The sequence below is a fragment of the Trachypithecus francoisi genome, unplaced genomic scaffold, assembly GCF_009764315.1.
Source record: "Trachypithecus francoisi isolate TF-2019V2 unplaced genomic scaffold, Tfra_2.0 Contig01579, whole genome shotgun sequence".
In the NCBI taxonomy this organism is placed as follows: Eukaryota; Metazoa; Chordata; class Mammalia; order Primates; family Cercopithecidae; genus Trachypithecus; species Trachypithecus francoisi.
This window is the reverse complement of record NW_022681442.1, coordinates 10,744,229-11,032,586: the sequence shown is the minus strand read 5'-3', so window position 1 is coordinate 11,032,586 and position 288,358 is coordinate 10,744,229. Positions and strand designations below refer to the sequence as shown.

The 288,358-nt window shown below is 42.6% G+C and overlaps 1 protein-coding gene across 5 annotated transcripts; it reads left to right on the top strand.

The window, feature by feature from the left end:
• Positions 1-87,215: 87,215 nt before the first annotated feature.
• PLPP4 (phospholipid phosphatase 4) lies at positions 87,216-224,043 on the top strand. 5 transcript variants are annotated; one of them, XM_033181042.1, is made up of 7 exons: positions 87,430-87,669; positions 138,115-138,223; positions 148,286-148,376; positions 153,227-153,290; positions 155,380-155,504; positions 211,646-211,816; positions 223,479-224,035. In XM_033181042.1, exons 1-7 carry the CDS (start codon positions 87,614-87,616, stop codon positions 223,676-223,678), a joined length of 816 nt encoding a protein of 271 aa, XP_033036933.1. In that variant the 5' UTR covers positions 87,430-87,613; the 3' UTR covers positions 223,679-224,035. The 5 variants fall into 5 exon arrangements, with proteins under 5 accessions (XP_033036952.1, XP_033036969.1, XP_033036933.1 ...); XM_033181051.1 differs by lacking the exon at positions 87,430-87,669 and adding an exon at positions 130,107-130,333; XM_033181070.1 differs by lacking the exon at positions 87,430-87,669 and adding an exon at positions 130,109-130,333 and having other exon boundaries at positions 155,415-155,504.
• The last annotated feature ends 64,315 nt before the right edge of the window (positions 224,044-288,358 follow it).

Here is a 288,358-nt window from a genome sequence, read left to right as displayed (position 1 = left end):
AGAACTTACAGATTGTCTATTAAGATTTTAAATTCACTTATAGAAGAGTTGTATGAATAAATGTAAATGGATTCTTTATTTGGACTTGAATAAATTAGAAAGAGTTAAAACTGGAAAACACTTTTTTCTTCCCTTTAGATTGAATTGACTCGCTCTGAACTGAGCCCTGAATAGCCCCATAATATATGTATTAGTTTATGCCTTTCAAATCACTTTCTCATCCCTATAGCCTTGGATCTTTCTGCAATTCTGGATGATGTAATGCCCTGGTTGTGTTTTCACTACATGTTACAGATGAGAAAACATTAGTTCAGCAAGGCCGATGACTTGTTCAGCATGAAGCAGCTGGTAGTGGCAAAGCTGGAAATTCAATTTGGGTCAAATACCTTTTGTTTGTTACTAACAAGTATTAAAGGTGTGCTCTGGAATAGATGCTGGGGCCAAAGGCAATAGAGTCAGTCCCTGGCTACAGGGAGCTCTCAACAACAGGGGGAAGTTCTGCATACACAGATGATCTGAAACTAAAGTTCCCCAGAGCTGGGGGCTGGTTGAAGATGAGCAGGATGAATAAGGTGGGGAGTTGGAGGGATTAGATAGTTGGAAGACAGAGAGCCAAGGAAAGGGGTGCAAATGTCCTGAGGTTGGAAGACATGAATACGGCTCTTTACCCACAACTTTGTGCCCTTTGAATGCTTTCATTCACCAACACGTGAAATTATGATTGAAATCTATTTTTATTTTGTTGGCACTCCAAACTATACAATGGAACTAGAAGTCCCTAAAAATTGGAATCCCTTATTGACCTAAAAAAGATGAATTCTCCTGGGGCCTAGCTGTATAGTTAGAGTTAGACTTCTGGTTTTTATTGATGCTGTCAATGAGGAAAACTTGTCTTTTTGTAAAGTTTCAGTTCGTTTTTGCATGATTTTCTTTGACATAAGAAAGTAAAATCTATCTGAGAAGTATATTGGCAAACTAAAATCTGTCCTTTTTCATTAGTAACACAGTTTGAATAATATATATTTACTGATCGTTTTGTGACAGAACCACAAAAACATTATAAATGATATTTAAAAATCGTAATGAAATCACTGTCAAGTTTTTTTGGTTCAATACTTCCTGAACAGCAGGTGATAACATTCAAAATATTGGTGTATGCAATTTTTTCTGGGCTCTGCCAGAATGATGAATGGTTTGGCCTTGATTTGAATTGCAAAATAAGCATAAGGCAAGATCAATTATGGGTGTACTTGGACTTCATTATCACAGAACAATCAGTAAATTCAGCTCTGTTCTCTGAATGTATATGAAGGGAGAGAGGGGGCAGAGTGTGAGGATGGAATGGTCTGGGCAAGTCAGCTACCTGTGCACAAATGGTGCTTGCTGTGACGATGTCTTCTAACTGAATCAGTGTTATAACTCAAGCTCCTGGCCTTATTAGTAGCTTCATTTATTTTCCAGATTACAAAAGCATATATCCTCACTGTTAAAAATTCACATACTGTGAAATGTCTGACTTGGAATGTGAGAATTGTCTGGACTCACTGTCTTTCTCTCTCATCTCAGAGAAAACCACCACTGAGTTGGGTATTCCTGCAATTGTTTTCTGTGCTGGTACTAACACTCATTGATCTATTAACAGAGAAAGCATCCAATAATACATTGTGAGCTTGCTTTGTGGCTTAATCTCTCTATGCATCAAAAGAAAACCAACCCACATGCACCTGGGCTGCCTTAGGTCAGGCTGTGTCCCTGGCTAGCAGCTGGCCTTGCCCCCAGGTCCACTGTCCTTTAGTAAGGCCTTTTTTTGGATGTTCTAGTAGGATTGATCAGGATTAACAGTTTCCTGAACTGGAGTCATTTAAATGTGCCTTGTCTATAAATGGAGGTAATAATAGTACCTACATCATAAAATTATGTTTGCAAGCATGTGAAACTGTTTACTTAAAGCTCTTAGCCTGGTGCCTGCTTTATTGTAAGCTCCCAGAAAATGACAGTTTATATTCCCTTGCTAGATGTGCAAGCTCCTGAGGACAGGGCGCTGGCTGTTTTCCCTTCTATCTCCCAAGGTCAGAGATTGGCCCACCAAGGTTGTCAATAAATATTTGTTGAAGGGATGGATTTCTTTTGGTTGCCTCCTGTATTAGTCCATTTTCATACTGCTATAAAGAAATACCCAATCCTGGGTAATTTATAATGAAAAAGAGGCTTAATGGACTCATAGTTCCACATGGCTGGGGAGGCCTCACAATCATGATAGAAGAAGGTGAAGAAGGAGCATGTCTCACATGGCGGCAGGCAAGAGAGCGTGTGCAAGGGAACTGCCCCTTATAAAACTATCAGATCTCGGCCGCGCGTGGTGGCTCAAGCCTGTAATCCCAGCACTTTGGGAGGCCGAGACGGGTGGATCACGAGGTCAGGAGATCGAGACCATCCTGGTCTACACGGTGAAACCCCGTCTCTACTAAAAAATACAAAAAACTAGCCGGGCGAGATGGCGGGCGCCTGTAGTCCCAGCTACTCGGGAGGCTGAGGCAGGAGAATGGCGGGAGTCCGGGAGGCGGAGCTTGCAGTGAGCCAAGATCGCGCCACTGCACTCCAGCCTGGGCAACAGAGCGAGACTCCGTCTCAAAAAAAAAAAAAAAAAAAACTATCAGATCTCGTGAGACTTGTTCACTGTCATGAGAACAGTATGGGAAAACCCACCCCCATGATGCCATTATTTCCCACCAGGTCCCTCCCATGACACGTGGGGATTATGGGAGCTACAATTCAAGGTAAGATTTGGATGGGGACATAGCCAAACCATATCACCTCCATTGAGCTTACTGACCAGGGGTCCATCAAGACCCCTTCAAAACCACATGTGTGCTTCACACTGGAAGAAGAATCTGGAAAGAAGAGTTGGAGGGTCGGAGAAGGCGGAGCCTGCAGTAAGGCTGGGAAGCTGCCAGGAAGGTCCTGCCGCTGAAGAGGGGCCATGCTGCAGGGGCTGGGGGTGGGGTCTGTGGACAGCTGTTCCTCTGTCTCAGGTGGGCCTGACCATGCTTCTGGTCAGCAGGATGGCATTTGGGAAGAAGAACTGGATGCAATATGGGAAGACAAACTAGAACCTCCCAGCCTTTCTTTACACCTTGTCTAACCACGATAACTTTCTGAAAATAACAGCTGCTGCTCCACTTCTCCCTTTCAGATCTTGGGCAGATTTCTCCTCTGGCCAACTTTACATCAGATCCATATACACAGAAGGCATTCTAGGAAATGTCCCTGCCCAGCCAAGGTGAGTCAGAGAGTGAACCACCATCTAAAACCCATTCCTGTGTCTGCTAGAATAAAACACTCAGGGCCCTTCAGTCTTTGAGCTGCTAGTGAACCCCATGGCTTTTTGCTGGGACATTCAGAATAGTTTTAACCAGCCAGTTATACCAAGTTAGATCTCTTCAATCCCACGGACAGAGGGGCCTGCTGCCCAGGACAGATATGCAGAGATACCCATTGTGTAGGGCCATCACCTCCAGGCCTAATGATGTTGAAGTTTATTAGCTGTTGTTAGCAGGTGAGGTCTCCTGGGATTTCTCTAGTCTATAATTGGCTTTTACTGTTGTGGGTTCTGTGAGTGTCAGAAATAATGAGGTGACATTTGGGTGTGACATGGCATCATTAGAGGGCTGGTAATGCAGATTATGAACATGCATTCTGGTAAGGAAGAATAATCAAGTAGAAAAATGCTTGAGAAGTAATAAGGGTCACACCTAAATGTATACTCTTTTGGTGTATATTAATGCCAGCAATTAATAATTTACGGTCCTGTCCTCCACAGGGCTTGCGAGTCCCCTGCTAAAATAGTGTTTCTTTTTTTTTTTTTTTTTTTTTTTTTGAGACGGAGTCTTGCTCTGTCGCCCAGGCTGGAGTGCAGTGGCCGGATCTCAGCTCACAGCAAGCTCCGCCTCCCGGGTTTACGCCATTCTCCTGCCTCAGCCTCCCGAGTAGCTGGGACTACAGGCGCCCGCCATCTCGCCCGGCTAATTTTTTGTATATTTTAGTAGAGACGGGGTTTCACCGTGTTAGCCAGGATGGTCTCGATCTCCTGACCTCGTGATCCGCCCGTCTCGGCCTCCCAAAGTGCTGGGATTACAGGCTTGAGCCACCGCGCCCGGCCAATAGTGTTTCTTAGGCCACTGGAGAAACCCACAGTGAGTGTTAGTTAGGAAGTCCGAAGATCATTTGTGCCACGTACAGGTTTGGGTGGGGTGCAGATTAGTTCATCAGGAGTGAAAGGAAGGGCATGCAGTTTTCCAAAACGGAATTATTCTCAGCACATTTTTATATGCCCCTACATGATTCCAACAATATTATGTTTTCCAAAAAAAAAGTAATTTGTAACAGTCATTAAATGGCTGTGACATATGAGTGAGCAGCATTCCCCCACCCCCCAAGAAACACTGCAAGCTATATGTTTTAACACTGTCAGGAACCAAGCAATGCAAATAGTTGTCTCTGGCTGTAGAAGTTTTTTTCTCGTGCACTAGGTATTTATAAGATCGAACAGCTCTGCTCATTATAAAATTCAGAACTTTTAGCACAAATGTTCGTAGTCAGCAGGTGATGAGAAAGAGAAGGCTGGCAGAAACATTAGTGGGTTTCCTGCTATGTGCCAGGCTTTTCCATACAAATAGCTTCAAATATCTCATCCCTTGCTCTCATCTTCCACCCCATGCCAATGTTTAGTATCCCAATGATGGCCCCATATTAAATGCTCTGAGAGATAGTAGAACATCTATTAATACTGGTCCCTGCCTGTCCCTGTCTGCCTCTATCTGTTCTTCCTTGAGTATCTTTTTTGTCTCCAACTCTATCTTTTTTTGCTTGCTATGCCTAAAAATCTCTCCTAACCTTTAACTTTTTTTATATTGATGAATAATACACATACAGCACAGAAAAGTATGTAAATCGTAAGAGCTCAGCTTGGAATTTTCCTAAACTCTAATCAGCATCCCAGAAGCCGCTTCGTATTCCCTTCTAATCACTACCTCTCCCCGTGGACAGCCCCTCTCCTGACTTCTAACAGCACTGATTCATTGGCCTGTTTTTGCAGTTCATATGAATGGAGTCACGTGGCTGCTTTCACTCAGCATTCTGTTTGTGAGGTTCAACCATGCTGTATGTCGTTGTAAATTGCTCATTCTCATTGCTGGACACTGTGTCATTGCATGCATGTTCCACAGCTTATCCATTCTACTGTCACTGGGCACTTTTGGCCAGTTATGGGCAGTGCTCCTAGGAACCTTCTAGTATATATCTTCTGTTGAACATATGCCTGCATTTCCATTGATTTTATATCTAGAAGAAGAAATGCTAGCTTCCTTTATTATAAGTTTTACCTGTTCCTCAATCATCTCAGCTCTCATTGAAATGAAAAAGCAGTCTTGAGTGATGCTTAGGCCATAAACTCAGTTGTGTAAGAAACAGAATTTTATTTTTAAAATTTAAATCTAATTTTAAGCTCCAGACTGGGAAAAATCCAATTTTAGTCATTTTTTGATTCTTCCACTTCCTAAGTAGTAACCCAGATCAGAAGACAGAGGAAAGGGTCTCTAGCCCTGTCTGTGTCCATGCTGACAAGGTTCAGTCCAAAAGGGTTTCCTGCGCTATGCTTGGGGTGTGGGAGTTTGGGGAGGCTGGGACTCTTGACGTCTCTGAGATATCCTTCTGGGTCCTTCCTGGGAGTGGCTATCTCTTTGTGGGGAGCCATATTCCTGCTGCTCTCAGGGAAATCGTTTCCCTTCTCTTCCCTTCCCCTTCTCTTCCTCTGTCTTTATCTCTCTTTCTCTTTCCTTTCTTCAGGGTCTCATGCCCCGTTGCTCAAGCTGGAGTGCACTGGTACGATTATGGCTTACTGCAGCCTCAAACTCCTGGGCTCAGGTTATCCTCTAGCCTCAGCCTCCTGAGTGGTTAGGACTACAGGGTGCACCACCAAGCCTGGTTATTTATTTATTTATTTATTTTGGTAGAGATGAGGTCTTGCTATGTTGCCCAGCCTGGTCTCGAACTCCTAGCCTGAAGAGATCATCCCACCTTGGCCTCCCAAAGTGCTGGGGTTGCAGGCACGAGCCACCACACCCAGCCTCTCTTCTTTTTCAGTGGGAAGACACTGTCTACATTATCTGGCTTATCAGAACCTGTCTGCCTCTTCCTCAAGCTCTGCTCAACTCTGTGGGCTCAGGATTTTGGAGAACAAAAGTCAAGAAGTCTTGCAGTCTGGTTGCATTCTGCTCTGGCATATTCCTGGCCTGAATATTCAACACAGACCCTACTACCATCAATGGGGAAAGGTGACAATTCAGGAGAAAAATATAAATCATCTCAAAGTCTCCCAGCTCTTTGCTTGGCTAACATGTTGGGGAAAGGGGTGATGCTGGTGACAAAGGCTGACGCTTAACACAGCTGCTTGCTGTGTGGCCTGAGGGGCCACCTGGGCACCACCTGAGCATGGCGGTTTCTCTCTTACAGGACTCTTGTGACCTCATGTTTGTCTTGTCCCAGGAAGTGGAGAAAGGGTCTTGGGTGGACAGGAGGTAGGTAGGAGAGACTGAGAGGGAAGGAAGAGATGGATAGGGGCTGTTGTGGGGACACAGGCCCTGAGAGATCCTTGGGGAGAAGACACATTGTCAAAGTAGAACAGTTATCAATCTTGCGCATATGCAGAAGTGGCTGACACATTAACAGAACAGCAAGGATGAGGACTCCATTCCTGAGACAGCAGCAAGTCACATGAAAACACTCATCCCGTGTTCCTTTCCTGTGGATGCTGGAACAAAGTGCCACAAACTGTGGGGGCAGTGGGCTTAAAACAGCAGAGATGTTTTCCCTCACAGTCCTGGTGCCTAGAAGTCCCATTCGAGGTTTTGGTAGCAGGGCTTTGCTCGCTCTGAAGGCTCGGTGGGGAGGATCCTTTCTTACCCCTTCCAAGTTTCCAAGGGTGGCTGGCAAGCCTTGGGGCTCCTCCGCTTGCGGCGGCATCCCTCTGGTTTCTGCCTGTCTTCTCACAGCTGTCTTCCTTCTGTGTGTGTGTGTGTTTTCTCTTCTTAGAAGGATACAGTCCCTTGGATTAGGGCCCAGCCTACTCCAACTGACCTTGTTCTATTACTATTTACATTTGCAAAGACTGTATTTCCAAATAAGGTCATATTCTGAGTTTTGGGGTACATATACATTTTGGGGGGATGCTGTTCAGCCCAGCACACTCCCTGAAAGGAGCTGACGTGGTTGGAGGTCATTGTTCAGTTCTCCCAAAGTACGCGTAGTTTTTCTCATTTTTCTTTTCTATCTTGATAGGAGCAAATTTGAGGATCCTTTCCCCTTTTCTTTTTTCTTTTCCTTCTTTTTTACATTTTCTTAATTATACTGAAATCAGGACCTACTTCCATGATTCATAACTCACTCCAGAAGTCATAGACTCAAGAATTCCACCAGCTTTCTATGGGTTGTGGCATTTCTTCCCCTCTCCTCACTGGGATTTTCTCCCCTTTCTGTCCTTTTCACCCAGGCCTTGATAACTGTCTGCTTGGGCACCTGCCTGCCTTCCGGCATCTGTATCCTTGTTTCCTCTCACTTTTGGAAAAGAGGAAACATGGCCGGGTGCGGTGGCTCACGCCTGTAATCCTGGCACTTTGGGAGGCAGAGGGGGGCAGATCACAAGGTCAGGAGTTCAAGACCAGCCTGGCCAACATAGTGAAGCCCTATCTCTACTAAAAATACAAAAAATTTAGCCAGGCATGGAGGTGGGTGCTTGTAATCCCAGCTACTTGGGAGGCTGAGGCAGGAGAATCACTTGAACTGGGAGGCAGAGGTTGCAATGAGCCAAGATGGTGCCACTGCACTCCAGCCCGGGTGACAGTGTGAGACTCCATATCAAAAAAAAAAAAAAAAAAAAAAAAAGAAACATAATTCCTAAGAGATTTGCTGGGGGTCATGTACAACAAAGGAAATTAGTTTCTTGCTTTACATGGGGGGAAGCAATCTAGATCTTTTTGGATAGATATTTTGGAAAACACCAAAGTTTTATAGCAGCAATTCTCTTGCTGAGAATAAGAACAATTCTAGAACAGAAAGTGACAAAAATACTAAGAAGACAATTGATGCACCATGCTGTATAACTAATTCAAATCATTCTACCTCAGATTGGATCTAATAATCTAAATATTTCAAATACTATTAATTCAATTTAAATTATCTGGATAATAAACTCATATTTTCTCCTCAAAGCAGTCTCCTTTTTAGTATAAAATATCTGATTTATGAAAAATGGAATTAAGTCAGCAAACTTTTCAGTAATATGACACATCATTTTTCCCCTTTTCTCCTCTTGACAAATGAACTCAAAGGTGACATATGTAGATGTATTTTTTTTTTTGTTCACTGGCATTTAAAATACATTTTTCTTGTGTAAGTCAAATGAATCATTACATATTAATTTGTATGATCAGATTTATTGGGGTTTCTGGAGCTGTTAGGAGTTTTCAAATATGTAATTTAAAACTTCTGGGTCATTTCTATGATTTATTGAAAAGTAATATTATATAAATAGGAGTTTAGGTACCCATTAAAAATAGATTTGAGTTCCATAATCTGAAAATTACTCAGTTCTTCATACTTCATAATGCATTACATTAGCTGGCAGTGTAGAGCCATTATGATATTAACACAGATTTGAGCAGTAATAGAAATGTACTTACAGGAAGGTTAAAAGAATAAGATCCACTTCTAATGGCTCTTTGTGCCACCCAGAGCAAAGTAATGCTTTGTGAGCATATTTTAAAACATTTGAATAATGAGTTTATAAGATTTAAAAATATTGATTTCTGGATGCTATTTTGAAATACCATGTCTTGCACGATATTATTTAAAAACGTAAGCATTCAAAATTGCCAGATGAGGCTATTTTTTTCCTCTTCCATTTTAAAGATGACTAGGAATCTGTGAAATGTAATGATGAGGAATGTCTGCCTGGGGTCCCTAATACAGTGTGTTGGGAAGCTCTCTTCTGCCCTTCTTGAGATGGATGGTTGCTATAAGGAAATTGGCAACCACATCTACAGAAGCTGTGTGGGAATGACTGCGCGGAGTGTCCTGGGAAGACAGATGAGTTGCTCACTAGAATATGAACAGCGGTGAGAAAGGGCTTTTCCCTGAGGGTCCACCGAAGCTGGGTCTCAGATTAGTTCAGTCTTATCATGCCAGCTGTGTTGGCGCTGTTCCCCCAGCTGAGATCTGTTGAGATGAGTCTGTGTTTCCAGTTTCTTCATCGTGAATTTATCCTGGGTAAAGACATGCTGGGACAACTTCGGGCAAGCACCCTGGGACAATTTCAGATCCCTCGCTACGTCTGCCTGGTTCAAAAAACATCTAAAGATGGGAGTTATTGGGATTCACACTCTGCTAGATCTGAGCCCAAATTTAATAGGTTAACATAATGGCTAGTTGGTTTAAAAAAATCCTTGGTATTTGTGATATTTTTCCTTTTTTCAGAGGGCTTGAGGTGATCAAATATGCTGACTTCCTCCTGGCAGTAAGGAACCCCTAGATTGCTCATTGGCCTCAGATGCATGCTAGCTTCATCTACAGACAGGCTGATCAATATCAGTGCTCAGCCACCCCCCCAAACCTGTTCATGAGAATCGCTCAGGACCAGAGTGACCAACCTGGACTGAGAGGAGGAGGTGATGTGTCCTGTACTCCCTTCTCTCAAGTCTAGGCTCCCCCTACCTGCCCACCTCATTCACCTTCTAACAAACTGCTTCCAGGAGGCCTTGGCCTGCATGTGTTCAGCTAAGCAGTGAGGTTTTGTAGGGAGGAAACAGGATTGGGATGGGGTGAGTCTCAGACATTGGTGGTCCTGCTCTGACCCCAAGGACTGTGTCTGAGTCCTCTGGAGAAGGAGTGAGGTGAGGAGGGACACTATGGCATGGCTTTGGTAGGAGCCATGACCACACGTGAGGAAGAGAGGACGACCCCACCTATGGAGGGGCACCACATAGTGGCGGAGTAGGAGAAGCAGCTTTCCCCTGCCTGCAAAGGCTGGCAGCACTGGGAGAACGAAAGGACTGCCCCTTTGACTCCAATGTTAGCATTGCCACTGTGGACGCTGGCCTGCACTAACAGGATGGAAAAGCAGGCAGGAAGTGTCCTGAGCCAATGCAAGGGCTCCCTGGTGACTCTTTGGAGGTACGTGTGTGAATGCACATGAGGTGAATGGAAATTGTGAGGAAAATGGCAACCACATCTACAGAAGCTGTGTGGGAATGTGTGCATGTGTGTGAACATACACATGTATTTTTTCACAGGGCTGGAGGGCACATGGGAAAAGAACCAGGGACACCTGGGCTGACACATATGACACTCACTGTAGCCACAGGCTGGTGCACCAGGCCTGGGGAGCCTTTGGTGACATGTTGATCTAGTGTTGGTTCCCATGTCATCTTTTGGGAAGACATGGGATGGCCCACAGTGACTAAGGAAAAAAACAAAGAAATCATTAACGTTGGCACCTGTCTTTTGGCTCCAACAAATTCATGCTCCATGAGGTGCGCATAGATCCCAAGTCTCAATGCTGCACTTTGCCTAAGATCTGATGCTCTCCTCTCTCAGTAGCAATATGAGATGATCTTTAATGACCAGGTCCAATGTTGCTTTCTCCAGGAAGTCTTCCCTGATCTACAGCAGCCACAAATATTTCTCCATCTGGTTTACTGAGACTCATCGGCTGCACTTCTCCTATTGAGGTTTTCCACTTTCTTACTTAGATATCTTCAAATGACATGTGTACATGGGACATGCTGTGGAGTCTCACCATCTGTATTTGTCCACTTCCCTACCAGGTGGGAATCCTTGAGGACAGAGTTCACTTCTTAGCTCTCCTATTTCTATAATAAAGTACGATCAGGGAATTCTCCCATATATGTTTCTTGAACAAATGAGTGATTAACCCTTGCATCCTTTCTGTTGAACAACTGTGAACATTTTGCTTGGAAAAATAGGCTTCACAAAAGGGTTCTTATTGCTGTTTTAAAAACCATTCCTGTTTAAAACTGTTTGGTTTGAGTTCGTAGGGGACTTTTCTAAGTACATTTACTATCTGCAGACCCAGTAAGCATGAAGCAGGGCTCTCCAGGCCCTTTCCAACATGGCTCACTAGGTGTGCAATTCTTTGCTTGTTGATCAAGTACTTAGGGTTTTGAGTAAAGCCACCTCACTGGGTACTAAAACACGAACTAGAAAAAACAACCCTCAACGTGGCGGGGACTGAGGAATACCCCAATTTTAATGGCAAAAACATCAAAAGATCTTCACTTGATAGAAGTTATACTTTTAGTACCTGTTAATTGAGAATGGATATAATAAAAATGGTATGGATAATTTGAGGAATACTTTTAAAGTAGTTTGTGTGGATGTGTGTGTATACTATAAAGCTAAAGTAACCAAAACAGCATGGTACTTGTCTAAAAACAGACACAGAGACCAAGAGAACAGGATAGAGAACCCAGAAATAAAGCCACACACCTACAGCCCTCTGATCTTTGACAAAGTTGACAAAAATAAGCAATGAGGAAAAGACTCCCTATTCAATAAACATTGCTGGGATACCTGGCTAGCTATATGCATAAGAATAAAAGTGAACCCCGTCCTTTTACCATATAAAAAATTAACTCAAGATGGATTAAAAATTTAAATGTAAGACTTCAAACTATAGGAATCCTAGCAGAAAACCTAGAAAACACCATTCTGGACATCTGCCTTGTGAAGTAGTTTATGACTAAGTCCTCAAAAGCAATTTCACAAAAGTGAAAATTGACAAGTAGGACCTAATTAAACTAAAGAGCTTCTGAACAGCAAAAGAAACTATTAACAGAGTAAAGAAATAACATGCAGAATGGGGGAAAACATTTGCAAGCTATACATTAGACAAAGGTCTAATCTCCAGAATCTATAAGGAACTTAATTCAACAAACAAAAACCAAATAAACCCATTAAAAAATAGGCAAAAGACATGAACAGACACTTCACAAAAAAAAGACGTACAAGTAGCCAACAAATATATTAAAAAATTCTCGTCATCACTAACCATCAGAGAAAAGCAAATCAAAACCACAGTGAGATACCATTTCACACCAGCCAGATGGCTATTATAAGAAAGCAGAAAATCAACAGATGCTGTCAAGGCTGTGGTGAAAAGGGTACATTTATACACTGTTGGTGGAAATGTAAGTTCGTTCATCCACTGTGGAAAGCAGTTTAAAGATTTCTCAAAGAACTTAAAACAGAACTACCATTGAACCTGGCAATCTCATTGCTGGGTCCCTGAAATCTCATTACCCAAAGGAAAGTAAATACTGCTACCAAAAAGACACATGCACTGATATGTTCATTGCACCACTGTTCACAATCGCAAAGACGTGGAATCAACCTAGATTCCCATCAGTGGTGGACTGGATAAAGAAACTGTGGTACATACACACCATGGAATACTACACAGCCATAAAAAGAATGACATTATGTCCTTTGCAGCAACATGAATGCAGCTGGAGGTCATTATCCTATGCAAGTTAATGCAGACACAGAAAACCAAATACCACATGTTCTCATTTATGAGTGGGAGCTAAATATTGGGTACTCATGAACATAAAGATGGCAGCAGGAAACACTGGAAACTACTAGAAGGAGGAGTGGGGAAAGGGGATGGGTTGAAAAACTAACTATTGGGTACTATGCTCACTACCTGAGTGATGGATTCATTTCTATCCCAAACCTCAGCATCACCCAATATACCAATATACCTATGTGACAAACCTGTACATATAACCCCTAAATCTAAAATAAAGGTTGAAATTCTGAAAAAGATTAAAAAATAGGATTTTTTAAAAGTAGTTTTATTTAATCTTAATAGCACCTACAGGCATAAATCTCACATTATTTTATTTTTATGGAAATGCAGATCAAAATGACAGTGTCTGTTGCCATATGTATTCATGAATGCTTTGACATTACTCCTGTGTCCCTCAGGTCTGTGGCCTGTGGATCACTTGTCACTGAGATGAACGATCCTTTTGATTAGACAGCATCGTCAAGGTGCAGCACCGAAACCTACTGGTTTCTGCGGTGGCTTCATGCTTTTCCTACATGCATTTTACTTCGTGTGTGTGCAGAGCTTACAGCCAGCCTGTCTGCAAAATTAGGAGAAGGGGGTTATGACTGTATCTGTTTGGAGATAAATCCTCCCAACTGTATCGTGCTGTCTGGAGCCAAACTAGAAGCAGGGCTTGCTCCTCCTGTATTATGAATGGGAGTTTAAGTCAATGCTGGATGGGCCAGTGCACAGGCAGAGGACAGGCTCCCTGGGGTAGTTTATGAGCATCAATCTTTTCTTTTCAGTTAGACTTGACAGGTTGGAAAGGGAATGTGGCATAAACATAAACTAGATCTTGAGCATCCAAGTGTTTTTTTGTTCTGTTGTTTCTAAAAGCTTCCTTATCAACTCACTTTATAAACTGACCATGCATAGCAGTTTCTGTGGGATAAATTATTAACCTGGGTCAAAGCATAAAGAATGTTCTGTCTTTGGATATTAGCAGTTCGGTGAAATTTCTCCATTCTTGTATCACATTAATTTGCCTGTGTGTATTCAGGCAGGACAATGCCACATCGTATTTTCAGCTTTCTTGTTTTGATGAAATAACACACCATTTATTTCAATATTTCAAACATATCCAATTGTTTTCCCTTTCATCGTTGGCTATTTTTTAATGTAAAGTCTTTGGAGTGACAGGTGCTTCCTAAATATAAATTTTCCTACATCATTTTCTGAAGTGGAGGACCTAATATAATCTCTGAGTTTCATATAATCAGCACATTCGTGCTATTTCTGTGGTAAAATTGAAGAAGGGTTCAATTACTTGGAGAAAATTTTGTCATTTTAATGAAATACGTCTTCTCACACAAAGTTCCACCTTCCACAGGCGTCTCTATCTCATTTCTGACAGATTTTATAATGCTTGTTTCAACTCTGACAGGGTTCCAGGGTACATTCAATTCTTTCATTAGTAATACATAAACTGCCTTTGTTTTCTCAAGGAAATAACTGAGACTAGAATCCAGGTCTCCTGTTCCTGGCTGCTGCACTATTGACTTAATGCTACTAATCAGGTCCTTGTAGACACCTACGGGGAGAGGGGATCTGCCTGCCCCTCCTCTCCAACATATCCCTTATAGTGGTTTGCCCTAGGAGCTTGATTTTGGCTCCTTGGTTCTACGGCTTATTAAACCAAGAGTGGATTCTGGACCCAAGATGGGCCAATTAGATTTGTTTCCTGGAGAAAACAAATGGAGAATTGGAAGCAGGGCATGGAGATATATATAATAAAGTATTGGCCGGGCACGGTGGCTCAAGCCTGTAATCCCAGCACTTTGGGAGGCCGAGACGGGCGGATCACGAGGTCAGGAGATTGAGACCATCCTGGCTAACCCCGTGAAACCCCGTCTCTACTAAAAAATACAAAAAAAAAAAAAAAAAACTAGCCGGGCGAGGTGGCGGGCGCCTGTAGTCCCAGCTACTTGGGAGGCTGAGGCAGGAGAATGCCGTAAACCCGGGAGGTGGAGCTTGCAGTGAGCTGAGATCTGGCCACTGCACTCCAGCCTGGGCGACAGAGCGGGACTCCATCTCAAAAAAAAAAAATAAAGTATTTGTCAGATCTTTGTCCCTGGCTTCTGAGAAGGAGCTTCTAAACCCTAGGAATACCCTGAGTGTACGAGTGTCTTTGTTATTCATGGTGTGCCCTTACACCACATCCGAATTTATGTGAAGATGACTCAGGGTGGGTCATGTCTGAAACACCAACCATGTGATTAGGGACTTAGGGCTTTGAACCATCAGTCCCATCTTTGAGGAGAGGAGTGGGGCTGAAGATTGGGTTTAGTTATGCAGCCAATGAGTCCATCAATCATTCCTACAAAACGAAATCTCAATAACAACTCTAGATACTGGGGCTCTGATGAACTTTCTGATTGGTGAATACATCAACGTGCCAAGAGGGGCATGGGCCATGATTCCATGGGACGACGGGGAACAGTTCTGCATTTGAAACCCTCCCAGACCTAACTGTATGTGTCTCTTCATTTCACTGGTCCTGATTTGTATCCTTTATAATAAAACTTCCATTGTAGGTATAGTGCTTTCCAAGGTCCTGTGAGTTATTCTAGTGAATTATTAAATCTGTGGTGGTTCCGGGAAGCTTCTGAATATGCAGCTAATTGGTAAGAATCTTAGGTGGCCTGGGACCTCCGACCCTGTGGCTGGCATCTGGAGTAAGGGCAGTCTTGCCAGGAACTGAGCCCTGAGCCTGTGGAGTCTATGCTAACTTGGGACAATTAGTGTTAGGAGTGCACTGCCGTGTCACGGGAGCCAAGTTACATTAAGGGGAGACATTTAGAGAGAAAGCCTCACACTCCTTAGCTATGTAACTCCCTGGTTCCTATCCTTTGCATGAGATACTCTAGTATCCTTTCAAGAATTTTCACACCCCCATCTAGCTAACGTTGGTCTAGCCCTTGCAAATCAAAAAAACTTTAGTGGCTTGGGTAGGGAAAGAGGCCACCAGAAACTTTTGGGGCCCCCTCCCAGCCGGGGTTTTATTAAGTCCTAAGTGTTCCAGAAGGTGGCCAGATGGGAGACCATGGTCCCTGGAGCAACCCCTCCCATCTTGCATTTTCTGCCCCAAGCCTGGTTTAGGTGCTGTAGCCCTCTTGTGCATCCCCTTCCTGGCCAACTCTGCTCTGAACTATAGCAGATGCTTGTAGGGAAGGTGGACAGGAAGGGTCTGAGAGAAACTCCTCCAACTGTGACCCCAGAAGCTACTGCACTAGTTTCATGTAAGGTTCTTCTCTCTGCTGTCAACAGCTTTTTCCATTTGGCTACCATTTGGTCTTTGTGTTAATGTCTTTGGTGTTTCAGTTTTATGTAATGACAGGAGACTATATTATCTCTTTTTCTCTTTAATTTCTAGATATTAAAGATTGAATTACTGGATTTCTAAGCAGCAGCTAATGATCCATATCTCTAATATGAACAAATGGATTTACAGTTATTATTTAATTTGAATATTTTCTGGAATCTTTTCTAAAACATTTTAACTTGACTTTAGGCATAAAAATCTGCAGGTTTTTTTAAATTTGAGGCCTCCACTTTTTTTCCTGTTCTCCCCAGTTCCTCTTGTTATTCAGGAATGAGATTGATTGGACCGTCAGTCTTGTGTTTACTTTTCCACTTGGGTGAATTTCCTTTTAGTTTTCTATTTTATTATTATTATTATTTTTGAGACAGAGTTTCACTCTGTAGCCCAGACTGGAGTGCGGTGTGGCATGATCTCAGCTCACTGCAACCTCCACCTCCCGGGTTCAAGCAATTCTCCCTGACTCAGCCTCCCAAGTAGCTGGGATTGCAGGTGCCTGCCACTACACTCAGCTAATTATTGTAACTTTTTTTTTTTTTTTTTTTTTTTAGTAGAGATGGAGTTTCACCATTGTTGGCCAGACTGGTCTTGAACTCCTGACTTCAGGTGATCCACCTGCATTGGCCTCCAAAAGTGCTGGGATTACAGGCGTGAGCCACCATGCCCGGCCTTGGGTGAATTTAGAAAACCTTCTGGTGATTTCATTAAACTACATGTGAAAAAATTTTAAATGTACATGACAACTTTTATCTGTACATGTATCAACCTTAGGAGTCTTTAGGGACAGGGACTTTTACAAGCTTCTAGGGTTATTCTAATGAGTCTTAAAGTTGGAACCACTGCTTAATGGTTTGGTAAATTCTCCACTAGCATGTTTTTGTAATCACGTATCTGTCCCTAATAATTGGTAATACACCTTTTCAAATAAACAAAAAGAGGCCCTGAAGTGCTTAAAGAGCCAGGAAGTTGGGGAACTTCCACAGCTTAGCTTGGGATGGCAAGAAGAACTCCAAGAAGTAGAGTTGGGGGAGGTCACTGTGAAAAGCTCAAAGCGATAACCCTAAGGGACTGGGGGAAGGGAGAAAGGCCCTCTGGAGGGTTTAGAAGAGATAAAAAGAGAAGAGAAAGGAGGAGGAGATGTAGGGTAGCCGTACAGCAGCCTGTAGAGTCACTGTATTAGTCTGTTCTCATGCTGCTAATAAAGACATACCTAAGACTGGGTAATTTATAAAAGCAAGAGGCTTAACTCACAGTTCCACATGGCTGGGGAACCATGGCGGCAGGCAAAGGAAGAACAAAGGGAAGTCTTACATGGTGGCAGACAAGAGAGCAGGTGCAAGGGAACTCCCCTTTATAAAACCGTCAGATCTCATGAGACTTACTCACTATCATGAGAACAGCATGGGAAAGGCCTGCCACGTATGATTCAATTATCTCCCACTGGGTCCCTCCTATGACACATGGGAATTATGGGAGCTACAATTCAAGATGAGATTTGGGTGGGGACACAGCCAAACTGTATCAGCAACAAATTATTGCCTCTGAAGTCCTTCTTAGCCTCAGTCACAGTTTGGTGCCTGGGACCTTCCAGTGAATAAGCGCTTGTGTTTATTATCATGAGTCCCTGCTCGGTGAGTATACTGTGTTCACTCCAGAACTGTTGGTCGTGGTGGCTCCCACTCCAGAGCTTTGTCTCCAAGTTCCCATGACACACAACTTACATGATTTTTCCAGTTATTTTCAGCAGATATTTTAATTTCTGATGCGTCATGCAAATTGATTGGCCAGGGCTCAGTCTTGTATTTTATAAACTTCCAATACTATCCCTGCCCGCCGTCTCCCTTGTCATGTGGCCAAGAATCACTGACTGCATATTCAAAACTGGAGCCCCAGGAGTTCCAGAGAGACAGATCAATGCCAGTGAATGAATGCCACAATCTTGGAGAACTGGAAACTTGGAAGCTTGCATAGCCGATATCTCAATTTATAAGTCAACAGGAAACCGATTTTACTTTTTGTATAATTAATTTACTTCTCTTTTTTTTAAATTACAGAATCAATACACATTGATCATTAGAAATTGAAACCCAACGGAAGAGCAAAAATAGTGGTAGTCTTCCATTCCCTAAATCCTCTTCTCTAGTCCAGATCCTGCGACATGACACTGCTAGCAGTTTGGTGTGTATTCTTCCAGACCCTGAGACACACACTTTCTCTCTCTCTCACACACACACACACACAAACACACACTTGTCCATAGCTTTTGTTCTTTTCATTCTGGCAAGAAAGTGTGACAATGTAAGGTGTTCCCTTTGCCCTTAGCCATATACCATCGACAGCTAACATGTCGGCTCTTGCTTTATCATTAATCTCTGAGCTGTAGTCTTGGTATGCCTTCATTAATTTAGCCATTCTCTATTGGTTGATATGTGGGTTGTCTCTACTTTTGTTATTTGATCATGTAATAAATATTTTTCAAGTATTTATTAAATGGTAGCCTCTGTTCTAGACCAAGATTCTTGCCCTCAGGGAGTTTGTGGCCGTGGATACTCATGTACCCTCCCCTTAACCACCCAGGCAAGGTTTTGGGGTACAGTGCTCAGAGTAGGTCCTGCCCAAGTCCTACATGTCTAACTTAAATTGTGTCATTTAAAATACTGTACTTTTTGTTTCTACGTAGAAGGAGTAGTTTCCATTCCAGAGTTCTGTCTCCTGTGGACCAATGTGAAAGTAATTCTATTTTAATCAGAAAGGCTGAGAGAACAACTGAAGTCATAATGGAAGAGACCTTTTGTCAAGGAAACACTGATGGAGTTTCTCCGTTGCATTTTGTCTACTATCCTTTCTCAGCAAATGTAATTTAACCTGTTCAAAGAGCTATCATTCCAAGACACCCTCAGGCCCTGAAGTAGCTGGGGACTGACAGAGGTCTCCAATGAAACCTGATGTCTTTCTAGAACTTCCAAGGGAGAGGGAGTGTTTTAGAAACTGGGGGGTCATTTTCAGAGTTTCAGCACTGGCAGCTTCAGCTGACTTTGCCAGGTTGAGTCTTGGGATAAGCCTGCTCTGGGGAAAGAAAGAGCAGATTTTGTGATAGAATCCTTTCATGGTTTCTGATTCCCCCAAAATGGACGGATAGACTACAGAACATTAATTTAAATCAGACCTATGATTTCAATAGAGTGTCTTTATTTTGCTAAGTGACCTCTGACTTCATGTGTTTTCAGCAGCTCTGGAAAGAGAGCAGAGTAATTGTTACAATCAGCACCTGCCAGAAATGCAAAGAAACCAGGTTTGGGTTAAAAAAACTAGGCAGGGGTTTCTCCATCAGCCTGGGTCTCAGTTCTCTAATCCTTTTCTCTTAGGTGCTGCTGCTTGGGGGTGAGAGTGATACTGGCTATGGACAGAAGAGGGGCACGTTACACAGGGGAAGGAGAGTCAAATAAGGCAGGAGATCCCAAGCCAGAGTCTTGAGTTCAAATCTGGAAAGGCACTTACTAATGACGAACTATAGGCATGTACTAACCTCCCCAGGCTAAGTTTGCCCATCTGTAAAATGGGATGATAATATTGTACACCACAGGACTGTGAGGATTATCTGGATTTCAGATCACACAGTTGCCATTCAGATATGAGCTAAGTCCCCCAGTTTTGCTGTAGCAGAACTGACTGGGGCAGAGGGTGGTGAAGTGGAGGCAATAGGGAGGTGATTTACCTGGTTTATAATTCACAATGACTCACTCCGCAGGAGTCACACATACTGAGGTCTGGAGCTCTGGGCTACACAATTTCTTGCTGTGGACTTTGGCTGATACGCTGAACCTCTCTGAGCCACTCATTCCTCAAAGGGACTCGCATCTGGAGAATGTGAGAATTAAACAAGAGTATATCTAGAGGGTGTCCTGCACTGTGCCTGGTGTGCAGAGAGAGCTCAATAAACAGCACCCAGCATGCTCAGCATCGTTCTCACCATTATTGCTGCTACACATCTTCATTTTATATCTGTCTGAATTGTTTGATTGGGCTTTAGTTGAATGGCTGCCTGCTCATTTGGCATAGCAAATGAAGAATAAACGGGGTTCGTTTCTATTTTGTTGACATCGTTTCTCCACCTTCAAACAGGTGCCTAGAGAGGCAGCCAAATCTGTTGGGTAATTTTCTCAGAAGAAGCACTACCTGTGCTGCAATGGAAATCATTATTCTTGGCAAACATCCTCTAATGTTCCAATGGATAAATCAGCATAAATAACCTCCCTGAACAGTTTTATATAAGGTACTTGGGGAACATTTTCAACTAGTGCCAACTGTTGGGAGACCCACACTGTTTGCTCACTCACTGTCCTGGTAGCTGCAGCAGTTGCCTTACTGAGATTATTTTATGACAAGCTGGGTGATCAGTAGCACTTCCTTTACACGTGTCCGAAAAACAATTCATCTCCTCCACCCTGCTGTGTAGTGCAAGATACCAGAATTTCAATCAAGTGGGTACATAGGCAACTACAAAGTCATGTTCCTTCATTCATAATTAATCACGTATCCATTCAACAACTGTTTACTGTGCACTTAGTACATGCCAGGTACTGATTAGGTCAGGAGAATGTGATAATGAGGAGAAAACAGTGCCTTCCCTTTGGGGCCTACAGCATAGTAAGGGAGAAATATGCATCAAATAATTGTACAGTGAACACTAAAGTAGAAAAAAGGAGAGGCATACCATATCAGAGAGTGTGCAGTAGGAGATCAGATTTAAGCAGAAGGGATAAGGAAGGCTTTCCAGGGAAGTGGTGCTTGAAGGGAACCTGAAGGATGAAGTTGGCTTACTTGGTTCAAGGTGAGAGAAGAATATTCCAGAAAGATGGATCAGCAAGTTCAAAGGCCCTGAGGTGAGAAGGGGCACGTGTGTACCAAGAACTGAGCAAAGGCCAGTGTGGCAGTGAGTGAGGGGTGAGCAAGTCAAGGTGGGTCTGAGAGGGCAGGGAGTATTGTACAGGCTATGCAGGGTTTGGTAGGCATTGCCAAGAATTCCTGTTACACTTATTCCCACACTCTGTTTACAGAGTTTCAAGGGGAAACTCTTACAGGGTTTGAAGAGCGAGTCTTTTAAGAACGAGTGTTTGTGAATCTGTGTGTTAAATGCAATTGATTTCCATTTTCCAAGGACCTCTCTGGCTGCAGTGTAGGTGGGGCAGGAATGGAAATGGGAGAGCAGTAGGGAACCTGGGAGAGATGGGGGAAATGGGATGGAGATGGTAGTGGGAATAATTGGATCTTTGGAAGCAATTCAAAAGATGACATTGACAAGATGTAGTTTTAGATTTAGAAAGGTAGTGGAGAGGTTCAGGGTACAGGATGATGCTTAAGTTCCTAACTTGATGCCAGGATGGACAGTGGGGTCATTTGCTGAGATAAGAAACACTGTGAAAGAGCTGGTGGGCCGGGGAGATGGGTTGGAGGTAGGGCATGGAGAACCCTCAACCCTTCTTCACAGCACTTTCTGGGCCTTGCCTGTATGTGTCCCGTGGCCACGCCACACAAAGGAAGAACCTGCTTCTGAATGTTGTGCCCCCAGCACCTCTGGGAACAAGCTTTCAGGTTTCTCCTCAATACCACCAATTTGTTGCCTTTCTGGTACTCATCAGGAAACTCAATTCAACCTCTGAAAGAAATGCAGTTTCACTGAGACCAAATCTAAGAGTCAAGTTCACTCTCCTTTTAGTAATAAATGACAATATCAACAGCCCCTACTGTTTGAGGGCCACTGTGCTAGGTGTTTAACATTGGCAACTCTACCTAAGCTTGGTTCCAATTCTGACCACCAGCAAGCACTGTGCCTAGTTCTGGTTCAGTGGTTAAGGAATTAATTTATCAAACAGACATTACTCACCAGAGACCTATTGACCTATTGTGCTGTGCTAGGCCCTTGAAGTATAAAGACAAATAGGACATGGCCCTGTCCTCAGATTGGGGAGAATGAGTCAGTGCTGTGTTCAGTTATTATGCCAAGAGTAGGTATCAGAGACTTTGTTTCCTCACTAAGGAAGGGGGAAGGGAGTTGGCTTGAAGTGGTCCCTCTTCATTTTCATGAGCACCTGACATGGGGTGTGCTGACTCCACTCTGCTGCAACCAGTTGGAAGCTCGCACCCCTGTCCTTAAATCATCCATGTCTCTCTTCCAGAAACTCCAATAGCACCTACTATGTGCTGGTATACACTCATACAGGCCACAGTTCCTAGCTTGAAGAGATTCCCTGGCAGGGAAGATGGGCACATCAAGGCCTAGCTATAGGTAGAAGGAAGTAATACAAGGAGTGGGGTCTGGATTATAGAGGAAGATGAATTAACCTTCCCACCCCAAGGGAGGATTGGGGCAGGCTTTTTGGAAGAGGTGGCATTTGCTTTGGGGATGGCTTGAGGGATGAATAAAGAGTTCAGGAGGCAGAGTGCATGAGGGAATAATGTTCCGGGTTTAGAAATAAAAGAAAGCAGAGTATGTTGGGGGAAGGGTAAATAGCCATGGGGTGCTGGAATGCAAGGAATATGATGGGGAAGTAGTGAAGAAGAGGCAGAAATGAGAAAGGGATGGGTGCTGGAGGGCCTCCATGCTGAGGAGTTTGGATTTGATTCTGCAAATGGCCAGAGCTGTGACATATATCCTAGGAAGAGCGTGGCAGGAGGGTTCCCATAATTTAGAAAAATGACTCAGGTCACTTGGTGTTAAGGGTTAGGAAGGTGAGAGTTTAGAGGCAAGTTTCCAGATTTAGGCAGCTGTTATCGGTTGAATTGTGTCTCCCTGAAAACATATGGTGAAGTCCTAACCCTCAGTACCTGTGAATGTGACGTTATTTGGAAATAAATTCTTTTTTTTATTTTTTTATTTTTTTTATTTTTTATTTTTTATTATACTTTAAGTTCTAGGGTACATGTGCATAACGTTTATATCATGTATAACTCCCCAATGCAATCCCTCCCTCCTCCCCCCTCCCCATGATAGCCCCAGTGTGTGATGTTCCCCTTCCCGAGTCCAAGTGATCTCATTGTTCAGTTCCCACCTATGAGTGAGAACATGCGGTGTTTGGTTTTCTTCTTGTGATAGTTTGCTAAGAATGATGGTTTCCAGCTGCATCCATGTCCCTACAAAGGACGCAAACTCATCCTTTTTGATGGCTGCATAGTATTCCATGGTGTATATGTGCCACATTTTCTTAATCCAGTCTGTCACAGATGGACATTTGGGTTGATTCCAAGTCTTTGCTATTGTGAATAGTGCCGCAATAAACATACGTGTGCATGTGTCTTTGTAGTAGAGTAATTTATAATCCTTGGGTATATACCCAGTAGTGGGATGCTGGGTCATATGGTACATCTAGTTCTAGATCCTTGAGGAATCGCCATACTGTTTTCCATAATGGTTGAACTAGTTTACAATCCCACCAACAGTGTAAAAGTGTTCCTATTTCTCCACATCCTCTCCAACATCTATTGTTTCCTGACTTCTTAATGATTGCCATTCTAACTGGTGTGAGATGGTATCTCATTGTGGTTTTGATTTGCATTTCTCTGATGGCGAGTGATGACGAGCATTTTTTCATGTGTCTGTTGGCTGTATGGATGTCTTCTTTTGAGAAATGTCTGTTCATATCCTTTCCCCACTTTTTGATGGGGTTGTTTGTTTTTCTTGTATATTTGTTTGAGTTCTTTGTAGATTCTGGATATTAGCCCTTTGTCAGATGAGTAGGTTGCAAAAATTTTCTCCATTCTGTAGGTTGCCTGTTCACTCTGATGGTAGTTTCTTTTGCTGTGCAAAAGCTCTTTAGTTTAATGAGATCCCATTTGTCAATTTTGGCTTTTGCTGCCGTTGCTTTTGGTGTTTTAGACATGAAGTCCTTGCCCATGCCTATGTCCTGAATGGTACTACCTAGATTTTCTTCTAGGGTTTTTATGGTATTAGGTCTAACATTAAGTCTCTAATCCATCTTGAATTAATTTTCGTATAAGGGGTAAGGAAAGGATCCAGTTTCAGCTTTCTACTTGTGGCTAGCCAATTTTCCCAGCACCATTTATTAAATAGGGAATCCTTTCCCCATTTCTTGTTTTTGTCAGGTTTGTCAAAGATCAGATGGCTGTAGATGTGTGGTATTATTTCTGAGGACTCTGTTCTGTTCCACTGGTCTATTTCTCTGTTGTGGTACCAGTACCATGCTGTTTGGTTACTGTAGCCTTGTAGTATAGTTTGAAGTCAGGTAGCGTGACGCCTCCAGCTTTGTCCTTTTGACCTAGGATTGTCTTGGCAATGCGGGCTCTTTTTTGGTTCCATATGAACTTTAAAGCAGTTTTTTCCAATTCTGTGAAGAAACTCATTGGTAGCTTGATGGGGATGGCATTGAATCTATAAATAACCTTGGGCAGTATGGCCATTTTCACGATATTGATTCTTCCTATCCATGAGCATGGTATGTTCTTCCATTTGTTTGTGTCCTCTTTGATTTCACTGAGCAGTGGTTTGTAGTTCTCCTTGAAGAGGTCCTTTACATCCCTTGTAAGCTGGATTCCTAGGTATTTTATTCTCTTTGAAGCAATTGTGAATGGAAGTTCATTCCTGACTTGGCTCTCTGCTTGTCTGTTACTGGTGTATAAGAATGCTTGTGATTTTTGCACATTAATTTTGTATCCTGAGACTTTGCTGAAGTTGCTTATCAGCTTAAGGAGATTTTGGGCTGAGACGATGGGTTTTTCTAAATATACAATCATGTCATCTGCAAACAGGGACAATTTGACTTCTTCTTTTCCTAACTGGATACCCTTGATTTCTTTCTCTTGCCTGATTGCCCTAGCCAGAACTTCCAACACTATGTTGAATAGGAGTGGTGAGAGAGGGCATCCCTGTCTTGTGCCAGTTTTCAAAGGGAATTTTTCCAGTTTTTGCCCATTCAGTATGATATTAGCTGTGGGTTTGTCGTAAATAGCTCTTATTATTTTGAGGTACGTTCCATCAATACCGAATTTATTGAGCGTTTTTAGCATAAAGGGCTGTTGAATTTTGTCAAAAGCCTTTTCTGCATCTATTGAGATAATCATGTGGTTCTTGTCTTTGGTTCTGTTTATAGCTGGATTACGTTTATTGATTTGCGAATGTTGAACCAGCCTTGCATCCCAGGGATGAAGCCCACTTGATCATGGTGGATAAGCTTTTTGATGTGCTGCTGAATCCGGTTTGCCAGTATTTTATTGAGAATTTTTGCATCGATGTTCATCAGGGATATTGGTCTAAAATTCTCTTTTTTTGTTGTGTCTCTGCAGGCTTTGGTATCAGGATGATGTTGGCCTCATCAAATGAGTTAGGGAGGATTCCCTCTTTTTCTATTGATTGGAATAGTTTCAGAAGGAATGGTACCAGCTCCTCCTTGTACCTCTGGTAGAATTCAGCTGTGAATCCATCTGGTCCTGGACTTTTTTTCGTGGGTAGGCTATTAATTGTTGCCTCAATTTCAGAGCCTGTTATTGGTCTATTCAGGGATTCAACTTCTTCCTGGTTCAGTCTTGGGAGAGTGTAAGTGTCCAGGAAATTATCCATTTCTTCTAGATTTTCTAGTCGATTTGCGTAGAGGCATTTATAGTATTCTCTGATGGTTGTTTGTATTTCTGTGGGGTCGGTGGTGATATCCCCTTTATCATTTTTTATTGCGTCTATTTGATTCCTCTCTCTTTTCTTCTTTATTAGTCTTGCTAGCGGTCTGTCAATTTTGTTGATCTTTTCAAAAAACCAACTCCTGGATTCATTGATTTTTTGGAGGGTTTTTTGTGACTCTATCTCCTTCAGTTCTGCTCTGATCTTAGTTATTTCTTGCCTTCTGCTAGCTTTTGAATGTGTTTGCTCTTGCCTCTCTAGTTCTTTTATTGTGATGTTAAAGTGTCAATTTTAGATCTTTCCTGCTTCTCTTGTGGGCATTTAGTGCTATAAATTTCCCTCTACACACTGCTTTAAATGTGTCCCAGAGATTCTGGTATGTTGTATCTTTGTTCTCATTGGTTTCAAAGAACATCTTTATTTCTGCTTTCATTTCGTTATGTACCCAGTAGTCATTCAGGAGCAGGGTTTTCAGTTTCCATGTAGTTGAGCGGTTTTGATTGAGTTTCTTAGTCCTGAGTTCTAGTTTGATTGCACTGTGGTCTGAGAGACAGTTTGTTATAATTTCTGTTCTTGTACATTTGCTGAGGAGTGCTTTACTTCCAATTATGTGGTCAATTTTGGAATAAGTGCGATGTGGTGCTGAGAAGAATGTATATTCTGTTGATTTGGGGTGGAGAGTTCTATAGATGTCTATTAGGTCCGCTTGGTGCAGAGATGATCAATTCCTGGATATCCTTGTTAACTTTCTGTCTCGTTGATCTGTCTAATGTTGACAGTGGAGTGTTGAAATCTCCCATTATTATTGTATGGGAGTCTAAGTCTCTTTGTAGGTCTCTAAGGACTTGCTTTATGAATCTGGGTGCTCCTGTATTGGGTGCATATATATTTAGGAGAGTTAGCTCTTCCTGTTGAATTGATCCCTTTACCATTATGTAATGGCCTTCTTTGTCTCTTTTGATCTTTGATGGTTTAAAGTCTGTTTTATCAGAGACTAGGATTGCAACCCCTGCTTTTTTTTGTTCTCCATTTGCTTGGTAGATCTTTCTCCATCCTTTATTTTGAGCCTATGTATGTCTCTGCATGTGAGATGGGTCTCCTGAATACAGCAGACTGATGGGTCTTGACTCTTGATCCAGTTTGCCAGTCTGTGTCTTTTAATTGGAGCATTTAGTCCATTGACATTTAAGGTTAATATTGTTATGTGTGAACTTGATCCTGTCATTATGATATTAACTGGTTATTTTGCTCGTTAGTTGATGCAGTTTCTTCCTAGCCTCGATGGTCTTTACATTTTGGCATGTTTTTGCAATGGCTGGTACCGGTTGTTCCTTTCCATGTTTAGGGCTTCCTTCAGGGTCTCTTGTAAGGCAGGCCTGGTGGTGACAAAATCTCTAAGCATTTGCTTATCTGTAAAGGATTTTATTTCTCCTTCACTGATGAAACTTAGTTTGGCTGGATATGAAATTCTGGGTTGAAAATTCTTTTCTTTAAGAACGTTGAATATTGGCCCCCACTCTCTTCTGGCTTGTAGAGTTTCTGCCGAGAGATCTGCTGTTAGTCTGATGGGCTTCCCTTTGTGGGTAACCCGACCTTTCTCTCTGGCTGCCCTTAAGATTTTTTCCTTCATTTCAACTTTGGTGAATCTGGCAATTATGTGTCTTGGAGTTGCTCTTCTGGAGGAGTATCTTTGTGGCGTTCTCTGTATTTCTGAATTTGAATGTTGGCCTGCCCTACTAGGTTGGGGAAGTTCTCCTGGATGATATCCTGAAGAGTGTTTTCAACTTGGTTCATTTTCCCCCTCACTTTCAGGCACCCCAATCAGACGTAGATTTGGTTTTTTACATAATCCCATACTTCTTGCAGGCTTTGTTCATTTCTTTTTCTTTTTTTTCTTTTTCTTTTGGTTTCTCTTTCGCTTCATTCATTCATTTGATCCTCAATCGCTGATACTCTTTCTTCCAGTTGATCGAGTCGGTTACTGAAGCTTGTGCATTTGTCACGTATTTCTCGTGTCATGGTTTTCATCTCTGTCATTTCGTTTATGATCTTCTCTGCATTAATTAGTCTAGCTGTCAATTCTTCCACTTTTTTTTCAAGATTTTTAGTTTCTTTGCGCTGGGTACGTAATTCCTCCTTTAGCTCTGAGAAGTTTGATGGACTGAAGCCTTTTCTCTCATCTCGTCAAAGTCATTCTCTGACCAGCTTTGATCCGTTGCTGGCGATGGGCTGCGCTCCTTTGCAGGGGGAGATGCGCTCTTATTTTTTGAATTTCCAGCTTTTCTGCCCTGCTTTTTCCCCATCTTTGTGGTTTTATCTGTCTCTGGTCTTTGATGATGGTGACGTACTGATGGGGTTTTGGTATAGGTGTCCTTCCTGTTTGATAGTTTTCCGTCTGACAGTCAGAAGGACTGTCTGTTGGTCTGTTGGAGATTGCTTGAGGTCCACTCCAAACCCTGTTTGCCTGGGTATCAGCAGCAGAGGTTGCCAAAGATAGAATATTGCTGAGCAGCGAGTGTACCTGTCTGATTCTTCCTTTGGAAGTTTCCTCTCAGGGATGACTCCACCCTGTGAGGTGTGGGTGTCAGACTGCCCCTAGTGGGGGATGTCTCCCAGCTAGGCTACTCAGGGGTCAGGGACACACCTGAGCAGGCAGTCTGTCCGTTCTCGGATCTCAACCTCTGCGTTGGGAGATCCACGGCTCTCCCCAAAGCTGTCAGACAGAGTCGTTCGCCTCTGCACCGCCCCCGCTGCTTTCCCTATTGGACCTCAGCTGTGCGCTGTCCCCAGAGGTGGAGTCTACAGAGACAGGCAGGTTTCCTTGAGCTGCTGTGAGCTCCACCCAGTTCGAGCTTCCCAGCGGCTTTGCCCACCTACTTAAGCCTCAGCAATGGCGGGCGCCCCTCCCCCAGCCTCGCTGCTGCCTTGCGGATAGATCGCCGCAGACGGCTGTTTAGCAGTGAGGGAGGCTCCGTGGGAGTGGGACCCTCCCGGCCAGGTGTGGGATATATTCTCCTGGTGTGCCTGTTTCCTCAAAGCGCAGTATTGGGGTGGGAGTTACGCGATTTTCCAGGTGTTATGTGTCTCAGTTCCCCTGGCTAGGAAAATGGATTTCCTTCCCCCTTGTGCTTCCAGGTGAGGCGATGCCTCGCCCTGCTTCAGCTCTCGCTGGTCAGGCTGCAGCAGCTGACCAGCACCGATTGTCCGGCACTCCCTAGAGAGATGACCCCAGTACCTCAGTTGAAAATGCAGAAATCACCGGTCTTCTGTGTTACTCGCGCTGGGAGTTGGAGACTGGAGCTGTTCCTATTCGGCCATCTTGCTCCGCCCCCCGGAAATAAATTCTTTGAAGATGTATTCAAGCTAAAAGGAAGTCTTTGGGGTGGGCTCTAATCCAGTATGACTGGTGTCTTTAGAAAAAGAGAGAAATGTGGACACAGGTGCACACAGGGATAATGCAATGTGATGATAATGGAGGCAGAGATGGGAGCTACGCAGCTGCAAGCCAAGGAATGCCCAGGCTTGCCCTGACACCAGAAGCCAGGAGAGAGGTTAGGAACAGATTCTCCCCTGAAGCCTTCCAGAGAATATAGCTTGACTGACACCTTGCTTTCAGGCTCTGGCCTCCAGAACTATGAAATAATTCATTTTTGGTTTTTGAGGCCACCTAATTTTTGGGACTCTGTTATAGCAGCCATAGGAAGCAAACACAGCAGCCTTCAATATTTCTTGGGAACCAGCTAGCAGAGAACTCACATTTAGAGTCTTTGCAGAAAGGGTACTCTCCAACCATAGGGAGAATTCAACACTCAAACTTTCATGGTCACAGGAGGTCATGAGGAACTTCGCCAGCCCAGGCAAGTCCTGACAAGCCACACTGCTACTGCTGGTGAAGCTGTGATCTCCTGTTGCCTCAACAGACATAATGGAGTTGCTCTTAGGAGAATGACTGGGCAGGAAGAAGCAGCCAGTCATGAGAGAGGCGTACTGCCCACTGAGACCCAGTTCACAGCTGGGATGCTACCAATGATTGTAATGTAAAAGGCAATGTTATGATATACTCCAGATGCTTTTGAGAACTTTAGAGCCTGACAAGCAAATTTGAGTTGGATTTACCATTTTTCTTGCACGGAGAGGATGCTGATGTGGTGAGAAGGAAGCTTCTTCTCCTATCTTTGGGTTAAGTGGCTGCCTCCTCTTTTCACTGACTGCAGTGACAGGTTAAAAATGAAAGTAAGAAACTCACTCCATAATTAAAAAATGCAGATCAGAGCAACAAAGAGATGCTATTGTTCACCCATCAAGTGGGAAACAATTAAATTAACTGCTGTTGGGACAGGGTAGGGAGGTAGTATTTGGCAGTCAACCTCCTAATGTCAGTGGGAGTAAAAATGTTTGCAACCACGTAGGAGGGTAATTTGGTCATGTCTGTCAAAATGTTTAATGCGTAGATGTGTTGGCAAAGGAGTTACCCTGCTAGGAATTTACCCTATGGTTATATTTGCAAAACTTTGCTAATTTATATGTGTAAGGATACTCATTGCAGCACTGTTTATAATAGCAAAAATATAAAAATTTAAAAACTGCAAACAAGCTAAACATTTTTAGTAGGAGAATAGAAAGTTTAATTATGCACATCTACACAATGGATTACTAAAATTAATCAGGATATTTATTCTAAGATAATTATATTACTGGTTGGAATACAAATCAGTACAACCGCTTTGGAAACTACTTGTTTTTGGTAAGGCCAAAAAAATGCATACCATATAACCCAGCAGATCCATTGCTATGTGTATACACCACAGATATGCATATATATCATCACCAAAAGACATTATAAAAATGTTCCTAACTGCCGTAGAGTATTTATATTAGCCCAAACTGAAACAATCCAAATATCCAAACATCATAGATTGGATCAATAAACTGTAGAATAAACATGCTATTGGAATATCATACACCAATTAAAATTAATAAACTAACAACATAGATGAATTTCACAAACATAAGGTTGAGTAAAAGAAGCTGGACATAAGAAAGATAATATAATACAATTTGAGTATTCCAAATCTGAAAATTTGGAACCTGAAATGCTCCAAATCCAAAATTTGGGGACCAACATGATACTCAAAGGAAATGTTTCTTGAAGCATTTTGGATTTTGGATTTTTGGATTTGAGATGCTCAACCAGTAAGTATACTGCAAATGTTCCAAAATCTGAAAAAAAAATTACAGCATTTCTAGTCCCAAGTATTTTGGATAAAATATACTTAACCTGTAGGACATATTATATCTTATGATTCCAGGTGTCTGAAGCTCAAAAGCAGGAGAAACTAAATGATAGTGATAGAAGCTAGAGTGAGGGTGACCTTTGTTGGGGGTAACTAATGACTAGGATGGGGCATGAGGGAGCCATCTGGGGTGTTGAGTAATAGTTTATCTCTTGAAAAAGATGGTGATTATTTAAATGTATTCACTTTGAAAATTCGTCAAGTTCTATACTGATGATTTTGGCACTTTATATATGTAGTGCTTCAATTTAAAAAGTTTATTTAAAAAACAAATAGATAAAACTAAAAAACAAAAAGAACCAACAATCTAATTCAAAAATGGGCAAAGAACTTGAGATATTTCTCCAAAAAAGATAAACAAATGGCTAATAAACACATGAAAAGATGTTTAACACCATTAGTCATTATAGAATTACATATCAAAACCACAGTGAGATGCAACTTCATACCCACTAGCGTGGCTAATTTTTTCAAAAATAAAATAACGAGCACTGGGGACAATATGGAGAAATTCCAACCCTTGTGCATTGCTGGTAGGAATGTAAAATGGTGCAGTGGCTGTAGAAAATGACTTGACAGTTAAAAAGTTAAACATAGGATTCCCATATGATCTAGCAATTCTGCTCCTAGCTTTATACCTAACATAATTAAATGCAGGGACTCAACAGATACTTGTATGCTAATAGCATTATTCACAGTCACCAAAAGTTGGTGTTCATCAACAGATAAATGCATGAACAAAATGTACCATATCCATACAATGAAATATGATTCAGCCTTAAAAAAGAATGGGTTTCTGATGCATGCTATGACATGAATGAACCTTGAAAACATTATGCTAAGTGAGATAAGCCAGGCACCAAAGGACACATATTTGATTCTGCTTATATGAATTACCTGAAATAGGCAAATCTGTAGAGATAGAAAGTAGGAAGAGGTTCCCAGGGGTTAGTGGGAGGGGAAAATAGGGAGTTATTGCCCATTTATGCCTACTGTTGCATTATTGGAACGCTAAGCCTGTGGGAGTTATTTATATCCTACTGCTCAAGGTCATCGCCAGGGTCTGATTTTTCACACATGTCTGCAATTCCAAAAATTGCAACCTCCAGCATAAATGGGTACAGGGTTTCTGTTTGGTATGATGAGAGAGTTCTGGAAATAGATAGTGGCGATGACTACATAACATTGTGAAAGTACCTAATACCACCGAATTATACACTTTAAAAAGAGTTAAAATGATAAGTTTTATATATGTTTTACCACAATAAAAAGAAAAATGAAATACAAATTTAAAAAGTGATGTATGTGATGTGAAGTGATTTTCAACACGTTAAAAGAAAAATCGAGAATAATATATGCATATATAAAACATAACCCTAATGGCTCAAGCCTGTAATCCCAGCACTTTGGGAGGCCGAGACGGGCGGATCACGAGGTCAGGAGATCGAGACCATCCTGGCTAACACTGTGAAACCCCGTCTCTACTAAAAATAAAATACAAAAAACTAGCCGGGCGAGGTGGCGGCGCCTGTAGTCCCAGCTACTCGGGAGGCTGAGGCAGGAGAATGGCGGGAACCCGGGAGGCGGAGCTTGCAGTGAGCTGAGATCCGGCCACTGCACTCCAGTCCGGGCGACAGAGCGAGACTCCGTCTCAAAAAAAAAAAAAACATAACCCTAATTGAATATTTTAAAAGCATATGCAAATGTATGCAGTTACACACATTGATATTTTACTGAAAGGATGTGCAAGAAATGTTGATAATAGTTATCTTTGCAAAGGACTCAAAGTGGAAGGGGAGAGAGAATGGTCCTTTCTCACTTTAACCCTTTCTCTGTACAGTTTGAGATTTTCTTTTTCCCTCCCTGTGCTTGCATTGCCTTTATTAAAATAATGATGCTGTGGGAGGAGGGCCATAATGGAAGTTCCCTTGCACACATTTTCTTGCATTTGCAGGCAAGTCTCTGCAGAGTGGTCCTGAGCCCAGGGTGGGAAACAAGCCCAGCAGGAGGGGGACGTGGTAAATAAGGCAGGACAAGGCAGGTTAAATGATGAAGTTACATTCTGGAATGAGCAGAGCATTCCAGAATGCTGGGAACCAGGATCCCATTCATGGATGACCCAGTTCATTTCATTTTTATAGGCCAAATTATTGAATTATTCTCCTTCATTTTATACATTTTAATAATAGATAAAATGGCACCATACATTTACTGAGTTACTTGCCAGAGAGAGAGAGAGAGAGAGAGAGAGGAAGAAAGGGAGAGGGAGACGGAAAGAGAATAGTTCTGTCTTCGAATAATTGTCTGCTGTATATTTTATGCCTGCACATCACAGATGCTAGCAAAGTGGCTTCCTGGAGGAACCATTCCATGCTCCTAGATATGTTTTGAACTTTGCAGAGACTCAATGGAGCTGTTTGCATTAGAGTCATTGTGAGATACAGTCATCATTTTATCTAACCTGTGACAACGGAGCTGGGTCCTGAAGTCCCCTAACTGTTTTCTTGGTGAAAAACAAGAAATTCCTTGGCACAAGGAATTTTGATTTATGGAGCTGTTTAAATACATCAGAATACAACAGGAATACCTCCTACCTCATTTTCCTGGAAATTCCGGGAACATGGTTGTTACTTGTGTAGAAAAACGGTAGAACAGCTGTCCCCAGGAGCTCTCTGAGCATTTTGCACTGTCAAGTGTCCCTCAGAGAGGTTAGACAGACACTACTTCAAATCACAGGATAGGGCATTGTTTAAATACCTGATTACTAAGAAGTTTCTAATTGATTCAAAAGTGTAACTTCCCTTTGGAGGAGCACTGAAAATTTTAAAAATTAAAGTGATATTAGGTGGGGATAAAAATCAAGCTTTTCAACAGTAGACTTCAAAGCTGGGTTTGATAAGGGAGGCAAAAACATTTTATTACTTATTGCTCTGGGCTGAATGTTTGTACCAACTTCCAAATTCATATGTTGAAGCCCTAATCCTCAATGTGACAGTATTTGGAGGTGGGGCCTTTGGGAAGTAATTAGGTCTGTAGATGAAATTATGAGGGTGAAGCTACCATCATAGGGTAGTGCCGTTATAAGAGAGGGAAAGAGACAAGAGTGTGCTCTTGCTCTTTTGCTCTCTCTCTCTCTCTCTCTTTGTCTCTGTGCCATGTGAGAACATAGCAAGAAGGTGGCCATCTGCAAAACAGAAAGAGAGCCCTCACCACATACTAATCTGTTGGTACCTTGATCTTGAACTATCCAGCCTCCAGAACTGTGGGAAACAAATGTTTGTGGTTTAAGCCACCCAGTCTATGGAGTTTTGTCATAGCAGCCCAAACTGACTAAGATATACAGAAACCTTCGTTATACTCAATCAATAAGTATTTCAAAACATAATTTTGCCCGTGTTTTATAACACAGTAAATCTATGGGATATGATGCAGTAGCTTCCCTGAACAATCTCACTATAAAGTTAGTTCTAGCAAGGTTCTGCTGTAGTCTCCAACCTTTGTTCTGTAAGATGCTTCCTTTAGAAATGGAACTGACATCCACTGAAACTCCAGGGAGTGGCTAATGCTTAGATGGGGGAACTTTTTCTTAGGAAGGGTGTTTTCATTTGTTTTGTTTGAGGAATCATAAACTCAAGTAATGACCACTTCTCCAATTCTGCTTGACAAGGAGGGTATCTAATCATTATTAATTCCATTGGTGTATGCACTATAGCACCAGCCCTGCCATAAGCATGTTTGGAATCAACCTAAATGTAATGTGGCATCCTTTCTGTATCACTGGTTAATTTCCTCTTTCAAAACTAGAAGCCCCAGAGTGCACTTTCTATGCAAATGGGTAACATGAAGGGACGAGAGTTGGCATCTGCATTTGAGTAGGGCCTGGAAGATGCCACAAACCAAATTTCTATGGTGCTCTGCAACTCAGAGGAAGCCCCTTGTGCATCCTCCCATCCTTGTGAATGAAGGATGAGGTGAGAAGAAGGCACTTAATACCTGGGGCGGATGAGAAGGCCTTGCCTGGTTTTTTTTTGACAGAACTGTACTATCCAGAGTTGATCTCATGGGTGATGAGAATGACACAGTGGGCCTATTGGCAAGTCTAAATTAAACTAATGTGCTAATAACTGTCTACCAGTCCTTTTAGTAAATTACACCAAGACAAACATAGTGTATGCTTTTTGTAGAACAGTCTGGAAACAAATCATGCTTCATTTTCATGTGTAATTTCATCAACTGTGAGGTTTTTTTTTCCCACCTATGCATCTGATAAGCTGTATTTGCATCATTTCCTGAGTTTTCTTAGCCTTGTTTTATTTTAGACTGAGCGATTTTGTTTGCTCTGACTCAACGTTTTCCCAATGAAGAAAGATGGAAGGGCTGATACTTTCAGGGATAGGTCCTCAGGCATCAAGAGGGGAGCAAGTCCCTTGGTCCCCATCAGGCAGTTTTCTGGGATCAGCCTTCTTGATCTTACCCCAGTGCCTTTGTACATGGTGGTCTCCTAAAAACCCCTGTCCTCACTCTGCATGCTGAGGAATCCTGCTCTTCCTTTAGATGTTTTCCCTATGAAGACTTCCCTGTCCTTCCCAGACATCTATTTATTCAGAAAACATTTGAAATTACACATAGGCACTAACTGGGGCACTGGGGATACCATGGATAACATAGCAGATGTAATGCCTGCCCTCCTGAGGGTGTAAAGGAATAAGTAGATATATAAATACAAATGATTTAAAACAGTGGTAGGTAACATAAGGCTAATCAGATGCTAAGATGGAGAATGACAGAGGAATTCTAGATCGAAGGGGACCTCTTGGAGGAGGAGACTTGTAATCTGATCGTTGGAAGATGAATAGGAGGCATTCATCCCTAGGGCAAGGGGAAGAGCATTTTAGACCCTGGGAAAGCAGAGGGAAAAAGCTCAGGAAGCTTTAAGGAACTGAAGGAAGCCAATGGTATGAAAAAGAGCATGGATTAATAGTTCTTGATTGTGCCCTCAAAACATCTGTGCATACTTCTAATACAGGATGAGTCATAGTTCTCTAAGTTGGGTGTTTGGCTGTCTCCTGTGTCTGTTTTCTATTCACCTTGCATCTCTAGCACTTGGTTGCTTCCAGGGAATGTAGTAGGTACACAGCACGTATGTGTTGAATGGAAGAGTCAATGAGTCAATCATCTTTGTTCTGGATCCTCCTTATGTGCCTCCTTGTAAGTTGTTACTTGTAAAGAACGTAGTGGGAAGCTGGCGCAATGGCTCACGCCTGTAATCTTAGCACTTTGGGATGTTGAGGCAGGCTTATCACTTGAAGTCAGGAGTTCGAGACCAGCCTGGCCAACATGGTAAAACCACATCTCTACTAAAAATACAAAAATTAGCCTGGTGTGGTGGTGGGTGCCTGTAATCCCAACTACTAGGGAGGCAGAGGCAGGATAATTGCTTGAACCCAGGAGGTGGAGGTTGCAGTGAGCTAAGATCGTGCCACTGTACTCCAGCCTGGGCAACAGAATGAAACTCTGTCTCAAAAAAAAAAAAAAAAAAAAAGAATGCACTGTGGTTTGCAGGTCCTCCAGGGGATGGCATCAAGGTGCTGCTGTGCATAGTTTCTGATAGCTGGGATCCTCTCTGGCATTCTCATCAGGCACAGAATTGCCCAGACTGTGTTTCCTTGTTGGTGTGTTGATATCTCCACCTATGATCCTTGCTCTGGGTAATTCTGATTGCTTGGGTAACTTTGTGGCAACTTTGGCTTAACACCACAGATGAATTCCAGAGACAGCAATATGGTAATGCAGCTATTTCAGGCTTCGAGGCTGACAGATATAAAAGATCATGTAGTCCAGCCTTCTCATGTTACAAGGGTCACAGGGGTAAAGTCACTTACCCAAGGTAATGAGTTAGGCAGCAGTGGGACTGAGACTAGCATGTGGGGCCTTTGGCTTTTAGGCCTTGCTGTTTCCACTTTACACCCAGCCTCATATGATGCCTCAGTGCTCAACATTTCCCCTCCATACAAAGGCGGAGGGTCAGGGGTAGAGCCTGGGCTCAAGTCAGGCTACGTCACTGTAATCCCAGCTTTACCACCTATGCTTGACTGCAAGATGGAGCAATGCCTTAGTTTCCCTATCTTCAAAGAGGGATAATAGCTAAATTTATCTTTTAATGCAGTGATAATTAAATTAAATAATTCATACACAGAACTCAACACTCGGTAAGACTTTCATAAATGTCAGTTATTGTTACTATCCTTCCTCAAAACACTATTCTGGAGACAGCACAAGCAGGCTTAGTGCATGTTTTCCATAATCCTTTCTTCTGCTTATACATTTATGGTTTTTTTTTTTTTTTTTTCTGTTAGCTACTGAACTGGATTTTATTTATCCATCTCTCTCTGGGCCAATGTCTCTACTGTTAGTAAAATTATAACCCCTAAGCTATTGTTTCCTTATTATGTTTAAGGAAACAACACCTCAATGCTTACGACGTGTCCTTTCCTAACGCTGACAGTGTTGGAAGGATGCTTATTGTGATTAAAGAAGTCAATTAGTCATGCACAAGTAATGCAAATACCGTGGAGGAGAAGGGGCCTCTATGGAGAGAAAAATGGCTTGACTTGCAGCCTTGAAGATAAAATTATAAATGAGACAAGGGGTTTGCATGCATAAAATCCATCATTTTAAAGAGAAATTGAGATATATGACTGGAAATGAAAAGGTTGTCTAAATGAAACACTGAATTTCATGTCTTACACTTATGAAGTGCTTAATAGGGATTCAAATGAATGGATATATGAGTGGGTAGCAAGTGGCTGGGTGGACTGACAGGTGGAAAGGTGGAAGGGTACACAATTGGATGCACAGGTGGGTGGATGAGTTTGTGGGTCAGTAGATGAATAAGTAGACAGATGACTGAGGGAGAGATAAATGCAGGGGTATGTTGGTGGGTAGGTAGATTAAAACAAAAGAATCACCTGATTTTCAGATATTAACTCACCTGGAGCTCCACTCCTCTGTCTGTCACTGCCTGTGACCATTAATTTTATGTGTCAACTTGACTGGGCTAAGAAATGCCCACATAGCTGGTAAAACATTATTTCTGGTAGTGAGTGTTTGTGGGTATTTCTGGAAGAGATTAGCATTTGAATCAGTAGATTGGGTAAAGATGATCTGCCCTCACTAATGTGGGTGGGCATCATCTAATATCCACTGAGAGCCAGAATAGAACAAATAGATAGAGGAAGAGCAGGTTCTCTCTCTCTCTCTTCTTGAGCTGGGACACCCATTTTCTCCTGCCCTTGGTTCTGTTCTCCTGGTTTTCAGGCTTTCAGATGTGGACTGAATTACATCACTGGCTTTCTTGGTTCTCCAGCTTGGGCAGAATGAAGGACTTCTCAGCCTCCATAATCACATGAGCTAGCCTCCACAATAGATCTCATATACTCATATATACTCTATTGATTCTGTTTCTCTGAAGACCCCTAACACACTGCCCAACATACCACTGTAAACATCCATGTAACACGAGGAGGAGGCTGTGAGTATGACGAGTGCCCACGATCCCCTGGGGGACATTAGGCCTGTTGCATCCTGTCATGGATTCCAAACCTGAATGCCTTGGGCACCTCCAGAAGTGCCGGCCTCCAGGTAAACCATTGCCACCCTGACTCTTATGCTGGTCTGACTGTAGTTTGACCCAGTTCCCCACCTGCCCTGCTTTCTGGCTTTTCCGCTGGTCCACTTGGGACGCAGGGTCCACCATCATCAAAACACGGGGCAGCACAATCTCTTCTCTGAAGGCTTTTCTCACATTCTTACATCTGCAGATATGAAGCTGCACCCTGAGGATTCAGCTTCCCTACAGACTTCCTAAGAGCGGGTTGTTTTTCATACTTTTCATGCTATGTTTTGCAGAACCTCAGATGAGTTTGGTGTCTTCTTTTCTTTCATTGCCTGTGCCCTATAAATATCCCAGCTTCTTGCAAGTTCCACCATCAAGGTATGCCATCTTCTGCCCCTCATTGCGACAATAATCCTCTGATTCTGATCCTTTCTCCCTTTTATTCTCCTTCGTTCATTTCAAGTTTTAACATATAATCACCTTAGCTAACACTTGAATAATGTTTCCTACCTGCCAGGCACTCTTCTAAGTGCTTTCTGTATATTAATTTATCTTCACAGCAACCTTCTAAGGTAAGTACTGTTATTACCCCACATTCCAGAGGCAAGAGAAATGGGACAGAGACAGGCTAAGCAATATGTCTACGGTGATACTTTGTTAGTCATTGGTGGAGCCAGGATCTGAATTCAGTTAACTGGCCTTTTGTTTTCTTAAGGCTAAACACTTTGGTCATAATTCTTAGATAATTCCAGTATTTTCTGGAGCAGCACTTTCCAACTGAATGTTCTGCAGCGATGGAAATGTTCTCTATCTGTTCTGTCCAATACAGCAGCCACCAGCCACATTTAATTGTAGCCATTTTAAATTTGAGTAGAGTAGCCACATGTGGCTGGTTACTGGTATACTGGACAGTGCCTCTCTAGAATCCATTCAGTGCCTCTTATGTTCCCTGGCCTCCTTGTGTCCAATGATTGCCACTTCCAGGCTGTTTAAAGCCCATGACTCCCATGGTCACACTCTTGTTCTTGTTTCCATTGAACCTTCACTGAATCCAAAGTCTCAAATCCAAGCTTCTCAGCCTGTGGCCCACATCGTCTGTATTCCCAGGACATTGACTCCATTGCCACCCCCTTCAACTCTTTTCACCATGAGCCACACATTCCTTCATTTACTTTGCTCTATTTTTGGCGCCTATATTAATCAGGGCTTTCCAGAGAAACAGAACAAATAGGATGTGTGTGTGTGTGTGTGTGTGTGTGTGTGTGTCTGTCTGTCTGTATATATATAAGGAGATTTATTTATCATGGGAATTGGCTGTCATGATTATGGAGACCCCAGAGTCCCTCAATATATCATCTGCAAGCTGGAGAACCAGGAAAGTTGGGGGTATAATTCAGTCTGAGTCCAAAGTCCTGAGAGCCAGGGGTGGGGATTGCTGGGGTGAGTTCCAGAATCCAAAGGGAACTCCTCAACCAGGAGCTCCAATGTCTGAGGTCAGGAGAAGATGGATGTCCTAGCTCAAGAAGAAAAAAATTGCTCTTCCTTCTTTTATTTTTGTTCAATTTGGGACCTCAACAGATTAGATGATGCCCACCCATGTTGGTGAACATGATCTTTACTCAGTCTACCAATTTAAACGCTAATCTCTTCCAGAAATGTTCTCCCAGACATGCCCAGAAATAATGTTTTACCAGCTCTCTGGGCATCACTTAGCCCAGTCAAGCTGACACTTAAGTTATAGTATCACACTGCCTAATACCCCTGATGTCCATAGTTCTTGAGTAGTTTGGAGATGATTGACCCACCACGATGGTTATGCCTTACAGAGAAGTTTGAGTGTGTAGCTAATGGTACTTAGGCTTTGAGGTCTCCACATGCAGGGACCTCTTCCAAGGACCTAAGAGAGGCTCTAGCAATGTGTTCCCAGGTCTCATGCTAATTGTAAAATTTACAATTGTGAGATATTAAACCACGGGGAGTTACAATCACTGTCTCTTCTTCCTCACATTTCCCCTCTGTTGCACATCCCCTTTTGGTGGGTGGGGCTGGTGTAGCCACAGGCAGTTTTGGGATATGGCTAAGGGGAATTTGAATGGGGCATGCATCTAGTTTGGGTTTAGAGGGATAACATCTACGTATGGATACAATGTTGCTAGCTGTCTTCATGTAGAAGTGGCTTCCAGGAATATGCCACCTGACTATTGTGCTGATTTACCCATCATTATGACATGAGAGGCCAGGGCCAGAGGTTATATCGTGATCTGATCATGTCCTACAGTGCTCAGCACAGGAAGTATATGAGCAGTGGAGGATAATTGAGCTTGAACTCTATAGATCCAGAACTGAGTCTGGAAATTTCTCATAGATGCCTTGCCAGAAAGAATATCCTCAATGATGCAACATTTACAATTACAAACACAATATGTATTTTTATGGGCATCGTGTGCAATAGAATTTGTCAGAATGTCTCTATTTGTAGCATAAAACCTGTAGGAGTATTACAAACAGTAAGAGTATATGTGCGAAGTCACATGATTTATTCACCCCAACCATCAGTAAGAACAAACAAATATCAATCAATCTTTTTAAAAGAAAGACTGAGTTATCTTTCTGTTCTCTGTATAGAAAATATCACAAAATTGTTGGCACATAAGTAGGTGAAAAAGTAAGGAAATTAATGTAATAAAAAGTTGTGTTATTTAGTAAAAGTTATTTTCATGAATTAAGTGATGTTTCTGGGATGTGTTGAGTTTCAAAATTTATGATTTGTAATGATCTATTTTATCATTCTAAACAAATATTTGCTTTTGTTTTTAATTTTATATTTGTGATTTTGTAAACTTTTTCTTAAAGATGGCACCCAAAAGTGTTTAAGTCTCAGGCCCCGCAAAACCTGGATTCCCCTGGATGCTGAAGCATGAACCTCAACTCTCTGGTGTCCCTCCTCACTTCTTCACACACACCTGTCACTGTCCCAGCCCTTATTAATCCAGGTCACCTGTGTGCTGACACCCACACACCTGAAAGTGTCTGGACAAAGATCCACAACTAGATGGCTGTTTCTGACCTCAAAATGAGCACTTGGCCCTCCTCCCACCCTATGCTGTGTTTTCTTGGTAAATTCACTTTTCACGCTTCTTGTTGACATCTTACACCTTCAGTTTCAACAAATCTCCAGCAATTTCACCTGCCCACCTTCTCTAACAGAAGACCCCCCCCCACTTTCTTATTTCACTGATAAAATAGATGGAACGGCTCCATCTTCCTGAATCTACCAATGATTCCTCTCTGCCCTTCTCTCAGCCTCCTGTCAGTCATGATGGAACTGTGACTGTTACTCTCTAAGGCAGACACTCCCCTTGGGCACCAGTCCCAGCCTTTCCAGAAGACATGAGAATCTGAGAGTAAAAGGTGCCGTGGGAGGTCCCTCAGCCCACCCTGGAGGCCATCAGGGACAGTTCTCTTACATGCCAACAGCTTCCTGGTTCTCTGTCCAAGGGTATTCTTTCGCTAGAGGTTGAAGCTAATTTCTGGAACAGCCCAGAAATCTTAACCAGGAGCAACCCTCAGTCAACAAGGTATGAGAGTTAGTGGACAGACACATCAGTGTCCTTGCCCTCTATGGGGCAAGTGCTGATTTACCCATCATCAGAGCAGTGCTGATTCTGAGAGTCTCCAGCTAGCCAGAGGCCCAGTTGTCCACAGAGGTTAGTACACCTTCTATTGACTTTCTTCCCTTCCTTGCTTTACTTTCTCATGCCCACACCGATTTCTTGGGACTATATCACCCAAATCTTTCCTCAGGGTCTTCCCAGTCTTCAGACTGCACTCCAAACTCATCTTGCTCTTGCCACCTTCACCAGCACCCAGTCCAAGCTCCCTTCACTTCCTACCTGCGATATTGTGATAGCCTCTCACTTTCTTTCCCTCTGCTTCCACTTTTGCCCCAATGTAGTGTGATTACACAGAACAATCAGAGTAAGCTTGATCTTTGAAATGCTTTGAAATCAAATCATGTGATTTCTCTGCTTAAAATCTTTGGATAATTTCCTACCAAATGTGGAGTAAAATCCAAGCAACTCACCACTGCCCCTTGCACTTCTCTGACTGCGTTTCATACCCTCTTCCTCTCCACTAACCTCCATTCACATGAGCCTTTCCTCTTGAAAATGCCAAGCAGGACTGAGCTATTTGTTTACTTGTTTATTACCTGTGACCCCCATTAGAACATTAGCTCCCTGAGGGTAGGGACTCTCTGTTAGTCACTACTGTACTCCCAGCTAGACCTGGGGCTGTGGCTTTGCACAGTCTGTGTGCTCATATGTCTGACCCTGGCTATCATGTGCCAGGCACATTGCTGCTCACGTAGTTGAGTGTGTGATGAAGACTGTTCTCCAACATGACCATAGGTATATTCTTTCATTTATCTACACACCGCGGTCCCTCCCTCGGCTGTGCCTGCATTTGACTTGTTTTTCTCTCCAGCATTGGTATGTTTGCATTGAGCCAGACATGCCTGCCGCCTGGTCCCCTTATAGGACCAGTGGCACTGCCTTGAGACTATTGCTTGCCAGGACCCATTTAGATTACCCCAATAGTGAGATGTAAGTATACTCCCCAAATTAGGAAGACAGAGATCAGTGGTAGAGCTGGGCCTCATAAGAGAACTGGGAGGACATTTGGGTTCTGCCACCATTCTCAAGGCCACATTATTGCATCTTGCAGTTGCAGTGGCCGTTGATTGCTCCCTGTCTTGGAGTTCAACTGTCATTTAAACAATACGTTCTGCCTCCTTCAGCCACTACTGTGAACTTCTACTTCCCCATAGCTTCTGTGCATGTGGAATTGCTACCAGTGTGTGGTTTTCATCACTTTATGATTATTACCACTCTGCCTTCCAAAAAAGAGCAAACGCTTGACTTATATACATGGAGCTGGTTCCTTGTTGTTACCAATAGTGAAGGAAATGCGGGTTTTGTAGGTTTTCAATGTAAACTACTCTTGATCAAATTAATGCCCAAATTAGCGACGCTGTGAATAGAACACCCAACAGTTTACATGGGAGTCAGATTCACCAAGTCATTTCCTCATTAAAGGAGAAATCACCTTGAACAGCCACCAAAGGCTTGCTGAAATTAGCATTTTAAAACAATCGAATGCATCCTTTCATCTTTTATGCTGCTATAGACTTAAAAGTTAGCAAAATATGAAAGGGAGAAATTAGGTTGACTGTAATCCTTTAGTAGAATTAAACACAGAGCCCTCAAAGGTATTATGGAGCTGCTTTACAGAAAATAGCTAAATAATTAATTCATTTTATGTATCCTCGTGTGGCACCAAATGCCAAATCTCTTAAAAATGTTGTAACATTTGTTTCTGAGTTTCTCAGGAAAGTTACACAAAGAAGCGCTTTAGGTGATGTTCGGGTTCTCTGAAACATTTGGCCCCGGCCATCCCAAGGAGGTGAACGTTGTCTTGGGGGACTGTATGGAAAAACCCTGACCCCTGGGGCTGGGCTGTGTCGAGGAGGAGGGAGAAGATTGCCCTCTTACCCCTTTTCTTGGGAAACATATCTCCTGACTTACTGACGCGTGAAGAAGCTTTGAGTCTGTGAAACTGCAGGCTTAGTCTTGGAAGTCTGGTTCCTTAGTTCATGGGGAACTGGAAGAGTTATCCAGAGGAACACTGGGGAGTGGGTGTGGCTCCTGTCCTGACCCTAAGCATTTATTTAGGGCAAGGCATTCATTCATAAACAAATGTTTCTGAGCCCCTGCTGTGTATGGATGCTGTGCTGGGTGCTGGGGTGATTTGGTGGTCAGCATATCAGACCTGGTGCTTGCCTTTTGAGGTCTGCATTCTAATGAGACAACAGCTCAGCACAAACACACGCCTTCAGAAGTGCCTATGAGATAACCTGTGCTGTGAGGGAGATTAGTAGACAAGACCTTCTTATTGCATTGAAGCTGAAACCTGGAGATGAGATGGGAAGTGGTGGGGGAGCTTTTCTAGGGGAAGCAAGGGCTTGTGGAAGAGCTGAGAAGAGCTCAGTGCATTTCAAGAATTGAAGAAGGCAGATATGGCTGGGTTGCTGGGGTAAGGAGGAAAGAGTGTCAAGGGGGGGCCAGGCGCAGTGGCTCACACCTGTAATCCCAGCACTTTGGGAGGCTGAGGGGGGGTGGATCACCTGCAGTCAGGAGTTTGAGACCGGCCTGGCTAATATGGCAAAACCCCGTCTCTACTAAAAATACAAAAATTAGCTGGGCGTGGTGGTGCACACCTGTAATCCCAGCTACTCAGGAGGCTGAGGCAGGAGAATCATTTGAACCCAGGAGGTGGAGGTTGCAGAGAGCTGAGATCGCGCCACTGCACTCCAGCCTGAGCAACAAGGGTAAAACTCTGTCTCAAAAAAACAAAAAAACAAAAAAACAAAAAAAAACCAAACTGTCGAGGAGGAAAACCTTTTTCTCTATTTTCTTAAGTTCAGTGGCCGGGGCTTACAAATTTAATGGAAAAAAGACAGATAACAGGAGAAAAGTAATATAAATTTTATTAATATTTTATGTGGATAGGAGTTTACAGAAAGGAAGTGAAACTCAAGAAGCAGTTCAACTCAGCAGCATATATATTATACCATTTTAGCAAAGTAAGGTGGAGTTGGGTTTCAAGGCACAATAAGTTGTGGAAAAGTGACTAGAACGTATATGGGAGAAAGTTATGGAAGAAAAGGGCTATTTCAGTAAGGTTTGTTCATGGCAACTTTTCTTGGTGCCGACTCTATCTCTAGTGATAAAGTTTATTCTCCTGTTCCTGGTAGGGTGAAGGGGACACCTTCACAAAGGGAAATTTGTATCCTGCTTTTGGGCAGCAAACGGGAGGCAAGAGAATTCTTGCCTCTGTTGATTCTCAAATGCCTTCAACTCATAATGAGCCTCATACCAAAGTGGCATATTTGGGGGGTGGCATATCCTGATCCCCATCAAGAGGCACAGTTGATGGGGGAAGAGAGAAGAGGCTCTACCATGGAGGGCTGTGGGCCATGGTGAGGTCTTAGGATTTTATGAATTTTATTCAAAATGCAATGAGAGAGGCTGTTGAAGGGTTTTAGGCAAGAAAATGACGTGAACTGATTTATATTTTAAGCAATTTGCTCTGGCATCTTTGTGAATAATCGTGTCTCTCCTCTCTGCTTGGGAAGTAAGCTGAGAATTTAAGTGTCTCTCATCCCATAAACAAAAGCTGGTGTGAGGTCAGGCAGTCAGCAGAGAATAGTGGGGGTTATTTGGAGAGACCTCTGACATTATCTCCTAGAGGCAGAAGCTGAGAGGGCTGACTACCACAGTGGCCGCTGCCGAAACCAAGCCCAGCTGACACTCTGGAAGGATGAAGAAACCAGGTGTCCACACAGGGCAGACTCTGCCTTAACCAACTGCTATTATGCTTCAGGTGACCTCCCTGGACAGGGAGTGTGGGTCAGGTGAGCAGGAGCCAGAGCACCAGGAGCTCCAGAGAGATGAAGGAAGAACAACTTCCCTCAGTTCTCAATGTGGGAGCCCAGAGGAGAAATTCTCAGGGCCAAAATGGTAGAGACCTTCAGGGAGAGGAAAGATGGAGTCCCTCCTGCCCAGTGGACTAATGCCATGGCCAACCTTAACATTTTCATCTAATTCCCACCCCCCACCCATCCCCAGTCCTAAGATTGAAGTGGAAATGGGTCCTGGGACGAGGCAGGAGTAATGTGGAAAGTGGACACTGCGGTTGGTTGTCTCCATTGGAAGCCAAGGACTCCATTCTGAATTAGTAAATGTACCCTGAAGGCAGATGGCCTTCCCCATGGCATGGGGTAGCTACCACTTTAGAAGCAGGAGCCTGACTGGGTACAGTGGCTCGCACCTGTAATCCCAGCACTTTGGGAGTCTGAGGCGGGCAGATCACGAGGTCAGGAGATCAAGACCATCCTGGCCAACATGGTAAAACTCCATCTCTACTAAAAATACAAAAATTAGCTGGGTGTGGTGGTGGGTGCCTGTAATCCCAGCTACTCAGGAGGCTGAGTCAAGAGAATCGCTTGAACCAGGGAGTTAGAGGTTGCAGTGAGCCAAGATCGTGCCACAGCATTCCAGCCTGATGACAGAGCAAGACTCTGTCTCAAAAAACAAAAACAAAAACAAACAAACAAAACAAAACAAAAAACCAGGAGCCCAAGGGCAGTGCTTTTAATGAAAGTGCAAAGGAAGAGAAGCTCTAAGAGGAAAATAAGCAAATTTCAAAAAAAAAACAAAATGAGAAAAAAATGTGTGGATGATTCACTTGCATTATGTTGAAATGGAATGTTTTAATCATACTGAGTACCATGAATAGAAACAACATGAAACTGTGTAAAAACATTAGAGACGAGATCATGAAGGGAAGGACATAACAGGCAAAGAAGTCAGAGAAATGGGTGAAAGTTCATTCCAACAAGTGCTTTGCTGTATGGAAGAACTTAAATTCAATAAAGCAAGAGCTTAAAGAAGAGATTAAAATATTAATAGATACCAGGTCTTAGATAAGAAAGAAACAGAACTTAAAAAAAAATTAATGACATTGTAAGAAAGAGAATAGACTTGGCTAAAAACAAGTTAAGAGAGCTGGAATAGAAGGCGGAGGTAATCATAATGAACACAGCACACAAAACCCACCGCGGTACATGTATACCTATGTAACAAACCTGCACGTTCTGCACAAAACTTAAAGTAAAATTTAAAAAACAAAACCTACTCTTAAGTAAACCCAACACGTTTTCTGGCTGGCCTAATATTAAATTATCTGCATTTGCTTAATAAAAAATAGAAAAAAATGCCTGTTTGAATAGAGTACTACACTGAATCGTTTGGTTCTCAAATGCTATAGGCACTTGGAGTTACTGCAGTAAATTAGGAGGTCGTCCATCATTTCCGTCCCCACTGGAACACTGTGATGCCAATACCCAGGCTGTACTGCAGATATCAGGGAACATCTGGCTGCTCTCTAATTTGAGGAGAGAAGCCAATCACCTCCACACAAACACATTCCATTTCCATAGACAATTCAGCAGAATAGATGGAAACGCTTCAGGGCACATCCCAGAACTTGCACCATCAGCCAAGCTCTGCATTCACCTCCCTGAAAAGCAATTATCCTGGTGTTCTTTATCTAGAACTTCCTAAAAAGGAACCATTTTATTTTAGAAAAGAATGGCAATGAGAGTTAAGATCAGGTTTTAACCATTATTTAACATAACTTTCCCTCAACCTATTTAATACATCATGGGCTCACTACAGGAGTGTTGAAATTTCTGTATAAGAGTCACTGCTTTGAAGAGTCAATACTGAAATGCCAGTTTTGGCATGTTCTGATGCGGTGGAAATTGTCTAAGTTGGTGTTTGAGGGCCCCCATTGCCTGGGCCCTATCTGCCTCTATGTCATCTCCTCCCAGTGTCCACATCAATCATCCTTCATGCTTAAGCAATGCCAATCTGCTTGTCTCAAATCTTCACGCACTCACTTATGCCTTTATCATTGCTTGGAATGCCTTTCTCATCTTTCTTTGCTGAAATACTCCTACTTGTCATCCATCTGTCTTTCCAGAAATCCTTCCTAGACTCTCCTGGCTAAGTAAAAGACCACTAATTTTTGAACTCATAAGTCTCTGAGTTCAAAAATTATGGCACTTTTTTTTTTTTTTGAGATGGAGTCTCACTCTGTTGCCCAGGCTGGAGTGCGGTGGCACAATCTCTGCTCACTGCAGCCTCTGTCTCCCAGGTTCAAGTGATTCTCCTGCCTCAGCCTCCTGAGTACCTGGGATTACAGGCGCGTGCCACCATGCCTGGCTAATTTTTGTATTTTTAGTAGAGACGGGGTTTCACCATGCTGGCCAGGCTGGTCTCAAACTCCTGACCTTGTGATCCACCTACCTCGGCCACCCAAAGAGCTGGGATTATAGGTGTCAGCCACCACGCCTGGCCTATGGCACTATTTTTATCAGTCACCAGATGAGACTGATATTATGTGTGCATGTGGCAGTCTCTTAAACTGGATGAGAAGCTCCAAGAAGGCCTTGTGGTCTATCTCTTACTGGCCTTCATCATCCAGGCCTTAATACAGGGTATAACTCTTCTTAGCATCTCAAAATGCTTGTTGAATTGAAATGGGAAATGCTTCCCTTCTCAAGCCCACATTCTGTGCTTTCTTCCTCTCTCCTGCAGTCAGTGTGTGCTGGGCACATGGTGCCTGGACAGGTCACAGTTGCTGCTGGGACTGATAAGGAGGGCAGGAATGAAATAGGGGTCAGGCCACCCAGGAAAAGGTGAATCTGATGAACCCAGTCACAGCTGAAGTGCCCAAGCACTTCAGTTAGTGAAGACATTATTGTTTTGATGTGACTAAAATTCGACCAACCAAAAATCATTTAGCCTTCCCCTATGTTGAGCTAATCTATTTCAGAATCTTGGAAAGAAAACCGAAAACCATATGGGTGATCCATTATCCACAGCACAGAAGGAAAAATTCCAATGGAAAACTTACTCTTCCCCTTATCACCAGGTAATGCTATGAATTTGCCCTTATTTAGAGAAATGCCGAGTTTCTTTGCTCATGAGCTCTGAGACTAAGGATTAAGCAACACATTTTCTTTCACTTCCCGGGGAAGGTAAGGAATAGTTGACAAGGAAAGGAAAAGACATGCATTGACCCAAAGCAGGCTCAAAGCCAAATGGTGGAGGGCACACATGTCAGACGTCCTAAACCTTGGATGGCGCTTACATGCTCAGTCACAAATAAGTCAGGAGTCAGAATCCACAAACAACTGGCCAGCTGAATGAGGATGCAATCAGGGCAAACTAGAAATGGTAAGATGGACTGGAACAAGCCTTGTGCCCAGCAGGGATTTTAGCTGAAAGGACCTCCAGTGAAACCCTGTGGGATAGCTCCTAGAGGAACCTCTTTCTTTTCTTTACTTTTATCTTTAATTGAGAAATAATAATTGTATATATGTATAGGATATAATGTGATATCCTATATATAGAGATATGTATCAATATAAATATATAGGGCATCATATATATATTTTGATATATATATATATTTATATTGTGGAATGATTAAAGCAAGCTAATTAGCAAATTTATCACCTCACACAATTACCCTTTTTGTGGTAAGACATTTAAAATCTACTCTTTCAGTAATTTTGAAATATACCATGCGTTATTTATTATATAGTCACCATTCTGTCCAATAGATCACTAAAGTTTATTGCTCCTGTCTAATTGAAAGACCTTGAAAAACCAAAGCAATCTTGACCAAAAAGAACGAAACTGGTGGCTATCTGATTTCAAAATCTATGACAATTTTATAGTAATCTAAACAGCATGGCACCAACATAAAAACAGACACATTGACCAATGCAACAGGATAGAGATTCTAGAAATAAACCTATGCATTTAAAGTCAATTGATTTTTGATAAAGGTGCCAAGAACATACATTGAAGAAAGGACAGTGTCTTTGATAAATGATGCTAGAATAACTGAATAGCCACATGCAGATGAATGAAATTGGACCCCTAACTCATATCGTACAAAAAAATTAACTCAAAATAGAACAAAGACTTTAATGCAAGTTGAAACTGTAAATATACTAGAAGAAAACACAGGGGAAAAGTTCCACAATGTTGGTTCAGCAAAGGTTTCTTGGATATGAATCCAAAAGCACAGGCAACAAAAGCAGCAATAAATAAATGGGATTGCACCAAGCTAAAAAGCTTTGCACAGCAGAAGAAACAATGCATAGAGTAAAGAGACACCCCACAGATTGGGAGAAAATATTTGTAAATCATATATATGATAAGGGGTTAAAATCCAAAATATATAAGGAATTCAAACAATGCAATAGCAAGAAAATAACCCAACCAGGGAGACCTCCATGTGAAGTGATATCACAGTGCTCTTTTACCTTTTTCTTTTGATATGTGATTTTTAATGTTTTTTTTTAATTACAACAATATATGACTACAGTTTCATTGTAAAAATTAAAACATTTCAGAATTATTTTAAAAGTTGGTCAGTTTTCTTCTTTTCTTCCTAGGAAATCACAGATAAGAATTTGCTAAATGTACTTACAAAACATTCCAAATGTTTCAGAACATACATTTACATCTGTGTGTGTGTGTGTGTGTGTGTGTGTGTGTGTTGTGTGTACACACTTACAGGTCTAGTTTCTTTTCCTTTTAAAATATGGAAATGATATCATTCAGTCCATACTAAAATGCTATGTGACTTTTTCTACTTAGCACTATGTCTTGTAGATCTTAATATGTCATTGTATAATGTCTTGATCACATTTTTTTCTATTATTATTATTATTATTATACTTTAAGTTCTATGGTACATGTGTACAACATGTAGGTTTGTTACATATGTATACATGTGCTAGGCTGGTGTGCTGTACCCGTTAACTCGTCATTTACATTAGGTATGTGTCCTAATGCTATTCCTCCCTGCTCCCCCCACCACATGACAGGCCCCATTGTGTGATGTTCCCCACCCTGTATCCAAGTGTTCTCATTGTTCAATTCCTACCTATGAGTGAGAATATGTGGTGTTTGGTTTTCTGTCCTTGTGATAGTTTGCTCAGAATGATGGTTTCCAGCTTCATCCATGTCCCTATAAAGGACATGAACTCATCCTTTTTATGGCTGCATATATTCCATGGCATATATGTGCCACATTTTCTTAATCCAGTTTATCACTGATAGACATTTGGATTGGTTCCAAGTCTTTGCTATTGTGAATAGCGCCACAATTAACATATGTGTGCATGTGTCTTTATAGCAGCATGATTTATAATCCTTTGGGTATATAACCAGTAATGGGATGGCTGGGTCAAATGGTATTTCTAGTTCTAGATCCTTGAGGAATTACCACACTGTCTTCCACAATGGTTGAACTAGTTTACAGTCCCACCAACAGTGTCAAAGTGTTCCTATTTCTCCACATCCTCTCCAGCACCTGTTGTTTCCTGACTTTTTAATGATTGCCATTCTAACTGGTGTGAGATGGTATCTCATTGTAGTTTTGATTTGCATTTCTCTGATGGCGAGTGATGATGAGCATTTTTTCATGTGTCTGTTGGCTACATAAATGTCTTCTTTTGAGAAGTGTCTGTTCCTATCCTTTGCCCACTTTTTGATGGGGTTGTTTGATTTTTTCTTGCAAATTTGTTTGAGTTCTTTGTAGATTCTGGATATTAGCCCTTTGTCAGATGGGTATATTGTAAAAATTTTCTCCCATTCTGTAGGTTGCTTGTTCACCCTGATGGTAGTTTCTTTTGCCGTGCAGAAGCTCTTTAGTTTAATTAGATCCTATTTGTCAATTTTCGCTTTTGTTGCCATTGCTTTTGGTGTTTTAGTCATGAAGTCCTTGCCCATGCCTATGTCCTGAATGGTATTGCCTAGGTTTTCTTCTAGGGTTTTTATGGTTTTAGGTGTAACATTTAAGTCTTTAATCCATCTCAAATTAATTTTTGTATAAGGTGTAAGGAAGGGATCCAGTTTCAGCTTTCTACACATGGCTAGTCAGTTTTCCCAGCACCATTTATTAAATAGGGAATCCTTTTCCCATTTCTTGTTTTTGTCAGGTTTGTCAAAGATCAGATGGTTGTAGATGTGTGGTATTATTTCTGAGGGCTCTGTTCTGTTCCATTAGTCTATATATCTGTTTTGGTACAAGGTACTATAAAATGCTGTTTTGGTTACTGTAGCCTTGTAGTATAGTTTGAAGTCAGGTAACATGATGTCTACAGCTTTATTCTTTTGGCTTAGGATTGTCTTGGCAATGCGGGCTCTTTTTTGGCTTCATGTGAACTTTAAAGTCATTTTTTCCAATTCTGTAAAGAAAGTCATTGGTAGCTTGATGGGGATGGTATTGAATCTATAAATTACCTTGGGCAGTATGGCCATTTTCACGATATTGATTCTTCCTATCCCCGAGCGTGGAATGTTCTTCCATTTGTTTGTGTCCTCCTTTGTTTTGTTGAGCAGTGGTTTGTAGTTCTCCTTGAAGAGGTCCTTCACATCCCTTGTAAGTTGGATTCCTAGGTATTTTCTTCTCTTTGAAGCAATTGTGAATGGGAGTTCATTGGCGATTTGGCTCTCTGTTTGTCTGTTATTGGTGAATAGGAATGCTTGTGATTTTTGCACATTGATTTTGTATCCTGAGACTTTTCTGAAGTTGCTTATCAGCTTAGGAGATTTTGGGCTGAGATGATGGGGTTTTCTAAATATACAATCATGTCATCTGCAAACAGGGACAATTTGACTTCTTCTTTTCCTAATTGAATACCCTTTATTTCTTTCTCTTGCCTAATTGCCCTGGTCAGAACTTCCAACACTATGTTGAATAGGAGTGGTGAGAGAGGGCATCCCTGTCTTGTGCCACTTTTTAAAGGGAATGCTTCCAGTTTTTGCCCATTCAGTATGATATTAGCTGTGGGTTTGTCATAAATAGCTCTTATTATTTTGAGATACGTCCCATCAATACCTAGTTTATTGAGAGCTTTTAGCATGAAGGGCTGTTAACTTTTGTCAAAGGCCTTTACTGCATCTATTGAGATAATCATGTCGTTTTTGTCTTTGGTAATGTTTATATGATGGATTACATTTATTGATTTGCATATGTTGAACCAGCCTTGCATCCCAGGGATGAAGCCCACTTGATCATGGTGGATAAGCTTTTTGATGTGCTGCTGGATTCGGTTTGCCAGTATTTTATTGAGGATTTTTGCATCAATGTTCATCAGGGATATTGGTCTAAAATTCTCTTTTTTTGTTGTGTCTCTGCCAGACTTTAGTATCAGGATGATGTTGGACTCATAAAATGAGTTAGGGAGGAGTCCCTCTTTTTCTATTGATTGGAGTAGTTACAGAAGGAATGGTACCAGCTCCTCTGGTAGAATTCGGCTGTGAATCCGTCTGGTCCTGGACTTTTTTTGGTTGGTAGGCTATTAATTATTGCCTCAATTTCAGAGCCTGCTATTGGTCTATTCAGGGATCCAACTTCTTCCTGGTTTAGTCTTGGGAGGGTGTATGTGTTCAGGAATTTATCCATTTCTTCTAGATTTTCTAGTTTATTTGTGTAGAGGTGTTTACAGTATTCTGTGATGATAGTTTGTATTTCTGTGGGATTGGTGGTGATATCCCCTTTATCATCTTTTATTGTATCTATTTGATTCTTCTCTCTTTTATTCTTTATCAGTCTTGCTAGTGGTCTAGTGATTTTGTTGATCTTTTCAAAAAACCAGCTCCTGGATTCATTGATTTTTTGAAGGGTTTTTTGTGTCTCTATCTCCTTCAGTTCTGCTCTGATCTTAGTAATTTCTTGCCTTCTGCTAGCTTTTGAATGTGTTCGCTCTTGCTTCTCTAGTTCTTTTAATGGTGATGTTAGGGTGTCAATTTTAGATCTTTCGTGCTTTCTCTTGTGGGCATTAAGTGCTATAAATTTCCCTCTACACATTGCTTTAAATGTGTCCCAGAGATTCTGGTATGTTGTATCTTTGTTCTCATTGGTTTCAAAGAATATTTTTATTTCTGCCTTCATTTCGTTATGTACCCAGTAGTCATCCAGGAGCAGGTCGTTCAGTTTCCATGTAGTTGAGTGGTTTTGAGTGAGATTCTTAATGCTGAGTTCTAGTTTGACTGCACCGTGGTCTGAGAGACAGTTTGTTATAATTTCTGTTCTTTTACATTTGCTGAGGAGTGCTTTACTTCCAACTATGTGGTCAATTTTGGAATAAGTGTGATGTGGTGCTGAGAAGAATGTATATTCTGTTGATTTGGGGTGGAGAGTTCTGTAGATGTCTATTAGGTCCACTTGGTGCAGAGCTGATTTCAATTCCTGGATAACCTTAACTTTCTGTCTCGTTGACCTGTCTAATGTTGACAGTGGGGTGTTAAAGTCTTCCATTATTATTGTGTGGGAGTCTAAGTCTCTTCGTAGGTCTCTAAGGACCTGCTTTATGAATCTGGGTGCTCCTGTATTGGGTGCATATATATTTAGGATAGCTAGCTCTTCTTGTTGAATTAATCCTTTTACCATTATGTAATGGCTTTCTTTCTCTCTTTTGATTTTTGTTGGTTTAAAGTCTGTTTTATCAGAAACTAGGATTGCAACCCCTCCTTTTTTTTGTTTTCCATTTGCTTGGTAGATCTTCTTCCATCCCTTTATTTTGAGCCTATGTGTGTCTCTCCACGTGAGATGGGTCTCCTGAATACAGCACACTGATGGGTCTTGAGTCTATCCAATTTGCCAGTCTGTGACTTTACACTGGAGCATTTCACCCGTTTACATTTAAGGTTAATATTGTTATGTGTGAATTTGATCCTGACATTATGATGTTAGCTGGTTATTTTGCTCGGTAGTTCATGCGGTTTCTTCCTAGCATCAATGGTCTTTACAATTTGGGATGTTTTTGCAGTGGCTGGTACTGGTTGTTCCTTACCATGTTTAGTGCTTCCTTTGGGAGCTCTTGTAAGGCAGGCCTGGTGGTGACAAAACCTCCCAGCATTTGTTTGTCTGTAAAAGATTTTATTTCTCCTTCATTTATGAAGCTTAGATTGGCTGGATATGAAATTCTGGATTGAAAATTCTTTTCTTTAAGAGTGTTGAATATTGGCCCCCACTCTCTTCTGGCTTATAGAGTTTCTGCTGAGAGATCCACTGTTAGTCTGATGGGCTTCCATTTGTGGGTAACCTGACCTTTCTCTTTCTGCCCTTAACATTTTTTCCTTCATTTCAACTTTGGTGAATCTGACAATTATGTGTCTTGGAGTTGCTCTTCTCGAGGGGTATCTTTGTGGCATTCTCTGTATTTCCTGAATTTGAATATTGGCTTGCCTTGCTAGGTTGGGGAAATTCTCCTGGGTAATATCCTGAAGAGTGTTTTCCAACTTGGTTCCATTCTCCCCGTCACTTTCAGGCACACCAATCAGATGTAGATTTGGTCTTTTCACATAGTCTCATATTTCTTGGAGGCTTTGTTCATTTCTTTTTACTCTTTTTTTCTCTAAACTTCTCACTTCATTTCATTCATTTGATCTTCAATCACTGATACCCTTTCTTCCACTTGATCAAATCAGCTACTGAAGCTTGTGCATGTGTCATGTAATTCTCATGCCATGGTTTTCAGCTCCATCAAGTCATTTAAGGACTTCTCTACACTAGTTATTCTAGTTAGCCATTTGTCTAATCTTTTTTCAAGGTTTTCAGCTTCTTTGCGATGGGTTCAAACATCCTCGTTTAGCTCGGAGAAGTTTGTTATTACCGATCGTCTGAAGCCTTCTTCTTCTTCAGATCATCTGAAGCATTCTCTGTACACCTTTGTTCCCTTGCTGGAGAGGAGCTGCGTTCCTTTGGAGGAGAAGAGGCTCTCCGATTTTTAGAATTTTCAGCTTTTCTGCTCTGGTTTCTTTGTGGTTTTATCTACCTTTTGTTTTTGATCATGGTGACATACCGATGGGGTTTTGGAGTGGGTGTCCTTTCTGCTCTTTAGTTTTCCTTCTAACAGTCAGGACCCTCAGCTGCAGGTCTCTTGGAGTTTGCTGGGGGTCCACTCCAGACCCTGTTTGCCTGGGTATCACCAGCAGAGGCTGCAGAACGGCAGATGTTGCTGCCTTATCCTTCCTCTGGAAACTTCATCTCGGAGGGGCACCTGGCCGTATGAGGTGTCAGTCGCCCCCTACTGGGAGATGCCTTCAAGTTGGGCTACTCGGGGGTCAGGGACCCAGTTGAGGAGGCAGTCCGTCCGGATCTCAAACTCCACGCTGGGAGAACCACTACTCTCTTCAAAGCTGTCAGACAGGGACGTAGTTTGCAGAAGTTTCTGCTGCCTTTTGTTCGGCTATGCCCTGCCCCCAGAGGTGGAGTCTACAGAGGCAGGCAGGCATCTGAACGCCCCTCCCCCAGCCTCGCTGCTGCCTCGCGATTCCATCTTAGACTGCGCAGTGAGGGAGGCTCTGTGGGCGTGGGACCCTCCCACCCAGGCGTGGGATATAATCTCCTTGTGTGCCATTTGCTAAGGCCGTTGGAAAAGCGCAGTATTAGGGTGGGAGTGTCCCGATTTTCCAGGTACTGTCTGTCATGGCTTCCCTTTGCTAGGAAAGGGCTTCTCTGTAAAGGTGACCTGTGAGCTGATGCCAGAAGGATAGCGGCAGTGTGAGCTTGCTGAAGAGTTGTGGGAAGAACATTTAGCTAAGGAGAGGGCAAGTGCAATTTTCCTGGGGTAAGAGCAAAGCCCACGTGAAGGGAGAATGGGGAGAAAGGGGAGAGATCAGGTCTGGGTCCTCTTCACCGTGGTCCCCAGTGCTTAGTACAGGGCATAGCACTGTGTAGGTGCTCAGCAAGTTCTTAGAATAAATGATTGACGAGTGGATGAAAGAATGAGTAGGGAAAAGAAAGGATGATCTGAATGGTTAAAGGCTTTCTTCTGCTCTCAGGTAGCATCTGTCTATTTTCATTCATTCTAGTCTTCTGGAGAATAAGTTGGTAGGCATAGAGATGAGTGGGCATTTTGGTCCAGTGGTATTGAAGACCCCTCAAATCACATGTGGCACCTAAGGTAAGGCTAATTTTTATGTTTTTAGTAGAGATGGGGTTTTATCATGTTGGCCAGGCTGGTCTTAAACTCTTGACATCAAGTCATCTGCCTGCTTCAGCTTCCAAAAGTCCTGGGATTACAGGTGTGAGCAACTGCGCCCATCCTAGTTATGCATTTTAAATATGCATTTTAAATAAAGCGCAGCTTTGTGAAGAACCACAGGTATTGCTGTATACTAGATTTCTTTTTTTTTTTTTTGAGACAGAGTCTTGCTTTGTCACCCAGGCTGGAGTGCAGTGGACGGATCTCGGCTCACTGCAAGCTCCGCCTCCCAGGTTTACGCCATTTTCCTGCCTCAGCCTCCCGAGTAGCTGGGACTACAGATGCCTGCCACCTCGCCTGGCTAGTTTTTTTGTACTTTTTTAGTAGAGACGGGGTTTCACTGTGTTAGCCAGGATGGTCTCCATCTCCTGACCTTGTGATCCGCCCGTCTCAGCCTCCCAAAGTGCTGGGATTACAGGCTTGAGCCACTACACCCGGCCTGCTGTGTACTAGATTTCATTAAAATGTGTTTTCTTTTTCTTTTCAAATTATGTTGCGGTTTATATATTAAGTCTCAACAAAAGCAAAACAGGATCCTCATGTAGCCCAAGAGCTGAAGCCTACAACACGCATGCTGGAGGCTGCCTTGGTCATGGTTATGGAATAGGGGTGAGACAGCGGTGGGCAGGGCAGGGCTGTCATCCAATAACAGAAGGGATCCTTATGGACCATGTGCCCAGAAAAGGTGACAATGGACATTCCAACCACCAAGTTTAGTGAAGTCATTTGCCCTAAACCAAGCTTAGAAGAGTCAGAGTCCAATCACCAGGGCTTTGCTTGTCATGTCAGGATGGCCAGCGGTTTCCACTCACTGTTATGTGTCCATCCATGCACAAAGATAAGTGGCCATGTGCCCATAAACACACTCACTTCACAATGTCCTCACAGCCTGACCTCAGGTTCCATGTGATGGCCAAAGACAATAGAATAGGAATATTTAATACCTACAGAAAAAAAGAAATAAGGTCCAAGTGAGCAGAAACAAGGCCCCAAGTCTGGTGAGATGAGATTAAACAAACATTATCAATATTGGATTAGCATTTTAGCTTTTCCAAACTGTTTTCAATCATGTATTGTCTTATTTATTTTCATGACCAGCCTCAAATGAGACAAATAGCTTACTAGTAGCGTAAGATCCTAGGTCAACATCGCTGGTTTTTCCTACTGGTTAATGTTGATGTTCTAATCACAAATTAGAGTGCATTGGAACAACCAATCCTCAGAGCCACTTTAGTTTTCTAGGTAGTTTTATGGAATAATTTTATGTGTGTGTGTGTGTGTATGTGTGTGTATATATATATATATATTCTATGTTTCAATTTATGAGAAAATCCAATTTTGTAAAAATATATTCCTTTCTTAACATATACAAAAAATAGTTTTTGAAACAATTACATGCCAGGGCAAGGATTACAAAAAAACCTGTTTTTGATTTTTACAAAGCCTGAGTTAGTGGGCTGAAAATTCAAGAGGCTTTCATTGCTTTCCTGTTCATACCTATCAGCCTTTACAGTCTTTCTACCCTGTGGCTGGATTTATAGAGAAGTCCTCAAAAGAAAACGCATCCCCTGGGGCTGGATCTGTCTGTGTTTCTCATGAAATCTCTAACACTAGGGTTGTCTTGTTCGTGAGACTTTCCAAATTTGATGGTAAGGTTGCCATGACAACTATGTAAATGGACAACTCTTGTGGCATGAGCAGCTGCCTAGAACACGTTTCTCACTTGGGACTGCCTCTGCCTCCCTGCAGCCATTGCCTTAGTAGGACTTTGCAAGAACTTGGGTCTATACTCTAACTTCAATATAGGTCGTATCTGAAGCCCCTGACATATTGCAGTCTCAGGACACAGTCCACGTGTGGCTGGTGTCTTCCAGCATCTCTACAATAGCTATTTATCAGCATCATCGTAGGGTGTGTCAATGGAATGGGAGGCGTGCGTGATGGTAGAATTATGATCTTCCTGCAGGGGCGAAACAAAACAGTTTTCTAGACTCATAGGACCCTGAAGAAGCAGAGACAAATATCAGTGAGGCTCATGTTTTCTTAGGCATTACCTTTTATAAGATGGACTCCTCTAATAACACTATAGTCAACTGTTCTTCCTAAAAGGTGGTAGGCAGTGGAGGAAGGGTGTGGACAATTATTCACTTCACAATTACTTACTGAGTACCTATGATGGGACACAGTTCTAGATGTTGGGATTAAAGGACAATTATTCACCTCACAATTATTTATTGAGTACCTATGATGGAACACAGTTCTAAATGTTGGAATTAAAGGAGCTGGAGTCAGATGGTCTCCAGTTAGTATCTTGCTAACTGTGTGTGAACAAGAGTGTTTTTTATAACCTGCTTAGTGCATTTCTGATGGAGGGGGAGAAAGGATATCCTGGAGTCTGTCTTGCACTGTGTCTTATACACAGGAGGTGCTCAACAAACGTTGTCAATGCCAAGGATGACAGTAAGGAACAGCAGGTGGAGGTACAAAAAGCAATGAGTTTTAAACTAGGAGGCCTCAGGACCCCAGGCAAGTGACCTTTGCCTCTCCAAACTTGCTTCATTTAAAAAAAAATGGGAATGGTAGTGTCTCCCTTGCATGGTTATTGTGAGAATTCAGTAAGAGATGTCCATGAGAGGGGTTAGTGTGGAATGGAGTGTAGGAGGGGAGGGTGGAGGAGCAGCAGGGGCCGGATCATGCAGGCTGTGTTGGGCATGCTTGCTATTTTGGACTTTCTCCTAAAAGCACTAGGGAGCTTTTAGGAGCCCCTAGAGGGTTCCAAGTGACAGAGGGAAGGGTGGAGCTTTGTCTTTCTGGAAGTACCCTCTGGCTACAGCCTGGAACTGGGGAGGACAGCTGGCAGGCTTTTGCTATAATGCAAATGAGTCATGATCATGACCTGTGTAAAGAGAGTGTGGCTGGGAATGGAGAGCGGCAGGCACAGTCAAGCAACTGGAATGTAGGATTTGCAGAAGTTGGTGTCTGCTAGCTATGGATGAGAGATGCAGGGCCAGCTCTTCAAATGCAGAGTCAAGAGACACTCTGATTTCTGGTTTATGCAACTAGGTAGGAAATGGTGCCTCCAAACTGAGATGATGAATGACAGAAGGAGCAGTGCATCCGTGGGACAAGACAGCTCAGGAGTTGAGCTTTGGACACAGAGTGTGAGGGGCCTGTGGTCAACCCAAGCAGGATGTCTAGGCATTTCACACCCGGCTAAGCCCTGAGCACCTTGGTCAGGGGCACACGGGTGAGTGAGACAGAGCTGGACCCACTAGAGTTTCTGTTCTAGTGTGGGAGACATGTAGCTAACATGTGGTCAGCATGTGAATAGGATAAAGAGGTTCCAGGGTGTGACAGGACCTATTGTGGGTGGGTGGGTGCTGGTATAACTTTATACAGCATGGTCAGGAAAGTCCTCTTTTGGGAGGCAGCATTTAAAATCAGATTGAAGGACAAAAGACCTTGGGCAAGCCACATCATCCTCTGGAGCCTCAGTTTCAACATCTTTAGGTGGAGACAACAGTGCTTTTCTTACAAATCAAAGGCTCCTGTACATCAAAGCAACTTGAAGCTATATAAATAGGAGGAGCTGTTCTTGGATAACACCTCCTTGGAGGCTTGGAAAGGTTTGGGCTCTGTCCTGTCATCTCTGTTGGCATCCAGAAGGAGAGGGTGTGCTTACTGCCCAGAAGTTTTCTTAAAATCATGGGTCCTGGCCTCATGCTTAGATTCTTGGCCCCCTAAACTCCTCCAGGACTTAAGGGTAGAGGGAGGGCGTAGACTGCACTGTGCTTTGTGGCCACAAGAGGGCTCACAGCTCACAGACTTTGCATCCAATAAATCTTCCAGGTTGGCTATTGACACAGTTTCATTGAATGGAGCCCCATCCTGCAATGTTCGAGATTGCTATTTAATTATGCACGATCATTGGACAATTATGAGCACTTCTATAATAGCTAAACATTAATTTTAGCATCTTAATTTTATAAATGTTTAAATGTGTTGCTCATGCAGAGCTATTCAAATGCAGATGATTAAATCAAATTATTGAGTTTATAATTTTCTAGAGGTTTTTCCTTGGAAATTAAATTTCCTCATTAAAAGTTTCCCTTTGTTGTCACCCTTGGTCAGCTGCTTGTTTCTTATTCACAGTGCTAATTGTGCTCTCCCCATAATATGCACATTCTGCCTTGGTTTCAGCTGCCAGATTCTTTAAGCACTCAGTACGTTCATGGCATCCTGCTTAATGACTCATTTTCTGACCTTCCAGTGACAAATTGGAAATAAGCAAAAAGATGAACCTGCAACATAGGAGAGCTCTGGGAACTTGGCAAAGTGGATCACTGCCATAGAGTTTATACCGTGGTCTTCAGGTCATCACAAGTGTATACAAGGAAATTTGGATGCAGGTCCAGCCCTCGCTCAGATGGAAAAGAAAATCCCACAGTCTCGGTGACTCCTTCTGTGGATGTAAGATCAGCAGACAGTCATGAACTTCCCCTACTCTCCGGCGCATTTCCCTGTTACAGTTCCTCTGGTTATCAGTCACTCAAAGAGCAATGTGCTCACAGGGGTCGTAAGGCAGAGCTGTTTCCAGCCTGCTGACTCCAGGAGCATTTGGTCATCCTCATTGACCACTGCTCATTCATCACTTAAAATAAGAACCTTGTCATCTGGATGACGTTGGACCTCAAGGTTTTGGAGTTCTTCTGAGTGAAGGAGAATTTGTCACAAGGCTGATGACGACTCCCAAGGAAAAAGTCTTTAAAGCTAAAATATCTAATGAGACAGAAGGCATGTTGGTTCCCTTCTCTCTTGGATACTTTTCCAGCTGTTTGTGTTCTATGGCATGCAGGCTAGCTGGTCATCAGGATCTCAGCTAAACTGGCACAGGAGCATCTTTGTTCAAGTTGCCATGGATGCTGTGGGTTCTGGAGGAGAAGGGATAGGATAATTAATCTTGTGTTGTGTGACTCTTGATGGCAGAAAGGATTCTGCCAGAGATTCTAGAAGCTCATTGGGACCTTGACCCTGGCTCAATCCGATGCCCCACCTGGGGGTGTGGCATACTAATGAGGGGATACCGAGCGAGCGGTCACTCACAGCCATGGTAGCAGAATCAGGGACAGGTTACAGTTAAGCACTCAGGAATAGTGTCTTTTTTTGGATGTGACCATGTTGCAATTTCTGCTACTTGGATCTCACTTGTTCTTGCCTGCTTTTGCTTTTTGAGTCTGGTTCTTTGTGTTTTCTATCAATGTTATGAAATCCATCCGAAGAACTGCTTGTCTACTTAAGGTAGTTAGATCTGGCTTCTCTTCCTTACAACCAAGACTTCTGATGTAGCTATTGCTATAGCAGTTCGTCTTCTTCAGGTCTCAATTCTTTTTTTTTCCCCTATTATAATTGAGTTTTCTTTTTCTGCACCTGCCTCAAGCCTTAGGGTGGCTCCATCCTCTCTTTATCTCATGCAAATAATCTCCTGAACCTGAAACTGTAACATTTTCTCAACATTTAAGGAACTTTCCTGCCTACTTCCTGGCTCTTTCTGGATATCTGTTCATCCTCAGGCCTCTGTACCTTTGCAGTATTGTTGGTCTTTCTTCCTATAAGGACATTGCTTAGAAGGGTGGATTTTCAAGTCGGAGTGCCTGGGTTCAACTCCAGGCTCTGCGATTTACTTCTGCATGACTTAGGACCCGATCCTTAATTTCTTCATGCCTCAAATTCCTCATCTGAGAAAGGGGCATCATAATAATATGTAGTTCATGAAGTCATGATAAGGGTTAAATTCATGAAGCCACATGAAGTGCTGAGGACAATGCTTGGCACATACTGAGTACTCAATAATAATAGCTATTTTTATTAATGTCTTGTTGACTTGCTATGTGGATTAATTAAGGTTCCTGACACATATTAGGCACTCAGTTGTTGTTCATTTTTGTCTCGCCTTCTATCAGATGGACTCTTTCTCATCTTTCACATCTTCTCAAGTCACCTCTGTGCCAGGCGTCCTGATCTTACCTGCCTTTGATTGACTTAGCCCAAAGGAGCAAGTAGGAGTAAAATTAAAGAGATGTGATCTAGGGGTAGAATTTCAGGTGAGAGAGAGAGAAAAAATCTGCCTATCAACTTGGGCTCCCCTGGGATGACCGCATTTCGATTTGGACAGCCCTCTGATTCCACTGTAATGGAGAAAATCCATTAGCAGGTCCTTGTTGTGCTACTATTGTAGGATCAAACCCCAGTCCTCAGAGTGCACTGCTTGTTTTCTGGATTTTGTTTGTTTCTTTTATTTCTTCAGGCTCCTTTTTCTTTTTTCTTTTTCCTCTTATTTGGTTTTAGTAAAGCTTGAATTACAAAATTCCAGCCTGCATGGGGGGACATTAAGGACATGAGACTTACACATTTTAAAGGCGGGGCATAGGGGCTGTAAGAGGTGAGGGGCCTTGGAGAGGAGGTGGGGTGGAGGAAGAGCTGAGATCTGCCTAGGAGTGGTCCACCCTTCTTACTCATCCCTGTCCCTATCCTGCCTGTTCTCCTTGCCACCCCATTTCCCTCCCCAACTCTTTCTCTTCCAATCTTTCCTTAGTTGAGAAGAATCTGGCTGGAAATACCTTGTGAAAGGATCATTTCTGCATTCTAGGGATCTTCAGAGAGAGGAATGTAGATGTTTCTAGTTAGTAGTAGGCTAGTGGGAGGAAGAGTTTGAGTAGGCAGTCACATATTTTGAACAAGTTGGATTCAGTCTACAATCCTTGCCTGGTTACCCTCTGAGCTGCTGAGCTGGAATACCTCTTCCTGTCTTAGAATTCTCATCTGTGACTCACAGACAGTCTTTTTCCTTTTCTTTTTTTTTGAGACAGAGTCTTGTTCTGTCACCCAGGCTGGAATGCAGTGGTGTGACCTCGGCTCACTGCAACCTCCACCTCCTGAGTTCAAGTGATTCTCCTGCCTCAGCCTCCCAAGTAGCTGGGATTACAGGTGTGAGCCACCAGGCCCAGCTAATTTTTGTATTTTTTTTTTTTTTTTTTTTTTTTTTAGTGGAGACGGGGTTTCACCATGTTGGCCAGGCTGGTCTTGAACTCCTGACCTCCAGTGATCCACCCGCCTAGGCCTCCCAAAGTGCTGCGATTACAGGCATGAGCCACCATGCTTGGCCTCCTTTCCTTTTAAAATACTTCTCATCAAGTGCTATTGTACCAATAATGATGATAACAATAATGATACCAGTGACAAACATATCTTGAGCGTTTGTCATATTCCATGCACTGTTCAGCTTTTGTATGCATTATTTAATTTACTGGGTAACACCCTATATATCAGGTCTTATCGTTCCTATTTTGCAGAAAAGGAAACTAAGATTTACAGAGGTTAAATGACTTGCCGAAGGTCACATAAGCAGTAAATTGTAGAGTCAGGATTTGATTCCAAATAAGCTCTTAAGAATCTAACTCATGACAAGAAATTTACATGAAATCTGTACTATGGTTGTGTACTAGGTTTGCCTATTTTTTAAAGACCAGATTTCTTGAACTCGAAGGTCTTTATTCAAACACAGATTCCTGGGCCCTATTTCACAGTTTCTAATTTAGGAGGCCTAGGGTGGCTCAGAGAATATGGATTTCTAAAGAGTTCTTGGGTGGCGCCCATCCTACTGGTCCAGAGACCTCAAGTTAAGAACCACCATCCTAGACTCCTATTAACTGATGATTGTGTGTTGATTGGAAATATTCAACCAGAAAGTCTTTGTTAATTTAGATGCAACTTATAGGGATTTTCTAATTATTTGACTAGGGCTAAGACAGTTTGCACAAAAAAGGTAAGATCTTTCCAGCAAAGCATCAGCACACAGGGTTATCAAGAAGAGGTTGAAACTATGAAAAAACAAACTGCCCTCTGGCACTTATGGCACAAAAACAATAATTTATCAGCACATTGTCTTCCTAAGAGGTAGTATAAATTGTGCTCTGTTGTTGTGAAATAACATTGACCCACAAAATAAGAAAGTTACTCACTTTGCAGTTCTCTTTCAGTTCCAATTATGTCAATGAGAAGGCATCAGTTTTGTGCTATTTCCTTTAATGCCTCTAAAAACACTCCTTAATCTCCCCTTCAACAAAGAGAAAGTAAGCCTCAGGATAGGCAACAGTAACCAGAATTTAATACATTGTTTTTATTGATATGCTTTATTTTGCCATTAACTTATATATACCCCATATAAACAGGTTGACACAAATTAGGAAGACAGACTGCCTTGGCTCTGCCATTTGCCAAGTGTGCAATTGTGGGCAAAGTTCTCAACCTCTCTGTGTTTCAGTTGCCTCATTTAAAAACTGAAGATAAAAACAACCTCTGCTTCAATATTGTTATAAAGATTAAAAGAGTTAATATTTATAAAACCCCTAGAAGATTGTCTGGAATATAGAAAGTGCTACGTAAGTACTTGTAAATAAATACAAGTACATGTATTTTTATAGAAGTGAATAATTCACTGAAGTATGAAAAATACTGTCTTAAAAGCAATGAAAGAGCAGAGACAGTGTTCTGGTAACCTCAGGCTGTCCTTGCTCCACCCTGCCCCCCCACCCCCAGCCCATGCAGACATTGCAAATCCATGAAGGCAAGTTTCTAACTCAGCTGTCAGAAGTCACAGGCCACAGCCCTCCAGGTAGCCACAAGCAATGGTTAAAAGTTACTTAAGACCAAGATCTGTTTACAGACACTAGTTTGGCTACTGCAGAGCATCTGGGGCAGGGGCTCTGGTTGAGTGAGGGGTGGACCTTGATGGCTCCAGGCAGGGCAACCCCCACAGTGGTGAGACCCAACAGGGAAGCTGAGAGAGTACCACTAAGGTTCCAGCACCAGACTGACCATCATCCAATGGCCAGTTGTCTTCATGACCATGACCAGATTGTCTTCATCCACTGAGGGTCCTTAGGGGAACGGTGATCTGCTCTCCCCTTCAAAGCCAACCAATGTTGAGTCTAAGGGTATGGGAAGGATATTGGAAATGAGGATGTTGGGGTCATGAGGGAGAAGGGATGTGGCATCCATGGTGGGGATGGAGGCTATGGAGTCAGACAGGCACTGAGCTCCATGTCTCTCTGCTCCTCACTAGCCAGCCTTTGATTCAAGACTCAAAAATGAACTTAGTTTTCTCCATGAGCTTGCCTCAGTCAGGCCTTCCCGTAGTGACTGGGAACCTTATTTAATAAAAAGCAGATCCAGACCTACATTCCCAGAGATTCTGATTCAGCAGGACGTCTGCATTTTTAATAAGCACATTAGTGATTCTGATGCTGATAGTTCACGGGATACACTTTCAGGAATCCTGTTTCCGTGTCTTTTTAAAGGAGAATGTTCCTTTGTTTTTACTGTTTTAGGATCATCTGTGTAACTCTTTGCTACAGCAACAGTCTCTTTTGACAGGAAGAAAGTGAAAAATGCTGCCAGATCGAGATGAGTGATGGTGTTGCAAAGAAGGGTGAATTTATAATGTACAGAGAGCTTCAAAGACATTAAGTCACTTTCCCTGTTTGACCTTTTCATTCTTTGCATATTATGAAAAATTATATAAATTGTTCTTAGGTTTTGAGCAGAACATTATATGTGCCTAAAATCTTTGGCTAAAATGAATCAGAGCTTTTAGTTTTCTATATTAAAAAAAGAACCCAGTATGAGTTCCTTTGCCAGATTTTTTGAAATAGGAAGCCTAGAGTATTATGCTATTACAAACTGGTCTTTTAAAAACAGTTTTTTCTCCCAACTTCTTACATCCAGTGGAATGTCTACTCCATGGGGCTTCTGACACAGAAGAGTCAGTTGCCAAGAAATAACGCTTTGTCAGCCAGAGAAAACAAGGAGGTGAAAAATGCAAGCGGGAAAGCAGGATATGATTACAATAATCAACAGTGTGAGCTGTGAGGGTTGCGGGGGATCATTGCTGTGCTTGGGGCTTTGGTCGATGTAAAGACATCAAGATGGGAAATCCCTCCAGTAGGGATTTCTTTTATTGTGGTAATATATGTAAAATAACATTTATCATTTTAACAATTTCTAAATGTACAGTTTTATGGCAGTAATCACATCCGTAGTGTGTAACTTTCCACCATCCATCTCCCAATCTGAAACTCCAGACCCATTAAACACTAACTCCTTATTCTCCCATCTCCTGTCCCCTGGTAGCCATCATTCTACTCTCTGTGTCTATGAATTTGACTAGTCTAGGTACCTCATGTAAGTGGAGTCATGCAGTACTTGTCCTTTTATAATCTGGCTTCTTTCACTTACCATCATGTCTTCAAAGTTCCCCCACATTGCTGCATATGTCAGGATTTCCTTCCTTTTTAAGATTGAATGATATTTCATTGTATGTGTGTATATATATAACTTCTTTCTCACCTCCCCCTTCCCAGTCTGTTCTGATATTCTACAGCTGGCAAGTGGCTGCTGGGTTACTTGAGTGACACTCAGCACGAGATGGGCTGAGCAAATGGTTAAACTCCAAGAATCACTGCCTACGCTCTTAATGTTTCTGGAATTTTCTCATGTAGTTCATCGATTTAGAAGTCCTCACATGGAGTAGAAGTTTAACACATCCTGTGATTTTTTTTTTTCAAATTTCAGTTGAGACCTAAAAATTTCTTTAGATGAGTTGAAACCACAGAAGAGGATGATTCTGTTGATGCTGATGGGGGTTGGAGAGGGTAATATTATTGTCAGTTTCAGGCTTTTGCATTAAATGTTGCTCCCTGTGTGTTGCATTTGCTTTGTTTCCAGTGAGTAATCTCAGGGTTGTCTAAACCAAGGTGGAGTGGAAGAGACCTCCTGGTGAATTCTGTTTGATGTTCAAGTAAGAGACATAGGGTGCAGGCTGATCATTTGACAGATTTATAATGCTATGGATGTGACAGTCACTAGGTAGTGATGACCTGCACCATAGAGGCAGGGCTTGTTATTCAGCAGTTCATAGAAGTTCCACCCCCGCCCCATGCCAGTTAATCTGCGAGAACAAGATATCAGATGAGAACAGTAGTATTGTATACATCCCATTTTCAAGGTTGTGTCTAAAAGGAATCATTGTCAATCTAGTCCCTTTGAAGGGTGGGTATTCAAAGTTGTAGAACTCTCTGGAAGAGTGGCGGGTAGTCAGACCAGAGCACCTGCTTCAGAGGAGACATTTTTCCTTCTGGTTCTGACCCCTGCAGCGTCTGAACCTCACTCCTCTCTTTAAAACTGGCCTGCAGAAGCCCTCTCATGGAGTGCCTCCCAGGAGGCGAGGCTGTTTCCGAATTCAGTTTCTGAAAAGGGCTTTGGCAGCAGAATGGCAGGAACCCCCCGGGCAGGAGAATGGCGTGAACCCGGGAGGTGGAGCTTGCAGTGAGCTGAGATTGCGCCACTGCACTCCAGCCTGGGCGACAGAGCGAGATTCCGTCTCAAAAAAAAAAAAAAGGTAGGGGGGAACCTTTGAAGATAAAAAGAGGTGTGCTCTGTTCATGCTACTTCCCCCCTTAATTTAATCTGGTCTTGCAGCCTCTCCCTAAAACCAGCCTTCCCTCCCACTACAGCAATTCTAGGAACTGTGGGGCTGGAGACGCCTGCAGTACGGGCCTCAGCCCCCCTCCCGGGGTGGGGCTTTGCTAATGCACCACAAGGATCCCCCTCCGCAGGCCCTTCAGTCACGTCTCTTCTCTAGTTCTGAAACCAATCTAGCTGGCTTAGAGCTTCTGTAATGAGGAAGGTAACACTTCATTCGCCCAGCGCTGCCAAGAAATGGATAATCCAGATCATTGAAATAGACTCTTCCGAAGGGCAAACCTGAACATCTCTTATGATTCTTGTGGGAAGTCTTTCAGAAACCACATCATATCCTTCTGTTCCTTTTAAAAGAGGCGGTGTTGGACACTACTTAACCTTTGCACAATGACTTGCATTGCACACTCATCATTAGGCTGTGCAACATTGCAGTGAGATTGCCCCTGTCGTCCCTGTGTGCTGAGACACAGCTGCCGCATGTCTGTCTGGCATTTTTTGTTTCAATTTGCCATGGGAGAGAAAGATGGAATAATCAATTAGTTAGCATTATACATGAGAATAAATAAAACTGATGGTGGAGTGATAAAAAGGCAAGGATTCTGAAGTCAGATGGCTTCAGGTTTGATCCTGAAGCTATAGTTTGTAAGACGGCATCAGGGGCTAGTTATTTAACCTCTCCAAGCCTCAGTTTCCTCATCTGTAAAATGGGGATAGAAAAAGCACCTTTTTCATGGGATTGGTGTGAGGATCACGTGATGTAATATAGATAAAGCATCTGACACACAGAATTGCTAGCTGTCACTAAAAGTGGAGGAGACAGGGGAAAGAGGGGAGAGTGACAGATAATATTCACGCCTTGCCCATACTACCCTGCCCTACCCCTACCCCTCAGTATTCACCATCTCTTCTATGCCAGTCTCAGCTGCCAGCTGCAAGCACCTGTAACTTTTTGTTAAGTGCTTTCTCTGGCTGTTGTCCTCTGCTTGGCTGGAGTTCAGGGAAGGCCATATGTGCCAGGAGCTATCTTCTTGGCTCCCCAGAAGTGGCTCTCTACAAACCGACAGAGGTTGGTGAATGAAAACCCTGGATCCAGGTGGGGCAGGGACTGGGGGATGATTCTGAGGCACTGGTGTAGTTCCCCAGCAGGACTAAGTCTCATCTGCCCAAAGGGGTCACCTACTTGCAATACACCTTGTATTGCCTTTTCTCCCTTCCGTGTGTCATTTCCTCACTCACCTCTGGGCTCCCTGGATCACTTCCCAAATAAGCTCCAAGCACTTGTGCCCTTGTCTTAGGAATGGCCTCCAGAGGAACCCAAACTAAGACATTATTATGCCTACTAGATGCTATCTTGTTTTCCTCTGCCTCTTCTTTGCCATTCACTTCTGTATGTGGTTTGGATTGTATGGAAGAGAAAAAATTCCATTTTCACACAGGTGGTTATAAATACTAACAATACATATTTGAGATCTTGCTTTGCAATCACAGTATATACTCTTCAGTAAAAATGTTCCAGAAGCATGAGAGATGGGTAATCATTGTTTTCAGAATTGGACCATTAACAGAATCTAATAACCGTTTCCACTCTTCAACTCTTAATCAAGCAAGAAGCGGTAGAACCTTTGGAGAGAAGCACAACCTGCTTCCAGCAGGCAGTGTTAACCTAGTGGGACGGCTGCACAGTTTGCATGACATGAATGTCTGTACATTCGCCTGTCACTGCACGACTGACTGTTTCACGGTGACAAGGGCAAGCACTGGGAGGTGAATGCTGTGCTCACTTCTGCATTTGATGCAAGGAGATGTGCGGAGGCCAGAAATTTTAACATCAACAGTGTAGCATGCAGCACTCCCACTTACCAGTACATTTATATGAAGGTCAGACCTACATAGAGATGGAAGGTGAGTTTTTCCCCCCAAAGTTTGCACAAAAATGAGTTTATGTGGCCACACCAGTTCATGCACTGGCAAGCTCTGATGTGTTAAGATTTAGTATGCTGCCCAAGGAGGCATATGTTGTTTTTTATTACAGTTGTTGAAGTGGTTAAAATATATTTTACAACTCCACCTGCTTGACTAGAGGCGCTTGAACCAGATTTGAAACCCTGTCATTGTACCAGGCAGCCTGCAGAAATGACAGCCCCTTCCTTCCTCCTTCAGTCGAACAGCTCCAGAGGAGACAGATGGACACATAGGCAAAGCCAAACTGCAGGCAGAAGAAACTGGCTGAGAATCACCAAAGTGGCTTAGTGGAATGAACCTCTCTGCCTATCCACTCTGCTCCTGGCAATAAAATCTCGCAAAATAATACCTGCTGCTCCGTTTCCTGAGCGCAGGCCATGTGCCACGCCCTGTGCTCAGTGCTGACACGCTTCACCTTGCTGCATGCCCCAAAAGCTCTGCGAGGCAGGTGTAATTTTTAATCACCATTTTATAGAAACTGGAATATGGAGAGATTAGGTCACTTTTCTGAGGTCACCCAGTGACAGAGTGGCAGAGCTGGGCTTCGAACCAGGTCTATCAGACTCCAAAGGTTACATCAAGATCTTGTTTCTGATGGGTCTAATTGCAAAATGTGCATGCTTCCTTCTCCACTGCACAAATTTATTAACTGTTGTTAATGGCACAGATGAGGAAACACTGAAAATAAGAAAGTTTCCCCTGTGGGAACAGGGTGTCTTTTTGTCTACATGATACTCATAGGATTCAATAAAAAATTGATGAATTGTGTACAATCATGTTCCCTATGTTTAAAACAAGTCATTCAATGAGCAAAATATACAGTATCTATTTCCGATAGAAGTTCAACGTCCCCAAATTGTTCTCTTTACCAGTAATTTTTTGGAATTGTGTTTACAATAAATACCACAAAAGGCTGGGTGTGGTGGCTCATCCCTGTAATCCCAGCACTTTGGGAGGCTGAGGCGGGTGGATCATCTGAGGTCAGGAGTTCGAGACCAGCCTGGTCAACATGGTGAAACCCCATCCCTACTAAAAATACAAAAACTAGCTGGGCACGGTGGTGTGCACCTGTAATCCCAGCTACATGGGAGACTGAGGCAGGAGAATCTCTTGAATCCCGGAGGCGGAGTTTGCAGTGAGCCAAGATGGCGCCACTATACTCCAGCCTGGGCAACAGAGCAAGACTCCTCAGAAAAACAAAAACAAAAACAAAACAAAAACAAAAACAAAAAAAGCCACCACAAAAATGACCTGATGGGCAGGAACTGACTTTTATGGACAGATATCCGACTAGTTGGGTTATTTTACTTTATTTTATTTACTTGCTTTAGAGTCAAATAGGGAACAGCTGGATTTCTCTCTGATGTTTCCAGTGGATTCCCTGGAACAAAGGAGACTCCTCAGGGTCTGGATCTGAAACTAAGACCAAAAGTACAGTACTAGCTAAGAGATGCTAAGTAGAGAAACTGAGGCTCAGAGAGATTGAGTCATGTGCCCAAGGTCCTGTGGCGGCAGAGTGGAGTTGGAACCCAGGTTAGGCAGACTCCCGGCTGCAAGACCTCTGGGTGTTGTATGTGGCTGTTGTGGAGATGAGGGAAAACTCGGGGTGGGTGGGCAGATGTTGGACTAGCCTGGTGTTACAAGCACCTGATGTGATGCAACATAAGGTGCTCAGACGTCCCATGAGGTTTTATTGCCTAGGATGCTTAGCCTGAATCCAACCAAGTCTGTGGACTAAACTCCCAGCTCGATGGGATTGCCCAGGGGTGGGCGAAAGGAACAAGCTCAATGCCACGAGGAGGAAACAATCAGATAGATCCAGAATGTTGTTCTGAGAATCTTGGCATTCCCCGAGACAAGTGACCTGAGTTCTTCAAGATTTCAGTATCACTAAATAAAATGGGAGGTGGGATTAAAAGAGGCCAAAGAGACATAGTAACTAAATGACATAGGCTGAGTCAAATTTTTTATTAATAACAAAATGTATTTTGGAGATGTTTAAATGTAGACTGGATATTGGATAACGTTATGGGATTATTGTTGATTTTTCTTAGGTTTAACAGTGGTATTGTTGTTATGTAGGAAAAAATCCTTAGGAGATTCATGCTGAAGTTTTGGGGGTTAAAGTGTCATAATTTTGTCAATATATTTTCAAATGATTCAGGAAAGAAATGTATATGGACATACATACACAAACATACACACAGGTGTGTGTGTATATATATGCATACACACCACACATATGTATATATGTATATACATATGTATGTACACACATACATACATATGTATGGTGTGTGTATACATATATATATATATAGTGAGAGACAGAGAGAGAGAGAGAGAGAGAGAGAAAGAGGAGAATGTGGAAAAATGTTAATACTCGGTGCATCTAGGTATGGATGTTCACTGGGCTATTCTGTAAATTTAACATATTTTAAAATGAAAAAAAATCAGGAAAAAACAGATCTACATAATTCGAATTCTATTTCCAATCTGCTAGTGCAGACCCATGCTCTGTGGGATGCATTCCTACTCTTTGTTTTGGTCACTGACCAGTGGCTGCTCCACTCAACATCCTCCCTCCCTAACCTGGTTTCAGGGGATGGGATGGGGGAGGGGCCTGCTTTGGAGACAGCTGTTGGTGATTAAAGGGATAGCTGGCTGTCCTTCTTGATGACCAACTGTGACCTTGGCCTATTTATTAAACTTCTGCTTCAATTCAGCAGACACAACCAAAGCAAAACTTCTAGGTTGTTGGCATGGGCTGAGTTACCACATCTCCATTTTGGCTTTTTCCTTGTGTAGATTAAAGACATTGTTGGTCTTTAATCTACACAAGGAAAAAGTAACATTAGACTAAAGCATAACATTAGACCTATTGATGATATGGAACTTGAAAGGGGGGAGACTGTTACCTTACGACTTTGACAAAGGTTGGAAGGAGAAGAGCTATGGCACCCGTTCTCATTAGCACCCTTTGCATGGAAAAGGGGAAAACGTCTTGTGAATATCACTTATTACTCAAGTGTCAGAACATCTTGCATCCTGGAAAGTTCTAAAACAGACCTGTGAATTGAATAAGGAGATGAACTTCAGGTAAGACGGGAAACGGTCAGCTTTGTCCTGACATCACTCTTTCCTTCTTTTCTCTGCTGACAATTCCTTGTCATGCACATGGATCACTAGAGGGCAAAGGAGAGAGGGAGTCACTCCAGAATGGAATTTTATTCTTCAGCTGACGAAGAACATCTCCAAAGTAGCCACTCTCTTCTTCCTCTTGCCAGTATCTGTGCCCTTTAAGGTGGCATTTAGTCATTAGCGTCTTGATTTTTGGATACTGATCTTGCTTGCCTAACTAAGTCCCTGTAGCCTCTATACCTCCTGGGTCCCCCACATATCCCTCAAGGGTGCTTGCCACATCGTTGGTATTTAGCAAGTACTCTGTGGTTGATACAATACATTTTAATGATTCATTCAGATCTCAGTGACAGAGAAAAACAACAACATCCAAATCAACCCGTCTTACACGAAATCAGGAATGCAGTGGCTCATATGACTGCAAGTCCAAGTATTAGTGGCTTTATGCACAGCTTGCCTCAGGGCCCCATATGGTGTCAGAGAGCCTAATCTCTCCAAGTCTTATTATGCCTGCTCTCCTCCATATTAACTTAATTCTCAGGATCTACGTGGTGACAAGATCCCTGCTCTGGTCCCACATCCTCTAGGGTCTAAGTCCAAAGGAGAAGAAAGAGAGCGTTTCTCAGCAGTAGGAGAAACTGTCTTGCATCTCCTTGGCTCTAAGTGGGTCATGTGTCCATCCCTGAACCAATCACTGTGGCTGGTTGAATGTCCTCTCTAATTGGCTAGACCCAAGTCAGATACACATCCCTTACGCCAGAAGTGAGGTCAGCTTCACCGGAAGCATCGGATCTGAGAGTTGGGGAGGGGTTGTTGTCTTACTCACCTCCTATTCACCTCATTGGCAAGGGAGAGCTCTCTGTCCCAAGGTTATGGAATGGCTGGCACATGAGTCCTGATACCGGACACATGAAATGAATAGCAGTTTATTGCCTGGGGGAGGAGGACGCTGCGTGCTATGCAGGGTGACATGGAGGCTACAATTGAGAACAGTGAACAATCAGGGTCTGTGAGAGGCAGGCTTTGTAGTATCAAGGGGGTGGGGTGACCCCTGGTTTCGTGGGGGAGGACGTGATTGGCGTGTTTGAGTAACTCTCAGGCTGGTTGGGAACGGAAACCTGACACTTGGGATAAGTAGAAACTGCTTCTTGTCCCATTTGTAAGGAGGACCATTTGGCTACGGGACCTTATCCATGGGGGCAGAGTGGGGAGGGAAACTTGTAGTTAGGCCAATCAAGCCCCTCCCAGTTTCACCAGATGTCAAGGCAAAACAACATTGGACCTTAATTTTAGGCCTTACACTGTAGTGGTCCCCAGAAGAAAATTAGGAACTATTAGCATAAGAAGGGCAGTTGGATGCTGAGCTCACTGGAGGAGTAATACATGTCCACTATCCTTGAGTCAAGAAACCTCAAGAAAGGGGTCACTGGCAGCTGGTCATCAAATGCCATCTCTTTGTCTGGACTGGTCATTCTTATGCTCACCCAGTCTTCGGCGTCTCACATAAATATCTCTAGGGTCCTAATAGAGGAGATGAGGCAAGTAAATGCAGATGGCACAGGAAAAGCCTTGCAGATATCTATCCTGGGGAGATGAGTCATTTCTTTTGCAAAGATAGCCTTCATTACAGATGGTATTTTGAAATACCAGACTTCAGGGGCACCCTGGATGGGCCCGCTGCCCTGCTCCAGGTGACATCCTTCCTGTTTCATCATGTTCAGAAGCCCTTGCTAGGCTGAATATTTTGATAGACAGGGTCAGATACCTGGCTGGACCTGATTCCAAGTCTGATCATGGTAGGAAATCTGTTATTCAGTTGGAACTGTTTTAAAAAGTGCCATCTAATGCATCTGGGGCAGTCCTGGAATTGCTGCTGATCAAATTTTAAGGGAGTCACAGGTAATTTGATGTGATCATTATAAAAGCAGAGATTCTTGACTTGTTTTTCTATGAAGCTTTCTGAGAATAACATGAAAAACGATGGACTTTGAGAAATATAAACAAATACTCCAAACTTTACAAGGAATTTCTGGGGGCTTCATGTAGCCCCTAAAATCCCAGCATTATACATACATTATGATTTGTGAACTCCATGGCTTTGAGAGTCATATTTGGAGAAACTAATTAGTATCAGGTCAGCTAAGGCAAACTTTATGCCCAGGAGGGAGGCAGCTTTATGTTCTAGGTCTGCAAAGACTCTACATCCACAGGGCAAAAGCTTTGGAAATCCAGGTTGCCTGTGCTATTGGTCATCGGCAGTGCTTCTGGGATCACTGTGTCAACGTATATGTACATCCATCCATCACTGCTGTAAGCATGTTGTTCCCCAGTAGCAGACTTTTAATATCTTTGAATGGGAATAAAGAGTAAAAATGACTTTTTTAGAAGTTGGGCTCTAAGATGCAGTCTTCATATATATATAAACTTGTGAAATTCATCAATGTTGGCCGGGCGCGGTGGCTCAAGCCTGTAATCCCAGCACTTTGGGAGGCCGAGACGGGCGGATCACGAGGTCAGGAGATCGAGACCATCCTGGCTAATACGGTGAAACCCTGTCTCTACTAAAAAATACAAAAAACTAGCCGGGCGAGATGGCGGGCGCCTGTAGTCCCAGCTATTCGGGAGGCTGAGACAGGAGAATGGCGTGAACCGGGGAGGCGGAGCTTGCAGTGAGCTGAGAGCCGGCCACTGCACTCCAGCCTGGGCGGCAGAGCAAGACTCCGTCTCAAAAAAAAAAAAAAAAAAAAAAAAAGAAATTCATCAATGTTACCTGCACCATGATGGAAAATAATATGGGCTGTCTGCTTTGAGTTCAACTGGCAAACAGACTTTCAGACAGATGAGTTTAACGTGACCAAGGATAGCCGCTGGAGGTACTGGGGACCCAACTCTTCCTTTTTCGGACAAGGGAAGAGAGGAGCAAAACAAAATTACATAATGCCCCATTTAGCAGATTCCCTCAGTGCTTGAAGCTCATTCATTTATTTGTTCATACAACAAATATTAATTTTTATTGAATTCTTACTCTGTGCCAGGTATTTTTCTAGGGGACATAGCAGTGAGCATGACAAAGGTCCTGTTGTAGTGGTGATTATCTTCCAGGGAGAGCCATGTGGTAGGCAGCTGAAATTTGTCTTCCAAACATCCCTTTACCTTCTGGTAACAGCACATAATGTTAAAGATCTACCCCTTCTTCACTCTTAATCCTCTTGGTTTGAGGGATGGGTCTCTGACCCAGAGTTAATCCAGTCAGCATAATTGCACTGCAAACTCCAGCTGCGATAGCCACAGGACTCAAGCTGGTCTAATTAGGAAAAATCTAGGGATTTTTGAAGAAGTGATTGGAAAAAAATGTGTGTGTGTATGAATATATGTATATATACATTCTTATATCTTTTTAATTTTTTTCTCTGCTGAACTTGAACCTGAGAGACTTTAAGTTGGAGCTACCAGCATCAACTTGCTGCAAAAGGAGACAAAATCTTGAGTATAGAGACAACAGAGGAGTATTGAGTGACACTGGCAAAAGCACTGAGGCTTTGTAACATTGTTTGAGCCCCTCTGGACTGTCCAGGGCAATTTCAGTGGGGTTTTTTAAAATCAGTTGGTACTAGAGGAATCAATTGATTCACCTGCCAGTCTGGAAGACTTGGTGAAGACTTGGCTACAATCACATTCTGTACATCTAGTGTATGCAAGCTTCTCAAAGGACAGATATGCTTGGCAAAACTTGTGTAGGTGAAGGTGGGCCTGGTCCTCCCTTCCCTCCTGTCATGAGCCCCTTCTCTTTACCGCTAACAGAATGACCCATGCACTCTTCTTGCCTTTCCCAGGCACTGGTCCTGCATTCTATTTCTGCTGTCACAGCAAGCAATCTCCACCTGAATAGTGAGGGCCAGGTGCCTTGGCATATGGAGAGAGCACACAACCTGCTATGGGAAGACTTGCCCTTTAGTTCCTGCTCTGAAACTGCCCATCTTGGTGGTCTGGGTGAGTCATGTAACTGCTTGAGATTTATCTTCCAAAAAGATAGGTGGAAGTAGTAGTAGTAATAATAATAATAACAACAACAATAATACTTTCTCTTTTGTATGAGCTCCTGGTTGAGGGTCAAATGAGGTAACACATGGAAGTGTGTTATTAACAGCAAATTAACATGAAAAATAAGATGTTGTTAAAAAACAGTTGAATATATGATTTTACTTGGGAAATTCCACACTTTAAAAGGGGATCTTTGAAGAGGGAAGCCCCTTGATTCCTTATACGAATGAAGCTATCATGGTGAAAGAAAAGCCTTAGTAAGGGTTGATATTTTGAGGTTAAAAGGTTCTTTTTCACTGTCCAGTTATTCCTTGGTTTTGCAGCTGACTTCATTCCAAGGATAGCAGTTAAGACCTGGAGGTTCCTGTTTCATAAATGAGGATGTTTTTCTCTTCATTGGTGGATATTTCTGCAGCACTCATAAGGCAAGAAGTGGTGTTGAAAAAGGATGGATCAAATGAACAGCCTGACCTCCCTTGACTCTAAGAAGAGTGCAGGTAGGGAGCTGTGTAGAGCTGTCCTTTCCTTCTTCTGAAGATAAGAAAGTGACTGACAGGTGAAAGATACTAGGAAGAAAATTGCTAGTTAATGATGGCTAAGAACTTGAAAGCAAATGAAGAGTCATCCCAGAAGAATGGGCTGGGAAGTATTGAGCTCACAAGTAGGATCAGGTCAGTGGCCAGATTCCTGTTCGGTAGGAATGCTGGAGAAGGGACTCTGGTTTGAAGAGATGTTGGGAGGATGTTATACTGGTTCTCTCCAACTCAAAGATGCGAAGCTCCTGCATATGTCCAGCATTTAGCATCCATGCAGTGGAGAGACAACATAGAGTGTCTTATATTTCTTGATCCTTCTAACCAGCTGCAGCAAGAAACATACTGCTATATTTTGTCTCATCCTTTTGAGGGTAAGCTTTTCTTTCAGAGTGGGTATATTTCTGGGGAAATAATTTATACTATTACCTGAGTGTGTCCTTGCAAGGAGCATTTGAGTAGCTTCCAAGTCCTTGCTGGAAGCAATCTTTTAGTTGGGGTCTCTGTGAGACAAACATAGCATTATTTGTGGAGAAATCTAATCCCATGGCAAATAGAATGCTTGGACAAATTGAGGAGCTGGCATGGTTTTCTTGAGGGATTCCACTGAGAATTTACCGCCATATCCTGTGACTTACTTTGTTTTCCTTTTGTTCTTCCTCTTTTTAAAAAAATGAGATATAATTTGCACACAATAAAATCACAAATTTTAAGTATAGAGTTAGATGGATGTTGACAAATATATGCATCCATGTCACCTGCATCTCAAGTAGGTACAGAATATTTCTAACACCTCCAAAGTTCCCCATGCCCCTTTCTTTTCTCCATCCAGATGTAACTGCCATCTTGCTTTCTCTCACCATAGCTCAGTCTTGCCTGTTCTAGAACCTCATATAAATGAAACTATAGGGTAGAACTTCTTTTATGTGTGGTTTTTGTGCTTAAAACAACACTTCTGAGATTTATGCATGTGTTTAGCATGTATTAGTCACTCTTTATATTACTGAGTAGTATTTCATTATATACATATGCCACTATTTTTCATTCTCATGTTAATGAGCATTTGAGTCATTTCCAATATTTGATTATTATTAGTAAAGCTGCTATAAATATTTTGTGCAAGTCCCTTGGCGTTGTCTATCACAGATCAGGACCCGAAAGAGATGAGTGGAAAAAATAAAAAGAATTGAGTGGATCCGCACAAATGATCAGTTTTTGCCAAAGTGTCAAGGCAATTCAATGTGGAAAGACAATCTTTTCAACTAACAATACTGAACATCCTTACGAAAAAAAGAAAGAATCTCATCTCTCTTGCATGCCACATGTGAAATTAATCTGAGATATAACACAGACTTAATGAAAGCTAATATTGTAAAGCTTTTAGAAGAAAACAGGAGAAAATCTACAAATGTGGAGTAGGGAAAGATTTCTTAGGACACAAAAGGTACACACATAAAAGAGAAAATTGATGAATTGGGCTTCATCAAAATTAAAAACATGTTTTTGTTGAAAGGTACTGGTAAGAAAATCAAAAGTTAAGCCGCAGATGAAGAGAAGAAATTCATAATATGTATAACTAACAAAGGACTACTGTTCAGAATATATTGTACATTCCTTAAAATCAATAATAAAAAACAATAATCCAATTTTTAAAATAGGCCAAAGATATGCATAGGTACTTTATGAAAATGAGAATGGCCAAAACACACATGAAAAGATGCTTGACAGGGCACATGGACACAGGGAGTGGAACCACACACAGAGGTCTGTGGGGGTTGGGGAGTGAGGGGAGGGAGAGCATCAGGACAAATAGCTAATGCATGCCTGGCTTAAAACCTAGGTGATGGGTTGATAGGTGCAGCAAACCCGCATGGCACATGTATACCTATGTAACAAACCTGCATGTTCTGCACATGTACCCTGGAACTTAAAGTAAAATAAAAATAAAAAAAAGAAAAAGAAAAGATGCTCAACTTAATCATCCATCAAGGAAACGTAAATCAAAACCACAATGTCAAAAATCAAAAGCAAATGTCACCCAAGATGCAGCTGGGGCCATAAAAGAGCACAGGAGTATAAGACAGGGAATCTGGGTTCTGGTTCTGCCCCAGATCCTGTCCCTCCCTCCCTGGGGCATCTTGGCAAGGCCCTGGACTTCCAACAAACGAAGGAACAGAACTAGCTGTACATGAAGTACAAAGGTGTCTCTATTTTTTATGTTGTTCTTGCCCTAATATCCCTGGATTATAGTTACTGACACAGCATCTATGGGAGGGGTCCTCAACCCCCAGGCCATGACCCCTTAGAAATTGGGCTATACAGCAGGAGGTGAGTGATGAGTGGTGGGTGGGGCGTGAGCCAGCGAGCAAAGCTTTATCTGTATTTACAGCCACTCCCCATCCCTGGCATTACTGCCTGAGCTCCACCTCTTATCAGATCAGTGGTGGCATTAGATTCTCACAGGAGCACAAACTCCATTGTGAACTGCACATGTGAGGGATCTAGGTTGTGTGTGCCTTATGAGAATCTACTACCTGGTGATCTGTCAGTGTGTCCCATCACCCCCAGATGGGACTGTCTAGTTGCCGGAAAACAGGCTCAGGGATCCCACTAATTCTACATTATGGTGAGTTGTATAATTATGTCATTATATATTGCAATATAATCATAATAGAAATAAAGTGGACAATAAATGTAATGCACCTGAATCACCCTGAAACCATCCCCACCACCCTGTCCATGGAAAAATTGTCTTCTATGAAACAGGTTCCTGGTGCCAAAAAGGTTAGGGACGGCTGATCCATGGCAATGAGAATCCTGTTGGAGGCTCCCACACGATTCTTTCTGAATGAAGTAAGGGAAATGATACTCTGACTTTTCACATGATGAATTTGAAAATAATACACATAGTTCCTCACTTAAACTTTTCTAAGAAATGAAGTACCAGCTGGGCGTGGTGGCTCATGCCTGTAATCCCAGCATTTTGGGAGTCTGAGGCGGGCAGATCACGAAGTCAGGAGATCGAGACCATCTTGGCTAACACAGTGAAACCCCGTCTCTACTAAAAATACAAAAAATTAGCCCGGCATGGTGGCAGGTGCCAGTAGCTCCAGCTACTCTAGAAGCTGAGGCAGGAGAATGGCGTGAACCTGGGAGGCACAGCTCGCTGTGAGCCGAGATCGCGCCACTGCACTCTAGCCTGGCGACAGTGAGACTGTCTCAAAAAAAAAAAAAAAAAAGAAAAAAAGAAAGAAAGAAAGAAATGAAGTACCATGTTTTTCCTGAAGATGTTATTAATTCATACATATTCTCTTTGACAGAATGGCACCTACTCTAAAGACATGAAATGGTTAATTTACTTTTATTGTGCTTTACTTCTTCCCTGTAAGTAGGAAAATTACCTTTTATTATTATTATTTTTGAGACACAGTTTTACTCTGTCACCCAGGCTGGAGTGCAGTGGCGCCATCTCAGCTCACTGCAACCTCCGCCTCTGGTTCAAGCAATTCTCTTGCCTCAGCCTCCCGAGTAGCTGGGACTACAGGCACCTGCACCACATCTAGCTAATTTTTGTGTTAGTAGAGACAGGGTTTCACCATGTTGGCCAGGCTGGTCTTGAACTTCTGCCCTCTAGTGATCTGCCTGCCTCAGCCTCCCAAAGTGCTGGGATTACAGGTGTGAGCCACCACGCCTGGCCAGAAAATTACTTTTTATTATGTGGAATTTGGCCTAATGCAGTTTTGCATCAGGTCTAGTGCCAATATTCTCAGAGGTCTTATAAATATTGCTGCTTGAAAGAAGGTGAAACAAAGGAATATTTAGATTGGTAAAGAGAAGACTCTGTCTTCCTCCCTCTTGCTCTACCTATCTATCCCTATCTTCTTTTGTAGTTGTACGATAATTAAAGGGCTATATTGTAGAAGAATAGACATTACATTTATTCTATGTGGACCCCAAAGCACAATATGGGCCCATCAATGTAGGCTAGAAGCAAATCTGTTTCTACTCAAACAATAGCTCTCTCTGGAAATGGAATGAGTGGAGTGATTTCTACATCCCTGGAGGTATCAAGCAGATATTTATTGAGACCATTATGGAAGATATTCATGGACCAGGCTGAAGTTGGTAACCTTCTGGAATCCCTCTTGGGTCGCAGGCACATCACCAAGTTCATGCCAGGCTTGGTTCATGCCAAGTTCATGTCAAGCTTGGATATAAAGGAAGCTTGGATATAGAGGAAAGCTTGGATATGTGCACCTCTGTGGATAAGGGTCACTGTGCTGGCTGCCTGTTACCAAGACAGCTTTAGAGCAAATGGGTAGGTAGCACTCAGATACAAAGTATAAACTTCTGAAAATGAGATGACAAGAAATTGCTGCAAGTTTGTGTTCTCTCAAGGTAGCTTTGGGTTTTGGAAACAGTCAAAAGTCTGGTCAATTTGGGGTCAGCCTGCTGGAAAAACTGTTTGGGGGTTTTAAAAAAACTCTAACAACATAAGCAAAACTACAGAGGGATGGAATTTATTTTCTTGGCATGCCCACAAACTCAATATGAAATATGGGAGATTTCCCCAAAGTGGCACTTGGAAAATGTGTGCAGCCACAAAAGCTTCGGAGGAAGCTATACTCGATGAGTATCTAGATCCTGAAGTGATTTTTCAAAGATCAGTCTCATACTTTACAGCTATGGTGTTCATCATGTCTTGGTAGGGGGATTGACATGTTTATTCTCTTTCTTCTGATAAAGCATTTCTGACGCTGCTGAAGCTCTGACCCATGCTTCCTTCACCAGAGGACTCATCACATTCCATGGGGATCTTAAAAAGACCCAGCAGGGGCTGCCAAGCCTGGCACCTGGGTGCTTGGGCTGGATCACATTATCTAACCTGGCTCTGCTTCTTGACTCTCTGTAAGCTCATTTGTCTGCTGGTGCAGCAATATGACACTTCAGGAGGGCTCTACCTGCTTGGCACATGCTCATAGCTGGACAGCTGCTAGAGCCAGCTACCTCCAAACACGGGAAAGGAATGTGGTGGTTGGTGGGGGGCGGGGGGGGGGTGGTGGGTGGTGGGGGTTGGGGTGGGCGTTGCTTCCTGCTTTTTGTGATTTGGGGCACTGAAGATGCCATCTGCAGTACTTTTCAGAGGTATCAGAGCCTATCTGCCCTTCAAGAAGGATCTGGATTAAATTATAGATCCTTCTGTGTAAGAGAGCCCTCAGAGACATCCCGATCCAGGTTTATATAATGAATAAGGTTAGAGCTTTCCCTTGACAGCAGGCTTTGGCAAATGGAAAAAGGGATCATTAGAGGAAATAACAGCATTGCCAAAGGGACTGGAGAAAGAAGAGGCTGGGCAGTTGAAGACAAGCATCAAGGATGACATCATAGCTTTGTTTAAAGCCACCTTCAGAGAACACAAACTTACAACAAATTGCAAGTCTGTATTGACAATTGTAGAAACTGGGCAACCTTATCATGGAGCACCAAGAATAACTCCCTTTTACTGGTTAATGATCGTGGAGTTGGACAAGAATGTAGGGAGGAACACTGGTTGTCTTTAATCTGCATGGTTGGGGATGACCCCACCATGCAGCACGGAACAGGATGGCCCCTGGTTGTTTACCTTCCCATCAAACATTTTCCCTGCTCCAAAGCATCAGCCCTCTATATGTGGGGTCGTCTCTCCCCAGTCTCGGAAGCTTTGGGTAGGGATGAAGCATGTGACCAGGCTTGAGACAATCAATCCATCATGGTTCCCTGACTACAGTGATTGGTTCAGGGTCAGCAGCAACAATGACATTCTGTGACACTTTTGCTGGGAGTGCTGGGACCCAGGCAGAGGTCTTTCTAGTCAGACTTGAACTTGAGAGGGTGTAAAACTGGAATGCTTGCAGCCATCTTGAAACTACCAGGAGCCTGAGACTGAAGTCAATGCAGTGCAGACAGAGCAGAGAGTTGGAAAGAACCAGGTACTGATGACATTGCTTGCACTCAGAATTCAGTCATGCGTGAAGGCTGACCTTCCACTGGACTTTTCAATCATCTTTTCTTAAATAAGTTTAGGTTGAGCCATCTGTTGTTTGTCACCATAGAAGCGTTGACTGTGATAGTTCCAAGTAGCTGGTGACCAGGACAGGACTAATGCAATGATGTAAGTTGCAAGGTGGTGTGTAGCAGTTCCCTGTAAGGAAATGCTTTTGAAAGAACTGTCTGAAGAGGGTACATGCTCCCTCAAGGGTGAATGCCTTCTCAGTGGCAGGATTTGCACCCTGCACTGGATGAGGACTTGGAGGAGATAATGGAGAATAAATTCCAGCAAAATGGGGGTTTAATTGACAGTTCTTTAGATTTATGTGTTTCAGAGTCGCTTAATGACCATGAAGTGAAGTTACATGCCCCTTCTGACTCCCTCTCCGGGTATCTCTACACAAATAAACTTAGATTCTCACTGTGACCCTAGTAATAGACCCTGATAGGCAGGATTGTCACGACTAGGTCTCCTCCAGCAACCTCACCTCGGGATGTTTCTCTGCTCTGTCAGATGGGTCAACTCATTATGCCCTACCAAACCACTTCCACCTTCTGCTCCCTTGCACCTACTTTCTTCCCCTGATTTTTTCTTTCTTTGCCTTACAAAAGCCAGCTCCTTATTATTATTACTATTTTTTCAGGTGGAGTCTTGCTTTGTCGCTCAGGCTGGAGTGCAGTGGCGTGATCTCGGCTCACTGCAACCTCCACCTCCCAGGTTCAAGCGATTCTCCTGCCTCATCCTCCTGAGTAGCCAGGACTACAGGTGTGCGCCACCATGCCCAGCTAATTTTTGTATTTTGAGTAGAGATGGGGTTTCACCCTGTTATCCAGGATGGTCTCGATCTCTTGACCTCATGATCCTCCCACCCTGGCTGGGATTACAGGCGTGAGCCACCGCGCCTGGTCCAAAAGCCAGCTCCTTTCCATGAGGCTGTGTCCTCAGGCTATCTCAGACCGATGATGTGATTCCAACTTCTGACCTCTAAGCAATCCGGTTCTCTGAAGCACGTGTTTGTGACTTATTAATACCTCTTTGCATAGTTCCCTGATGTCTCCTTGTGATCTATCAGCTCCCTGTCTTTTTGAAGGCAGAGATGGATTATGAATCATATCACCTAGCACACAACTTTGCACAGGCTACACTCACGCTCAGCGGATGCTTATAGGTAAGTGATGCCCCAATGTCAGGGGCTGTTGTCAGTATGCCCTGCTGGAATATGGCCACCTGACAATCTCAGATCCAGATCATCAGAGTTCATTGGGCTGCCTATGGGCTCTCCTACACCACTTTGCAAACCCATGGGAGTCGTTGTGTGTAAGGTAGTTGCTGGGCCCAAGATACAGAGGAGACAGAAGCATACCTCCTCTCTCCAAGACCTTCCTACTTTACCTGCACCTGACACCTCGTGTGCCTGATGATATATATGGCCATATATTATATGAATGAATAGATCATACATAGCCATATATATATATGTTTGAATATAAACTTATCCATTTACTAAGTACCAACCAGGTATCCACAGTGTGCCGGGCACTGGACATAGAGTGATGAGGAAAGCAGATGCAGCTCCTGCCTGTGGTGCCTCAGGGCTGGAGTCCCTCCCACACAGAACCTGGCTTGTTTCTACTCCCACTGCCTCTCTCTCCCTAGCCCCTGAGATGTCTGGGCTCAGGTATCTCTGATCTGCACGTGTTTCCTTTGAAGGTAGGGTCTGTTTGCCCTTTGCTGATGCCAAAGGCCTCCTCCTAAGTTCTTTCTACCCTCTCCCCCTTTTATCCAGGAGTGAGCCGTAGCTCCTCAGTCCCAGGAACCACCTTCTAATCCGTGTCCTCTGCTCACACAATTTTGGCTGGGTCTCTCCTAAAATCCAAGAGAGGCCTGGGCTCCCCAGGAACAACCTAATGGTTATAATTACTGTGTGTTTTTGCATTTTAAATGTCTTCTTGGTTTAAATTAATGAAGCCAAGAAGTTCAAATTCTAAGAAAAGTAGATAAAATCCTGACAGCTTTGGGGAAAGGAAATCCAAGCTCCTGCTGGGCTCCAGCTGGAGGGCGTGACCCCTAGGCCTGCTGCGATGGTTGGACTTTTGGCTCTGAACCTGAGGATGAGGCTCTGAAGTTCTACCTGCTGCCTGGCTGACGGCTGGTTGAATGCTGTGTCAGCGACAAGAGACCCCGATCTCCCACACGCCCGCCAGGCACGGTGGCAGGAGCTTTTTCATATTCCATAGCTCAGCAGCCCCAAGCTGCTGGGGGCGGGGGGACAGGTAGTGGGGGAGAGAGGATTCGGTCCCCAGGGGCCACCTGGCGCTGGTGGCATGGTGGGGAGCCAGGCTCGCCTTTGCCCTCTCTCTGTGCCAGAGCCCTGGACCCTGGCTGACATCTCCTGAGAGCAAAGCGAAGCCCGCGAGTGATCTCTGGGGGAACTTCTTAGAAAAAAGAAAGAATTTCAGGTTCGAACGGTGTAGGGAGGGCCGAATACGGGAGGAAGGGAGCGCTCCTCGGCAGGGACCGAGGTTGGCCAGGGCTGCCCTGAGCCCTGGAGAATCCCCAGAGCGCTCGTCCACTACATGCCCACGTGCGTGCGTGTGCCAGGGAGCGAGAGCCCGGACAGCGGGTGTCGGAGGCAGCACCAGGAGCTGCAGAGGTGCCGCGGGCAGAGTCCCAGTGAGCGCGCTGCCCGGGCGCGGAGCCCAGGGGCCGCCCACTGGCTGGGGAGGCGGGGAGCGCGCAGGGAGGCGGCGGCGGCGGCGGTGGGGCTTTCCCGGGCTTCCCCTCCCGGGGCTGCGTGTGCCCCGCGCGGGCCCAGGACGCGGAGGCGGTTCCTGGGGAGAGGGAGCTCGGAGTCCCCGAGGCGGCCCCGGCTCCGCACTAGGACGCCGGGTCCGCAGCATCGCGAGCGGCCGGCGCGGCTTCCCGGAGCCCCGGAGCCCGAGGCGGGAGGTTTCGGCTGAGCCCTCCCCGGCGCCTGCCCCCGCCCGGCGCCCGCCTCCGCCCCCGCCAGCGGCCTGGAGCGCGCCTCCCTAGCCTCCCTCGCCTCCCAGGGTCTGGCGAGCAGACGCCAGCCGAGCTGCGGGAGCCGCGCAGAGCGCCAGCCGTCGCCACGGGAGCTGCTTCGGCCGCACCATGCGGGAGCTGGCCATCGAGATCGGGGTGCGAGCCTTGCTCTTCGGAGTCTTCGTGTAAGTAGTGGCGCGCTGCGGGCAGGGCGCACTGACGCGGGGGACCCACCGACCAAGCCTCTCTGTGCCCTAACTTAGTTTGCGCCGCCGCTTCCCACCGGGGCCTGGGTTCGAGGTCCCTTCCCCGCCAGGTGCCCGCAACGTGTCCTACGAGACCAAGAGAGACCCTTCCTCTCTCCTTCCTGGGATCCTAGGCGCGGAGCTACCCCCGCGCGCTGGGGCTGAGACCTGCTCCGGGTGTCGCCAGCCCCGCACCACCTGCCCAGGGGAACCAGGGCTGCACTTCTGAACAGGGACGCGCACCCTGGCCCGTGTCCTAGGGAAGTTTCTCCTTCTCTGTGATCTTTAAGGCCCACGTTGGAAGTCTTTGCCCCTGGCCCCATCTCCGGTTCCTCCCCGCTGTGCTGAGGGCCAGACTCCTTCCATGTTCCTGGCTTTAGCGCCCGAGGTCCTGCGGAGCGTTTTCCCAGAGGGCGTTTGCAGCGCTTCTCCTACTGAGAAACTGTTGCTGCGGAGGCTTGAGAAGTCAAGGGGCTGCAGCTGGGGGTGGGAGACACACACCTGGAGCTCTGTGCCCAGTCGATGTCCGCTTTGGGGGCGGAGGCCCTCCAGGGCAGCCGTGAAATGCCCAGGGTGGCTTTGAGCGACTGGCACTGGGAACAGAGATCCCGAAAAGAGGAAGGGGTGGTGGCGCAGGTTCTTTCAGAGATGTCTGAGCCTTCTCCGTGAGCCCAGGCACCCACCGCTCAATGACCTCCTGGGCCCAAGCTGCAGGGAGCTGTCGCATCTCTCTCAGTTCTGAGCCCAGAACACCAGCTCAGAGCCACCCCACAGCCTCCCGTGAGCTGCTGTCACCTAGGCACCCACACCTGCACTGGTCCCTCCATCAGTGAGCCAAATTCTCTCCCCCTCTCTGCCCATGGATGTTTTCTGCCACATTCTAAATATTAAAGTTACATGAACTTTTTGGATTTGCCATGCATTTATTTGTTTGTGTTTGTTTTTGTTTCTGGAAAAGCCCTCCCGAGCCAAACAGGAGGCCCTGTCTGAATTTCTGCCTCAATCTGGAATCGTCCATGGCAGGTGTGCTGTGTCAAAGATGACTTCTGTTCTGGGCAGCCCAGGGTATACACATGGAAAGAAATGCCCTTTCTTGCATGTTTTTCTTTACCAGGGATTAAATTCATCCAGAGTATTTATTCACACCATCAGAAAAGGCCACGAGCTCCCCCAGATGCAAGCAAGCCCCCCTCTCCCGCCTTCTGCCCGAACACTGGTGTTATTCACTGAGAAGAAGGAACGAGAACTTCAGTTGGGTTTTGATGCATTTGGAAAAACAACACTTTTCCCTTACTCTATTTTCTACCTTTGGAATGTACGTTAAAACTAGTGATTGCTGTGTGATCAGATGGGGACAGTTTCTAATTAGCAGATAGGCTGAAATCTCATTAAATTATTATGTGATAGAAATGATAAAATAGTTTTTGGTGCACAGTAGAATTTAACAGTTTTTGGGTGAATGTAGGAAGAATGCTGAGATAAAGTGAGATAGACTCTCACAATCTCATTATCTGGTTTGACTGCCGCTGGGGGTGCTTAGATAAAAAAGGACCCAACAATATGTAAAAATATTTATAGTTTTCAGGTATTCCTTCCAATATCCCCCCAAATATTTATGAGATGTTTACAAATATACAATGGTCTATGCAGTAAATTTGAAAACTTGGTAATTATTGCTTATGCGCGTCTTGCTTTTTCTAAGGGTGTTATGTAAAAACCGGACAGGCAGTTTATGTTCTGTTCTCTGAAGTTCCCTCTTGTGTTACTTAATAGGGGATCTGCTGTCACACATGGACATTGATGGCATTTTTGGATGATTCCCAGGTTTCTTATCAAATTGCTAACAGTGTGTCCAACTTGTGGTTCTTTTACCTGCGAAAACCAGCTTTGGTATTGATGCGAGCCTCCCTAGGGGGGCAGATCTTGGATGTTCAGATGCTGTTAATATCAGGCATGCACCGACTTCTGGGAGGATGGCTGGGAACATGCAGAAACAGATGACCCTTTGTTTTCTCAGATAAGCGTCTGGCACCTTGACAGAGACTAACTTTTGGGGGAAATTTAATTCTTCCTTTTGCCAGCACTGGAATGATGGCAATATTCAGTGGGTTGTACCCACCTCTGCTCACGAAGATGGTGGTCTCAGCAGCACAGGGGTTTAGAAAGTCCCCATGGGCAGGCTGAATCTGATTTCTATGTTGCAGCCAGTGTCCAATTCAGCCAGTATAACGCATCATTTAGTTTTGCTTGATATTTCTACCCTATTGCTCAGGATGAAAGAATTTTTTGGGGGGAGAGGGGGTATCTTGCTTCTTTGCAAACTTATGCCCCTGGAGAAACATTACCTGTAGATGTGCCTGTTCTCTGACTACATTTGCTCTGCATGAGAGCAGGGATCTCGCTACCCGTAGCCCATATGCTCCTCAAAGATTCGAAGTTAGAGCTAATAAAATGCATTTTGGGCCCACGGGTAGTAGGGATGCAAACTTTTCCTTACTGACTCTTAAAGATCCCATTTTCTGTTTCTAGATTAGGCACAGTGCTGAGGTTTTGCGTATTCAGAATTCTGAGAGGATGCTCTCCAGGCCGCCCCGCCCCCGCAACCACCCCATAGATGCTCAGTCCTGCCTAAGGACTTCAAATCGCTGGGAAGAAAATTAGTAGAGTAATGGAAATCAAGGCTGGCATATAAAGTTTAACATAACAGAAGATAAATTGGTTATAGGAACCCAGTGTTTAGGAAAAATGAAAGTGAAATGTGAAGTTTTGAGGCTGCATTTAGTACCATGAAGTGTGTGGGCCTTGAGGTCCTATTGCTCCTACTCATAGATTGTGGGCAGAGCAGGAAGGAGAAGCACTTTTGGGCTTTTTCTGTCCTGCTGCCACCCAAGACTCCAGGAGAGATTCTTTTGAGTATTTCTGCAAATGCCAAGGCTAGCAGCAGACCTTACTCAGCAAGCACATAGTGTAAAAATGAGATGGCTGGTTAACACCCAGCAGACCAATAGTGCACTACTAGGAGCATGCTACTCACTTTGACCACTATCACCAGTACAATAGCAATCATTTACTGAGATCTCACTGTGTGTCAGGCACCAGTGAAAACTATCTCATATGCCATTTAGCCTGATGAAGGGGGTATATTGATATTTCTTGGTCATAGACGAAGAAACTGAAGCACAGTAAAATTAAGGAACTTCCCAAGTAACAGGGCTAACAAGGGCAGCTCTGAGACCTAAATCTAGATGCTCATCTGCAAGGTCTGGACTCTCTATCACTTTGCTTCATAAAAAACAGCAGCCAGTTTTGGTCAGTCCAGGGCTTACTGCATGCAAAAGGCATTCCATGTGATTTCTCTTTTAAGCCTCATCTCACTGGATTCTGTTCATTATTCCCACTTTACACATAAAGAAACCAAAGTTTAGAGAGGTTCAGTAAGTTGCCTGAAGTCACTCAGCTAGCAGGAGGTATAACCCTGATTCAAACAGGCGGTTGACCCCATGTCCCTGAGTGGTCATCCTCTGAGACAGAAGACATCCAGCCCCAGGCTTCCAGACTGCTATGAAACTGGCCACATCCTGTGAGGAATTCCTTCCATGACTCCCTATCTCCAGAGGAGCAAGTGCACATTGCCTGGAGTGATGTGTGGGAAGCTGTCACTCGAGTTCTAAAATCACATGCTAGGATGACACCTCAAAGGTGGAGGGATGGCAGTGGTGGTTCACACTTCCTAAAAGATGGGATTTGATCATGGCATGAATTTTAAGGGTATGATGTAGTGAGTAAATTGCCAGTGAGAATATCAATTGTAGTAGTAAGAAACTAGGGATACACCACTTTCTTCTGCCGTGTTTGGCCGTCATCTCCCAGGACATCAATTAGTTCAAGCACTCTGTATTTACAACATTGCAGAAAGGTCCCTAGAAAGATGATGACAATCTCCGCTGGGCGCGGTGGCTCAAGCCTGTAATCCCAGCACTTTGGGAGGCCGAGATGGGCGGATTGCGAGGTCAGGAGATGGAGACCATCCTGGCTCACACGGTGAAACCCTGTCTCTACTAAAAAATACAAAAAACTAGCCGGGCAAGGTGGCGGGCGCCTGTAGTCCCAGCTACTCTGGAGGCTGAGGCAGGAGAATGGCGTAAGCCCGGGAGGCGGAGCTTGCAGTGAGCTGAGATCCGGCCACTGCACCCCAGCCTAGGCGACAGAGCAAGACTCCGTCTCAAAAAAAAAAAAAAAAAGAAAAAAAGAAAGATGATGACAATCTCATGTGCTGGACTGGGGGAAAGGCGGTCTGTCTGTTTCACTTGTAGGCTTGAGTTCCTTGGGATCTTATCTTCCTCTTCCTTCCTTCCATCTACCCTTCTCCCCATCCCTCTCTGTCATTTCTGGTGGCTGTCTGTCTGCAGGGTCCCCCCAGGAGCTGCTCAGGATGCCAGGGTGCACAGGTTATGGTGTTTACCTCCCCTTAGATAATCCAGCATTCTTCTTTGAGCTCTTAGGATGCAAGAGGCCTTTGCCAGGCACTGGGGATGAGAGGAGAGAGAAGGCCAGGTGGCCTCCAGTAGCTCACAGTCCAGTAGGGAGAGCACACAGAGGGCCACTATTTGTTATTTTCTCCAATGCAATGACTGGTTTTGAAAGTTTTCACTCCAAACATTTCTCTTTCATTGTTCATCCACTTGACGGATATTTGGCACCTTCTAGGTGCAAGCATTTGTGATAGTCATTTCCTTTCCCTTTCATTGGTACGCTTTGATTGGTGTAATTCCAGCAAGACACAGGGAAACTTGGTGCTTTACCTGGTCCAGGAGACTTGCTTGAGGGCACTGGATGTCAGGTAGATTTTTGAAATATTGACGCAAACTAACAGATTCATCTGTATTGCCCCTAAGAGCCCAGTGTAAGACTCCATGCTGGGGACAGTTGGAGCAAGGTGCTTGGTTTTACTAAGAAGGAGGATGCATGTGCCAGGGAAGGCTGCCCAGGGCTGAGCACTGAATGCCAGGTGTACAGATCCTAGGCCTAAGGGCATTCCTGCAGGCTAAAGGCCTGGAGGTGTGGAGGCATATTTTGGGTGGGGATGAGGTCACCAAGTCTGGCCTCAGTGTGGGTTTTGGGGTAGGTGGGTGTGGGAGTGGCAGGAAGCGAACCTGGATGGAGAATGCAAGTGGCCTCAGGGCCCTGCAGGGCAGTGGTCATTCCCACAGAGGCAAAACTGGGGGAGCCTGGAGGTTTGAAACAAAACCGTACCATGCTCAGATGTTTGCCCAGGGGTGGAAAGGAACCATTTGGCTGGACGCGCAGGCTTTGCTGACTGTGATGGGCTTCGTGGCCACAGCCCTGCTTCATGGCTCCCCAGGGCAAGTACTCTCTGCTCTGCGTTGTGGTTAGCCGTCTGCATCTTTAACTTCTTTGCTTTCTCCTTCTCCTAGCTTGGCCTTGGCACGAGCATGGTCGGTGCCTCCTGACTCAGTTTCCCAGGATAATTTTTACAGATCTGAGCATTCTGCATCAGTCCAAAGCAAAGCTACTTAAGGGGCGGATGGTCTGCTGAGCACCTGCGTCAGGATTATGCGGGGCCCAGGTCAGGCTAACTGAATTAAAATAGAGATCGAGGCCCTCAGAATCTGCATTTTGAGCAGGGGCTCCTTCCATCCCACTGCCTTTGGGAAATACTTATGTGCAGTCTAGTGAATGGATGGCAGCACCGCAGGGTAGAGGCAGCAGGCGGTGGCCCTGGAGAATCCTATCACTAGAGTGGCCTTTGTAAGAGGGAGGGGGACTTTTTGTGTTCACTGAAGTTTTGGGGTTGATTGGCTACTGTACCAGCAGTCCTTTCTCTCTAACGAATGCGGTCAGAATCATTCTACTTGCTCTCTAGAAACAAGTTTCTTTTTTTTTTTTGAGATGGAGTCTCGCTGTCGCCCAGGCTGGAGTGCAGTGGTACGATCTCAGCTCACTGCAAGCTCCCCCTCCCGGGTTCATGCCATTCTCCTGCCTCAGCCTCCTGTAGCTGGGACTACAGGCACCCGCCACCACACCCGGCTAATTTTTTGTATTTTTAGTAGAGACGGGGTTTCACAGTGTTAGCCAGGATGGTCTTGATCTCCTGACCTCGTAATCCACCTGCCTCAGCCTCCCAAAGTGCTGGGACTACAGGCGTGAGCCACTGCACCCAGCCTAGAAACAAGTTTCAAATGAGTTGTTTGAGGTAAAGAGCTATAATAAAAGACCGCGGGCTTTGGAGCCAGGCAGGTCTGTGTTTGGCTTTTAGCTCTGCCACTAACTAACAAGTTGCCTTCAATCTCTGAACCTCAGTTTCTTTATGTAGGAAATGGAGCTAATACTTACTTCACTGGATTTTATCAGATAAGGTACTTTAAGTGCCTGTGGTACATATAACAAAAATTAGTAACTTCTCGCCTCCCTTGTTAATCCCTATTACATACATGTAGTGTCTAAGGATGGCAGCACAGCACAGTGGTTACGACAGTGGCCTTTGGCATCAGGTTACCAGGGCTTAAATCCTATTTTGTTTTGTTTTGTTTTGTTTTATTTTTAATACAGAGTCTCTCTCTCTTGCCCAGGGTGGAGTGCAGTGGCGCAACCATAGCTATTCCCCTTAACTCCAGCCATCTCCTTGGGCCCTGCTCTTACAGGCCCAGAGGATTCTGTTTTTGTATATATAGAGTCTTGCTCTATCACCCAGCCTGGAGTACAGTGGCATGATCACCACTTACTGCAGCCTCAACCTCCCGGGCTCAAGCAGTCCTCCCACCTGAGCCTCTCGAGTAGCTGGGACTACAGCTGTGTCATTGCAGCCAGCTGTTCTATTTTTTGAAGAGACGGGGTCTGTGTGGCCTAGGCTGGTCTTGAACTCCTGGGCTCACGAGATCCTCTCACTTCGGCCTCCAGAGTACTGGGATTACAGGTGTGAACCGCTGTGCCTAACCAAATGCTGGTTTGCAACTTATGTGCTGTGTGAGCTTTGGGAGAAAGTATTTATCCCCTTCTGTCATTGCTTCTCCTTCTGTTCAATGGGAATGTCCATCGTATTCATGAATGTAAGAATATGTTAAAAACATATTTTATTGAAGTATCAGTTTGAACCATATTAAACATATTTTATTGAAGTATCGGGAGTATTAAATGGGACAGTATCCAGCTCATTGTAGGTGCTCAGCAAATGGTGATGTTATTATTATTATCCTTTTGTTGAAATAAATCCATAATATACGCTAAAGAGAAACACCGTAGGTGTATAATGATGTTCTTTTTACAAATGATTTGCCACAGGATTTCTAGACAAGAATCAACTCCTGGAAGTGTATTCCTAATGATTCCTTTTAGGCCTCAAAAGTGAGGGATGTACCTTGCCATGAGTTTGTCCAGTGAGTCAGAACCCCAGAGCTTGCTGTCTGATGGCGTGGGCTGGCCTCAGCCTTGCAGTTTCTCAGTGGTGGCTTAAATTGCTGGCCCTTTACAACAGGGATTCTAGGACGTCGAATTACAGTACTATCAGCATAGCTGCATTAGATAACATACTGGAAAATGCTATGTTGTGTTCTTAGATGACGTAACATAAGGAAAATGCTATGTCCCCATAACTTTGGGGACATATTGCTATGTCCCTCTAACTTTGCACACAGGGCTCAGTTAGAAGCCACATCCAGGGGGTGCTCTTCTTCAGGTTCTCCCTCAGCCCATCTGTGCATGCTGTGCAATGGCACCTGAGTGTTTCTGCTCCCCTCCCTGAGAAGGTGTCTGCCTTGTCGTCTGATAAAGGGGGCATCCTTCTGTTTGAAATATTACTTACCACTGTAAAATGAGTTGGCTGTACCCAGAATTCTGAGAATTGATGATGTTTTCCCACAGGGAGATAAATGCTCCCGGTACTACAAAAGAAATGCATGGTTGCATAACGTGGATAAAGTTATCTCAATTAGTTGTAAAGATTATGCCTTTTGTGACACACGCAAGGCTCATAAAAGCTCACTACCTCTATTTTTCGATGATAGCATTTGTAAATAGAAACATTATCTTGGTAATAGTGCTTCTTTAAAAATATTATCTTGCTGTTCTATGTGGATGAAATAGAAACACTGTTTTTACAGCGAGGAAGCTCCTTCTGTGTCAGAAGACTGTTGCCTGCCAGTGGGCTCTCATCATTCAACCAGAAGCCGCACAGGTATTAAGAGCAAGGTTTGGGATTCCTGGGATGAGTGAAAGAAGGCTGAGAGGAACTGAGGCTGCAGAACCCAGGGGCAGCTTCATCATAGTCTTTCAATATGAAACTGTGAAACATTATCCCACAGAAAGGAGGAATTAGTTATTCTGTCTCCACTAAAGACAAAGCAAGACAAATTGGCAGAAAAACAGGGCCAGAAGGGGCAGGAGCATTTAGGCTGGTTTCTAGAAAGGTAGCAGTCTGCCAATCAATGCTAGATGTTTCTTTCTTCTTTACCAGAGGGATTTTAAAAACACATTTTATTGAAGTATTAGTTTGAACCATATGAAATTGCTGATGTTTGAGTATTTTGACCTATAAAACCGGGAATTTCATTCAGTTCAACCTAAAATAACATACACAAAGAAATGTGCTCTATTCATAATTGTACAGCTGGCCAGAAAACTCCCCAATCTACCAAGCCCCCTTCCACCACCCTGACTTCTAACATCATTTGAACTCTATAGAAATGGAACCATAAAGTGTGTGTTCTTTTGTGTGACTTTTTTTGTTGAATAGGTTTTTGAGATTTATCTCTGTTGTTGTGGGTGGCGGCAGTTTGTTCATTCTCGTGTGCTCCAATTTATTTCTTCATTTTACCCATGAATATATAGGATATTTATCATTTTTGGCTATTAAATGTAGTGCTGCTATTGGTTTTTGGTGAACATTTTGTAATTTCTTGTAGGGGTATACATAGGGGTGGAATGGCTGGGTTTTCATCAGAAGTTCTTAAGGAAGGATTTGGCCTCTCTGTCCAGCTATACCTCTAAAAGCAATATTTAGCCTGTATGATGCTGTAATCTCCATCTGCTGAGTAGCTACCTTGTAGAAAGCATGCAGTGGGCCTGGCAAGTGACAGGGCCTGGCAAATGGGTCCCATTCTGCAGGCAGATGGGCAGCATGGCCCACTTCTGATGAGAAACCCAGCAGTTCCACCCCTATGTATATCCCTACAAGAAATTACAAAATGTTCACCAAAAACCAATAGCAGCATTGCGCTTAATAGCCAAAAATGATAAATATCCTATATATCCATGGGTAAAATGAAGAAATAAATTGGAGCACATGAGAATGAACAAACTGCCGCCACCCATGACAACAAAGATAAATCTCAAAAACATGTTCAACAAAAAATGTCACACAAAAGAGCACACGCTTTATGGCTCCATTTCTATAGAGTTCAAATGATGTTAAAAGTCAGGGTGGTGGAAGGGGGCCTGGCAGACTGGGGAGTTTTCTGGGCAGCTGTATAATTATGAATAGTGCACATTTCTTTGTTTATGTTATTTTTAGGTTGAACTGAATGAAATTCCCAGTTTTATAGGTCAAAACACTCAAATCATGGTGAAGAAGTGTCACCCTGACTCTGCTAATTATAAAGATGTGTCCGAGCCTCCTCATCTGTAAAATGGGGACATTATCTCACCTCCTAGGGAGGTTGTAAAGATGAGGTGATGTGAGATGTGCCAGGTGCCTTGCACAAAGATGGCACATAGTAGGTGCTAAGGCCAGTCTCTTTTCCTTCCTCTACCTCCTTCCTTCCTAGAACTGAGGTGAAGATACAGGTCAATTAAAAGATGCCTGATATCACAGTGTAATAATAATGATAATAAAATAGCATAACTCTCAAAACTGTAGGAGAGAACTGAGCCTTCAACTAGGATTTAGAAATTTCCTAGAAGACATCTGAATCATAATCCAAGAAAAAGAAATTGCCGATATGTAAGTGTGTGTGGATTTTTTTTTTTTTTTTTTTTGAGACAGAGTCTTGCTCTCTTGCCCAGGCTGGAGTGCAATGGCACGATCTCGGATCTCCGATCTCAGCTCACTGCAAGCTCTGCCTCCTGGGTTCATGCCATTCTCCTGCCTCAGCCTCCTGAGTAGCTAAGACTACAGGTGCCCGCCACCACGCCCAGCTTTTTAATTTATTTTTATTTTATTTTTTAGTGTAGACGGAGTTTCACCGTGTTAGCCAGGATGATCTTGATCTCCCAACCTTGTAATCTGCCCGCCTTGGCCTCCCAAAGTGTTGGGATTGCAGGCGTAAGCCACTGTGCCTGGCCTGTGTAGGTATCTTATTATTGACATCTATTGCTACCTTGGTTATAGGAAAGCAGGGAGGTGGAGGAGACACCTGCTAGCTACTAAGAAAGAACATTGTAATGCCTACTATGTGCCACCTCTGTATTCGGCACTTGTCACAATCGTATGCTGTAATTATGACACTTCTCAGGTCCTGATTTACAGAGTTAAGAGTTAATGCTCCCTCATTCAGAGAGCTCTTACCAATTGACAAGAAAAGAGAAGAGCTCATCAACAGAAAAATGGGCAACAGATATGAGCAGAAAACTAACAAAAGTTCAAAAACTGCCACACTTTAAATCTGTGATTTTTTTAATGTTAACTTTTATTTTAAGTTCAGGGGTACATATGCAGGTTTGTTACAGAGGTAAACTCATATTATGGGGGTTTGTTGTGCAGATTATTTTGTCACCCAGGTATCAAGACTAGTACCTATTAGTTACTTTTCCTGATCCTCTTCCTCCTCCCACCCACCACCCTCCAGTAGGCCTCAGTGTCTCTTGTTCCCCTATATGTGTTCATGTGCTCTTATCTTTCCACTTATAAGTGAGAACATGTGGTACTTGGTTTTCTGTTCCTGCATTAGCTTGCTAAGAATAATGACCTCCAGCGCCATCCATGTTCCTGCAAAGGACATGATCTCATTCTTTTTTCTGGCTGCATAGTAGCTTATGGTGTATATGTACCACATTTTCTTTATCTGGTCTATCATTGATGGGTATTTAGGTCGATTCCATGTCTTTGCTATTGTGGATAGTGCTGCAACGAACATAGTGTGTATGTGTCTTTATTATAGAATGTGAATCTGTGATTTCTATAGCAATGCAAGATATGCATCTGAAAACAGCAAAATAACAATGAATATACATTAGTAGAAGCTTTTTATGTGCTACAGTGGAAGAATGTGCAGCTATTAAAATTAGTTATATAATAGGTAGTTATTTGTTAACTTGAGAAGGCATCTATGAACCATTGTTACATAATAAAGGCAGCTTACAAAAGTGTGCATGATGCTAGTTTAATGTGGTAATGTAATAAAATCAATTGTGCCTATATCTCTATAAAGATACACAATACAGTTTTAACAGTGGTTATTTTGTGCTGATAGGACTATGTACTATTTGCTTTTTAAATGTTGTTTATGTCTAAATTATTTTATAGTAAACGTTTATTATTTCATACACAATCAAAAATCAATATAGATGTTTTCTGTTATGGAAAGAGGCCAGTGAAATATTCCAGGATAGGGCATTGAATGATTTTTTTGTGATTGCTTTAGAAATATTTAAAGTGACAATCTGTCAAAAAATCAACTTTCTACATTTTATATCAACTAAAATATTTAAGAAAAATCAGAAAGTAAAGATTACTATCCAGAATGTATAGGTTTGTGTTTTCAAATGTGATCAGATGCTCAGGTGGAATAGTAAATGGGTACAACTGTTTTGAAGAGCAATATTACAGTGCATAAACAGCCATAAAATTATTCCTGACCTTTGACTTAGAATTCTTTGTAAAAAATACATGGAGGCACTAATGGAAAAGATACCAAAATCCTCATATATAAAGATTTTTTTTTTGCTGTGTTCCATACAAAACAAAGTAAATGTATTTGTCAAATAAAAATTAAATTAAAACTCAAATGGTCAACATTTGAAGATGATTTGGTAGATTGTGAACACACAGAATATTATCTAGTTATTGGAAGAATCATTTGAAAATCATGAAGAAATGTGGTGAAATTTTATGATGTAATAGTTAAGGAAAAACACTATACAAAAAATATGCCTTGGAATTGCAACTATTTGAAGTATGTCTGATTTGCGCAAATACTAGGAAGAATTACACCAAACTGAATGTGATGGAAATGAATGTATTTCTCCTCACTTAAATTTCTTTCAGGATTATAAAATACTTGTGAAAATTAAAGCAATACAATAGTGTAAGTCTCCTGGAACCACTTCAACTTTCTCTGCCTATTCCATTCTCTTCACTTTTTATACACATTTGTATATAATTAACAAAACTACTGGAAACACATTTTATTTATGGCTTAATTTTTTTTTTTTTTTTTTTTTTTTTTTTTTTTTTTTGAGACGGAGTCTCGCTCTGTCGCCCGGGCTGGAGTGCAGTGGCCGGATCTCAGCTCACTACAAGCTCCGCCTCCCGGGTTTACGCCATTCTCCTGCCTCAGCCTCCGGAGTAGCTGGGACTACAGGCGCCCGCCACCGCGCCCGGCTAGTTTTTTGTTTTTTTTTTTTTTGAGGCGGAGTCTCGCTCTGTCGCCCGGGCTGGAGTGCAGTGGCCGGATCTCAGCTCACTGCAAGCTCCGCCTTCCGGGTTCTCGCCATTCTCCTGCCTCAGCCTCCCGAGTAGCTGGGACTATAGGCGCCCGCCACGTCGCCCGGCTAGTTTTTTGTATTTTTTTTAGTAGAGACGGGGTTTCACAGTGTTAGCCAGGATGGTCTCGATCTGCTGACCTCGTGATCCGCCCGTCTCGGCCTCCCAAAGTGCTGGGATTACAGGCTTGAGCCACCGCGCCCGGCAGTTTTTTGTATTTTTTTAGTAGAGACGGGGTTTCACCGTATTAGCCAGGATGGTCTCAATCTCCTAACCTCGTGATCCGCCCGTCTCGGCCTCCCAAAGTGCTGGGATTACAGGCTTGAGTCACCGCGCCCGGCCATTTTTAAACTCATCTCTTTAAGATATTATATATATAAACACATACTTGATTTTTTTTTTACTGGCTGTGTGGTGTTCCATTGTATTAACCTATTCATGGAATCTTAGGGTATTTTCATTTTTTGCTTTGAAAAACAGTGTTGCAATTGTTGCATACATTGTAGTGCACCTGTTCAAGTATTGCTGCATGATAAACTCTTACAAATGAATCTTCTGGGTCAAGACCACATGCATTTTTTTTTTTTTTTAAGAGACGAAGTCTCGCTCTGTCACCTAGGCTGGAGTGCAGTGGCGCGATCTTGGCTCACTGCAAGCTCCGCCTCCCAGGTTCACGCCATTGTCCTGCCTCAGCCTCCTGAGTAGCTGGGACTACGGGCGCTCGCAACCAGGCCCAGCTAATTTTTTTTGTATTTTTACTAGAGACGGGGTTTCACCGTGTTAGCCAGGTTGGTCTCGATCTCCTGACCTCGTGATCCGCCCGCCTTAGCCTCTCAAAGTGCTGGGATTACAGGCGTGAGCCACCGCGCCCGGCCCACATACATTTTAAATTCAGGTGAATACTGCCAAATTGTCCACCCAAAGAGCTTCACATACTTACATTTCACTGCCGTGTGTGAAGGTGTCTGTTTTTATGCATCCTTGCCAATGTTGAATGTTTTGTATTTCTGCCATGGCCTGGAATGTAACATTTACTTTGCTTTGCATTTCTCTATGTTTAGTGTTGAGCATCTTTTCACAAGCGTATTGGCAATTTGTGTTTCTTCAGTGAAATGTCTGTATTTTCCTTTATCCATGTTTCTGTTGGATCTCTGAATTAATCTTACTGATGTGTAGGTGTGCTTTATGCCTTCTAAATACTGATCTTCTCTTTCGTATATCGCAAATATTTTTCCATGTCTATGGTTGATTTTTAAGTTTCTTTATAATTTCTATTATTGTTTTAATTTTATGTAGTTAAATCTATGAGTCTTTCTTTGTTTCAGTTTCAGTCCTATTTAGAAAGTCCTTTCCCATCTAAAACAGAAATGTTCTTCTGTATTATCTAGTATTTTATACTTTTGTTCTTTAATTTTAATTTGTTAATGTTTTGGTTCTTTATTTGTTACTTGTCCCACTCAAATGGTTTGTCGGTTATGGAATAGTCCAGTATTTTCTTGCATCTTACGGGATTGCAACTAAATTCTATTCTGAATATCTGTTTGCCTGATATTGTCTCAATTAACATTTTAATTATTGTAATTTTATAGTATTTTTAGATATCTGTAGGGAAAATTTGCCTTCACTACACTCAGCCCACTCCACCCGCTGGGAAGGAGTGGAGTACGGTGGTTAAGGTTTCAGGCTCTAGTGCCAGGATACCTAAATACAAATCTGCTACTTACTGGCTATCATTTGGGTAGGTTGCTTTCTGTCTCTGTGCTTTAGTTTCCTGGCGTTTAAGGCAGATAATGATAGTGCTAAAATAGTTTTATTGTATTGAGACCAGAGACTGTGGCTTGTATGATTTCTATGTTTTATAACTGATTATAATTTTCTATGTGGCCTCATACATAGTCATTTTTTTGGCTGTAAATTTATATAGATTGAACATAGTGAATAGTTTGGTGAGTGTAAAGTTCTAAATATATTAAAAGAAGGTAGCCACGCTATTAAAATTTTCTGTAGTCTTATTCTTTTAATTTGAAGGTATGCTATCTCTGTCAAACAAGAATAATTAATGCCTTCACATTGTTTTTTGGAAATAATTAATATTTTGTGTTATTGAAACCAACTTATTATGTGTTTTCTTTTTATGGTGCTTTATTTTTATGTTTTATCCCCTTTGTTTCTTTCTTTTAGCTGAATAGCTCAAGCATTCTTTGCTACCCTCCTTTTTTACTTTAGTAATTTGGATGTCATAATTTCTATGTCTATATTTCTAGTTAGTATTCTTAAATTTTATCTCCTTCTGATGCTTGAGCTTTTATTATTATAAAATTTCTATTTGTCTTTGTATTAATATTATTATCTTAAGGTCTACTTTATCTAACGTTAATATATTACTACATTATAATTATTGAGGTTAAAGTCTGCACAGAGTATCTTTTTCCATCCTTTTACTTTCAACGTATCTGTATCTTTATTTTTAACATATGGCTCTCGTAAATAGCATTTAGTTATATCTTTTAGCTTTATCTGTCTGGCCAATCTCTGCCATTTAATTGAAGTAGTTAAGCCGTTTACAGTTAATGCAATTATTAATATGGTTGAATTTAAATCTACCACCTTTTACTATTTGTTGCATGTGTTCTTTGTCTCTCTTTTTTCTTTCTTCTTTTAGATTAGCTAGATACTTGTTTGTATTCCATTTTATCTCCTATATTGAATTGTTAGCTATATCTCTTTAAAAAATTTAGTAGTTTATTTCACAATTGTAATATGCACTTTTTACTTATTACCACCATCTTCCCTGCATCATTTATTATACCATTTCATGTGCAATGTAAAAATCGTATGACAGCGTACTTTCATTTCTCCTCTCATGCCTTTGGTATATTGTTTATAGATGTTACTTCTATATATAAATCTCATAAAACATTTAAATTATTTTTACTTTAAGCAATCAACATACTTTCACAGCAATTAAAACTTAAAAAAAATTGCCGACATATTTATCATTCTCAATGCTCTTTATCAGTTCTGTTAGATTTCCGTTTGGGATTATATCCCTTCAGCCTGAATAACTTCCTTTAGCATTTATTATGATGCAGATTGCTGGAAATAAGTTCTCCCGGGTTTGTTTTCTTGAAATTATTAATATCTTTATTTTGCCTTTATTTTTGAAAGATTTTTTGGTTGGATGTAGAATTCTCAGTTGACAGTCATCATTCAGCACTTTGCATTGTCTTGTGGATTCCATTGTTTCTGATGTTAAGTCAGCTTCTACTGTTATTGCTGCTTTTATGAATGTAATGCGTTTTTGCTCTTGATTGTTTCTAAAGCTTTCTGTTTATGTTTTACTTTCAGCAATTTGATTGTGATGTGTCTAGGTTGGACTTATTTGTATTTTTCCCATTTCTTTTCATTGAGATTATTGGAGATATGGTTTGATGTCTCTCATCAATTAAATAGTCCTAAGACATTATTTTATTCAATATTTCTTCTGCCCAATTCTGTTGCTCCTGTACTTTTGGTTCTTCATGTACATATACATATATATTAGACAGTTTGATAGTGTTCTACAGATCTTGGATGCTCTATTCTATTTTTAAAGTATTTTCCTTCTCTGTGGCTCAGTTTAAGATAATTTCTATTGATTTGTCTTCGAATTCACTAATTCTTTATTCTACTGATTCTACTGTGTCTATTCTGCTGGTATGTTCATGCAATAAATGTTTTATTTCAGATATTCATGAGTTCAGATCTAGAATTTTCATTTGGTTGTTTTTTAGAGTTTTAGTTTCTCTGTTGAAGTTTCCATCTGTTATCCATTGTGTTCATCGTTCCCTGTCATCTTTTAACATATTTATAATGGAAAATCCCTTTGCACCAATTCCCACATCAAGATGATCTTTACCTTTGACCTTCTCTGTTGATGGTGGGTCACATTATCTCTCTTCCTTTGCATGTCTAGTAACTATTACGTATTGGACATTGTGAAACATACATTGTAGAGATTCTGGATTGTTATTTTCCCCTGAGAGTATTGAATTTTGTTTTGGCATGCAGTTAATTTCCTTTTGGGTCATTTCAGTCTTCAGAGCTTTGATTCTAGGCTATTGTCGGGCAAATCTATCTTGCTTTTTTCCCTAGATTGTATCCCTTAATCTGGGATGTGATTTTTTACTCCTGTGGTTTTGCCCTTCTGAGGTTTCAGTAGAAAGCCTAACTTGGATACATTTCAGTCCCAGACTGTGTCTCCTAGCACTGGCTAGGTGCTGAAATCTCTGCTTGGCTCTTTAAACTGTGACTGTTACTTTCCACTGGGGGTTCTTGGAGTCTTTTCCTGCACATTGCAATTTCTGAGTTAGCCAAATAATTTGAAGGAAATGTATATATAGAACTTGGGTTCCCCTTCTGAGGCTGATATGGTTTGGCTCTGCATCCCCACCCAAATCTCATGTTGAATTGTAATCCCCACATATTGAAGGAGGGGCATGGTAGGAGGTGATTGAATGGTGGGGTCAGACTTCCCCCTCGTTATTCTCGTGATACAGTTCTCACGAGATCTGGTTGTTTGAAAGTGAGTAACACTTCCCCCTTCACTCTCTCTCCCCTGCGGCCAGGGGAAGATGTACTTACTTCCCCTTTGCCCTTCTGCCATGATTGTAAGTTTCCAGGGGCCTCCCCAGCCATGCTCCCTGTACAGCGGAACCATGGGCTAGGTAAACCTCTTTTCTTTATAAATTACCTAGGCTTAGGTAGTTTTTTTAAGCAATGTGAGAACGAACTAATATAGAGGCTAACCTCCTTTATATGGAGGTTTCTTCTTCGTTGTACTATGTATTATTTTATTTCTATCTGGTTTATCTTTTTCATAATTATTTTTTCCCTTCTTCTTTGTTGATTGGTACTCTTTGAGGTTCTTCAACCTGTATATGGATTTATGTTTATGTTTTTATTCTTTTCAGTGGTGTTTCAAGAGGGTAGAGAGACAAAATATATGAGTTCAATCAGCCATCTTGACCTAGATGTCTCTTTAAAGAGATTTAACATGTTTTCTTTGATGCAGGTTTACATTTTTTACATACAAAATTATAGTTTAAAAAATCCATCAATTTTTACTTTTACCATGACTATTTTTATGGTTCTCTGAGTCATCCTTCAAATGGCCTCATTTTGTCTATCTAAAATTTACCTGTTTTACAAAATTCAGCTCAGAATTTACTTTTCTGTGGTGTGTTGTTTGAAATATCAGCCCTGAATTAATGTACGTAATACCGATGACAGTTATATAGAAGTCCCACATTTATTTTTATTTATTTTTTGATTATGGAAATACATCGTTCCTGAATATATTATGTTTTCATTCATTCTTGTGGACCAATAAAAAGATCTTCAGTCATATAATATTAAATTAGACTTTTAAATATTAGTGCTTTTTTTATGAAAACCCTTGTGAAACATTGATGCTTTGCTTTTATTTATCCTGACACAAAAAAACTTATTGTTCATTAAAAGCAAACTGGGGTTGTTTGGCTCTAGAGATGATGATATGGTAATGATGAGAACAATGACAGTAATAACTAATATTTATTGAGTATTTTCTATATGCCAGGCAGTGGCATAGTTAAGGCAGTTTACTCCTTGACTATTCAAACAACTCTATGAGGTAGGAATTTTATCATCCTTTCATTTTTTTGGATGAGAAATTCAAAGCTTAGAGAGGTTAAAGATTTCACCCACTGTCACATTGTTAGTAAATAAGATGACAGTGTTTTGAGTGAAAATTTTAAATTGAGTATTTTATGTCTTGAAACAATTTACACCAGATTTGGATGGGGCGGGGGAAGAAAGGGGCTGGTAGTGAGGCTTTCTTATAATTAAATGACCCTAGTGACCTCAGTGAAATCGTGGATACAAAGGGAATTGACAATTCCTGAGCAAGTGGAGCTTTGACATTCACCAGATGGCCCCCAGCATGAATGATGTTATACCCAGCAGCTCCCTGGGAGAATCCTTAGGGATTATTATATCCATTCCCTTCTTTTTTTTTTTAAGAAGATTTTTCTGTTTTTCCCTCTTAACCAAGGGCCTTACTTAGAGCCTCCTTGTTGTTCAGTGGCCCCTCAGTGTCTTGACTTTTGGCCCCACAGGCCTGCGTTAGCATGGGACTTCCTCCCTTCCTAATAATGCATGGGTTCTGCACATTTGGCCTTGTTCTTTTCCCATTCATTGGAGGTTATATGAATGCAGCTGTGTTTCTAGATAGGCTTTGTGGGGCAGCTACTTGGGAGAGCTGCTCTTTATTACAACAAACTCTTGCTCTGAAGGAAGTCCTGGCAGTTCCCTTCTGTGTATTTATCATACTTCTGTGGGATGCATGAGACAGACGTGTTCACAGGTCCAGAGAACAACATGAGATGGTGAGCGAGCCTGGCCTTTGAGTGGTATATTCTCCCGCAATGGTCTCCCTGGCCTGAGGTTTCCTGTGGATTTTGTTCTAAGTATCAGGAAAAGGGATGGAACCTGAAGTTCAGGGGTGGGTGTTCCTGGAGGTGTTTTTTCTACAAAGACCAGCTTGAAAACCCAGAGGGCACCACATGTCACGCTGGGAATAGCTGCACTTTGGGAGAAATATCTGCAGATGGTAACACTGGCCTTCCTTGTTCCAGGTTCTTATCCTGGCATGATGTGGGCAGGGGGCACAGTGTCCACCACCCTCACTTAAGATAATGTCTGAAATCACTTCCATTCCTCTACTTCTGCAGCCTCAGACATGCATTGACTGGGTCCTATTGTGCCAGGCACTGTGTCAGGCCCAGGGAACATGGAGATGAATAGTGGCATGTGCCTGCGTCACAACTGTCCACATGGACAGCAGGACCCTTGGAGATCTGGGCTGCAGTGGAGCTGGGACGTGAGTGGGAAGAATGGTGGCTCTCAGAGCTAAGAGCAAAAAGGGAGTGGAGGACATTAAGTATGCGTTTTGCCTGGGGCCAGCTGTGCCCCCCTGTGCAGGCCTTGCCTCCAGCTCTCCAGCCCCAGGGCCAGCTCTTTGGACTCTTTTCCATAAGTTATAACAGCTGCTGCTTCTCTTTTTTGTTGTTGTTGAGGGCTTACTCTGTGCCAGGTAACGTTTTTATGCTTTATATGCAATTATCTCATCTAAACCTTACACCACCACCATGATGTAGATGCTGTCATTTTTCTCACTTTATAAATGGGGAAACTGATGCTCGGGGAAGGAAGTCATTTCCCCATAGTCATTTGTCAATAGCTGGCACAGATGGAATTAGAGTCCAGGCTGACTTTCAACTTCCTTGTTCCCATTGCTCTGTTGCTGCAGTTGGGTGGGGTGATACTTTGTCCCCAGATTTCCACATACTGGCCTGCCCACTGCGGGTCATAACAAACCCACACTCAGATGCAATCCAGTCTAGTGGTGATGATCCCAGGATCAGGAGCCAGAATGTGTGGGACTAAATACTGCTTCTACCTCTACTTAGGTTACTCTAACCTCTCCTCCCTAGAAATAGTGCCTACTGGATGGGGCTCTCAGGGCACAGATGCTAGCAGGGTGGTACCTGGCATGCAGGGAGAACACCACAAGTGTAAGCCCTTATATTGCCTTCATAGGTGCTTGGCTAAAGCTTCCCTTACCCTTCTTCTTGCCTCTGTCTTGAGAGCACAGTGGTTTTCTATGCCCTCTCCCAATGGTCTTCTTGTCTCCCTGACCTTGTCTTGCCTATGAGAGCCACTTGTTTATAAGAACTATCTTAGTTCACCGTAATCTTGGCTTCTTTCTTTAACAAATCAAACCTCTCCCTGGATGTCAGCAGACTTGTAGGAAAATAGTGTCTGCCTTAGAATAACCAATGTAAAAAGCATCAAGAGACTCGGACGAAGCTTGATTAATTATCTGTGTACTTTATGCCTAAAGAGTGAATCATGGTCTTCATTTTCCTCTCAAGAATGTGAGCTGCCTGCTTTGAATTAATCCAGAATGGTGTTTCAAAAAAAAAAAAATTCTGCTGTGTCGGCATTTGGAATTACTGCCTGAGGCTTTTCTTTTTATTTCTCAGAGAATCTAAAGGTATGTCGAATCATTTTTGGATTAAATGTAATTATTTCAAGTTTAAAAAAAAGCAGAAGAAAATAACTTTGTGAAGGTTGTGCTCCAGAAAGAAGTGTTCCCGTCGTCAGTTTTGTTTGTGTGTTTCTGAGCAAGGTGCTTTGAAAATCACCCCCCATTTTTCTGCTGGCTGAGCTGGAAATCACAAACTCTTGCCTCTGATGGGAAATCAGAAAGCAGTTCTTGGTCTGGACTGAGCTGGGTCTGATGCCACACTGAACAGAGTCAGGTTCTATGTAAGAATCAGTGTCAGAGAGAAAGCAGTCTGGGTATCATTTCCCGGCATGGCCTTGGGCTAGGAAAGCATTTGCCCCTCTCTACAGTAAGTCCCTTGGGAGGAGGGGCCTTGGCTATTGTGTTCACCTTGTCTCTGTCACCCCCGATATATGCCTGGCACGTAGTAGTTGCCCAGGAAATACCAAGTGAATGAATTGACTGCAGTGAGGGAATTTTAGATCACGCTTCTGCCTACTGGAGGAATGAGCTCTCCCCATGGGAATCTCCTGGGCCTGAGTATAGGAGATAGGGGCCATAGCTTGCCCTGCTGACATGCAGAGAATCTTAGAGGACAAGTTGAAGAGGGCATGAATCACTCAAGGAGGACAATTTTCTTCTCCAGGAAGACACGCAACAAGGAAAGGGTGAAAGGTTTCGTTGGGATGCCCTTTGGATCTGCCACTCCATCGGCTGCCTGTAATGGGTAACCCCGGCCCTCCTGCATTGCACTTTGCCACTTAGAGGCTGTGCAGGGTTGGATCAAGCAGGGAGAGGGCAAAGGTGACAGTGGGGTAGTGTGGGTTTATGCACATTTGACTAAAGGTCAGGACACATACCAAGGTTTTGCACATTTTCATTTCTCATCATGACCCATGCCTAGAGCTGATTGTCCCACCTTCTCGTGAGGGGTCCTTAATGGAGTCTGGCCCGTTTCCTCAGGTGCAGCTTCCAGGCCCAGATACTTGGCACATCTTCCAGGAAGGGAGCTGTTCAGGGTGCCTGCTTTACCCTCATAGCTGAAACTCATCTCTTCCAAAACCACAGCTTTTAAACAACTTATCTTTGCTGGAATTCTTTCTTTTTATTTTAACTCAGCTATTTGGTAAAATTATGAAACAAGCATAGGCTTGATGTAGGAAAGTTATATGATACACAGATAAAATGGATAGAAAATAAGATTATTTATGATCCTACTACCCAGAGAAAACCACACTTAACATTCTTGTGTGTGGTCTTTCAGTCTTATGCCTGCTCCCATGATAATACATAGTACTTTCTCTACACAAGAGATGTCTCATCTGAAATAACGTTTTGTAGTCTGCCTTTTTCCCTTGGTTTTATGCCCTCAGCATTTTTCTATGCCAAATATTCTTTCTTGACTTGTTTTTTAAAAAACTGCAACACAGTCCATTAAATGAAAGCAAATAATTTAATACAGCCAGCCTGCTGGTGTTGGACACCCAGTTTTTAGTTGATGTAGTTAACATCGTAATGAACAACCTGGAACATTCATTGCTATGCACACCTCTGTGTGTTCTTAGGCTTAATTTCTGGTTAAGGAAATCCTGAGTCAAAAAACTGGCCGGGCGTGGTGACTCACGCCTGTAATCCCAGCACTTTGGGAGGCCGAGGTGGATGGATCACGAGGTCAGGAGATCGAGCCCATCCTGGATAACATGATGAAACCCGCCTCTACTAAAAATACAAAAAATTAGTTGGGCATGGTGGCAGGCACCTGTAGTCTCAGCTACTCGGGAGGCTGAGGCAGGAGAATGGCGTCAACCCGGGAGGCGGAGCTTGCAGTGAGCCGAGATTGCACCACTGCACTCCAGCCTGGGCGACAGAGCAAGACTCTGTCTCAAAAACAACAAAAAACAAAACAAAACAAAGCAAACTTCTCATCCTCCCCACTGCCACCAGTTTTGCCAAATTGCCCTCCAGAAATGATTTTCCGATTTACATTCCTCCCAGTAGTGCCTGATCTGGCTGGTATCCTCATGGGACCTGCTCAAATGTTCCTTGCTGAATAAACTATCACTGAGCAGCTGTCCCATGTTCCATTATCACATTCTTCTTTTTTGTTTTTCTTGTGGCATTTATTGCAATCTAAAATGATGCTGTCCATTATTTATTGGTGTCCGTGTTTATCATCTGCCTCTGCTCAGCAGGCTGTATGTTCCGTGGGTGCAGGGACCTTCCCTGTTGGGGTCATTGCTGTCCTGCACTGCCTTCCCACCATTTCTCAGGATCTGGCTCAGCATGGTGTGCAGGAGGTGTTTGCTGAATGAATGAATATTTACTCACACCATTAATAACACTCATATTATCATGCATTTCTAAATAAAAATTGTTGCCTTCATTCTAAAACAAATGCTGTCAAATGTAATTTAACCAATGGCTGGAGATGAAATGGTGACAGATGGCACTCAGGTAGTCATGTAATTCCTTCTTGTTCTGATGAGGCATGAGGTCCTTTTCCATGAAATAACTGGAGGTTGTAATTATTTTGGTTTGTTTCTTATAGTTTAAAATGTTTTCTCTATTCTTGAAAGGCTGTGGATGGTGTGCTGTCTAAAGCAAGTTAGTTTCCATTTCTGATTTGCAGCTGATAATCTGATAGGGCCTATTGTTAAAATTGTATGTAAAGTAAGATCACTCTTATTTCATATTTAGGTTTAGCCTGAGTGTCTGAACAGCTGCAGGGTTTAGGTTCTGGAGGATTCTGCATGCCTAGACCTTTTTGATTACTGACTTGTTCTTAGAGAGGGACAGTTTTGGTCGCTGAGTTCCTAGTGCATGAGGTTTTACCATTCTTGTTACTGAGTGTGTTGCCCCCTTGAGTACAATAGCAGAACATCTTCTGACTAATCTAACAGTTAGAGGCTGAACAAGGAGTGTATCCAAGGATTATTGGCTGTGGATGTGCATCTGGGGCAAGGCTGGGGAGGCTGTCCAGGGCCATGCCTCAGGACCTGGAATCTGACCTCCTCTGTCCAAGGTTTTGATCAGCAACTTGAATAAAGACATAGAGGGCAGTCTTATCAAATTTGTGAATGACAGAAGACTGAGATGGAAAGCTAATATATCGAATAATAGAATCAGGATTCATACAAATCTTGACAGAGAGGATGCGTCTGAAACTAACAAGGTAAATCCTAACAGGATTACACATGCAGCCGGCTGCTCACTTCAGCAGAGCTGGCAGCAGCTGCCAGCGATGGGAGAGAGCCAAGGAGTTTGTGGGGTTAGTAAGGTCCTGGGTTTCCTAAATGTTGATTTTTAAGATTAATTCTTCATTCTGTACTATTAACAGCAGTAGGACACATAGACCTAAAGGGTGCTAATCTGCCCCCAACACTGCTAGTCCTGCCACCTCGTCTTTCCTTTCTTGCTACAACAACACTCTCCGCACTGTCCTCTGCTCCCTCACCCAATCCATTTGATTTTCAGGCCCAAGTTGGGCCCTGCTTTTTCTGAGGAGCTTTCCCTAAGTCTCAAGGCAGAGTAAGTTATGCTCTTCTTCCAAGCACTCTGACAGTACCCCGTCTTCCCCATCAGGGTGCTCACCAAACCATATGACCAGTGTCTGTCTGACTGTACATCTTCCCTTTGGATTAAGGACTCCTGGCGGGCAGGGTCTGTGTCTGCCTGTGAGATGCCCCACCCTGAGCTGGGACACAGTGACTGGCACAGACAGATCCCAGTGGACACTTTGGTTGGTGGTATACATTCCTGGAGCGTGGGATGGAGTCTAGGCCCCACACTGCTGGATCTTGTACCCCTGTAGGCCATCCAGGAGTGGCAGCTTTCTAGCCCTTGTGCTATGGAAAGCACATGGTGGAACTGCAGATGCCTAACCAGAACACGAAAGGATGTGGTGAGGACTGTACCATGTGCAGGCTGTCAAGGATGGAGGGTGTGGACTATTTTGAGGGGCTTCAGGGCAGCACAGGGGACATCAGGCAGAAAGGATAACTCAATTCCTAGAATGGAAAGGGTTTAAAACCACTGTAGCTCCAACCATCTATGGACTGCTTGCTTTGGTAGGAATCATCCATTCACTGCAAATGTTGAATTGTGGAGAGGATTTTTAAATTGGAAGTGGAAGAGTTGAAAGATAATGATAATGGCAACAACAATGTCAATAGCTAACTCTTCCTGGAAGCTCCCTGGGCATCAGATGCTTTATACAACTGGGTCGTTACAGCCTCCCTGAAAGGTGTCTGGTGCTCTGTGACCTCAGTGGGGCAGGGAACAAAGACCATGATCAAAGTTTCCTGGCCAGTAAGGAGCTGATAACTGAAGCTTGATCCCACTCTGAGGGCATCTGATGTGAGATTCTACTGTGCTGCTGTTTAGCAACTGATACGGTTTGGCTGTGTCCCCACCCAAATCTCATTTTGAATTCCCATGTGTTGTGGGAGAGACCTGGTGGGAGGTAATGGAATCATGGGGTCAGGTCTTTCTTATGCTCGTCTCATGATAGTGAATAAGTCTCACAAGATCTGATGGTTCTATAAGGGAGAGTTTCCCTGCACAAGCTCTCTCTTTGCCTGCTGCCATCCATGTTAAGACATGACTTGCTTCTCCTTGTCTTCCACCATGATTGTGAGGCCTTCCCAGCCACATGGAACTGTAAGCCCATTAAGCTTCTTTCTTTCGTAAATTTTCTGGTCTTGTGTATGTCTTTGTCAGCAGTGTGAAAATGGACCAATACAGTAAATTGGTACCGGCAGAGTGGGGTGCTGCTGAAAAGACACCTGAAAATGTGGAAGCGACTTTGGAACTGGGTAACAGGCAGAGATTGGAACAGTTTGAGGGCTCAGAAGAAGACAGGAAAATGTGGGGAAGTTTGGAACTCCCTAGAGGTTTGTTGAATGGCTTTGACCAAAATGCTGATAATGATATTGACCATAAAATTCAGGCTGAGGTGGTCTCAGATGGAGATGAGAAACTTGTTGGGAACTGGAGCAAAGATGACTCTTCTTATGTTTTAGCAAACAGACTGGAGGCATTTTGCCCCTGCCCTAGAGATCTGTGGAACTTTGAACTTGAAGGAGATGATTTAGGGCACATGGCGGAAGAAATTCCTAAGCAGAGCAAAAATTCAAGAGGTGATTTGGGTGCTGTTAAAGGCATTCAGTTTTATAAGGGAAGCAGAGCATGAAAGTTTGGAAAATTTGCAGCCTGACAATGAGATTGAAAATAAAAATCCCATTTCCTGAGGAGAAATTCAAGCTGGCTATAGAAATTTGCGTAAATAATGAGAAGCCAAATGTTAATCCCCAAGACAATAGGGAAAATATCCCCAGGGCATGTTAGAGGTCTTCATGGGTGGCCCTCCCATCAGAGGCCTGGAGGCCTAGGAGGAAAACGTGATTTCGTGGGTCAGTCCCAGGGTCCCTGTGCTGTATGCAGCCTAGGGACTTGGTGCCCTGCATTCCAGCTGCTCCAGCCATGGCTGAAAGGGGTCAACACAGAGCTTGGGCCATGACTTCAGAGGGTGCAAGCCCCAAGCCTTGGCAGCTTTCAAGTGATGTTGAGCCTGCCAGTGCATAGAAGTTAAGAATTGGGGCTTGGGAAGCTCCGCCTAGATTTCAGAGGATGTATGGAAACACCTGGATGTCCAGGCAGAAGTTTGCCACAGGGGTGGGGCCCTCATGAAGACCCTCTGCTCAGGCAGTACCGAAGGGAAATGTGGGGTCAGAGCCCCTACACAGAGCCCCTACTGGGGCACCACCTAGTGGAGCTGTGAGAAGACAGCCACATTCCTCCAGACCCCAGAATGGTAGATCCACTGACAGCTTGCACTGTGCACCTGGAAAAGCCACAAACACTCAATGCCAGCCCATGAAAGCAGCTTGGAGGGAAGCTGTACCCTGCAAAGCCACAGGGGTGGAGCTGCTGAAGACCATGGGAATCTACCTCTTGCATCAGTGTGACCTGGATGTGAGACATGCAGTCAAAAGAGATCATTTTGGAGCTTTAAGATTTGACTGCCCTGCTGGATTTCAGACTTGTCTGCGGTCTTAGCCTCTTTGTTTTGTCCAATTTCCCCCATTTGGAATGGCTGTATTTACCCAAAGCCTCTACCCCTATTGTATGTAGGAAGTAACTAACTTACTTTTGATTTTACAGGCTCATAGGTGGAAGGGTCTTGCCTTGTCTTATATGAGACGTTGGACTGTGGACTTTTGAGTTAATGCTGAAATGAGTCAAGACTTTTGGGTACTGTTGGGAAGACATGATTGGTTTTGAAATGTGAGGACATGAGATTTGGGAGGGGCCAGGGGCGGAATGATATGGTTTGGCTGTGTCCTCACCCAGATCTTATCTTGAATTCCCACGTGTTGTGGGAGGGACCTGGTGGGAGGTAATTAAATCATGGGAGTGGCCTTTCTTGTGCTCTTTTCATGATAGTGAATAAGTCTCATGAGATCTCATCATCCTATAAAGGAGAGTTTCCCTGCACAAGCCTTCTCTTTGCCTGCTGCCATCCATGTAAGATGTGACTTGTCCTCCTTGCCTCATGCCATGATTGTGAGGTCTCTCCAGCCACATGGAACTGTAGGCTCATTAAACCTCTTTCTTTTGTAAATTGCCCAGCCTTAGGTATGTCTTTATCAGCAGTGTGAAAGCAGACTAATACAGTAACACTTCAGTGTCTGATGTGTGTAGACTGTTTTTTTGTTGTTGTTGTTAGTAGCTGCAGACTTGGTGTCTGTCTCATGGAGTCTTCTCCTGGCTCCTCTGTTGATGTTTGTGGGTCGGCAGCTGACCCTTGACTGCCTCAGTGTATGTCCCACTCTGAAAAGTTCCTGCCACCCCAGAGACAGCAAACAGCCAACCTTGTCTGCATGGTTAACACACAGACATTAGTCCCCGGTGGACCCTGAGGCAGCATGGAGTGACTGGAGAACCTCACAGATTGAAAGACAGCCATGGACTTGGGTTCCTGTTGCCACTTAACTGGCTGCATGACTACAGTTCAACCACTTAACCTCTCTGAACCTCAGCTGTAAAATGTAGAATTAATCTCCAGTTCTGTAAAGCACTTGACACAGGAGCCCAGCTGACAAAAGATGGTCGTAATTCCTGTCTGCTTTGAGGTTCTCAGCTGTGCAGCTTGTGTTTAAGTTGGTTAGAAATCTGTTGTCCAGATAAGCTGAACATTTCCACAAAAAACAGTTGACTTACAATTTCCACACCATGTAGGTAACTGACAGAGCTTTCCCTGCCTAGTAGTGAGATATCAGAGCAGAGGAAAAAGGATCAAATTGTCAAACTTTCCTGGCCTCAGGCTGCCCTGCCAGTATGCTGGCTTCCCCACCCTTGGTCATCCTGCCTATGCTTGGCTTTCCAGTAAGTGTCTGTGAGTTTTCTTCTCTTTGAAATTATAGAGAGGGATCATTGATTTACTCAAAACATTTCCTTGAACACCTGTTCGACACCAGGCAGAATTCTAGACTCTAGTTATAGAGCAGTGAACAAAACAGGTAAAGTTCTTGCCGTCTTGGAGCTCATATTTCTAATCTGGTGAGGAAGACTATGAATAAGTATGCAAGGGGAGATATTGCGTGTTGGATGTTGATGAATGATAAAAAAATTAAGGGTGTAAAGGACAGGAATGGCTAGTTTGGGTAGGTGTTGCTATGTTATATAGAAATGTCATAGTAAATCTGGCTGATAAGATGCTATTTAATCAGAGACCCGAAGGAAATGAGGAGCAAGCCATGCAGGTGTCTGGGGAAGAGCATTCCAGGTAGAGGGAAAAGCAAATCAAAATTCCTGACATTGAAGCATGCTTGGCAAGTTCAAGGAACCTCAGGGAGGCCAGTGTGACTGGAATAGAGTGAGAGAGTAATGAGGACAATAGCAACATTGATTGATTGGAAAGTAGATTCCAGGGCTTGTATCCAGCTGGCTTGTGCATGTCCTGAAGTCCTCACTGTTCAACCCTTGGAGGCAGAGACCGTGGTTCCAACTAAGACTCAGGGTGGGCAAGTGATATGCCCAGGATTCCACCTCCAAGTGGCAGAGCCATGATTCTAACCCTGATTCACATGGCTCCAGATTTCTTGCACCTTCCGTTGTGCTGGGCTAGTGTAGACCTCCACTCCCTCTCTTCTCACCCAAATCACTCTCTTGTTTTCCACGCTCCATCCAGCCTGGAGACTTAGCCCTGCTCCTTCACCCCACTCTGTGTCGTATCGCTGCCAAGTAGTATGGGGTGGGTTTCTGCAGATTTCATTCTCATCTGTAAGATCTCTAAGAAGAGTCTTTGTGCACGTCAGAATTAGAATACATTGGGAATTATTATTTGGAAACAGAACATGGCTTCGGTACTGGCCTCTATTAGGAGAAGCAGGTGAGTGGGCCAAATTACTCTTTTGAGGGCTCTGAGGGTGCCTTTGGGATAGTTGGGCTGGAGTAGTTTGCTAAAGGGCAAATTGTGGAATGTAGTAACATTGCCCCTTGTGATAGTTAATACTGAGTGTCAACTTGATTGGATTGAAGGATGCAAAGAATTGTTCCTGGGTGTGTCTGTGAAGGTGTTGCCAAAGAAGATTAGCATTTGAGTCAGTGGACTGGAGGGGCAGACCCACCCTCAGTCTGGGTGGGCACCATCTAATCAGCTGTTAGTGTGACTAGAATAAAGCAGACAGAAGAACGTGGAAGGACTTGACTTGATGAGTCTTCCAGCTTTCATCTTTCTCCCATGCTGAATGCTGCCTGCCCTTGAACATCAGACTGCAAGTTCTTCAGATTTTGGGTTCTTAGACTTACACCAGTGGTTTGCCAGGGGCTCTCAGTCACTTGGCCACGGACTGAAGGCTGCACTGTAGACTTCCCTACTTTCGAGGTTTTGGGACTCTGGCTGATCCACCACTGGCTTCCTTGCTCCTCAACTTGCAGACGGCCTATCATGGGACTTTACCTTGTGATGGTGTAAGTCAATTCTCCTGAATAAACTCCTCTTCATATATGGATCTATCCTATTAGTTCTGTCCCTCTAGGGAACCCTGATTAATACATTCTCTTAGGGGTCTTGTGAGGACTGAGTGAGTTAATGAAGTTAATGAGTGTAGAGCACTTAGAATGTCCCAGGCATACACTGAGTCTTTGGGCATTCCACTGTGGTCACCATCATGGGCCTCGAATCCCTCCAGTGATGGGGCCCTGGAATAGAAGAGTCTGTGATTTGAATATTTGATTCATCCAAACTTCATGTTGAAATTTAATCACCACTGTTGGAGGCGGGTCCTAATGGAAGGTGTTTGGGTCAAGGGATTGGATCCCTTAAGAGTAGATCAGTGCCCTCCTTGGGGGTGAGGTGAGTTCTCACTCTATTAATTCCCATGACAGCTAGTTGTATAAAAGAGCCTGACACCTCCCTGCTCTCTCTTACTTTCTTTCTGGCCATGTGATCTCTGCACGTGGAGCTCCCCTGGGCCTTCTGCCATGAGTTAAGCAGCCTGAGACCCTCAGCAGATGCAGATGCCCAATCTTAAACTTTCCAGCCATCAGAATTTTGAACAAAATAAACCTTTTTTCTTTATAAATTACACAGCCTCAGGTATTTCTCTATAGCAACACAAAATGAACTAACACAGGGGGAGAGAGAGACAGATGAAGGTTCTGCAGTCATGGAGCTTCCAGACTGGTGGGGATGACCAGCAATGAGCAAGTATCTGTATAAGTGCTACAGGAAATTTCAAAGGTGATGTGCTAGTAAGTGAGCAGATGTTACCATTGTTAACATTTTGGGGATTTTCTTTTTGTCTGTTTTTTTTTCTTTGCACATGTGCATGTTATATAAACAATAACAACATTAACAAAAGGGAGAGCACAGGATCTGCTATATTCTTCCCTTTTACCTAATAGTATGTCATTGCAAATAGTCAATCACCATAAATGGTCAGTGTATGGCTGTCTTAGTCTGTTTTATGCTGTTATAACAGAATACCTGAAATTGGATAATTCATAATAAACAGAAATTTATTGGTACATGTTTCTGGAGATTAGGAAGTCGAAGATCGAGGTTCCAGCATCTGGTGAGGGTCTTCGGGCTGCACCATCCCATGGTAGAAGGTGAGAGGGCAAAAGAAGGTGAAAGAGGGTAAAAGGGGGTGAATTTATGCTTTTATAATGAACCCATTCCTGCAATAATGGCATTAATTCATTCAATGGGGCAAAGCCCTCATGGCCTAATTACCTCTTAAAGTTTTCATGTCTTAACATGTTGCATTAGGGATCAAGTTTGTTGCATTGGGGATCACCTCTTAATACTGTTGCACTGGGGACCAATACACAAACTTTGGGGGACACATTCAAACCATAAAAATGGAAGAATAATGTTCCCCCAAGGATGTCCACATCCTCATTCCTGGAGCCTATGAACATATAACCTTACATGGCCAAGGGAATTAAGGTTACAGATATAATTAAGGTTCTATTCAGATGACCTTGAGATGGAGAGATTATTCTGGATCACCTGGTGGGCCCAGTGTAATCTTATGAGTCCTTAAAAGATGAAAAGAAGAGGCAGAAGAGGGGGTCAGAGAGATGCAATGTGTACAGGACTCAACCTGCCATTGCTAGCTTTGAAGATGAAGGGTCCAGAAAGCAAGGAATGAGGGCAACCTCTAGATGCTGGAAAAGGCAAGGAAGTAGATTCTCTTCTAGAGCTTCTGGAAAGGAATGCAGCCTTGCTAGCACTTTGACTTTAGCCCAGGGAGATCTGCATCAGACTTTTGATTTCCAGAACTTGTGTTATTTAAAGCCACTATGTTTGTAGTCATTTGTTACAGCATCAATAGGAAACTTATACCATCTGTTTCTAAACCTGTGCCTTCCCCCTAGAGCTCCCTGAAGGCAGGGACTGTGCCTTATTCACTCTGGGACCAAGTGCCTGGCACAGGCTTTGAGCTCAACAAACATTTGCTAAACTCTTTGCACCTGCTCAGGAGCTGAGCCTCTGCATTAGGACTGGAGGGGACCCCTTTGTCTCTCTTTTCCATACCCAAACCCCAGTCTTGATATGGCCCACTAGGATTGTCCTCCAAGGCCTATAGACCTACTTCCAGCCCAGGCCAGCCTAAAGTGAGGGCAAGCCGTACAGAAAGAACACTGCCTGCTGCCGTAGCTCTCACCAAGTAGCACCTCCTTCAGAAGGGGAATCCCTGTTAAGTAGAAGGGTTCCTAAGTGGAACTCAAAACATGCACATGGTTTTTGATGCTGGATACTGTGAATTTCTTGCCAGATTTTTACAAAAGAACCATTATTGATTCATTCAGCAGGGAAATAAATGAGGTAAAGACAAAAATCAAAAAGAAAATTGAAATAAAAGAACAAGAAAAACAAAAAGCATACAGCCATGTGAACTGTTCACCTCCTGAGTTGCTGCTTGCCCGTCTCTCCTTGTAAGGTGACTGCAACAGTAGGCCTGCCCCACGCTGGCTGCCCTGAGATTTGTATTAGTTAGCCTAGGGTGAGGCAGGGGCAGTGACATTTTTAAAAGCTCAATGATCGAGCCTAGTAAGCAGCCGGGGGGACACCTACTGCTGCACAATATTCTTGCTCTGCTCTGGTCTCAAGTTAGAAGCTCCCAAACCCTAAAACTCAGTGAAGGATGCTGCTTGAAAACCAGTCAAGCAGCCATCTCATCTTATACATGGAGAAACCAAGATTTAGAAACACAGATGCCAACCCCACAGTCATGCAGTGTGGCACTTGGTGTCCAGGTTGAGGCTAGGGCCTGCTTCTATGGATTTATCATGCCCATCATCAATCTTACTAGTGTTGCCAACAGTCTTAAATCGGGGCAGCCCCGTCAACCTCCATCTGTGAGAGGCTTTCCTCTTATTTCTTTTAAGTTTTTTTTTTTCCTCCTCAAATGCTCCTTTGAAAGATCTGCTTTTGATGGGAGACATGGACTCACCCTGCCTCCGCCTCCATGTCCACCATCCCCTAGATGAGGCAATACCAATTAGCCAGTATGAACATGGGCTCTGGAGTCACTCAGGTGTGGCTCTGAAATTTGGCTGCACTAATACTGTGTGGTGCCTGAAAGCCTCAGTTGACCAGCTGTAAAATGGGCTTAATACTAGTACATCATTCATAGTGGTTGTGAGGCTGAAAATACGTGGAATACATTGAAAGTGCTCAGAACTATGTGTGACACATAAATACCAGCTGTTATACATTCTATTATTGTTTTAAATTACTACTGCTATAGGGAGGAGAATGTGGTTTCAGGTGTCAGAGTCAGTAAGGAGGATCAACAGACGTTTTTGCCGTTGCTTACTGGCTTCCTTTGGGATGTATGTGGCGTTGGTCAGTGGTGTCTACTCCTTGACCAGACAGGCGCAAGTCCTCTCTTGGGGTCTGGTAACAGTGAGCTTCCAAGTGAATGCATGGTGTGATGAGCTTGTTAGCCTTAGAGCGGAGGCTCCCTGGGCTTTTACCTCTTACCTACCTTGCCCACCTTAAGGTCAGCCCTTACTGACCCCTACGTGGGCTGCCTCCTGCAGGGGTCCCAGGTGTATGGACAGACATGAGTCCTTGCTTATTGTGGGATTCAGAAGGGGTCTGCTGACTTTTCCTTCACTGTCTCCATTGCAGAAACATTTTCCACGCAAGTAATTGCAGAATGAGATAACAAGGGGGAAGATGGGACAGATGATAGTGGATAAACTAAACTAACTTGATTACACTCTTTCCCAAACTTGTTATCCACACTTGCTGTGCTGTGCAAAATCTCAAAAGCCAATTGAGACCTTACAATCACAACTGCAGGTTCCAGAGAAGTCTCCCTTATAAGTCTAGCAGATCTGCCCACAGATTGAGAATGGTGAGAGTCACTCTTCTGCTTTGGATTTTTGTATTTCAGTGAGAATAGGGAGTTTTATTGTTACGCTTTTACATAAAGCGATTACACATCCAGGCGGGAGGGCGGCTCTTCCACTGATATGGTGTGTAGTGATTTAGGTGAACCTTTGGTATTTTACAGTGGGATCGTTCTGATTGGTAACATTGTCAATTGCACAGATAACTGATTCATTTTAAGACATGTTGATGCCACTTACAAAATCACAAGTTAAAGGACTTTGGGAAATCATTTACGTCAGAGAAGCAACATTTCATTTATTTCTCAGCTTACTATTAGCTTCCTTTTATCAGTATTACTTGACCTTTAAATCAGTTTTTTAATAGACAAGATAACCTCATAGGGTCATGGTAAGTGTGAATGAAATAATGAATGTTAAGTGTATAATTCAGCACCTGGAATATAGAAGGGGTGCTGAAACTTTTGGTTTCTCCCTTGTTTGGGAGGGAGATTCATAGCATTTGGACAGAAAAAAACTCTAAAGTCATCCAGTCCAGTTCCTTAATGAGAAAAATGAGGAACAGAGAAAGAGAGAGAACTGTAAATGATTTACTCAGATTGCTTTGGCAGCTAAGCCAAGAATAGAACATGAATGTCCTGGCTTCCAGAGTTGGTGGCTGCTTCTTACCTGGTCCTTGACTGTTTCCCATGCCAGCAGGAAACCCAAAGCTCTCAACCCAGAGGCACCTGGAAATCCAAGACAGGAGAGGGCAGGGGAACTAAGGGGTGGAAACCATGGTGAGAAAAGGCTCCAGAAGTCAGGGGCTCCCTAGGAGCAGATGTGGTCCCCACTGGAGAAGGACCATATCCCTAGATGGCCTTGTAGGGTGACATTATTCAGGAAGGGCCTGGATGGAGGGAAGAGGAGCGTGAGGAAAAGAATGAGCAGGGAGAGTGATCAAAGAACAGAAGGGCAGTGCCAGGAGCCCAGAGTCAATGCTAGCCCCCCTTGTGTGGTTTATAAAGCATTTTCACATATATTATCTTATTTGAAGCCTTAAAACAGTTCTGCCATGTGGGTGGAGTGTCAATACGTGCTGAATGAATGAGTGAGTGAATGAATGAATGATGACTGAAAGCTAACATTTATTAAACCTGCTTACTATGTGCCAGTCATTGCATTTATAATAAGCCTTTTACAGATGAGGAAAGTGAGGCACACGGAAGTAAAGTGATTGGCTAAGGTCAAATCCTAGGAAGCATATTTCAGAATTCATGCTTTTCATTTCATTTAACTGTCTTGCCATACTGCAAATGCGTGAAAGAAGAGTAGGTGGATGAATTTCCATTTTACCAACAAAGAAGTAGCAACATTGAAGGGCAAGAGGCTCCTACAGTTGTAAAGTAATCAGTGGTCGAGTCACTGCTAGTTAGCTGTTTTGATCTCTAGTCCAACATGCTGCTAACTAGCTCCAGCTTGTATCCCACACTACTTGGGCGGGCTCTGGGTCCTCCCCCCACACACCGAGTCAAGCTGTTGTCTTCAGCCCACCCATCGTCCCACCCCCACCTCAGTGTGCTTCTACCCCACATTTTCAAAAATAGTTGTAATGGAAATAGCCCAGGATTGTCGTTAGAAGTCTAAGTTCCAGTTTTGATGCTTGTTAGCAGAATGACTTTGGGCAGGGCAAGAAACCTCCTTGAGACTCGGCTTTCCTCTCTGGAAAATGGAGATAACAGTGCCTACTTTTCACTTGTAAGGATTGAGATAAGATATAAGAAGTGTCTAGCAGCTTCCTGGCAGGTAGGAAGCACTCAGTAAATTGATCACCTGATCCTTCCCTGCCACCCTACTTCCTTTTCTCCCTCTAGGTGCCTCTGAAGATGACGTCTCATGTGCTGCATGAATAAGGGGCAGTTCAGGCAGGCTGTGATGTATCAAACTCAGTTCTCAGTGAGTGCAGCAGGGCTGATATAGCTCCATCAGTTGGGATAGACGATGAAGAATGCAAGGTCTGCAAGTTGATCTTTCAATGGAGAATTGGTGGTGATAGTGGTGGTGGACAGGGACACTTTGACCACACAAATGCTGTGGACCACTTCGTCTTAATGAATCATTTGGCAAATGAGTACCCAGCAAAGACCAGGCTCCCTGAGAAAAGACGTGCATTTGTTCACAGGGGAGCAGACTTCAGAGAGTGGGACTGAGGGGCCCTGGTGACTGTTAAATACCCACCACTCCCCAGACCAGCTAGCAGCCAGTCTGAGCAGCCATGAGAGGTGGTGTGAGCTCGGTGTCACACTGCACAACTGGGGTAGGAGTGGGCCACAAACACATGGGTGTGGCAGTCTGGATGGGGAAGACCTTGGGGTGAGCATTTGCCTTGTCCAAAGTGGACAGCTGCTTCTTAGTTTTTTGGACTGAGTACTGCCACGGGGAGATGCAGACTCAAGGTTGCCAGATCAAATGCTTCATCAGAAGCCAGAAATTCAGATGTTAATGTAAGAGCTCCTGTTTTTAAAATATTGGCCATGAGTTACATTTAAAAAAAAAATTTTTTTAACATGGAGCAGCTCAAACCAAATATGCAGCAGGATGCAATTAGTTCAGGCTGCCAGCTGCCAGCTTCCGATTAAAGATTCCATGTGGCAGAGGCTTGGGTCTTTATTGGAACAGCTGACATGGATTTATTTGTTCAGTGATTGATTTAACAAATATTTATTGAGCACCTACTGCATGCCAGGCACTATTCTAAGTGTTGGGGATACAGCTCAGATCACAAGCAGACAAGAATGCCTGCTGCCCTTGTGGAGCTGGTGTTCTGCTGTGACCCCTCCATTCTGCCTGGGGTCACTGAATCTTTGCAGTAGTAATGATGATGATGATGACCCGGTTATCCTCCATCCTCTTCTGAGGGAGACTCAAAGTGAGCAGCTCAACCTCAATCATAAAGCCCAATTGTACCAAACGGGCAGCCATTCCTGGTCCTTGACTCAGGCAATGGCCAGTGGTGGGGACAGAGACACCACCTTGGAGATGTCTCCAGCTGTCCAAAGTCAAGACCAGTTCTGTAGGCCATGTGGGTAAGATGCCTCCATTTGCATTTGAATTGAGAAGTTCAGAGTTTGCAGTACAGGTGGCCATGAAAACATCTACCGATATCTACCATAAGCAAAAACTTTTGGGACAAAATTGAGGGCTCCTTATCTGCTTAAAAACCACAGCCCCTACCATTCCTCAGGGTGGAAGGAAGCTCCTGAGTTCTCCAGAGCTCAACCACCGAGCAGGTGAACATGGTGCGGGAAGCTGCATTCCAGAGCCTTGTTGAATGCGCATGTGTTTGCAGCCCTGTCCAGGATGCCTGCCCTCAGCCTCTCCTCTAATCATGGACAGTATTTGTGGCTCTTTCATCTTACACGTCTGATTCCTCTCACCTGCCAGACCATTCTAGAACACAGCCTTGTTCCTCCATGGGGGAACAGTAGGTCAGAGAAATGGTCAGGGTTGTCAGGTCAGGATTGTGCTGATTTCTGCCAAGGACTCGGGTGAGATCTCGAGGGGGCAGCAGAAAGGCCTGATGCCACCTGTGCTGCTGCTCACTGGAGCCAGGGGAATTCAGATGACATTACAAGGATGGAAAATCTTAAAGACACCTCTCAGGCCGTATTTAGGAAAACGTGCTCTCTGTATGTTGTGTTTTAATGAAAATGGCAGCTCAAAAGCATCTTCAAACTAACTTCTATTTTTCACTGTTTTCTCCTGAGTGATGAGTAGCATTCTTTCCTGTCCTTGAGCCCCTATCTCTGCTCAGGGTCATATCCTAGAGTCTTGTTGTGTCCTGGTGCAGGGTATGCATAGACTGTCCCAGAGTGCTTTAGGCTCTGGCTAAATTCCTAAACACTCCTACTTAGTCTGGGAAGGAACACTTTACTAGGTATTTTAGAGTTAAAGATTAGTTGGAGACTGAGATCTCATAGCGAGGAAATATACACTTTCCCCTTGTCCCTCCTTTGCTAGGTATGCCTTTCTATGTCTTTCCATGTGTCTTCGTTTGCCTGTGGCTCAGGTACAGCCAAGTGGTCCATGCACCAAACATTATTTCCCATTGGGAAATTTATTTGGCCAAGAGAGGAGATGAGTTCTGGAGGTCTCTGGGCTGCTGGCCCTGCTGGGTGAGGGGACCTGGCTTGTGCTAAGGTGGATCTGGGCTCTGGGATGCCCAGGAAGCCAGTAGGAGGTGAATTCTGCAGGTTTCCCTGAGTCACAAGCTCACTGGTCTGGTTCTGCCTCAAGTCACCTGCCACTGTGATGCTCACTTTCACCAGTACCTCATCACTCAAAGTTATTAAGCAGCTGCTTTTGGAGGCATGCAGGGCCACATCTGAGCCAGGGAGAGGGCTCCTCAGTGCCCCAGGCTGCAGGGCACCAGCATCTTTAACCTGAGGCTTTTGAAAGTGGCTCATTTTGTGATTGACCCAACCTCTTTCCAGCTTCTCTTTCCTTCTGTTTCTGATATTTCTTATCCTGCCCTTCCTTTTACTTTGTAATTTTTCTCAGTACTCTTCCCGTTGTCTTCACCGAAATCTAGATGAAGCTAAATATTTCCCAATAATAGGCTGTCGCTTTAGTTGATAAAACACCTAATTTTGTAGCATCTCAATGGCCAATGGGCAAAGTTGTTTTACGGAACTTTTTGATGTGAAAATTTTTAAATACCCTCCACTAATTATCAGCACTTTTGTTTTATCTGCTTCCCTCTCTCCCTTTTTTGGTGAAGTCTTTTAAAGCAGATCCTGGATATGGCGTCCTGTCTGTAAACACTTTGATGTGGAATTTTACTCTATAAGAACCACAACAAAAAACCCCAACAACAAACATACAAGCGAACAAAACAACCCAACTGACCACCCATTGCTATTGTAATACCTGATGAAATTAATAATAATTTCTTTGAATCAGGATCCAAATTAGGTCCACACATATTTGGTATACACGCTTTTGGAAACCATTTGTTTTTCATTTAGAATGTTTTGGTAATTCGTATTACTGTTAATGCCAGTTGCTGAGTGCCTCTTGTGAGATCTTGACAATTATCTCAAATCTTCACCACCTCCTAGCAGTGTGCTCTGCCCATTTTACAGATGAGCAGGGCAACTTAACTGCTTGACCCAGGTTATGAGGCCTCGACTGCATCCTGCTCTGTCAGCTGCTGCACCCAGGTTTATGTAGACCAGGATTTTCTGTTTGTGTTGAGACAATGAAAACATTTTCAGTCTTCTGTTGTTTACTCCCAAAGGAAAGGCACCCTCTGTAGAAATGTTTGAAAGTAGTTGCACTAAATATTTGGACTTCTGGGGTGATGCATGTGGTTTCTGCACACTGTGTTGCTGCCAAATATGCTTACGTTTACACCATGCCCCATAGCAGGCATGTTTGAATGTGTTTTGCTATTTTTATTATGAGGCAGAAGTGGTTTTGAATATCCTGTTCCTGCTGAAGACAACTCCTGCAGGAAGCGAAGGTATATACAGCACAGAACAGCCTGGCTCTCTACGTCCATTCTGTATTACCTCACTGTTTACTCCTCCCCACAGCCGCTGAGATAGTGCAGCCTGGCTCTCTACGTCCATTCTGTATTACCTCACTGTTTACTCCTCCCCACAGCCGCTGAGATAGTGGCAGTTATCTCCATTTACAGAAGAGGGCTCAGAGAGGACATACACCTTGCCCAAGTCACACCATGAGTAAGAGGCAAGGGCAGCATGCAGGGTTTTCAACTCCACAGCTCTGGCTGCCAGCTGTTGTACTTTCAGAGCAACACTGTCTTCCTTGCTATGTCCCCACTTTTGAGGTCCTGCTTCTGGACCTTTCTATGCCAACATTTTTATCCTGAAAAATTCCAAATATTTAGAAAGGTTGAAAGAGTAGAATGATCCCCTATATACTCTACCTAGATTTAGCAATTGTTAACATGTAATCATATTGGTTGGATATCTCTATTTATTGTTTATATGTGCATTTTTCTGAACTACCTGAAAGTAACTACTGATACATGAGGCTCCTAACCCCCCCTAAATGTTTCAGCTGCTTCTCCTACAAAGAAGGCATTCCTCTACATACCCACGTCATTACTGTACTGAAGAAAATTAGTATACTTCCTATCACCTAAAATCTAATTCATTCTTTAATCCCACAATTTCTCCAGTCATCCCCAATGTTTCTTTTTAATAGCTTTTGGTTTGTTTTGACCCAAGATTTAGTCAGAGCACATATGTTTCATTTTTGATTCTTTTGTCTCTTTAGGCTCTTTTGATCTGGAACATTTAGCTTTATTCTAGCTTTATTCCTGGGTTCACCTAATTGTTCATTGAGGGTGTTTGACTTGTTCGTCCTCCCCTGTTGGGTCTAAGGGTTTAATGAGATCCAGAGTATGCATGTTTGGGAAGAATGCTCAGTGGGTTGCCATGGCCTTCCTGTCTCCTTGTGTTGAGGGCACAGAAGAAAGTGTCAGTGGTTCCAGTGTCAGGGGCCACAGGTAAAGAATGCAAGTTAGGGTCATTTTTCTAAAAGCTGAAGAAGAGTTGGCATGAGCAGGCTGAGGCTTTGCATTGGGAGCTTTGCTTCACCCGCACGGCCAGTTCTGGTCCTCTCTCTGCCAGTCCCACTGCCTTCCATGCCCTAGGAGCTGGATAGATGGATGACATCTCCAGGCTTGGGCCACACATTTCCACACTCTCCACTCACCAATCCACACTCATCCCACCCCAGTGTGTTTAGGAGGGTACAGCAGTAGGGTACATGTTTTCATTGTCTCCTATACACCTTTTTGTCGAGGGAGGGATACCTGCCCTAGGGTTATGAGGACGGTCATACATGACACTCAACACTGGGTAGATGAGATCAACGGCAGCTTATTCCTCACATATACTCACAGCCCAGGGGAGGAGTACACTGCACACCATGCGGGGACACAAGGAACAGAGTGAACAGCCAGGGACTATGGGAGGCAGGCTTTGTAGTGTATCAGGAGGGTGGGGTGGTCCCTGGTAATGGCAGGAGGATGTAATTAACATTGAATAATTCCACAAGCTAGCAGGAAACTGAGACTCACTATTCAGAGATAAGCAGAAACTGTGCCTGGTCATGTCAATAAGAAAGGTTATTTGGCTACAGGACCTTATTTGTGAAAGCAGAGTAGGGAGGGGAACTTGTGGTTAGGACATTTGAATCCATTTTTGTTTCAGGTGTCAAAACAAGACATAACATTGGGCCTCCATTTTAGACTTTACACTGCTCAAATTTAACACCCTCATTATTCATTCACTATGTGTACTCATCCTCCTAAGCACTTCATATGAACTAATTCATTTAATCCTTACACCAACCCTCTGAGGGAGGCACTATTATCAGCATCACTTCAGAGATGAGGCAACTGAGGCCTGAGAGGTGAAGCACCTTGCCCAGCGTCACGTGGCTGGTAAGGAAAGAATCAAAATCCAACCCAGGAGAGCTGCCTGCAGAATCTGTGCCCTCACCGTTGGAAAGGGCATGAGATTTAGAGTGAGGGCACGAGGACATGAATCCCAGCTCTGCCTTGGATTTGCTTGCTAAGCCTCAGTCTTTGCATCTGTTGGGAGGCTGATCACAGAGCAAGAAGAACCATCGCCAAGAGGGGGTGGTAATTCCGGGAGCTGTTCCTGGTCTGGTCCAGGGCTGGTCTCTGCATGCCATTCTTCCTCATCCAGGCGAGTGGTGGATTATTTGATTAAATCAGCTGCTGTAAAGGAAACCCCTCTTTGGATTATAGGTACAAGAGAGTTGGTGGGAGCAGCTTCTTGGGGTCTTCATTTCTTTTTCCACCTCCTTCCCTGTGCATTCTTTCTTTCCCTTCTTTCCAACAAACATCAAACTTTGCTCTGCAAAAATCTGATCTCAGTCGTGCACACTGAGACTGGAGATTGACAATGTTGCATTACCCGAGTAAGATCACATCTCTATATCTCTAATTGTGGAAAAGTCTGTGTCTTACTAAAATAATTGCAGATAACACTGAGCTGGTGGGGAAAGCACGTATGTGTGTGTTGTGTGTGTGTATTGTGTATGACTGTGTTGCTTGATTTCCTTAAAAGTCCAGTGCATGTACGGAGGAATAGTGCACCCTGTGCCATATAGATGTAGGCAAGACATCTGACATCTTGTAGCTTCAGTGCCCTCATTTCTAAAATAGGAATAATGGTAATTCCTGCCTCATAGGGTTCTTATGAGGATGAAGTCCTGTTGGAAAGCAGCAAGTGAAAGGCTTGGCATAAGATGTCTGCAATATCATAACTAACTATGATTATTATTCTAATTGTTAACTTTGTTTTGGGGGATAGCCAACTACTCCAATTCACAGTAAAGACCTGTCTGAGGGCAGTTTGCTGGCCCACAGGCTCACAGAGATAATCCAGCACATGTTCTCCCTATAACCACACCCACCTCTTGTTCCCAGGACTAATGAGTAACCTGATATGCCTCCTTTCCTGCCAAGAGTGGAGTGGCCTGCTTGTTCTGCTGACCACATCTGATGCCTGTTTGTAAGAGCTTTTCCCTGTTGCGGGAGAGAGACTGACTAGGGAGGAAAAGTCAGTAGTGCAATAAGGAAACATGCTTTCCTTTCGGCTCTCACCTGGAAAACGATTTTTGTTTATCATGTGTCTTCAAGTGTTATTATTTTTTTTCCTCAGATCTCAATTGTTGAAAGTGACTTTCTGGGCCATTGTTTGCTCATAGAATGACCAAATGATGCAGACTTTTGTTGCCATTCTTCTATCTGCTCCCTTTCCCCAACACACAGCCTCACTGCCCTCAGGTGGGGCTTAAAGAAGGTGAGGCAACCTTCTCACACCCAGCATATTCACATGTGTAAGAGAAACAGTCACCGTTTATGGAGGCTTTCGGTGCTCTAGGTGCTGTGCTGGACCCTAACTTATTACTGAACAGAATGTTCACAATGGCCTTGGAAGGTATGACAGCGTCTTGGGGGACAGGAGGAAGATATGTAGCTCCAGAGAGGTCAAGTGACTTTTTTCAAGCCACCCTGACAGCAAACACCAAAGCAGGGATTTGGACTAAGTCTAATGATCTGATTGGGTTTATATTTCAGTATAATCTTGTGTTATTTATAGCTGGGAAAAAGGATGGTGAGGTCTGTCATCCTAGTACTTGACTTTAAAGCCCCTTGGAGTTTTAACCTATCTTGAAAAAGGCCTTTCATTCAGGCACATGGGCTAAGGGCATTGGCAAATCCATGAAATCTTTTAGAAGCTTATAGGGATCCTCTGGGGCTTTGGGCACTTGACTTTGAATTAGAAGAGGCCCAGGGGGACAGTGGCATCACTGTCCCTTGTCATGGACTTGCTGTTTCTGCTGATGTGATGTCAATATCAGCCATTCCTTTGGATTCCCAACTTTGGGCTGCACCTGTTGCCACATTTGACATGTGGACTGTGATAGATACATACCTTGGAACATCCCTAGAGGACCAGGGTCCTCACAGGTGGCTCTGGGTGGGAGGCTATTTAATGAGACCAACTACTGGGGCACTCCAATCTAGACATCTTCTTAAAGCAGAGTGCAGTGGCAAGCTCATGTGTTCTGATGTGTACAAGGAAAAACCTCAACACCCAATTCCACGATCTGTTGTGAGCCAGATTATACAATCTGTAACCTCCATAAGAGTTGGGACCATATTTGTATTCACCAGTGTTGTAGCACAGTACTTGGCACATCATGGACACTCAGTAAATATTTGTTGAATGAAGAAAACTTTGGCAAAGATGATAGTCCACTCTCTGTCCCCTCCTGTGGCCTTTCTGTGTAACAAGATACGTATCCTGGGTCCTTAAGTCATATTGAGCTATGGAAACAATTAACTAACAAGAGCATGGGAACGAGACAGACAGAGAGAGAGAGGGGGGGGGGGGGGAGAGGGAGAGGAGAGGGAGAGGGAGAGGGAGAGGGAGAGGGAGAGAGAATGTGTGAGTGTGTGTGTGTGTGTGTGTGTGTGTGTGCAGGTGAGCATATGTGAGTGTAGTTTTTATCTGTCATGAGTCTAGATGCTGCCCTATCTAGCCCTAGTCTGGGGAACCTCCTAGGGGCAGGACCATATTCTAATTTGATGCCAAGCCGGTTAAAGGTCTGGAGAGCCCCCAGTGATGCCACATGTGCCTCTGGAATTGCATCTGCTGCTTGTAGGTGAAGATTCAGGTGACCAAAAAAAGGTAGTAGGTGGTGCTTTTGTGATTTAGCAGTGAAAGAGCCACTGGCAGCCACGGTTTGCTTAAAGGGGAAAGGTGTGTGGTTCTCTGTTGTATTTTGCTTTCAGATCACTCCGACTTCAGTTTTCTTCTTGCTTTTCATTCTTACTCAATGTCAGATCCTCCTTTACCTCTTTTCCATTTTGGTTAATTTTAGTGGATTCTCCCTGCATCTTAAATAATTGCATCCTTTTGTTTGCCTTCCACTCACTTAATTTCAGGCAGTGTGTATGTGTGTGCACACACGTGTGTGTTTATGTGTGTGGGGTGTGTATGTGCATTTTGTGTGTATGTATATATAATTATAAGCTCTATCCCCTTTAAACATCTGAACCACACATGAACAATGCACGAGAGAAAATTGCTTGGTGTAAAGTTAGAATTACATCTTTGAATTTTTGTCATGAATTTTTTTTCTTGCCCTGTCTTATGGTGCTGAGTGAATGTGTTTTCAGGTCTTCAAACTATATCATGAGAAAATTAAGGAGAAAATATGTAAAACTGCCCCCACTTTGCCCAGGAGAAATTAAGATACAAATAGATTAAGATAACCATCCAGATGGGTGCAGTGGCTCACGCCTGTAATCCCAGCACTTTGGGAGGCCGAGGCAGGCGGATAATGAGGTCAGGAGATCGAGACCATCCTAGCTAACATGGTGAAACCCTGTCTCTACTAAAAATATACAAAATTAGCCAGGTGTGTGGCGGGTGCCTGTAGTCCCAGCCACTCAGGAGGCTGAGGCAGGAGAATGGCATGAACCTGGGAGGCAGACCTTGCAGAGAGCCGAGATTGCACCACCACACTCCAGCCTGGGCGATAGAGTGAGACTCCATCTTAAAAAAAAAAAAAAAAAAGATAACTGTCCAATTTAAATAGCAAAGAAATAGAAGTATGTCTTGGATTAAAATCCAACAACAATTTACCTGACTTTGGGCAGTTAAAATTATCATTAAAGAAAATAATACATTTACTTTGGTAGTAACTTTGCTTTTCAATGTAGTAACATTTGACCTGCACAGTCTAGACATTTTATTTTTAGTTTGAATCCCTATTAAGTGAAATGATGTTGACAATAGTTAACAATTCATGAATGCTTGTAATGGTGGAAGTCCGTGATTTTGAGGTTAGACTGGCACAGCTGCTGAACTAGAGTTTATTGATAACAATGAAGAAAATATTGCATTCACATCTATATAGTCTCATTAAATAGCATTTTTCCTTTGAAATGATTCATAAATGCTACCTTGTAATCTGTTAGAGTTCCATGCCTCCTGCTCATGTAGGGCTGTTTATTTTTGGTCATCAAACCTGATGAAGTTTTAGGAGCCTTACTCTACTCTTAAACATATTGTGAGATGCGATGGATAACTAGTGTGATTATCCACATGATTTGAGTACAGAGGGCCCGGAGTTATGTACACAGACACAGCAGCTCTTCTATTCATTTTTATTTTTTTGAGATGGAGTCTTACTCTGTCACCCAGGCTGGAGTGCAGTGGCATGATCTTGGCTCATTGCAACCACCACCTCCTGGGTTCAAGCAATTCTCTTGCCTCAGCCTTCCAAGTAGCTGGGATTATAGGAACACACCACTACACCCAGCTAATTTTTTTGTTTTTAGTAGAGAAGGGGTTTCGCCGTGTTGGCCAGGCTTGTCTCGAACTCCTTGCCTCATGTGATCCACCCGCCTTGGCCTCCCAAAAGCTCTTCTATTCTTAATGAAGGCTTTGCAGAGAAGGGGAAAGGCCTTCACAGTGAGAACAACAGGCCTGACCCTCATCCCCAAAGGACCTCTGCATCCTTGGATCTGTCAGAGCCTTCTGGGCATTAAGATGTTTTTAGTTGTTCTGTGTTTATTGTAAATAAAAGTAAACTAAATGTTTTACCCACCTTCTAATGGTCAAAGAGTTGCTGCAATTTCTTTAACCTTTTCTTAAAAAACTCAAGGACGTCCATAATTACGCTGCCCAGGAATATACTGACACTTGCGAGCTACTAAGGCTGGCCAGGCTATAGTCCTCTGCACTGAATGGCTTCAGGCTGTGGTGCCTTTGAGTTTTCATTTTGTTTTCTATATTTTTTTCTCCCCCCATGACACAAGTGGTGCTTGAGATAATTTTAATGGCTTTGTGAGATGGGTTCAGATTTAGATTGTAGTGGGTTGGTACACAGGCAATTGGGGTTTTTGCTATGCTTTTTTTAAAAAAAAAATGGCAACAACCACAATTACTTTTGCACCAATGTCATACATGGATGTGACCCACCTTCTACAACAGTCATGGAGAAGATTCCCTGGGGATCATGTTAAATGCAGACTCTGATCCACTGGGTCTGGGGTGGGGCTGGAGATTCTGCATTTTTAACAAGATCCCACAAGATGCTGCTGCCCTGGACCCTTGTGACTCAAGGTTTGATCTACAAATCGGCAGCATGGCACACCCAGGAGCTTGCTGGAAATGCTAGCTCTAAGGTCTTTTCTGAACCTGCTGTCTCTGTATCTGCAGTCACAAGACTCCCAGTGATCCCTGGACACATTAAAGTTTGGGAACCGCCAACGTAACACACTGCTGGAGACCACGCCTTCACACCTTCCCTAGAAGCAGGGATCCCATTTCTTGGATTCCAAACCACTTCCAAAGAGCTTGTGGAAGGATGTTTCCAGGCCTGGGCATGTCCTCTCTTGGGAACACCTTTAATCTCTCCAGGACTTTCCATTCCACTATGTGCCCTCCTCTGTCCCTGTTAAGATCCCTAAGCTTTATTAAGACCTTGGTCCTCTGCATATTAGCTCCACTGTCTGCATTCTTTGAGACAGATGCCAGTGGCTGAAGCATGGCTGGAGAAGGGACATCGATCTTTCTTAGTACTGCTGCTCCCAGAGGATATAATTTGCTTGATAGATGGGTTCTGGCTGCAGCTACTCAGGGTGGAGTGAGGGATTGTGTAAAATGCTGGGTGCACCAGGCTTTAGAAAAATTGCCAGGAGGATAATAAAACCTGAAAGACAAACAAGACAAGGAAGGAAGGTGCTCTGTGGTGTACCTGGTCCCATTGCCCTGTGGCCGGCTGTGTGAGAAGAAATAGGAGTCAAGGTTCTGGGGTCTCACAGAGTGGGAGTGTGTGGCCATCACAGTGTCAATAGCACCCTGTGGGTGGCAGAGTATATTTCAGAGGTGGCTGCAGCCATATCCCTCATTCATCTGCGTTTCTGTAGTAAGAACTTGCCACACCCCAGTCAATGGGTGGAGTCATTTCCCCTCCCTGGAATCCACACTGACTTTAGGATTCACTTCTGACTGGAGATGACACTACACAACTTCTGAGACTAGGTTGGAAAAAGCCATTGAGCTTCTGCCTTGTTCTCCTGGGATACCTGCTGTGAGGGAAGCCAGTAGCTATGAATAATTCTGACCACCCTGAGACCACAGTGCTGGAGAGGAAGGGTTTTTCTAGGGTGGAGGGGTGGGGTTCAAGATCCTTTATTTTCAGAGCTTGCAACAGTTGATTAGCAATGCTAGCTAAGTTGGTATGATCCGAAGGCCAATCACCTTTCTCTTTAGGCACCCAACCAACAGAATCTCTTTCTTACAAACAAGATCATTGACCAGTCGGGATCTGTCTCAATGTGTATGTGGGAAGAGGTTCTCTCCCCCCACTTCTCCCATCAAGATTGTTTTATAGCCAAATGAAACTCAAATCCATAATACAGCAACTAGTCATCTCCAGTGTCACTGATTGGCCCCACCCCCAGAATAGGAAGTTGAGGTAAGAGGTGAGAGACTGTGTCCTGTTATAAGAAAAATGACAGCAGGGGTTCCAGCTAACAGCCTGGTCAGTGGACAGCCATTGACTGTGCCCACATGAGAGATTCTAAGTGGGAACTACCTAGACAATGAGCCCCTCTCAATTTCCTGATCCACAAATTCATGAGCAAAATAAAATGTTTTGAAGTAATTCGTTATGAAGCTAAGAAACTGGAGTATTCTGAAGCTTTGGTTATCAGAGATACACTGCACATTCTTAAAAACATCCTTCAAGCAAAATTTATTTCATTTCACTTCATTTCATTATGTCTTAAAAACACTTGGGAGCAGGGAGTAGGTTGTCACAAAATCAAACAAAGCCCGAAAACTGTCTAATAAAAACATGCAGCTTTAGGCTAGAGTAAAATGATAATAGTAATACAATTCTAGTTTTTGTTTCTCTTCTGTCAGGCCCTACATATATATTCCATCGTTTAACTTTCATTCCAACTCTGTAAGGTGTGTCTATTTTAGAGATGAAGAAACTGAGGCTCAGAAAATGTTAAATGACTCAGCATGTGCCAGAGTTGGGGTTTGAACGCTGCTGGACCTGACTCTAGAGACTGTCCTGCAGTGGGTGGAAGAGCTGTTAATGAGAAGAGTTAAATTACAGGGTGTCCTGTCCTTGGATCCTAGGGTCTGGGACCCTTAGGTGTCATTTAGTTCAATGCTGGGGACTCCTGGCCCATCATAGTGTTTTAAAATCCACATTACCAGACCACAGTCTTAGGTCTGTGGTAGGGTGTTTTCTAGAAGGTTCTGACCCTTCTCAAATTAAAGTCTTGGATTTAGTTCAGCCTCCCCCATTGCAGAGGCCCTGGGAGAGGAAGCAGCTTGCTCCACAGCACGGAGCAGCTCAGCTGGTGAGCTGGGGCAGAGAGCAGGTTTCTGATGCCCAGAGAGGGTGCTCCTCCCGGCAGCTCTAGAGGAGGTTTGGAAGACTGATAGCAGAAGTGACTTGCACCCCAGTGAGGGGATGCAGTACGGATTCTGTAATAGAAGTGCTCCAGGTTCAGGGTTGGTGAAGGGTTGACTGGGTTCTGTGATGATGGCACTGCAGGAGTCCATTCAGTCATCTAGCAAATAGCTACCAAGAGATGCCTGTGTGCCAGGCAGAGGCTCTGGGGGCCCAGTGCTGAGCAGAACGGTCATGGATACCACTGCTTTTTGAAATTACATAAATACACAGACTTTTAGGACTTAAAACGTCACAGTTAGAGGAGGCAGGGAGAGAAGGGGGAAGAGAAGGAGGGAGGGAGAGACAGGGAGAGAGACACAGAAGATGGGTGGATTTTAGGTTTCTTAGATACACAATAGAATTGAGAGTCAGGCTGATCAAAGTGAGAATAGTTTCAGTGTCACCTATTCAAAGTCCCAAATAGATGTTAACTTCTGTGGTCTCTGAGTGCCTACAGTGGCCCAGCCGTGCTACTGGGCTCTGAGGTGACAGCCCTGGAGTGGCTTCTGCCCTCATACCCTCACAGGGGAGCTGAAGCTGCAAACAGAACATACTCGTACAATGTCCCAAATCTGGGATAGAAACCGGGGCTGTGGGACTCCTGATTCTGTCTGGAGACTGGGGTGGCTTTAGGTGACCAACTGTCCTGGTTTGCTTAAGACTGAGGGGTTTCCTGGGATATGGGACTTTCAGTGTTAAAACTGGAAAAGTTATGGACAAACCAAGACTGCTGGCCACCCTAGAGGGTTTGCTAGAGGAGGAGGGAGCTGAGCTTCTCCTCCTCTCCTGCTCCCCTGCACTCCTCATCTTGGATCATGGGAATCCTTTTCCCAGAAGCCCAAACCAGAAGCCTAGGAATCAGCTTCAGCCACTCCTGCCCGCAGGTTCTCCACGCCATCCATTTCCTCTCCAGTCTGCTAGTCTCTGTTGCAGGGACAGCTGCCACAACCTCAGCACCTCCCACCTTGCCTTCTATTCTCTCCTCCGAGTCCCATCCTCACCATGGCCAGGGCCACCATTTTGAATTGGAATTCCCATTCCATGCTCCTTTACCAAACCTCTCCTTGGCTCAAAATCAAAGTCCTCTAGCCTGGCACTCAAAGCCCCAAATGACCTGGCTTCTTTTGCCCTCTCCAACTGCATCTGAAGTGGTGCTGAACTTAGTTCCTCAGGTAAAGATTGGCTGGAGAGCTGGGAGGTGGCCTGATGGCTGAGATCTGAAAAAGCAAACCCCTGCATTTCTGCCCCTTTTCCAGTTTTTCTCTTGGCAGTGACTGCTTTTCATTGCCCAACAATGAAGACAGCACACGGGCAGCTGTGCCAGTTACTCCCTCCCTTATGTTTCACCTCAAGCCTATTTTATTTTCAAGAGACCATGCTAAGGCCAGACCATTCTGCCCTGGCCTTGCCCCATTCTGACTGCAGTTTCCAGTTTACTTTGGAACCCCAAGTCCTTAGAATCTTTGTACACACAAAGCTACTCCCTTATGCATGGAATTTGTCCTTGCTAGCAGGTGGTGATGGAAGAGTCTGTAAAGTCTCAGTGATTCTTTCGGTCCTTCCCAAGCCTTTGAACCAGTGAGAACTGACAGCAGGGCCTGTCTCTTTCCCCCTCTGCAGCAGTCTGGATTCTCCCCGCTGAGGGTGCATAGTGGGGGGCCTCCTTGGGAACTTCCCGCAGCAACAGAACGCTTAACCTTTATGTACTTTTCTTTTTACGTTTCAGTTTTACAGAGTTTTTGGATCCGTTCCAGAGAGTCATCCAACCGGAAGAGATCTGGCTTTATAAAAATCCTTTGGTGCAATCAGATAACATACCTACCCGCCTCATGTTTGTAAGTACCATGATTTCATGCCTTATTTGACTGCTCTCTCAAAGATGAACCAAATGGGTTTTCATCTTTGTTTTTCTAACCCTGAAGACAGTGGGTGGCCTGAGAGAAAGAGAAGGTGAGCAGCCCATCAAATTAAAACCCAGTTCCTTGTCATGATAGGAGCTGCTTGGTCATGTGAGAAGGACACTGTTAGAAATGCTTGTTCCCTGGTGCCACAAAGAAATAGCACACGAACATAGATTTAATTCTCTCAGCAAGGCATTGTTTACTTTCTGCAGAAAGGGTGCTCATCACAGATGGAACAATGGTGAGAACATGCCTGAACAAAGGAGGGAGGCAATTTTTATCCCTTATGCAGCTTGTCCCTGCTACTGTGTCCTGTCTCCATTGGCTAGAGCCGGACCTCACAGTCAAAACTAATACCTGATTGCCTAACAGCTTAAAACTTTCTTAAATAGGTAAAGGCAAGGCAGAGCAAAGGAAAAGAGAAAGTTGCTTATGAAGGATTTAAAGAAGCAATAACATTTCCAAATAAGGAAGGGGTGTAAGCTATGAGCTAAGACTTGCCTCGGCCTGTCTAGACATGCCTGAATAAGCCAAAGCAACTAACTGGGCTAAAGTGTAAGAACTAACAGTTGATAGGAGGCTTTAGGGTAAGAAGCTATTATTCCTAGTGCCTATTTTATTTTAAAACTAAGATGAGGCCGGGCGTGGTGGCTCAAGCCTGTAATCCCAGCACTTTGGGAGGCCGAGGTGGGTGGATCACGAGGTCAGGAGATCGAGACCATCCTGGCTAACACGGTGAAACCCCGTCTCTACTAAAAATACAAAAAAAATTAGCCGGGCGAGGTGGCAGGCGCCTGTAGTTCCAGCTACTCGGGAGGCTGAGACAGGAGAATGGCGTAAACCCAGGAGGCGGAGCTTGCAGTGAGCCGAGATTGCACCACTGTACTCCAGCCTGGGTGACAGAGCAAGACTCCGTCTCAAAAAACAAAACACAAAAACAAAAACAAAAACAAAAACAAAAAAAACTAAGATGAGCTTTGAAGAGGAATTTTTCTACTTTCTACAAGTCATTGCCCAATATTGTAGAATGAGAAAGGACTTGTTTGTCTGGGCTATGCTGAGTTACAGTAAAGGAAGACTAGAGGCCAGTGATGAGAATTTTCTGTCCACTCTCTTTTTAGGATAAGCCTTGATTCTGCCCAAATGAAGGTACCCAGATAGCTCTGTTAACCTCTTTTCTGGTTTTAGCTGGTCAGTTGTTGGCCACTAATAAGACCACCCTGTGCTTCAACCTCTTGAGAGTGTCTTGTGTCTCTCTCCTTCTAGAATAAATGGGCAAGCACCCATAGAGCTGGTGAATATATTGAGATAAATTTACCCCCCCCACTCCCAATGCCACATGGCAATTGCCACAACCTTTTACATTTCACTGCCTATATGCTAGGCTTGTTGCTGAGAGCTTAAGAAATGATGGTCTAATTTAATTCCACCCAGCATCCCAGTGAGGAAGATGTCATTGTTGTCCACATTTCACAAATGCAAAACTGCATTCCAAGAGAGATGAGGGAACTTGCCCCATGTCACATAGCTAGTGAGCACAGCACCAGGTTCTAGCAGCCAGCTCTTGGAGCTCAGCTCTCAGCCAAGAGGCTGCCCTGAGGGTTGGGGGCAGAGTGTCTGGGACTCCTTGCTGATGCTAATGAAGCCCTGGAGAATTGGAGAATCACCATCCAGACTTTCTGGAGCAGAGGAAATATTTAAGCTCCTCTTTGTTATGGAACGATAATGTCACTTTTGGATGGGCAGCCTCCCAGAAGTTTGAAGGTTGTTCCTGTTGACCTGCCATGGTGTCTCGTGCCTCTCTGGGAACTGCTCCAGAAACTTCATAGACACACAGGGAACATTTTTGTGTTTTGAAAGAAATCCCTCTGATTTTATGGAGGAAATTTTGTTAATTAGTGATGATTGGAAAGATCTGTGTTTTTGCAAACTCTTGAAAATGCCCGTAATGCCAGCGAGCATTAAAGTATCATTTTAATTGCTTCTTAATAATTACTTTTCTACTGGAAAGTAAACTGGATTTTTATAAATCTTAGGGAAATTGACAAATTAGGGTTGTTGTGAGTAGAGAATTGCTAACACATGACTATTAAAATCAGGCTTTTTTCATTTCTGCTGTAACTCAAATGTTCTATAAATCCTAGAAATAAAGGAAGCAGTGTATGTGTAATGAGTTTACTCAATGGCTTTAATAGGGAGAAGCTTCTATTTATCAGTTACTCCTATTTTTCATAACATTTTACATTTCATGTGTTGTAAAAACACAATTTGGAGATGAATGTTCATATGGGATGTTGTGAGAAATCTGTGGCTGTGTCCTAGATTTATGAACAATGGATTGTTTTGAAGTCTAGATACAAATGCCACAACTATTCTGGCTACAGACACAAATAGGATGGAGCAATTTGCATGCTGGCGGTGGTAGAAATTAGTCAGTAGAAGGCTTATTCAGCACTGGGGTTCTCAGAGAACAGAAGTATATTCAGCCACACGTACTGATTCATACCCTCTATTCTCCTAATGAAATAAGTTCAACCTTTTATTTCATTAATAGCAGTTGATGAATTTCATTCATTTGGTTGCACAATTTAGTACAATTCCATAATAACACAAGGAAAGCAGTAGATACATTTATAATACCTATAACACAAAGATGAAAAATATTTTGTCACCCCATAAAAAAGATTTGTTCTCCTGGGTTTTAAGAATTTAATATAAAGCATTATATTATTTTGGTCCTTTAAAACCTTCAGATGTTAGTAGAATAATTGGTAGTAGATCATCCATTTTCACTGATGTATAAAATGGCTTGATTTTCTTTGAAAGCTCAAATTTTTTTATTTACTACATAGAAAAGTCCTGGGGTCTCCTTTAATTTTGGTTGGAATGTTTTAATCAAAAGGTGAACTTTCTAACTTTCTTACCAAGGTGTTTTTTAAAGGCAGCTGGTATTGACTTGAATTTCTTTCATTAGATAATTAATGCTTCTAGAGTCATGTGTGTGCAAGTTAGACGAGCCAATTGGGCAAATGTAACAAGAAAATTAACAGAATAATGGCTAGGGGATTAAGTGCAGAGTAAATGGTAATAATGTTACTGGAAGCCTCCTAACTTCCACTTCCGCTGTCTGTGGCACCATTAGCTCAGGTGATGTCTGTCACCCTGAAAGTTGGGTGTAGTTAGAACTGTTTGAATCCAAGAGCTTGTTTCCCTTGACAACCCAGTGTTCCTGTTGACCTGAGAGACTGGCTAAGAATTCTTTTCAGATGCACTCAGAAGTCTTGCTTAGCATTTCAAGGATATGCCCAAGGCCTTTATGGAAGGCTGCTTCCTTATTCAAAAGAGGTACTGGTTGCTTGCTGAGTGTGAGGGGTTTATCAGAACATTTTTAAAAACCTACTTTTTGTGTAGGACAGCTTCATTGGTATTAGTTGTTGCTTTTTGGTACACGTTTTGTTATCTGTAGTAGTTGTTTCTTTGTACATTCAGGGGACATTTTCAGGGAGCCTACTATGGGTAAAGCAAACCATAGGGGCTATAGTGGATAAGAAGTCCAGTGAGACTTGGGGTGTACCCTCAGGGACCCTCCAGGATCGCTGGTACATTAGGATGGTACTCTAATACAAAATGGAATCTGAAAAGGGCCAGAGGAGAGGCCCAGGTAAACTTCTAGGGAACTACTACTACTTCTTCTTCTCCTTCTCCTCCTCCTCTTCCTCCTCCTCCTCCTCCTCCTCCCCCTCCTCCTCCTCCTCCTTCTCCTTCTTCTTCTCCTTTCTTCTTCATCACCTACAACAGTAAACATTTCTTGAATTCGGGGGCTGTGCTTATAACTTTATAAAGAACATCTCAGTTAATCTTCAGAATCCTTTGAGGTCAGCACTTCTGTTAATCTCATAATGTCAGTGGAGAAAACAAAACTAGGGAAATTATACAACTTGTCCAAGATTATACAACAGTCAGTGGCTAGACCAGGATCTGAGCACCGACTGTGAGTGCAAGCTCTCACTTGGAGGCACTCTGCTGTGATGCCTCTTTGGTGATTGGTTAGGTGGAGAGGCATGTAAAGGCAGAGAAATGGAGAGTGAGCCCATGTGGGTCCTGTCAATAGAGTTTGTTTGGAGTATATATGTGTAAGGGCTAAGAAGGGGGCAGGGATAGAACTAGACTGAGGATAGCTTTGGATTGGTTAATTACAACCTAATTCAGTGGATGGTTATGAAACACCATGAAGAAAGATGAATAAGATATGGTTTCTAGTCTAGGGAGGGGCACAGATATGAACACAAGGTGGACAGTGCTCCACTAAAAAGCCTTGAGGAATAGGTAAGACTCAGTAAGGAGTTTAAGGAATGATAGGTTTTGCAAACTTTTCCTTGGCTTCCAAAAGAAATCCACCCAAGCCCTATTCTTTGCCCTCTTCTCTTTTTGCTTCGACAGTGATAGGTCCAGATTTATTCTCATAGACTATTACTGATAGATACTGTGTTGATTTGATACCAGGGTTTTCTATTCTGGGATAGGATGCTTCTAAGGAAGACAGAAATAAAGTCATTTTGGGGAGGAAGAAGGAAGAAAAAGAGACAAGGCTGGATCATGATAGACAGTTTAATTTTTAGGCTCTTTTTAAGAGTCTTAGACAGCTCTTTTATCTGTGACGGGATGTAATTGTTTACCCACAGCAGGGCCTTTTCCAAGTGTCTGAGTGTCTTAAAGTTGTCTTTATAATCACTTTGCAACACACCTTTCTGTCAAAAGCCAGAAATGAAGGCACTTTGGGCCCACTGTTTTGTTTTGTCTGACGTGAATGAACCCTAGTGACAAGCTCCTCTCTGGCTAACACCCTCACATCAGGGCTGCTCTGGCTTCGATCTCTTCTGGTTGTTAGAAGTCCTTGGCATCCTCATGCCATCCCCCCTCAAACACACTGCTCCACACTTTGTGGTTTCCCGGAAGCGCCCAGGCAGCATGGTGCACGGTACCTTGCATCAGCACATGAGGATGACTCAATTTCTGGGTGCAGAACTGGCCAGGGATTGGCACTCCTTCCTGTGTTGATTCATGGGTGGATGCTCCATACCCTAGTTGGTCATTCAGGGTATGGTCAGGGTGCCTGGGAGAATTAGGCTCCCTTTTCTCTCCCCAGCTTCCTTCCTTTACTCAAAGGTGCACACTACTCAGATCTCAGGGTGCAGGTGGGCTTGAACTGAAAATCCTTCAATCCTATATGTCTGGTGATAAGATCCTGATACCCTTTTAACAGTCTTTTCCAGAAAATAATGAAATACTAGTCAACAACCAGCATTTGCTGGATGGTAGCTCTCTGTTGGACCCTATTGGTGGGCAGTTGGTATGGGCTCCATAGTGGCCTACTAGGGGTCAACTCTCAGCTTTGCCACTCACTAGCTATGCAAATGTGGAAGATCACCTCCCCTCCTAGCACTTTACTTTCTTCATCTGTGAAAGGTGTCTTTAAGAACATGTCTCATCAAGCTGTAGAGAACATCAAATGGGGGTGACAGACCTATGGCACTTTACTTAGTGCATGGTACCTAATCAGCATTCCATAATTGTTAGTGAATTGAAATCCTGCGAATAATACCTGTCATAGATATTATTATCATCATACCCATTTTATAGATAAGGAAACTGAGAATTAATGAGGTTAGGTGACTTGCTCAAGGACAAAGAATGGATAAGTGTCAGAGCTGGGGCTTGAACCCACCTCTTCTTAATCTGAGACCATTCCACACACTTTTTTTTTTTTGTTTTTGTACAGAGCTCTGGCTTCCCAGCCTATGGAACAAGCTACATACAAAACTAGCCACATCCCAGATCCTGCTTAATGATGCATATGCTATCTCTTTGTGTGGGTACTGTGCAGTACAATTAGTAACTTTAAAGGTGGTGTTCAATATATAATCTCTGTCAGCCTCATTTTCCCCATCTGTAAAATAAAGCTTTTGGGCTAAGGGAATCACCGAGATTCAGGACTCCAACCCAGGAGCATGGCAACCGAGTCTGGGAGTCTTATTCCCACTAGCTGTGTGCATTTGTGTGTTTACTGATCTCTATGATTTTTAGTTTGGTTATTTGTACAATGGGAATAATATTTCCCACAACAGAGTAGTTAGAAGATTGGAAAGTGTGAGGAAAGTCCTTAACACATAGTAGGTGCTTAAGCTGTGACAGCTGTCACTGAAATTTCTATGACTTATCTATGACCTGGAAACAAGCCTCCTTACCTTTCTTTTCTAACTTGGAAAAAAGCGTGCACTATATTTTGTTTAACGTTTACTTCCTAGGGTAGGAATTGCTGTAACATTGTGGTTAAAAGTGTAGAACTTAATTTAGGTGGCCTGGGTGCAAATCCTCATTTTACCACTTGATTAGTTGTGTGACTTACAGCAGGTTGCTGAACCTCTCTGTGCTTTAGTTTCCTATGCGTTAAGTAAGGAGCCTTTTCCACCTAGGATTGCTTGAGAATTGAAAGAGTTAATTTGCATGGGGTGTCTAGAATAGACCATAGTCCTTAGTAAGTTCTCAGTACATGTTAGCCTTTGTTATTCTAACCTAGGTATGTACATTCAGCAGCCCCATACTCATAACAAGTGAGCAGAACTCAAGTCCAAGAAGGGTTCAATATGTTCTCTGAATTCTTCAGCAGTGTTTGTCTGGAATTCTTTGTTTTCTCTCAGGTCTCATTTAAAAAGCACTGACCACTCCCCATCTTCCTACCCTGGGCTCATCCTAGGATTTCCTTGGATTTGATTCTTTTAAAATTAGACATGGAAACATTAACAGAAGAGAAAATAATACCAAGGGAGTTTTTGCTTGCTCATGTTTTCCCCCCATTTCTGCCCATGTGTGGAGGTACAAGGGAACATCCCCACCTTACGTCCCTCTGTCCATCGTCATCTGCTTCCCTGGCCCGGGCAGCAGAACCACAGCTACCAATGGCCTTTGTCCGAAGAGTGGAATGTGTATGCACTGGCTTCAATTCAATCTACTTTGCTGAGTGAAAGTGAGGTGGTGCGGTGCTTACTCTCTTCATTCCTCCTTTACTCAGTTCACAGGTGTTTTGCCCCAGGAGGAAGTTGTTTTCCCAATGTGTTGGCTTCTGAAGGTCACCTCTTAATTCCAACTTTCAGTTAAAAAGTGTTTGTATACAAGGGGGTGAATGATACATGTAACTATGTCTCTATCCATCCTGATTCATGGACCGTGCTACCCAAGGATATGGCTGATACATTTCCAGAAGAAGAAATGAGACACCAGGGCCCATTGCTGTTAGGATGAGAGGAGAAAACAAGCCACATCTTGCAATCACACAGACACCTCTGCTGAAGCCACTCTGGCTGCAGCCACATGGTATTTTGAAGGCTGCATTTCCTCACCTGGGAAGCCCTTGAGGTAGGGAACCTTGGGCCCTCCTGGGTGCGTAGCCTTGGCTCAAGAGCAGTTGGTAGTGGTCCTAGACACCAAAATACATCTACCTAGGGAAGTTGTAGCATGAGTTAAATTAAGTCTAGCCTTGTTGGGGAAGTAGAGGTGAGGGTCCAATTAGGAAGAGGCAAGTTGAGGCAGGCAACAGTTCTAAAGGAGACCCCTGGACCATCAGGCCAGTAGCTTGGAGTCATTGAGCAACTCTAATGAATTCTTCAACCTGCACACTTTGACCTTGATCCTGAGCGCCTCCCACCTGGCACCCACATCTCCTGTATGGGCAGTGACTTTCTGCTCTGGAATTTCCTTTGGAAGCCTCATTGGGAAAGTCATCCCAACTCAAATTTTTTTCTGGGGTTTCATTATTGCCTAACCTTAGATTATGTCAGCTGGGATTGTCTTGAAATATTTCCTTCAGAACCATGTTGTTCTCCTATATAAACGCTGAATTGGTGGTCATTACTGGGCCATCCACTATTTGGTGAGTTGCTTTCTTCTATTTGGGAGCACATTGCCTGGTCTGTATGCAGTGCTTGAAGGGACTGAAAACAGAAAGGTAAGCTGGTGGGCTTCATGTTTGGATTTGGAGAAACAAGGACTTCTTTGGCCTTGACCATAACATTGGACTTTAGTAAGTGGTGCTTCAGTTCTTGTTCTTTAAGCACTAAATGCGTGAGTCAAAAGTCTGAGGCATAATCCTCAATCATCAGCATCAGTACCATTTGAAATACTGTTAAAAATATGCACTTCTAGACCTGCTATAAAAGCATGTTTGAGGAAATCAGTACTTTAACAAGCCATGTAGTTATTTAGGTGTGAGAGCTGCCCAATAACTTATGCAACTTTCACAGACTTACTGGACCTCTTAACTCATGAGTGTTGCCCTTCTGAATAGCCCCCAGGGGAATCCTCTGCTTTCTCTGTAGCGGTTCTGAATCTCCTCTCATGCATCTGCCTTTTAGCACCTGAATACTCTCCATGGTGGCAAGACTTGCTTATTTGACTTTTAAACAGTCTAAATCATTCAGGGACACAGCTGAATCATCAAACTGGTTCCTACCACTTCTGGTCAGAAATAAATGGTGGCAGGTAAGGAGAGAGCTTTTTTCATGTCTCATACAAATGGCGTCTGAAGACAGTTCCCAAAGGGGAGTCCCCAAGATGATTTTAGCTCTAGCTGTCTGATTGTAGTAAGGGTGTGGAGCATCTCAAATAATTTTAAAAGCCTGCATTCATTTGGGTGAATTCTGTTTTTATAAAAGAAGAGCTCCTGGCCAACATAGTGAAATCCCATCTCTGCTAAAAATACAGAAATTAGCTGGGCATGGTGGTGCACACCTGTAGTCCTAGCTACTCAGGAGGCTGAGGCAGGAGAATTGCTTGAACCTGGGAGGTGGAGGTCGCAGTGAGCAGAGATCATGCCACTGCACTCCAGCCTGGTGACAGAGTGAGACTCCATCTCAAAAAATAAAAAATAAATTTAAAAAAGAAGAGCATCTTCCAGCCATGCCTTAGTCCCATCAGGAAGCCCCTCTCCAAAAAGTGACAGCTTGCTAGAGTGGAGAGGGAGATTTCCAGAATTATGAACACTATTGGTCAACAGTTACATCCCAGCCCTCCCATGACTGACTGGTAGGCCAATTCTGGATTTGTAAGATGGTCAGTCTCTTCTGATGTTGTTATCCTGAGATGTTATAGTCATAAGGAAGTAACATAAATGCCTTTTATATGGTTGGTAGAATGTTGAAAAACAATTTACTAATTATGGAAAGCTGGAATAAAGACTCAATATGGGAAGGGAAACCTTGTCCCCATATCCTGGTCTCGCCACTCTCCAGTTGTTTGTTCCCAGGCACATCACCTAGTCCTCAAGCCTGGAGGAGGCAGTCACAGAGCTATCATGAGGATGTAAGAGTCTCCTGGACTTGATGGTAACTAGCATGGTTTCCACTTTACAGTAGGTTTTATAATGAGTGTTAGTTGCATCTGAATCCCACCAGTTTAACTCATTAAGTCTGAGCTGAGCATCTATGTGGAGGAAAGGGGATAGAGGAAGGGAAGAGGAGTCTTTATGCAAACAGACTAAACTCTGCTTTGCAGAAGAGATAAATATTCAACAAAAGAACACCAAAAAGGAATGAATTGATTGACTCTAAGTGAGTCCCAAATGCACTCATGTTTCCAGAGAGATGGGAGTGGGAGGCCAAGAGTTCTTCACCCTTCCACAGAGGAGAGCATGAGGGGAATTACTGGCAAACATGATTCATTGTAATTATAGACTATTTTTTTCCATTTAAAAAGTCACTGCTTTAAACATGGCTCTCAGCAATTACAAATCAATTATAATCTACAATCAGATCTTCCATTTTTAAAGTCTGTGTAGTCTCTAAGCACAGACATACATCATCCTTTTTTTTTGTTTGAGGTCAGGAGTTCAGTAAGATTATTCAACCAGGGAGTCTAAATGAAGCTAACGGGAACTAATTATCAATCAGCCCTTCTGATAGCAAACTGATGTCCTCATAAGGGATTGTTTGTTATTTCTTCCAGGCAATTTCTTTCCTCACACCCCTGGCTGTTATTTGTGTGGTGAAAATTATCCGGCGAACAGACAAGACTGAAATTAAGGAAGCCTTCTTAGGTAGAGTATTCACAGTTCCTGCTTTAGGGAATGGGGCTGGCCTTAATTAGATGATCGCATTTAAGAAATCTCAGTTGCATCCAACTGATTTTTTCTTTTGGTCAAATTAAGCTGGGGAGGAACAACATAAAATAAAGATAAACTTTAAGCCCAAATAAGAGCCAGTGTGCAGTCCTAAATGGAGGATGGTCAGAGGCCGCCCGCTGTCGCTGTCCGTTGTGCTGAATGCTCATAACACCCAGTACACACCGGAGAGATGTGCTGCTCAGGCGCACACTCTGGGCAGCTCTTGGCAGTAGGCAAAGTAAATCTAAAACTTTGTTACCTCCGACTGTCCAGTCTCACATTTTTGGCTAATAGACCCACATTATGTGCAATTCAGAAATCAACAACAGACTCCTCGACCAAACACTGTTGCATAGAGGCAATAATGGACAAGTGCGGGTGTAAAATAAAATAGATATTACAAACGAGCTCTGTAACTCATCTTAAGTTTGAAGACATTTTGGTAGTTAAGTGTTCACTATTATGTGAAGAGTGTTATGATCTTTGTCATTGATTATAACATCATTGTTATAAATTCTTCCCAAGCTAAGCCATGTCTGCAGGGGACAAGAGTTTGACATTTCAGGATTAAATGTGTTTTTCTGGTCTTCATGTTAATCAAATCCTGAGTAAATGACAGCACCAAGAGATAGCCAAAACTACTTGGCTTGTTTAGCAAACAAAAACTAACCTGTAGCCAGGTTTTCAGCTTTTTGACCCTGAGAAAAACCAAATCAGGTTGATTTTTTCTTTTTTTCACACGTCACCTAAAAGTTACCCAAATCCTCAGCCCAGATTTTGTTTTTGGTGTGTTATATGGACTTACCATTCAATGGCATACTAAGTCTGGAAAATGAGAGCCTTCACTTAAGGGTGTGTTTGTTAATTGTTGGGCTTTGAGGAAATGAAAATGTAGCAAAATATGGTCCTCCCTTTTTCATGGTAAGGGAGTGAGTGTGAGAGCTGCATCTAGGGAGTGTGGAACAACAAGCAGCTCCTGGCCTAAAATAGCACACAGAATGCTTCCTATATAACCAGGCTTCGGTTAGGCCCTATCTAGATGAAAGGAACAGAATCCCTCTCAAATTAGCTCAAATAAATTAGGGGTTTAATTACAGGGCTCTGATAAGCAATCTCACAGACATCCAAGAAAAAGGGGGAAAAGTTCAGAGGCACCTCACAGGGACTGGAATGGGGAACTGGGCCATCAGGAGGGGAGACCTCCCTCTTGGCTCATGACCACTGCAGTATGCCTTCCCTCTTCTCCTGACACTCCCAGCCTGATTCCTCTGCCTCAACTTTGTTTCTGCTGCCCCATGTGTCTAGTTTATGTGAGGCTTGGGCTTGCAGTGGTGGTGGCTTCTGCCCCCATTCTGTCTGCCTGTTCAACTTCGATGCCCACCCACCAAGCTTCACTGTGTTTCTTGGTCCAGACTTCCTAGACAGAGTCTCTGTACTTCCTAGACAGAGTCAGCTAATTTCTCCAGCCTGGCCACAAAAGCCGTGAGTCCCTGACCAGGCTGTCCATGCCCTCCCTCAGGTCAGGTGTGTACTGCAGGCTGCCCTTGTATGGCTTGGACTTTTGGTCACAGGTTTCAGTCTCCTCAGCTGAGGTGGGAAAAGGTCACATTCTCCAAGGATGCAGGTAGGTGTCCCTTCACACATGGCTTGAGTGGCCAGGCAGTGTTTGGATGGATATCACCATAGTCTCCAAAAAGTGCTGTTGGGAGCCCTCTCAGTTCGCTTGTAAATCCCTTTAGTTCATGCTTTATTCTAGTGGCTCCTCTGGCATGGAGTCTCAAGATAAGTGACGGTGGGTAAGAACTGTCTTTTGTGGTTGTGGTTCTCACTGACGGCTGGCTTTTGGAGTGGGGCTGCTGTCACAGCAGTGAGTAGCTCATAGTTGCCTTCTCCAGACTTTTTGTTCTGAGCTAAATCTCCCTTAGGGTGACATTTCAAAATTAAACATCATACTCTGTCTGCTATATGTTAACAGAGAAGGTGGAATTATTGGATGTTCTGTTTGCCTAAATAAATGACAGCCTGCTCTATAAAAAATGATGAACAGCCTCCCATTGTGTGTAGAGGTTTTTTTTTTTTTTTTTTTTTTATTGTTACTTTTAGGAAGCCTTGGAAGTAGGGGGTGGAGGCGGGTGATCTTTAAAAGCCAAGGACAGAAAAGTGGGTGTACATTTTCCAGTGTTGTCTGGAATTCAGGACTCTATCAACCAGGAGGTTTAGTTCTCAGTGCTCTTCTTTACTCAGATGTCTTCAGCAGACTTTAACCCAGGCTTCCAAACCTAGATCCCAAGTGCTGCCCTCATCTCCAGGTAAACAGTGGCCATGTTTGTGCATCTGGCATTGGTTGAGAGGAGTGAGGTTTGCCCCATGCAGCACTGGGCTTTTAAGAATTCAGGCTGCAAAACAGTCAGGTCTGTACAATATAGGAACCCTGTTATAAAAGCACAATAGTACTGATTTCCTACAACAATGAAAGTAACAACAAAAGCCCTCTAATCCCCTGGAATGCTTATAACCAGTAGTGTCCTGAGTACAGGCTGCTTACAAGCCAACTCACAGGACACGTTGTTTTGAAATTTTTTTATCAGACACAGTATGGTTTGTCTTTTTGACTCTTCTCTCAAACCCACAGTGCTGTGGGATGGTGTAAAATCAGAACAGCGTTTATGAACGAGACCCACTGGGTTATTGTTAATGAATAAGCATTCCTGATGGGGGCCATTTATTTTCCTTTTTGTCCAGCCTTTCATGGGTCTGATCCCAGCACAGCTTTCCCTCTGGTATCAGTGAGGGGCTCCTGCATTGATCCCCAGAGGGTTGTGCTATTCCGATAAAAATATTAAACAGTTTAGGTTCCTGCTATAATGCTGAAATGACCATGTTAAATATCATCACCAGCTTCCTACCTTTCTGTTTCCTTCAGGTGTTTGGATCAGACAGGAAAGTTGCCAATTGTTGGTGGTTATAATACATCCATACATTTTCCAGCTTAGCTACTTCAGACTTTTTAAAGAACGGCTCTGTGCTATGATAAGCCCACCAGGCTCAGAGGCTGGGGAAGTGATCCATGTGGCTGTGTATGAAGTTCACCAAGATTTACGTGGGGCGATAGGGAATTGGCCAGGGATGCTTGTTTCCAGAAAGGCCATGCTAGGACCAGGATGAGAATGAATCCAGCCCCACTGGGAAAACACAGCAGTGAGCCTGGCAGGTCAGCCCTAACAGAGAAAAGACCACAGTAATTTCCCGGCAATCTCACAACCTGTTAATTATCAGGGTTTGTGGAGAGAATATGGCAAAGATATTCTAGGGAATTTTTTCTCCCCTCTTGGAGAGAGGCCTCTCCACAGTGCTCTGAGCTTGCCAGAGAGAAGGGGAGCTGGCATTTGAGGAAGGAAGGGTCTATGTGTTCAGAATGCAGTCAGTGGATCTTTCCAAGTTCCCTCATATTCAGTTCCAATTTCTGCACCCCCATTTCATGCTCCGTGTTTTAATGGCAGTGCTGTGCTGCTGATTCACGCTCTGCCCTCCAAGTCTGTGGCCTGTCCCTCCTTTCTGCCACACTCAGATATGGCCAGTTGCCCCCATCTCACACATGGATGATTTGTTTCCCTTTGACAAAGATGTTCATTTGAATGTGTCCCTCCCATTCTCTCTGCTTCAGATGACTTGTTAAAAACAGGTGGGTTGTGTTCCCATCTCTGTGGCTCGTGCTCTTAGTGGTATTGGCCATTCCTCAGTACTTTCTGCTCATAGAACAACATATTTGTCTCTCTCGATGGGCTGTGAATTGCCCTAGGCAGCTCCTTCCCGAAAATGCCCCCATTCACTGCTAAATTCTTATATAAATCTCAGCTAGTATTGAACAGTTAATATTTGCCAAAGGGAAATGGTAGCTCACATGCTTTATTATTCAACAAAGCAGTGGAATGGGGCATCAATAGGTTTTTATTGCTTCTGTGAGGCATTTGACCTTCTATCACATTGATGGTGATGACTCTGCCTTTTATGCACTCTCAATAAACCACAGGAGAGAGGTGCAAGATCTTTGCAGTGAAAGCTCTGTGACTCATGTTGCCTGTCGCCTTCGGGACAATCTGTGCTGCATCTGGCAAAGTCTTCCCAAACTGTTTGGAGAAAGTCCCTGTGCTCTGTATGGTCAAATAATGTATCCCAGAAGTTCTTGCTGTTTTAGATGGCAAAAAGCACTGCCTGGGCAGACCTTCTCCAAACCCAGTGAGGCTTTTGGACTCTGCACCTTCGCAGAAACAGTGATTTGTTTGATAACAAATGGACAGCTGTCGGCCAGTGATGGGTCAATAATGAGATAATTGCTGAGTGGGAATGTCCTTTTCTGCAGTAGGATTCCAGCAGCTGCTCTGATTAGAATTATGTCTGAGAATGTTGCCAGGAGGAAATAAAAAAAGTTATGCTTCTTGCTACCAGTAAAAGAAATTCTACATGCTGTGGTATTAAATCTGTTCATATTAGGCCAGAAAATGATGGATGAGCTCCTCTGTGATTGTGAAAATTTCAGTCAAGGAGGAGAGATAAATTTCATGACACAGGGGCCTAGAATTTTATGAGTCATTCTCCAAAGTCCTGGCGTAATTATATTTTGCTCTAGGAACCCAAACGTATCTCTATTTTCAAAGTATTCATGCCTATTTCTGTGGTCATTAAATAGTATTATAATGTAACAGTGATGATGATGATAATGATGATGATGATTTTGATTTGAGAGCCAGCTTGCTATTTTTCTGTCTGTTGGTTTTGTTTTGTAGCGGTGTCCTTGGCTCTTGCTTTGAATGGAGTCTGCACAAACACTATTAAATTAATAGTGGGAAGGTAAGTTCCAAGAAGAATGAAATGGTGACTTAGACTATGAAGGTCATCTGTATAGGAAGCTGGGCCAGCAGACACTGGATGGGATGGATTTGAGCTCATCTAGCTCTCCCTTAAATCGTCCTTCTGAGCTTTCCATCCTTAGCACAGATCTTTCCTTTGAATTACGAACTCACTATTTTAGAAAGCAGGAGATCACTGGCAAGGAAATGCCCACTGACCATACTTTCTTGTAGGACAAAGCTCACTGCTGGCGTTTCCAGTTCCTTCCACTGCCAGCCCAAGGCCTCCCCTGACACCCTCTCACTTGTCAGTTTTGGTCTCTAATAAATAAGTAGGATTTCTTACCTATCATTCTCTTCAGGGTGAGACATATGGATTGGCATCTGAGCCTGGGCTTACGGCACATTTCTCTTACTGCCCTTGATAAATGATTTCTTTTTCCATTTATCTTTCCTTCTCTTCTGACTGCTCTGGTGAAGAGCTGGTCTCTGCAGACATGAGCGGTCAAAACATCTGAATACAAGACCTAACTAACTCTAGCTGGCTGTTGGCCTGGGACACACTAGATCCCCTCTCAGAACGTTAGTATTTATTTTATCTACTGGATGCAGGCCAGGAACTGAGGGGGCAGGAGATAGATAAAAATCAGGCAGTACATGGCCTGTTGCTGCTGTGTTCCCTTAACTTTGTGTGCTTAGAGCTACCACAGTGCCCTGACAAGTGCTCACTCTCAGGCCTTGGCCCTCTGAGGTTCTGGTGCATTAGGTGGACGTCCATACTTGGAGAAATGCTGGCTGAGTACTGGAGAGACAGAACCCCAGCTGTTCTGGTAGACTGCTTAGGCCCTACCTGAGTTGCAGAACTGAAGGACCAGTGATCAGGACTGTGACTTGGAGTGCTCAGAAAGCAAGCGCTGTGTTTCTAATATTAGCTAAGCTTCACCCATGGTAGGTGCTCAGCGAATATTAGTTGAGTATGAATGTGAGGTGATAGACCATCACCTACCTATGTAAGGACCCTCATTCGAGTGAGGCAGTAAAGCATGCGGTGAAGTATGTTGGCACAAAGATCCAGGCACTGGTGTTCAGAGCTTGTCTTTGCCACTTACTGGATGTGTGTGACCTTGAACAATGAAGAGCCTTCATTTTTGCACCTGTGAAATACAGACAGCCCCAGGCTCTGCCTCAGGGTTCTCCTAAGGATTATATGGCACAATGGGAGTGTGGACCTTAGCACTGTGTCTGAAGCCCAGTAAGCACTCAGGACTTCCTTCAGCTGTGATTGCTGCAGGAGGCTCGACTTCAGGCCCAAGGCCACCCCTATGTAGAGGTCTCTTTCCCATGTCCTAGACCAGAGAGGCCAACCTGGGGCACTGTGTCTTCTGCATCATGGAGCTGAATGTTTAAGGTCTCTCAGTATGGCCAGGTGAGGCCTGCCATTTCAGGAAGGGCAAGTGGCCACCCACATTCAGGATATATGGACACGAGGCACCTGGAGTCTTGGATCCCAGAGGCAGCCTCTGAAATAGATCAAGCAGTAGAGCGGTAGATAAATAGGATTACTTATTTATCATTCTCTTCAGGATGAGACCTGTGGATTGGCATTTGAGCAATCCATGCCAATATTCAACAATAGAGCGGTAGATCAAGACAGGAAGTAACTTTTAGTCTACGGGTGGCATGAAGCCTTCCTTTTCACACCTGTCCAACAAGGAGGTTGGGCCAGAGGACACTGCTTAGGTGCCTTCTGTAAGTCATGTCACTTTATCCTCAGGACCTCAGCTTTGGGTCAGTATTGATTTCCCCCTTCTACAGATGTGGAAACTGAAGCTGGGGGAGACCAAGTGACCTTCCCAAGGTCATAAAGCGAGTAAGTGGTATGTGGGAGCGCCAACTCAGATTTTTCTGACACCAAAGCCTGAGCTTTTCCTCAAATGGCTGTGTCTAGAATATTCTGTGGGGAGCTCCAGTGTTGATGGCCAAGGGGGCTGAGGAAGGAGCTAGGGGCAGTGGGGAGTTGGGAGGGTCAGCTTGGGGTCATTTGTGATGGCAACATTTTATATTGAAAATGTCCATGGTGTCTTTTGTAGACCTCGCCCCGATTTCTTTTACCGCTGCTTTCCAGATGGAGTGATGAACTCGGAAATGCACTGCACAGGTGACCCCGATCTGGTGTCCGAGGGCCGCAAAAGCTTCCCCAGCATCCATTCCTCTTGTAAGTTCATGACTGGAATGCTCTTAATGCCCCCAGTCATGTTTCCTGCTCACTGTCTTTGGGAATTTAGGTGCAGAGCAAAGCACTGGTATGTGAATGTCAAGCGCAGTTCATTTTTCTTCACTGTACGGCGTTTGGCTTAGAAACAAGATTATTCAACAGGAAGTAATAAGCCTGGGATGAGGCTCTGGAGCTTGTAAAACATTGTATGTGTTGCTTTCAGGAGCTTGGCAGAGCGTAACATGTGATGCTTTATCCCTGCACGGTACGATTCACGACAAGGGAATTCTCCATGCTCCCTGGGACCCTCCGTTGTTTAGGTCATTGTTCCCTCTAGTTTATTTCTTCAATTGAGGTGTTGCGCATGTGTGTACACAAATATATAGCACATATGTATACATATATACATATACATACATATGTACATGCATATGCATATACATCTCCCCATACCTCCAGTTTATAGTCTGACTATAGATGTGTGAACGCCTTAAAACGAAGACTTAATACTGTGAATCAGAAGCAGTGCAATGTAGCTGAAAAAGACAGAGGTCTCTGAAGTCTAACAAACCCTGGCTCTGCCAGGTATTAGCTGGGGGACTTCACCTCCCTATGCCTCAGTTCGTGCTGTAACGTGGGAATAAGAATGCCTCCTTTATGGGTTGGAATGAGGATTAAAATAAGTGGTGATGATCCCTCCCATTTCTGGAGCAGCAGCTCTGCCAAAATAGTAACATAAATTATCTTATTTAATCCATGCAGTATATGTAAAGCACTTAGTATTGTGACTTTCAATAAACAGTAGTTATCTACACAATTATTGATGATCAGAGCTGAAGTTTCCTGAGCGTAATGGCTCATGTCATCATCCATCCCTCGGTTCATATTGCATGACTCAGGTGCCAGGCACTGTGCCAGGCATGGGGGATGCAAGGATAGATAAGATGCAGCTCGTGTCCTGGGGAGTGCCCAGGTAGTGAGAGATGGCATATTTAAGTTGATGATTCCTGGGATAATTGTAGAACTATGGTCACAAGTGACCATCTTGAATATGACAGGCTCTTCTCATGATGCCAAGTCCTTAATTCTGCCACAAGTCTGATTATTATTTACCTTTAGCAAGCCTGCTATTTTAGCCTCTTTTTTCCCCTAAATACCCAAGACACATCCTGCTAATGGCTGAATCAAAAAATAACTGAACGCTGTTTCCTGAGGAGTGGCTGTTGGACATGTTGCTCAAAGCCGTTGAAGACTAGGGCCTGTCTACCACACATTAGCTGGGGGCAGACACTCTGAATCACTGTCAACTTGCACAATAACCTACCAGGTGGGGGATTGTCTCAGTTTCACACATAAGGGCACTGAGGATCAAGCAGGCTTGGTAACTTGTCTAAGGACACCAGCTCTGACAGGAATATCTGTAGGTACCAGCTGGAGGAATTCCTGCAGTCTTGGGACTTTCAATGATCAAATACAACAAAGCATTTACAGTCCATGTTTATTTAAGTGAATAACTAATTTTCTTCTCTAGTTTGTTGGAAACTGTGGTGAGTTGAGTAGTTGCCTCCAAAAAAATACGTTTAAGTCCCAGCCCCTGGAACATGTGAGTGTAACCTTATTTGAAAAAAGGGTCTTGTTTGATAATAATACGACCCTGTAGACTGGAAATTTGCTAAGAGAGTAGATTTCAGGTGCTGTCATCACAAAAAAATAAGCCATGTGATGAGATGGATATGGTAACTTGTTTGACTGTCGTAATCCTTTTGCTATGTATATTTTTATTTGAAAGAATGAACACTGATTTACATGCCAAAAAAGAAAAAGGAAAAGGAAAAGGATCTTGGCACATGCAATTAAGTTCAGATCTCGAGATGAGATCATTCTGGATTTAGGGTGAGCCCTAAGCCCAGTGGCAGATGTCCTTATAAAGGAAAGGCTCAGCCAGGTGCAGCGGCTCATGCCTGTAATCCCAGCACTTTGGGAAGCCAAGGCAGGCAGATCACGAGGTCAGGAAATAAAGACCATCCTGGCCAACATGGTGAAACCCATCTCTACTAAAAACACACACATACAAATTAGCTGGGCTTGGTGCACATGCCTGTAATCCCAGCTACTCAGGAGGGTGAGGCAGGAGAACAGCTTGAACCAGGGGGTCAGAGGTTGACCCAAGATCATGCCAGTGCACTCCAGCCTGGCAACAGAGTGAGACTCCGTCTCAAAAAAAAAAAAAAAAAAAAAAAGCTCAGGGTTCTTGTAGGCTCCAGCCATTCCTGTGACTTAAGGCAGAACACCCATTTGGAGTTGCTTCCTCCCTAAATATGTTTTTTTCTCTATGAAGTCCCATTTTAAGTGATCACCTGTTTTGGAGGACTTATAGTTACCAGCTGGAGGAATTCCTGCTGTATAGAGTTACTGTCTCGTTTCCAGGGAGTCCCATGCTGGCATTGTTTAGAGGTACCTGGAATAGTATTCACCTGGGATCAGCTCCCATCTGCTCTCCATCTGTCTCCTGGTAGAGTCATTGAAGTTCTGTTAGCTTTTTTCTTCCTTTGTTCTCTTCTCCTTTCCTTCTCTTCCTTCTTTCATTCCTCCCTTCTCCCTCCTGTCACTTTCTGTCCTCCCAAAGACTTGGTGCTGAATCTTAAGGGGCTTCAGAAAGTAAAAGCACCCAAGAAGTGAAACTCTAAGAAAAACCTTAATATTGGCTTTTAGAATGGTTGGTGGGGGACTGTAGCACAATTTACTGTCTACTGTTGCATTTGAACTTGGGAACAAAATAGCTGTCGTGTGAATCTCTCAAGCTGTCAGCCTACTGGACCTCGGAGATTAGAAGCTGGGCCCCACAAAAATGTTGATTTTAGATGCACATCCTCCCTTCCAACCACCAGGAAGCATTTTCTGACATGGCTGGCTTTCGGCTGCCTTGTCAAATGCGTGGCTGACATCTGATCGGTGGTAGACCAGCTTTTTGGCAGAGGCAATTAGATCCTTTGCTTATGATGCTACTTAAAATGTTACACATTTTTATTCCTTGGCAGACACCGAATTCTACCCAGCCTCTAGGCTTTGATGGTGGTATTTTCATTTATTTTCTCATTTTTTTTTAAATGACAGGTTAGTGATTGGCTTGGAGGGAGTGCCATATCCACTTAAAAAATCCACCAGTGCTGTTTTCTGGATTTCTTAGTAGCTAATAGGAAGCCTAGTAGTTGATGTGACTGCATGTCAGAGGGGGTGACCAAGTGGACTCCCATTTTGATATAAATACTCTTTTTTTTCCTTAAGAAATCAATTTCATAGGCTGGACTTGAGTGACTGGGCAGGGGAGTTCTGGACTGAGGGATCTCCTAAGACTAATTCTGCATGCTAGGTAGACGTGGGTTTTGCTTCTGCTGTGTTTGCAGATAATTGGCGGCTGGAATGGAGTCCGTGTCCTCATGTCGTCCTTAGAACAGTTGGTTTTCTTTGAACTTAAGAACAAACATTGATTTCTTTTGGAAACAAAGGATCTTGTTCTTAATCTACCATAAGCAGCCAAACAACGCTTGTCTGAAGGGCGTATGTGTCAAACTCTCAGCAAACAGCAGTTCCCCATGGCAGCATTCTTATGGGGCTTGCTCTGTAAGGCAGCCTAAGCCACCCTTGATTGGAAAAGCAGAGACCACAATTTCAAAGAGCAAGTGATTTTCATCCAACCTAAAAGAAGCGTAGGCTTTAAAGTGGAGAAAGGCAGTGTACCTTCCCATAGTTCTTAAAGCAGGGATATTCTGAAAAGAGAATTTGTCTCTCAGAGCATAATCTCGATTTTTGATTGAGTATAGATTCAACTTCCAGAGAGAGGATAGATTTAAGAGAGAAAAATAGAAGCAACAAATTATTAATGCTATGTCGAGGTATTAAGAAACTTCTTTCCTGTGAAGATGGTGGGAATAAATAAAGTATTACTCTCGTCCAGGTGTCAGCGAATGACAGCATGTGGACCAAGTCCAGTGGCTGCTGGCTTTCGTAGGTAGAGTTTTACGGGAACACAGAGATGCCTGTTCATTTCCATGTTGTCTGTGGCCTCTTTCACTTTACAATGGCGATGCTGAGGAGTCACAGAAGAGAAACATGGCCCACAAAACTGAAAATATGTATTATCTGGCCCTTTACAGAGAAAATTTGCTAACCTTGCAGTCGCCCGTGCTCCGAACAGATAGTATTAAAAAGCTTTACTAAAGCAAGACCAGTGCACTCAAATTGTGCACATGTTTCCATTTTAAACATGTTAAACTCTATTACAGTATAAAAAGGGGCAGTTGTTGCTTGTGGAATACATTTTTTAAATGACAGAGAAAGTCTAAAAGGTATTCCTGGCTGATGAAGATTCAACAGGTGCTTCTTGAGTTCTTTCCATTAGGTATGTACCAGGCTGAGCCCTTGGGGAGAGTACAAGGGTGATCAGACATGGCCCATGTTTTCCTCCAGGATGAAGTCAAACATTAAGTTGTTGAACACCACACTCTGGGATTGGGGAGCTGAGAATTCCAATCAGGAGACACGGAAAGCCTCCAGGGAGGAAAAGCCCTTTATCTTATAGTTTCCCATAAGTGAGTACATACAAGTTACGTGTTTTGAGATGTTTAGTTATGAAATGTCTTAATTCTATTCTTTAGCTGCGTGTTGAATTCTAGGAGGAAAATCATTTCCATGCAGGATTCCAGTTCACGCTGTGCTTGAGAAGTCTGACTGCGTTCCTTGCCTTTGCTTTGTTTTCTTTCTCTGGAAACTTTTACGGTTCTTTCTCTGTGTCTTACTATCTGAAGTCCGCAATGAGGTACCTTACCGGGATTTGTTTTTTGTATTTATCGTTCTGCTCACTCTGTAGGTCTTTTTAATCTGGAACTGCATGTACCTCTCCTTTGTATTCCCTGTTTCTTCTCCCTGGAATTGTGTTAGGCAGGCGTTGAGTCTCCTGGAGTGATCTTTTTATTATCTCTTCTTTCCTACTGTCTCTTTGTCTTTTTTATTCATCCGTCAGGGAGACTTTAAAATTTTCATCTACTAAAGCTTCTACAGAATTTTTATGATGATTTTTATATTTTTAATTTCCAAGAGCTCTTTCTTGAACTCTGATTAGAAAAATTGTTAACATCCTGTTTTTGTCTTTTCATGGGTACGTCATCTCTTACCCAGCTTTGTTTGCAGGTTTCACCTGTGCCCTGGCTTCCCTTTATTTGTGTGTTTTTGTATCTAGCTTTCCTTAAATATCTGGTACCTTTGCTGTATGTGGTTATTTAAGGTTAAATCATAAAGCTAATTGGGCAGGGCTTGTTAACTGGGCTTCACTGAGGGTGAGTGGAGTGAGCTGGGTTTTCATTGGTTGACCTCCAGTGTTAGCATCTGGCCTTTACTTTGAGGCTGTTTGATTCCCTAGAGGAGGCTCTTCCTACTCCTGCCTCTTGTATGTGAACCTGGCATTCTGGAAGCTGTGCAGAAGGGTGTAGGCACTCACAGGTCCGTTCTTGCTCTTTCACATCATCTCCCTATTTTCCATCTGTTTGTTCAACCATGCCCTCTACTCATCTGTGTTTCCAAAACCAGAGCCTCAGATAGTTAAAACTTCTGTCTTCCTCAAGAGTTGGAAAGGGGATGGTTTCCTGGCTTTGAAGGAGGGGTGGAAACCTGGAGCATTTAACTTCTCTTTATCGGCACTTTCTACCTATTTGCCTGTTTCTAGTCCCATAGTTCACCCCCTGCCTTCTGCAGTACCTGGTGCCTCTAGTTTCAAAGGCAGGGCCCTGCCTGGTGAATGGGGTGCCTCTCATCAGCGCCACCCTCTGCAGGTGTGTAGATGGAGCTGCCTTCAGCTCTGCAAGTCAGTATCTACTTTGCCACCTGCTTCCCATCTTCATAGAGTGGTGTCGTGTTCAGGTGCTCCTAGATGGAATGTGTGTTCCTGTTTGTATTAGTGAGGGCTCTCTGGAGAAACAGAACTGGTAGGATGTCTGTCTATCTGTCTACCTATCTGTAATACCTATCAATCAATCATCAGTCTTCTCTCTATCTTAGCAATCTATCAATCGATTGATTATATTTTAGGGAATCGGTTCATGAAATTGTGGTGGCTGGCAAGTCTGAAATCTACATGGCAGGGTGGCAGACTGGAAATTCAGGTAAGAATTGATGTTACATTGTTGACCCCCCAAATATGCAGACCAGCAGGCTGGAACTCAGGTAGCATTTCTACACTGCAGACTTGAGGTAGAATTCCTTCTTGTCTGGGAAACCTCAATCTTTACTCTTAAGGTCTTCAACTGATTGGATAAGGTCCCTCACATTATAAAGGGTAATAAATCATACCCTCCATAATTGCTTACTTAAAGTCAATTGACTGCAAACATTCTTCACTGCTAAAAATACCTTCACAGCAACATCTAGGCTGGTGTTTGTTTGACTAAACAACTGGCCACCATAGTCTAGCCAAGTTGACACATGTGGTTACCTATCACACTGTTCTTCCTTTCTTTACCCATCATTTTAAAGTCACAAATACCATCATGATGCTCTAATGCATTCAATGTAGAGGAATCATTTTTAAGAGAGTTCTTGCTTTGCCTCAGTGTTATTACTATTGATAGCAGAGTCCTTAAGGGTGGAGCATACAGACTATATGGTCTTTTACCGGCTGCATGTCTGGGAGTTTGCTTTTGCTGAAAGAGTCTAAGTAAGTTTTAACTATGAATTGGGAAATTATCACATGATAGCATCTATGCCAGTTTTAATGCCATCAAGCATGAATATTCAATATAAACCAGCTGTTTCTTAGAGTGGTTAGGCAGGGCTTTGTGTGAAGAAAGAGGAAACAGGAGAGTAGGGGAAATTGCAAGATTTGTTTGTTTTGCATCATTTAATGGAATGAAATTGCTGTCAAGGGGTTTTGCTGGTAGATGGGAAATTTGAAAAATGCCACTCTCTTTTCTTTTAAGAATTGTATAAAATGGCATGGACTGCTTAGGTCATTTGTTCCAACAGGACACATTGGTGGCCATGTGTCTGAGGTCACCTTGACTTGTGTGGTTTCTCTTTTTACTTAAAAATGAAAGTTCCAGGTTCACTAATATGTCAAGGGATATCAGCGAACTTGGCAAGATCCCCTCATGGTTTTCTCCCTGAATTTTTATAACCCTACATCTCAAGTTTCCAAGACAATTGCAGAGGTTCTGGGAAGCAGCCACAGTTGTTTTGCCAAATAAAGGAAGACTCCTCCTAGATCCTGGGAGGCTTGCTTTGGGCATGCCAAACCCCTGGAGGGAATGGCTGTTTAAAACCGAATCAGACAGGCCTCTTTGGAGGGCAGTGTTTCTCAACTTGGTTTTTTTGTTTTGTTTTGTTTTGTTTTGTTTATCACTCCCTCCTCCCCATGGAGCCTTTTTAGATTTTTTAAAAATTATTTTTAAAAATAATTCCCACCATAAAATGTTAATGCCACAGATATATACCTGTTTTATGTCTTAAAATGCAAGCTTTTAGGTTCACAGTCATGTTAAGGGACATCAGCGTACTAGGCAAGAGCCCCTCATTTTTTAAAATTTCCTAATGATCTTTTCCCCTAAATAATTGTAATATCTAAGATTTTAAGATCTCCCCAGGAACCAATTTTCATCTCCTCAGGGGACATACGAGAACGCATGTTCTAGGGCAGTGGTTCTCCACCGGGCAGTTTTGTATCCCCAGGGGACATTTAGCAAGGTCTGGAGACATTTTTGATTGTCACAAGTGTGTGTGTGTGTGTGTGTGCGTGCATGTGTAACGGGGGGTGCTATTGGCATCTTGAGCACAGAGGTCAAGGATGCTGCTGAATATCCTGCAGGGCACAGGACAGCCTCTGTGGCAGAGAATTATCTGGCCTCAAATGTGAAGAGTGTCCAGGCTGAGGAAGCCTGTTCTAGGGTAATTAGGCAAATATATGGAAGAAATTGATCACTGTGTTAAATTCATCCACTCTCCAAATTCCTGGTCTGAATAAGTGGAATATTTTTAGCGATGGATACTGTGTAATTAATTCAAAATACTCTTTCTCAAAGAAATAGCTCACTATTTGATTTCTATGAAAAAAGATCAGAGTTAGATTAAAGGTTATAATTAAAACCCAATGCAAAGCCAGAAATCATGGCTCATGTCTGTAATCTCAGTGCTTTGGGAGGCTGAGGCAGGAGGACCACTTTAGACCAGGAGTTCAAGACCAGCCTTGGCAACATAGTGAGACCAGGTCTCTAGGAAATGGTTTTTTGTATGCAGCAGAGTAGCTTCTTTGCTGAGATCTATTGAAAGTCAACCCTTAACACAAGGGTTTGTAAAAAAGATAAAACAAAAAGTAATAAAAGAAACAAAAAAATGTTTTAAAAAGAAGTCAGGGATTGTGGCACACACCTGTAATCCTAGCTATTCAGAGGCAGGAAGATCTCATGAACCTGTAAGTTTGAGGCTGAAGTGAGCTATGATTGCACCTCTGCATTCCAGCCTGGGCAACAGAGCAAGACCTGTCTCAAACAAACAAAAACCCAGTGCCTCTTTCTTTCAGCTTTTTATTGTACAACATTTCAGATTATAAAAGACAGCAATGTCTAGTGAATCCTCATCTCCCCCAGGTACAGCATTCTGCCTTTCTTGTATCCTGTCCTTCTCTACCCATTTCTCACCACCATTCAATGACGATGATTCTTAAAGTTATTTTAGCATTTTAAGGTAAAATTAACAGAAAAATGCATAAATCATAACCATTCAGTTTTTACAGATGAACACACTGTGTAACCTGTATTCCTATCACAATGCAGAATATTTCCATAACACTGAAATCTCTCTTTTGTCCATTTCCAGTCGATCTTCATCCCCATGAGGCAGCCACTGTCCAGGGTTTTTTTTTTTTTTTTTTTTTTTTTTTTGCCTTTTTTAAACTTTAGATTAGTTTTGCCTATTGTAGAACTTCATAGAAATGGAATCATATAGTATGTGCTCTTTTGTGTCTTGACAGCTTTGGCTCAGTATGTCTTGAAATCCATCCATGTTAAGTACCAATAATGTATTCTTTTTTATTGTTGAAATGTATTTCACTATAATGAGTATCACACACGTTCTTTATCCATCTTATCTTTGCTAAACATTTGGGTTGTTCTAGTTTGTTCAGTTGTGAATAAAGCTGCTCTGAACATTTATGTACAATTATTTTAGTGGACGTATGTTGTCACTTATCTTGGCTAAGTATGAATGGCGTTGCTTGGTTAAAAGTGAGGTCTGTGTTTAACATTGGAAGAAACCATCCAGCCTTTTTACTAAATGCTTGTGTCCGTTGGCATTCCCATGGGCCATCTGTGAAAATTCTAGTTCTCCATATCTTGACCGACATTTGGTGTCATCACTCTTTTCAATTTTAGTCATTTTGGTGGGTGTATAGTGGTATCTCTGTGGTTGTAATTTGCATTTCCCTGATGACTAATGATGCTGTGCACCTTGTCATTTGTATACAGGCTGTTCACTTATCTTACTATATTAATTGGTGGAGTTTCTCCATATTCTGTTTGCAAGCCTTCTGTCAGATAATTGTTCATGCCTATTTTCTTCTATCGATAGCATGTCTGTCATTTTCTTTTCTTTCTTTTTTCTTTTTTTTTTTTGAGATGGAATCTCGCTCTGTTGCCAGACTGGAGTGCAGTGGTGCGATCTCAGCTCACTGCAGCCTCCGGCTCACTGCAGCCTCCACCTTCCAGGTTCAAGCTGTTCTCCTGCCTCAGCCTCCCAAGTAGCTGGGACTATAGGCACGTGCCACCACACCCAGCTAATTTTTGTATTTTTAGTAGATATGGGGTTTCACCGTGTTGGCCAGGATAGTCTGGATCTCTTGACCTCGTGATCTGCCCACCTCGACCTCCCAAAGTGCTGGGATTACAGGTGTGAGCCACCGCGCCTGGCAGCCTGTCATTTTCTTAATGATGTCTTTTGATGAGCAGCAGCTTTTAATTTCGATTAAATCTAATTTACTATTTTCTTCTTTTATGGCTGTTGTGCTCTATGTCCTAAGAAACCTTTTCCTGCCCTCAAGTTATAAATCTGTCTTCATATGTTTTCTTTAAAACTTTATGGCTTTGGCTTTTATATTTAGGCTTTTCTCTAATTTTTGTTTATAGTATGGGGTAGAGTTTGAAGTTCATATTTTTTCATATCAGTATTCATGTATTCAGCACCATTTGTTGAGATGACTTTCCTTTCACTATCAAATTACTTTGGTGCCTTTGCAAAAAATTAATAGACTATAAATTTGGGTCTACTTCTGCACTCTGCATACTATTCATTAATCTGTGTTCCTATCCTTATGCAAGAACCACACTACACACACACACACACATATGTGTGTGTGTATATATATGTATATATATTTTATTATACTTTTAAGTTCTGGGATACATGTGCAGAATGTGCAGGCTTGTTGCATAGATATACACGTGCCATGGTGGTTTGCTGTACCCATCAACCCATCATCTACATTAGGTATTTCTCCTAATGCCATCCTTCCCCTAACCCCTACGCCCCCAACAAGCCCCAGTGTGTGATGTTTCCCTCCCTGTGTCCATGTGTTCTCATTGTTCAACTCCCACTTATGAATGAGAACATGCGGTGTTTGGTTTTCTGTTCCTGTGTTAGTTTACTTAAGAATGATGGTTTCCAGCTTCACTCATGTGCCTGCAAAGGACAGGAACTCATCCTTTTTTATGGCTGCATAGTATTCCATAGTGTATATGTACCACATTTTGTTTATCCAGTCTATCATTGATGGGCATTTGGGCTGGTTCCAAGTCTTTGCTATTGTGAATAGTGCTGCAATGAACATGGAACCACACTATATTGATTAGTATAGCATTATATTAGATCTTGACATCAGGCAAGATCTTTATTTAATTACATTCATTTGAAATAAATTTTACATATGATTCAATTCACCCATTTAAAATGGTTTATGGTATATGTTTTTAGTATATTGTTTATTGTATAGTCACAGCATTTGCACAATCACCACAATCTAATTTTACAATATTTTTGTCTCTTATAAAATAAAACCTGAATCTATTAGCTCTCTCCCTCCACCTGTTCCCACCTTGTCTATCCCCAGACCTAAGCAAACATTAATTTACTTTCTGTCTCTATAATTTACCTATTCTGGACATTTCATATAAATGAAATAATACAATATATAGTCCTTTGTGACTGATTTCTTTCATTTGGCATAATGTTTTCAAGATTCATTGATGTACCATGTATTAGTACTTACTTTTTTTTGCTCAATAATCTTTTATTAGATCACATTTTATTTATCCATGAATCTAAGTAATTTGATGGACATTTGGGTTGTTTCTAGCTTTTGGCTATTATGAATAATGCTGCAAATAAAAATACTATACAAGTTTTTGTGTGGATATATGTTTTCTCTTGAGTACATATTAGGTGGGTGCAAAAGTAATTGTGGGTTTTGCTATTGAAGGTAATAATAACTAAGAATAGAATTGATGGACATACGGTAACTCTGGGTATAAATTTGAGGAACTGCCAACCTGCTCCATTACAACTGCCCATTTTATATTCTGACCAACAGACCGACATCTAATATTTCCACATCCTTGCCATCATTTGTTATATTCCATCTTTTTTATTATAGCCATGCTAATGGGTATGAAATGGTGTCTAATTATGATTTTGATTTATGTTTCCCTAATGACTAATGAAGTTGAAGACGTTTTCATGTGCTTATTGGCCATTTGTTTATCTTATCTGTAGAATTTTCTATGCAAATCCTTTGCCCATTTTTAAATCCAGTTATGTGTCTTTTTATTATTGAAGTTTAAGTGTAGTTGTATATATTGTAGATACAAGACCATTCTCAAACATATGATTTGCAAATATCTTCTCCCATTCTGTGGGTTGTATTTTTACTCTCATGGTAGTATTGTTTACAGCAAAAAGCTTTAAATTTTGATGGAGTCAAATGTATCTATTTTCCCCTTTGTTATCTGTGCTTTCATCATAATATCTAAGAAATAATTTCCTAACCCAAGGTCGTATTTTTCCTGTATAGCTCTCTTACCTCCTCCCTATCTTGATGCTGCTATTACTGTACATATTGTATCTTTATATATTACAGACCCAATAATATATTGTTACAATTATTATTTATATAATTGTATGTCTTTTAAAGAAGCTGAGAGAAAAAAGGAGAGCAAATATATATATTCCTAGAATTGGTGTATTTACTTTCTTAACATATTTGATTCTTTTCATTTGTTCCTGTGGATTTGAGTTACCATCTGGTTTCATTTCCTTGGTCCAATCCGGCTTTGCTCCCACCCACTTCTTTTGTGCTGCTATTAGCAAATATATTATCTTTCCATATGTTGTAGGAACAACAATGCAATTACATAGGTATCATTCTTTATTACTGCTTTTTAAATCAGTTAAGAAAGGAGAAGAAAGATGCATTTATACTGTCTTTTATAATTACATAATCAACTTTATTGGTGTTCTTTGTTTTTTGTGTACGTTTTCAAATTGCTATCTGGGATCACTTGTTTTTGGTCTAAAGACTTTAGCATTTTTTGTAAGGTGGGTCTGCTAGCAATGAATTCTCTCAACTTTAGTTTTTTTTTCTCTGGGAACATCTTTATTTTGCCTACACATTTGAACAATGATTTTGTCTTGATTGACTTTTTTATTTTCTTGGAGTATATTGTTCTGTTTTCTTCTGGAGTTGTTTCTGTTGGGAAGTGAGCTGTTTATCTTATTAGGGTCCCTTGTAAGTGACAGATCATTTTTCCTCTTGTTGCTTTAAATATTTTTCCCTTGTCATTCCTCATTTTTATTATGACTTATCTGTATGTGGATCTTTTTGTATTTATCGACTTGGAGTTCATTGAGCTCCTTGGATGTGTACATTAGTGTTTATCATCAAATTTAGGATTTTTTCAGCCATTGTTCCTTTGCATATTTTTTTCTGCTCCTCTTCGTCTCTTATCACTTCTTCAGGTACGTCCATTACATCTACACTGGTATGCTTAAATGTGTCCCATATTTCTGTGAGACTGTTTATTTCTCCTCATTCTTTTTTTCCTTCTATTTATTGGATTCCAAAATCGCTATCAAACTATCTTAAATTTGCTGATCCTTTCTTCTTTGTTTCCAATCTACTGCTGAGGCCGTCTAGTAAATTTTTCCCTTTGGTTACTGTACTTCTCAATTCCAGAATTTTTATTTGGTTCTCTTTTATAATTTGTTTCTTTATTGATATTCTTAATTTGATGAGACACTGTCATCATCCCTTCCATCCCTTCCTTAGGCGTGCTTTCTTTTAGTTCTCTAAATAGAATTATAATGGCTACTTTGAAGTCTTTGTTAAATCTGACATCTGGTGGCCCTCACAGGCAATTTCTGTTGCCTCCTTTTTCTCCCGGTGTATGATCGGACTTTCCTGTTTCTTTGCATGTCTCATTTTTGTTGTTGTTGTTGGAGACCAGTGTATTTAGGTAATAGAGCAATTCTCAGTACTATTCACCTTGCATTCTAAAGCTTATTGTTGTCATTTGCTTAGTGAATGGCTGGATTATTTTAGTGAAGTCTATTTTCCCCACAATGTGAGGCCTCTCATGGTGTTATTATGACGTTCAAGTATTTTCTACATTCCCTTGTGATTTCCTTTATCTGTGGGCTATTTAGGAGTTGATTGTTTACTTTTCATATATTTAAGGCTTCCCTACTTAAGATTATAAATTTTTAATTTAGTTTTATTGTGAATAGAAAACATGATATATGAAATTTTAGTCTCTTGAAATTTATTGAGATTTGTTTTATTGCTCAATGTATAGTTTATCTTGGGGGATGTTCTATGCACACCTGAAAATTTATTCTGCATCTGTTGGGTGTTGCATTCCATGTGTCAATTACTTAAGATGATGATGTTCAGAGATTTTTGGTCCTTGCTTTTTGTGTGTGTGTGTCTTATTCTATCAGTTACTGAGAGTAGAGTTTGATAGTCTTCAACTATGGTTGTAGATTTGTCTGTTTCTCCTTTTAGTTCTGTGAGGTTTTGCTTCATATATTTTGGGACTCTGTTTATAGGCACATTCCTATTTATGATTGTCATGTCTTCTTGATAGTTTGACCCTTTTTTCCAATATTAAATATCCTCGTTTTTTATTTTATCTCTTCCTGTAGCATGATGTGACTTCATGTGGATGCAAAGCCCCTAGGATCATCAATTGTGAAACCTTTTAACAACAGAGTTCTTGTTCTTAACCCTTGGTGATGGAGTGGACTTAAATTATAAAGAGATTGGATAACAGCTATTTTGTGTGGTTTTCTTTTATTACTGTTTCAAATTATTGACTTCCAAATTTGAGTTTAGAGATCATTCAAGACATTTCAAAAATAGAAATTAAAAATTACCATGTGTCCTTTGTAATGGACATCTTTTGGGAAATGGACATCTATAAAATATTGATGAAAGAAATTAAAGACACAAATGGAAAGATAGTTCATACTTATGAAGAATCAATATTGTCAAAATGTTTATATTACCCAAAGCAATCTAGAGGTTCAATACTATCTTTATCAAAATTCCAATGACATTTTTCACAGAAATAGAAAAAAAATCCTAAGTTTTGCATGAAAAGACAGAAGACCCTAGATAGGTAAATCAATCCTGAGCAAGAAGAAGACAGCTAGAGGCATCACACTTCCTGATTTCAAATTATATTACAAAACTGTAATAATCAAAACAGTATAATACTGGCATAAAAACAGACCAATGGAATAGAATAGAAAGCCTAGAAATAAACTGATGCATATAGGATCAACTAATTTTTGACAAAGACTCCAACAATACACCAGAGGGAAAAGGTACTCTGTTCAATAAATGGTATTGGGAAAATTGGATATCCACATGCAAAAACAAATGAAATTGGATCCTTATATCATACACAAAAACCAATTCAAAATGAATTAAGGATTTAAACATGAAACCTGAAACCATCAAACACCTAGAAGAAAACATAGGGAAATAAGATCCTCAACTTTGGTCTTCTCAGCAATGGTTTTTTAGTATATGACACCTAAAGCACAGGTTAAAAAAAAAAAAAAAGGAAAAATAAACAAGTGGGATTACAAAAAAAACTAATGTTTTTGCACAGCAAAGGAAACAATAAACAAAATGAAAAGACAACCTTGAAATGGGAGACAATATTTGCAAACCATATATCAAATAAGAGGTTAACATCAAAAATATATGAAGAATTCATACAACTAAGTAGCAAAAAGACAAATAACCCAACTAAAAAGCAGGCAAAAGACCTGAATAGACATTGTCCTAAAGAAAGCTACAAGTATCCAACAGATATATTAACAGCACTAATTATGAGGGAAATACCATTCAGGACTATAATGAGGTGTCATCACACATCTGTTAGAATGGCTATTATCAAATAGACAAGAGATAATAAATGTTGGCGAAGTTGTGGAGAAAAGGGAACCCTTGTACATTGTTGGTGGGAATGTAAATTGGTATAGCCCTTATGAAAAATAGCATAGAGCTTCCTAAAGAAATTAAAAATGTAACTACCATATGATCCAGCAATCTCACTTCTGAGTCCATATCCGAAGGAAATGAAATCAATATGTCAAAAGAGATATCCGTACCACCAAATTCATTGCGGCATTATTCACAATAGCCAAGATATGGAAACACCCTGTCAATGGATGAATGAATAAAGACAATGTGATAAATATAGATATACAATGAAATATTATTCCACTTCAAAAAAAGAAAAGGAAATTCTACTATTTGTAACAACATGGATGAACCTAGAGGACATTATGCTAAGCGAAATAAGCCAGACACAGAAAGACAACTACTGTGTGATCTTACATACATAGATATGAAATCTAAAAAAGTTGAACTCATCAAAGCAGAGATTAGAAAGTTGATTGCCAGGAGCTGTGGGGTTGGGGAAAATGGGGAGGTGTTGGTCAAAGTGTACAAACTTATAAGATGAATAAATTCTGAACACCTAATGTACAGAGAGCGAGTATAATTAGTAATGTATTGTATACTTGAAATTTGCAAAGAGCGTAGATCTTAAGCATTCTCACCCCTCCCCCAAAGGTAACTATGTGAAGTGATGGATATGTAAATTAGCTTGCTTGTGGCAATCTTTTCACAATAAATACATGTATCAAAATATCACATTGTATGCTTTGAATATATACAATTATTATTTGTCAATTATAGCTCAATAAAGCTGAAAACAATTAAAGATCTGAATACCATGAGTGAGCACTGTTCCACATACCCTTTTTCTGGAAATTGTCCCGATCCCGAGCTGGGTGTCCATTCTCAGCTGGGGCCCTGCCACAGAAACCTTCTGTTTTGGGTTCAGAACCACCAGGCCCTTTCTGTGTGGTGTGTGTGTGTGTGTTTTCAGATTCATATCCAGTATGCATTTTCTTACAACCAGATATTTTCTTTTCCCTTTTGGATAGAACTCATAAGCCTGGATAAGTCATTCCCATGGGGGCCTCCACAGCAAACATTTCCTTCCAGGCTTGCTTCCTTACGCCTCCCGGTGGGGCTGGGGCTACCTCTCTTGGCATATCCTTGGAAAATGCAAACTCATTTGAATGTTAGCCAGAACAATCATAATTAGGGAGTTAAGTCTGCCAAAGGAAAATGAAACAGATCATTCTATAGCCAAGTCTGTGCCATCTTTGGCTGATTCAGACCAATGCTTCTTTCCTTTCATCAACCTTCGGAGTCTGCTAATTAGTGCTAAATAGCACCTTCCCTCTATGCCAGCAGCAGATTTCATACTGGAGATAGAGACATAGAAAAGGCGTTTCATGTTTTTGGAGAATGATATTCTAGAATGATCATGTCGGGTCACTCCTCAGCTTGAACTCTGCAGTGGCTTCCAGTGCACCTGAGAGAAAACCCAGGCCCTTTCACATGGTCTTCAGGCCCTTGCAGGATCTGGCCCCTGCTGTCTCTTCAACCTCATGTCTTCTCCCCCTCCTCCTTATACGTTACATTCTAGCCACCCTGTCTTTCCATGATAATGCAAATGGCTATCATTTATTAAGTATGTGAAATGTGTCAGGTTTTGTGTTAAGGGCCTTAAAGGTTTTATTTTGTTTTATCCTCAAAATAAATCTCTGAGGGTCTTTACTATTATTAGCCCTATTGTCCAGTTGAGGAAACTGAGAGAGTGCAATAATTTGACTCCACGTCAACAGCCAGCATGTCACGGAGCTGGCATTTATACCCAGATCATCTGACATCAGAACCCAAACCCTTGATTTCAGAGCTCAGCTCTTGCCAGCAGACTCCACAGGAGCTATTGCTTGTTTCCTTCCTTGGCCTTTGCACTTGCCCTTCTCCCATATTTCCCACATGCTGTCAGAAGCTCATACATACTAATTCCTTCAGCCCGTACTATGTCCCTGCACACCTGTCTGATTTCCAACTAGTGGCAGCTGAACCTTCCTCTCTGAGGGCTTCTGCTGGCTGCCAGAACCCATGCTGCCTGTGCTGGTGGGGAACTGGATGTGCAGGGAACAGATGCTCAACCTGTCCCCTAGAACCACTGCTGTTAGAGGCTGAAGGGGTCGGGATATTGTCACAGGTCAGGTCACTTGGAGCTACGAAATTCTGTGGTCTCTTTCAGCCTTGGTCTAATCAGCTTTATAAGAGGGCTTTAAAATGCCTGTCAAAGAAGGCCTGGTGATAATTGAAAGGGATAAGAGGTGTGAGTTCATTGCACTGTGCCCGGCACACAGTGGGCCCCTTGTAACTGCTGGATTCCCTCTCTGCCTTCCCAGCAGAGCTAAGGATCTGAAAGATTAACATGAACACCTGTGAGTTAGAGCCCTTTCTACCTGGAAGCTTGAGGTGGACCTGGAGAACTGGGGACTTGGGGCAGGGCAGAGATAAATGATCACTTTTACTCCAGAGCCTGGACATATCTCAAGTCTTTTTTTTTTTTTTTAAATAAGCAGACATTTTCAGAAGGTAAAAATTATTTGAGAGCCTCTTTGTGCTTATTTCTACCAATAAATGGATTCCATTTCAGGCCACAAGTTGTTCTCTTTCATGGGATCTCCCTCATGAGGAACTCTAATTTTAGGAGGAGTGAGGGAGGAAGGACCTTTGCTTTCCTTATATACATTTATTTACTATTAGGTTAGTGCAAAAGCAGTTATAAAAACCGTACTTATTTTTGCACCTACCTAATAACAGATGCTAGGGAAAACACTTGGTATTTTTGAGTACCACCAGCTGAGCCTCCCTCCACAGATCCCAAGATGATTAATAAGCTTGTGAAAAGAAAAAGGTCTCAATTTTTGCCGTTTACTAATATGGTCTTTTGGTCAAATCTCCAAATATTTTGTCCTGGGGATCATTTCCCATACTTTATAAATAAGATTCTAATTATTTTCTATCAAAACTATTTTCTTCCAAAAAAGAAGAATGACTGCGTTTGCTGACTCTGGAGAGAGAGAGAGGGAGCCAAATGCACAGCTGCCCAGCTCTCCCCAGGGCTCGTCCTGTGAATCCAGGGCTTGTGTCCTCCTGTGGCTAAGGTTTTAGCTGCTAGAACAAATGAAATGAAGTTGCCACACTTCACAATTTGGCCTTTGTCACGATATCTTTGGTAACACTCTCAATACTCTGTAAAATATTTTAAAAGTATTCATTTTCATTTAGTCATTTAATAATTTGTTCCACACATATTTACTGGATACCTACTAAGTTTATGTTTGGTGCAGGAGGAAGTAGACACAATCCCCACCCTAGCAGTGCTTACAGGGCAGGACTGCTGTGAGCCCATGCAATGCCTTATGCCAATTAGGAAAAGGCATCACATCCTCCTGGCAGGTGCAACCCAAGGTACAGAGCAAAGTGAGAAGAGGCCTCGCTCCTCTGCTGGGCACCCTTGGGCAGTGCACATCCTGAACAACTATTCTTGGCAGCCCTGATGGACAACAATGGACATTACACAAATAATTACAGAAATGGCCACTTAATTACAATCCTGTTATGTGCTAGTATGAAAACTATATAATGCATGATAATGGTGTCTTTAACATAGAGAAATCTGGGACAATTACTTCTGAAGGAAGAATGAGGTGAGAACAGGCCACAAGAAGTGAGGGCGTTTCTGAGTGTAACACCCTCCAGTGCGCTTGCCTGTCATCATGGCACATGTGCAGGTGAGGGAGGTGAGTTAACCTATGGTGGAGAAGGACCAGACCACATAGAGCATCTTAACTTTTGAGTTTCTGGTCTAAATACCATGACTATTCATTTTTAAATTTTTTTTCTGTATATTTGTAACCAGATATTGTTGAGTGTCAAAAGAATGCCTTTTCAGGACCTTACCTGGGGCCAAAAACGATATATTTGCTTTTATAATCATTATTCTACATAAAGAAACTGAGTTACTTTGTATCTAAGTATGTTTCTGTATTGATGAGAGGAGAATTATTTTCAGACTCAGACAGACCTGAGTTTGACTTGGCTGCATGACTTAGTAATGATGCAATCTTGGGCCAATTGCTTCACTTTGTGCCTCCGTTTATTTATTTGTGGAATGGGAGTTTCAGTCCTTACCTTTCAGGCTGTGAGGAAAATTAAATGGGATAATGTAACACCATTCCCTATTGAACTATGATTCTGGAAAAGTCAGAAACTGATCTCTGTCCCCAGATGATGGGAGAGCCAGAGACTGTCCTGACCCTATTGAACTATGATTCTGGAAAGGTCAGAAACTGGTCTCTGTCCCCAGATGATGGGAGAGCCAGAGACGGTCCTGACAGGTACCTACTGGAATGCACTTCTGTCTCATGCAACACTAGAGGAAGCTACAAATCCTTCAGTCAAATTTATTTCCCTACTGAAAGGTACTTGTTCGATTATTGCATTCTTCGTGATGCCCTCCATGGCATGTGTTTTGCTGTGAGGGGGGACATGTATTTAGTCAACATGTTCCTTTTGGAGTGGTTCTCGTGTCTCCACTTATGGTATTAATTTGATTCACATGCTTCGGAAACTCCGTGTCTTACAGTTCAAAGCAAAAATAAAAAATTGAAGACTGGTTCTCTGGTCATGTCCTGCTGTGCACTTAAGAAGCATAAAGTGCCATTTAAGTTATTCTTTTTTTTTTTTTTTTTTTGAGATGGAGTCTCACACTGTTGCCCAGGCTGGAATGCAGTGGCGCAATCTCGGCGCACTGCAACCTCTGTCTCCCAGGTTCAAGCGATTCTCCTGCCTCAGCCTCCCGAGTAGCTGAGAGATTACAGGTGACCGCCACCATGCCCGGCTAGTTTTTTGTATTTTTAGTAGAGATGGGATTTTACCATGTTGGCCAAGCTGGTCTCGAACTCCTGATCTTGTGATTCATTAAGTCATTCTTGAAAGTCAGTGTGTACTTCAAGGAGCCCTCCCTTGAGTTAGGCCTCTGGAGATGGCCACATGTAAGGAGCTCAGGAAGGCGCTCTTGCCTGCCAGCCTCCAGCTTGGAGGTGAGGAAACCTGCTGGAGGTTCATTTCCAGGAACACTGGTTAGTGGTTGCACCCATACCTACAGAGGTCACCGAGGCAGGAACACCCAGGGTGAGGTCAGCCAGTGTGTCAGTCAGCATGGGCTCAGATGCAAATGACCAGAGTCAGAGCCTGATTTTAAACAGTGGGGACAGAAGGTCAGTACCTGCTATTTTCTCCATTGTATTGTTTTGGATGGTGACTAAACTGCAAGAACAGAATTAATAGTGAATCACATAATTTATGGAAGCAATTGTTAGAGACACAAAGGAAGCCTCTGGGTACAACTAGGATAGTTGTCCTAAAAAGTTAGAGGTAACCTGGGGACCACTGTTTCCTGGGTCTCCTCCAGTACGTTTATGAGAGATGGGATTTGGAATAGCACAGGCTTGGCCATGCAAGCTCATTGCAGAGGAACTGGCTGCCTCCCCTAGAAAAGGTGTTGTGAGAAGACTTTTGCCCCACATGTGTAAACCTGAGCAAAAGAGTGACTTTGTAAGAGTTTGTTCAGTTCTTTTCTTGCACTCAGCCTGTATTCTCAATTCCACAAGTGCTGCTGAGTCATTACGTGGGTAAAAGCTTTTTCATGCAGTAACAGTCTCTAAACCCACTGCAGTGACTGTTGGTGCTTCATTCTGGGCATTTGGATCAATTAGACCCCCGATTGTGGGTGAAAGATGGCTTCATCTTCCAAAATTATTCTATGCATTTGCAACATGTAGTGGGATGAGGTTTGCTTCTCCCAGAGGCAGTTTGTTTCCTTTATTCTTGAGAGATGCTGCTCCAAGAAATGTGTCATAGGGCCCATGTGCATGTAGAAGGAGATTATGAAGAACGTGGTACTCTGTGTAGCCTGACACCCATCCCCAGGACGGTGGGTGAGTGTGGGTGCAGGTGGCAGGGCTGGGCCACCTTGGTAGAGATGAGCAGTAAGGGTCACCAGGCTCTACCAGCACTTGAGACCTGCCTGCCACAGCTAAGTGAGTAACATCACAGGGGATAGAGCCGGGGGTCCCAGGGACACCCGGGGGACTAGAGTCAGTGTCTTTAGCACATGCATCTTTTCAGTCCTTCCTCCTCCAGCTGGCATTGTCTAGGGGGTGATGTTGCATCTGGATGGTAGAGGCAGAGGAGGGGCAGAGCCGAGGCACCTTGCAGCTGCCTGTCTCAGGGTTCCCTGCTGTTACGGTTGGCCTGTTGCTCCCGATAGCTCCTATGGTGGGAAGAGCTGGAGCTTGTGAAGGCCTTGGTGCTCGGGTGAGGGTGTGAGCATTACTAGCCTCTGGCATCAAGTCCAGATTGGCAGATTCTCAATGCAATAAAAAAACCACACTCAGCTTGTCATTTGGCCCTGACTAATCTCTGCAGCCTTGTCCATGAGGGACAGAGGAGAGAACATTCCTGCATGTGTAGATTTTTTGGTTTTTGTAAAATATACCTAACATAAAATTTACCAGCTTAGCCATTTTTAAGTGTGCAGTGACATTAAGTACATTCACAGTGTTGTGCAGCCATCACCACCATCTATTCACAGAACTCCTTTCATCTTGCAAAACTAAACTCTACCCATTAAACACTGACTCCCCATTCCCCTTCGCCAAGCCCCTGGCAACCACCACTCTGTTTTCCGTCTGTGATTTCAGTTACTCTAGGTCCCTCATATTAATGGAATCATACCGTATTCGTCTTGTTGTGACTGTTCTCTTTCACTTAGCATACGCATCCTCAGGGTTCAACCATGTTGTAGCGTATCTCAGAATTTCCTCCCTTTTTAAGACTGAATATTCTTTCATTTTATGTCTACATGACATTTTGTTTGTCCATTCATCCAGCAGTGCACACTTGGGTTGCTCTCATGTTTTAGCTATTGCGAATAATGCTGCTACAAACGCGGGGGCACAGATATCTCTTTGAGCCTCTGATTTCAATTCTTTCTGGGTATAAACCCAGAGGTGGAGTTGCTGGATCATATGGTAATTCTGTTTTTAATGTTTTGAGGAACTACTGTACTGCTTTCCACAGCAGCTGCATCTTTTTACATTTCCACCAACAGTACATATCCGATGTCCTTGCCAATACTTGTTCTTTTCTGTTTTCATTTTTTTTTTATAGTGGACTCCCTGAAATTTTGACAGAGCCCCTGGGGGGATGTGTCATCTTCTCTGCCTGGGAGACTAGAGTCAAAGTAAAGTGAAGATGTAGTAACTGAGTTTCCACATTCTCTCGATCCTCCCAAAAGCAAGTCGCCCATTCCTGCTGCTAAGCCCCTCACTACCCTTCCCGCCCCGCAACACAGAGCCCTGGTCAAGGCTCTCATTCAAGGCCCAGCTCACATCCCTGCCTTCTAGGAAACTTCCCTTCCCATACAAGGACTCTCCTGCTCCCCAAGCCTCACTCTTCCCCCTTCCACCTCCAGCCAGTGGAGGCTGGAGTGTAAGCCTGGCCTCCCTTCTAGACTACAAGCCCCTAGAAAGCAGGCCTGCCTGCTCATCTCCCCATCTCTTTGGGCCCAGCCCAGCACTTTGTACGTGTTACAGGTTTGGTGAACAGCACAGGCTGAATCGTTGAACTTCCACATAGATAGAAACCAGAAAACCTAGTAAGACTTTTGAATTGGACTGGCAGGAGGGCCCATTGGTTTGAGGCTTTGTGTAGCCCATCTAAGCATAGCCAGGGGATCAGAGTATCAACCAGGGAATAGGATGATGCCCAGGCTGTCTCCACTCAGACATTTGCTAGGGAAGTCTATGCCAGAAGAAGTTAAGGGTCATTGTCAGGGCCAGGGATTCTCCCTGAGCATTTGCTTTTGGCTGAGGAGTGACAAGTGCTTGGTTGATGGCGTCACTTCTGCTTTGAGAAGGCATTGCTGATCAGAGTTCTGGGACCATCTGTAGGTCTCTGAAGGTGAGGATCTTTATATGGCTGCCAGCTTGCCTGCGTGGCACTGTGGCAGACACAAGGAGGCAAACTGGAGAGCCAGTCACTTAGCCAGCACCTGCCATTGGCCAATTCCAAATCCGTTTGCTGTTACCCTTTCCTGGTCCTTCAGGAAACTAAGTCCTGGGTGGTGACCCAAGACTTCCTCTTTATTTATGAAAGCAGTTTAATAGGATAAGAATGATTTTCATTTATTACTGATCTTTATCTTTCCATTACATCGTCGGGCTTTTCAGGGCCAGAGATTTGGTGACACAAAGCCAAGGGATGAGTATGATATTCTGCCTTTACTCATGAACATTCTTGCTTTTACTCATGGACATTCTTTCCTTTCATTGCCCTGATAGTTCTTCTGGCCTCTGCTCACTTTCACCCTCTGGTAGCAGGCCCAGAAAAGGGCTTTGACTCCTTCCCTTCTTTTTGTGTCCTTCCAGGGTTTGAGAAGCTCGGGTGATGCTTCTGCCCTGGAAGGGAGGCTGAGAGACCTCACTTGTCCTCTTCTGCTGGTAACCCATGCTCACCAGAAGTGGGGTTCTGAATGTTGTCTCATCTCACTCTATCCTGGAAGTGGCAATGCAGCCTAAAGGAAGGTTGGATAGGGGTTTGGCTGCCTTCCAGTTTTTTATTTGAATCTGTAATGGTTAATATTGAGTGTCAATTTGATTGGGTTGAAGGATGCAAAGTATTGTTCCTGAGCGTGTCTGTGAGGGTGCTGCCAAAGGAGATTAACATTTGAGTCAGTGGACTGGGAAAGGCAGACCCACCCTCAATCTGGGTAGGCACCATCTAATTAGCTGCCAGCATGGCTAGAATAAAGCAAGCAGAAGAACATGGAAGGACTTGATTTGCTGAGTCTTCCAGACTTCATCTTTCTCCTGTGCTGGATGCTTCCTGCCCTTGAACATTGGACTCCAAGTTCTTCAGCTTTTGGAATCTTGGACTTAGACCAATGGTTTGCCAGGGGCTGTCGGGCTTATAGCCACAGACTGAAGGCTGCACTGTAGGCTTCCCTATTTTTGAGGTTTTGGGACTCGAACTGGCTTTCTTCAGACAGTCTATTGTGGGACATCACCTTGTGTTTGTATGAGTCAATACTCCTTAGTAAACTCCCTCTCATATATACATCTATCCTATTAGTCCTGTCCCTCTAGAGAACGCTGACTCACACAAAATCCTTCTTGAGAATGGAAAATGGACCTGCATCCTACACCTCCCCCATCCCCCAGCCTGCTATACAGCCTTCCTGTTCAGTTCTCCCACACAGTGGCACCAGAAGCCCTCATCTCTTCTCTGTGGCACCAGCCTTGAAAACCTAGAGATCTGCATCACTCAGAATCACTCATCAATTCCTTAATAACTTGCTGGGGAATTCTAACCTGGAGATTTTCCCAAAACCTGCTTGAACCAGTTTGCATTTTCTCTCCTACCCATTTGAGAAAAGCACGTTCTTTCTCCTCCAGCATGTACTCTTCAAACCAGTCAGTCCCAAGCCCTCACAGTGCCTGCCCTGGTCTGTGGCTCCTGTTCCTTCCCCCACGCAGTGCCCTCCTGGCTCTTCCCTATAGCCTGCCCTGCCTGGCACTGTAGATGTTGAGAAAATGCATCCACATCCTGCCTACCCATCTATCAGGTCTGGATTCATGTTTCCAAACTTCCTAGAAACCTTTGATTAGCAAAATCCACATTTGCTTCTCCATGTCATCTATCTTATCTCCTTTGCAAAATGGTTGTTAGGATAATGCTAGAGAATACATGAGAAAGTGTTTCCCACTGTAAACCTGAATGTAAAGAAGAATTAAAAGCACAGTTCTATGGTTGTTTTTAGCACTGGAAAATTTGTTATATGCACTGATTCACAGGTGAAATGAATAATAGATGTTCACAAGGTATGGGTCTAACATGTATGTCCAGTGTTTTACTAGAGTTCAGGGACTCTAGGTAGCACATTTTTTTTTTAAATAGATGTTCCTGAAATAGTTGTCTTTTTTGTTAATCTTTAAGAATGGTGAACATAGATAATAGAAATGAGAGTTATTTTTCTTTATTTTCTAAAATGAGGCATTCAATAAGAACAAGTCCTGAAATAAGTGTTTAGTTAAACCCTAATATTTCTTGATTAAGAAGAAATAAATGCCTTTCAAAGAAAGGCATTTCTTTCAAACCCCTATCCAACCTTCCCTATCCAAACTTTGAAAGCTAATGCTTTCAAAGAAAGGCATTTATTTCAAAGAAATCTCTAGAAATAAGAGGGCAAATCATAACCCTATGAGAACCTATTATTTAATAAAAAGAAATGGCATGATTTGATCAACACAGCATATTATAAGCTTGCAAGCAATACTTCCCATCCTCATTAATCACACTTTTGAAATGGATGTTGAAAATTGTGTATGTGTTTAAAAAATTGATATTTTGGAGGAGAAACCCAGTAGGAGAATGATTGATTATTAGTAAGTCAAGAAAGAGCTACATTCCTCTAGAGCTGCATTTGTCAAAGTGTTACTTTCTGTTGTTTCCATCAACAGTAGTATTTTATTCAATACAGTGTGAAACTTCTTGACCCATGTGAAAAACTGACAAACATCCTTTCTTATCATAGATTCTTTTTTTCCATCTATCTTTATCCCAGTTTCATGAGGCACCATACCTTTCCAAAGGTTGGCTGCTCCAGTGGTGGTGATAGGATCTCAATTGTTTGTTCCTGAAAACGTCATGGTTTAGTTCATAGGCACTGGAACAGTGGGAAGTTCCTAGGCACTGGAACAGAGAGACATGAGTTGAATCCAAAATAGCTTTTTGACTTTGATAATTGCTTAACTTCTCTAAGCTTTGATTTTCTATTTTTGAAATGAATATAATAATAGTTCATAATATTATTATGAGGATAATATCATGAAACTTTCCAAATATGCTGATTTGTTTTAGTCACATGCTATTGAATTTCTTAAGAATAATGAATACATGTGGATCATGATGATTGGTGTTAGATTTGGGGAATTAATTTAGATGGCAGTTGTTTAAAATTGCCAATCTTTTTTAGTAACTTTTAGATTTAGGGGTATATGTGTAGTTTTGCTATATGGGTAAATTGTGTGTTGTGGAGATTTGGTGTACAAATTATTTGGTCACCCAGGGTAATAAGTGTAGTACTCAATAGGTGGTTTTTTGATCCTCACCCTCCTCCTACCCTTCACCCTCAAGTAGGCCTCAATTTTTGTCATATGTGTTTTGTCTTTGTGTTCATATGTACTCAGTGTTTGGCTCTCACTTATAAGTGAGAACATGTGGTATGTGGTTTTCTGTTTCTGCATTAGTTTCCTTAGGATAAAGGTCTCCAGCTTCATCTATGTTGCTGCAAAGGACATGGTCTCATTCTTTTTCATGGCTGCATAGTATTCCATGCTGTGTATGTACCACATTTTCTTCATCCAGTCTACCATTGATGAACATTTAGGTTAATTTAATGACTGTGCTATTGTGAATATACTGCAATGAACATATGCATGCATATGTCTTTATGGTAGAATAATTTATATTCCTGTGGGTATATATCCAATAATGGGATTGCTTGGTCAAATAGTAATTCTGTTTTAAGTTCTTTGAGAAATTGCCAAACTGCTTTCCACAATGGCTGAACTAATTTATATTCCCATTAGCAGTGTATAAGCATTCAGTTTCCACAACCTCACCAACATCTGTTATTTTTTTACTTTTTAATAGTAGCCGTTCTGACTGTTATGAAATGGTATCTCTTGGTGGCTTTGATTTACATTTCTCTAATCATTAGTGATGTTGAGCAATTTTTCATATGCTTTTTGGCAACATGAATGTCTCCTTTTGAAAAGTATCTGTTCATGTCCTTTGCCCAATTTTTGATGGGGTTGTTTGGTTTTTGCTTGTAAATTCGTTTAAGTTCTTTATGGATTATAGATGTTAGACTTTTGTCAGATGCATAGTTTGTAAATATTTTCTCACAATTCCAAAATTTTTAGATAAAGTACTTCTGATTCTATACATGAGGGAGAAAGTGGTACTGAACTTGCCCTTGTTGTTATTATTATTATTTAATATTAATGAAATTGATATACTCCTAACAAGATTGATCCAGGGAAAATAGAGAACCCACACAAATTAGCAATATCAGGAAAGAAGAAAAGCTATTGAATACTTCTAAAAAATCCTAAATACTTAAAAAAAATAATTTTGTAAGCAGTTTCATGCCAACAAATTTAAAAACTAAGTAAAATGATTAATTTCCTTGTAAACCACTGCTAACCAAAATGGATACTAGATGGAGGAGAAATCTAATTTTTAATTTAAAACCTTTTCAGAAAGAAAGCTCCAGGCCCAGATGGTTTCACTGGTGTCTTTAATCATACATTTAAGGAAGAACAAATGTTAACCTTACCTAAAACTTTAAAAAAGCCAGAAGAACAGGGAACACTTCCTGACTGACTCTATAGGGCTATACAGATAAGGTAACAGGATAATCCTGATAACAAAATCTGAAAAAGATATTGCAGCCAAGAAAATTATAGGCCAATATCCCTCATAAATATAGACACCGAATTCTCAAATTATCAAGATAAGTCCAACAATACATAAAGAAGAATTAGAACTTATTCCAGAAATGCAGTTGATTTAAAAGTTGAAAATCAGCCATTGCAAGTAAGCACATTAACAAAATAAAGAAGAAAAATCATATAATCATCTCAATAGATTTAGAAAAAGCAACACGTATTCATGACAAAAAAGTCTGTCATTAAACTAAGAATAGAAAGAAACTTCCAAGTCTGATAAAGGCATCTATGAAAAGCTTACTGCTAACTTCATACTTAGTGGTGAAAGATTGAATGCTTTTCCTTTTTGATTGCAGACATCATAAAGAGACGTCTATTTCTACTGTTTATATTCAAAATTTTAGTGGTGGTCCTAGTCAGTACAATTAGACAATAAAATAAAATAACAGGCAAGGAAGAAGTAAAATTAGTTTTGGATAACATGATTATTTATTTATAAAGTTCTAAGATGTACAAAATGTATTAGAATAAATGAATTTTGCAAGATCATAGGATACAAGGTCAATATAGAAAATCAATCAAATATTTATACAATGTTAAGACTCAATTAGAAAAGAGAGACTTTTAAAGTACCATGTATAGGTACTTAGGAATTAATAAACAAAAACTGTGAAACCTATATTTTTCAAACTATAAAACATTGCTAAAAAACGAAATAAGACTTAAATAAGTGGAAAAGTATCCCACATTCATGGGCTGAATGATCCAATATTGTTAAGATATTGATTATCCCTAAGTTTAAGTATAGATTCAACAAAACCACATTTAGATTTTTTATGTAGAACTTGGAAAACTGATTATAAAATTTATATGAAAATCCAAAGGACCTAGGATAGCCAAACAATTTTCAGAAAGGGGGATACATTTGAAATACTGACAGCACCCACTTTCAAGTTCTTTTTTTTTTTTTTTTTTTTTGAGACGGAGTCTCGCTCTGTTGCCCAGGCTGGAGTGCAGTGGCCGGATCTCAGCTCACTGCAAGCTCCGCCTCCCGGTTCACGCCATTCTCCTGCCTCAGCCTCCCCAGTACAGGCGCCCGCCACCTCGCCCGGCTAGTTTTTTGTATTTTTAGTAGAGACGGGGTTTCACCGTGTTAGCCAGGGTGGTCTCGATCTCCTGACCTCGTGATCCGCCCGTCTCGGCCTCCCAAAGTGCTGGGATTACAGGCTTGAGCCACCACGCCCGGCCTCAAGTTCTTAAAAAGCTCTAGTGATAAAGCCAATGTGGTTATGGACAGATAAATAGGTCAATAAAACAGAATAGAGTCAAGAAATTAACCCACATAGATAGTCAGTTTATTTTCGAAAAAGGTGTCAAAGTAATCTAGTGGCAAATGGAAAGATGAAAATCAATGATATTAGAGCTTCTGAATAAAAGTATGGGAAAAAAGTAAACTTGACCCCTACCTCATACTATATATAAAACTTAATTCAAAATGAATCAATCATATACAAAAAGTTTATCTATAAATCATATAGAAGATAATATAGAATAATATCTTTGGTACTTTGGGATAGACAAAGATTTCTTCAGGAGAAACACAACAGCACCAACGATAGAAAATAAAAGATAAATCGAACCTAAGCAAAATTTAAAATGTCTGCTTTTCAAAAGACATTGTAGAAATAAAATGGCAAGTCACAGACTGAAAGAAAATATTTACAATTCATATGTCTCAAAAGGACTTGTACGTTCATATCCACAATATATAAAGAGTATGTACAGATCAGCAACAAAAAGAGCCCAATACAAATGTAGGAAAAAGACTGGAACAGAGACTGCATAAAGGGAACTGTATGTATGATCCGTAAGCACACGAAAAGGTGCTCCATTATTGCTCATTAGGGAAATACAAATTAAAATCACTTCATGACAATTAGAATAGCTAAATTCAAAAAGATCAGCAATGCCAAAATGTTGATAGGTATGGATTTAAGTGTAATTCTCAAATATTGCTGGTGATGTCTACATTGTTACAGCCACTTTGTGAATTGGTTGTCAGTTTCTTTTAAAGTAATCATATACTTATCCTACTACCTAGCAGGTTCATTTCTAGGTGTTTGCCCAAGAGAAATAAAAACATACATTCATAAAAGGACTTGTACAAATTATTAATAGCAGTTTTATTCCTAATGATCCCAAATGGGAAACAATCCAAAGTTAATCAATAGGAGAATGCATAGCAATTAAAAGGAACAAACTAGTAACAAATATTGCAACATGGATGAATCTCGAAAACATTATGTTGAGAAAAGGAAGTCAGACAGAAAAGAGTATAAGCTATAATATTCTGCTTATATGCAGTCCAAGAACAATCAAAACTAGTCTATGGTGTAGAAATTAGAGTAGTTGTCCTGAGTGGGGAGGTCATTGGCAAGGGAGAGAATTGGTTGGCAAGAGCTGTAACAGATTATTCTGAGGTGGTGGAAATGTTCACTATGTTTATTGAGGTCTTGCTTACATGAGTGTCTATGTTTTGGGGTACTTAAGACCTATGCACCTTGGACACTCCTTCTAATGCTGTTTGTATAAGTTGCTCCTTCTCATCTTTCAGGTTTGTATAAAGTGGAGTCTCCCCTGCTCTCATCAACCATTCTGTTTTTCATAAGCCTATTTGTGGCTTTCCTAACTTTTTTTTACAATTTGTAATTATTTCTCTCTAAATTCCATAATACCAAAACCCAAGTCTGTCTTGTTTGCCCCCCAGAACTGAGCGTAATACCTGGCCAGACTTGTAGCAGGAACTGAGTAAATATTTGTTGAATTAGTAGCTTCATTTTAAAACGCTGAATTCTGTTGCCTCAGGTGGTGATAATGATGGTGATTGTGTTGTTGTTGTTGGTGGTGGTGGTGTGTGTGTGTGTGTGTATGTGTATGTGTATGTTGTTTTGTGAAGTCCACACATTTCTCTAAATCCTGGCGGGCCAAATTCTTATTTATTTATTTATTTATTTATTTATTTTGAGGCGGAGTCTCGCTCTGTCGCCAGGGCTGGAGTGCAGTGGCCGGATCTCAGCTCACTGCAAGCTCCGCCTCCCGGGTTTACGCCATTCTCCTGCCTCAGCCTCCCGAGTAGCTGGGACTACAGGCGCCCGCCACCTCACCCGGCTAGTTTTTGTATTTTTAGTAGAGACAGGGTTTCACCGTGTTAGCCAGTATGGTCTCGATCTCCTGACCTCGTGATCCGCCCGTCTCGGCCTCCCAAAGTGCTGGGATTACAGGCTTGAGCCACCACGCCTGGCCAATTCTTATTTATTGAATTAGTAGCTTCATTATAAAATGCTGACTTCTGTTGCCCCAGGTGGTGATAATGATGGTGATTGTGTTGTTGTTGTTGGTGGGACGTGTGTGTCTGTATGTTGTTTTGTGAAGTCCACACATTTCTCTAAACCCTAGCAGACCAAATTCTTATTCATTGAAAAAAACTTGTATTACCGGAGAGGATAAGGCATCTTTCTCTAAACTCAGGTATTTGGCTGCCTATAGTTAGATGACCTTTCACTGAATCACAGCTTCTTAATCTACCGGATGAAACATTGAAGCCAACATCAGGGTGGTATATCGTCTTCCCTCCAGTGGATAAAGTTGGAATCTGATTTGATTCTAATTGTTTTTGACATTATCCATTCTCATTCTATCACCGTTGGCCATCAAAAAATAATGTCTTGGGAAGTCTCCAGAATTTTATTTGAATTCGATGTGCATATTTCCTGTGTTTCACATGCACATACTTTTGTGCTCACTCCCAGGAAAGCAATCTGGCTGGTGGGTGAGAAGGACCATTTTGACTGTCTTGACAAGAGGCTTGGCTGCTGCTTTTTGTTTGTGTTTGTTTGTTTTATGTTTTAACTGAACTTTACTGAATCTATGACCTACTTTGGCCCTACAGAACACAAACTAACTTTCACCACTGAGCCTCATTTCTTGCAAGCTGTAGACTTGCATCAGTGATTAGACAGGCATATGGGCTATGCTGATTTACACAGCTCTCCAAGGAACTGAGTAACAAGACTAGAGTTGATGGAATTGATGCAGAAAAAGGCCTTTGGAGGATCCAAGAAAGCTGAGACTCTGCTGCTGACTGATACACCATAGGTAGCACTTCTGCTGTGCTTGAGAGGGGCATGGACATTAGAGTTCTCAACATTCGAGTTACTGTTATCTGATTCTTCTGATTCTTCATAGTTAAGAGATTGCATGGGGAAGCCAAAATCAGCATAATATGAAAGAAAATGTGTAGTAATGAATTTACCACTTCTAAGAGATGCTTTCAAACACTTATTCCTGCCAAATCCTGATGGAAGCCTCTTATTCTTTCTCAGTTACCACTGGTTATTGGTCATTTTAATATGACAGTTGTCATGATCTGAATGTGCTCCCCAAAATTCTTATGTTGAAAAGTAATCACCAATGTCATGGTTTTAGGGGCCGAGGCATTTGGGAGGTGATTGGGTCATAGGGCCTAATGATAGGTCATAGGGTCACAGGGTCCTTATGAATGGGATTAGTGTCCTAAAAGAAGCCCCAGAAAGCTGTCTTGCCCCTTCCACCATGTGATGACACAGCAAGAAGGTACCAACTTTAAACCAGGAAACAGGCTTCACTAGACATCAAATCTGCCTTAATCATGGACTTCCAAGACTCCAGAACTGGGAGAAATAAATTTTTGTTGTTTATAAAGTACCCAGTGTATGGTATTTGTTACAGCAGTCCCAGTGGATTAAAACAACAGATAGCACAAGGCAAATCACACCAATTTGATGACAAAGTACATTTCTTGAGAAAGAGGCAGGAGGCTTCCAAGCCTCAACTCTTGCCCTCTGCATACCCACAGGCGTAACACCACGTGGAAGCTGCCAAGGCTTACAGCTTGCACCCTCTGCAGCAATGGCCTGAGCTGTACCTTGGTCACTTTAAGTCATGGCTGGAGCTGGAGTGGCCATGATGCTGAGTGCCATGTCCCCAGCTTACTCAGGGCAGTGGGACCCTGGGCCTGGCCCATGAGAAACTATTCTTCCCTCCTAGGGATCTAGACCTTGATGGTAGGGGCTGCCATGAAGGTCTCTAAAATGCCTTTGAGACATTTTTCCCATTGTCTTGGCTATTAACATTCAGCTCCTAGTATGCAAATTCTGTAGCTGGTTTGAATTCCTCTGCAGAAATTGTGTTTTTTTGTTTGTTTGTTTGTTTCCTACCACATAGTCAGGCTACCAACTTTCTAAATTTTTATGTTCTGCTTCTGTTTTAAATATGTTTCAGTTTCAGATTATCTCTTTGCTCATGCATATGACCATATGCTATTAACAGCAGCCAGGTTACTCCTTGAATGTTTTGCTGCTTAGAAATTTATTCTGCCAAATACTGTAAATGATCACTCTCAAGTTCAAAGTTCCACAGATCCCCAGAGCAGGGGCATAAGTCTGCCAGTCTCTTTGCTAAATCATAGCATAAAGAGTGACCTTTATTCCAATTTTCAAAAAGCTCATCTCCATCTGAAACCACCTCAGCCTGGACAGGACTTTATTATCCATATCACTATCAGCATTTTGGTCACAACAATTTAACAAGTCTCTAGGAAGTTCCAAACTTCCCATCCTCTTCCTTTCTTTGTCTGAGTCCTCCAAACTGTTCCAGCCTCTGCCCATTGCCCAGTTCCAAAGACACTTCCATATTTTCAGGTATCTTTATAGCAAAACCCCACTTCTCTGGTACCAATTTTCTGTATTAGTTCATTCTCAAACTGCAGTAAAGAACTACCTGAGACTGGGTACTTTATAAAGAAAAGAGATCTAATTAGCTCACAGTTCTGCAGGCTGTAGAGGGAGCATGACTGGGGAGGTCTCAGGAATCTTACAATCATGGCAGAATGTGAGGGGGAAGCAGGCATGTCTTACGCGGCTGGAGTAGGAGGAAGAGAGTGAAGTGGGAGGTGCTACCCGCTTTTAAACGACCAGACCTCATGGGAACTCACTATCAAGAGAATGGCAAGGGGGAAATCTGCCCCCGTGACCAAATCACCTCCCGCCAGGCCCCTCCTCCAACATTGGGGATTACAGTTTGACATAAGATTTGGGTGGGAAGACAAATCCAAATCGTATCACCCTGCATATGTCCAGCAGCTTCCCACCTGCACGCCCAAGACAGCTGGCTCTGTCTGCCACTTTGGACAGGTAGCATATGTCTGTCTTGCCTGCTCCAAACCCACCTTTGAGAAATTTTGGGAATGTTGATAATCTCCCAGTGACTGTCAGAGTAAAGTGAGTGGTAAATGTGGGGAGTGAGGGTGGAAGAGAGTGGGGAAAATACAGGTAAAGGAGAATAAACTAAAAATAGTAAAACCAAGCAGAACCTACACAGCAAAATACTTATTTTTACCTCTAGAAAAGAAAATGAAAAATCTGGCTCCATGGAAGAACTTTTACTCCCATAGCTAGACTGAAAAAAAATTGTGTTTGTCCTCTGGTTGGTCTGAATAATGTACAAGCTTACAAATGGTAGGCTGTCCCCAGCTGGCTTTTTTCTAGTGTTTAAATCACATTTTATATGTTCCTTGCATTGTGCCTGGGCCATGTGAGACTGTTTAGATAAAAAGAACTTTCTTTGGTACCACAGTTTTCAATTTTTCACCCAACTCATCTGGAAAGACTGAACAGAAGTGAGACCAGGGTCTCTGAACAGGTCAGCATCAATACTTTTTAGTTTAGTTGTTCGGTCAGCTACTAAAACTCCGGAATAGCTCTCTGCTGCTCAGCCTATTATGCTTGTTTACTGTGGCCTTGGCAAACACCTTACTATATCAACACACACTGGGTGCAGAGACAGAAAGATCATGGGTCTGCCTGGTTTAGTGCCTGCCTGTTTGAATGAATGAATGCATGAATGAATGTAATTTCAAGTCTTGTGTCTATCACCTGTCAGCCATGACCTACAGCAGGTTTCTTGGCATCTCATTCATTCACCCAACAGACATTTATTGATTGCCTGCTGGGTGTCAGACACAAAATTAAGTTATGAGGATCCCAAGGTGAAAAAGATGGCATCTGTTCTTAAGAAATTCCAGTCTGGTAAGGAGGGATCCTTCCAAGAGAGTAGCTGGCTCTGTATAGTGAGGACCAATTGTAGGTGTGCTCACTCCCTTTGTCTCTTGTTTTCTCAGACTGGTGGCTTGTGGCTTGCAGGACTGCCCCCCTCTGCTTTCTTTCTTAGCTAAAGTGGTGAGGCCTGTTAGATCACACACTCCATTCTGTGACTATTGCCAGAGACCCATATCAAAAGCTTTGGTCTTTACCTTCTGGAATTCCAGGTTTTCTTTTAAATGTATATGTATGTATATTTTAACTAATCAAGATATTTTCCTTTTGTCAGGCTTCTGGTAGCTTTCCTGCTGTTCACGTGTTGCAAAGACTCTTGGAAGTAACTTTTGATCACACTGGGGAGGGTCTGTTAGTGCCCTGGGGATTAATTCTTCTAGTCCTAGATTTTTTGTCTCTCTTAAAGCTGACAGGTGGCTGACATTGTTCTTGATGTTTCTGATGTTTGTTCTCTTTCTCATGTTAGAGATCACGGCGGGACTGGAAGAGTTGTGTTTAACTATTTCTGGCCCACATGTCTGTTTGTGAATGCAGAGAGTGTTCAGATTTATTGGGCAGGAAGCCAAATGGTGTGGACAAGAGTATAAAATTTAAGTTTGCCATTCATGATAGAAGAAATTCAGAAAAAAAGTCCAGTCTCCTGTTGAGTGTAGTAAACTAAGCGTAGAGGCTTTCCGCTGACTATAGTTCCAAAATACAGCTAGCATTTATTGAGCACTTACTGGATACTAGGCATGCACCAAACATTCTACAAATGCTGTTTTACTTAATCTTTACAAAACCCCTATAAGATGGATATTTGTATTGATCCCATTTGCAGGTGAGAAACAGAGTTAAGTATCTTGCTTGCGGTCACACAGCAAGTAGTGAATCTAGGATTCAAACCACGGCACTGCGATGTTACTTTGCATCCACATCTACCTATCTTATATTGAGGCTAGTGCAAAAGTTATTGCAGATTTTGCAATTTTAATGGCAAAAACCACAATTACTTTTGCACCAACCTAATACTTAGGTTAAGATGTTGTAGTCAGTGAAGAGATCTCCAACTGATGATTCATGCAGCTCTTTTCCTCCTCAAAACCTTTGTAACGAAAGTATTTTATTTTATTTTAATGATTGTGGGGCTTGTTTTGTTGCTAATAATTCTCAAGGAAAATAAATAATCCAAGTCCTGGCTTAGCATTTTTCTGAGCCCGGGCGAATCATACTAACCATCATGACAAATGGCCAGTCTCAGGTGTGTGTTGTAATGAATAGGAAAAAAAGGAATGAAATCTGTCTTTTCACCCTTAAGAAATAGCTGCATTAGAAAAATAAAACATTTCAATGAAGCTTGAAATATGTTCTGGTGTAAGATCTGTAACAGGTAACCCAGCCAGTTTCATTTAATCTGAATTTATTCCCATTACAAGCCTTGAATGCTCCCTGGGCTCTCTCTTGCTAAATCGATGTTTTCAGAATTCTCAGTGGCTTGAATTTTGTAATCTGAGAAATCAATCAAGTGCCTCCGGAGAATGCCATGTCTTATTCTACTCTGAGCCTCCAAACGCCTCTTGTAATTAAGTATTAGTTGGAGTTCATTGCACTTGAATAATGAGGTGATGTTTGGGTAGGTTTCCTTTGTTGTTTTTTCTTGAGGAGCACGGCTTCTGTTTTTCTGGTTAGCTGAATCACAGTTGTCACAAAAAATGCTATGGAAAGCCTCCCTAATTATAATAGTTAGCATCTCCAAAAGCCAAATTCAATACTTTACAGTCGTTAGTGTGTTGCTGCAGTCGACATGCGTAGCCCTGGCATACATAGTGTATGCCCTGTGATTATGGAGTTATACAATTAAGCTTTGACAATGAAAAAAGGGCTGAAGGAGTTGAATGTGTTCCTTTTAAAAATGGTCTGACTTGCCTGATGACCAAATGAATGGCTGCGTAACTCCCGTTATAGAGCAAACAGTGTAGTCACTAGCTCTTTCTGCATTTGCTCTGTACTATATAATTTCTTTGGCACACCACAGTTGTTTAACAGAGTAAATTAGTTAACAGTGAAATGTATGTACAAGATCATATAGAAAAATAATCATTGGCTTAAATATTATACTTACTATTAAATAATAATATTAATAAATATTAAGTAATAATAATAAACAGACCTTCATGTACCCAGCACTTGGTTTAAGAGGTTGAATTTAACTATACCCTTAGAAATCCTACATTACCCTCCTGGTGGCTGATCCTTCTCCCTTTTACTGTGGCCATTATCTTGAGATTTTCAAAATTATTTATTTGCTTTTTAGATAGTTTTACATGCACACACATACACATGTATACATTCCTAAGCAAATTATTGCTTAGTTTTTCCTGTTTTTGAACTTCACATAAAGGGAGTCACACAGCATATGTTTTGTGATTCGCTACTTTTGCTCATTATTGTTCTTTGAGATTCTTCTATTTATGGATGTATGTAGCAGGAACTGATTCATTTTCTTTCTTTTTTTGAGACGGGACTGGAAGAGTTATGTTTAACTTAAACTATTTCTGGCCCACATGTCTGTTTGTGAATGCAGGGAGTGTTCAGATTTATTGGGCAGGAGGCCAAATGGTGTGGACAAGAGTATAAAATTTAAGTTTGCCATTCATGATAGAAGAAATTCAGAAAAAAAGTCCAGTCTCCTGTTGAGTGTAGTAAACTAAGCGTAGAGGCTTTCTGCTAACTATAGTTCCAAAATACAGCTAGCATTTATTGAGCACTTACTGGATGCTAGGCATGCACCAGACATTCTACAAATGCTGTTTTACTTAATCCATGTCACTTAGACTGGAGGGCAGTGGTACAATCTCAGGTCAGTGTGACCTGCAACCTCCACCTCCCAGGTTCAAGCTATTCTCCTGCCTGAGCCTCCTAATTAGCTGGGATTACAGGTGCCCACCACCACGCCTGGCTAATGTTTGTATTTTCAGTAGAGATGGGGTTTCACCATGTTGGCCAGGCTGGTCTCGAAATCCTCACCTTAAAGTGATCCACCCACCTTGGCCTCCCAAAGTGCTGGGATTATAGGAGTGAGCCACCACGCCCAGGCTGAGTTTATTTACTTTCATTTTTATCTGCCATTCTAAGCCATGACTATACCTCGGTTTTAAAAGAATAATTCTAAGGCTCATGGACATCTGAGTCATCTCTAGTTTGGACCTATTATAAAATGTCACCATGAATTCTTTTTGTACTTCTTCCAAATATAACTCTCAGATAAATTTCTCGTGGTAAAATTTTTGGGTCATTTGCTTATCTTCAGCTTTAATAACTAATGACAAACTGTTTTTACACGCTCACCAGCAAGTTACGAAAGTTCCCATTGCCCCACAGTCTTGTCGGCACTTAACATGGTCAGAATTTAGTTTTTGCTGGTCTGGAAGATGTATTGGTAGCTCCTGGTAGTTGTGTTATGTGTTTTCCTGATGACTACTGAGCTAGATCATTCATTAGTTTAATGGATCTTAGCTTTTCTCTTATATAACATACCTGTTCATGTCTTTTGCCCATTTTTTAAATTAGGTTGTCACTTTTTTCTCATTAATTATTAGGGTTTTAAAAATATTGTGGATATTAGTTCTTTGTTGGTCATACTTGTGGTAAATATCTCCCTTTCTGTGCTTGTCTTTTTCATTTTCATTTTTTTTTTGCCTTCCACAAAAAAGGGAGATGTTTGTGTATTTATTATTTGTTTATATTTCTTTCATGTATTTATTAATTCATTTATCATATAATCCTTTTCTTATTAAAGAAAGAGTACATACACATTGTAGAAAGTTAAAATATACAGAGAAGCAAACTTTTTTTTTTTTTTTTTTTGAGGCGGAGTCTCGCTTTGTCGCCCGGACTGGAGTGCAGTGGCCGGATCTCAGCTCACTGCAAGCTCCGCCTCCCGGGTTTACGCCATTCTCCTGCCTCAGCCTCCCAAGTAGCTGGGACTACAGGCGCCTGCCACCTCGCCCGGCTAGTTTTTTTGTATTTTTTTTAGTAGAGACGGGGTTTCACCGTGTTAGCCAGGATGGTCTCGATCTCCTGACCTCGTGATCCGCCCGTCTCGGCCTCCCAAAGTGCTGGGATTACAGGCTTGAGCCACCGCGCCCGGCCACAAACTTTTTTAAAAAGAATTTTACATTCCTACTGCCCTGAAGTCACCAGAATTAGCATCTTCTGCAGGATTTCATATTCTGAATTTCATACATGTATGTGTATGTATGTATGGTAGACCCTTGAACAACACAGGTTTGAACCGTGAGGGTGCACTTATATGTGGATTTTGTTTTCAGTGAATATGCTGAAAATTTTGGCGGGATTTGTGAAAATTTGAAAAAAGCTCATAGAGGAACCACAAAGCCTAGAAATATAAAAAAAAATTAAAAAGCTATGTCATGAATGCATAAAATATATGTAGATACTGCATCTACATATATCATTTACTATCATAAAATATACACAAATCTATTATGAAAAGTTAAAATTTATTCGACTTTACACATACAAACATAGGTGGTATGTGGCATCATTTGCAGTCAATAAACTTGAAGCTGCAGTATTAAATCACGACTGCATAAGATTAACTGTAGAACGCGCTGCGCTACTGTGGTAGTTTTGTAGCCACCTCCCATTGCTAGTGTGGTGAGCTCAGGTGTTTCGAACATCTACTTAAAACACCGTGTGGCGCTGATCACCTTCACGTGGGCAGTTCATGGCTCCACAAAATTGGCGGCGGGCCACGGTGAAAGTGATTTTTCACTGTTCTCACGTATTTCCCATTGTGTTTGGAGCAATGTTGTAAACCTTGAATAACACCATGGGACTTACGAATTGTCACTAGTGATGCTGGAAGTACTCCCGAGAAGCAGAGAAACGTCGTGACATTACAAGGAAAAGTTGAATTGTACTGAGTATGTACTATAGATTCAGGTCTGTAACTGTGGTTGCCCACCATTTCAAGATGAATGAATCGAGCCTAAGGACCATTGTAAAAAAAAAAAGAAAGAAAGAAAAAAATCATTTGTGAAGCTGTCACTACAGCTGCATCAACAGATGTGAAAACCTTACACATTTTCTGAAATATTAGGTTAGTGCAAAAGAAGTTGTGGTTTTTGACATTAAAAGTAATGGCAGACTGGGTGCAGTGGCTAACACGTATAATCCCAGCGCTTTGGGAGGCCAAGGCAGGCGCATCACCTGAGGTTAGGAGTTTGAGACCAGCCTGGCCAACATAGTGAAACCCCATCTCTACTAAAAATACAAAAATTAGCCGGGTGCAGTGGTGCGTACCTGTAATCGCAGCTACTCAGGAGGCTGAGGCAGGAGAAACATTTGAACCCATGAGGCAGAGGTTGCAGTGAGCCGAGATTGCACCACTGCACTCCAACCTAGGTGGCAGAGTGAGACTCCGTCTCAAAAAAACAAAACAAAACAAAAAATAGTAGAATTAATTTTAAGGGCAAAAACTGCAATTACTCTTGCACCAACCTGTACAAAGTGTGGGTTAACTGACCATTTATATACAAGTGTGGGTTAACTGACCATTTATATACAAGCCTTCTGATCAACAGTAGGCTAGTAGTAACATTTTGTGGGGAGTCGAAAGTTATACTCAGATTTTCAACTGCGTGGGGTGTTGGTGCACCATCCCCCACATTATTCAAGGGTCAACTGTATATGTAATCAAAAGTAATTTTCAGTCACCAACCTCCAAGTTTTCATTTGAGTAGATTTCCTCCCACCATATAGGTAAACCATCTTCAAATTTTCCCAGTTGGCCAGCAGTCCTTTAGAGCTTTGGTCAAACAAGTATCCAGTCTAGGACTTGTTATGTATTTGGATGAACCAAGTTCTGAATGTTAAAGTCTGTTTTATCAGTCCTTTGCTTTGTGATTAGTATTTATTTTCTGTATATTTGTAAATACATGTCTGTCAATCCCAAGACTGACTTATCTTCTAACAGCCCTATATTTTTGCTTTCTCCTTTAGCTTTATAAGCCAGAATTGATTTCTGGGTATAGTAGCAGTCCAATTTTTTTCCCATATAGATACCAGCACCATTTATTGATGTGCACCGACCAACCACATATCATGACCCCTGCCGTATTTCATGTTCATGTAAGGATGGGTCTTTTTCTTGGCTTTTAAAATTCTGATTCATGGGTCTATTTACTTATTCCTATACCAATGCTGCAGTGTCCTAATCATTATGTCTTTGTAATATGTCTTGACATAATACATTTTATAATAAGATTTAAATAAGAGAAATCTCCATGGATAGGTTAGGGAAAGTTGGGCTGTCTTTGGGTACAAACCTCAGTGGCTTAAAACTCGAAGGGCTTGTTTCTTGCTCATGTTACACATACAGCTGTGGTCACTCAGGGTCCCAGGCAGAGGCTCTGTTACTATCTCAATATGTTCTTCCACAGGCGAGAAGAGAGCACGGAGAATCACTTATCAACTTGTAATGCTTTCTCCCGGAAGTGACACATGTCAGTTATATTTACATTTCATTGGCAGAGCTACTCCCATGACCACGCCTGATTTCAAGGTTGCAGGAGAGTGTAATCCTTGTATAACCGGAAGCAGAGGATTGTCTACCACATCTCTCCCATTGCTTTTCTTCAGAAGTGTCTTAGCTATTCTCAGCCTTGAGACCCAGCTTGTCAAGTTTCATGAAAACCTTTATTGAGATTTTGATTGGGATTTTAGTGAATCTAGGGTTCAGTTTGAGGAGAAATCATGTCTTCCTTTCCAAGCTTATGGTATATTTGTCTATCTAGGTCTTAATGTCTTTTAGTGGTTTTATCCTTCTCTCTTTAAAGGATTTGCTCATCATTTATTAGACTAATTGTTAGGTTTTTATATTCTTATTGCTATTATAAATTTTATTTTTTAAATTATATTTCCTAGCTAGTTATTTTCTGGTATCCAGAAATGCCAGTGACTTTGGTATATTAATTTTATTAATGCAGAAATTTTGAAAAACTCTCCTAGTAATTCTAATTACTTATTCATAAATTATTCTGAGTTTTCTACATAGAAAATCATACCACCTGCAAATAATGACAGTTTCACTTTTTCCTTTCTAATTCCTAACCCTGTTATTGAGTTCTCTTGTCTTCTCTAGCTAGGGCTTCTTGTGCAATGTTCTAGAAGTGGGGATAGCAAATGTTTGTATCTTGTTACTGATCTTAAGGGAATGCTTTAAACGTGTGACCAATAAGTAGGACTTTTTTGCTAGATATTCTTTATGAGGTTCTTTCTATTTCTAGTTTGCTAAGAATGAACTTTGAATTTTGTGGATCAAAAAAGTGATACTTTCCCTTTGATATGTTAATGTGGTCATTTATAGTAATCAATTTCAAAAATATTAAACCTGCTTTAATTCCTGGAATTAACCTACCTTGGCTAAGATGTATTCCCCTTTTACTCAATGCTGGATTCGGTTGATAATATTCTGTTTAAGACTTTTGTAAATATGTTTTGAGTAATACTGGTTGGTAATTCTCATTTTTTGTACCATACCTGTATGGTTTTGGAATCACTGTTACCAGAATAAGACAGATGTACAAAATAGAAGTATGAGACCTATAAAATCCATGAAAATTGTTTAAGATATAAATATACATTTCAGGCTAGGCACGGTGACTCACGCCTGTAATCCCAACATTTTGGGAAGCCAAGGCGGACAAATCACCTGAGGTCAGGAGTTTGAGACCAGCCTGGCCAAATGGAGAAATCCCATTTCTACTAAAAATACAAAAATTAGCCAGGCATGGTGCAGGTGCCTATAATCTCAGCTACTCAGGAGACCTAGTCAGGAGAATCGCTTGAAGCCAGGAGACAGAGATTGCGGTGTGCCGAGATCACACCACTGCACTCCAGCCTGGGCAACAAGAGCGAAACCCCAACTCAAAAACAAAACCAACCAACCAAACAAAAAAGATGTAAATGTACATTTCGGTGAGTGATAGATCAAACATAAATTGGAAAATATATAGGACTCAAATATCACAGTTAACAAGCTTCATAAAATATCCCCTCATTTTTAATTCTTTGTAAAGTGTCTATGTGAGTTGATTTCTTTTTTGGAGGGATGTCTGGAAAATGTGCCCACGAAAATTTGGTCCTGGATTTCAAAATATAGAATCAGTTTACCTAGAGCTATAAAACTCTTGAATTTTAAAATATTTTTGTCTTGAGATATTTTAGTAATTTTTATTTGAGCCTCTTTACCGTATGTTTGTTTTGCTTTTCATTATTTTCTTATTATCTTTGTTATTTTTCTCTTCCAATTTTGAATGTATTCTATTGTTGTTTTTGAACTTATTGTTAATTTAAATGCAGCTCAACAATGCTAATCTTGTTTTTCTAACATAAACAATTTAGGCTATACATTTTCCTTTAAATGTTGCATTAGCTATATTCTATAAGTTTTAATACATATTATTTTCATTAATTTTAATTCTGGATATTTCTAATTTTTCATTGTTTTCTTCTGTGACCCAGAGTTGTTTAGCAGAGCTTTAAAAAAATCCCAAATGTAAGATATTTTTCTTGTTATATCTTCAAAATAGTTTATAATTCAATTGCATTATGATCAGATAGAGAGCTATACAAATAACCAGTCCTTAGATCTTTGATTAGCTTTGAGAATTAGCATAAGGTCAGTTTTTATAAATATTCTATATGACTTTAAAAGAACGTGAATTTTTAAATTGTTGGACACGAAGTTGTTATATGTTAATCTAAAAAGAACAAGATTGTTAATTTGGTGTTCAGATCTTATATGTCCTATCTAATATTTCTGTTTTCTGTTTATTCTTAATTTGTCAATAGCAAAGATGTGAATTTAAATTTCCCACTATTATGGTAAATGTTGTAGTTCTAGGGTATTTGTAATTTCATCAATTTTTTGATTCATATATTTTGGAGTGATGTGTAAACAGTTTAGAATTATAATACTTCCTATTATACCTCCTACTGTGTAAGTCATGATCATCTTTATCTCTAATATTGCTTCTTACCATAAAGACCCTCAAAATCAAAATTAATATTGATACAGAATTGTATTCATTAATATTTGCCTCATTTTTTTCTTTTTTGTGTGTGCCCTATATTTTATGTATGCATTAAAAATTTTTTAAATAGGGAGCACATTTCAATTCTGTTTCTTGTAATTACTCACATATTTAAAGCCTTATTCGTATATTCTTTATATACTTCTTTCTCCTTTCTTATACTGTTTTTATGTATGAATTCATTATTTTCCTCTTTTAGTTTGAAAATTCTATCAAACCTCTAGTTTAACACACATAGTTAACAAAGTCTCAGGTTAATACCTTTTCTTCCTTCCGAGCAATGTAAGAACATTAAATTCTTTAACTCTGATCAATAATATATTCTAACTTATTTGATAATGTTATCTGGCATTTTAATTCTAGCTTGATTCTTTCTCCTTCCTCCCAACAAACCACCAGCCTCTGCATACTTTCACCCACAGATATGCCAGTATCTTTGCTTAGCATTCCCTTGTGTGTCTCAGCCTTACCACTTTCTGCCTAAAACATATCCGTTACATTTCCTTTGATTTATTTGTGTGTGTGTGTGTGTGTGTGTGTGTGTGTGTGTGTGTGTGTGCGCGCGCGCGCGCTACATGCTCTATGTTTTTGAATTTCCTAAATTGTCTTTGACTTCATTCTTGGAAGATGGCCTTATTCAATACGGAATTCTAGTTTGACAGTTACTCTTTCCTTCTGAACTTTGATAATATTATTTCACTGGCTTCTAGCTTTGATTTTTTGGACCTTTTGAAATCATCTGTGAGTCTTAAACTGCTGCTCCTTTGTAGGTATTCTTTTCTTCCCTTCTGCACGTCTTTAACAACTTGCTTCTTTTTGTGTTGTAAAGTTTTATTATTGCTGTGTCTAGGTGTGGAGTTCGTTTCATATATCTTGTTTGGGATTCATTGGCCTTTATAAATCTCAAGTTTGTGTCTTTCAACATCCTGAGATATCCTCTGTCATTATTTATTGGAATATTGCTTCTTCTCCATTTTCTCTATTACTTCCTCCTCTGATTTAGAACTTCACGTAGACATTTGTAAGACCTTCTCAGCATATCATCCATGTCACTTAATCTTTCCTTCATTATTTTTCATGTGTCTTTTTAAATTTTTAACTAAATTCCGGTTAAAATTTGAATCTGTCTTTCAATTTGCTAATTCTCTCCTTAGGTTTGTTTTACATGCTATTTAATCCATCTATTGAGTTTTAAAGTTTAATTACTATATTTTTCATTTATAAAAATTCTATTTTATCTTCTTAAAAATCTACTTTATTATTCTTTTATAATGCTTGTTCTCTGTCCTTAGTTTTAAGCTTTTCTCAAATTTCTTCAGGCATATTGCAAATAGTTATATTACATTCATGCCTTATAACTGTACTATATAAACTTGTTATGAGTCAGCTTTTCTTATAGCTTCTCATTTATGATGTCCTAAATCTTTGTGTTTCAGTTTTCTTACTCTGGGCTTTTAATTTTTCCTAGAAGTTTATTTTTGGGAAATACTTCGATGTCTGGGTTGAAGCTGAATTCCTCCAGAGAGATATTTTGCCAATTGCCTGACAACACTAACTACCCCAGGACCACTCAAAGTTAACTCTCCACTTAAGGTTTTTTGGAGACCATATGAGAAGGATGAATTGGATAGCAAAAACCTATGAGAGTTGGCTTGTAGTTCTAAAATCTCTCCACACAGTGCAAAGATGGAGACAGGCAAGTGTCCTTGCTGTTTCCTTTTGAAGGGCAGACTTCTTTTCCTACTTTTTTTTTTTTTTTTTTAAGGTGGAGTTTCACCCTGTCACCTAGGCTGGAGTGCAATGGTGCAGTCTCAGCCCACTGCAACCTCCACCTCCACCTCCATCTCCTGAGTTCAAGTGATTATCCCACCTCAGCCTCCTGAGTAGCTGGGATTACAGGTGCTCGCCACCACGCCTGGCTAATTTTCGTATTTTTAGTAGAGATGAGGTTTTACCATGTTGGCCAGGCTGGTCTTGAACTCCTGACCTCAGGTGATCCACCTGCCTCAGCCTCCCAAAGTGTTGGGATTACAGGTGTGAGCCACCATGCCTGGTCTTTTCCTACTTAAGCAGGTTGTTTAGTCTTTGGGGTGCAAGATTTACTCAGGGATCTTCTGTTATGTTTTTCATCATGGGCAGCCCTGAGACTTTGTTTCTTCCTCCTTATGCCCCAGGGAGACATCAGAGTGGAAGCTCAAGGTCTGCAGTTCCCCACAGGCACATTCGGGGTCAAGTGTGAATCTCTGGCTTTCCTGTGTCCTTGCACCCTAGGTGTTTTCTCTCCATTTTTGGGAACTTTGTTTTTATTAACTTTTCTCTGTGTCAACATAGTGGCATGTTTAAAAGATTGTTTTAATATTTCGTCTAACATTGAATTATTTCAGACAACATATATAATCTGCTACACTGCTAGAAATAGAAGTCCTAGGTTTGGGAATTATTAGGTATTCTTGTATTTGAAAAGGGGAACTAAACTTTGGCTAAGAAATAGACATGTCTGGGTTTGAGACTAGACTCCGTATTCGATAATTCCAGATATTGGTTTCCTCAGCTTTACTAATAGTAACACCTTTTATTTGTATGTTGAGTTTCTGTTTACAAAGTCCTTCACAAATATCAAGTCTTTGGAGAGCTGGCTGAAGCAGATGTTGTTGTGCCTGTTAAGAGAATAGATGAGATTGTTGAGGGGACACCACACTGATTTGGAACCTAAGTCTTTTAATACCTAGAAGAGTTATTTTTGCTTCAATGCCATATTGGATTAAATTATTTCAGATAAGTCCGCAAGTGGATCTCAATTTGTTGTCTGGGGCAAGTCAGTGCTTGGACACTATCTTGAGGGAGATCCTGAGCCCAAAGCTGGGTTTTCTTGTTGTTGCTGTTTGTTTGTTGTTTGTTTGATAAAGAGTTCATTGACCCAATTAGCAGTGTCTGCAAGAGATGCAAGAGATGAAAAATGCAACTTATTTGCTTTTCCAGATTTAAAATGGCCTTCCTGACTTTAAAAAATTCACAGTTCTCATATAAACATAAAATATGTCTTTCTAAATTCAGATGGCATAAGTATTGGAAAGATAGACTTTGCTTATGTCAAGTAATGAGGCTACTAGTTCTATTTATGGTCAGCTTCCTTTGTGGTGTGTGAGATGAGCATGGAATGGTCTTTGATGACAGGGAATTTGTTGCAAGAAAAACTAGAACATGAGGAAATCTTGGAAAGCCACCTCATCACTGATACAATCACTTGGGGTTTCTCAGACTGGGTTGTGCTACAGTCTTCTTGAGTTACAAAAATAAGGACCTGGCTTAGCTCAGGACAGTAGCTTGACATCAGTCTGCTTCCCTTTTTCCACTCATACAATATTTAATATCTGATTGGGCCATGTGGCCAGCACTCATCACAGACTGTCCCTATTAGTCAGCATTTGAGCCAAACATTTCAGGGATAGCACATCCTCTTAATGCAAAGGCTATTTATATTCTCTTCTTGTGCTGGCTGAGACCCTCACTCAAGGCTGCTAGCGGCAGATTAGAAGGGTTCTTTTTCTCTAGCAAACCCTGAGACAGGTTGTATAACATCTCATAAAAGGGAGGAGGAATTGAGGCTACTCTTTTAGAAGAGAGCAAGGCAGAAACAGTTATTACAACCTAAGGGCTTCTTCTGAAGTCCATGCACTCCAATTAGAGGATGATCAGATGAGCACACTGGGCAAATGAACGACTACTCCTTGTTGGTGGTTTCTTAAATGTGCATTACTATTCAAATACCATCATCAAATTTATGCTCTGTTAAGTCCTTTGAAGGTAAACTAAAAATCATTTTTCATTAAAATATCATCTTTATTTCAATCCTGCTCATGCTCTTATCAGCTCCTCTAATGTTATTATGGAAAAAGTCAATTTCTTTCTTTCGAAGGCTTATTTTTATATTTATGTTTCAGATCATTGTGGCATATAATCAAAGGAAAAGTTATCCTGGGGATTTAGACCTTCTGGAGATTAGGATGCTCAGATATGCAAAACCACTTTCCATCCTTGTGACTGTCAGTAGTTTTCTGCAGTGCAAGGAGTAACATTTATGAGTTCTCATAAGCATTTTTCATCAAGGAGTGTGGGGTGGACAGTGGAGCCAAAGCAGCTTCTGTCATTCAAAAATCCTCAATCCCCAACCAAGTGCAGTGGCTCACGACTGTAATCCTAACACTTTGGGAGGCCAAGGTGGGCAGATCACTTGAGGTCAGGAGTTCAAGACCAGCCTGGCCAACATGGTGAAACCCCAGCTCTACCAAAAATACAAAAACTAGCTGGGCATAGTGATGGGCACCTGCAATCCCAGCTACCGGGGAGGCTGAGGCAGGAGAATCGCTTGAACCCGGGAGGCAGAGGTTGTAGTGAGCTGAGATCACACCACTGCACTCCAGCCTGGGGTAAAGAGTGAGACTCTATCCCAAAAATTAAAAAAATAAAAAAATAAAAAAATTCTTAATCCTCCTCTGCTGCTACTTACCCTCATTATAACTGCCCATTACCAGGATCAGTGCCTCCAGCCGGTTGACAAAAGGATAACCATCTTCCTCTAGCTATCATTTTTCCTCCCACCACTGTTCTTCCTCTGCACTTCTTGTGCATTCAGCCTGAGTTGATTCTTTTTCTTAGAACAAAATCCTCTTTGAAAATGCAACATGAAGTAACAAAAGGAGTTTACAGTCTGCTTTTTTCTGTTTGCATTTCCTGCCTCTGACATTCGCCTTCAGACTAATTAGGAGTTTTTGAGTTCCTTTTCGTTTTCCCCATTGTTCATTTTCAAACAAGACTGTACAACCCTTTCCATCATGAGATGAAAATCTCACATGGCTCAGGTAGCTCAGGTATCACCCTGCCTAGAAACAGGGGATAAAGGACATGACCTTTCATGTCTTTCTGTCCCCAAGGACCTTGGCCTCTTGCCAGAATACTTAATAGGGTCCAGGTATATTTGTAAAATGAGTACATGGTCTCTACCATTTATATATTCATTTGGGCATGACATGTCCGGTGCCTCCTATTGTCAGGCAGTGTGTTCGGTCCTAGAGCTTCAACAGTGACCCTGATGTGCATGTCCCTACCGGGGGTATGAAAACAAATAGACAGCATTGCTGTAACTGTAATAACGCTAAGAACATCTGTGGTTTTTGCTGTATGTAAAGAGAACTCATAGTTTCTAAAGAGCTGCATCGAACCCATGTAAATGATTTGTACTTTCTGAGCCTCCATTTCTCATTGGTACAATGGCCTAATGACTATGTCATTGTGTTGTTCTGGGGATGAAATGAGGCAACGTAATGAGAAGCTTCCAGCACAGTGCCTGGGCCATGGGAGGCACTCAACCTCTGATCACCTGGCTATCCTTCTGATGGAATGCTCCTCTGCCTGCTCTGCTTGGCATAGTTTTCTCCTGCTGATAAGGTTGGGCAGGCATTGACCAGGCAGGCTTGTTTCCCACATCCTTTGTTTCAAACGGTCTTGTGAAGATGAACTTACATCCTCTGCAAAATACCCTTCCATACTAAGGTTTATTAAGCTACCCAACATTGCCCTTCTCCCTCTTAGAGAAGATGATACCAACTCTCTGAACATCCCAAAATGGACAGTTTGTATAGATTGACTCATCAGAGCACAATTGTGTCTTCAGTGCCAGAAATTATCAGCTTGTGTGGAGAAATGTATTATAATTAGCAAAAGTAAAAAATACAACATAAAAAGCAGGATCTGTCTTCCTGATTCTTATCTCATTTGTCTTTTTAAAGAGTTTTCTTTTTTTGGTGCCAGTTCTGTGTTTCTTGCAATCAGGAGGGTCCAAAGATTTTCCACTTGGTTTGAGAGTTAACTGGGCATGAAGGGAAAACTACGACATTGCACCTAAGTTAGCGCAATGACTAGACCTTTCTTTGCAAAGGGAGAGTTTTGAACTCATCTGGGTTGCTAGAGAGAAGAATCAGTGATTCCTCTTCAGTGTCACCAGGCAGGCAGATAGCCCTGTTCATGGGATGGACCTGGTGTTACCGCCTATGTCAGCTCCTTTTATTGTAATGCTTTGCCTATCTACCCTCATTCACAATAGCCGGTGAGCATCACAAGTGTCAGAAACAGGGTGAAAAGCCATTATCTTTCATCTTCTTCCTAGTTTAGACTATCTTTCCTACTCACAGACAGATCAACACGTAAATATTAACAACCAAGAAAACCTGCTACAAATAAAGAAAACCTGCTACAAGGCTTTGAGTGGGGCATATGCCCTTCCCACAGGTCGCTATGCTTACTTCCTTCCCATCAGTAGTAAAGGTGTGTGTGTGTGGTGGGGGCGACGGGGAGGTCTGTGTGTCTCCAACTCTGGAGAGCAAATGAACAAGTTTGCCTAGGACAAGTAGACTCTGAATATCCTCTCATCCCACTGGCTTGGGAGTTTTCTACTCATTTCTGTTGTTGGTAATGTTAGCAGAATGTGAGTACATTTGTCATCTCTTATAATCCCCATGTTTAAAAATGTTTAATGCCCTAAGTCTTTGAATGCTCATGTCTCAGTTTTAGTTCTTAATCAAACAGAAAGCTAGGATTGTGCATAAAGGGAAGATGGGGGTGGGGTGGGGGGCAGATACTCACTTGGAATGCAGGTCATTTAACTTGTTCCACGCTAGAATAAAAGGTTATACAGCACCCTCTCCCTCCTCACAGTGTATCAAATGCTTGTTTTCTTTGAGAAGAGAGTAGGATGTCCTATGACTAGAGTCAGAAAACATGTCTTTGACAGCCTTCCTGGGTTTTTTTTTTTGTTTTTCTTCCTCCCAGTTGAACTTCAATCTGAGCCTTGATGCTTTAGAGTCCTAGGATTTCAGAGTTCAGTAGGAGATGGCCCATGGGAGAGATCGCGTCTTGGTCCCCAACCCCTTAGCTGCCAGGAAGAGATGGCAGAAAAATTATGAAACCATACTAAGTCAGTATAGGTCGGTAGAGTCTCATTCTTCCTCAAGTAGTTACTGGAAAAACAGGAGTGCAGGGAACCAAGGCTTCCCATAGCTCAGACATGCCCTTAGACCAGAGGGAATGGTCTCAGAAGTCCTTTGTCAAAGGATATTATGTTAGTTCAATAACTATATAAATATCAGTAAGAAAGTGACAAGGATAAGGTTTAGCCTCATCATGTAACTTAGGAAAGTAAGGGCACACAGTGATGTTTAAAAAAATATTCAAAGACCCAGTAGCATGTGTCTGGCTGCTGCTGGGTGCTCACAGGATCTAGGCTCTTACATATAGCCTATAAAGATGGCTTGGAATAATTCCTCCTCTTTTTCAAAGAGGCAGAGTCTCCAACATTTTGGAGAGGTCGCAGTGGTGGTCCTGACTCCCACAGTATGGGAGAAAATACATTTTACCTGCCCTCCAAAGAATGAGTTAGAGCCTGTGGTGCCAATGCTGGCCAAATTTGAGTTCCTGAGACAGAGAGATCAGGAGGAGCCCGAGAATCTCACCTCAAACCATTTGCCTGAGGTCTTGACAGCGGAGGGTTTGCACAGCCCTTTCCCTTCTCCATGCCCAGGATGTGCCCGGAGGGGCTGCAGGCAGTATTGGTTGCTTGAGCTGATGACTCATAAGTCTTAAAGTCTCCAAGTCATTTTTTATGGGGACACAGAAATTGCTGCTCAACAGCTGCCCTATGTTCATTGATTTCTTTGTTTGTTGTTTCCCTAAGAGATGCCAGTTTAGCAACACCCAAGGCTGCCTCTCCTCTGATTCAGATCTTGGGGACTTTCATCCATAACCACACAAAGCCCTGGGGCAGTTTTTTGTGCTTCCCGCATTTAGTGTAATTTGGTGGATAAACTTGCTAAGCCACCTGACTTGAGTAAAGTCCATTATTCCTCCTGAAAGAGCTCAGGATGGGGTCAATACCAATGGGAGCCAACTCTCCAGCTCCTCTCCCACTCACATACCTCAAGGAAGATCAGATTAATAGAAGGAACAGAGCAAAGTGGATGAGGATAGAATTTAAGAGGTTGTTGTGCTTGCTAGGATGATGGCCAAATAGGGCCACTTTGGAACATCACGTAAACCCCTTAATAACCTTCCTCCACAGTATCTAGAGCAGGGTTGGGCAATGTGGTTTCTTCCCACATATTTTTACTTTAAGCAGAATACTTAATATATATTGGCACGGCTCTGATGTTTGAATGCTAATCATTATGCAGACATGTTTCAATGCACACTCCGCTCACATTTGCATTTACTTTCTTTTGCTGCATTTTTATACCTAGGATAAACTTGGTTTAATATTCCATTAAATTTTTTTAAGCCACTGTAACTTTGTTTAATTTGGTTGCTGAAAAAGTTCTATTTGCTATAATCTTGTGTTTGTAACCAAGATCGCTTTTAAGAAGGCACATTCTTATCAGAGATAATTTGGAAAAGCTGCAGGTTGTTCACTGTTTGGTACTATAGTAATGATTATCTTGAACTTACATTTTACATCCTACTTGTTTCACTTAGCATGCATCCTAAGTGTTGTCTATATTGTTACATAATCACATGGTTTTCTTTTATTTATTTATTTTTGTTATACTTTAAGTTCTAGGGTACATGTGCACAACGTGCAAGTTTGTTACATATGTATACATGTGCCATGTTGGTGTGCTGCACTCATTAACTCGTCATTTACAGTAGGTATATCTCCTAATGCTATCCCTCCTCCCTCCCTCCACCCCACGATAGGCCTCAGTGTGTAATGTTCCCCTTCCTGTGTCCAAATGTTCTCACTGTTCAATTCCCACCTATGAGTGAGAACACGTGGTGTTTGGTTTTCTGTCCTTGCGATAGTTTGCTGAGAATGATGGTTTCCAGCTTCATCCATGTCCCTACAAAGGACATGAACTCATCCTTTTTTTTATGGCTGCATAGTATTCCAGGGTGTATATGTGCCACATTTTCTTAATCCAGTCTGTCATTGATGGACATTTGGGTTGGTTCCAAGTCTTTGCTATTGTGAATAGTGCCACAATAAACATACATGTGCATGTGTCTTTAGAGCAGCATGATTTATAATCCTTTGGGTGTATACCCAGTAGTGGGATGGCTGGGTCACATGGTACATCTAGTTCTAGATCCTTGAGAAATTGCCATACTATTTTCCATAATGGTTGAACTAGTTTACAATCCCACCAACAGTGTAAAAGTGTTCCTATTTCTCCACATCCTCTCCAGCACCTGTTGTTTCCTGACTTTTTAATGATCACCATTCTAACTGATGTGAGATGGTATCTCATTGTGGTTTTGATTTGCATTTCTCTGCTGACCAGTGATGATGAGCATTTTTTCATGTGTCTGTTGGCTACATAAATGTCTTCTTTTGAGAAGTGTCTGTTCATATCCTTCACCCACTTTTTGATAGGATTGTTTGTTTTTTTTCTTGTAAATTTGTTTGAGTTATTTGTAGGTTCTGGATATTAGCCCTTTGTCAGATGAGTAGATTGCGAACATTTTCTCCTATTCTGTAGGTTGCCTGTTCACTCTGATGGTAGTTTCTTTTGCTGTGCAGAAGCTCTTTAGTTTAATTAGATCCCATTTGTCAAATTTGGCTTTTGTTGCCATTGCTTTTGGTGTTTTAGACATGAAGTCCTTGCCCATGCCTATGTCCTGAATAGTATTGCCTAGGTTTTCTTCTAGGGTTTTCATGGTTTTAGGTCTAACATTTAAGTCTCTAATCCATCTTGAATTAATTTTTGTATAAGGTATAAGGAAGGGATCCAATTTCAGCTTTCTACATATGGCTAGCCAGTTTTCCCAGCACCATTTATTAAATAGGGAATCCTTTCCCCATTTCTTGTTTTTGTCAGGTTTGTCAAAGATCAGATGTTGTAGATGTGAATCACGTGGTTTTCATGGTTGCATCATAGTCCATTACATGGAAATGTCACAGCTTGCTTATCTGTTCTTCTGTACTGATCACTTTCAGTTTTTCAATATTTATCAATAACTTTGAGCAGAAAACTTTCTAGATTTCCCTTGTGTTTTATATTATTTTCTTAAGATGGACGTTCCAAGGTCTCTTACAAAGATAATGAATGTATTTTAGGCCAAGGCTTCTCCAAGTGCAGTGTGTGCACAGATTGCTGGTGGATGTTGTGAAATGCAAATTCTAACTCAGTAGATGTGGGCTGGACCTGAAGATCTGCATTTGTCACAAATGCCTGCATGATGCCCAGGCTGTGGCTCAGGGCTTTGGGCAGTCTCTTAAAGTTGCTGGTGTATTGGCATTGAGAATATTTATAATACATGTTTTGCCAAGTCGTTGTGTGGGCTGGTTACCTAGGAGCTCTGCCCCCTCAGAAGTACTTTCTAATCAAGAAGAAAGTTTGGATTAGACTGGTGTCCAAAGGGATGGGGAGCTGTAGCACCTGCCTTCAGTGAAAGCCTCTAAGCTTAGTTGTGGCCGCCATTAGAATCATCTGGGGAGTACACACACACACACACACTCTCTCTCTCTCCCTCTCTCTCTCTCTCTCTCTCTTTCCCCCCCTCCCCCTCCCTCCCTCCCTCCTTCTCTCTCTCTCTTTCTCTTTCTGTCTCTCGGCTCCCTCCAGACCACTACAAACAGAACGGCTGGCAATGGAACCTGGCTATCAGTATTTTTTAAAGCTTCCCAGGTATTAGAGGTGACTCTGTATAGCTCAACAGCTCAACTATGTTCATTGATTTGTTTGCTTCTTTGTTTCCCTAAGAGATGCCAGTTTGGCAACACCCAAGGCTGCCTTTCCTCTGATTCAGATCTTGGAGACTTTCATCCATAACCATACAAACCCCCAGGGCAGGTTTTTGTTTTTTTTTTTTTTTTTTTTGTGCTTCTCGCATTTAGTGTAATTAGGTGGATAAACTTGTTAAGCTACCTGATTTGAATAAGGTCCATTATTCCTCCTGAAAGGACTCAGGATGGGGGTCAATACCAATGGGAGCCAACTCTCCAGCCTCCTGGAGAGTTGAGGACCTCCTAGTTGAGGACCATTGTTCTAAGCCCTTCCCACCTTAAATCTTACTGAGCTCCCAACTATGTTTTATACCTGCTTGGATATAAAGCTTGGAGCTTATATATGCTACACTCAGACCTCCACACTTTCAACAATGGATTTAGCACAGCCATGAGTTTTCTTTGCAATTCTGAAAAAACAATAACCATTATTTCAGACAGAAAACAAGATATTTGTCATCACTGACTTCTCCATGAAACTCACTCTTTTGTAGTATTTGCTGGTCCCATCTTACTGAATGCCACCATTGTACACTCAGTCTCCCAAGCCAAAAACCTGGGGCTGATCCTAGCCCCTTTATTTTCCCACACCCTTCAGATCTAAGCAGTTCTCACAGTCCTTTGCTCTGTATGTACTTGTTTCTTATAGAATGTATCACATTATATTAAAATTATCTCTTAGTATGTTATGTCCTTCAACTAGACCATGAGCCTCTTGACTCCAGAGATAGTATCTGATGCATCTTTTTATTCCCCACATCTGGTACAGTGCCTGTCTAGCACAGAGTGGAGACTTCTGAAATAACTGTTGAATGAATGGATGAAATAAAATAGGTTTTGATCACATGTAACCCTGGAAGATTATTCTTATGGTTTAAAGTTTCATAGCAGCCTGGTTCTAGCAGGAGCACAGATTGCCTAGATAGTGCCTGGTGCCAATATGACCTTGGCCTTGAGGGTGTGCAAGGTGGCAGACGGAATGCCCAGCATGCCCTGACTCCCTGCCACTCACCACCTGCTAGAGTAACACCTGCTGTTTCTGTTTGGCAGTTGCCTTTTCAGGCCTTGGCTTCACGACGTTCTACTTGGCGGGAAAGCTGCACTGCTTCACCGAGAGTGGGCGGGGAAAGAGCTGGCGGCTCTGTGCTGCCATCCTGCCCTTGTACTGCGCCATGATGATTGCCCTGTCCCGCATGTGTGACTACAAGCATCACTGGCAAGGTGAGTCCCTGCCCGGGGCCTGACTGGACCTCACCGTGGTTGCCCCTCTCCTCCAGGGATGGATGTAGAAATGCACCAGTTGTGGGGAGCTAAGTGCCCATTGTCCGAAACCAGAGGAGGCTGAAATGACAGAGTGGATATAATTTTGAAGCAAATATGCTGGTTCAAATGAGGTCTGGCCTTCCTGGGGAAAGAATTGGAGGTCTTCTTCCTCCTTCATGCTCCAGGAGACTGCTTGAGTCCTGCCAGAATGTCAAGCCCTTTGGTTTGGAGTCACCCTTGGCCTGAGACCCAAATGTGATTTTCCTGCTGGATCACTTGCCTCAGTCCTCAGACTTAGTGCCAAGCGGTTTTTGGCTTCCTTTGCTTATCAAATCCAGCCTACAAGGACGTATTTGTCACCATGGATGCTCTTCTGAAAGGTATATCCAACCAGGGATTCATTCCAGTAATGCTCCAAGCCACAGCTGCAAGCCTGGGGTGAGGTTTGCCTATATATATACATATGTCAGTCCTGGAATATTTGTTAAAAATCCAAATAACACAAAACAAGGGAGGGGCTTGTTCCTGAAATATAACTAAACCATGCTATGTCCTTCTGCAGAGAAACTGCAGCTCACAGTCTGTCTGAAAGAAAACCACCACGTGCCAGAGCACACAGAGAGCCGAGACGGAGGTGATGTCCACAGGAGGTGTGGCATCGGGGAAGGGCAGGGTTTCCCAAGGGGAATCCTTGGATCACCTTGATCAGGCTGCTCTGATCTAGAAATTGGACTCTCTAGAGGTGCATCTGCAGCAGTGGTCTAGAATCGTCATGGTTGTTAAGCAAGCCTATCATTGCTGATGAAGTCTAAGAAGCGCTGGGAAAGAGCTCCACCATATGTGTCCATTTTAACCAAACAAAGCAAAGAAAGCATGCCTGAATCCAGCTTCTTTGGGTGAACGGGCTTCCATGATAGGTCTGTGACCCAAACCTCCTCTCCCTTTCTTGTTTTCTGACTATTGCTGGGCATTGTTCGTCTCCCCCCATCTCTGTCTTTGCAGCCAGCTGCCTTGCAGGACTTTTCCTTTTCTTTTTTCCTACCTTTTCCAGGTATTTTTTGTAGTGGTAATGAGGCAATGGATGGGGACAGGGTTGAGGGGAACTCCTAGCTGAGAGCCCCTCCTTCCTCATCTTCTCTGGAGACCTTGTGCTCCTTTCAGCACTGCCCAGCTTCTCCTGTTCCTTTCTAGTCTCATCCCTACCCCCATATCCTCCTGGAGCTCATGCTCTGGGTGTCCTGTGACCCCAGCCTAGCTTTGAGCTGAAGGGTGAAAGGTATAGGGAAAGAGATGCTGACATGGTTTAGACAGCACAGCAAGTATCAACTGCTACTAAGGTCTGAGGCCCTCCTGATGGGAGAGGTCAGAAGAGGGTCACAGGTCTCAGCCTGCCCTTGTTCTGTTTTTATCAATGACTTGGAGGAAATGCCGGATGATAAGAAGCCACATCATGAGACGGAAGGATGGAGAGAGTCACTGGGCCAACACAAACAAAGGCACAGCCCCCCCTTGGAACTGGGAATATTTTCCCACAGAATTGTCTTCCACATATGTGGTTAGGGCATTTCCCCATGAAGAATATTATGGACCCAATGGCCTTTTATGGACTGCTTCTCATTGACCCCTTGTGAGCCAGTTTCTTCTTTGAGCGCAGGAACAATTAATCCCTAAATATTTCACAGAGCTTTTCGTAGATTGAAAGAAATAATGGGTCCAAATGTTCTTTGTAAATGGAAATTTACTACACACATGCAAAGTGGTATCATTGTTGCTTAGTACATTTTCTCTAAGAAAGGATGCGTTGTGTTTCCCAAACAACTGACTTGTTGGCAGACATTTTTTTTGGAACATGATTTATTTGTAAGCTACAAATGCCAGGTTTTCACTTTTATTCAACCACTTTGGATTCGGAGAATGATTTGGGGGTTTCAGAATTGAATCAGTTTTTCCTTTATCTTGGAGTCAGTAAGAGCCTTTGCACAGTACTGACAACCTAAGATGTGAGGCTGGCCTGTCTTCAGCACTCTCTGACCCTACCCTGTTTTGTTCCTCATTTCCTAGCTGTGGTAATGTAACGTGGCCAGAGTAAAGGAATGTGGAATCGCAGCTCTTGTCTTTAGAGAATGGTGAATTTATGCTGCAGCTGGTGTACCCAAGGCCTGTTGGCAACTGGGGCTTTGAAACCATACTATCCAACAGGCACAGAAAGGAACTATGAGCAGTCAAGTGAGAATATTCATCCTCTGTGGGCTGTTGGGAAAGCCAAGCAAGAGAATTTATGTTCAGTGATGGTTAGAACCATATTTGGGAATCAAACCAAAACTGCGTCATGGTAGACTTCTGCAGCCCAAACTGAACATGCATCTGTTGGTACAGGTTATTGATATAGCCCAAGGACCAGTTCAGCTCTGTCATTATCTGTTCAACTTATACCCTTGGAGTCAGCCAGGAGAGGAACATAGCTTCGTTTGGATACTCTAAAGGGCTCTGAGTCAGGCTTATTTTACCTGAGTTCCCCCCTTCATGAGGCTATCTGCCACTGTCCACACCAGTTGTTATCAACTGGGTGATGGAGAGGCTGACTGTACCTCTCAGGGGACATTTAGCAATGTCTGTAGACATCTTTTTAGTTGTCACAACTTTGAGAGGTAGGTGCTACTGCCATCCAGTGGGTGGAGGGTTAGAGACTAGGGATGCTGCTAAATGTCCTACAATCGCAAGACCCCCTGCCCACCAACAAGGAGTTATCCAAACCCAAATGTCAATACTGCCCAGTTTGAGAACCCCTGTTCTACATTGTACCCCAGTTCCACATTTCTTTTCCCTGTTACAGGTTAAGAAGCAGGAATGTTCTGGGAGTGGAAAGTTTTGTTCATTCAACACTCAATTATTAAGGGAGAAATCAAGAAGCCCTCAACGGTTTCCCGTTGGGAGGAGGGATGCAGAGTGAGGTCTTCAACTGCAGTGTAGGTGGATGTTTGAGGCAGGATGCCTGATTAAGATAAATAGCTTGTTTTCCTTTGGTGAACTGAGCTGCCCAGTGACTGTGGGCGGGGGCCATCTATCATGGTGAGAATTCACATGGAGGCCCATTAATAGCAGCAAAACTCAAGTCCGCCTCATTATAGACTTTAGTTAACAGCATTCATGTTGTGAGATTTTATGACTCCATTTCAATTTTGATTTAAGCAACTGTGCCTAATGTAGAAATACATCCAGTTACTCGATGACACATCATATCCAATAAATAGCCCATAATCTCCAATGACTCTCTCTCTCTCCACTATCATGGTTATTTTCTGTTATTGACACCCCCTGGTCTTTTCTGCCTCCCCAGCCCACTCCAAATATACAAATCTATTGTTTTATTAAGTGAGGAAAATACAGGGGCACAGGCCACAGCATAGGGAAGGACACATGAAACATTTAACAGAACTTCCCCCGACACAAAACCAGCTGGATCAATACTAAATCTCTATGTGGCTGATGTGCCCTGTGTCCTTGTGACATTCTGGCTTGCAGGTCAACTGGAAGCTGGAGAGTTTCAGAGATGATGCTGACTACAAAGCCCAGTACCCTCTCAAACAGGCTCCCCTTCGTGATTGACAGTGTATTTAACGGTGCTCAGACTTGTGGAATCCCCCTGCTAGAGAAAATAAATGCAGAGAAAGAGCAGAGCATGTCATTAAACTGACTTCTGCTTCTATTCACGCTCTTGTGTGATTAGATTCCTTGTAAATGGAGGGTTACAGCTACTAGTGGCAGGAATGTGGTGTTTGCTCTATCACTGGACTTAATAATGAGCTCCCCTGACCCCTCAAGTCCCTGCACCTGAAACCAGGCTCTCCCCATGTGACTTTAGGTTTGAAGATAACATTTTAAACACTTGTTTCTCTAATTATAGGTCATTTTAAGCAGCCCTGGGTCCCTGAGTGGTGTTTCATTATAAGAAAGAACACCCCCCCTCTGGATGTAATCTAGGGAAACCGGTCTCAAAGAATGAAACAGTCATTTGTTCCCACCCAGGCTAAGGTTGGAAAGTGTCTCGGTCAGATACGGACACAGTTGTCTAAGTGGGTTGAAGTTTTCAAGATGGCCATTATTGCCTTCGCCTGCTTTTCCAGATTGGGCTGTGAAGGGTCTGTGATTTGAAATAAACTAAATGTAGTTACCAAACTTCAGGAGATTACTGACCCTGCAAATGCAGGTGTTTTGGTGGTTGGGTATTGTGCTGGACTGTTTCATGTGCACAAAATACTTCTGGCTTCAAGAAGCCCAGGCAGAAGCTATTCCCTTTGGAGAAACCCTTGCTTCAAAGCCTGATGACATTCTATAACTCACAGGACTCTCTCGAGTTCTCCTTCCTTTTGTTACTGATAAACTCAGTAGCCCCAAAGGATGGGATCCTTCCCTGTTCAGTGTGACGGAGCCATTACATGAAATCAAAAGTGAGCATCGAGTAGAGTAAGTTTTATTCCATGGCCAAAGAATGGAGAAGTGGGGGCTGGGCGCAGTGGCTCACGCCTGGAATCCCAGCACTTTGGGAGGCCGAGGCCGGCAGATCACGAGGTCAGGTGATTGAGACCATCCTGGCTAATACGGTGAAACCCCATCTCTACTAAAAAAAATACAAAAAAAGTAGCCAGGCATGCTGGCGGGCACCTGTAGTCCCAGCTACTCGGGAGGCTGAGGCAGGAGAATGGCATGAACCTGGGAGACGGAGCTTGCAGTGAGCTGAGATTGCGCCACCGCACTCCAGCCTGGGCGACCGAGTGAGACTCCGTCAAAAAAGGGAAGGAAGGAAGGAAGGAAGAAAGAAAGGAAGGAAGGGAGGGAGGGAGGGAGGGAAGGAGGGCGGGAGGAGTGGGAACACAGCTCTCAGATGAACTTCTCAGCTAGTGAGGGGTGAAGGGATTAAAATATAGGGTTTCTCTAACGAAGAGGTCAGGTAGTAGAATCTAGGGGAGGAATAATCGACTCTTTTTCTGGAAATGGATGGTGAACTCCTGGGAACCAGAGTGCTGCCTTCTTTTTATGGCTTCTTCCAATTGTTGTCATGGCAATTGTCAACTGTCATGGTGCTAGTGAGAGTGCCATTTAGCATGGAAATTAGATTATAATGAAGCCTGAGGTCTTCTTGAATTTGTTCTGTCAGCTATCTTGGTTTTACCAGTTTCAGGTAGTCCAGTTACAAAGGGAACTTTTTACCACAGGGGCCCCATTTCTTAAAGATAAACAGAGTTAGGGAGGGTGGAAATCCAGCTATGTCATGTAAGCCTTACACTGAGTAACACCTTCCCCTTCCCTCCCCTCTGTCTCTGTCTCTATCTCTCTGTCTACCTCTGCCTCTTACACACACACATACGCACACACGCACACACATACGCGCACACACACACACACACACACACACACACGGCTGAGGGACACATACTGTTAACCAGGCCTCCCTTGTGCTGTCAGAAGCAATCTGTAGATTTTCTAAATGAAGTGACTTGAAAAAGATCCCTTGGAACAATATGATTGTTCCTGCCAAAAGCCTGCCAGCCTGGGTAGAACAAAAACACTGAGATTCTCCCTCTAATATCCTCAGCCCGAGTGAATTGATCTCACCTAATTTTCCCTCCACGGTCGGCTGCTCTGTGTGGCAGGGCCCACAGTCACATTTACCATTGGCTACCAAACCCCACCTCTGTCTGGGAACCTCTGAGTCTTGACTGCCCATCTCAATCCACCTGCCTCTGTATTGATGCCCAGGAGAGCATGAGAAGCCTCAGCCCCTGGCTCACCCCTCCCTCCCATCAAAGTCAACTGCATAGCCTGCTTTCAGCCTCGAGAGACGCATTCTCAGTCAGGACTTCTGCCCTCTTCCTGCCTCCTGGTGTTTCCCCGTGACGTAATTCCCAGGGAAGGTGGACGTTGATTGCTCCCAAGTCTCACTGGCATCCTTCCTTTGTTTTACTCAAGGGAACCTGTCTCTTCTCAGCTTTCTTTGGTGTTCTGTGTGCCAGGCCCTGGCAACCACTGATCTACTTTTTATCTCTGTGGGTTTGCCTATTCTGCACATAGCATATAAATAGAACCATACAATGCGTGGCCCTTTGTGGCTGGTGTTGTTGATTCTTTAGTGCCTCTTGTAGATGTTGTTCAGCTCATGTCCCCATTTACTGAATAAAAGTCTGCTGAGTTCTGGGAAATAAATAGGAATGAAACATCCCAGAGTCCTAGATAATGACATGTAGTCAGGGAGATAGATTCAGAAACAAGAAACCCCACTGGTGGTAGGTGTGAGGCCACAGAGTGCATAGATGGCAGCCCAGAGAGACAGCAGGGCCCCTGGTCCATGCTGAGGGCTCCACAGAGCCACAAAGAGACATGGAAAACATTCTGCTCCAGCCCACACCAGATGACTGGTCAATCTGTGTCCTATACTCTTACAAAGACACTACCCCTCTCTTAAAAGATGGGTCTACCTTCAGTTTCTCAGATTTACCAAATCTCCTTTGTCATCAGCACCTTCACACATACCCTTCTCTCTGCCTGGAAAACCACCAGTGCCCTCCTTTCCTCTACTCCTCAACTTCTCCTGGTTAACTCTTGCTCATCCTTCAGATCTTAGCCTGAGGGTCATGTCCTCAGCAAAACCTCTGCTCCAGAATAGCCCAGGTCTGTGTGCTGGGTGAGCTCACAGACCCTCACACGTTTCCTTCATGGTGCTTATCATAGTTGCAAATTGCTGATAAGGCTGTCATTGTTTAGTGTCTGTCTTGCCCCTTTGCTGGAAACTCTGGGACAGCAGGGACATGTCCCATTGGTTCAGCCTGTGCCCTAGGCTTGGCCATCATGCCTGACCCCTGATACATATGCAATGCATGTGTATGAATGAATGGCATCAGTGCTACGTAAGGAGACAGAAGTATTTTGTATTCCAAAAACACTGAGATCCATTTATTTCCCTTTTGAGACGTCCAGTTGATTTGGGGCGAAGTTAATCCCAAGTGTTTTTCCCCCAATAAGTGCTTTCTTGTCCCCCACTTGCCTGTCTATCAAGAGGATACGAATACGATTTTATCAAAATAGCAATAGCCCACTTGAAGCAATTGATAACAAGCTCCTTCATAAAGTAAGTTATTGTTTGGATCTTGTTCACCACCTTTGTAATAAACACAGCCCCAAAATGACTTTGCTGAGAAGCAACTTGGATAGACCTTTCATTGCCCTTGTTACTTCTGATAACTCCCATAGTACCTGTGATATCACTTTTCACTCATTCCATTAAATGGGAAACAGAATTGGCAGGAATTGTCATTTCCGTGCATGCTGCTATGTCAGTAAGTCTGGGAAACATTCTTGGGATGGTTTGATGTCTTTTGGTCAATGATCCACCTAATGAAATGCTGTGCTACAGAAAATAGAATGTTGAATGGTGTTATTTGTAGGTTTTACTCTTTGGTCTGTTTAGTCAATGGCTCAACTGCAGATGTTGTGGCTCATTTTAGATGCTAATAAAAATACCTCATGGGACTGTTTCCTGGGGTTAGAGGAAAAACAAAACAATAGTGCAACTCTAAGACCTTGAACTAGACCTTGGTCATAAGCTAGTGAAGAGATTCTTCATTTAAGCAACTTCATTTAATCATGTTAATTACACCCTCTGGCCCTGCTCCAGAATTTGTGGTAAATAATATGGCTTTACCATTTCTTGGGCGACAAATGTGTTTTTAAGTTCCTTAGAAGTTTATTTACAATGTTATGAAAATGTAGCCATGCCAGAGAGGTGAGATCTGTAAGCTGCTGAGTTGCTGTGTGAGGAGAAGGATGGGGCAGGATGAGAAAGCCTCTAGCAGCTCTGGAGTGGAATGTGAGAGGAATGGGAAAAGGATAACAAGGATGGATACTATGTTTATGTCCTATTTTGGCATGCTCCATGAAATAATCATTAGAAGTAATGTATTATTAAATTATTATCACAACTTACTGAGGCAGATACTGAGATCCACATTTGAGAGATAAGGAAACTCAGAGAGGCAAAGCAACTTGCCCTGGTAGGGGCTGCAATGTCAGCCTTAGGATTTCTCAGCATGGAAGATTCTTGGATCGGAGGTGAGGATAAGTGGTGGTTACCTTACCGCAGCCCCAGGAGCCTCCAAATGGCCAAACAGTTCTTCTCTTGGGAATGGATCTGCTGCCTTCTTTCCTTGTTCATTCTTGGTAATGCCTCTTGTTTTCCCTGCTGTCCTCCAATCCCCCCTACTCTGATGGCTGCTCACCAAGTCTGAGCAGACACGAATATGTATTCATTGCCTTTTTGCCAGATAGCTACTGCGCAGTCACACTGTGTTCATCAGTTGTGGACGTTTGAACTAGTACGGGGAGAAAGCAGTGACAATTATTTGGTCTCTCCCTTTGACCAGTTAGAATGACTTTTGTTTCTGATATTTTATCTCAGCCAATGAGAGGATATGACCTACTTTTTTTCTTTTCTTTTCTTTCATTCTTTTCTTTTTTTTTTTTTTCTTTTTTTTAAAAGAAATGGAGTCTTGCTCTGTTACCTGGGCTGGAGCACAGTGGTGCGATCTTGGCTCACTGCAACCTCTGCCTCCTGGGTTCAAACAATTCTCCTGCCTCAGTCTCCAGAGTAGCTGAGATTAAGGTGCATGCCACCATGCCCAGCTAATTTTTTTTTTTTTTGTATTTTTAGTAGAGACAGGGTTTCACTGTGTTGCCCAGGCTGGTCTGAAACTCCTGAGCTTAGGCAATTTGCCCTCCTTGGTCTCACAAAGTGCTAAGGGATATGACCTATTTTCTTAATGCACCTTGGTAGAGTCTCCAAATAATCTCAATGTATGACCTCAGTAGGCTGACTCAGGATCAAATTCCTGGAACATTTATATAACAAGGCCTCTTAGGCACTTTGGACTTGTGGTTCCATGCTAATATGTTACTGATGAGGTCATCAAGAGGACCAGAATGGGAAAGGGGCACACCCAAAAACACACAGGACAGCAACCCAATCTAACCCTGAGTCACTATGTATCCATTTCCCTCAACAAACATAATTATGCTGTGAGCGAGGTGTTGGCCAAGGTGTTGAAGGAATCAACAGCCAACCCTTACAGAGTTGAGTCCAGCATTAAATATTAAACAATCGCACAATTTGTCATTGTTCGCCACTCTAATTGCACAGGGAGTGGGGAGGCGCTATTAACATGTGTAACTGGGAGACTTGGTCTAGTCTGGAGGTCAGATGAGGCTATGTTGCACAACGGTATTGAGCTCTGAAGTATGAATGGAAAAATGATATTGAGCTCTGAAATATGAATAGAAATGGATTAGGGGAAGGCATGAGGAGAAGGGATTCCTGGGAATCCAGGATCAGAACAGCACATGTGGAGCCCCAAGAGGAGAAGCAGCACATGTATTTGAGGAACTAAAGGGAAGACCATGGCTTCGGTAGGATGAGTGAAGGGGAAATAGCTGGGATGGTTGGCAGGGCCAGGGATGTAGCCTTAAATGACACAGGGGCTTAGCTGTTCTCTTACAGCAGTGGGAAGGAGTCAGGCAAGCAGGAGAATGGCTGCGCCTATTTGCTCTTGAGAGAACATCACCGCTGTGTCCCAAGTCCAGTTCCAGAGCAGTGTCCTGGGCCCCGGGTCTGCATACACTGAAAGCTTATGCTGTCATCACCGACATGTCTAAAATAAAAAAAGCTTTTCTTTTATTTATACTTCTTTTCCTGCTTTGCTATTGCGGATTAATAAAATTACATGCATGAAATTACTGAATTTGTTTTAAAGAAGATAAAGCTGTTCATTATAGAACTTTTCATGTTTTTCTATTAGCTTCATAGAAACTCTGAAAGTAGAAGCAGTTCTATGAAAGATACTGAAATATGAAAATATTGTCCCTGTCCTCAGAAATTATCCTGTTAGATCTAGATAGAACCAGGATACCAATAACAGGATCACAAAAAATGACTGATAGGTGCAATGCACGTTTCTAAGCATTGAGCAGCTTGTTTTCTTGAAAGACATATTTCTTTGACAACCACTCAAAATGTCACCTACAGGAGACAGAGGCACGTTAGTTTGTGACTTAAACTGAAGTCTCTCGACAGTGTGTTGCTTACTGGGAAGCGCTGGGAAACTTACCACCCTGAACACTGATCCTTCAGGAAAACCATTGGCCCCTACCTGAATGCAGGTGGACACACCCTTCAGCCCATGGGCCTGTTGCATCCTGAAGGCTGGGACCTCAGAGTCATGTGATTATCGAGCCTGGAATGAACCCGCCAGGGTGTGTGCACAGCACCACGGACCAGTGCAACTACAGGATCAGGACTCCAGGGTTCAAGCCCAATTCTTTTGGGGAAAATGGGGCTGATCCTGCCTGCCTACGGGAAGTCTGTATGGTTCAGCAAGAAAATAATTGTGAAAGTGGAGAACCCCCCAACGGAGAATGGCAATTCAGCCTGACAGCAACCTTGAAAGAGTTCCCATTTTTTTTTTTTTTTTTTGGTTAGGGGAGGTTTTCCACTAGACTAGAATCTTTTCAGCAAAAATAACCCATAGACAGTTAAAGTGAACACACACACAGATACTAAACGAGCGTTGTTGGTATGAGCTGCTTTTATGAGGTCTCTATTGAGAACTACCTGAATGTTCTCTTTGGCAAGGGGCTTCCCTGGGGCAGAGGGCTGGTATTCCCTGCAGATGCACCCCTCTGCCACACCTGCTCCCCTCTCACCTCCCAGCTGGTAAGATCTGTAGCTGTTAGAGAATTGAGCCCTTCCTGCCAGAGGTCTGCTGAGTTTGCCAACACAGGCATGTCTTAAAATGTTTTATTCACTTTGTCTGTGACACAGAAGGTTCATTTCATCCCTGGGAAACCACTTACCACGAGGCAGAGACCCTTTCACCTGCTGGATTTTCTGCAGCACACCAGCAATATTACACTGGTGGGAACTTAAAAAAAAAAAAAAAAAAAGCACAGCTCCCGAGATATTTAGATCCTACAGGGATGGCTTGAATTTTTCTTCCAGAATTTAGAATTGATTTAAAAAATCAGGAATACAAATTTGAGTTTATGCAATGCTCAGGTGTGAGTTAAAGAAATACAGTGAAGGGCTTGGTGTGGAGGTTCACGCCTGTATTCCAATGCTTTGGGAGGCTGAGATGTGCAGATCACTTGAGGTCAGGAGTTCAAGACCAGCCTGGCCAACATGGTGAAACCCTGTCTCTACTAAAAATGCATAAATTAGCTGAGAGTGGCGGCATGTGCCTGAAATCCCAGCTACTTGGGAGGCTAAGGCGGGAGAATCACTTGAACTGGGGAGGCGGATGCTGCAGTGAGGCGAGATTGCACCACTGTACTCCAGCCTGGGCGACAGAGCAAAAAACAGGGAAGAAAGAATCAAGTACTCGTTTTTTAATGTTTAAGTGCCAGAAATGATGGCAGTTTGCAGAGGCCACCACCGTGGTTTCTCTTTCTTTTAGTCTTTCAGGGGGTCCTGTAAGCAAACCAGGTCCTAGAGCAGGAAGAAGTACTTTCTGGAAAATATAACTGGCCACATTTGAACGAATAGTAACCCATTTTTCCCACTCTGCTGTTTCTTGCCTAGATTCCTTTGTGGGCGGAGTCATCGGCCTCATTTTTGCATACATTTGCTACAGACAGCACTATCCTCCTCTGGCCAACACAGCTTGCCATAAACCCTACGTTAGTCTGCGAGTCCCAGCCTCGCTGAAGAAAGAGGAGAGACCCACAGCTGACAGCGCACCCAGCTTGCCTCTGGAGGGGATCACCGAAGGCCCCGTATGACCAGTGTCCTGGGAGGATGGACGCTAAGCCCTGGGCACATCTGCCACCCTGACATCATAACACAATAGAAATGGTTTTCTGTAGTGTTTATCATCAGTTGTTTCTCAAAGTCATTGTACTTCTGCTTCTGTTTCACTGACGGTGTTCCTGCTACTTTAAATGTCTACTTCCAACATCCTTGAATTTGCAAACGAAGGACACCAGGAACAATCTCTGAGAGACCTGTGGAAGAGGCTGCGAAGGTGGGGTTTGGGGAGCTTGGCCGATTCCTCTATCCAAAGTGTTTGCTGTAACAGCCACCTTCCTATGTTTTCATGGTTGTAAAACATAATAAAACCTCCCACCTGGAAGAGTTGGTGTTGGCCGCCCAGTGCAACAAGTCATTTGGAGATGCAGCGGGTTTCTCAGCAGAGACCCAAAGCCAGCTTTGTCTGTAGGTCATTCCAGGTGCTGAGCTTGGAAGCAAAGGCTCAGAACCTTTCTGAGCCATCAGCTTCTCATAGCCCATGTCTCTAAAATAGATTTGAAACTTGGAGTGACAGCTTGAGCATTTCCAGGGCTTTTGAATCATTGAATTTGGAAGCAAATAAAATTAATAACTTCATGCACAGACCTCCACCAAACACAATGAGCATGAAGATGCATGAGTGCATGTGTGGGGGATGAGGTCACTGCAGTTGCCTAAGGGTTCATGGGCACAGTATCCTTCCCATCTTCCAGTCTGTTTGTGGAGCCACTTCTGTAGCTCTGCCTCATACAGTGAATTTTTGGGGCATGGGGACTTTACTTAGCTCTTCTGAAAGAAGTGGTGTGACTGATCTCACAGATCAGAAACCGCATGGCTGGGGCTCATCTCAAGGGAGTGGCTGAGTGGCCATTGGAGGTAAGAAGCAGCTTCCGGCTGAGAGTTTTTCCCCTTTAAGGTCTGAGTTTTGCAGAGCTCTGCTCTAAGGATTCTCCAAGTGGTGGTATGTTCCTGTTCCCATGTAGCAGGCAATGTTTCAGCATGACAGGACTCTGGTAGAGGGTACAAGAACAGAATCAGGAATGTGCCATGTCTCTCGCTCAACTCTTTGCATTGTTGAATACAGCCAGTCAGACAGTCAATATGAACCTTTTTCAGTCTGAGTATATAGCACGCTGCTTCTTGGCCAGCTTGTTTTTTCAAGGCAGTGAACTCCCCTTCATCCAGTTCCGATCGGATGTACCATGTGATTCTTCAGATTCCTGGGCCTGGGTGCTACGAGGTGATGCATCTGTGCTATCCAGAGTGTTACTTTTTTTTTTTTTTTTTTGAGATGGGGTCTCGCTCTGTCGCCCAGCCTGGAGTGCAGTGGCATGATCTCGGCTCACTGCAACCTCTGCCTCTGGGTTCAAGCTATTCTCATGCCTCAGCCTCCCAAATAGCTAAGACTACAGGCACCCACCTCCACGCCTGGCTAATTTTTGTATTTTTAGTAGACACAGGGTTTCACCATGTTGGCCAGGCTGGTCTCGAACTCCTGGCCTCAAGTGATCTCGCCTCAGCTTCTCAAAGTGCTGGGATTATAAGCGTGAGCCACTGCACCTGGCCAAGAGTGTCACTTTTGGGCAGTTAGCATAATGGACTGCATTTTGAAAGACTTGAGTGGCTGCCTAAATGGTCAGCTGATCAGTGCTGGGCTGCATGTGCAAGTTAGAAACATCAGAATATCTTTGATCAGCCATTTCTGTTAAGCTCCATGGGCTTAACCTTGGAGTGCATATACCACAGACTATGCTCCATGAGCCCCAGTGCAGCTCTTTCCAGCACTGGTCCTTCCAAACCGGCTTTGGCACAGAGTCATGTGATTATCCCATGGATGGAGTGGGAGAAGGGGAGGCTTGAACTGACCTCCACCCAAAGTCAAGCCATTGATTTTTTAAAAATTATAGCAGTTACAATGGCAAGCAACTTTGAAGATGAATGTGAGATTTTTTTTTTTTTTTTGAGACGGAGTCTTGCTCGGTCGCCTGGGCTGGAGTGCAGTGGCCGGATCTCAGCTCACTGCAAGCTCCGCCTCCCGGGTTCATGCCATTCTCCTGCCTCAGCCTCCCGAGTAGCTGGGACTACAGGCGCCCGCCACCTCGCCGGGCTAGTTTTTTGTATTTTTAGTAAAGACGGGGTTTCACCGTGTTAGCCAGGATGGTCTCGATCTCCTGACCTCGTGATCCGCCCGTCTCGGCCTCCCAAAGTGCTGGGATTACAGGCTTGAGCCACCGCGCCCGGCCGAATGTGAGATATTTTAAGAGATAAATCATAGCCATTGAAAAGACATAATTTTAAATTCTGAGCTAAAATTCATTTAAAATTAGAAAATTAAACAATAATTTAACTAAAAACTGTATAATTTTCAAAAAATAAAGCCCCAAATAGAAATGTAGGAAAGGAATCCTTTGCTACTGTTAAGAAAAAACAAAACAAACAAACAAAAAAAACCCATCCTGATGTGGCCCACATTCTTATTTGATTCTAGTTTTATCTGAGTTCTGTAACAGAAAGTAGGAGGAAAGGAAAAGGGTTGTACTTCAGTTGATAAAGGCTTAAAATTCTGAACCATAAAGTGTAAATTTAATATAAATAATTAAAGATAAATGGCCAGGAAGTACTCTGCAAAGTAACAACAGAGTATTATTAATGCTGATAATTACACAGACAATCCTAAGACTGGCCATGTAAAAGCTTTGATTAAAATATCGTCAAAACTATAAATGATGTAATAACATGAAGCTGATGGTAGGATCCTCAGGAGTCATAATGAACAGTGTAAGCCAGTTCACAAAAGGCAGGCGTTTTTACAGATCCTTATGTTTTAATTTCATGCTCTATTCATGTGAGGTAAATATAACATCACAATGTACCAATTAAATGGCCATAATGAGAACATTTATTCCTCAACCCCTGATTGTTTTTGGATGTGGGGTTCCTAATTCAGTCTCTTTGGAAAAATAGGTTACACACAGTGTGAAGAGTCTGAGCCCACCCTGGGAGCTGTGGGCTGCCTGAATTTCTTCCTTCATTGAGTAAACTTACTCAGAGTCCATATTAGAGATTGGCAGCCACAAGCTCAGATACCTTGAGGTACTAGGAAGAGAATACAGTGAATGAGGCAAGTGGGGACATTAAGGAATAGTGGAGACTGTGGAGAACTAAAAGCACACACCCTAGGGAAGTGGTGCTGACCCTGTTTAGCTGCAGGTTGTTATTTGCCGGATAGAAAGGCAGGCCCAGTGTTGTCAGATCTTTTGATTTTTTTTTTTTTTTTGACGGAGTCTTGCTCTGTCGCCCAGGCTGGAGTGCAGTGGCACAATCCTGGCTCACTGCAAGCTCCGCCTCCTGGGTTCACGCCATTCTCCTGCCTCAGCCTCCTGAGTAGCTGGGACTACAGGTGCCTGCCAACATGCCCAGCTGATTTTTTGTATTTTTTAATAGAGAGGGGGTTTCACCATATTAGCTAGGATGGTCTTGATCTCCTGACCTCATGATCCACCTCCCTTGGCCTCCCAACGTGCTGGGATTACAGGTGTGAGCCACCGTGCCGGCCCAAACACATATTCCCCCAAGAGAAGTCAAGAATCTTCATTTTATGTGAGATTGTTTGATTTTACCTTGGGCAACTGTTTCCACTGAGATACATTAGAATGCAACCAACAACACACCCCAGTGAAAGAAGCTTAATCCTTAATCAGTAGGGGTTTATTAAGATTAAAAATAATAAGAAAGTAAGAGGTTAGTGGTCTCAAAGCCCCCAGCCTCTTGCTCCACCATCTTCACTATGCCAGTGATTCTTCCCTCATGATCACAAGGTGGCTGCAGCATTCCCAAGAATCACATCCTCATCCCATTATGCTCAAAGGCAGAAAGAAAGGAGCCCATTCATGTGACAAGATAACTCTACTTGTGGGTCCCTATCAGGGAAGAAGTTTCCCAGCACCCCTGAGAAAGATTTCCTTTACTTGCATTAGCTAGAATGATGTTAGATGGCCACCCCAAGAAGTCAGGGGGGCTTGGAAGGGTGAATATCCAGCATTTTCAGTCTCTTTGCAGGAGGCAGATTCTACCTGCTTGGGAGAAGGGTTAAAGAATGGCTGTTGGGTTGACAATAAACAGCATCTGTGAGAGCACCAAACTTGTTCAATTAAAACACAAAAATGGCACTTCAGTCACATAAAAATGTAGAGCAGGCTGTTTGCAGTCTCCTTTAGGGCTCACATGGCTTCTTAGTGGATTAAAATTTGAGCAGAAGAGCTGGCTCTTTTGTCAATCTGTTTAGCTCTATTGAATTGCCTTTCTCCTAAAGAGCTTTTCTAGGTAAAGCCGTGGTGCTTGTTGTCTGGGCATACTCCATCTCCCTGAAGGTTCTGGCACATTCCCCTCAGCTTTACCATTTTGAAGATACTGTTCTTTTCCTTAAACTCACTGTTTTCTCACCTCCCATTACTTATCACTTAAGATATGTCCCTTCTTTCCAGTTCAGAACAAATGGGTCACATCCAGTTATCTGCTTCCTCTTCACATCTGGAGTTGACCCCACTTGGGAAGGCTCTTCCTTCTTTAGAAAAACTCCTCACAGACAGGACTAGGGTTCTAGAAATGATGACTGGCAAACTTCCTCTCTCCCTCCCTACTCAAACCTACTAGTCAAAAGGGAGACCCCCAGCCTAGGTGACCCAATCTCAGTCTCACTCCTAGGAGCTGGAACAGAGCTGAGCCACCTTAATGAGAGCCTCTTAGAAAAGAAAAACATAAGCCCCTACTTCCAGATACCCCAGAGTGTCCCATTTCCTGCCTGCCTGAAATGGTTGCTCAGCTCTTCCTTCAGTACTGTGAGCCACCCAGAGCCTGCCAATGCACGCATTTTTTCCCCCAACTAGAGCTGCTTTCTATTTCTCACAACGGAAACATCTTCTAAACAAGAGCTTGAATTTCATCAGTCCCAGCTCTCCAGATGTGGAAGAGGTATTTCCAGGAGGTGTACAGAGCATTGCAATGATGACACTGGGCTTCAAAATTCCACTCCCACCTTCAAAACCGAACTTTCCAAAGGTTGGTTCACCCATCATGCAAACCCCAGGTGGAAATTTCAGAGAATGCCTGGCAGGTAGTTCATCTAAACTGGCATGTTTCCCAAATCTTTAGCATTTAGTGATTCCAAACTCTGGCACACACACAAAACATCCAGCTACAGTAGCATTTTGAGGGAAGCCTGACACAGTGCTTGGATCTTGCTCTCTGTGCCCAGTTCAAAACAAATAAAAGCAAAACAACAACAGTAGCAACAACAAAGCAAAACCATTTTCCTAAGTTTTACAAAGTAAAAAGCCAATTTCAGTGTAAAGTTTACCGTGAATGTTAAAGATGTGTCCTTCTTTGGGGAGTATTTTTTCCCTTGCATGTGTGTTTGTGTTTTTGCCTTTAGAACTTTGATAGGCATGTCCTATCTCTTCTCAGCACACCATGTGTTTAGGGACATGGGTACCTGCTTTGGTCAAGAAGAGCATTAATATATTAGAAGATGGCTTTGATAGCCCCTGGCTATAACCATCCTAGACCAAAGGAGTTCAGTCTCAATTAGGATAAATACTTTAATGTAATTTGCACCATTGCTGCCGTCTGGGAGTAGAGGACATGAAGAACTAGAAATCTAGAAGCAGTTTTTGTGTGTGTGAAGGCAGAGGAAAAGAAGAGATGGCCTTTATCAAAAGGGAATTTGATAGAGCTGGTCCAGCTTTGTGAAAATACAATACAATGCAGGTGTGATTAATAGATTCTAAATTCTCCTCTTACAGATCCAAATGTAAAATAGCATATTAAAGGCTCTGAAAAGTCCTGCCATGAAGAAACTGTTTGACTGTGAAACATGCCCCCCACCGCCCAGCTTTTTTTTTTTTGAGACAGAGTCTCACTCTGTCTCCCAGGCTGGACTGCAGTGGCGGGATCTCAGCTCACTGCAAGCTCCGCCTCCTGGGTTCATACCATTCTCCTGCCTTAGCCTCCCAAGTATCTGGGACTACAGGCGCCCGCCACCACGCCTGGCTAATTTTTTGTATTTTTAGTAGAGATGGGTTTTCACCGTGTTAGCCAAGATGGTCTCGATGTCCTGACCTCATGATCCGCCCGCCTCGGCCTCCCTAAGTACTGGGATTATAGGCACGAGCCACTGCACCCAGCACCGCTTTTCATTCCTCGATAACATCTTTTCATCCCAGTGCTTGCACTGGTACTGCCATGACTGCTTGCCAGTGGATTCTGTAAATGATCAGGAATAATAATGCTCCCAGTGACAGACAATGAGAGTAATATCTTAACACAACATATGCTGTGTGATGGGTGGCGTCTCTTCTTGCTATGTGGTGTCTCTTCGTTTTTTGCCCTGGAAAGATCCCCAGACTGACATAGAACACAGTCGCAGATGCCCTGGGGACATCATACACTGTCCTGTGATGTGATGCTAAACACCTGCTTTCATCCACATACAGGGTGCTCTTCAAGGATGGCACAGAGGAGAGAACCACTTAGAACAGGGCCAGGCAGTCCTGCTAACATCTCTGCCACTTAACCTTGAGCAAACTGCTTCACACCCGTGAGCCTCAGTGTCTGTATCTGCAAAACAGAAATAACACCAACCTTTAGGACCTTATACAATGGTTTAGTGATTAGGAATGTATTAGGTTGGTGCAAAAGTAATTGTGGTTTTGCCATTAAAAGTAATGATCAAAACAGCAATTACCTTTGCGACAACATAATAAGATATCAGACCATGATAGTTGTGATTATTGCAGAACTCCTGGGGTATCTGAGACATGAATAAAGGAAGCATCTGGCACTAAAACTCTCTTGTCTTAGTCTGTTCAGGCTGCTACAACAGAATATCATAGACTGGTGGCTTATAAACAACAAAACCTTATTTCTTACAGTTCTGGAGGCTGGGAAGTCCAAAATCAAGGCACCTACAGATTTAGTGTCTGGTAAGGGTGTGCTTCAGAGTTCATAGACCCCTGTCTTTTTACTATATCCTCACATGGTGGCAGGGGCAAGGGAACTCTTTGGAGTCCCTCTTATAAGAACACTGATCCCATTAATTAGAGTCTTACCCTTATGACCTAATTACCTCCCGAAGGCCCCCACCTCTTAACACCGTAACATTGGAAGTTAGGATTTGGACATCTGAATTTGTGGGGGGACATAAATACACAGTCTATAGCATCTCTGAAGAGTAAATAGCAATTCTGATACAAGCAGGAGAATTTCACTGGCAACACTGTTATGGTAATCAGGTATTAAAACTAATTGAATTATAATTGAATTATAATCTCTGTAATTGCTGCTGCCACAAGTAGGTAATGATACAATTTTATCCTCTTAGGGAGCCAGATTCCCCCTATAAGAAGGTTGAATTAATAATACAGCAAAATTCACTATGTTGATTTTTAGAAAAATTAATATGTTTGAGGGGTATTCAACCTAAGTCAGATGTTGCTCCAGACACCAGCTCTTTGGAAGAAAAAGGCCCATCTGAGCCAAAGCCAGGGCAGGACAAGCAGCTTTAGGAGTGCTAAGGGGTGAGAAGCCCCCATACACCAGGGCTCACTCCTTAGGAGGCCTCCTGAAAGAACGGGAGCAGGAGAGGAGGAGGAGAACCTCCAGTTATCCAAGGAAGAGGGTGAGCTAAGCTGATGGATACTTGAATTACTGGAGAAAAGTGTGAAATTAGAAATACCCATAAAAAGACCAAAGACTTGTGAGCCTCTTAGGGACTGCAGAATGTTTTCATTCACATGGAAACCAATTAGACAAAAAGTGTTCATACCTGTATTCCAGGAGCCAGTGAAGACAGTGCATATGCAGAGAAAGCTTCAGTGAAAGGGGAGTTTAGGAAATGATGGACCCAGCCTTCCTTAAAAAGAGGAGTCAGATACCTCCTTGCATGCATGTGCATACACGTGGGGACACACATAGAGACACACACACACTAGAAATTGTCTAAAGGTGGATAGCTTATGTAGCTCTCCCTGGATCATATAAATCGTGTTTCACTTGGACTTGCCATTGCCTGAAGCAGACTTTGTCGAACACTCCAAGTTCTATAGAACTCCCAGTCAGCCCTATATCTACACCCTGGAGCTCTAGAAAGACCCCTTCCCAGCACAGTGGCTCACACTTGTAATCCTAGCACTTTAGGAGGTGGAGGCAGGAGGATCGCTTGAGGCCAGGAGTTCAAGACCAGCCTGGACAACAGAGTGAGACACCATCTCTATGAAAAAGTTAAAAAAAAAAAAAAATAGCTGAGCATGATAGTGCACACCTGTAATCCCAGCTACCTGTGAGGATCACTTGAGGCCAGGAGCTTGAGGCTGCAGTGAGCTATGATCATGTCACTACACTTGAGCCTAGGTGACAGAGAGGGACCCTGCCTCTAAAAACAAACAAACAAACAGAAAAGAATGATCCTTGAAGTGACACTCACTGCTGATAGCTTGAGGGTGAACCCCCAAGGCAAAGCAGGGACTGCCTTTTGGGGTTGACCTGATGAATATCATCCAAATAGAGTAACTTTCCACCCTCATAACAGACAAGAGCAACTCAGCCATGCTTGGGTTCAAATCCAGCTCAGATATTTCCTTGAGCAGATTACAAATCTTTCAAAGATTCAGTGTCCTCATGTGTAAGATGGGTTTTTTGTGAGGATTAAATGAAGAAGGTGTGTACAGAAAGTGCTTAGTACAGGGCTTGGTACACAGTACGTGCTCAATAAATGTTAGTTCTTGTGATTAGTCAGGGTGATCTGTCACTGTGTTGTGAGGCATGGGCTGTTCTACATGAATTCATTTCCCAGAAGTGTGGTGTCTTGAGCCTCTCTCACATGCTGACCATTTTGTTTAAAATCTTTGATAGATGAATTCTACACTCCCTGGCCTTCCTTGTCCAGAGGCTTCTTCTTAAGAACTCAGTGCCAGGATTTTGAGTAGCACTGGATATTCTGGGGTCATTCATCCAATTTCCACCACTTTACAGATGAAATGGGAATCAGAGAAGGCCAGCCACCTCCCCAAGATCACACAGCTTGTGAGAGCAAGACAACAGCATCCAGGCCTATGTAATAGCAGAGCCATTGCTTCTTTGGCTCTGCTGAAGCTTGTATTGTGGTATATCTGTGGTGTAGGTTTGCTGTCTCCTGTGTCAATGTCAGGAGGATGGGCAGGAGCTCCTGGGGACCAGAACCCCTCAGATTCCAGGAGGAGCAGAGAAAGCACAGATGGCCTGGAGAGTCCCAAGGGTGAGGCCAGCAAGTTCTTTCTTCCCCCAGGTGCTCAGAGCATCCTCTGAGTTGCCAAACAGACTCCCAGAGGGATCAACTGTGGGCCCTAAACCAGAGAACGGCTGGGAAGCAGGCTCTCAGGGGAGCTGGGGTCTCACCAGCTCAAGAGCAGGCCAGGACTCCTCAGCACAGAAGCTGGGAATCTTGGGTGTTCAGATCAGCCTGAAAATCTGCACTTGGGAAAAGCCATCTGTCTGGGGCCACCTGCGTGCCGCTGTGACTGGGGCATCCTGCTGCTCTCCTCCCTCACAAGGTGGTGCCATCCGCCTTGTCACTGCTCCTCAGGACAAGCCTGACTGCTCTCCCTGCACCGCTGGCCATTGAGAATCCAGCTGCTCCATCATGGTAGAAAACCTTTGATGCTCAGAGGGACACCGTCCGCCGCTGGAGTTCTGAAGAGCCTGGTGCCACGTTACAAGGAGCCATGTAACAAGGGCGGGGAGGGGTAGGAGTGGGAGACGCAGGTGTGGTTTGGGACAGAATAGGGCCTGAGGCTCACGTATTATAAAACCCCCTTTGCTCTGCCTGTCTCCTTGAATTGTGGCCGGTTTCACATGGGAAGCAACGTGGAGGGACAGAGACAGCAGGTGAGGCCACAGGACTTTGCATTCCCATCCCCAACAGTCACCAGCATGTGACCTTGTGGGTGTCAGTCCCCTCTGTGGAGTCAGCTTTCTGCAGTGACATACAGAGGCTGGACTGCTGCCACCTCATGCTCCGCCTGGCATGATGGTCGCATGAGACTGAGTGATTTGCGGGTCTATGGGGAAGTGTCCCACCTCAGAGATGTGGAGGAGAAGCCAGGCAGAGCGCTGTTCATTCCATTTCTTTCTTTTTTTAATCTAAAGGAGGGAACGGGCTTTATTAACTCAAACAAAGGGATGCCATACAACTTCCCAACGATACTATGCGGTGATGGCATTAGGTTCCACCTGTTCTTCCATGCTGGGGACAGGGTGTGAGGACTGGCTGCTCTGGGAGACCCTTTGAGCGGAGAGAGAGAAATAGCAATGCTGATAGCTGCCCCTTACTGAGTGCTCACCCTGTGTCCGGGGCTGCACTGAGTGCTTGTGTTGGGTTCTCAGGCACACTCAGAACAGCACTGTGAGAAAGGCACTTTTGCTGCCCCTGGTGTACAGATGAGGACGAAGAGGCACAGAGACGTTTAGAACCTTGACCTATGTCACACAGCCAGTGAGCAGATAACCAGGATTTGAATGCTGCAATCTCTCTGCATAGCCCACACATTTAACACCACACACAGTTGTGGCCTGCAGTGAATTTGGTTGCTCTTCCTGCCTGGGGCGGTCAGTTTCCAATCCTTTCCAGATGGAATTCTGCAGCCCAAAGCTGCGTGCTCCCTGTGCAGGCCCTTGTCAGAGCAGAGAAAGATGGCTGAAGTTGTTGTCCGTCTACATTTTTATCTTTAAAACATTGCTGAAATCAATCTCTCGTCTACCGTCTCCAATTTCCTTTGTCCTTATGGGTGGTCTACAACTTTACTGTCATTTTAGTGGATGCAAGAGGAGTGGAGCTAAACACGTGTTCATCCTGCTGTGAATCTCTGCAGTGGCTATTTTGTTTCTTAAACAGATGTAATGAGGCATTTATTCCCTGTGTGCCATGTGCCCCTTGAGTGGGGGACATCTGTTTTGAGTTGTCTGTATCTCCAGCATTAGAATGGAACCTGGCACACAATGGAGGTTCAATTAGTATTTGTTGAATAAATGAATATTAAGAAACAGAAAAGAGCCTTGTTCCTTCCTTGTGTCTCCTTCTTCATGTTTTGTAGTCCATTGGAATCTCATTACTAGATTATTGTTCCAGAAACGTGTTCTAAGGACAGGCATGTGTAAGCAGAATGGAACTGGGAATATAAATAGGAAGTCTGAACCTGGAAAGTCACAAGGGGGATGGAGATTTGGGGAGAAGTGGGAGCTGGGAGAGCAGAAGCTCAAGCTGAAGATCTAAGCTGGGAGTCAGGAGAGCCAGCTGAGAGCTTTCTAGGCTACAGCTGAGCTCCCTGGCTGCGGGTCTCCCAGCCTTGAGGTCACCACTCTGTAGGGCGGTTGGAGCAGATGGGAGCACAGGTGCTGGGCCTGGTGGACATCAAAGTGCACAGGTGGCCAGTGAATGTGGGGTCCATGGGGGCAGAGGGAAGCCCTAGGATGCTGCAGAAGCCTGAGGCCAGCCCGAGGCCAGCTCTGGGAATAGGGGGAGGCAGCTGCCATAGGTGAAGAAGGCTCAGGAGGGCACTCAGAGATGGTAACTGAAGGCCTGCTTGCTTCTGCTCCCTCTGCCCAGAACCCCTGAATTTCAGGAAACAGAGAGGATGGAAGGACTTAGGGACTCTGGATGATGAGAGTTTCTGCAGTCCGGCACTTGCTGCATGTGTTTCCTCTGTGTGCCTGCTGGTGGCCAGCTCCCTCCTCTCCCTGCTCTGTGCTGGTGCCCACAGAGGTGGCACTCCCTCCCAAACCCTGCGCAGCTGCCATCTCAGCAGTCCCCCAAGGAAGAGGCTGAGATCCTGCCTTGGGGCACCCTGAGGAGTCCGCTTCACTCTCCTGACCACACTGCCAGCCTGGACTCCCCAACCCCATTTCCAGCCTCCACACACTCCCAGCCTAGAATGGGATTTTCTGGGAGCCTGACATATAAGCTGGACTGGGAGAGCTTGGCTGCAGCCTCAGCTCAGGACCACCCCCTGGTGGCCCCCTTGGGTGGGAGCCCATTTCTTGATGGATAGGTGAGCGAGCCTGTGTCCTCAGCAGTGACCTGAGCAGCTAGTTGGGGGAAGTGACTCAGCAAACTAGGCCACTGCCAAGTGGCATCAGGATCCAAAGCATCCCCACCCAGTGGCTTCAGTTGTTAAATTACATTTAGCCTAAAGCTGCCTCCTTACATATTTTAAGTTCTGAAGTTTTCTCCATGCATAGTGAACTGTAACCTAACTGAATGTGTAGCAGACTATCACCTGCTCTTTTGCCAATCACAGAGTTCGGCCAATCACAGGCAGCCAACTGTTCAAACCATGTTCAAATAAGGCAAACACCAAGAGCTGTAACGAATCGGCTGTTTCCGTACCCCACTTCCCTTTGCTGGACGTCACTTTCGTATTTTTGTCCGTAAGTCTTCTTCCACCACGTGGCTGCACTGGAGTGTCGGTGCATCTGCTGTGATTCCTGGGGCTACCCGATTCGCAAATCATTCTTTGCTCGGTTAAAGTCTGTTAAGTTGAATTTGTCTAAGGTTTTTTCTCTACACAGGTTAAGATATAACCTGTGTCTGACCCAGAGTCAACTGTGGGCTGTGTGTGGCAGGCGGCAGAGGCGTGTTGTTCCCTTTCTCTCAGAGGCTGTGTTCTCAAAGGTGAGTTCTCAGGTTGCCTATGCATAGGTGCTGCAGTATCCTCATTCATGGGATTATCGAGTCCCAGATATCACCCCAGAGCTACTGAATTAGACTCTGGGGACCAGAAGTGGGACTCTGTAAAGAGCACTCACCTACACGGATCTCAGGCTCACCTTGTGTGGGAGCTTCTGCCCTCTGTTTGGCCTGCTGGACACAGTGCAGAAGAGACAGTTTTTCCAGGCTGTTCTTGGGGTGTGCTCTATCCTGGAAAGAGGGATCTCGGGAAATGACGACATTTCTTTCTGTTTGGTTGGTGTTTCAGTGTGTTGTGCATTCTGGGACCACTATCAACTCATCTGCTTAAACCTCAACCCTAGGGACCTGCCTTGATTGGTCCTTTCCTTGATTCTCTGTTTCTAATCCATCAGCAACCCCTCTGGCTCCTATCTTTAAAGTAGACTCAACAACTAACCACTCCCCCAGCTCACTGTGGCTATCGTAGTCTACCCCTGTTGTCACCCCTGCTCACCTGAGCTGCTGGGATGCCTCCCACCCATCAGTGCCACATTCAGTTCCCCCAAATCCACTTTCCACTGCAGCCCAAGTGTGTATGTGTGTGTTCCTTTTTTATTAAGGTGCTGTTTTCAGAAAACAATATTCACTTATTTTAAGTGTACGGTGTTTGAATTGTGACGCTTGTACATAACTATGTAACCACCAAGACAGAAGGCAGTTCCATCATCCTAAAAGCTGCCTTTTGCCCCTTTGCTCTCCATCCCTGGACCCAGGCAGCCCTAAATCTGTTTTCTGCTGTCTGATTTTTGCCTTTTCTAGGATGACATATGTGATGGTTAATACTGAGTGTTAACTTGATAGGATCGAAGGATGTAAAGTATTGATCCTGGGTGTGTCTGAGGGTGTTGCCAAAGGAGATTAACGTTTGACTCAGTGGGCTGGGAAAGGCAGACCCACCCTCAGTCTGGGTGGGCACCATCTAATCAGCTGCCAGCGAAGGTAAAGCAGGCAGAAGAACATGAAAAGGCAAGACTGGCCTAGCCTCCCAGCCTGCATCTTTCTCCCATGCTGGGTGCCTCCTGCCCTTGAACATCAGACTCCAAGTTCTTCAGTTTGGGGGCTTGGACTGGTTTTCCTTGCCCCTCAGCTTCTGTCCCTCTAAAGAACACTGACTAATACATAACTGTGTAACTACCAAGACAGAAGGCACTTCACTCATCCTCAAAGCTGCCTTTTGCTCCTTTACTCTTCATCCCTGGCCCCAGGCAGCCCTAGGTCTGCTTTCTGCTGTCTGATTTTTGCCTTTTCTAGGATGTCATATAAATACAGTCATACATGATGTTGTGTCCTTGGGTTTGGATTTCTTTCTCATTTAAGATTCATTCACATCACGGTATATTTTCATCTGGGCTCTCTCTCTTTTGCACATCAAACTGTTGCAAAACTGCCAGGTTCATCAGCCCACTGTGCAGCAACAGGCCAATACTCAGACAGCAGGATTTGCAGCAGAGAAAGAGTTTAATAATTGCAAGGCCGCTGAACAAGAAAACAGGAAGAATTCCCAGCCTCAAATCTGTTTGCTGAGGAGTTCTGGGCAAGAGATTTTAAGAGGATTGTGGAGGATGAGGGGCTGGAAAATACGGGGTCATCGACTGGTCCGGTAAAGGAGTGAAATTATCAGGATGTGGAAACTGTATCTTCCATGAGTCAGCTGTTTAGTGGGTCCTTCAGGGCAGAGGGATGGATAGTTTTGTTAGTTTGCAGAATCTAAAGGAGAAATGCTTAGATTTTATCCATAGAACAAAGAGCCTTGTGATGAGGGCTACCTTATCCTGGGGTTGGGAGCAGCGACCTGCTACAAGGAAATGGGCCAAAGGGCAAGCTGGCTTAGTGATTTCTGCTGACTGTGTTGCTAGCCTAGTTGAATTTTACTTTTTTCCTTTAATCAATTTTATAAAGTGTTTTGGGGGACGGTTTCAAAACCAGCTGAGCAGTTTCTGACCATGCTCCTGTGCCTCTGCCTGGATAGCTCTCCCTCACCTAGTTCTTTCTCCTCCTTCAGGCCTCAGCCTGGATGCCACCTCCTGAGTGCTGCCCTCACTGTGATGGCACCCCCTCTCCCCCAACACACACAATTAGTTTTTATCGTATTTTCCTAAGTTCCTTCATGTCACAGTTATATTTTTCATATATTCTTATGGGTAGAATTGTCCCTGTCCCCAAAATTTGTATGTTGAAGTCCTAACCTTCAGTACCTCAGAATGTGACCTTATTGGAGATAAGGCCTTTAGAGAGATAATCAAGTGAACATGAGGTCCTTAGGGCAGGCCCTCACCCAGCATGACTGGCATCATTATTCAGAAGAGGAGGTTTAGAAACAGATCTGCACAGAAGGATGGCAATGTGAAGACAGCCATCTACAAGCCAAGGTGTGAGGCCTGGGACAGATTCATTCTCCTCACAGCCCTCAGAAGAAACCAACCCTGCTGACACCTTGATCTTGAGCTTCCAGCTCCAGAATTGCAAGACAGTACTTTTCTGTTGTTTAAGCCACTTAGCTTTTGGCACTTTGTTACAGCAGTACTACTTTACTAATACATATATGTTTTTTCCTTTCTGCCCTCTCTAGATTGCAGGCTTCATGGGAGCAGGGATCCCCTCTGTCTTTCATAGCCCTGTCCCTAGAGGGGGTCCTCAACATACTAATATTACTGCATTAATGAATGAGTACATCATGTTATTTTGTTGTTGCCATTATCCCTATAAGGTTGGCTCACCAAGTTTAGGTTCCTTACCCAAGTTGATGGCTAAAAGAGAGAACTCTTGAAACCTGGGGCTATATCATTCTAATTATGCCACAGTTCCCTGAGGGCCTTCTTATGTTAGATAAAATCTGGAAACAAATTCTACTGTCTTTTCCTTCTTATAGGATACAGAAGGCTTATTCTTCTAAAAGTGTTTCAGGAAGTTCAAAGCTATCTCATTTGGGCTGTGGGGAGAGAAGCAAAAACAACAACAAATCAACCAAACCCAGATACCCTGAATGACATTATTTCCAGTAAACAAAGCAAACCAACAAACTCAACAAAAACCGTCTTCAGCTTTTTTAACCTAAGTATTGGCTATCATACTCATTTATAAAGCAGACACCCCAATCCATTCTCATATGATATTATTTATTCCTATGTGACTTATCAAGATCTTTCAAGAAGCTGTCAGTTGCATACTTGGAGCTGTAGGCCCATTGATTAAAACACACCAGCAAACTAAGAGGCATTTGCCAGAATAGCCAGAAAAAAAAGAGGCCATGGCAGCTTTTAAACCAACACCAGACAGGTTATGAGAGACCAAATGCATGCAGAAGGGTGTTTGGGGATGGAGGGTGGGCAAGAGATAATAAATACATTACTTCTTTGAGTGACCGGATACCTGGAAGCAGGTTTGCAATATGATAGCCCACTCAATTAATTTGTTTTTCCCAAGGGGCCTAAGTAGCATAGTTATTACTTTAATTTGAAATGAGTTAAGTTTGGGGAATGATAGACAGCATATTTAATGTACAGCTGGACACTGGTGCGTTCTAACTCTGACTGTGTTCTCTTTCATGGTTTTGTCTTGGTCTCTATATTCTTGGGGTGTCTTTTCTCTGTCTCTATATGTCACAGTGTGTTTCTGACTTCTCTGCTCATTCTTCTACCAGCACCTCTGTGCCTCTCTGTGTGTCGGTTGCTCTGTTGTCTCTCTCTGTCGTCCTGTCATATTATCAGGCTGCCTGTTTGGCTATAGTATAACTTCATCAGCCTCCCCTACACTGAGAGCAGAGCTCTTTTGTGGAACGCAATAGCATTCAGGAGAGAGAAAAATCTCTTTAAGTGTGCAAATGCTATCTCATTATCCTGAAACTGGAGGGAGGAACCTCTCAAGTTTTGTCATTTCAGTTAGAAAGAAAGACCTTTGACATTTTTACAATTATCTTCACTCTCATGTCTCCTTGTCCCCCACACCAGCTAAAAGATGGGTCAATAGTGCTGAATGCTCACTGGCTGGTCCATGAAGGGCAGGATCATTTATTGAGATATTAATTCAGGTTCTATCTTTGCTGCTGAAAGAGAATAAAAAAGAATGAGAGGTTTTGCTGTCCTGTGCTCTGGGTCTCTCCCTCCCCCAGGTCCTCAGCTGGGCAAGGAGACAGGGAGGGCCTATTATACATGCTTTTAGACACACACACACACACACAATACATAAGCTTCATCTCTTCTTTTGGTTGAAAAAGTATAGCTGAGTAGGTGAGAGTCATAGCTCTAGAATTATTCAAATCATAGCTCAAACACAGGTTCACACCCACAGATTTATATCCCAGCTGTACTATGTGGCCTTGGGTGAGTTACCTAGATTCTCTTACCCTCAGTTTGTTCATCTGTAACATTGTGATAATGAGGAAGTTACTATGAAAATGAAATGAATCAATTCATTTAAAATATCTAGAAAAAGTGCTTGGTCCCTGACAAGTACCTGAGAAAGTGGCTCTTATTTTCATTAGTACTTACTGACTAATCTTGGAGAAGGAAATTGTTAGTGATTACCCACCATAAAGCTTTGAACTGGATGACTTCTGAAATTCTATACTTCTCTAAATACCATGGACGGGGTCTCTCGTAAGGCCTTATACTCTTCTCCTCTACTTTTGACTAACAATGGGTAAAAGCCATGATTAGAAATTGGACTGATAATACAGTGACTTAACACTTTAAAGAGAAAGATCTGGGGCTCACAGAAGACCGACCAATGGTCTGAGTCATGTGGCAAAGAGCACATAGGGCAGGGTTCAGGTTAGGTATGCTGTAGCATTATTAGCACAGTTCACAAACTCTTCTTCCTTTGGGACACTGGTGGCCACCATAGGGAATGCAGTTTACCTCCGAGAGAGTGACTAACTGGACAAATAAACAAGAGAAGAAAAAAGGGAAGACATTGAAACAAAAAAGTTGGCTTATCTGACTTATAAAATAATCTGCTAGAGGGTGGCTGATGTCTTCACAAAGCCTTTCCCTTGCATGAACTCCAGGCTGCTGTTGGGAGGAGCATGTTCAAGGGCTCCCTGGCTACCATATCTTTTGACTCTTTAGGAGAGAGAAGGGGCAAGGGCTTCAGATCAGCTTAGAGTTTGAGACTGAGCTATTTGAAATAGTAGGAGGAAAGAACAGTAGCTGTCCTGAACATGCAAAAAGTCTTGACTGATCAGTATCCGCAGGGCAGACTTTCAATCCTGTTAATCCCTTTGAGAAGGATTCCACAAGCTCGACTGGGTAGTGGATCCAAGATGGCTGTGTGATCCTGGACAAGCCTCATCTGTAAAATGGCAGCAATACCTGCCCTACCTAACTCACAGAGTGGCTGTCAGACTCATAGAAGACAACAAGTGAATGCTTGGGGACCTGACCAGTTGTGATGGCACAAATGGGGAAATGCTTCCCATTCTCTTTCTTTTTCCCTCATTCACGTATGCTCCCCTATCTGTAGCCAGGCATTTGTGGTATAAATAGCTTGGTTAGGAGTAGAGTAGGTAGTCATGATCAGGGTGTGGAAGTTAAAATGGCACCCTGCAAATTGCAGCCAAGCCTATGGCCAACAGCCAGGCCTGGCCTCCTCCACTTGACACCAGCCTGCTGGTGAGAGTCATAAGATCTCCTTGCTTTGTAAACATCATCCAAAATTCTTCCATCAGTTGACATCACCATCTGGTGGGGTCTTCTCTCATGGGAACTTCTGCTCAGAGAGGGAATTGCTATGAGTCAGTAGGAATGACTAACAGAGATACCAGAGAGAAGACACTGCCAGTTCACTAAAGAAATGAATACATCAGTTAAAAGCCTCTTATCTGCTCTCTGTGACTTTCAGAACAACTTCTCCCAGTTGTCTGACATTGAGGGTAATAGAACACTTGGGAGAAGTATCAACATAATTAACAAACTTACACATAATGACCCCTGATACTTTTAACAGAACATAAAATAACCAAGAAATGTCTACCAGTTTATAAGTTCACATTGAAAGCACACCTGATATAAATAATGAGTCAGAACAGTGGTTTCACTATTAACAGTCAGCTGGTTTCATTATTAAAAGTCAGCAAAGAAAACACAAAAACTTGCAGGCTGAAAGAATAATTAAAGGTGATCACTATAGATTTTAAGCATTATTAGATCTCAAAACATCTGACTGGCTGATGATGAAGACAGATTCATTCTAATTGTCCTTGATAACTTCATGCTTTTAAAATCTCATGGCAAGACCAACTTGGGAGCCATAGTCCTCAACAATGGGCATGGTCAGAATGATGGCTGGTAAGAGCAGAGCCCTGATCCATTACAGAATCTGTTAGCCTGCGTGGATACATATGGGACGATGACTACTGAAGCCACTGTTTAACATTGTATCTAGGAGTTCTTTGCCATCTGTAAACCGTGACCCCTCCCTTCATTCAGTTTTTTAACCTGAGGTGATTACCTGTTTTTGTTTGCTGTCCTACACTCCTGGCCCCTTGATAGAATTCAACTGTTCTTTGAGAATGATTCAGTCTTCCCCTGATCAATGACCCTTCAAGTGATCAATGTAGGACTGACCCCACCTCAGCTTCAGAGATGAGCATGTGACCCCGCCTGGTCAATGAGAAGAACACATCTCTCTGACCATAGTGATTGGTTAAGGGATGAACATGTGGCCCACAGCTGACCAATCAGAGCTATCGAGACTCAGTTCAGTGGTTTCAATGGAAACCATTGAAAAAGAGAAACTGTGTTTTGGCTAGAGTTGCTGTGAGGGAGGAATGGTGAACCTGGACAGCTGCAGCCATCGTACTGCAGAAGGTGCTTCTGGGTGGATCCCAGGCAGTGGAATCAGAGGCAAAACATGGAGGGAGTGAACTCCTGAAATCACCTGGGTTCTGAACCCAGCCATGCACAAAACCAGCCCTGCCCTGGGCTTTTCAGGGACTTGAGCCGATGCATTCTCTTCTCCTCTTCATCAAGGTTTGGTTAGAGTTTGCATCCCACGCGACTGAACAGAATGGACATTGCTCTTAGCAAGGGACAGTAACCGTGAGTCCAAGTCCTGAAACAGAGGTGGGGCCCACTTCCTCCCTTCTCACTGGTTTCCTCCCTCCTGAGTGGGGTCTAACTGCCTATCTGAGCCTGGCATTTCCTTCATGACAGTTTAATTTGCTCCTGGACGGTTCCCTTGCTCACCGTCAGCCCTCGGGCCAGCTCTAACACTCAGTTTGTCCAGCTAATGTTAGGAACCTGTAAAGAGGAACTCTATGTTATTCAACTTTCTCTCTCATTAGCATGCTGTTTTTCTGTCCTGGGTGATGCAGGCTGAATGCAAAGCAGCAAGATGTGCTGGTTTGAATTCCATGGCCTTCCTTCATCAGCCTGAGTGTTTGTGTACACACAGCTGGGCTACAATGTCAGTTTCTGTCTGATGGCTCAGAGCCACAATTTTACCCTGCTATTGATGCCCATTATGTCATTTTAGAAAATGTAGGGATGTGACTGTGCAACTTATCCGAGTATCTGTATATAAATAAATAAAAGTACATTTAAATCTATCCTAACTTTGATGTGATCTGAGGGAAAAATGAGGTCTTTGTATTTTCCCATAAAAATAAGAGGAAAGGGCCAGGCGCGGTGGCTCACACCTGTAATCCCAGGTTTCTGAACAATGGTTTTAAATTGTATATGTTTTGTAATAGGAAGAGAGAGGAGAGAGAAAGGGAGGGGAGAGGAAGGAAAGAAAAAAATGAGAGGAAGGAAGGAAGAATGGAGGAAAGTTTCTTTTAATCAGAGATAGATCACGAGGTCAGGAGATGGAGACCACGGTGAAACAATGTCTCTACTAAAACGACAAAAAATTAGCCAGGCGCGGTGGCAGATGCCTGTAGTCCCAGCTACTCGGGAGGCTGAGGCAGGAGAATGGTGTGAACCTGGGAGGCGGAGCTTGCAGTGAGCCAAGATCGCGCCACTGCACTCCAGCGCTCAAAAAAAAAAAAAAAAAGAAACCCAGAGAGTCAGAATTCTATTGCAGTGTCATTGGCTACTTGGGGTTTGACAGGTCATTGGGAGTGGCTGCTGGGTGTGAGCAGAATATAATACATTAAGAGCTATCATAGGCAAAACTCAGTAGGCTTATTTCTTGCATGGCAGAGGAAGGGTTAGAACCAATGAGTAGGAAAGAGACTTTGGTTCAGTTTTCAGAACTTTCTTAATAGAGGAATGGGCTTGCCAGTGAGTAGTGAGTTTCTTGTCTGGAGACTTTCCAGCAGAGACAAAACACATATAGGGTATGTTGACAAGGAAATTTAAACATTGAGGAAAATGTTGGACTAACTACTGAGATTCTATGCTTCACATTTGACTCTTGGAAATTAAGCGGTCATCTTAATAGAATACCTGAAAGAATCTCAAGCCATTGGGAACAAATAACCCTTAGACTCATGCAGAGTTCAGAGGAGGAAAAAACTATGGCAGCAACAACAAGGCACAAACCAAGTTAACACTTTGCAGCAATGAGGCAATTACTTCCCTCCAAAAACTCCACAGGGAACAATAGTAGGTAGAAGTTAAATCACAAATACTTCCCCTCATTATCTAGGGAAGTAACTTGAGTTGCACTTCTAATTCGCATCTGTAAGCAGCCCTGTGCTGTCAGTTCTGGATAACTCTCAGAACCTAGTAAGATGATTATACAAGATGCTCAATCCCATGGTCATTGTTGGCCAGAACACTGCCACCCACACAATGACATGAGTAAGAGGCACTGCAGAAGCCACTTAAACTCCAGGACATACAGCATAATAACATTGGGAGCTGCTGTGTAGTTCTGCAATTCAGTGAGCTTCAGCATATTCTGAGAATGAACAAGCATCCTTCTTATGGTTAGAGTTGCTTTGGCACCTAACTCTCCATGTAAAGAGCCTTGTGTGTGTTGAGGAGCGGGGGAGCAGAGATTTTTACATTTAAAATAAAGGGTTACATTTGCATTGATCACATTTATTATGAAGCCAAGCAAAGTCTAAGCTACTGTTTAAGAGTTCTGATGGAAAACATTTTCTCCTGTTCTTGGGGCAATATATTCTATGGATGTGGTGACTGCTACTTTCTTCAGGTTATGCTAGGTAGCTATTTATAAAATCATTGTTATAGAATGTTGAGTCACTTTTTAATGTGCTTATTAAAGCCAAAGAAATAATTTGGCATAACTCCCCAAGCATATGAGAGAAAACCAAGGCATCATCCAAGTAAGAATCTCAATTTTGTATTTTTCTGCTTTCTTCTGGGAGCTTGTCAATATTTGCTATGTGGTTTTCTCTTTTACTCTGAAATCACTATAGGTATGGGTTGGGGAAGTGAGGATGAGAGACACTTTCAGAAAGTTCATATGGGTTGAAAAGGAGATGGGCACATGAAGTCCCTAGAAGGAATTCATCAAGTATTAGTTATTTTCATGTGTCATGGGTGAGAAGCTTTTCTCCTCTCATCCAAGAAAGCCCAGCCTTTGGCTTTTCCAAGGCAGAGACTGTCTACTGGTCTCTAAGGACTTTCTGTAGACATCTTGTTAATTAGCTGTTAAGCACATTAAGTGAGAAATAAACATAAGTGACTTCATATTCAGAGAGTTTGATAGGGATAAAATCAATTGCTAATTGAGAAGAGGAATTTGAAAAAGAGGCAAAAATATACCTAAGGATTTTGGTTTTGAGTTTCTGTTTCTATAGCCTAATTTTTCTCCTGGTTATATAGACTATCATTTCTTGTTTCTTGGCCTGTACAGTAATTTTTAACTGGGTGCTGAACACTGTAAATTTTACTTTGTTGAGTATTTGGATTTTGTTGTCATCCTTTAAAGAGAGTTAGACTTTGCTCTGGCAGAAAGTTGTTATTTGAGCATCAATTTTTCTTTTTGAGGTTTGTTTTTAAGCTTTATTAGAGTGGTCCTAAAGTAGTCTTTAGGGCTAGTACAATGGCGTGGCCCTCATGAAGTCTCTACTAAATACTCTGTGATTTTAACCAGGTCTCTCTACTCTGATTGGAACTAAACTATCTTGCAACCCTGCGTGAGCTCTGGGAATTGTTCAGCTCACAGCTTACAGGTAGCAGTTCTTTGACCAGTACGATGGAGTTTTACTCTGAAAATACACAGCTCAGTTTTCATCCAGAGACCCATAGAGATACCCATGCAGATTTCTGGAACTTTTTCTTTGTGTAGTTTTTCCTCTCCAGTATTCTACCTCCCAAAGCTGCCTCAGTCTCTCTAAACTATGATCTCTGTCTCATCAATTCACTGAGACTGCTGTGTTCTCCTTGGCATCGCTCTGGGCACTGAGGCCTGGAAGTTGCCTCCAGGCAGAAATCTGGGGCGCTTATGGGGCTCACCTTGTTATTTATCTTCTTTCAGGGACTATGGTCTTATGCTACCTGTTGTCCAATACCTGAGAGCAGTTTTATATATTGTTTTTAGTTTTCTAGTAATTTATGGCTGGAAAATACATCAGCTTCCAGTTACTCTGTCATGGCCAGAAATGGAAGTTCTTAGTTTCCTAGTCTTTGCATACACGTGTTGCACGGTTTCTGCTGCCAACAGTTCATCAAACATTACGTAGTTGAATTGAAACAGGACCTGGAGGTTGGGGTTGGAGAGGAGATTGTAACTCAGTGGCAAGACATTCATATAAATAAGTCCACCGTGGGGAAGAATAATAGAGATGTGTAGTCTGGGCATGGCCTGGCTTTCCCTGTCTAGGACTCTCACACCGATAACCCTCTTAGCCGGGCTTAAACACTTCTTCCCCTTCCCATTATCAGTACTGACCCACCATTGACCCAGACTTACTTTTGTTTATTTTTTGTTTTGAAGCAGTCTTTTGTTCTTTTTTATTTTAAACTTTTATTTTAAGTTCAGGCTACACGCGCAGGTTTGTTATACAGGTGAACTCGTGTCGTGGGGGTTTGTTGTGCAGGTTGCTTCATCACCCAGGTGTTAAGCCTAGTGCCCATTAGTTATTTTTCCTGACCCTTTCCCTCCTCCTTTTTTTGAGGGATGACAACAGTTGCTAATCTTGATCTAGTAAATGAATATGGACTGTGTATTTTCCTCCCAATATCCTGGGTCCTTAGCCTAGACAAGATGCACATGAATAATGATAGATTTGTGCAGCAGGGAAGGACAATGGGAGTGACCGGTGTTCGATGAGACTTGTCAAATTATGCCAAGCAAGCAATTGTCTATGGCTAGTGAACACCCTCAGCCCTAGCTCCATTGCTTTTCTAGCTAACTCCTTCCCCAGTCCCCCAATCAGGAAGATCCTACTTGACGTTTCCATCCGCTTTTTCAGTCTTCAAGTTCAGCTCCAGCCTATCTTCCCTATAGGCTTGTTATATCATGTGTGCCAGGATGCTTACTTGGATGTATGGTTTCTTGCCAGCATGTATTTTGTTCTTGGAGTTTATTCTTAATCAAGTGGGTGGGCCACTGAAGTGTCATTCTCTCTTATGTAAGCTGGGGCAGGAACTTGAAAATTGTTTGATGGAGGAGAATAAAGGGAAGTTTGCTGAAAGGATTAAAACAAGCCTGAGGAAATGTCACACAGCATTAAAACTAATAAATATTAATTACAGTCAAATTGAATTGTATGATGACTATTAGTTGTTTGCAGTTTCAGCTGCAAATGCTGGATTCCTTTGATCTTTCTGAGGAAGGTAAATCCTGGTTTCATCTCTAGGTTGTATTTTCAATTCTCAAGGGTGATTGAAGAACATTATAGCATATTCACATTAAGAAAGCTTGCCAAAGCTTTTCCCTGTACTTGGGGGTAATACCTGTATTTTCACAAGGTCTGATACTCAGCTAATGTGGTTCATAGATATAACTGTCCTGAGTTTGAAACCACAGAAGAAACAGAAAAGATCCCAGAATTTTGCTTAATATTTTGTATTCCACCCAGAAAGAAACCTTACAAAGATAATATTTGTAGCAGTTAATTTGATTTTAGCAATTCTGACTTTCAGAATTTTGATTTAATAAGCCTCATAGGGTCCACCCAAATGCTGTATCTACATGTTTGCTTTTGACTAAAGACATCATAGAGATACCAGGAGAATATCTAAACCTGAACTCTTGAAGGAAAAATAGATGCAGGTTAACCAGCTATGAAGGTTCTGTGTGATTCTAATTTCTGACTCCAGATTTTCCATCCTAAGAAGTAGGTTAAAATGCACATGCACACATTCACACACATGTCACACACCACCACCACCACCACCACCACCACCACCAACAACAACAACAAAATTCTCAATTTTTGTAGCTAAAGGAATAGTTTGGTCTTGCTGGACTCTTCTTTTTCCCCAGAACAATGGAGACACCTGTATGCCCCTAATCCATCATCAGCCATCCACACTGGCCCTGTGAAATGTCCACTTTGTTTTTCAGGGCCCTTGTGACTGAGGGTTAGGATGTTGCCTTTGCACTTGCTCTGTTGCTCAAAGTATATCCTGTAACACCATGAGTCTTCAGTCACTTTATTTCTTTGAAAGATGTTGCCCTGTAATATGCCCTACAGGATGCTAGCTGCTTGCTGGAAGGGGCTGGCTGAGGCTGCTGGGGCTGTCTCCTTTTATAGCATGACCCATTTTCATCTGTCTTTTCTTTGGCAGTTATTTTCTTGCTCTAGGCTGTCCCAATGGGAGGGGAATTTATTAAATCAACTTTATCAAAGTGTAATTTATACCAATGAAATGCACATATTTTGAGTGTACAGTTTGATGAATCTTGACAAATATATACAGTTGTCTAACTGCTACTCCAACATAGAACATTTTTATCTCTTCAGAAAGTCACTTGCACTCCTTCAGAATTAATCTGTATCCCACAGCTAACCACTGATCCAATTTCTATCACCATCATAAGTTTTGCTGGTTCTAGAATTTCATATAAATGCAATTAATGGCATATGTTCTTTTATGTGTGACTTCTTTTGCTCAACATATCTATTAGGATGATCTTGGTTGTTGTGTATACCATCAGTTATTTTATTGCTGTTACTTTTTATGGTTGAGTGTATTCCATTGTATGAATATGTAAATAGTTCTCCTTCACCTGTTTGTGGACATTAAGAAGTTTCTAGGTTTTGACTACTGTAAATGAAGCTACTATGAATGATTTTTATTAAGATTTTTGTTGAAGTATGTTTTTGTTTCTCTTTGGAAATAGAGTAGAATTGTTGGTCATAGGATAAGTATAGGGTTGGCCTTACAAAAAGGAAAAACTTCTAAACAGTCTGCAAACTGTACCATTTCACATTCCTACTAACAATGTATGAGAATTCAAGTTGCTGCACATCCTCAGCAACACTTTATCTTGACAGTCTTTTTAAATTTTAGTTCTCCTAGTCGGTGTTGCTATATCATTGTGTTGTTAATTTGTACTTCCCTGATGACCAGTTATATTGAGTGTATTCTCATGTGTCTATTGGCCATTCTTCTGTGTGTGGCTGTTTTCAGTATTTTACCAATTTTTAATTGTGTCATTTCTTTTCTTATTGAGTGGTAGGAGTTCTCTATATATTTTGGTTACATGTCCTATTTCATAAATAGGTATTGCAAATACTCTTTCCCAGTTTGTCATTTAACTTTTCATTTTCTTAACAGTGTCCTTTAAAAAATAGAGGTTTTTAATTTTGATAAAGTGCAGCTTTTCATTTTTTTGTCCTTTATGGTGTTTTTTGTGTTTTGTCAAAAAAAATTGTCTTTTCTAACATACTCTTTATTCTATCTTGTTTTTCCTTAGAAGTTTTGGTTTTTGCTTTTGCATTTAAATATATGGCCTGTTTTAAGTTACTTTGTGTATAGATACATATTATATATTGTGTATAAACATATATTATATATTGTGGGTTTATGACATAGGAGAAATGATAAAACAACAATAATGGAATTGGGGTATAAGAATACACAGTTCTTAGGTTATACCTGAAGTAGTGTAATGTTGGGTTATTAGTTAAAGACATATATTATACATCTTAGAGCAATTACCTTAGAAAAGAGATAAAGATAATAAGCTAATAGAGGAGGTAAAATGAAATACTAAAAATACTCAGTCCAAAAGTGGGTAGAAAAAAGGACAAAAAAGAAAAACAAGATGGTATATTTAAACCCAACCATGTCAAAAATTACATTAAATGTAAATGGCCTAAATATTCCAGTTAAAAGGCAGAGATTGTCAGAGTGGATAAAAGTATAAAACTCAACTATATGCTGTCTTCAAGAAATTCACTTTCGATATAAAGGCAGATAGGTTAATAATAAGATATGTAAAATATATATGTAAATATTAATCATAAGAAAACCAAAGTGGTCATGTTAAATAGACCAATGATGAAAGAGTTAATTCACTAGAAAGACATGTCAATCTTAAATATATATGCACCTAACAAAAAGCTTAAAACACATTAAGCAAAGGTGATAGAACTGAATGGAGAAATAGAGCCACAACTATAACTGGAGATTTTAACACTCCTCTTTCAATAATTTATAGAACAAATTGACTAAAAACAAAATTAGGTGTGAATATTGGATAAAGGACATTTGAATAACATGTAACACGGTCAATCAACTGATTCAACTGACATTTATAAAGCACTCAACCCAACAATAGCATAATACACATCATTTTCAAGTGCACATGGGACATTTGCCAAGATAGACTATATGCTGGGCCATAAAAGAAGTCTTAATAAATCTAAAATAATCAAAATCATAGAGTATGTTCTCTGACCAAAATATAATTAACTTAGAAATTACTAACAAAACATATCTAAACATTTTTCAAATATTTGCAAATTTAGAAACACACCTCTACATAACCCATGAGTCACAGAAGAAATAATAAGAAAAATAGAAACACTTTAAAATGAATGAAAATAAAAGCACATCATATCAAAATTTTTAGTAGAAAGCTAAAGCAATATTTAGAGGGAAATTTATAGTTTTAAATATTTATATTTGAAAAGAAGAAAGATATAAAATCAATTATTTGTTTTCAACTTAAGATAGAAAACCAAGAGCCAAAAATAAGTAAAAGAAATGTAATAATAAGGATAAGATACTAACTTATTAGTAAGATTTTAAATAATTTTTAAAGGTTCATCTATATCCATAAGGCCTCGCACGTACTAGGTGCCTTGTAAGTATTTTTTTCCAGTTGGAGTAAAGCCTTCTATTTTCTAATATAGGGTTAAAAGCAGTGTAAAAGTTAAAAGCTTAGTAGAAAGAGCATAAGTTAAAGAGTATGGGCAGTTTAGAGTTTAAATATCAGCTCCCTCATTTAATAATTGCATGGCCTTGGACAAGCCATTTAATTTCTCTGAGCTATAACAATAGCTATATTTATTGAGTACTTATTGATGGTATGCACCTTATATGTATTAACTTATTTAATTATTATAACAACTCCATGAGGTAGGTACATTTAACATCCTCCTTTTAAAGGAAATAGTATCTCATATGGTTTATAAGCCTCTCTGAGATCACAGAGCTAGGAGATGGTAGCATTGAGATTCAAAGACAGGCTTATCTGACAGTAGTCTTATGTACTATTCCTGAAGATCCAGAAAACTTCAGTTTCTTCATCTGTAAAAATAAGGTTATTGATGCAAGATTGACTGAAGGGGAACAACAGGAATGGAGAACACACAATACACAGTGTCTGGCTGTGTACAGGGAGAGGGTACAGGGAGAGAGGGAGTGGAATGTCCCCCAAATGCTACTCAACAGAGCAGTTCCAAGATGCATTTCAGCACTAGGGCCTGCAGGGAGAGAGGTCAGGTTCATATTATATTGCCCATTGGTACCATCTACTTTGCTGTGTCTAGCTTACAAGGCCCAAGGTCATGTAAATGGGTAAAGTGGTAGGTAAGGTGGGCCATGACAATGAGTGATGAATCTTCTAAAGCATCAGCAGCCCCTTGCCTCATACTCCATGAGGCCACACTGAAATGTGTACCCAGCATCACCAGAGCTTCTGAGTTTTCAAGAGATGCCAGTAATCTGGCTTTTAAGTAAAATCTCTCAATTTTTAGGTATTGACTCTTACTTAAACTTTTTAAGGAAACCCTATAGGGGCTGAATAAAATATATTTGCTGGCTAGCTGTAGCTCATGATGGGCAGTCCATAGTCTTGGGTTTACAATTAGTGTGTTTTTTAAAGGATATTCCAATAACCAGAGCAAAAATGTTTTTCTTATATTTCAAGTTCTTTTGAGTCACAATTCCAAAGTACTATATGGACATCAATAGGTTGGGACTAATATTTATGTTGGAATGAAAAAAGAAAACTATGTGTGTGTGTGTGTGTGTGTGTGTGTGTGTGAGAGAGAGAGAGAGGAGAGAGAGAGAGAAAGAGAGAGAGAGAGAGAATTTCTTAAAAGACTCCAAAGCAGCAGACAATGTGGCTAATCTTATTAGTGGAAAAAAAAAAAGACAGCATCTCTGGGAGATACTCCTTTGGATGGACTCACCGTTGTCAGGTGAGGGAAAAAAAAGTGATAGTACAGTTTTTCTCTTACCTACAAGGGGAGAATAGAGAACTTAGCAGATGAATGATGACCAACTGAAGAAGGCTCAGGGTAACATCACAAATCTACAATGCATAATATTACTGGGTAATATTGTTGCTGTGAAGTATATGTGACTAATTGCCACCTGTATTTAAAGCAGTGGGGAGAGAGGTGTTTTCCCTTTCTTTAAAAGAAGCACCAAAGAAGGAAGGAAATAAAGAACAGATTACATCTGTGCTTCTGTAAATTTCATGTGCACACAGATCCCCTGGGGAATCTCATTAAAATGCAGATTCTGAATCAGTGGCTGGAGGGCAGGGGAGGGACTGGGAATCTGTATTTCTTACAAGCTTCCAGGTGATGCTGATGCTGCTGGGTCCAGGGCCACATTCGAAATGACAAGAAACTAGCCGATGTACTAAAGTGAGTGCAAAAGTAATTGCGATTTTTGCATTGTTGAAATTTGCTGTTTGATATTGGAATACATTCTTAAATCAAGATGGTTAAGTTATACATCATTTTAAAGGGATTTCTCTATTTTTATTTTGCTAATGACTTATTACTTGCTGTTTATTTTATTTTATTTTTTTATTTTTTATTATACCTTAAGTTCTAGGGTACATGTGTACAACGTGCGGGTTTGTTACATATATATATATATACATGTGCCATGTTGGTGTGCTGCACCCATTAACTCATCATTTACATTAGGTATATATCTGAATGCTATCCCTCCCCCATCCTCCCTCCCCACAACAGGCCCCAGTGTGTGATGTTCCCCAACCTGTGCCCAAGTGTTCTCATTGTTCAATTCCCACCTGTGAGTGAGAACATGCAATGTTTGGTTTTCTGTTCTGGCTATTGTTTGCTGAGAATGATGGTTTCCAGCTGCATCCATATCCCTACAAAGGACATGAATTCATCCTTTTTTTATGGCTGCATAATATTCCATGGTGTATATGTGCCACATTTTCTTAATCCAGTCTGTCATTGATGGACATTTGGGTTGGTTGCAAGTCTTCGCTATTGTGAATAGTGCTGCAACAAACATATGTGTGCATGTGTCTTTATAGCAGCATGATTTATAATCCTTTGGATGTATACCCAGTAATGGGATGGCTGGGTAAAATAGTATTTCTAGTTGTAGATCCTTGAGGAATCACCACACTGTCTTCCACAATGGTTGAACTAGTTTACAGTCCCACCAATAGTGTCAAAGTGTTCCTATTTCTCCACATCCTCTGCAGCACCTGTTGTTGCCTGACTTTTTAATGATTGCCATTCTAACTGGTGTGAGGTGGTATCTCATTGTGGTTTTGATTTGCATTTCTCTGATGGCCAGTGATGATGAGCATTTTTTCATGTGTCTGTTGGCTGCATAAATGTCTCCTTTTAAGAAGTGTCTGTTCAGCCGGGCATGGTGGCTCAAGCCTGTAATCCCAGCACTTTGGGAGGCCGAGATGGGAGGATCACGAGGTCAGGAGATCGAGACCATCCTGGCTAACATGGTGAAACCCTGTCTCTACTAAAAAATACAAAAAACTAGCCGGGCGAGGTGGCGGGCACCTGTAGTCCCAGCTACCTGGAAGGCTGAGGCAGGAGAATGGCGTAAACCCGGGAGGCAGAGCTTGCAGTGAGCTGAGATCCAGCCACTCACTCCAGCCTGGGCGACAGAGCCAGACTCTGTCTCAAAAAAAAAAAAAAAAAAAAAAAAAAAAAGAAGTGTCTGTTCATATCATTTGCCCACATTTTGAGGGAGTTGTTTTTCTCTTGTAAATTTGTCTGAGTTCTTTGTAGGTTCTGGATATTAGCCCTTTATCAGATGAGTAGATTGCAAACATTTTCTCCCATTCTGTAAGTTGCCTGTTCACTCTGATGGTAGTTTCTTTTGCTGTGCAGAAGCTCTTTAGTTTAATTAGATCCCATTTGTCTATTTTGGCTTTTGTTGCCATTGTTTTTGGTGTTTTGGATATGAAGTCCTTGCCCATGCCTTTGTCCTGAATGGTATTACGTAGGTTTTCTTCTAGGGATTTTATGGTTTTAGGTCTAACATTTAAGTCTCTAATCCATCTTGAATTAATTTTTGTATAAGGAATAAGGAAAGGATCCAGTTTCAGCTTTCTACTTACGGCTAGCCAATTTTCCCAGCACCATTTATTAAATAGGGAATCCTTTCCCCATTCCTTGTTTTTGTCAGGTTTGTCAAAGATCAGATGGCTGTAGATGTGTGGTATTATTTCTGAGGGCTGTGTTCTGTTCCATTGGTCTATATCTCTGTTTTGGTACCAGTACCATGCTGTTTTGGTTACTGTAGCCTTGTAGTATAGTTTGAAGTCAGGTAGCGTGATGCCTCCAGCTTTGTTCTTTTGGCTTAGGATTGTCTTAGCAATGTGGGCTCTTTTTTGGTTCCATATGAACTTTAAAGCAGTTTTTTCAAATCTGTGAAGAAAGTCATTGGTAGCTTAATGGGGATGGCATTGAATCTATAAACTACCTTGGGCAGTATGGCCATTTTCACGATATTGATTCTTCCTATCCATGAACTTGGTATGTTCTTCCATTTGTTTGTGTCCTCTTTCATTTCATTGAGCAGTGGTTTGTAGTTCTCCTTGAAGAGATCCTTCACATCCCTTGTAAATTGGATTCCTAGATATTTTATTCTATTTGAAGCAATTGTGAATGTCAGGAGTTCATTCATGATTTGGCTCTCTGTTTGTCTGTTATTGGTGTATAAGAATGCTTGTGATTTTTGCACATTGATTTCATATCCTGAGACTTTTCTGAAGTTGCTTATCAGCTTAAGGAGATTTTGGGCTGAGACAATGGGGTTTTCTAAATATACAATCATGTCATCTGCAAGCAGGGACAATTTGACTTCTTCTTTTCCTAACTGAATACCCTTTATTTCTTTCTCTTGCCTGATTGCCCTAGCCAGAACTTCCAACACTATGTTGAATAGGAGTGGTGAGAGAGGGCATCCCTGTCTTGTGCCAGTTTCAAAGGGAATGCTTCCAGTTTTTGCCCATTCAGTATGATATTGGCTGTGGGTTTGTCATAAATAGCTCTTATTATTTTGGGATACATTCTATTACTACTGAATTTATTGAGAGTTTTTAGCATGAAGGGCTGTTGAATTTTGTCAAAGGTCTTTTCTGCATCTATTGAGATAATCATGTGGTTTTTGTCTTTGGTTCTGTTTATATGCTGGATTATGTTTATTGATTTGCATATGTTGAACCAGCCTTGCATCTCAGGGATGAAGCCCATGATCATGGTGGATAAGCTTTTTGATATGCTGCTGGATTCGGTTTGCCAGTATTTTATTGAAGATTTTTGCATCAATGTTCATCAGGGATATTGGTCTAAAATTCTCTTTTTTTGTTGTGTCTCTGCCAGGCTTTGGCATCAGGATGATGTTGGCCTCATAAAATGAGTTAGGGAGGATTCCCTCTTTTTCTATTGATTAGAATAGTTTCAGAAGGAAAGGTACCAGCTCCTCCTTGTACCTCTGGTAGAATTCAGCTGTCAATCTGTCTGGTCCTGGATTTTTTTGGTTGGTAGGCTATTAATTATTGCCTCAATTTCAGAGCCTGCTATTGGTCTATTCAGGGATTCAACTTCTTGGTTTAGTCTCGGGAGAATGTATGTGTCCAGGAATTTATTCATTTCTTCTAGGTTTTCTAGTTTATTTGCATAGAGGTGTTTATAGTATTCTCTGATGGTAGTTTGTATTTCTGTGGGGTCAGTGGTTATATCCCCTTTAATCTATTTGATTCTTCTCTCTTTTCTTCTTTATTAGTCTTGCTAGTGGTCTATCGATTTTCCAGCTCCTGAATTCATTGATTTTTTGAAGGGTTTTTTGTGTCTCTATCTCCTTCAGTTCTGCTCTGATCTTAGTTATTTCTTGCCTTCTGCTAGCTTTTGAATGTGTTTTCTCTTGCTTCTCTAGTTCTTTTAATTGTGATGTTAGGGTGTCAGTTTTAGATCTTTCATGCTTTCTCTTGTAGGCATTTAGTGCTATAAATTTCCTCTACACATTGCTTTAAATGTGTCCCAGAGATTCTGGTATGTTGTATCTTTATTCTCGTTGGTTTCAAAGAACATCTTTATTTCTGCTTTCATTTCGATATGTACCCAGTAGTCATTCAGGAGCAGGTTGTTCAGTTTCCATGTCATTGAGCGATTTTGATTGAGTTTCTTAGTCCTGAGTTCTAGTTTGATTGCACTGTGGTCTGAGAGACAGTTTGTTATAATTTCTATTCTTTTACATTTGCTGAGGAGTACTTTACTTCCAATTATGTGGTCAATTTTGGAATAAGTGCGATGTGGTGCTGAGAAGAATGTATACTCTGTTGATTTGGGGTGGAGAGTTCTGTAGATGTCTATTAGGTCTGCTTGGTGCAGAGTTGAGTTCAATTCCTGGATATCCTTGTTAACTTTCTGTCTCGTTGATCTGTCTAATGTTGACAGTGGGGTGTTAAAGTCTCCCATTATTATTGTATGGGAGTCTAAGTCTCTTTGTAAGTCTCTAAGGACTTGCTTTATGAATCTGGATGCTCCTGTATTGGGTGCATATATATTTAGGATAGTTAGCTCTTCTTGTTGAATTGATCCCTTTACCATTATGTAATGGCCTTCTTTGTCTCTTTTGATCTTTGTTGGTTTAAAGTCTTTTTTATCAGAGACTAGGATTGCAACCCCTGCCTTTTTTTGTTTTCCATTTGCTTGGTAGATTTTCCTTCATCCCTTTATTTTGAGCCTATGTGTGTCTCTGCACGTGAGATGGGTCTCCTGAATACAGCAAACTGATGGGTCTTGACGCTATCCAGTTTGCCTGTCTGTGTCTTTTAATTGGACCATTTAGTCCATTTACATTTAAGGTTAATATTGTTATGTGTGAACTTGATCCTGTCATTATGATATTAGCTGGTTATTTTGCTCATTAGTTGATGCAGTTTCTTCCAGCATCGATGGTCTTTACATTTTGGCATGTTTTTGCAATGGCTTGTACCAGTTGTTCCTTTCCATGTTTAGTGCTTCCTTTAGGATCTCTTGTAGGGCAGGACTGGTTGTGACAAAATCTCTAAGCATTTGCTTGTCTGTAAAGGATTTTATTTCTCCTTCACTTATGAAACTTAGTTCAGCTGGATATGAAATTCTGGGTTGAAAATTCTTTTCTTTAAGAATGTTGAATATTGGCCCCCACTCTCTTCTGGCTTGTGGGGTTGTGCCGAGAGGTCTGCTGTTAGTCTGATGGGCTTCCCTTTGTGGGTAACCCGACCTTTCTCTCTGGCTGCCCTTAACATTTTTTCCTTCATTTCAACTTTGGTGAGTCTGACAATTATGTGTCTTGGAGTTGCTCTTCTCGAGGAGTATCTTTGTGGTGGTTCTCTGTATTTCCTGAATTTGAATGTTGGCCTGCCTTGCTAGGTTGGGGAAGTTCTCCTGGATAATATCCTGAAGAGTGTTTTCCAGTTTGGTTCCATTCTCCCCGTCACTTTCAGGCACACCAATCAGACGTAGATTTGGTCTTTTCACATAATCCCATATTTCTTGGAGGCTTTGTTCATTTCTTTTTACTCTTTTTTCTCTAAACTCATCTTCTTGCTTCATTTCATTCATTGGATCTTCAATCACTGATAATCTTTCTTCCAGTTGATTGAGTTGGTTACTGAAGCTTGTGCATTTGTCACGTAGTTCTTGTGTCATGGTTTTCATCTCTATCAGTTCGTTTATGGACTTCTCTGCATTGGTTATTCTAGTTATCCATTCTTCCATTCTTTTTGCAAGGTTTTTCGTTTCTTTGCACTGGGTACATAGTTCCTCCTTTAGCGCTGAGAAGTTTGATCAACTGAAGCCTTCTTCTCCCAACTCGTCAAAGTCATTCTCCGTCCAGCTTTGTTCCATTGCTGGTGATGAGCTGCATTCCTTTGCGGGGGAGATGCGCTCTTATTTTTTGAATTTCCAGCTTTTCTGCCCTGCTTTTTCCCCATCTTTGTGGTTTTATCTGCCTTTGGTCTTTGATGATGGTGACGTACTGATGGGGTTTTGGTGTGGATGTCCTGTTTGTTAGTTTTCCTTCTAACAGTCAGGACCCTCAGCTGCAGGTCTCTTGGAGTTTGCTTGAGGTCCACTCCAGACCCTGTTTGTCTGGATATCAGCAGCAGAGGCTTCAGAAGATAGAATATTGCTGAACATCAAGTGTTGCTGTCTGATTCTTGCTCTGGAAGCTTTGCCTCAGAGGTGTACCCAGCCGTGCGAGGTGTGGGGTGTCAGTCTGCACCTAGTGGGGAATGTCTCCCAGTTAGGCTACTCAGGGGTCAGGGACCCACTTGAGCAGGCAGTCTGTCCGTTCTCAGATCTCAACCTCCATGCTGGGAAAACCACTGCTCTCTTCAAAGCTGTCAGACAGGGACATTTACATCTGCAGAGGTTTCTGCTGCTTTTTGTTTAGCTATGCCCTGTCCCCAGAGGTGGAGTCTACAGAGGCAGGCAGGCCTCCTTGAGCTGCGGTGAGCTCCACCCAGTTCGAGCTTCCCAGTGGCTTTGTTTACCTACTTAAGCCTCAACAATGGCAGGCGCCCCTCCCCCAGCCTCATTGCTGCCTTGCAGTTAGATCTCAGACTGCTGTGCTAGCAATGAGGGAAGCTCTGTGGGAGTGGGACCCTCTCGGCCAGGCGTGGGATATAATCTCCTGGTGTGCCATTTGCTAAGATCCTTGGTAAAGCACAGTATTAGGGTGGGAGTTACCCAATTTTCCAGGTGTTGTGTCTCTCAGTTTCCCTTGGCTAGGAAAAGGAATTCCCTTCCCCTTTGTACTTCCCAGGTGAGGCGATGTCTTGCCCTGCTTCAGCTCTCGCTGGTTGGGCTGCACCCACTGACCAGCACCGACTGTCTGACACGCCCCAGTGAGATGAACCCAGTACCTCAGTTGAAAATGCAGAAATCACCTGTCTTCTGTGTTGCTCACGCTGTGAGCTGGAGGCTGGAGCTCTTCCTATTCGGCCATCTTGGGTGGTCCCCCTGGCCCCCGCTGTTTATTTTAGACTATGGAAATGATGTTAGACAAAAATCAAATTCAAGCAATTTTCTTATTTGAGTTCAAAGTGGGTTGTAAAGCAGCAGAGACAACTCAGAACAGCAACAACGCATTTGGCCTGGTAACTGCTAAGGAACGTTACAGTGCAGTGGTCGTTCAAGAAGTTTTGCAAAGGAGACAAGAGCCTTGAAGATGAGGAGTGCAGTAGCTTGCCATCGGAAGTTGACAATAACCAATTGAGAGCAATCATCAAAGCTGATCCTCCTTACAACTGCACAAGAAGTTGCAGAAGAAGTCAGCGTTGACCCTTCTATGGTCATTTGGCATTTGAAACAAATTGCAAAGGTGAAAAAGTTCCATAAGTGAGTGCCTCATGAGCTGAGCAAAAATTAAAACAAAAATCATTGCTTTGAAGTGTCATCTTCTCTTATTCTACATAACAAAAACAAACCATTTCTCAATCAGATTGTTAAATGTGACAAAAAGTGGATTTTATATGACAACTGGCAATGACCAGCTCAGTGGTTGGACTGAGAAAAAGCTCCAAAGCACTTCCCAAAGCCAAACTTGCACCCCCAAAAAAGTCATGGTCACTGTTTGGTGGTCTGTTGCCATTCTGATCCACTACAACTTTCTGGATCCCAGCGGAACCATTACATCTGAGAAGTATGTTCAGCAAATCCATGAGTTGCACTGAAAACTGCAATGCCTGCAGCCAGCACTGGTCAACAGAAAGGGCCCAATTCTCCATGGCAGTGCTCAAGCACACATAGCACAGCCAACACTTCAAAAGTTGAATGAATTGGGCTATGAAGTTTTGCCTTATCTGCCATATTCACCTGACCTCTCGCCAACCAGCTGTCACTTCTTCAAGCATCTCTACAACTTTTTTCCAGGGAAAATGCTCCATGATCAGCAGGATGCAGAAAATGCTTTCCAAGAGTTTGTCAAATCCCAAAGCAAGAATTTTTACACTACAGGAATAAACAAGCTTATTTCTCATTGGTAAAAATGTGTTGATTGTACTGGTTTCTATTTTGATTAATAAAAATATGTTTGAGCCTAGTTACAATGATTTAAAATTCACGGTCTGAAACAGCAACTACTTTTGTACCAACCCAATACGTTGTGAATTCTAATGATAGAAGGACATTTAGAGATCATCAAGGATGTCCAATCTGAACTAAAGAACTCCTTCCATTCTCTGCTCCCCTTCCTCCCAGGAGCTCCTTGTTTTGGTGATGGCGCAAACCCCAGGCCTCTCTGGTTGAAACCTGGGATCTGTTTAGGCTCTTGCTTGTCTCTCACTCCCAGTCCTAGCCCCTTCACATGGCAGCCCAAGTTTAACCCCTTGCCTCATTTGTCAGTTCTACTTCCATAGGGTCACTGTATCCACCCTTATCCTCCCCTGCCTCTAACATGGGTTTTGTGCTTCCTAAATGGCCTCTTTGCTGCCTGTATCCTCCCTATACTGTTTATTCTATGCAGAGCTTCCCACATGCCTCTGTTCACTGCACTCTCTTGCTCAGGAGTAATCAATGCCCAACTTCTCCCCTGTCTTTTCTACCTCTGCCTTGCACAAACCTGCACCCATCCCCTCCTCCCAAACCCCCTTGAGGAACCCACTCTCTTTGCCCAAGCTGTTTTTTTTTCTCTAGAGCACACACTACCCTCTGAACTGTCAAAATCACATCTCAAGGACTAGCTCAATATTGATGAGAACTGAGAAATATATTTTGTACTCTTTTTTTCATAGTTTTAAGTTTCTGCTGAATGTGCCTTAAGACTGTGCTGTTTTCTTCATGCTGAACCATTGCCTAGAAATTTCTCCGTGACCTATTGTCACTGCCAGCCCCAGGAGATAGACAAGTGCCCATTTTGATAGCTAGCGGCATCCTGCCTAGAAAATTCATCCTTCGCTGGGCCTTTCCTTTCTCCTCCCTCCCCAGAGCCTATTCATTTGATCACCCAACAGGAAGTGATATATACACCCCCTTTATAATTATAGCATTTCTCTTTCTATCCCCTAAAATAATAGTTTCCTCATTTCCATCCTTCTCTGAAACACAGAGCAATAGCCATCTATTCATCTTCCAAAATAGCAATACTCGTTTTGTTTTTTTAAAACTTGTCCTCCCCCATGTCTTTCTCAGTCTACTCTTTCTCTCTCTTCTCCTCCCATCTCCTCTTCTAAATACTGCTAATAGACTCTTCAATTTTTCTTCCAAATGTCTTAGGTCCCTACCTCTCAGAAGAGGAGCCACTGTTTCCCTCCGGAATGCCTCCTTCTAAAGAAGCTTGTGTCACTTCTTATCTCCCCTGTAACTAGTCATTCACCTCAGTGTTCAACCTACTTCTGATAGCAGCTCCTGCTAATAACCTGAACTTCATCGAATACCCACTATGTGCCACACACTCTGCAAGCATCTCTCATTTTGTTTTCATAACCTCACAAGATAAATATTATTTACTATCCCCATTGTACAGAATGGAACACTGAAAACTCACCTGTTGAAGATGTACAAGTAGAAGATGGCAGAGGTACAATTCAAATCCAAATCCAGGTTACTCTGATGTCAAAGCCAGCATTCGATGCCACTCCCCAAACCATGTCACCAGTTACCCTGTGTATTCATTTTCCTTGGCTGCCATAACAAATTTCCACAAACTGGGCAACTTAGAACAATAGGAACGGCCGGGCGCGGTGGCTCAAGCCTGTAATCCCAGCACTTTGGGAGGCCGAGACGGGTGGATCACGATGTCAGGAGATCGAGACCATCCTGGCTAACACGGTGAAACCCCGTCTCTACTAAAAAATACAAAAAAAAAAAAACTAGCCGGGCGAGGTGGCGGGCGCCTATAGTCCCAGCTACTCTGGAGGCTGAGGCAGGAGAATGGCGTAAACCCGGGAGGCGGAGCTTGCAGTGAGCTGAGATCCGGCCGCTGCACTCCAGCCCGGCTAGAGCGAGACTCCGTCTCAAAAAAAAAAAAAAAAAAAAAAAAGGAACTTATTGTCTGAAAGTCTTAGAGGCCAGACGTCCAAAGTCAAGGTGTCAGTAGGACTGGTCCTAAGGGAAAATCTGTTCCATGCCCCTCTCCTAGCTTCTGGTGGCTGCTGGCAATCCTTGGTATTCCTTGTCTTGTCCACTCAATCGCTCAAACCTCTAGCCTGTCTTCACATCATCCTCTCCTCTGTTTTTTTTTTCCTCCAATTCTCTTCTGTATTGAGTATGGTTTCCCCATACTGTTCTCGTGGTAGTGAGTAAGTCTCACGAAATCCGATGGTTTTTATAAGGGATTTCCCCTTTCACTTGGCTCTCTTTCTCTCCCACCTGCCACCATGTAAGATGTACCTTTCAGCTTCTGCCATGATTCTGAGGCCTTCCCAGCCACATGGAATTGTGAGTCCATTAACCTCTTTTTCTTTATAAATTACCCAGTCTTAGGTATGTGTTTATCAGCAGGATGAAACTGGGCTAGTACAGTTGTCATTGGATTTAGGACTCATCCTAATCTGAGATAATCTCATCTCCAAATCCTTAACTTAATCATTCTTGAAAGACCCTTCCCCCAAATAAGGCCACATTCCTTGGATCCAGATAGACATGTCCTTTGAAGAAAGGGACATTTATCTCACTACATCATATAAAGAAAAATCAGCATGAGAAATCAGCTCTGATGGAGATGTACAAGGAGATTAATGTTTTCATGCCTGTTAACACAGCATCCATTCTATAGCCGGTGGATCAAGGAGTCATTTTTATTTTCAAGTCTTATTATTTAAGAAATATCTTTTGTAAGGCTGTAGCTTTCAGTGGATAGTGAGTATTCTGATAGATCTGGGCAAAGTAAATTGAAAGCCTATGGAAAGGATTAACCATTGTAGGTGTCATTAAGAAGATTCATGATTCATGCAAGGAGATAAAAATAGCAACATGAGCAGGAGTTTGGGAGAAGTTGATTCCAACACTCATGGATGACTTTGAGGAAGTCACTGCAGATATGGTGGAAAGAGCAAGAGAACCAGAATTAGAAGTGGAGCCTGAAGATGTGACTGAACTGTTGTAATCTTATGAGAAAACTTTAATGAGGTAAGGAGTTGCTTCTTATGGAGGAGCAAAGAACATGGTTTCTTGAAATGGAATCTAGTCCTAGTGAAGAGGCTGTGGACTGTTGAAATAACAACTATGGATTTAGAGTAATTTATCTACTTAGTTAATAAAGCAGTGGCGTGGTTTGAGAGGACTGACTCCAATTTCTAATAGTTTCAATACTATGGGTAAATGGGTAAAATTTACCCATGGGTAAAAAATTTTCAATACTATGGGTAAAATGCTACCAGCCTTGCATCTACAGAGAAACCTTTCATGAAAAGAGGAATCAATCGATATGGCAAGCTTCACTGTTGTATTATTTTAAGAAATTGACAGGGCCACCCCAACCTTCAGCAACCAGAATGCTCATCAGTCAGCAGCCATCAACATTAAGGCAAGATCATCCACCTGCAAAAAGATTATGACTCACTGAAGGCTCAGATGATTGTTAGCATCTTTTTACAATAAAATATTTTTAAATTAAGGTATGCAGATTGTTTCCTTCAGGTACAATGCTAGTGCACACTTAATAGACTATAGTGTAAACATAACTTTAATATGTACTAGGAAACCAAAAAAATGTGTGACTTGCTTTATTGTAATATTTGCTTTATTGCAGCAGTCTGGAACTGGATCTGAATCATTCCAAGGTGTATCTGTATTTTTCCATGCCACTGTTACTGCAGCTCCAATGACTAATTTCCAAATCTCTGCATGGAAGTCACAGCCAGAGTGTACCCTGGATGTCTGTGCAGCTGACAGAATGCTCTCTGCCACATGCCACGGCAGCCAGAGGAGGGTTGTGGCCCACTGGGGATGTTACAGGAAATATATCCCTCCCCAGGTGCATGTTGCTGCTGGATTGATTCTTCCAGTGTGACTATAGCTGGAGTCAGTGCCTTATAGATTGTTATGAAGTCAGATCCTACAGAAACATCTAAGTTTGGTGGCAGAACAGAGAGGGACTAAGCAGCCTGGGCTGCATAGTGAAGCTGTTCCCTTAAAGGTGTCATACCTATGTTCTGTGGGAAGAAAAATTGCAAGGGGATATTGTTATAGGGTTATCTCTAGACCCTTCATCACCTCACCTCCTGAGGAGGGCAGCTGTCCTCCTGAAGGCTACAGGAGTCTGAGTTTGCAGGAGCCAAACTGTACTCCAAGAAGGAGAGAAAGATTTGGGACTGATATCCATTGCTAAGACCCTACCAGGGTTAGAACACTGAATACTCCTGTACCAGTGGGATGCCAGTAAACAGTACCCAGAGCTCACTTTCTGCATGTCATTCAGTCACTAGTGGCTGAACCTCTGACCCAGTAGGGGGCCTTAGGGACCCTGATCATGTGTTCTGGAGGGCACCTGTTAGGACTAGTTGGTGCTCTGTAGTTGCTTCCTAAATATTTTAATATCACCCTCGAGGAACAAGAGAAACAGGAACCAATGAAACTTGAGGTTCCCTGGGCAGGAAGCAAGAAGGAGAATTACCACCGGTTCCAGCCTAGAGTTGTGGGGAGGAACAACATGTTGACGGTGGTTACTGAGCTTGTGTGCCATTTGATACAGCTTCTGTTAAACCCATCCCACTTGATCAAGATTCTTGCTGGGGGGCTGTGAGAAGGCTGAGCCCTTGGCCAAGGCAAAGTCAACCTGCAGGAGCAAGGAGAACAGCATGCATTGGGATAGATGTCTGTGTGCTGAGGTGCCAGGATGTCAGTGGGCTCAGAGCCCCACAGCCCTGCTTGACCTGGCAAGGGATGTGTTCCTGCTGGTGAGTCCGGGGATCAGTGGTACAGCCAGATACACCAGCGCAGAAAGTGGCAAAATACAGCCTGTGCTTATCTCCTTTGCTGTGTGGCTCATCGGGAGGAGGGCAGGTGTCATATTAGCCATGCTTTCTTATAAAGAGGCAAATTCTCTGATGGTCGCAGGGACTGAAGCAGTAGCTTCTTGCAATGCTCTCTCCACTGGACAGCCTACCCTTTCCATAAGGAGGACTTCCTGTTTCTGCCTGTTTCTGGTTTCCACAGTCAACAATGTTTTGCCCAGGACTGGGTTTTGCTTTGCTTCTGCTTTGAGCACAAGCTCAGAGACTATAAAGGTGAATTAGACACTGCCTGTGGCTGTGCCAGCCTAGTCGTGGGCATCAGCAGGTTCTTCAGGGACAACCCCTTTGTGGTCCAGGGCATTCTGTTCCTGCTGCTCAGTTTCTCTTCCATATGAAGGGTTTATCTCATCTCTGTTTTGTACCTGCCTGCATACTGGGCTGGACTTCCTTCCCTGACTCACAGAAGAGCCCCTCTCCCAATGTGACTTAGAATGTGTTCCCTGTTTAGTGGTCAAGATCTCCTTGAAGTGTAACAAATTCTCCCTTTCCATCCCAAGTTTTCTGTCTAAATTAGATCTTGAACCCCTCATAGTTACCTTTCCAGAGTTCCTTGGACCTCCATTTTCTAATCTATAAAACAGAAGGAATCAGGCTAGATGAATTTCAGATATTCTAGACATTTTATCACATTTTACACTTTGCTAATAGGTGCTAGTCCACAAAGCACATTTATGCAAGTTTTAATTAGAAGCCTCTTCCTCCAAGACAGAGTCTATTCCATGACCATGCCTTGGTGAGCAGAGCAATGGCTAGATTCAGTCTTTCCTTATACTTTTGGCCAGGTACACTTGTGTAGTGAATAACCTGCACAACCATACTGTATGAGTCTGTTCTCAAGCTGCTAATAAAGACATACCCTGGGTAACTTACAAAAGAAAGAGGTTTAATTTACTCACAGTTCAGCATGCCTGGGGAGGCCTCAGGAAACTTACAATCATGGCAGAAGGGGAAGCAAACATGTCCTTCTTCACATGGTGGCAGCAAGGAGAAGTGCAGAGCAAAGGTGAAAAAGCCCTTTATAAAACCATCAGCTCTAATGAGAACTCACTCACTGTCATGAGAACAGCATGAAAGTAACCACCCCCATAATTAAATTACCTCCCACTGGTTCCCTTCCATGACATGTGGGGATTATAGGAACTACAATTCAAGATGGACTTTGGATGGGGACACAGCCAAACTATGTGACACACACATCAGCCTTGTTTTCCAAGTATCAGGATGATATACAATTGCAAAAAACAAGTAGACCATAGTCATAGTCTATATTCAGAACAGTGGTTCTCAAGCAGGGGTAATTTTAGCCCCTTTCTCCAGGGGACATTTGGCAACCTCTGAAGACATTTTTGGTTGTCAAAATGAAGGGACGGAGTGGCAGGGGTGCCAATGGCACCTAGTGGTTAGATGCTGCTGCTAAACATTCTGTAATGCACATCACAGCCCCACCTAAAAACAAATAATTATCCAACCCTAAATATCTACAGTGCTGAGGTTTTAAAACCCCTACATGAAAATACTAGCCATGATAATAATTAGACATTGCACAAACAAAAATAAAAACTTAAGCAGGAAGTATGAGGAAAAGTTTAAATTGGGAGCAACTTTAACAGATACTTCTGAATAATGGTTTTGAATCTGTCTCTTTCTATGCCTATTTGAAGTACATGTCTGCTTACTGCAATAGCTCCACCTTTGGCAAGAACACTGAATTCTCATTTGAGAAACAAAGAAAAAGCCTGAAGCTTATGGCTCCTAAGGGTGGTTCCTTCAGTTATTTGTTGTACCTTTCCAAGCTTAGAGAAACCCCTTGCTAAATTGCAGGTTCAAATTACAAAGAAAAATCTAAATTTTCATGCAATGAACTCAACTATAAATTAATCTACAACTGAGTCTACAATTTGAATGTTTATTCTACACAAAAGTACTAGGTAAAACGTTATTTAAAATCTTTATTACATCTTTAGCTTTAAACAGTGATGGAAAAGTTATTGACCTTCAGAAGATACTAAAGAATTGCAATATTTGGTGTTTTATTATTGAAATTACATGTTTACATAAACAGAAATATAGAGTAAATAGAAATTCCAATTGTAAAATGGAAAGCAGATTAACTGCACACTAGTTTTGTCCCTATTGGTCTTAACTTGAAAGATAATTAAGAATCAGTTTTCATTTAGGATGTGGAAACCTACACATAACGATGTGAAAAAGGCAAAAAAACTACAGCAATGGTCAGTTTTCTTGAGCCATTTAGAGGGCTGAAATCCAAACAAACAAACCAAATTCCAAAGAGGGACAGGCTCTATTAAGGGGTGAAGAGACATACAAACATTCACCTTACACAGAACATGGGAGAGAGAGGTGGCTGCCATACAGATGTGTAAAAAGAAATCAGCTAAAATATGTTAAAATTATTAAAGGCTATAAAAGAAAATACAATTTCAGGACTCTCTGAATTTATTATGCCAAAGGGGAAGTTAAACTCTGGAGACTGAGTCACAGAGCATGTTTGCTATTTTGCTTCTTAGATTATGGACTATCTCTCTTCCTCATTGTTCTTGTTCTGTGAATGACTAGGAGAGACCAGAGAATAGACCCCTCACCTTCCAATCATCTATCTTTGTTAAAGATTCACTGTCTGCTTTTTTTGTCCTTACCCAACTCAGAACAGATGGGGCAAAAGACTCCAGGACTGTTACATCTTTGGTGTGGAATGTCAAATATACCTTTTCTTAAAGAAAAAGATCACCTTGATCATGATAACTATGCATTAAGCCTTACATAGAAAGATACAGAAATTCTGTTAAGCTTTCCTAAACTTCATCTATATAAGTGATCCCAAACTTCTACACTTTGGAACACTGACTTCCATTCTTTTGAATCTCTGCTTTGTCGCTGGCTGTCCTTAAACTTTGTGCTTGTGTAAACTCTCTTTAAACTAGATTATGATCCTTTTGATTATTTTAGGTTGACAAAGCCACGTGTGGGCTAGAATGTCAGTTTGGAATAACTGGGGGCCCGGACACAAAGGAAGCTCAGAGGCACATGCTCTCCACATGGCTCTGCCAGTTACTGAGAGAAAGATATAGCGCAGGAACCTGGAGCGAGCCCCACTTGGTGGGGTAGGTACTGGGGAGTTCTCTGTGGCTGTAGGGAGAATAAAGACAATCCTCTCCCCAGCCCTTCCCTCCTAGGAAAGAAGCCTTGAACTGCTGGGGGAGAGGCAGCAGACTCTCTTTCCCCCAAGGCATAGGCCAAAGACTGTTGTGCTAGGGAGGGTCAAAGCAAAATCTCCAACCCCCAGTGGAAGGGCAGGAAGCTGTGTTGGACCCAAGATATCCTACTGCTGAGAAGGAGCAGGAAACTCTGGCCCAAGTCCAAGCTCAGATACAAAGCAGTGTTTGGCTGCTGTGGGGAGGAGGGATGAGAATGCTGAGCAAGCCTCATCTCCAGGCCCAGGCACATGGTGCCTGCCTAAGACTAAGGCTAAACCAAAATAACTGAGAACCACCTCTCTTCCCTTGCCCCTGTACCCCAATATAGGCCCAGCACTGAATAACAGGCCAGAGTCATCTGCCACTGGGATAGGGGAGCTAAGAGCATGGACAGAGGACCCTCTGTGGCATGGGTATGCCAGGCTGGCTCTGTTGGAGCTCAGAGAATGATACCCCAAAGTATGGTGCTTTGGCAAGCTGAGCACTTTTTAATTAAAGGGAATTGGAAGGTGTTAGAAGCTGCCTCAGAACCAAAGACCTTCTAACCTTCTCCCATTTCTTCCCTCCACCCCGAAACCCTAAGCATAGTAAGGGGCATTCTCTATAAGTTTCCTCATCTGAATGAGAAAAATTCTTCCAAAAGAAATGCAATTGTCTTAAAACTCCCTCCCTAGAAACCTTATCAAATCACCAGGAAAGATGAGCTACTAGAGAAGAGAAAAGACTAAAAGTCATCACCACCTCCAGGCAGACTTTTCATCTGTTCTTCTGAGGGCAGCTCTGAGACATTACCTGGAAGATGTTATCTGCATAAGACAACCTTTATTCACAGGGAAGTTCTACCCCTCAATTTCCCAAAACGTGTTGCCACCTTCCCCAGAGCTCAGAGGAACTTTGTCCCAGGCCATTGTCTATTCTTTGGGCTCATTGGTTTTCCCTAAAAATAATTCACTACCCCTCAAAATTGCCTACATTCCCCCATCTTCCTCCCCCTATGAAGATGATGGTGTTTAAGCTTCAGCCATCTGGCCCTTTTTTGAATCTCATATTTTGTATGGCTCCCATGCATACTTGCATATTAATGAATTTGTATGCCTTATCTCCTGTTAATCTGTCTATTGACAGTTCATTTAAACAGACTTGACCCTTCAGAGAGGGAGGAAAAATTCTCTTCCCCTCTACAACAGAAAGCTGAGGGGCAAGCAGGAAACCTGGGAAAGATTCTGGCACCTTGGCACTCACACTAAGCACAAGACAACATGATTCCCACCTCTAGAGAAATTGGAAACCTGTGGTCTACTGAAGCTAACAGTGGCAAACAACAAAACCCATACCCAGCTCAACTACTGACTAGATAACCTCAAACTCTGACACTAATGCTCTCACAGAAGAAGATATTGGGATCACTTATAGAATAAATACTATTTGCCTTCATCTCTGCTGTCCTATACAGTCACAAATTATAAGATATACAGAAAAGCAAGGGAAAAAATTGTAAAGAGACAAAGGCTATCAACAGACACAGAGTCAGGGATGACTCAGATGTTGAGACTTTGAGATAGAGACCATAAGAATTATGATTCATAAGTTAAAAGAGTAATAGAAAAGGTAGATATCATGCTTGAACAGATGGAGAATTTCAGCAGAGGGATGAAAATGATAGTTAAATGGAAGTGTTAGAAAAAAACACATAAAATCAAAAATGAAGAGAGTCGATAGGTTTTTTATCCATGGGGACATCTGCATATAGATTCTTTAAGGGAATTGGAGCTTCACTGAAATATTCTTATGACATAAGGATAATTATATACATAATAAAATATATAGAGAAATTAGAGTTCAGCTGACAACAAATACTTTTGTATCTCCAAAGGATTTGAGATATTAAAAGCAATTATAGTTCTAAATAAGCCTAGTAATTAGAACTAAGATTCTATTGTAGCAATGGGAGAGAACTTTCCTAACCTGAACAGACACTAATGAGAGTGGAGATCTCTGAGGCACAACGCTCAGGACAGTCAGAATCTGATAGAATCACAAATGGAATTGAGTTGGCTCCATAATTTTATAGGAAGAAAGAACAAACTTTTAATATATGTGTAAATCAAAAAATTCTAAGCCCTTCGAATAACTGATGGACCCTCTCCTTGGCCCAGGGCATTCTAAAGTTAACCTAAAAAGCTAGTTCACGCCATGATGGGAAGTGGGGGTTGGACATTCTTCTTTATACCTTCCTCCCTTTGGAATTCAGGCACAGTTGACCATTATTAACATTAAAACAGAGATCTTAAGACTAACGAAACAGACTCTTTTTTTGTAGCAATAAGATACCAAATTCCAGCCTGATTCTATTATAGCGTTACACCATAGATAGCAGGCCCTGAAAATAAATCAAACTATTTTACCCCAAGTTATATTTCTTTGACATATTTTGAAATGGCCCTGCAAAGATGACTCTTGTGGGGGAAAATCTACATTCTGTAGAGAATCCTCATTTCTTTCCAGGTCATTTCCCTGATGCAAGAGAGAATTAACTAAGACTCTGGCACCTTTTTAGGTCTGAAAAGAGCTCTGAAGCCTGCTACCTGAAGGCTTCATCTATATGATAAAACCTTAGTCTCTGAAACCCCTAATTTTTTTTTTTTTTGTTAGACAAGCTCTCATTCTATTGTCCAGGCTGGAGTGCAGTGGCACAATCTCTGCTCACTGCAACCTCCACCTCCTGGGCTCAAGCCATCCTCCCAACTCAGCCTCCTAAGTAGCTGGAATTACAGGTGCACACCACCATGCCCAGATAATTTTTGTATTTTTTGTAAAGGTGGGGTTTTGCTATGCTGCCTAGGCTGGTCTTGAACTCCTGAGCTCAAGTGATCCACCTGCTTCAGCCATCCAACGTGCTGGGATTACAGGCATGAGCCACCGTACCTGGCCCAAAACCCGTTATCTTAACCCAGACACTCCTTTATATTGATTATAGGTCTTTATATAATAATTCTTTCAAACAACTGCCAATCAGAAAATCTTTGAATCCACCCATGACCTGGAAGCCCCCACTTCCAGTTGTTCTGCCTTTCTGGAACAAACCAATGTACATCTTCTAGGTATTAATTGATGTCTTATGTCTCCCTAAAATGTATAAAACTGAGCTGTAGCTTAATCACCTTCAGTACGTGTTTTTAGGATCTCCTGGGACTGTGTCATAGACCACTGGTCATTCATATTTGGCTTAGAATAAATATCTTAAAATATTTTACAGGCTTTGACTATTTTTGTCAACATATGCACACCCCAACTTAAAAATAAGCAATTATTTCTACAAAACGATCTTGATTTTTGTGAAAAACAAATGATGTCAAATAAAGAAAGAGTTGATCATTGATAGGTTTGGGACACCTCCAACTTACACATTTGAAAAAGAAAAAGAGGGATAGAAAGGTGTAACCTATAGTCCCAGTCATTAAGCCAGTTGTCCAGAAAAGGGTATAAAATTTCCTTTGATTTTGCTTTAACTTTTTATTAACCTATAGTTTACATACATACACATAGGATATGTATCTGTAACCTGTACTTTACATACACATATCCTAAGTGTACAGCTTATATAACTTGCAAACTGAAAACACCCTTGCAACAAGTTCCAAAATCAAGGAACATAACACCAGCTTCTTTGAATTCTCCCTCATATTCCCTTGAAGTCTCTACCTTCTTCCAAAGCTAGCCATTATCCCTATATTAATTAGCATAGGTCAGTTTTGCCTGTTTTGCTCATGTGAAAATTGAATCATATATTGGTATTATTTTCTGACTTTTTTTCCTCTGCATGTTTGTGGGGTTCACTGATGTTGGTGTATGTGGTTGTAGTTTATTTGTGCTCATTATTGGTATAGTACTATATTTTCTTGTTGACAGGCATTTGGGTTGTTTCCAGCTTAGGATTATTATGAATAAACTATGGACAGTCTTTTATCAGGCATTGTGTAGGCAAATGTTTTCTTTTCCCTTAGATTAATACCTATGAGTTGAATTGCTGAGTCATAAGGTATATGAATGCTGCCAAAGTGTTTACAAAAGTGGTCATAACAATTTCCATCCCACTAGCAGTGTGTGAGAGTTTGCTGCTCCACTAGGGATATGAAATTTTAGGCAGCAGCAAAAACCACAAGCAAATGTAAAATTCGTATTGTTGCACACAGACTGTGAGAACCATAACTGTTCAGAAAGAATAGGAATTAGTGAGAGCAGGAGCATGGGAGAAGTTCTTTGTGGACAGAGGATGGGATGGATGGGCTGAGGGGGATCTGTGAGACAGCCTTTGGTTCAAGGCCAGGTTCCATAACTGATCAGCTGCATAACCTTGGGAAAGTTACTGGATCAATCTGAGCTTCTGTTTTATCATCCGCAAAAAGGGAAAAATAACAATCCCGCTATTAGGCTGAAATGACATTGTGCATGGAGGACACTGAGTATAGTGGCTAACACATAGAAACTTACTATTTTATTACTATTATCAATAATAAAGTGGACAAGAATTTGGCTTTGCAGGATGGTTGGGACTGACTCAGTGAATGGGTGGAAGAGCTCTTTGGAAAGGGGAGAACAGGAAAGAACGAAGCAGGGGGTGAGCTTGGTATCTTCACAAGCTTAACAGAGGCAGGCCAGACACCCAGGGACAATCCCCTGTCCTGCCTGTTTGTGTTTGTGTTTAGCACGGGGCGGCCTACTCCTGGGAGCCTCTGTGAAGCCTCCCACCCGTTTGAGTTAGCACCCAGAGGGCACTTCTCTGGTTGTACTCAATTCTCTTAAGTGAAACTGCTGGGATATTGGTCTGTCTTTGTCCAGGAAAGGGTTGACTTCTGTGAGGACAAGGCTTGGTGACTCCCTGAAAACCATGGGCCTCCGTCCCTGGAAGAGGAATATTGTTCATTCCAACAAAGGATTATTATAACACTTACCATATACCAGTCACTATGCTAAGTGACCTACAGTGTCGATGAGGAGACCTGTTGAAGTGTTTAGAGGTCAGCAAGAAGAAATTCGGTGTATGGATCCAATAACTGAGCACAGGAACTGGCTTCTCCCGTGAAGTCATGAAAATTTGCATTAAAAGAACATAAAGAACCAAATCAAATCAAGAAGAAAAGTTTTAATGACATAAGTTATGAATCATAAAGTGCAATTTATGCCGTTTTGCACCCATGATCCAGGTTAAAGTCCACCCAAAATAATAATTTCTAAGTAAAAATTAAGGTAATAAGCATGGGTCAGATTAGATACTGTGGCTTTGTAATACAATTTATACTGCTGTTTTATGTTTTTCTTTAGCCACCTTAGGGTAGAACAACTGGAATCATCTCCCCACCCACAGCATTCATTTGACTCCACTTTCCATTCCTGGACTGCGCTTTGGAACAGTTGCTCTGCGTGAGGGTGAGGAGGAAGGTGTGATGTGAAGGGAAGGAATGGATTAGAAATGATGTACTCCCGCACATTTGAAAATAAAATATTCAGTAACATCACAAAACACCTGATCTGTAACTTTCCCAGGGAACCCCCTCAAGGAATCCAGAAAACTCCTATAGATCTTTAGGTCACCTTGGGAATCAGGACATTTTTCTTAGAAGCTTAAAACCACCTTGGAATAGTCAGAAAGCAGCAAAGAAGTTCAAAGAAGGAGAACGGGGGTTACTGAAGTGAGAGAAGGAGGTGAGACTAGTACAGGCAGAAATGAGCAACTGCAGGGCAGGGCCAGAGGCCAGCTAGATGCCGGCAACTCAGAGGCACCTGCCTTGGCCTGCGTTTCTTAAGAGGCCAACCTGGAGGAAGAAGCCTTTGTTGTGTAAAAAGTAGCCTTTTCTCTACCAGGTGCGGTGGCTCACACCCGTAATCTCAGCACTTTGGGAGGCCGAGATGGGCAGATCTCCTGAAGTCAGGAGTTCAAGACCAGCCTGACCAACATGGTAAAATCCCGTCTCTACTAAAATTACAAAAAATTAGCCAGACATGGTGGCGGGTGCCTGTAATCCCAGGTACTCAGGAGGCTGAGGCAGGAGAATCGCTTGAACCCAGGAGGCGGAGGTTGCAGTGAGCTGAGATTGCACCATTGCACTCCAGCCTGGGAGACAGAGAAGGAGTTTTTTTGAAACTCCATCACACACACACACACACACACACACACGCATGCACAAGAGTAGCCTTTTACTAAAGAAATGACCTCTTGATTTACAAAACATGACATCAAAATATTCCTTAGAGTTGAATGTCTCCCCACAGAATATTTTGCCAGGTATTCCTGTTGCTAATTATGACGGCCTTGAAAGTGCTCCTCTCAGATCCCCAACTTCCAGGAGCATAGCTGGTGATGGTCCCCGCTGGAGCCCATCCCTCCATTAGCATCACACTCCACACACTGCTCACGGCCAATGACTGGGCTTGGTAGGAATTCTAAGGAAAGTTCATTCGGGAGAAACAAGAATCCTCCCAAAAGGGACTTGGGTTCAAGGGCGCCCCCTGGGCTTCACCAACGTCTTAGAAGGACTCTGCCCTCTAAGACTCTCCCCAGCCTGCCTCGGCCCTTCCCTGCATCCTCCACTCAAATCAGACCTGCATCTGATCCGGCAACTCTCCCAGACTCCTCCAGCTTCCCGTCTCCGCCTCCCACTTCCCCCGCAATACATCTCTTCCACATCCATCCTATGTTGATACCTGCTTCTCGGAGGACCTAGTGAACTAACAAAATAATGAACTTTCTGAAAGTATCTTTGTTTGCATTTAATTGTGCGTGAGGTTCTTTACGAGGGAGGCTGGTGATGTGAGATGGAAAAAGCTTCATTAGGAGCTGGGGCTTGGCTCTGGCTCCTCCCAGCTATGTGGTCTTGACATTTAGCCTTACTCCCTAGTTAGACCTCAGCTTCTTTATCAGAAAAATGGAGCTAATAAATTACCTCCATCATAAAGTTATTGTGGAGATTAAGAAGATAGTGAATTCAAGATCTCAGTGCAAATAACAATAGCTGCTATTTACTGAGTGCTTTCGATGTGCTTTTGATATAATTCATTTAATCCTAACAATTTCCATATGAGATATGTACTTTACTCACAAGAAAATCAAGGCATAGAGTGGCTAAGAGGCAGAGCCAGAATTTGAACCCTTCAGAGCTCAGAGCTTCAGAGCTCAGCCTCTTTCACTATCACCCTATGATTTTCCCCAAATAGCACATGCTCAGGGAATGACTGTTGTGATTCCATCATTAAACCCAATATATATTTTTCCACTATCTACCCCTGTGACCTTGGCAAGGGTCTTCAGCTGAAGACAGTTTTGTCATTTGGTGAAGGTGAAGTGAGGAAAGGGATGTAAAACACCTGTGGTTAGTGCTTAGTAGCTGTTCACCTGAATTTTAGCTAGGATTATAATTATAATTATTATTAGCTTCGAAATGCTAATTCCTCTTTCTTTGTACACTTAATGGGTACAGTAAAGGAGCAATGGGTTGTTTGTTCCCAGCTTTCAGATGTGATGTCCAAATGATAATTGAAATAAACCATGAAGGAGCTGAGTTGCAAACACTTCTCGGGTGACTACAGCAGGTGAATAATCGGCTCTGATATTTGATCATACCCTTTGCAATCCTGAACCCCTTTGTAGGTCCTTTGCCATATCCTCTACTTGTTTCTCTGTAGCTCAATCTGCTGCCTGTCCAGGGCCATCAATAATAAACGTCCCCATAGACAGCTGAAGGACATTAAAGACAGATGGTGATGGATCAGAGCACTCGTCAGCCACTGGGTGTAGACTGTATAAAAGGCTGTGTCCAGAGGCCACCATGATCAACCTGCAACCTGGCAAGAAATGGGGTCAATTCCACAGACAGCAGTTGTCAGGGAGCCCAGGTGAGTGCACGGCTGCTTCATCTTTATGTACTTGTTATAGCACAAATGAGTCTATTTCCTTTCTTCCTAAAATAGCAAGGAGAAAATAGGAAATGCGTGCTACATAGTTTTTTTTCTCTTCTCTCCATCTGTGTCATACTTTATTAACAAGGTCAAACCAAAATCATACAGATGTTCTGGGACATCTCAGGTGAATCTGTTAACAGGGTAACTGTTCTTGCCATTGCCATCCTCCACTCCCCTTGTCATTGCCTGCCCCCCAACCCATACTTCTCATATAGCCTCTTTCTGAAGAATGTGCCTCAATTCTTACTTCCCTGCTTTGTTTACATCAATAGTCACCTGGGTTTTATGACTCACCCTTTCAGGGTTCCATTTGATTAATACTTAATATGTTAATCTCATATAATTTGTGCAAACATATGAACACCTATAGTGCTAGACATATTGAAGGACACAAATAAAATGTGGTCCTTGCCTTACAAAGACTAATGCTGCAGACCAGTGTTTCTCACTAAGAGTACGTCTGAATTACCCGGAGGACTTGTTCAAACACTGACTCTTGGACTCCAGAGTTTTTGATTCAATTGACAGGGAGTAGGGTCTGTTCATTTGCATGTCTAACAACTCCCCAGGTGGTGCTGATGCTACTGATCTAGGAACCAGATTTTGAGAACACTGATCTAGCCTGAGACACATGTGTCCATAGGTATTGAGATAATTGGTACAATAATGGTTGTGTTGCTATGTTGGTGGAGGCCAGTTTCTTAATGGGTCATTCCAGAGAAGACGGCATCTTTGATTGCTCACAGGTACCTTCTAGGCATGCAACAATGAAGGAGTGGTTTTCATGAGGCACATCGAGGCACTGTGGCAAATCAAGGAAGAGGGGTCTGGGGATGGGCAGCAACTTTGGCATCCCTGAGAACCACTTGTTGACTGACCCCATGACCTTAGCTTGTACTTGCCCTGACTCGGGGCAAGAGAGGGGTGTTTATACCAGAAAATACTTGGTCTCCTCATGTTAGGGAATAATTCATTTTTTTTCTTTTTTAAGTGAATGTTTCAAAGACATTTGTGCCATTTGACAGATATTTCAATAAATAATGACAACACCAAGGTGAAGACACTCATGTTCATACAACCAACATATAACAAGTCATTGTCCAGAGTGGGTGTGAAGAACAAGGGGAAGAGATGGTTCCCGCTCTCCGGAGCTCTCATCATTCTCATTGAGGGGCCTCTAAGGAGCCCTAGGATCCACAACACAAGGAAGCAGCTGAGCCATGCCTCATTTATTCATTTGTTTCTTCATTTCCTCTATAAACAAGCATTGTATTATTATTTTAGGAACATTATTGAGCCCCTGACAGAGGAATTGGGAATAAAAATGAATGAGACTCATTTCTCTAATACTGTAATTCAGATTAAGCTTCTGGGTAAATTTGGTGGTTTTTAACATGCATCTATGACTATTCCCTGTTGAAACAACACTAAAATGACAGAAAAGGGATATTTTAAAATATAAACCCTCAAGGACAGGGAGGATGAGAGATGAAAATAGCAATGAAAATTTGGTAGCTGGGAAGCAGACAGACAAGGGTAAAAACACTAATCTGGATCCCACACCTGCAATGGAAAGGCTGAAGCCAACTTGCTTTCCAGAATTCCCTAAAGGGCCTGGAATTACTGCAATGATGTATCTGCAAGTGGAGGTTAAGGGAAGGAACTAAAATAAGAAAGGGGAAAAAGTGGCATCAGAAGTGATTGGTTCCCAGGTTTCTCCTCTCCCTTCTGGAAGACTAGTTTTCCCTCCCTGTGGAGAGGATAAAACAAGATTTCACAAATGGCTGGGCACAGGAGTGCCATACCCAAAACAGAAAAAATAAGCACTGAATACTGAATGCCAAGTGTCCAGCCCTCTCTCCCAAGTTGACTCCCACAATGCTGGTGGCTAGGAACCTGCCTCCCCGCAATCCTCACAACAAAGCAGAAAATGAGGAGAGACCTAAATATCCGTTCATCAGAGATTCTACAAATTAAAGTTCCCACCAGTTCACAGCTTTGAAGTTTGCAATCAACCAGCTCCACACATATACTCAGAGGTTCCAGTCCCCAGCTTTCAAATATAAACAGACAACTAGGGATGGCCAGGCAGCTGAGGAAACCCTCTAACATGGAAGATAGAATTACAAACAAAACAAACTTTGAAGAAACAAGCTATGAAGGGAAAAGGAAATTTCAGAAAATCTGTACTAGGTATCTTCAGAGATGCAAAAGAAGACATGGTAACAATGAAGTAAGAACAAGATGTCATTTGAAGGAATATTCCATCAACGATAACAGTGCAACAACAAAAACCACTAGATATTTAAAACGTAAGAAAAATAAAATGTACTATAACATTTGAAAGATGAAGACCCCAGGCTGGGCGCCGTGGCTCACGCCTGTAATCCCAGCACTTTGGGAAGCCGAGGCGGGCAGATCACGAGATCAGGAGATCGAGACCATCCTGGCTAACATGGTGAAACCCGGTCTCTACTAAAAATACAAAAAATTAGCCGGGTGTGGTGGTGGGCGCCTGTAGTCCCAGCTACTGGGAGGCTGAGGCAGGAGAATGGCGTGAACCTGGGAGGCGGAGCTTGCAGTGAGCCGAGATCGCGCCACTGCACTCCAGCCTGGGCGACAAAGCGAGACTCTGTTTCAAAAAAAAAAAAAAAAAAAGAGATGAAGACCCCAGAAAGTAGAGTATAAAAAGACAAACAAAAATAAGGAAGGAGGGGTAAGACCCCAAGGACCAACCTAGAGGTACAACATCTGAATAATAGGTCTAGGAAGAGAAAAGGAAGAAAACAGGAGGCAGCCATCTTTTTATGAAATTATTTAAGAAAATTTGGCAGAATCTAAAGAGGCCCACTGAGGACTCAGCACCATGGATGAAAATAGACACTCACTACTGTACATAATTGTAAACATTTCAGAAAAATAGGAACAAAAAGATCTTACAACCTCCAGAGAGTAAAGCCTGTTCATATGTGAAGGGTCAGGAACCAGAAGGGCTCTAGCCTCTCTAAAGCATCACTCAAAGTTAGAAAGTAATGGAAGGACCATTAAAAATCCCAGAGGGATGGCCAACATAGTGAAACCCCATCTCTACTAAAAATACAAAAAATTGGCCAGGCGTGGGGCACACGCCTGTCCAGCTACTCTGGAGGCTGAGGTGGGAGAATTGCTGGAACCTTTGAGGCAGAGGTTGCAGTGAGCCGAGATTGCACCACTGCACTCCCGCCTGGGTGACAGAGTGAGACTCTGCCTCAAAAAAAAAAAAAAAAAGAAAAAAAAAAGCCCAGAGGGAAATGGTCTCCATAACAGGTGCTGTCAGTATCCACCTGTATTCCCAGCACTCCCTGAATCTGTGCACGATGACCTGATGGCTTCCAGGACAAGCATCTGTAACTCTGGACTAAGGACTTTCTTGGGACACTCTGAAGGAAAGTGAATGCCCCAAGAGCAGGAGCAGCCGCAGTCTTCAACTGAGGACTTGCTCTCTTGCCCTTCAGATGAGGCATCTCTGAGGTGTGCTCTATGCAGTCTCCCAGAGGTCCCCAGCAAGACTGAGGCCCAGCTGCCCACAATGGTAACCTGTTCCTTCCTGTCCCTGTCTCAATTCCTCATTCTCCTCTTGATGCTCCCAGGATCACCTCCCAAATACAATAATTACCCTAACTTCCTTGTCTTGGGATCTGCTTCTAAGGAAACCCAAATTAAAACACCTGCTAAACTATCAAGTGTCAGGTTAGAACAAAGACATATCCAAACATGCAAAGTCTCAAAGTTTACATTCCAGACACCCTTTCTGGGAAAATTTCAGAGAATGTGCTCTACCAAAATGGGGCCATAAATCATGGATATAGGAAGCAGTATCCACTGCAGGAGAGAGGTGAGGGGATTCATGAAAATGATGGTAAAAGGAGATGCCAGGGCGATAGCTGGGTACTAGTGCACAGGGCCACTGGTCCATCCTGGAGCACAGCTGAAGGCTCTGGGAAAGAGCTTCCTTAGGAAGATGAACTTGAAAGAGTACCAAATGCATCTAAACTTCTTGTGAGGATATTCAGACAATTATTTGTGAGTTTGATCTTAGTAATAAGAACATAGTGTACTATGCAAATGTTTAAAAAGCAACTCCAGGGAATAAACAACTTAGTTATGTTACGATGTCATAATATTGTAAACACTGAATATTGATCCAATCAAAATCACAATATGACTCTACTGGGAGAATGGAAAGTAGAAAGACACACACGGGCAGGGACTAAAGTCCTATCTTCCCTAGTGTAAAGTCAATTAAAAATGCCTTAAACTGGCTGGGCACTGTGGCTCACACCTGTAATCCCAGCACTTTGGGAGGCTGAGGCAGGTGGATCACCTGAGATCGGGAGATCGAGACCAGCATAACCCACATGAAGAAACCCCATCTCTACTAAAAATACAAAATTAGCCAGGTATGGTGGTGCATGCCTGTAATCCCAGCTACTCGGGAGGCTGAGGCAGGACAATCGCTTGAACCGGGGAGGTGGAGGTTGCGTTGAGCCAAGATAGCACCATTGCACTCCAGCCTGGGTAATAAGAGCAAAACTCCAACTCAAAAATTCCTTAAACTGAAAAACAAAAGAGGTTAATTCAAATCTGCTATATAAAGACATGAAGATGAAAACGAAAACACTCAGCAGAAGGGGGTCAACATGGCTTGCCCAGATGAACAAGAAATGGCAGAAAACAGGGATCAAAGGCTTTCTACAACAAATCTTGAACAGTTTTGCTCTTTACACTGTGTGTTTGCCTCCATGCAAACAACCCAAACCTGCAATACAATACAGAACAGAACCTCAGCTGAAGAGTCAGCTTTCAGGAAGCTCTGCTTCCAGAGTCTGACTTATATACTATTTTCTTGTGCCTGCCCCATGTGAGGGACGTTGAAAGCGTAAGGCTCATCTTGGGTTTTCTGGTAAGTTTCTCCAGTTGGATTCTAAGCTCCTTGAACTCAGGGACTCAGGAACTTTGCCAATGCGGTTCCATGTACTGAGCACCCACAGTCCCAGGGCCTGGCACACAAGGGGTACTGCACTGAGGTTCATTGAATGCAGTAAAGGAAAGAAGGAAAGATGTCCAACTAGAGAGCTGCACAGGCAGTGGTGATGCAGGGAGCAAGGGCTCAGATTAACTTGAGGGCAGTCTGGAGGTTTTGCAGGAGGACTGAGTGAACTGGTAAGGTAGGGAGGGGCACACCCAGGCAGGTAGAGCAGCTGTGCAAGTATGAAAAGGTGCTGTGTGCAAGTGTGTGTATGTGCATGTGTGTGAGCATGTGCATATGCTTAGAGTGGAGTGGTCCAAAATGAGACTGTGCTTGTGAACTGAGGTCAACAGAGACTCTTTGGCCACTCCGTGGGTCTTAAGAGGCCAGTTGGCCTCTTCATGCCTAAAAGCTTTCCTTAAGCTGATTCTTCATCATAATCACCAGGGGAGCATTTTTAACATAGTCCCGGGCCTCACTCTGAGAGATCATGAGCCGTAGGTCTATGACTGGATCCAGGAAACTGCATTTGTCAGAAGATTCCCCAGACCCCAGCGGATGAGCCAGCCTTCAGGACAGGCTCGGAAAGAGGAGAAGGTGATAAGGGAGGGAGAGCGCAAGGACCAAATCTGGGGTTTTGAGTCCAGAGTCACACTGGACTTTTCCTGAAATCCAAAGAGAATGCATTTTAACCTATTTGAATAAGAACAGAATAAATGCCTTTGTGTTGATTTGAAAACAAATACTGCAAAAGAGTTACCTGTGAGCCTTTTATTGCCAAATCCATGGAGTTATTGCTGAAATGAAGTGCTTTAAATATGAAAAGTTAAGATTGATTTCCAGATGGCCTACTTTCATTACTAGAATTTAATAGGTTCTCTAATTTTCTTTCTTCTGTATATTAGTAACAGTAAAGTAAGTCCTAAGGTGAGCTAATGCATTTCACACCTAATATGTGACATTGGTACCATTTAAAATATCCAATTTTTTTGAGGGAGAATGCTTTAAAAATACCCCAAGGAAATATTCTTCCCTAATATGCATAGTATGATTCCTATCATGATGTTCCTTTATTTCAGTCTTATCTTACTTCAGAATCAACCGATATCCACTGAGTTCTTCCTCTCTGCAAGGCCTGGGTTGGGGAACAGGAAGCTGAACTGCTGTAGGGAATATAAGAAAACATGAGCCATGAGCCCTGTTCAAAAGAAATTTACCAGCTGGCTGAGGAGATAAGACTAAAACACATGAAAAAATGACTAAGGACTTCGGGCTATGATCAAGTAAGAGGTATAAGCAACACAAGCTATAGGAATTCAGATGGGGGACAGGGAGAGCTATGGGCTCAACTGGTCAGGGAAGGCTTCATGGAGGAGGTGTGATCTGGGCTGGCCTTGAAGGCTGGGTAAGATTTTACTAGACAATCTTGAGAAGAGAGACTCCTGGGGCAGTGGGTATGAGAGAACCTAAGTCCAGATCAGGGAGGATGTAAGACACATTCAAGAAGAAGGCTACATAGAGGTAAAATACTTATCTGGGAATTATTCAAGGTGAAACTATATAAAATGATTAGGGCATGAACCTGGGGGACCCTGGACACCAAGATTAAAATCAGTAGGCAGTAGGGAGTGGTTGATGATTTTTGATTTGATTAGAGAAGAGGCAGATGAACATAGAATTTTGGGAATGCTAATTTGGAGAAGTGTTCAATGAATTAGAAAAAACAATGAACCAGTTCTGAGACTGATGTAACAAGTAAGTCCAAGGGAATGAGATTCTGAATTAGGCCATGGGATTGGCATTGATTTTTTTTTTTTTAAGGAAGGTGGCCGGAAATGTTGCTATGAACAACTAAGCAGACTCTGTAGCAAGCTATGGTTGGCAGACGGAAGAGGGGCGGCAGCCCCACACTAAGGTTTTGCATGGGAGCCATTGGGTGAGTGGTGGTGTTGCTGGTAAAAACAGCAAGGTCTGGTGGGGATGCTGGTTTAGAGAAAAAGAAGGCTTCTGTTGCGAGCATGTTGGTGTAAGCAGGCAGCAGAAAGAAATGAAAACAGGCAACTGGAGATGGGGGAGCTTTGTTTTGGAGAGGATTTGCAACTAGTTATCCCCACAGAGACAAGCTGAAGTTGAAGAGTGAAGAAGATTCATTCATTTATTCATTCACATATTATTTAGCAAACATCTATTGTGCACCAGCCACTTCCAAAGGTGCTGGGGATCCTGCAAAGCACATGAATCTCTTGTGGAGCTTGTATTTTGCTGTGGGAAGCTGACCATAGACAGGCAATTTTACAAAGGTCTTGCTACAATTCGAGTGTCTGTCCCCTCCAAAACTCATGTGGATGTTTAATCCCCAATGTGACAGTATTGAGAGATAGGGCCTTTAAGAGGTGACTGGGTCATGAATGGATTAGTCCATTTGTGGATTCATGGATCAGTGGGTTAATGGATTAATGTGTTATTATGGAAAAGGGACTGTTGGTTTTATAAGAAGAGGAAGAGAGATCAGAGCTAGCATGCTCAGCCCCTGCATTCTGTGATGCCCTGCACCAATTCAGGACTCTACAGGGAGACTCCACCAGCAAGAAGCTTCTCGCCTGGTGCAGCCCCTTGACCTTGGACTTCTCGGCCTCCATAACAGTATGAAATACATTCGTTTTATTTATAAATTGCCCAGTTTGAGGCATTCTCTTTTTTAAGCAGCAGAAAATGGACTAAGAGGCCTGGAGGAAGAAAACTGCAAGAGTGAGTGAGCAAGCAAAGAGTCTTCTTTGTTTAAGGTGTGGGAAAAGAAAGCAGAAGCATGATACAAGCCAGAATGATTCTGAACTTTCACAAAGAGAAGAGGAATCAAGGGCAATCTAAACTGTTGCCTGTCTGGGGCCTCTCTGGGGCCCTGCCTGGTTGTCCCATGTGCTTTTAGGCAGAGGCCATGTAGTTTCAGAGGCAGCTGCCAGCCCACTTATTTTGAGGTAGTTCCAACCCTAAATTGTGAATTGATCAAGGAATCTGCATGACTGATGTCTCCATGCAGGCCTCCTCAAAGGGGCTGGAAAATAAAATCTCTGAAGGGCAAGCAGTCGATATCACCCTCGTGCTTTTAAGGGAACCAGTTGGAAAAATAAATCAGTTAGTGGTGTTCTCACATTAATTCCCCCCGGGGTCCAGTGATTTCTTTAGAATGCCTATGGATGCTTCACGATGAAAGCCAAGCTCATGTTCCCATCAGCTAAATGAGGCCTCTCATTACATAGCTCCTGTTGGAGGGAGAATGAGTGATGTTGATGTGACTGATACATATGCATTGGCTGATCAATAATAATGGCAGTGAGCTGAGGTCCTTCTATGAATTTTGCATGAACTCATAACAATGTGAAGAATCAGTGATGGATTGCAACTCTCCCCTTAGTTGGCCAACCCTTACCAGGCTTATTGGGCACACTGTGTAGCAGAAGAGAAGGGATTCTTGGGAACTTCCGGAGTTTCCCTCTCTGCAGCCTGTGTGTCAGTTCTTCCCCTCACATCTCTCATATGGTACTTGGCCCACAGTAATGCAGTGATTACTTTCCTGGCTCCCCTCCTGGTATTGGAGTTCTTGAGGACAGAGACTGTTTTATCAAACTCTATGTCCTCAGTACTTAGTACAGTACATAGTACAGCACACAGATGCTCACCAAATGTCTGTGGCATGTGGAGCTCATCTGGATGTCCCTCATGAAGGGGAGTGGTGTGGAGCAACTTTAGGTACTGTTAAATGGTCAAACCCATCAAAGGAATCCTGGAGAATCAAGAACCAGTTCTTCATTTTAGATTCAAGAGTTACATTCCAGCCCACCTGGAGGAATAGGTGAAAGAGAATGTGCACACATTGTCTAGGAAAATCTCAAATTTTGTGCAGACCTGAGATAACTCAGCCTGCAAAGTCCTGCCTGGAAAGGAGTAGAAAGCCCAGTAAGTGAATGGAAAGACCATGCATTGAATAGGTTCAGCTTGCTGGGCATAGCAGGACCAGGCACCACATACAATCCAGTGACACCAGGGATGGCGCAGGAGACTGCAGGATCCTCTAACTGCCCTCTTGTTTGATACTCTAACTCTCTTCCCTAGTACTAAACTAGCTTTGCATGAACTATGTGCTTCCCCCACCCTCAACAGGCTCTTGAGTTGCAGGAGGTTAATGAGGATGGTGAGAAGTAAAAACAATGGAGACCTTGTGGAGGGAAGGCAGCAGCTCCTTCTTGGCACCAGTTAGAGAAAACCAAGAGGACAGTAGGGGAGAGCCCTGGGGACTGGGGAGTGCCTAGGGAGTGATAGCAGGCTCGCTTAGGTTACCAAGGAGATTTCACAGGGCTGAGGTATAGTATCATGTTTTTTAATTTTTTATATTTTATGTTGCTTTAACATCCTGGGGCCTTGCAGACCTGAGGAGGGACTGCCCCTCCCAGGGTTAGCTAATTCCTCAAGATAACAAATGACTTGCCTGTGAGCACATCTTTGATATGAAAATCAACCAATCTAGAGCGCAGATACCCAACCAGCTCCTTTATCTACTTCACACACAAAGCTGATATTCCCACGGCTCTAAATCACCCCAGAGCCCAGTACTGGATAACTAGCGACCACCCGTATATCCCTGAGCCCGCCAACATTATTCAAATTAGACAAACCTAAGTTACGTATCCCCTTTGCTTTTCCAAGGAAACCACAATAAAGGCCATGCTCGTACCTTCTTTTGCTTCCTTCTGCCTCCAGACCCACCCTGGTGCCTCCCACATGTGGCCTGTATGGTATGGGGTACCCCCTGTTTCTAGGGATCTGTGAGAATAAAAACTTTTTTTCACAATTGTCATTCCCATGTCTGCATATCTTACTATACCTGATTAAGACAAATCTTTGGTACATTTTAAAGCATGTGGCAAAACCCAAAGTTTCCTGTTAGGGATTAGCAGAAAAGAAAAAGAATCCCGTGCCCTTTCCCCCGAAGTATCTTCCACTTTGTGTCTTGGGCTCAGTAAAGATGCAGGCCAATTTACTGTGCCTTCTGTATTCACTTGGAGGCACCCCAGATTCTCTCATTAGTAATATATTGACATATTCAGAGTATTGTATGTAACAAAGCTGATATGTGGATGCTAAAGGTTTTAGAAAGTTATTTTTAGTGGTTGACATTTAAAAGGAAACAATGGATTCCTGTGTAATGATATGATGCATAGTTTGGATTATTTGCTTCTAAGTAGAAAAAAAAATTAAATAACACAAAAGAAGGAATGGGTTAGGAGCTTCTATACACTGGAAGGAGGGTGTTGAAGGACAGTGGAACAAAGAGCCTTTGGCGGGACAAAGGGCACAGCTCAAGGGTCTGGGAGTAGGAATCCAGGGGCTGTCTTTTGAGGGTCTGTTCATCAGACTGACTCACCCCCACCTGCTGTCCTCCTTGTGGGGTTCTGCCTCAAAGTCAGGACAGAGCTGGTGGCTTGGCTCAGGTTGGATGTCCCTCTCTTGGCCCATGGAAGAGGTCATTGTTTTTGACAGTGCCCTGGGCCCATGTCAGGAGGCGGTCCTCCCAGTGGAGAGCCTGGAGGAAGTGTGAGGGTGTGTGTTGCAAGGCAGGGGAGCTATGGTTCTATTGGCCTGGGTGCAAAACCTAGATCTGCACTGGGTGGCTATGGGTATGTGGTTTTTGTCTTCCTGTGAGATGGAAATGGAAATGCCAGCCATCCCACAGGGTAACAATAGGATATATGGTTTGTAATCTTTGCTTATAAGTAAGAGAAACCAATTTAAATAAATTAACATGAAAGAAGAAATGGGCTAGGAGTTCCTAGCCCATGGCCACCCTGAGGGTTAGTGTGAAAATTACGTGAAGACCGTGCACGTAAAATGCCTGCTATAGTTCCTGGCATAAAACAGACACTCAAAATGAAAACTTTTAATCATATGATAAAAATCATCCATTGATTTTGGCCTCAATTAGGCCAAACTCCTCATTCCATATGATTTCTGGCCAATCAGGAATTTTTACTTTTCTAACTTGTTTTAATTTTTAGAGTTTACTTGTAGCTTCCAAGCACACTCAGGGCCACAAATAAAGCATTTTAAGATTCTTCGAAGTCAAAATGTTTAAGGTGATAAAAAGGCAAATTGTACTCTCCTGGTCATTAGATGACTG

Excerpts from the sequence above, each read along its gene's own strand:
- PLPP4 (XM_033181042.1), top strand. The coding sequence starts at position 87,614 with ATGCGGGAGCTGGCCATCGAGATCGGGGTGCGAGCCTTGCTCTTCGGA. Across the intron at positions 148,377-153,226 it reads AATTAAGGAAGCCTTCTTAG|CGGTGTCCTTGGCTCTTGCT; the intron begins GTAGAGTATTCA and ends TTTGTTTTGTAG. Across the intron at positions 211,817-223,478 it reads CTACAAGCATCACTGGCAAG|ATTCCTTTGTGGGCGGAGTC; the intron begins GTGAGTCCCTGC and ends TTTCTTGCCTAG.